Source organism: Euprymna scolopes, chromosome 14 (assembly GCF_053919585.1).
Source record: "Euprymna scolopes isolate OS-2025 chromosome 14, ASM5391958v1, whole genome shotgun sequence".
NCBI lineage: Eukaryota > Metazoa > Mollusca > Cephalopoda > Sepiida > Sepiolidae > Euprymna > Euprymna scolopes.
In genome coordinates this window covers 85,231,916-85,520,273 of record NC_136495.1, presented here as the reverse complement: position 1 = coordinate 85,520,273, position 288,358 = coordinate 85,231,916, and positions in this window count along the sequence as shown.

Sequence of the window (288,358 nt, the reverse complement as noted above, 5' to 3'; positions counted from 1 at the left end):
TTTTTTTATAATTAAAAAACCAAACTTTTTTTTAATAACTAATTTTTTTTAACTCTCCTTATGATTTTATAGCAAAAAATGGTGAATTTATCGATTAAATATATTAGTGAATTCTATGATATACATATTCTTTGAATGAACTCAAATTTTTCGTTATCACATTTGATGAAAAATGTAGTCATTTCATAACAACTACTGTGATTCGAAATTAAACTGAAAATGTTATATGTTACCGTAACGGGTATAGAGCCGGGATTGGTGGAAAGATTTTAGGTTCAATCCCGTGTAATGTTTTTTTTTTTTTTTAAATTAAAAACCAATGAAAATCAAACTATTAATATGCTAATAATTCGCCGGTTCCAAGTTATTATTATAACTACTACTCTTTAAGCTGCTGCTGCTACTGCTGTGAGATCGTGTCTTGTTCATATTATTATCAGCAGCAGTGAACCTGCTTGCCTAGTTTCGGAAGTAAATAAGTCGAATAATACATGTGAACTTAAAAGACTAAAAAGAAAAAAATACTAGTGAGAGTGGCAGAGACAATCAGAAGAAGCCAGAAAAAAAAAATGGATAAAATAAAAGGTTTAGTTTTTATTTTATTTTAGTAGAAGAAATGAAAGAAAAAACAACACAACTTTATTTAAACTGATTGTTTGCTTTGAGCCAATTCAGTGTATCAAACACATTATCCAATTTGACCAATGATTTCCAAATTTTCTTTTGAGCTGTAGGAATTGAATTAATTATAATTTGTAAAGAATTTTCTTCTTTTGATGGTAAAGTGTTCATCACATGGTTGATTGTATTTTCCACATAAATTTCGGGCACGTGGGTAATGATGCCAGATCTATGATTTTCTTGTGTTTCTCGAGATTACAGTGCCCTGTAAGGATCTGATTTACCAGATCTTTTTATTGTCTGGTGAGACTTAGGATACGTTTACATAGTCAGGTAGATACCCAACCAACGTTATCCTTTGTCTTTTTACAGTCTATCCTTTTGTTCCACGCCTCCTTTAGGTGTTTCGTAGACCACTCTCTGATGCTAGAAAGACAGATAGCATACGGGACTTGAGCAAAGGGTTCAGGGCTCTCTATTAGAAGTTCTGATCCCTCTTTTGTCAGTTTATCCACTTCCTCATTGCGGTGTATCCCTTCATGACCGGGGTCCAGGAAATAGATATGCGGTTTTCTTTTCCTAGATGGTTTAGATTTTCAATGCAGCACAGTACGGTTTGGGATATTACCGTACTATTCTCCAATGCTTTAATAGCTGCCTGACTATCTGAAAGGATAGCTATTTCCTGTTGCTGAACCTCTTCCATGATCAGAACCTCAGATTCAAAAGCCTTAAACATGCGCTATCTCTCCTTCTTCTTCGGTTTTTGTCGTGATGTTTACCGAATGTTAGAGCTGACTTGTCAGACTTAGGTCTGAGATCCTGCTCTTCGGTGAAGGCGGGGGTGGTGTTTGGTACCACATCCAATGGTGCCAGCTCATGACTGGTGTTTGGTGTTGTATCCGATGATACCTGTATGGTGAAGACTTCTGCCTGGAAGACCGTCCTCAGTTTACCAAGATAATAAGATTTTTGACAGGTGAGGTGGTTTGAGTATTCTATATAAACACTCGCACCAATCCTATCATTCATTTTAGATCCATCAGTATAGCATTTGATTATGTTGCTTTCCAGCTCTTTTTCGTAATCTCTTGCGCCTGTTCTGTCATAAACCATACATGTGAAATGCTTTTCAAATGATCTGGTTTTAGTCATAAGGTCACCCGGCACATGCAAGAGCGGTAGTTCCTTTCTAGCCTCATTACACAAATCCATGTGACTCTTTGTTTTTCCAGTAGTCCCAACAGATCTTGACCACCACAGACTCATGAGATCTATTCTATAGGATCCCCGTATCGCTTCTGCCTTCAGGAATTATTTAATCGGAGGGATATTCAACAGCATCTCCAATGCTCCAGTAGGTGTGCTCGGATATGCTGAAGAAGTCATTAAACAAGCAAGTCTTTGTACCTTCTGGAGTTTCTTCCTCAAGTACAGTTTCTCTGTCCCGCGGATCCAGGAAACACATGCATACGACAAAATGGGACATACCATAGCAATGTATATCCACCTCATTACATGCGGGTTAACTGCCCAGGTTTTCCCCACAATTTGTTTGCATTGCATAAGGGCTGCAGTCGCCTTGGAGGAAATCTTTTCTATGTGGCTTTTCCTGGTTAGCTTACTGTCCAGGATTACCCCTAACAACCTTGTCTCCTGCGAAAGTTTCAATTTCTGTCCACTCAGAAAAAGGTCACCAAGTTGGCAATTCCTTTTATATGTAAACAAGATCATTTCTGTTTTACGGCTACTGAATTCTAATTCATTTTGATTAGATCATTTATTAGGAATATTTAATGCCATTTTGGCAATGCGTCTGACCAATGATGCTTTTGAACCCGCGACCAGCACTGCGGTGTCATCAGTATCAGCCTGGGCATAAATATTCCTATTTTTAAACTCCTTTAAAAGAGGATTCAGCATACAGTTCCATAGTAAAGGTGATAAAATCCCACTTTGGGGGTTTCATTTAACTACTTCCCTTTTAACAGTTGCCCTCAGTAGTTCTACTTGAACTGTTCTGTGCCTCACCATATACTCAATCCATCGGATGAGTACTGGTGGCACATTGAGTTCTCGTAGTGACTTGAACATACTACTGAAGGGTATGTTGTCAAAAGCTCCAACGATATCTAAAAAGACACCGAGTGCCATCTTCATTTTTGTTAGTTTACGCTCTATACAGATCACAAATTCATGAACCGCAGTCTCGGTAGAGACCCTGGCTCGGAACTACTGTGATTGAATGATAAATATTGCATAAATGTGTGTTTGAGAGCTAATTTTTTTTGACAATCATTAATAAATATTATAAATTTATATATTAATACAATAGCAATGCCTGGAAAAATCATGGATTATATGGAAAAATGCGTGCATGTAAAGTAATATTCTTAAGATTTTATCAAACCTGGAAAAGTAAAGGACAAGAAATTCAACCTGGAAAAGTAAAGAACAAGATATTCTAGTAAAGTAAAAAATAAGAATTTTTTAGACTTAAAATATTGCAGCTAAAAATAAAATTTGAATATTGATAAATATTTTATTTATTATTTGCATATGTTGTTGTTTATTGTTGAATTAGAAAGGGTGTCAGTCACTGGATTGAACTTATTTCCCCCCTATTATTTGCATATATTTATGTAGTGAAAATTGTTTGAATGAAATTAATTCATTAGTTAGTTAGTTTGTTAGTAGATGGAATTAATAATTTTATAATTTACATAAAAATTAATAATTTTATTATACTATAATTAGGATCATTTAATTCATTTTTATTTTTTACTTTACTAGAATATCTTGTTCTTTACTTTTCCAGGTTTAATAAAATCTTAAGAATATTACTTTTCATGCGCGCATTTTTCCATATTATATATATGTACATACATATATATATATACATACATACATATATATATATATATATATATATATACAACATATATATACATATATATACATACATATATATATACACAACATATATATACATATATATATACATACATATATATATGCATACATATATATATACACACAACATATATATACATATATATACATACATATATATATGCATACATATATATATATACACAACATATATATATACATATATATACATACAGATATATATATGCATACATATATATATACACGCATATATATACATAATTATATACACATACATACATATATATATACATACATATATAAAAATATATATAAAATATATATACATGCATAAATACATAGATATATATATATACATATATATATACATATATATACATATATATACACACACACATATATATACATATATATATATATATATATATATACATATATTGTGACGTCAGAGCAAAGCGAACATTCAATCTCTCTACTTACTCTCTATATATATCTCGCTATCTCTCTCTTTTTCTAAGACCTAATCAACCAGATAACCCCCTCTCTCTGTAAATGATGTGGCATGGCAGACACTTGGCTGAGGGAAATGGGGCAGAGGTTAGGTGTGAATATTGCCGTAACGAGCGGAAAATACGTCGTCATGGCAACCAGACAGCGAACATTTGTGGTGGGAAAAAGCGGACCATGAGGGGATTTGAAAATAAGAAATAAACAGTTGGCGAAAAGAAGCGAGACAGCCCGGTGTACAAACATTATCTCCGAGAATCGGACCTCATCGAAGATTGAGATTTGAATCAATTGAATTGCGGATTATTAGTCAAATACAATCGTATTGTCGATTGAACTCAACATTTAATCTGGTTGAGATTTGAATTAATTAAATTGCGGATTATCATTCAAATACAATCGTATTGTCGATTGAACTCATATATTCTTCTTTGGAACTAAGATTCGAGGAAGAGATAGACTTTCGCCATCTCAACTTGTTTCTTGGATATTGTGTTTGCGAACTTATGATCCGTGTTTACCCTAACGGACAAAACAGATAAGTTTGGCCTATCTCATGCCAATATCTTTTCTTATCCACAAACTTTTATACATATTGTACTGTATTTGCATGTCGCATACATCTGGCAAACATCCCCCAAAATACGTCTATCTCACTCATTCTTTTTATCGGAGCTTTTTCTTCTTCTTCTTCTTCTTTTTTGTATATAAAAATCTTCCTTGAATTTTAAACTTTGAGTGTTTGTTTCGTCATTCATTGCTCTGTTGTTCCATTCCCCTTAATGATATGTTTCGCTGGTTAATCCGACATCTGACGATTAACCGAAGATAATTATGAGATATTGGATATAAAATAAAATAAATTTTTGTGTCTCGATCTGATTGCCAATCAATTCGGTCATCCATTAACCGGGTCGTGACAATATATATATATATATATATATATATATATATATATATATATATATATAAACATGTATATATGATGATTGCTGCATCTTTCCAGATAATCGCCGTCACATCTCCTAATCCTGTCGTCCATGCCATCTCAGATGACTCTGCACTCCTGCCGCAGATTTGCACATCTTGAAGCAGATGTGACATACAAATTGAGCAATTTCCATCGAGTTGACTTCCTCTGGAGGTTGAATGGTATTCCTATGAACAATCACATGTCTTCTCAAACCAGCAGTAGACTTGCAAACTTTGCTTCATGTTAAATAGATCATTTGGTTCCGACTAATAGGTGCAAAGTTGACCTGAACAGGAGTTTTGTGCGACTTAAGGTGGTTGACGTAGCCAAGTTTTGACAAAAGCCCTCGTTCACAAGTGTCGCATTTCCAGCTCTGTGTGTCATGGTTAAGACCATCAATTAAACCTTTGTGAAGCTCTCGCTTCAGATTGCTGTGGGCCTGCTTTCCTTTCTCTAGAGCATCACGACTTTCACGTACAAGTTTTTGCCACTTCGGCCTTTGCAGAGTAAGTTTTTCCCATGTGTCGATGTCGATTTGTAAGACTTTCAAATTATTCTTTGTAGAGTCCCTGAACCTCTTCCTAGGCTTGTGTTGAGGGCGCTTGCCATTTTCCAGCTCCCCATAAAAAGTTTGTTTGGCAGCCTACAATCTTTCATTCGAACCAAGTGGCCCATCCAACGCATGTGAGATCTGATTACAAGATTCTCAACACTAGAACAATATGCTCTTACAAGGATTTCAGTATCGGGTACTTGTGCTTGCCACTTGATGTTTAAGATACGTCTCAAACATTTTTTGTGAAATAGTTGAAGACATTTAATGTGCCTTTGATGCAATGTCCATGTCTCCGATGAATACAACAGTGTGGTTAGCACACAGGTTTTGTAAACGTAGATCGTAGTCCTGTCTGTGATGCCACGATCAGACAACACTCTCTTCTTCAACCTTCCAAAAGCTACGGATGCCTTCTGAATTCGCCTGTGGATTTCAGTGTCGAGACAGCTGAAATAAACAAGCATGTGGTTGCAAGAAAAATACAGATAACCGAGTAAGGTTAAATATATATATATTTTATTTCTCACCAAATCAGAGATTTAAGGCATTGTCGTTAGGATGGCTGGCTGGGCGTTGAGATAAACTTGTCAACGATTAAAGTTTCTTTGGGTTTGGTTGGGTGTGGGGTGGTGATGGCAGAAATGTGGCTTAGCGTGTGCAGCGATCCTTGTTAGCTGATGTTGCTTAGCACGGGGTTGGTGAGAGGTGAAGATTTGGTATCAGCCGAAGAAGGAAAAGGGCTTGTATCAGGATCGCAGGTGAGATGGTAGTGGTAGGCGATGCTGGCTGTGTGTAGTAAACTCCACATCTGATGTCATTGGCGAGTGGTTGGATGCTGGTTGAAGACGGAGCGAGTTTACAGTGCGCCATGCTAGGGCCGATCTGGCGGTTGTTGAAAAGGCTGATATTTTTATAGTCATGAAGCGGACGTAGTAAGGAGCAAAGAAAGTTCTTTTTTAATCGCTGGCTTGAGTTTGTTTTTTGATTATGTTTGTTTTTCATGCTATAATGTGCTGTAGTGAACCGTCTGTTTGGTGTATGTATGCATGTGTTATATTGATTTGAAGCTAATAAAATTGTGAATATAATCTAGTTGGTGTTGTGAAGTTGCAATGTTTTGTGAATTATATATGGGTGTTTATATGCTTAGGAGTTGCGTTTTTGTGCTTTGTATTTTGTTTTTTTCTTTTGCTGTGCGGCTTTCTCTGGTGGTTTTCTTTGTTGAAGTAAGGTGCGAGTTATTCTAATGAAGTGTGTATCTAACGAAATGGGATTTGAAGTTGTCATGTGTATTTATTATGCATTGTACCGACGAACAGATTTGTCCTAGCGTCGCCATTAGTGTTGCCATTATTATCACTATCAGTGTTCGTACTGGTTTCTGGTTTATTCATGGAGATATGGAGGGATATGCAATATAACAATGCTCCCCCAGATCTCGATCATATTTACATGATAAAGTCTCTGAAACACGCGGACGGTTGTCCTCTTGTTATTCTTGCTGGGATTTTTTTATAGGAATGTGAAGTAGGCGTAAATCTATATGTCGGATATGGTGTATCTATGTTGTGTTGCCTGTTACTTCATATGTAGCAGTTGCTGTTGCATTGGTAACGGTTGTAACTGCTGCTGTTGTGACTTTGGTTGTATGATGGTGGCTGTGTGCATCGAAACTCCTTGGGCGAGTGTTGGTATCTGCATCTATATTTGAAGCATGGGAGGTTTTTGAGGTATCTCTGGCATACGAAGAAACGTTGTTGCAGTTGACGAGCGTTGTAAATGTGATGACTGTTATTGGGTTGGGTCGGACGAGGCATCACATCTCGACCTGAACGAGGGAAAATCCTGGTTCTCCTCTTCTGGTATGCTGTCGTTTGTTGTTGTGATAAGGGCTTGTGCTTGCATGTGAGCTGGGTGATGATACGGGCAGTTTTCTCCACAGAAGCACGGTTGTCCCCTGAGGTAATTCTTGCACAGTGGAGTACGTGGCGGGTGTTGGCGGTCTTTGATTGTTTGATGATGGCCATGTCTTGGTTGGTTGTTGTGTTGGGGCTTGTTTGGTATTGGTGGGGTCGTCCATTGGATCGGGGTGGTAGGCCCGTCCTGAGTGCACTGTCTCTGTGATGAGACTGCTGTGGTTTTTGCGAGTAGTATGTGGTTTCAAGAGCAGCAGTGACATCAGATTTTATGCCATGATCGAGGTACATTTGGGCTTCGCAGGCTATGCCAGTTGCGCTGTAGTGGTTGTCCATTGTCCTGACGAGGTGAGGGTAAAGGCTTGAGTTCCAGACCTTTACCTTTTCACTCATCAGCATTGCGCCTATGATGGATATAAGCCCATCCACGGTCAATTCCGTGTTTTTGTCCTTTTTGTATTTTGTTTTAATGTGTCATCAGCTGCTTCTCTCAGGGTGTTTTCCAGACGGCTCACGAAGCCGGTCAAATTTTCCCCGTCTTGTCGTTCCAGGTCCCAGGCTCAACTGAGGTGTGGAAAGTTCGTCATCTGGCTGCCATGGGCCGCTTGCAAATATTCTTTCAATGCTTTGAAAGTTGATGAATTTGTTTTTGAATCAATCATCTGCTGAAATATACCCTGTTCGAGTAAATCTTTCACAGACTTGATAAACTCGCCCCCCAGGCTGGGATATCTATCCAGTTCTGGCGTGATGTGGATGGTGTAGGCTTTGTTCAATGCCGTGATGAATTGGTTTACGTTATCCCCTGGGCGGAATAATTTCTGCTGTTTCATGACGTCCCAGATGGCTTGTTGATGGATAACCAGACTGTAGTCGTTTTCTTTCTGATTTGTATGGGTTACTGTTGAAGCGTTAGTTTTAAAGCCACCAACATGTCATCTATATCGGTTTGGACTTCTCAAATCGCACGTTTGAATGGCTGTGCTGCCCCTGTCTTCAGATTGAACAGGAGTGTTTTCTGCTCTCTGATGAGGGTGAAAAGTTTGGTCCATGTAAAGCTTGTATAGTCCTCCATATTTATCTTGCTGTACGCTTCTGACACCACTGAAATAAACAAGCGTGTGGTTGCAAGAAAAATACAGACGACCAAGTAAGGTTAAATATATATATATTTTATTTCTCACCAAATCAGAGATTTAAGGCATCGTCATTAGGATGGTTGGTCGGCGTTGAGATAAACTTGTCAATGATCAAAGTTTCTTTGGGTTTGGTTAGGTGTGGGGTGGTGATGGCAGAAATGTGGCTTAGCGTGTGCAGCGATCCTTGTTAGCTGATGTTGCTTAGCACGGGGTTGGTGAGAGGTGATGATTTGGTATCAGCCGAAGAAGGAAAGGGGCTTGTATCAGGATCGCAGGTGAGATGGTAGCGGTGGGCGATGCTGGCTGTTTGTAGTAAGCTCTGCGTCTCATATTGTTGGCGAGGGGTCGGATGCTGGTTAAAGACGGAGCGAGTTTACAGCGCACCATGCTAGGGCTGATTTGTTGGTTGTCAGAAAGGCTGATATTTTTATAGTCATGAAGCGGACGTAGTAAGGAGCAAAGAAAGTTCTTTTTTAATCGCTGGCTTGAGTTTGCTTTTTGATTATGTTTGTTTTTCGTGCTATAATGTGTTGTAGTGAACCGTCTGTTTGGTGTATGTATGCATGTGTTATATTGATTTGAAGCTAATAAAATTGTGAATATAATCTAGTCGGTGTTGTGAAGTTGCAATGTTTTGTGAATTATATATGGGTGTTTATATGCTTAGGAGTTGCGTTTACTGTGATGTTTGTGTTTTGTATTTTGTTTTTTTCTTTTGCTATGTGGCTTTCTCTGGTGGTTTTCTTTGTTGAAGTAAGGTGCGAGTTATTCTAATGATGTGTGTATCTAAAGAAATGGGATTTGAAGTTTTCATGTGTATTTATTGTGTTCATTTGTGTTGTAACGACGAACAGATTTGTCCTAGCATCGCCATTGCTGGTTTCTGGTTTATTCATGGAAATATGGAGGGATATGCGATATAACACAGCCATCCCTCGACAGAGAATTACCAAGGTACACAAATGAATCAACTACTCCCAGTCTAGCACCACAGACCATGATGTTCGGCTCCACGTATGACTGGCCCGGTGCAGGAGTGAACATCACTTTTGTTTTTGACAGACTGATCCTCAGGCCAAAGGCAGTGCAGGAGTCAGAAAAGTTATCCATTATATGCTGCATATCAGTCTCAGTGTGCGCCAAAAAACAGCATCGTTTGCATACAGTAACATGATGCAGCTTGGTTCTGGCATTAAATCTTCTGAGATTAAAAATGCGACCTGTGGTTTGAAACTTTAACATGACACCCCTATCGCAACCTCGAAACGCATAAGCAAGTAGAGCAGCAAAATATATAGAGAAAAGAGTAGGGGCAGGAATATAACCTTGTTTGACACCATTGTCAACTGGAATTTCATCAGACAATTTTCCGTTAAACGAGACTCGAGCTTCCATGTCTCTGCAGTTCTTTGAATATTTTAACAAAGGTTGGAGGACACCCTACTTTCTCTAAGATTAACCAGAGAGCATCCCTGTTAATGGTGTCAAATGCTTTGGTTAGATCCACAAACGCTTGATACAGTGGTATCTGTTGTTCAATGCATTTCTCCTGGACTTGCCGGGCTGAAAAAATTATATCCATAGTTCCTCTGCCAGACCTAAAGCCACTTTGTGACTCTGGAATAGCATTAGGACAAACATCCTCCAGTAACCTGTTTAATAGAAATCATGCGAAAACTTTCTCAGCAGCTTCCTAAAGCATAATCCCACGGTAGTGGTCACAAACATTTTTTTGTCCCTTTCCTTTAAACAGAGTCACCAAGACACCATCAATCCAATCCTGTGGAACAGGAGCACCTTCCCAGATTTCCTCAACAAAACCAAGGATAGCATTAGCAATATTCACACCTCCAATCCTAAGAAGATCCACCGGAACACCATCCAAACCAGGTGCCTTGCCACTGCTGATTTGTGCAATTGCCAACTGCACCTCAACCAGATTAGGCAAACGATCCATTTTGAATATGATATATTGTGGTAGGCTATCAATTGCATCAGCATCTACTGCTGAGGGATTGTGAAACATCAGTAAAGTGCTCTTGCCATCTTTTCAAGATATTTTCTGGATCCTTAATGACAACAGAACCATCTTTCGACATCAGGGGAGATATTGAAGAGGTAGGAGGACCAAATAATTTGCGCAGGAGTCCATAAAATTCCTTCAAATTTTTTGTGTCAAACGCCTTTTGGATCTGCTCCGTTATATTCATCAACCATTGGTTTTTCATTTTTCTTAGCTCACATTGCAATGTGGCTTTGACCTCTTTGTATTGTTGCAAATTAATTGTATAATCAGAATGATCTTCATGAAGTAAAGATTCATAAATTGTCTGTTTATTCATCAGCAACTGATTAATTTCAAGGTTGTTATCGTCAAACCAGTCCTTGTTCTTATCCCTCTTGAATCCAAGAACTTCAGCACCAGCAGAATAAACCGGAGTCTTAAAATTCACCAATGTACCATCAAATGCAAGATTATCGAGCTTTTCCGCCATACTCTTTTGAACTTCAGGCAACTTTAACTTGGCTACATCAATACGGCTAGGCACCTTAACACCACTATGATGAACTTTCTTACGGATTCGTAAATTAAACTTTCCTCTCACCAACTTGTGATTGGTATCACATTCAGCACTGTGCATGACACCAACAGTATATGCATCTCGAAGGTCGTGTTTTCAAGTTATGAATTTCGAGTTAGTCAATTAGGTGACCATGCTTTGAATGTGGGTGTATCCAAGTAGCTTTGTGCTTTAGTTTATGGTGAAAAAAGTGTTACAGATAGCAAGATTAAATTCTGAACAGAGCTCTAGTAGCTTAAGGCCATTAGCATTCATGGTACCGATACCATAGCGGCCAAGAGGACTCCAGGCCTGAAACAAAAATGTAGTAGGCAAAACAAACCAAAAAAAAAATACAACTAAAAACAGACTGAACAAAAACTTGCTTCTCGCAGACACGTGGGTCATAACAAGCACAATCTACTCCTTTCCAGTGTCCTGCCTTTATAGCGGCCGGGAACGACATATTTGCATAATCGCGGGAGAGCAGACATGATTCAACGATAATTACATTGGGTAAACGCTAATAAAAGGTAAGCTCTCTATTTCTCATTTTGGTTACTGCTAATTCTGCTACACTTCCCCCTGATCTCATGATCACAAACGGGGCATGGGGGCAGTCGTCTTTGTCGGGTACTTCTTCAAAGAACCGGAGGCAGCACTTCCTCCTTGTCATCTTCCTCATTACCACCGTTATTGCTGCCAGCCTGTTCCATAAGCGGTGTTTCACAATCAGGACAGGGGGGCAGTATCCGTCTTTGTCGGGTACTCCTTCGTAAAGGCAAGATGGGTGATCCCTCTTGCGCTTCTTCAGTATGTGCATTATATGGCTATCCATCGTCCTGCATTATACTCTCTGCTCATTCAGAAGACATTGTACTGTCTTCCTCTTCCTCTGATGTAACAACATAATGGTGAGGGCGCAGATCTTTCACGTGGCGAGGCACACCGTCCACCAAAATCGATTGAGGGCTGATTACCTTGGTCACCTCACCCTTGCCGAACCTCGTGGTACATCGATTTTGCGGTCTTTTGACCCACACGCGATCTCCAACCTGGTAAGAGCTGTCCTTGGGATCTGCGGACGCAGTTGCGAGATTGGTCTCCTTTACTCGAACTTTGTATCGATAAATCCTGTTGGCAGGCGCAGTGAAGGGAGATGTGTCGTCTCTTGGTGTGATGTTATACCAGTAGACAGCTTCCTGTATGGGACAGCACATTCTAGCCGCTATTCGTTTCACTGTACGGTGACATCGCTCCGCTATGCCATTCCCGGCTGGAGCATACACACAACGGAATCGCAAGTGAACTCCCCATTTATGTGCAAATGCTTGGAATGCGTTGCTGCAGAAAGACGTGTCATTGTCTAAAAGGATTTTATGGATCATGCTTGCCGAGTCCTGCCTTGCCAATTTCCTCCAAATGGAGAAACGCGATGGACCACAGTCTGTTAAAGTTAAAAAATGGAAGGTGCCATAATGCGTGATATCCATTCCAATTCTCTGCCAATTCTCGTTAACTTCCAGCTTTCCCTTTTCCCACCTGACTGGCGCTGGGTCAATGGACTGACATTCCTCACATTTCCGTATGATCGTTTTAACAGTTGCTTTTGTCATGGTTCGGCAACTTCTCCTGACAAAGTAGGATGCCTCAAACCATATCTGTGGTACTCGTGTCAATCGATCAGCAATGTTTCGTGCTGATGGAACCAGCGTCACGTCCACTGTCAGCCCGTACTCTTTCACGAGCTCCTTTAGAGTGCTTAGTCGCCTCCTAATAAGCATCTCGCTTGCTGCTTTGGTGCGTACTCGCGCCTTTACAGTTAGCGTGTCCGAGACCCAATGGTATACGCAGAAAGAATCCGTCTTTATGTGTAGCACTTTGCTCTGCCACTGTAGAGCCAAATTGATACCTTTCAATACGGCATCCAGCTCAGCTAAGTTGATATGTTGCGAGTCACCTTCAGGTCGCAGCCAACATGCATCCTCCAACACAGTTTCGCGCATCTCCAAGGCTGCACCAATTGCTAGGGAGCTAGCATCGACCCATACATTCAGCTCTTTGCCATCCACAAATCAATTTCCCTAGACCGGATCGTTCTGCTGCACAGATTCCAAGGTTTTGAACATCATACGATGCAGTACGGTGTCCCTTGCTTCATCATCCCAGCCCTTCGTTACCGAACTTACTCTCCTTCTAAGTATTCCACAAGCCACACAAAGCCAACCGCACACCGGAAAGTGCCCGACAAGTCGACCACACAGGAAAAACATTCCCAGCACCCGTGCACCGTCCTTCAACCGCTCCGGGTTCTTGCACTCCAACCCGAACTGCACTAGGTGTTCTCTTACATGGGTCGTGGGCACCATGTCCTCGTTGACAAAAATGTCATCGATGTAAACAGATGCTGTGTGGCTTACAACTTCTTCCTTGAGACAATACTTCGCTGACAATTGCTCTCATGATCAGGGGAGCCACATTCAAACCAAACCCCAGACGGGTCAGGCAATATTTTTTCCCATCGATTTCCACAGTCTGGTATGGCCACAGTGTCTCATGGCCCTGGACTTGTAGGTATGCTCTCCTGAGGTCTAGTAGAGACACGTTAGCATCTTTTTGTCTCCATTCGCGCAGCTTAGCCGCACAAACATCTGTGTTGGCCGTAAATGCGTCTACGTAATGATTTAGCTCCCGATAGTCCATTACCGGGCGCACTTTGGCTTTGTTCTGCTGCATCACAGCCATCAGGGGAATTAGGTCTTTGGGAGGTCCCAATTTATCCTCTGGGTACGGCACGAGCCAACCATTAGCTATCCAGGTGCGGAGCTCCTGCGTGTATTCTTCACGGATTTCTGCCGGCACTGGGTATTCTGACACTCGATTGTGTAGTCTTTTAGGGGGGTAGTTCTCAGACCACTTCCATGATGCAGTCCACGTTCGGTTTTGATGATCAAAGGTGGCGGTGAAATCTGGTTCATTAATAGAAATGGCTGCACATTTAATATTTTTCCTGTCGCCCAGTCGCACTGATCCTGTAGGGTTAACAACGACACCGCCCAGAGCTTTTATGGCGTCAATCCCTAGAAGTAAGTCAAACCCCAGCGGTTTGCCACGCACCACCAACACATCGATTCTGGCAGACACACCTTCGTCAGTGGACACAGAGACCGCTCCAACACCGCAGCACGCATGGGACATTCCACCAATCGTTTTGACATCTACATTCGTTTTTCTCCAAAACCAACACCGGTCTGCATGTAAAATAGTCCTAAAGCATCCTGTATCAATAAGCGCCAAACATTGCGTCCCGTCAACATGGATGCTTATCACCGGGAGCGTCGTGCTCGCATCTTGGTGGGGAAGGAGACTGGTGCTTATGTGTCCTCCCCGTGCTCGTTTCCCGAGCAATTTCGAGCCCAATGTCCACTCTCACCGCAACGGTAACACTGTGTTCCACGTTTTCGGCAATCCTTTGCAAAGTGGCCTTTCGTATTGTACTTGAAACAGGTCACACTAACAGGAATATTCTGGGCCCTGTGGTTGTTGGGTGAGCGTGTGGCTGCAACCACGTCCTGATTGTGTTCCCCAGTCGCCGTCAAAATTCTTGCTCTTGAGATTAGTTCCCCCATGGTCAGGACTTTGATCTTCAGCACCTGTTGAAGAGCAATTGAGATAGCGTCAGGGAATCCAGTGATGAAAGTCAATTTTGTGAGTCTCTCTAAGCCATCTCCTGTAAATCCGGCCAATCCAACCAACTGCCTGATTTTGTTGGCGTAAACATCCACACATTCGCCAGCCCATCTAACCATAGTTATTTTTCTGTATGCTGCAAACGCATCGTCGGTAAATGCCTCCTTTAATCGGGCCTCAATCTGGTCTATTTCTCTTTGATCGTCCTCCTCCATTTTCATGTAGAGGGCCAGTGCATCACCTTCCAGATATAAAGGTAGCAGACTCGCTACATCATCCACCTGCTGAAGTTGTGCGACAAGTCTCACTTTTTTCAGCCACGCTACAACGCCTCCCTCGCCAGAGAATGGCTTGATAGTATCGGTGCTTATCCGCACCTTCGCTATAGTCGGGCCGAAATAGCTTGAAACAAAAATGTAGTAGGCAAAACAAACCAAAAAAAATACAACTAAAAACAGACAGAACAAAAACTTGCTTCTCGCAGACATGTGGGTCGTAACAAGCACAATCTACTCGCCAGAATCACCTACACACAATCTGCAGAACGCTCCCTCTCCTTTCCAGTGTCCTGCCTTTATAGCGGCCGGGAACGACATATTTGCATAATCGCATGAGAGCAGACGTGATTCAACGATAATTACATTGGGTAAACACTAATAAAAGCCCATGGACGCCATCTTGGAACTCTCTCTTTCGCTCAGCCCAAAACAGACGTATCTGAGGTAAGCTCTATTTCTCATTTTGGTTACTGCTAATTCTGCTACATAGTCTTTCCCAACACGGGCATTGAAATCACCAAGAATAACAAGTTTTTCATTAATTGGTGTAGATGCAACAACAGAGTGCAGAGACTCATAGAAACACAACATGTCATCTTCATTCGCTTGAAGTGTTGGTGCATAGACTGAAAGAATAATGATGAATCTGTTATGTGAGAGAGGAATACAAAGTGTTATGATGCGATCACAGATCCTGGAAGGAAATTCCATAGTATCAAACAAGGATGTTTTAATCGCAAAACCGACTGCACAATCCAAAAGAGAGTGTAGCCTGATGATACCTCTGTCATTTGATCTTCTCCTGAGAGACGGGTCTCTGACATAGCAGCATTATCTATATCAAGTCTCCGTAGCTCTGCAGTGAAAAGCGCTGTCCTGTGTCTGGACAGTTGGATGATGCTTTATCATATATTCCAACAGCATAAATTGAATTTTACTCCTTTTTGGAGATACATTTTTGTTTTCTTCCTGCTTACATGAACCACCGTTAGCCGCAGGAAACTAACCAGTGATAGTATGACAGACAATTTTTAGTGCACCTTTTCTAGCACTTTCCCAAGACATTGAGACAGTGCTCTCCCTGAATAGGGCTGCTCAGTCACAGGAAACCCCACCGGAGTTGACCTCTGTCATGTGAAGGCACAACAACGATGTTAAGATAGGGTTCCTGTCGCCTCTATGCAGATTTGTGACTGTGTACCACCAATTGGTCAAGTCTGTACATGTTGCCACTCCTCCATCGCCATAGAAATAAACAACAGATAAAGATAAAATAGAAAAAGATAAGAGATAAAAGATAGATCTCAAGTAACATCTGTACATTGTTGTATTAAAGTGACAAGTGCTTGTACGACACGAGTGCAACTCTTTAAGTCTCAGCAACAATAACCCAGTGATAAGCCATTGCAAAATGACTGGTAATTGCTTTGACCGCAGATTTCTCGTAACAGTTGTCCTCTCCTAGAAGGATTGCCTCCACCACGGCTTAGAGGAGCTCCTTCTAACCCACTAATGTTATTTACCCATGACTGGGACTTAGGTAGCTGGGCACCAGAGCATAGTCCACACGTCGATGGGTCATGAATGCTGCAGTCAACAGGGCTTAAGCTCCTCTGGATGTTTCTGTCAGGGTTACCTTAACCTTAATCTTTGATTCAAAAACCTTATCCCACAAGGCAGTGGGGATTCAGTTTTCTGGCACTGAACACTCGCCATTCACCAGAGTCCCGTTAGCGTGGCAGGACTCACGACGTGCACGTGAGGATGATTAGATTGGAGAAGCTATATATGATGCTAGAGCATTTGTGTGCTTTTAAAACATGCCCACACCAATCCTTGAGCTCCACATACATACATACATACATACATACATATATATATATATATAGATTTAGGGGCATTATGAACACTGCCGGTGTTTTGGTGTTTTTGTACCGTTTTCTCATCACATTTCAATCTGTGGCCGATTTCTCGATTGGATAAACTAGAAAGGTGGAGATTAATGGGCTCCTGACAATCACTAAGAGAAAGTCGTGGCATATGGACTAAATGTTACGTTGTATAACCTGGAACAACAACAATTACGATTAGAGATGCTTTGTTGCCTGTTGGTGGATATTTCAAACTGATTTAGGGGCGATCATTTAAGCTGGTTTTAAGCGAATTTGTTGTTGCGGACGTTCTCTTTGCCTCCTCAATTTGAAGTTATTTTTTTAAATTGATGTGAATGCTAGAATATTTCAATTAAAAATCAAATATGGTAAAATTATGGAAGAATAAAAGGCCAATTAAATGATGTATAGTTTGTTTAAACAGTTACATTAAATTTAGCTTAAATTTGCAGTTTTTGAAAAAATTACAAGTGCGGACTTCCTTTTTGCCGGCACTGTATATATACATATATATATATATATATATATATATATATATATATATATATATACATACATATATATACACACATATACATATATACATACATATATATATACATAGATATATATATACATACATATATATACATATATACATATATGTGTGTGTGTGTGTGTGTGTGTGAAAAAAAAGGGTTCCTTCTGTCAAAGACCGCCGCAGCCCACAAGAGCAAAACCAGCCAACGAACCAGGGCGTGGTCATCCAACCAGCTGACCCCCAAGCCGATGATTCACCAGTACGGATTTTTGAACTCGAAAGGATGATGCCATCCAGCAGAGCTAACCTAACGAGCCATTTTTGTTATAGAATTTTCAGAATGTGAGATTATATATAATTATTTCCACAGCCCAAAGAACGCCACAGCGCACAAGAGCCAAACCAGCCGTCGTTTCGAGTTAAAAAAAAAAAACACCCCTACTTGTGAGTCATCTGCTTGGGGGTCAGCTGGTTGGATGACCACGCCCCTTGTCGAGATGAAGTAGATCTATTCCACAGCTTGATTTCATTGCGGTTTGCTTGATCAGAGTTGGGTAATAGAATTTCTTGTGTGTGGGACATTTGCTCAGTTGATAGAGTGCTTGCCTCGCATGCAGGATGCTTGGGTTTCAAATCCCGGGTGCGGATATGTCTGACTGATGAGCCTAAATGAGGGCGAAACTCTTAGTCTTAGACTTCCGGTTCGTTGGCTGGTTTGTTTCTTGTGGGCTGCGGCATTCTTTGGGCTGTGGAAATAATTATATATAATCTCACATTTTGAAACTTATATATATATATATATACACACACACACAAATATATATACATACATACATATAAATACATACATACACATATATATGTTACATGAGAAGGGCTGTCCCCTTTTTATGTAAGTAAAAAAAATAGGGAATTAGTTAAATATAAATATGAAATAGGATAGTCAAGGATTCAAACTTTCGAAGCTAGATTTGGAATTGAAAATTCTAATCATAAGTTAAAATAAATATAGAATGTTATTGAAATTAAGGAATGTGGAACTGCAATTTACATATCTGTTTATTGTGAAAGGAATGTAATGATGAAATTTGTTCTGTTATAAAAATGGAAATTAAAATAAGGAATTTAATCGTCAATTGAAATTGTAAACATGTTATTTGAAAAATAGGTTACTGAACTCGGGGTCATGTCAAGTTTGGCAACGTGATGCATGTCATCCAACGTGCTTTATGAGCACATGTTTAATCATGCGATGATGTGACAAGTTCTCAATATAGGTAGAGTTTTAGATGCAGTCGGAGAGAAGCAGAGAGGTTCAGACTGATCCTCCGTTAGAATCAAGGCACCCTCTAGAAGTGAGACGGTTTTAGAAATAACCATATAACAACTTTGAATCACTGAGATAAAAATCATCATCTCAAAAATAGGTAAGAAATATATGTATCAATATTTATAGAAACACTCCCGTTCATACAGAACTGTCTCTCACTTTATATATACCTGTTTATGTCTCCAATATGCTATCTCTTACAACATGAACATCTTAAGACATATGAACACTCAACAAATGAACACTCTTAAGACAACCTCTAGATAAACACTAAGACTTTCTAATACTAACATGAACAACAATACAAATATATACTCCATCTTAATAATACCACCAGTATATAACATATGCACATATTTGGAACTTCTAATAATAACACACACCATGTAACATATATGCATACACATCCAACAACCCAGTCCAGGATTTACTACACTTCTACTCGAAGTTAACAAACTTAAATTTTGTAGTGAACTTTTGGCCTTGAAATCTTGTCTGTGTATTTTGCGGTGAAACACTTTCAGCATTCTTACGTTCATACTGCATTGTAAGTTGGACAAATATTCTCCTTGTGAAACTCGCCAATTGGATTCTGTTTCACAAATTTACCAGTGATATCTTACATATCTCAGGTGAACAGAATGCTGCAACAGATGCCTTGTCCTGCCGTCAGCAGATAGCCTTAAATATGGGAATTTGCAACTTTCAAATTCACATACCTGCCTGTGCCCACTTCACACACGCAGATCATCTGTCATACCACAACAAATTCATCTTTTTGTTCCGATAACTCAACGTAAAGCTGTTGACACTCTACAAAACCTGGCAGATCTTGGACTCAAAAGCACAGGGAAGCTGATTACAGCTAGATTTTTCTGGCCAAATATATGGTGTGATATCACTGCCTGGACACATTCTTGTGTATTCTGCCAGAATCAAAAGTCCACAAACATATCCATGCACCCCTTTGAACATTTAGTACCCCAGACACTCGGTTCAGCTATTGCGGACCAGGATATAAATACCCTAACTCGCTACAAAAGAAAATAATGAAACGAATGAAAAGAAGGAAAAAAAACTCAATTGCTGGATAAAATAAACATGTTGTTTATTTTCTGTTGAAAAATGAATGTTTTAGGTGTAACTCGTGTTCATGTCTGTGCGTGGAAAGAGGAGTGAGTAATGTAGTGGAACGAGAAATGGCAGTCCAGCGTGTAGACAAAGAAAAAGATAGAGGGTTGACATCAGTAAAGCTGTGCGCACATGTTGGTACTTGTCCTCGTGGAAATGTCTTCAGGCCACTAGCTGTGGACGTGAACTTGTCTGGTTGATGGACCAAAGCAAAAGGGGAAAAAGAGTGAAAAAGTCAATCCAGTTCATGGGGAGAGAAAATGTATAAAGTGTACGTACTGTTTGTTAGCTCTTGCCCCACACAGTAGCAGGGGATGTGACGTGTGCGGGTGTGCACGCCTCGAAAGAGCACGCGGTTGGTCCATCGACCGTTCAGATCGGAAGCTGGTTCGAAAAGAAAGAAGCAGCTTATTGCTCTTGCTTTTATAGTTGTTTCTGGTGGTCTTTTGCGCATGTGTGGATTTCCTTTGAAGGGGAAGTGATGTTGCGTATATGTGCGTATATGTGTGTGTACGTTAGCGTGTGTGCATATGCACATGAATGTGAGTCTATGTACATGAACATGAATATATGTACGTGTGTGTACGTGTGCACATATGTTTGTGTGTGCGTATGTATATGACAAGAAATATGGCTTGAGATGTGAATGTGTGATTTTGTGTGAGACTAGAAAAGGCTCGCACACCATACATGTTCATATTGATCTGGTTTGTACCATGGTTGGTCAGTCAGGGATTTATTTATCTCCTAACCTGCATAAAATGTTTCACATGGTGGCCTGAAGCCATTTCTCTAAATGACATTTCAGCTAAATCTATGGCGCAAACCCTTATATCAGGCTGGATATCTCATAACGGAGTTTACACAATCATTACCACTGACTGGACGCACGTTTTTCTGAGGAAAAGTCCACTCACTTCACCTTATACTGGTCCTTATCGCGTGCTTTCACAAATGAACAAACTTTCATCATTAACATTAGTGGCAAAAAAGTGACAGTAAATATTGATAGGATAAAAAGAGCTTTTCTTGACACTAAAACACAAGAACCACACACTCCTTCTACCTGCACACAGCATCAACATACTTATGCATTTGAAGTAATTACTCCAAAAGACAATTATGTCACCCCTACATGTAGAGGTCGATGAGTACATTGGCCAAAGAAATTTTATTTTAAAAAAATGTTTTTTTTTATTACATTTTCACCCCAAACAAGGCACATTGCCACTTTGATGTAGGGGGCCACTATCAGGGACATAAGCTACATGGGTACTATGTGGGGAGTTGGGCAGCAAGATGTCGGTTCACATTACACTTGAACTTCTGCATGTCAGTACAGTTGGGGAAGCAAGAACCCGGAAGGGAATTCCAAAGTCTAGCGGTTCTGGGGAAGAAACTACTGGAGTAGTAGGCTCTCTTACATCTAGGGATCTCAACTGTGAAGGGGTGGGATTTAGCTGCTTGTCGGGTTTGTCGGGGTCATTTACGTCAAGGGGATACAAGTGCTTGCAGTTCTTCGGAGCATTCACCGTTAAAATACTTGTAGAACAGGCAGAGGGATGCTACATTTCGTCGATGGGGCAGAGGCTGAAGCTTAGGTGTCAGTTCAGGACCTATCAGATTGGTGACTCTCTTTTGAACCTTGTCTAGGAGTGAGAGACTAGTAGCAGATGCACCAGCCCAAATATAACAACAATACTCCATACATGGGTGAAAAGACTCTCTGTATATGTGGTTTTTTACAATTTCTGCTTGTTTAAAAAAAAAAGAATACTTTTCACGGGAATTATATTCAAACAGAATAATAGCACGTAGCCCCAACTGTAAAACCCAGTTGCGCACGCGCAGCTGTATAAAGATTACCTCAGCTGCGCGCACATCGTCTTTCTACGCCCACTCAGATTCTGTGGGCATATAAACTAAACTTTACCTGTTCACGCGGACGTAGTTCAAAGCATCTTACGTCACACAGATGTTATTCTGTTCATCCAATCGGATTACGAGGAAAACAAATTTAAAAAATGTTTCTTTCTGAAGGTCTCCGTGGAGCTGGTTGAAATATATAAAAAGGGCATTTTTGCATCCAGACGAATCAGTCGACCTCAAGTCAGCATGCTGTAAATAACATCAACGTCGATCTCCGTCCCCGGGACGTTAAACGCGTGCACGCCTGATAATTAATCCTCTATGGTGAGCTACGATGTTCACTCTTTCGCTGCCGGAAATTCAAGTGCCCCGAGACGTTTTCTGCGCAGGCGGCTAGAGGCGCCCTTTTTCTTTTTACTGAATTGCTCTGGAGGTTCAATGTTTTGATTTTTTTGACCAATCAGAGAGTTTTCCGGGCTGTCGGAAATTATGTGTCTGGGAGCCGGTGAAAATCTTTAAAAACCTCTGTATTTTCCAAAAAAAGCGCAGTTAACAAAATTCAGAGATAGTGTTGGAAGATATATATATCACTACTGTCTGCAGCTCAAAACTAACGCGACAACACTGTGAACGTAGCAGGCGAGTCGGCTGATAAAACAATGTGGGCGAACACACAGACACAGTAACTAACTTTTGTATTCCCCCTTCTACTATCGCATGCTCATTTTTAATTAATTTTATGTAAACAATTATTTTAAAACTTCCTTAATCTCAACTAATCCCCCCCTTTTGTTCACTCATAAATGAACTATTATTTTCATTGAAATATTTCCTAAAAAGTAATAAATCTTTTTTTATAAATTGAGAGTTAACTGTATTTATTTTGTTGATATATTTTCTACGAAAGAACATCGTAAATTCGACTCTCTGTATTGCTCTCTTTACTTCTTTTCCCCACAATAATAGTAAAATTAATTAATAAATAATAAACAAATGTAAGAAACATTGGAAAAGGCCAAAACTGGTGACCCCGACGTGATTATTTTGAACACGCAAACATTTCTATAAAAAAAAAAAAAAAGGCTAACTTCTGATGCTTCAAGTAACCAATCTTTTGATGTGAATTTCAATGAAACTAAACAAAATGAAAACCCAAGAAATAATTTCACTAGAAATTCACCATGGACCAACAAACAAACAAAAAAACTGCCTTCTAATACTTCAAATAACCAACTTTTGATGTGAATTTCAACAAAAGTAAATAAAAAACTTAAGAAACAATTTCACCAAGGTCGCGAAAAACTATGGAAATTCAACAAAAATAAAAAAATTTTGTATGAAAACGATAAAACAAATCCTTCTGAATATAAAAATCTACTATTCAAAAAAAAAAAAAAAAAAAAAAAAAAAAAAAAAAAAATTTTAACATAAAAACCTATCTTCATAACAAAATTATAAAAGACAACATACAGCAAAAGTGTGAATAACAAAAGGGAAAACTAAAATGGCAGAAAACGAAGTCGACATGGCAGCAGAACAAGATAAACCAGTGCAGTCAATTGCGATGAAAACTCCGGCATTTATTGATTCAAATGTACTAGCTTGGTTTTCAATAATGGAAGCCCAGTTCAGTATTATGAACATTAAGCAACCAAGACAAAAATTTTATCATATTCTCGCGTCACTACCAACGGATATAGTTGGAAAATTACAAAACAGCATACTGGAATCAAAAGACTTTGATAAGTTAAAAGATGCTGTGATTAATCAGTATGAAAAATCAAAGCCTGAAATGCTGGACAAACTAATGTCATCTTCAATCATGACAGGACGTCCTTCGATTTATTTGAACGAACTCATGTCGTTAGCAGGTAGAATTGGTGTTGGAGAAGACATTGTCCGACATAAGTTCATCCAAGCCCTACCTCATTCGATCAAACCCGTGGTAGCAGCACAAATTGATCTCGATCTGGAAAGACTTGGTAAAATGTCCGATGACCGGCTGTTATATTTTAATAGACAGGAAGCCACGCATATACAACAGATATCATGGAACCAAAACCATCGTAACCAGAGTGATGACGGATCTCAAAGAAAAAGTAATCTGTCACAAAAATCATATAATTGTCCAAATGGAGTTCGTCCTTTTAACAAGGATCAGAGACCCAAAATCTGCCGTTCACATCTATATTTTGCCGAACGTGCAAAATATTGCAAACCATGGTGTAAATGGCCAGACAAACGGAATGTGCAAATGCAACCCAGTTCTCGTCCTGCCTCCCCTGCTTTTAGTAAAACATCGGAAAACTAACCCGGCGAAGCGTGATAGCTTTCACATCTTCGCCGCTTCTTGAAGTAGCCGCACGGTTAGGAGCTATAAAATTGAATTTTGTTGTGGATACGGGAGCTGCAATATCTGTAATCCCAAGAAAATATATAAGCGGTATAGTTATATACCCAACAAACATCTCAATTGTGTCAGCTAACGGTCAGAACATTGAATGTTCCGGTCAAGCAGTATTAAACCTGGCACTTCATAACTTGAGGCGTGATTTCACTTGGACCTTTCTCATTGCAGAAACTACCAGACCTCTCCTAGGTTATGATTTTCTGAATCATTTTGGATTAATAGTTGATTGCACAAATAACAAATTGATTGATCAAACAACCAAAAGATATTCAAACGCACAGCCATCACCAATACTTATGAACATTGCTTTATGCTCGGATAACGTTGCCGACACAACAGTTCACACAATTTCGCAAAAATATCCCAACTTAATTTCTCCACATCGCGATTCCAATGCAACAAAACCTAAAGTGTTTCATAGAATTGAAACTGGCAGTAACCCTCCATCTTTCTCTAAAACGAGGCAGTTATCAGCCCAGAAATACAACATAGCAAAAGAGGAATTCAGGAAACTCCAGAATGCCGGAATTATATCCCCCTCTAAATCAGAGTGGAGTTCGGCCTTGCACATGGTGAATAAATCTGATGGGACTTATAGACCTGTAGGTGACTACAGGTTACTAAACACTATAACAAAACCAGATCGATACCAAGTGCCAAACATAAATTCCTTGTCATCAAAACTGCACGGTAAGAAAGTTTTTTCAAAAATTGATTTATCTTCTGCTTACCACCAAGTACCAGTCCATCCGGATGATGTGTGCAAAACAGCCATCACAACACCCTTCGGTTTATATGAGTACAATTACATGCCTTTCGGTTTGCGGAACGCATCTAGTACTTTCCAAAGGATGATGGACAATATTTTCCGCGACATCGATTGTATTTTTATATACATCGATGATATTCTTATTTTCTCAAATAGTGAAGAAGAGCATTCCAAACACCTCGATACTGTTTTACAGAAACTCAGTGAGTACGACCTTAAAATTTCCCTTTCTAAATGTATTTTCAATGTTTTTCAACTTGAATTTTTGGGATTTCACATATCTGTTGATGGTCTTAAGCCAAGTGACAAGAAAATCCGCGAATTAAATGAATTTCCTCAACCAAACGATTCAAAATCACTGCGTCGATTCCTTGGCATGGCAAATTTTTACAGAAAATTAGTTCCAAATTTCAGTGAAATCAGTTTACCACTCACCGAGTGTATTCGGTTGAATCAAAAATCTAAGAAAATAGATTTTACAAAGGAGGAAGTTGAATCCTTTGAAAGGATAAAAACAAGTTTATCAGGTGTAACCGCTCTACCTTATCCCGATTCAAAAGCTACTAATTATCAGCTTGTTACGGACAGTTCCAGTTACGCTGTTGGAGCAGCACTTCATCAAATGATTGACAATCAACCAATTCCTATTGGATTCTTTTCAAAAAAGTTATCACAAACTCAACAAAAATATTCTACCTTTGACAGAGAATTGCTAGCTGCTTATTTAGCAGTCTTGTATTTTAAACATCAGGTGGAAGGCAGAAACTTGTTGTTATTAACAGATCATAAACCGCTCTGCAGCGCCTTTAAAAGCCAAACACCTTTAAAATCCGATAGACAACAGCGTCACCTTTGTTTCTTGAGTGAATATGTGACTGATATTTCACACATAAAAGGTTCACAGAACATTGTAGCTGATTGCTTATCGCGACCAGCGTATGCAATCACAATTGATATTTGTGACTTACAGGAGATGGCCAATCACCAAACCACTGATGAAGAAACAAAAACTCTATGTGATCAACTGAAGCCGTATCAGATTAATGAACATAATACAATCCTATGTGACGTGTCTTTACCTTTTCCACGACCTTTTGTCACACAAAAGCTCCGGAAATCTGTTTTTGACAGTTTACACAACTTGTCACACCCTGGAATTGCTGCTTCAACTAAAATGATAACTTCCAGATATTTTTGGCCCAAAATGGCCAAGTCAATAAAGGAATGGTGCAAGGAATGTCAGCATTGCCAACAAGCAAAGATAAACAAACACACAAAAAGTGACGTGCATCCATTTGAATTGCCATCCAGCAGATTTCAAACTGTACACATTGACATTGTTGGCCCTCTACCACCAGTCAAGAGCAAAACAGACCCGTATTTCTCTCCCTATCGTTATTTATTAACATGCATCGATAGAAATACGAGATGGGTAGAGGCTTGTCCATTGACCGAAATAACTGCAGCGTCAGTATCAACTGCTTTTGTTGATCTGTGGATATCGCGATTTGGTGTGCCCCTCCATGTCGTTACAGACAGAGGTAGCCAATTCGAGTCTGAGCTGTTCTCAGAACTGTCAAAAATTATAGGGTTTCACAGGCTGAGAACGACTTCGTACCATCCCCAAGCAAACGGAATGATCGAGCGAGCACACAGAACATTAAAGACAGCAATTATTGCCAGAAGAGAATCTTGGTTGTCTGCTCTTCCTATAGTTCTTCTAGGTATCAGGATTACACCCAACGATTCCAATTATTCACCATTTACTGCAGTTACGGGTGCTAATGCACAGATACCTAGATTGTTAATCGATGCGTACGAGGATGCAAACATTGATATAACAGATGCTCACATAAAAGCTCTAGCTGAGGAGATGCGGAAATTTGACACAGACGGATTATCCAGTGGACACCTCCATTCTTTACCTACTGTGTACATTCCTAAGGATCTTCAAATTTGTGACAGCATCTGGTTGAGAACAGACAGGATTCGAAAATCTATGGAAGCTCCATATACAGGTCCATTCCAAGTAGTACATCGTCATGGCAAATATTTTACTATTAAAATGTCTGATGATGTACACAGTAACGTTTCCATAGATAGATTGAAGCCTGCATATTCTTCAACAACGTCAAAAGATTTTGTTCCACCCCTTCCAGTATCTGACACTTTTGTATCTTCCTCTGATACAGAGGTTGAAAAGAAACAAACTAAATCAAAGTCCGGGAGAACCATCAGGTGGAAGAAGGACAACACATATTTTTATTATTAAAAATAAAAATGATGTAAAAATTTTCTAAACAAAAAAAAAAAAAATTTTTTTTTTTCCCAACCTACATTTGCATGTAAATATACTACCAAACTTTCCTTCACAAAAAAAAACAAACCCAAAGCTATTTATCATGAACGATGAACCTTTAAACTCCGTTTACTGGGCGGAAAGTTATATGGTGAGCTACGATGTTCACTCTTTCGCTGCCGGAAATTCAAGTGCCCCGAGACGTTTTTGCGCAGGCGGCTAGAGGCGCCCTTTTTCTTTTTACTGAATTGCTCTGGAGGTTCAATGTTTTGATTTTTTTGACCAATCAGAGAGTTTTCCGGGCTGTCGGAAATTATGTGTCTGGGAGCCGGTGAAAATCTTTAAAAACCTCTGTATTTTCCAAAAAAAGCGCAGTTAACAAAATTCAGAGATAGTGTTGGAAGATATATATATCACTACTGTCTGCAGCTCAAAACTAACGCGACAACACTGTGAACGTAGCAGGCGAGTCGGCTGATAAAACAATGTGGGCGAACACACAGACACAGTAACTAACTTTTGTATTCCCCCTTCTACTATCGCATGCTCATTTTTAATTAATTTTATGTAAACAATTATTTTAAAACTTCCTTAATCTCAACTAATCCCCCCCTTTTGTTCACTCATAAATGAACTATTATTTTCATTGAAATATTTCCTAAAAAGTAATAAATCTTTTTTTATAAATTGAGAGTTAGCTGTATTTATTTTGTTGATATATTTTCTACGAAAGAACATCGTAAATTCGACTCTCTGTATTGCTCTCTTTACTTCTTTTCCCCACAATAATAGTAAAATTAATTAATAAATAATAAACAAATGTAAGAAACATTGGAAAAGGCCAAACCTCCACATGGACTTTTTCCACTAATGGACCTTTACCCTTTTCTATCTTTCCCTAAAGTAAGCGAGGGACTTTTATATCGTTTAATTCTTCCTTAAAAAGAACTGTTTTCTTCATTACATAACAAAAACATTTAATTACCTCAGTCGCAGGAAGAGACATTCAATTTAGAAGAAACTTTCTTATGTTCTCTTTTCATTTATTTACAATTAAAAAAAAATTGTATTTAATTTATCTTCAGCCTCAGCCATATTTGTTCGATTGTTCAACTCCATTTTACACTTTATTTTTATTTTGATTACTTTGAGTTTGTGGGACTAAACATCGACACCCGTTAGTCCCGCAGCAACTGTATGTATAGTCGCTAGGACTTATATATATATATATTTAAAATATTCTGATAAGATTTGAATTAAAATGTGTAATGAAGAGAGAGAGAGAGAGAGAGAGAGAGAGAGAGAGAGAGAGAGAGAGAGAGAGAGAGGCGAGATCTTTCTCTGACTGAGGCAGAATGTCATTTTTGCAAAAGTGTTTCTTTCTTTTGTTTTTACGAAAAAGAAAATAATGTTCATTGTTTTAATCAGTTCCATTAATATATTTGATGCAATACAAAATTATATATTTTTTTCTTTTGGTAATTAATCCAGGGAGATTTATAAGTTTCAGGTGCAAGGCGCACAAAATCATATTAATGGTTTAACGTCACGAGACGGGACGAGCAGTCGTGGTGCTGGTCTGGTCCGCACCGTCTGCACTGCAAGAGAAATCTGACTTGACTGGTTGGGTTTTACGCGCATTGCCTTTTTTATAGGTGACAGACCGGTTCCAGCTAAAGCTGTCAGAAAAATAGTTTTGAAATTTGCTTTCTTTGAATTCTGATTGGATGAAAAGTCAACACACTGTCACGTGGTACTGCTCTGAAATACGTCCACGACAATTACCAAGTTTCAGCTTTTATATCCGCATAATTTGCGTGGGTGTAGATAACAGATGTATGCGCAACTGGAACGCTTCTTGTCCAGCCACTCTAATGTCTGTGGTGAGTCGCTACAAGTGAACAAGCAAGAATACGGGATGAATCGGAAGCTTCTGGGCACATATTTGAGTTTATGTGGAGACAAAAATTCGGAAATGATCCATTTGTCTCCATCATAAATCACATTTCCGAAAGCTACCTGGTTCTTGGGGAGCTTCCTTCCATTTCTTCTACCCCATCAATGGCTGTTCAACAGTCAACCGAAGTAAAAGATTCCTAAGGAAATATTCTCATCTTGAGAAATTTCTTCCGGTGACAATGAACAGCCGTAAAAAAACAAAAACAAAAACAATATCTTAAAAAAAAGCATTTCTTTCTGTACTTTCATCTAACAATTTATGCTTTTCGTAAACATATTTTTACGTATGTCTTTTTTTTTTTTTAAATATATAAAATTTCTGTGGACCCCCTCTCCCCCCCAAAACTTGACTAAACAAAAAGTCTTGAAAAAACAAAAAAAACCAAAAAAAAAAACCAAAAAACTTGTACGAACACCTAACAATGTACGGTTATTATTTTATTTTTAAAACAGTCATCTTTATTTTATTTTTAAAACATTCATCTTTTCTTGAAGAAAAAAAGAAAAAAAATGTTATGATAAATAATTTGCAAAATAAATAAATAAATAAATAAATAAAATAAAAAATAAATAAATAAAACATTTTTTCAGTCCTTTTAAGGTAGGGTTTTGCTATTTTTGATTATTTGTATTTGTATTTTTTTTCGGTTTGTTTGTTTTTTAAATTACTCTGCGTCTGTTACAACGCTAGGTTGACACCAATTATTGTTAGTCTCACCTGATCCATGCTTGACGGGAATTACCAAGAATCCAAGTCAAATTATGCAAGAGTACCCACTTTTATTTAGTAGTTCTATGTTTTTACAACTTACATTTTTCTGTTGGCTTTATGCCTGAGCAGGAGGTTATGTAGTAATCCCTATCCCTATATATATATATATATATATATATATATATATATATATATATATGAAATGAACTAATTTTTCCCCTATGATTTTGACCTTAATAGGATTAAAAATCAAAATATTTCATGCAAATGTGATATGTACAAACTGCCGCACAATATCTGAGGTGTGTTATAGGCATATTACCTCTCCACTTCCTCGATAATCGTAGATTCCTATATTTTTCTGCTGAGAGTCCAATGCCAAAGTCGGTTAAAATCAATGGGAGTAGTACAATCTTTTCTCTCTAAGTAATTCCTCCTTTCCCCGCCACCACTTACACTGTTTCCGGAATCATTCACAAGGGACAGTTACGAAGGAACGCTAGTTTGGGGTTTGCTTAAAAAAACTGGAATTGAATTTTACCGTTCCTTTCTGTTCTATGCTTCATATTGAGTGAAACGCACCATGGAATTATCTGATAGCGGCATTCCCACATTAATTCTTATTCCACACTTACTTTTATGTTGCTTAATTATCATTTTTTTCCCAACAAAAAAAATGATTATTTCCATTTTTTTGTTTTATGAAATAAACACATAAAACATCATTTCTGTTTAATTTCGTTTTGAAGTTGCTTAAAAAAAAACTGGAATAGAATTTTAGCATTTCTATCGTTCTATGCTTTCCACTGGGTGAAACGCACCATGGAATTAACCGAATAGAAGGGTTATTTATGCCATTTGTTTTTTCGCCTTTCCCTGTGTCTTTGTGTTTTTGTTTTTCCGAACAGGTTCATCATTTTTTTTCCTTATTTTTGCTTTTTGTTTTCCCGATTTTTTTTTGTAGAAGTTTTACGTTTGTTCGCTGTTTCTTTTTTGTTTTGGTTTTTCCAATTTTTATAAGAAGTTTAACATCGTTTTTTTTTTTATATTTAAACAGGGTTATTACTTCGCTTATTTTTTACTTTACCCCCCCCCCCCAGTCACAAATAAAATAAAAGATTCATTCTCTCTCACGAAATAATGATTTTGCTACCATCATGTAATTATTTCAAATTCAATATTTCGATTTGGCAGACATACACAAGTGAGGCCCCTCACATTGCAAAATATGCACTGACTACAATGTTGTACGCAGCGCGTTGCAGGGAGCATTCTGTTTTTGTGTGAGATAGTCACTCACCTCAATTTTGCCCTTGGCAGAATGAAAGAAAACAATCAGAAATTACAACAGGCTCACCTTTAAACTTAAATGTAAATTTTATTAAAGTAAAAAGATTCAAATTGCAAAAGATGTGTCATCATAAGCTATCTGCTGGTAACACCTGGAAAGGGTAATAGTTCATAGTTTATCTTCGCGTAATGCTAGATACAATACTCCGCTGTCAAAGAAAAGCTGCAATGAGTTAAGTGATGTCTTCCAAAGATGAATGCTGCTAGTCCGGCAGTCCTTGTGGAGTTCACTGTGCATAACGATCCAAATGACAAACAAAGGTCAGGTCAAAATGTAAACCTTAATTTCATCTCTAAGAGACATTATGAGTAATAATGAAAGTCAAAGTTCACAGAGCACAACAGTGTGCGATGAATTTAATATTTCACCCAACATAAGGGCATTGTTGTTTGCAAATAATAACATTTCACCTCACATTCACATCCCATTATGTGTCTCAATGAGACAAAGAGGTTTCGAGGCTACAAGCCTCGAATGAGTTTTTGTACGTTCATTCCGACCTGTTGTCTCTGGGAAAACTACTGAGCTGAAAAGCTAAATTTAGCACCAAGAATAACCTCAGCAGTTAGTAAGAACAAACAATCTGATAGGTTCAAACAAAATCGTGGTGGACAAACCGACCAATGAGGAGCCTGCTTATTTCTGCAGAGTTTTTTTACATTTGCGCTGATTTGGCACACAGTGCCATTTTTATAGGTGACAATTTTTTTCAGACAGCTTTCATGGAGCCAGTTTGAAATCTAAAGGGCATTTTGTGCTCAATCGAATCAGTCGACCCCAGCCAGCATGCTGTAATCATCAATATCAATTCCGTCCAAAGGAAGTGAAATGCATGCGCACCCGATAATTAATTCTCCACATGGAAATGGACTTTTTACCCTTTGCTTGCTCTTTGCTGAGGTATGCAATGGACTTTTATGTTGTTTAAGTATTTCTGAAAAGGACTGGTTATTTCTAACCGAGAACTTTAACTTTTTAAACTTCATTTTATTTTTTTACCTCAGTTGCAGGAAAAGACTCTCAATTAAGAAGAAAGTTTCTAGTCTTCTCTGTTAACTTATTTACGATTTTGAAAAAATAAATTTTGTATTAAGTTTATTCTCCATCTCAGTCATCTTTGCTTGATTGGTCAACTTGTAGGGGTTCAGAAGTTTAAGTAAAATTAAATTTCCTCGCCCCAAACAAAGTAATAAAAAAAAGGAATGAAACAAAACGGCACCTCCTTCTGATTTAAATGCACTGCATTTATTTTTTAACAAAAACAATCAGGTGATCACAGAAAGGTTCAACTGGTGAAAGTTCTTTCGAAGTCATTATGAATAAAATGTTAGATGAAAGTCCTTCATGGAATTAATGAGTTTAAAGTCCTGTGCATAAGTGATTTTTTAGTGTCTGCGTGGCGTGTGTATGGCGGTGTTGGCAGCGATGATGTTATGAATGCAAGAGGCATGTTCGCATTGTGTCGTCGAAGCGAACTGAAAGGGGAAAAAACTGAAATCTCTCAGTAGACGACTGTTTTATACATTTTGGGCTCCAGAACACAATTGCTACTGCTGATATTTTGGTTTTTGGAAAAGCGTTAAAAAGACGATCTTCTTCATTTTCTCATTGGTTACATGTGTCACGTGATGGTGCTTTCAACTACGTACGCCAAAAATATGTTCATTTTATTTTTGTTGTTTGAGAAAAGTGTGTGGGCATATTTGAAATTATGCCATTGCTGACAAATCATCTTTTTTTGCAAAAATGTGTGGGGAAAATTGAAATGAATAAAGCTTTGTTTATTTGTGCACTAGTGTGTGTGTGTGTGTGTGTGTGTGTGTGTGTGTGTGTGTGTGTGTGTGTGTGTGTGCGCGTGTGTGTGAGTGACTGCACAAATACTCCCCCCAGATTGAAAAAAAAAAATATAAAACTGTTTTTTTTTCAATATGTAATGTATTCCTTAAAACGCTCTGGCCAGTGTACTTTCCTGCCGGTTTTCGTTTTGGTAGTTGCGTCAGCATTCTGTACAACAGTGGGTTCTTTAAGAGGTTGCTTCAGTGGGGAAATGTCTTGAAAATTTTTGTCAATGTATGTCGGTTTAAGTCGGTCCAACGCGATAGTGTCTCTTTTCCGTTTTTTGAAACAGTGAAATATTTAACCTGCCTGTCCAGAACTGCGTATGGACCCGAATAATTTGGACAAAATGGCTTTTTTACCAAATCATTCCTGACAAATAGATGCTTGGTGGTGTGAAGATCTTTTGGGATATAAGATCGTCTGTCTGTCCTCCTAGTGGGTGTGAAATTTAGATGAGATATTTTGTCCTTCAACTCTGTTACGAACATGGTTGTAGGTGAGATCTTCCTGTGGTGATCAAAATATTGACACGGTAGAGTCAAAGTGGAACCAAAAACTACCTCTGCCGCTGTGCTTTATAAGCCTTCTTTTACAGAATTCCGTATCATTAATAGTATCAAAGGTATATTGTCTGGCCAGTCTGTACTGTTCAGACTCATTGCCAGGGAGGTTTTTAACTGCCTGTGAAAGCGTTCAACTAAACCATTCGAGGATGGATGATATGCCATAGTCTTGATGTGGTTCGTTCCCAGTAATTGATTGAATTCTGCAAAGAGTGTCGATTGGAACTGTGAACCTTTGTCTGTCGTGATGACTGTGGGTACTCCAAAAATGGCTATACAGTCCTGAAGTATGGCTCTGGCTATATCTGCTGAATCTGTCGACGATAGTCAGAATGTGGGTGTGTCCCTTGGAAGTGAGTAACGGTCCTACCAAATCGATGTGGATGTTGGTGAATCTAGCATCGAGTGTGCTAAAAGAACCCAGTGGTGATTTTGTGTGTCTGTGAATTTTGTTCTTTTGACAAGGTACGCATGTCTTAGTCCAATTTTGAATATCTGTGTTCTTGTCGTCTGAGGCTAGGTGGTATGTACGGTCGTGGTTGTTTCTTTGCCGTATTGCAATAAACAATTGCTGTAATGAAGAGTACAGACATTTTTTTGAGTTGTAAGGATGTCTTTTCTTGAACATCTTTAAACGTTGCATCTGATTCCTGTTCTCGTGCTATTAATTCCATGCTTAGCGAGCTGGAATTTAGAAAAGTGATCATGGCTCTGGATAAGGTGCCTGCTACAATGTTCTCCTAGCCTTTTACGTATCTTATATCCATGGAGTACTGTGCAATGTAATCGAGATGTCTGATCTCTTATGGGCCATATTTGTCCACATGTGTGTGTAGCACATAAAGTTAACGGTTTGTGATCTGTGTAGATCATGAAATTTCTGCCTTCCAAGATGTGTTTGAAATGTTTAATAGCCAGATAAATTGCCAATAATTCACTTGAAAATGTGCTGTATTTCCTTTGCGTTTTGTTTAGCTTAGCTGAAAAAAATGATATATGGGGTCATCCCATCATCAGTCAACTGGTGTATGACTGCCCCTATGGCTACGTCTGACGCGTCCATTGTAAGAGTGAGTCTGGTATCTTCCATGTCATTTATGTAAGTCAGCTTTGTGAAATTTGCTAGGGCTCTCTTCACTTGAGTAAAAACTGCTAAGGCTGGTCCATCTAATGTTAACCGTTGGTTCTTGGTCTTGTTCTGCAATAATGATGTTAGTGGTGTGAAAATTTCAGAGCAGTTGGGTAAGAATCGCCTGTAGCAGTTGATTATCCCTATAAATTGACGGACTTGTCAAACAAATGTGGGCTGTGGAAAATTAGCGATGGCATTCACTTTTTCGGGTAGTGGTGATATTCTGCCCTTGTTGATCATGTGTCCGAGGAAGTTAACTTTTGATTGGCCGAAGATGCATTTTTCAATGTTTACTTTTAGCCTGTAGTGAGATAATCTCTGGAAAGCTTGATCCAGGTGCTGTCTATGTTCGTCAAGGTTTTTACTAGCAATTAGGATGTCATCCACGTGTGCAAATATGAATGGCAATCCTCTGAAAACCTCGTCTATGAAATGTTGGAAAGTTTGACTAGTGTTTTGAAGTCCGAAGGGCATGCGAGTGCATAAAGTTCAAATGGTGTGGTGAAGGCTGTTTTGTGGATATCCTCCTCTGCTACGGGAACTTGGTAGTATGCCTTCACTAGATCAAATTTTGAAAACGTTGCGTTCTGTAATCCAATTGCAAAATCTTGGATGTGAGGAGTCAGGTATCTGTCCAGTGCAGTTTGTGCATTCAGTCTTCTGAAATCTCTGCAGGATGTACTGCCCGATTTCTGCACCAAATGTAAGAAAGAAGACCATGCGCTTTTTGAGGATCGGATAATTCCCTGTTGTAACATGTGCTGAAATTCTTCCTTCGCTATTCGATACTTATCCGGTTTTAAACGTCTGGGGGTGGTGTGGACTGGATGTTCAGTCGTTTTAATGTAGTGCTTAGCACTACGCTTGACCGTGTCCGTGTCCCTGAATGGCTGAGACAGCTGCGGATATTTTTGGAGTCATCGACGGATAAATAGGTCCTCAGGTAGGGCAGAGCTGATACCTGTTTACTGGTATCGAGTGGAGATTTCTCTGACCACCAATTTCGTTTGGTTGTCTGTTAATGTGTGGTTGGTCATATCCACAGACAAGTTGAATTTCGCCAGGAAGTCCGCTCCTATTATGGGCATCATTATGTCGACTATGGTAAAAATCCACGTGAAAGTTTACCTCAAGCCGATGTTGATGATCAGTGATTTATCCCCGAATGTGGATATCTTGGTACCGTTTGCTGCTTGCAAGTGATACATCTAAGTCATAATCTTGTGACTGGTCAGCAGTGGGATTACGCTTATTTTGGCGCCAGTGTCTATTAGAAAATTATATCCATGGTCGTGTCACAGATATAAAATAGACGACCTTTTACAGAGGGTCTAGCGACAGCCATCATCCTTACTGGCTGGAATCCTCGTTTCCCTGCTTCATTCTGTTACTGAAAGAACAAGGGTGGTACAGCGTCACCCGTTACTGCCAAATTTTCTGTGGTAAAAACAATGTCCAACCGTTCTGTTGCATTCCATGCTCTGACTTTGGCTGACACTCCTTCGTCTATAGGGCGACCTGTTGTGCTGTGAGTGCTGGAGCTTTGCCTTTAGTAAATTTTGTAATTGTTTGGAAAGTTGCTCGATCGTGGATTTTAGCTCCGCTAACTCTTCGTCTGAATGTGACGAATCCATGCTCTCGTTTTGCTTGATTTAGTCCCGAAAATGATTTGGACGCCTTTAAATTGCCAGTTTCTGGTCTTCACGTAAACAAGGGGTTGGTGCAGACGGGCATCTGCGGTCCCGATTTAAATAGGAAAATAGCGTGATGTGGAACTGTGGGTTGTCAAAGGAAGTACGTGTTTCATCTCACGTTCGGGTATAACCAATTTGTAGGATTCAGAAGTTCAAGTAAAATTAAACTTCCTCGCCCCAAACAAAATAATAAAAAAAGGAATGAAACAAAACGTCACCTCCTTCCGATTTAAATGCACTGCATTTACTTTTTTAACAAAAAAAAAAAAAAAAAAAAAAAAAATCAGGTGATCACACAAAGGCTCAATTGGTGAAAGTTCTTTCGAAGTCATTATGATTAAAAGGTTAGATAAAAGTCCTTCATGGAATCAATGAGTTTTGTAGGTTAAAGTTCTGTGTGAAAATAAAAAGATTAATTTAAAGTTTGAGTTTATCTGGCGAAGTTCGCTTTACTTAAAGAGTCCCATGAGGAAAGTAATTCGAGAAGAAAGTGATTTATTGTTATTTATTTACAAGATGTGCGGAATGAATGCGTGTGTGCATAAGTGATTTTTGAGTGTCCGCGTGGCGTGTGTATGGCGGGGTTGGCAGCGATGATGTTATGAACGCGAGAGGCATGTTAAAAAGCGTTAAAAAGACGATCTTCTTAATTTTCTCATTGGTTACGTGTGTCACGTGATGGTGCTTTCAACTACGTACGCCAAAAATGTTATCATTTTACTTTTGTTATTTGAAAAAAGTGAGTGGGCGTATTTGAAATTGTGCCATTGCTGACAAAACATCTTTTTTTTGCAAAAATGCGCGGGGAAAATTGAAATGAATAAAGATTCGTTTATTTGCGCGCAAGTGTGTATGTGTGTGTGTGTGTGTGTGTGTGTGTGTGACTGCACAAACTCCTTTTCACACATTATTTTTATTTTTACCTTTTTTGAGTTTGCGGGACTAACATCTGACCACCAACGGTTTCTCAACACATACATATTAGAGATACTTTAAGTAGATACCCCTCTCCGCTATTAAACACAGTAGATAATACGGATTTCACATGTACATGTGAAATTTCAGAACCAATGAGAATGGTTTGCTGAAATAATAACGTTATTATTTAGAAAGATATTATTAACATGGGGAGGGTGTTGTGTGTGCTCTCTGTTGTGTGCCGATTCTGTACTTTTATCTAATAATTTAATAAAAACAGATATCGTAAAACTTTAATAAAACTTAGAAATACCATTTAAAAAATAGTGCAGGTCAATAAGTGCACTTTCACCAAATAAAATTTCACTGTTTTTCAATATGAGAAAAAAACAGTGACGACATTAAAATGAAAACTCGGTTTGGCAACCATTTTCATTGTGAGAGGTAGGTACATGCTAAAGGTTTTCCTTTATTTTGGTTTTATTTTGGTTTATCGCTACAAGTGTTAATCTGTATTTGCACCAATTTTCCTGTTCATAATTACCTATAATTATAATCTCCGGCCAAAAAAAAAAAAAAAAAAAAAGAAAAAAAAAGAAACATATAATCACAAAATAATTCGAAAAGCGCAAAGCTTCTTCTTTTTTTTTTTTTTTTTAGAGCAAAAACGAAACATTCCCTGCAACGCACTTACAGTGTACGACGACGACATTGTAGTCACTCGTGTACGCCAGCCTTCGATTTTTATTAATAAAAACAGTTTTTAAAGACAATTTGAGAAAATTGAGGTTTTAGTTATCTTCTCTAAATAAAGGTTTTCCTTTATTTTGGTTTATTTTGGTTTGACGCTACAAGTGCTAATCTGGACTCCGGCTCCCAAAACAAAAAAAACATTGAATTTCAAAATGAATCTCTAGATTACATAATTACAAACTAGCACCGTCGTTGTAGTAGTAACAGTAGTTGAAGAGAGAGAGAGAGAGAGAGAGAGAGAGAGAGAGAGAGAGAGAGAGAGAGAGAGAGAGAGATTGCAATTCAAGGGAAATAATATATGCAAAGAATCCTCAAAAGTTATCTCCCTTGTACCTTTTGGAATTTAAAATTTTAATTTTTGTCAAAACTAAAATGATAATAGATTTATTATGCATAAATAGATTATCATTATTCTCTAGATTATTTTATCTTTACAATTTTCCATAAAATTTTTCAGGCTATATTTTTCTGATTAGTGATTTAAAATTTGTTCATTTGTATTTATTGTATTGGCTTTTCTCTCAACATGCGAATATGAAATGAAATTTGCTTTTGAACTTGAGCTTAGGTTAGGGGAGTTTAGTTCACCGCTTTATCGCTTATAATAGGGGTTATGAATATGTGACAAATGTTTTTTGGTGTCTGAAGATTAGCTATTTTTAGAATATTTTAAATGATATTTGTCCAAATGGTTATAAAACAATTATAACACATAAGGAAATACACCAAAATGATGTTATTATTTTATATTTTGGTGTTTTGATTTTTGCAAAAGTATATATATTTCCCTCAAACCTCTGGCCTTGATGGAAGGGAGACTTAAACTTGCTGCTATGGTTTCAAATGATCTGAAATAATAGCAAGGGGAGACTTGATTCCAAATATTTCTCATATGTTATATCCCTCTCTTTTGGAAATAAGGTACGATTATGAATATCTCCAGTGTCAAATAAGCCTTATACGCTGTGAAATTTACTTTATGAATGAAAACCAAAGAGAGGAGATATAACATATGAGAAATATTTGAAATCAAGTCTCTCCTTGCTGTTATTTCAGATCATTTGAAGCCATAGAAGCAAGTTTTAGTCTCCCCTCCATCAAGGCCAGAGTTTTTGCGGAAATATCAGATATTCATATGCAAAACAAAGAAAACAAATGACTATGATTGAAAAATTGGTAAAGGTGCAACATCTTTCCATCCACGAAAAGTCTTTTAAAATTACCACTTGGTTTCTGAGGGGCAGTTTCGTTTAAGAAAAAAAAAAAGGAGCCAACTTCATACTCGGTGCATAATTTTGATTTTTAAAAAATAATAAATGCGGGTTTTATTCTTTAGAAAAATTAATTCAGTGGTATGCCACACAGAGATTTATAAAAAAAGTTAGTTTTGTTTTACAATTGAAAGCATTGACTTCAACTCCGTTGTTGGATTTTATATATAATAAACACGGTTTTAATTTTAATTTTATGTTTATTCGCGAGATAAAAATGTAAAAATAAGTTGGTTTTTTTTCTGTAGAAAGTTGTTTTTATGACGGAATGAAATTTGGTCCGTGGTGTACTTTTTGGCGAGCTGGCTTCCTGGCGTGCCAAAAAAGAATTACCGATTTAAAAGTTTTTTTGACCGAGAAGCGCCATCTGCCGACAGTTCAGTGAAATGCGCCAAGAAAAGGTGACCACGGCACCGTCCTCATACTGCACAAGTGCCTTTTGCTGATTCGTGTACACAAAAAGTGTTAAAAGTTCGGTACTTACTTCATGGGGGACGTGGACCCAGCGTAAACAGTGTTTTTATTCAATGATTGCTCCCTCAAAGCGTTTTCTATGCGTGTATTTATTTTATTTTTTTAAAATTTTTTTCTATGGGTGAATTTGATTCATACTTTTATTTCGTGCTTGTTTTTATTTTATTTTTTTTTTATTATTTTCTCCATCAAATATTATTTTTTTGTTAAATTATTTTTCATACATATTCAAATAATGTTTTTGCCCCTCCCCCTTTTTTTGGCCTGAAATAGTACCTTCTAAAGTTTTTGTGATTAAATAAACCAAAGAAAACCTTTTGCGCATCCGCTTTGAGGGAGCAATCATTAAATAAAAACACCGTTCCCTGTGAAGTACCAAATTTTCTTAATAAAATATTTGTTTGATTATTTGATAATACAAGAAGTGTTTTTTTTTTTTTTTTTTTTTTTGTAATAACACAAGAAATGTTAAAAACTAAAATAATTATTTTTATAAATATATGATTTCGTTTTTTTGTGTCTTCCATTCGGTTTTGTTACATAATCAACTGTATCCACTTGATTTTTTTCCAAGCAGTGATCTTGGACATTACCTAATGTATACAAATTTATTTTCTTTTGGAGAGGGAGGGGCTCGTTTTAAAATTATATCTACCTCAGTATTTTCTTTAATTTTCTATTTTTGAGCGGTTATAGAGACTCTTAAGACGTGATTATCTCACGTTAGACATTTTTTGTTCAAAAGTAACAACGACATTACTTGTTTTTTTGTTGTTTCTTTTTAGTGTCTTCATTTTTAACAAACCTGTAGATTCAACGACAAAATGTCTTCAGAGTTTTAATTTTGGAGAAGTGTTTCTACTTTCCGTCGTAAGATTTAAAACACTCTAGGCAATGGAGCACGTGGTCTTTATAGGGACAGGACAGTAAAAAAGTGGAGTCGACCGAGTAGGATTGAAGCAAGCTCCAGAACGTTTTACCTCGTCAACACTACAAAGAATACTGGCCTCTTCGACAATGTAGAATAGTTTCTCACGCCCCCCCCGCCCCCGCCAAGGAAGAACAGTCTATTTACACCGCTTACGACAGCGGCTATATCACTCTCTCTTAGAGCTATTTAGGTGTACCCAGGCGAAGCACAGCCCCTAATCTTATCAAGCATGGCGGACAGCAAATCCAACCGGTCTTACAAATCCCACCGTTCTAACTTATCCCACAACTCGCGGTCTTCGAGTAGAGCATCTGCTGCTATCTCTGCAGCCGCTGCTGCTGGCCAAGTTAAAGCCGAGGCAGCCAAAACACGACTCCTCTTTGCAGAAAGAGAGTTAAAAATAAAAATGGAATTGGAGAAACTACAGCTTGAAAAGGAGACAGCTGCTGCTGTGGCTGAAGCAGAGGCTCTGAAGGAAGCTGACGATGAGCTAAATGAACGGTCCAGCTCAAGACGACTGTATTCCTGTTGACCCTAACATACGGGTTAGAGAATACCTAGCTGACCAGGCAAATCAACTGAATCCCACCCACCTCTTAATGAAGAAATCGGTCAAATACACCTCGAATGTGGAAACCAACTTCCCCCTCATAGGCCAGAGAGCTCAGACGGATCTCTGCAAACAGCTCCCCTGATTATAAGTTATCACTCACCCACTTCACATCCTGAAGTAAACTACGGTTTAATCGACGCAACGAGAGACGTTTGCCAGCACTCCTCCGACCTAGTGAAGCTTTTCACTCGATGCGAGCTCCTCACTACTGAGTTAATTCAGTATAGCGATAAACCAGAAGACTACCGAGTGTGGAGACAGTCATTCCGGCACATAATAAAGGAACTTGGTCTCACTCCTAACGAAGAGATGGACCTTCTGATAAAGTGGCTGGGTAAGGAATCCAGCAGCTACACTAAGAGAATAAGGGCGGTGCATATAATCAACCCGGCAAAAGGCTTGTCAAGAATATGGGAACGACTTGAGGAGTGTGATGGTGCTCCTGAAATCATTGAGGAGGCACTTCTCGAACGTGTAGAAGACTTTTGCAGGCTGACAAGCCAAGACCTCTCGAAATTAAGAGAGTATGGAGATTTGCTGAAGGAGCTCCAGTCAGCAAGAGAAGATGGGAACCTTTGCGGCCTAGCTGTCCTGGATGCTGCCCGAGGACTCCAATGCTTGGTAGCCAAGCTACCTTCCTCACTACAGGAAAAATGGCTGTCCGTTGGATACAAATATAAAGACCAACACCAGGTTTCCTTCCCTCCCTTTCAAGTTTTTGTGGGGTTCGTCAAGCAGCAGGCTAGAATCAGAAATGACCCCAGTTTCAAGACAGACTCAATAGCAGGCTGACTCCTTATAAACGGAAACAGGACAAGGGCGGTATCCATAAATAGGACCGAGGTCTCCACAACAACATTCGACTACAAACGTCAAAATGACCAAAAGGACTTGGCTTGCTTCTGCTCTCTACACAGAGCTCCCCACTCTCTACTTGAATGCTGTGCCTTTCAGGAGAAGCCTTTAAAGGAGCGAGAAGCTTTTGTCCAAGAGAGAGAAATCTGTTTCAAATGCTGTCTGAGCACAGGACACAAGGCAAGACACTGCAGACATGACGTGGCGTGTACAACAGCCAGGAGCACAACACTGCCCTTCACCCAGAATACAAGAGTCCAATAAGAAGCACAGCAGGGAGAAGAACCCCCCAGCCGCATACCAGGGTGCTATCACAGTGCACTCAGATTTGTGGTGGTGACCTTTCTGGAAGATCATGCTCTAAAATTAGCCTCGTCTATGTTCATCCAACAGGAAGGCCAGACAAGGCAAAAACGATATACGCCATCCTAGATGAACAGAGCAATAGGTCCCTAGTGCGTTCAGACTTTTTGAGACATTTCAAGAGAACAGCCCTAACCTTCCATATTCTTTGAAAATATGTGCTGGAGTAGTGCAAACTACCAGAACGAGGGAAAGCGGGTTCCAAGTGAGATCTGTCAATGGAGAAGTAAGCCTTCCACTCCTCAACCTCATCGAATGTGATGAAATACCAGATGACAGAGCTAACATTCCTACCCCTGAGACAGCCCTTCATCACCCACATCTAAAAGAAATAGCCCATCTCATCCCTTACTTGGAACCAGAGACTCCCATAATGCTCCTGTTAGGGTGTGACATCATAAGGGTACACAAGGTTCATAAGCAAATCAACGGCCCCCACGATGCACCCTATGCACAGAAATTGGACCTTAGTTCAGTTGTAGTGGGTAACATCTGTTTAGGAAGGACTCACAAACCTCCCACAATAAGCACCCTTCACACCTTCATCAGTGGAGAAAGACGACCCACACTTTTCGAGCCCTGTTCAAACACACTTCAAGTTAAGGAAGTCTATAAAGGACACTTGTGTCACAATGTTTCCCAACAGACCAAGGATGATGAAAAGGTAGCCCCTTCCATTGAGAATACTGCCCTTCTCAGCATCATAGAACAGCGAGTCAAGACTCCAAGATGCCAATTTCCACAGAACAAGACACTAGCCGAAAGATGGCCCACTACACTGATCTGCAACCTCAGAAAGGAACCCGATTCAGACACCGAAATTCGGCCACAGATGTTCACGCTTATGACTTTCTCTACAAAAAACCACTCAGATCCTCGAATTTTGAAAGATTCTCTACCTGGTTATCTCTAACTAGATATAGCCAACCTTATCCACATTGTTTATACCTTCCATCGAGCACGAGACACAACAGAAGATAGGTGCACCAAGTGGCACCATTACCAATGAGCATGCACCGTTGAAGAGCTCCTGCAGGCAAAGAACATGGTAATCCGAGCCATCCAGGAGGATGTTTTTACCGAGGATCTAAAACGAATAAGAGACAAGAGAGATCTTTCCAAGGACAGCCCCCTTGAAAGCCTCAGCCCTTCTTGGACGACTGTGACCTTCTGCGAGTTGGAGGATGCTTAACCAGAGCAGAAATCCCTTCAGATGAAAAGCACCTCATCATCATTCCTGAGAAACACCATGTAGGGTTGCTGCTTGTGTGACACTACCATGTACAGATTAAACACCAAGGGCGCCTCTTTACTGAAAACTGCAGGGCACTACCCAAACCCAGAAGATAACTGGCCTTCCTGCTGATCGCCTCCTGATCAACCCACCTTTTACTAGCATCGGCCTAGACGTTTTTGGCCTCTGGACAATTTCTGCACACCGAACAAGGGGTGGCTTTGCCAACAGCAAACGTTGGGCAGTGATATTCATATGCATGGGTTCCAGAGGTATCCACATTGAAGTGATCGAAGTTTTATAAATGCACTCAGGCGTTTTTCTCTATCAGGGGACCAGCTAAGAACATACGCTCTAATCACGGTACCAACTTCATAGGAGCCTGCAGGGAGCTAGATATAGAATCCAGCCTAGAGTTTAACACCATCCAAAGGTTTTTGGAGGAGCAAGGCTGCACCTGGTTGTTCAACCCTCTCCATGCTCCCCACATGAGAGGGGCTTAGGAAAGGATAATCAGTATGATGAAGAATATCTTGGACTCCATGTTGCTGAAACACAAACAGAGGTTGACTCAAGAATTGCTTATTACCTTCTTAGCAGAAGTTACCTCTATCATGAATTCTAGACCTCTCCTAGAGGTATCTACAGATCCAAATGATCCCTGCATACTCACTCCTGCCACCCACCTAACTCAAAAATCAGGAGAACATTTCATCCATGAACTTGAATTTGGGCCAAGAGATATCATAAAAAGCCAGTGGAAATACATCCAACACCTGGCAGAGACATTCTGGGGAAAATGGCGGAAAGCCTACATAGCTTCACTCCAAACACGGACAAAATGGACTTCAAAGGAATGTAATCTCAAGGAAGGGGACATAATGCTGTTGAAAGACAGACAGAAAGAGGTTCATGGCTCTTAGGGCTTGTCACTGGTGTTTCCCTAGTGTAGACGGGCTCATCAGGAAGGTGGAGGTAAAGGTCTCTAGAAAAAATGGCACTAGGAACCCATTACAGAAATTATCCTTCTCATACCCTAACATTGATCACAGTCGGGCCCGTACCATTATGGGTCTTCCTCATCATAGCTTTAGTGACGTGTCGAACGTCAGGCAGAGAGTGTCGTGACTTAGTCTTTCTTTATTGCCCCTCATCTTTCCCTTTCTTTGGAAGGGGCAACTTATGACCCTTTACCGCTAACATCGGGGCTGGCCTTTCTCGCTTTTTCCATGGGTCGACAGCCTCGAGGGTTTAACTGCTATCGCCTCTACCTTTCTCTCCTCGACGTCAGACCTCCACTGTAAGTTTTTTCTTTTATCTCGTTTCTACATTGGGACTTTGATTAATTTCTTACTTTCTATTTCGTTAATATCTTGGACTTATTCAATTTCAACGTATTTTTAAGCATTTTCTGCTTCCCCCTTCCACACTGAACTTCATGCTAATTCTGTTTTATTCTTTCTTTTTGTTTTCAGTTTTTACCTTTTTTAGTACAACCCGTATATTTTTATATTACGTTCAACTTATCGTTCACATTCGACATGTCAACTTTTATAGGTTTTACTTTTTGGGTATCCTGACAAGGTTGGGGGTGTCTATTCTGAAAGCCGTTTTTAAAATGTGGAGACTGGGGTGTGGTGTCGTATTTCTGATATCTTTATTAAATACCAGCGGGGGTACCCGGCGTTGCCCGGTTGTTTGAAGGTGTGTGTAAGGGGGTGGGCAAAGCGAAGAATAAGCGAAGTAATAACCCTGTTTAAATATAAAAAAAAAACGATGTTAAACTTAATTTTTTTTTTTTATTGTTCCTAATATTTATAAATAACCTCCCCGACAAAATTGCCTCTGAGATGGGTATATATGCTGATGACACCACACTCTATAACAGGCACGACAGGAAAACAAATGAACACATATCTAAAGAAATGGTAAAAACACTAGAGGATGACCTCCAATCTGTAGTGGAATGGGAACAAAAATGGATGGTCACATTCAATGTTGCCAAGACTAAACTGGTTTCCTTCAATAATTACAAGAAACCCTCTCTGCCACCAATAGCAATGGCCAGTGACTCTTTATCTGAGTGTACATCTTTCAAACTCCTTGGCCTAACGTTCACAGGAAACGTGAGTTGGAACAATGACATTGAAAGCATTGCCAGGGCCGCTGCGAAGAATGTAGGCTCTTTCTACCGTGCTAGAAAACTACTAACACCCGAAAGTATCCTGTACCTCTATAAGGCCACCATTCGCCCATGTATGGAGTATTGTTGTCACATTTGGGCTGGTGCATCTGCTACTAGTCTCTCGCTCCTAGACAAGGTTCAAATGAGAGTCGCCAATCTGATAGGCCCAGAACTGGCATCTAAGCTTCAGCCTCTGTCTCATCGATGAAATGTTGCATCCCTCTGTCTGTTCTACAAGTATTTTAATGGTGAATGATCTGGCGAACTGCAGACACTTGTGCCCCCACGACGTAGACACCCTCAACAAACCCGACAGGCAGCTAAATCCCACCCCCACACCGTAGAGATCCCTAGATGTAAAATATCTTTTTACTCCAGTAGTTTCTTCCCCAGAACCGCTAGACTCTGGAATTTCATTCCAAGTCCCTGCTTCCCAAACTGTACTAACATGAACCGACATCTTGCTGCTCAAATCCCTACATAGTACCCCAGTAGTTGTTGCTCCTAGTAGTAACCCCCTGCACCAAAGTGGCAATGTGCCTTGTTTGGGGGGGAAAATGTAATAAAAGAAAAAAAAAATGTCTGACATTATATATATACGAGGAAGTGAAAATATTGTTGCTTGTCTCGTGCTGCCAATGCAGTTTCTGTAGACGTCTTTGATCTCCCTGCCTTGGTGGAACAACAAGCAGCTGATGATGAAATTACAGATTATTCTGATAAACTTAAGTCCTACAAATTTTCTCCAGATTCAGAACTCTTATGTGACATTTCAACGCCATACCCTCGTCCTTTCGTACCCAAGTCATCATTTCTAGACCTGTTTCTGACCACAGTACCTGATGACTGTGTAACGAATTCCCACAGCCTTCTTGGGAATGCCGATCATGCAGTGGTAATGGTTGAAATCGCTCTAAACTCTAGAGTCAAAACTGAAGAGCCACTGCTCAAAACAACGAGATATTATAAAAAGGCTGACTGGGAAGCCATCAGGGACGCTCCATGGCAAAATATCTTTTCACTTTCAGCTGAACATTGCGCTTATGAGACCACTGAATGGTTCAAAGTGGCAATTGAAGCACATGTTCCCACACGCAAATTCTATAGCAAACCCCACTCTCCCCAATGGTTTACTTCAACTTGTGCAGCTGCCATAACGCAAAGGCAGCATGCGTACCGCAAATTTAACCAACATAAGTCCAGTTCAAACAGACAGAAGTACATAGAAGCCAGAAATAACTGTAAGAAAGAAATAGCAACAGCTAAGAGGGAATTTACTGAAACCACCCAAAAACGCATCGAAGCACAGAAATTAGGAACCCGAGACTTCTGGAAAATCTATAACAGTGTAGAAAATAATGGACAATCAACAATTCCCCCACTATCCAACAATCATGAGGTTGTTTGCTCAGCAACTGAGAAGGCTAACTTGCTTGCCAGACGGTTTGCCTCCAACTCCACACTGGACTCTGCTAACCACCCCCTCCTTAACTTTCCTTTGCAGACAGACGCCACACTAGATGATCAGAAAATCACCCCTGCTCAGGTGCATGCTATCATAAGAAAGCTTGACATTGCAAAAGCATGTGGACCTCATCCCGGCTGTGCTATTAAAAAAGCACGCCGCCGAAGTAGCTCCAGTTTTCTCCAAACTTTACAACAAATGCCTTAATGAATCTTGCTTTCCTGCCTGCTGGAAAACTGCTTCTGTAGTGCCAGTTTTCAAGAATTCTGGCGAAAGAATTGATCCAGTAAATATCGCCCCATTAGCCTCCTCCCACTTTTCGCCAAAATATTTGAGACCATAATTAACCAAGCTTTAGTCCATCACCTTACAGATGCTAAACTTCTGATTGACCAACAATATGGATTTAGGCAAGCCCATTCCACAGCAGACATCCTCACTGTAATCTCTGAATGTATATACCAGTCACTGGACAAGGCGGAGGAGGGTAGAGCGGTAGCTCTAGATATATCTGAGGCTTTTGACAAGGTATGGCATGAGGGTCTTCTCAAGAAAATCAGATCATACGGCATCACTGGAAGAATACTTGACATAATTAGATCCTTCTTGGATAAGAGAAAAATCCAGGTTGTCCTTGATGGTCGTACATCTAAACAATATGATATAAATGCGGGAGTGCCTCAAGGGTCTATCCTTGGACCTCTGCTATTTTTAATATTCATAAATGACCATCCTGACAAAATTGTCTGTGAGATGGGTATGTATGCTGACGACACCACGCTCTATAACAGACACGACAGGAAAACAAATGAACACATATCTAAAGAAATGGCAGAAACACTAGAGGATGACCTCCGATCTGTATTGGAATGGGGACAAAAATGGATGGTCACCTTCAATGCTGCAAAAACTAAACTTGTTTCCTTCAATAATTACAAGAATCCTTCCCTACTGCCAATAGCAATGGCCAATGACTTTATCTAAAAGTACATCTTTTTACTCCTTGGCCTAACGTTCACAGGAAACATAGGTTGGAACAATTACATTGAGAACATTGCCAGGGCCGCTGCGAAAAAGGGGGGTTCTCTCTACCGTGCTAGAAAGATACTAACGCCCAAAATTATCCTATACCTCTATAAGGTCACGATTCGCCCATGTATGGAGAATTGTTGTCATGTATGGGCTGGTGCATCTGCTACTAGTCTCTCGCTCCTAGACAAGGTTCAAAAGAGAGTCGTCAATCTGATAGGTCCTGAACTGTCAGCTAAACTTCAGCCTCTGTCCCATCGATGAAATGTTGTATCCCTCTGCCTGTTCTACTTTAACGGTGAATGCTCTGACGAACTGCAAGCATTTGTGCCCCCACGACGTAAATACCCCCGACAAACCCGACAATCAGCTAAATCCCACCCCTTCACAGTAGAGATCCGTAGATGTAAGAGAGACTTCTACTCCAGTAGTTTCTTCCCCAGAACAGCTAGACTTTGGAATTCCCTTCCGGGTCCCTGCTTCCCTGACTGCACTGACATGCAGAAGTTCAAGTGCAACGTGAACCGACATCTTGCTGCCCAACTTCCTACAAAGTACCCCTGATGCTTATGTCAACAAAGTGGCAATGTGCCTTGCTTGGGGTGAAAATGTAAAAAAAAAAAAAAAAAAAAAAAAATATACATACAGGGTGACCCATAAAAAACGGGCCCAGCTATAATTTGTCCGAATGAAATGAAATTTTGGTCATAACTAATTTCTTATATTCAAAACATCACATCCAAACACTAGGGTCTTTGCCCGTTTTTTCTTTTTTCTCCGTTCTACAGCATATGTTCTAGATGGCCTCTTGATTTTTTTGGGTCACCCTGTATATATATATATATATATATATATATATATATATATATATATATATCCCTCAAAAACAAAATGATAAACAAAAAAAAAAATGAAATTAAAAAGATTCTTGATAAACGAGAGTAGTTTTCAAGAAGATCAATAAATTTCTTTATTGATTACTTTTTTCTTATTGATTGATTTAATAATTTTTAAGTAAAAATTAACAAAAAAAAAAAAAAAGTTTGTCACGAGAGATTTTTACCCCCCCCCCCATCTTTTTATTTATTAGTTAACTAGCAGGGCTACCCGGCGTTGCTCAGGACCGTATAAACAATAGGCACCTAAAAAATTCGGCGAATTTGCACAGATGGCCAGCCGCCAGCACTACAGGCCGACCCGGTACTTTTAAGAGAGGGGTCCATGCCAAATATCTACACCAGTGAAAACGTGAATTCGATTTTTAAAACGAACAATTACATATATTTAAACCTTTTTATTCATCAGAAACTATACAGAACGAATAATACGAACGAATTATATATATTTGTAAGTATTTATTTAACGAATTATATATATTTATGGTACTTCTACACTTTATTGCCGAAATTGGAGACGCCATTTTATTTCAAGCACCTGCTGTCCAAATCCAGAGGAGAAATCATTATAAACTATGGCCGAAGCATGAAATAAATAACAAAAAAAAAAAAAAAAAAAGAAAAAAAAAATTAAACTGGAGAACGATTGCTTCCGGAAAGGGAAAGAATAAATTTAAAATTAACTGTAGGGAAAATTTTGGTGTGACTGCAGTCATGGAAGCGGGCTGCTAAGGGTGAAATGTGCGAACTCGAAACCCGACCAACGGGACACAGAAAGGCGACAAATCATCAGGTTCGATTGCGTCTTACTTTGCATGAATGAGACAATATAAGGCTGGCAGTGAAGAGGTTGGGATCGAGTGGAGTTGAGTTCTTGAGAACAGGATTGAACGTGTTAGAACGGAGAATGTTGCCAAGAATCCAGTCCAGGTCTTTTTTTCTATTAGATTAGCATTTATTACTTCCAGAAAGAATAAAACAAAAAAAACAAAAAACAAACTATTTTATGAAAATCCAGTGTTGCTTTCATTACAAAATTGTTTTATTAAAATTATATTTTCTTACTCAAACTTTTCAATAAATGTTTTTCCAATTATATTTTGATAAATTTTTATACAATAAATGTTTTGGTTTTGTTTTAGTTTTCAAATGGCGCTCGCCCAGTCTAAACCATTATGAATATGTCATTTATGTTCCATGAAAAATTTTCCGTTCTCATTAATTAAATCGAAACATTCCCAATTAAATAATTATGGATGTTCTCTTTCACTTTTTTTATTTACTTTTTTCATAGTTGTTTTCCAGTAGTTTATTTTTTTTGTTATTTATCTCATGCTTCAGCCACAGTTTAATATAATGATACCGCCCCTAACTTTGGACAGCAGGTGCGTGAAATAAAATGGCGTTTCCAATTTCGGCAATAAAGTGTAGAAACAGCATATTTATAAGTATTTATTTAACGAATTATATATATTTATAACTATTTATTTAACAGGAAAACGAACGAATTGTCCTTTTTCACGCCGTCTCCATAGTTCTTCCATTAGATGCGAATGGATAGGTGTATCATACCCCGACACCGCCGCGTCAAATCTACTCAAAACAAAATAATGGCGCACTGCCTCAACTGTAAAACCCAGTTGCGCGCGTAGATGTATAAGCATCGTTTCAGCTGCGCATACATTTCCCTTTCTCCACCCACACAAATTCGGTGGGCTTAAGCGAAACTTCACCCATTCACGCGGACGTCGTAAGAAGCATCTTACGTCATAAGCATGTTATTCTTTTCATCCAATCGGATTACAAGGAAAACAAATTTTAAAAAACGTTTTTTCTGAAGGCCTCCATGGAGCTGGTCGGAAATGTATAAAAAGGGCATTTTTGCGCCCAAACGAATCAGTCGACCACAAGTCAGCATCCTCCAACCTCATCATCATCATCGACTCCGTCTGCGTGGACGTGAAACACGTGCACGCCCGACAAATAATTCCTCCACGTGGAGATGGACTTGTTATTTTTACCCTTTTCTATCTCTTCGCTAAGTAAGCGATGGACTTTTTATATTGTTTAATTCTTCGTAATAGACCTGGTTATTTCAAACCAATCTACATCTTTTCATTCAATCACCTCAGTCGCAGGAAGAGACTTTCAATTAAGAAGAAATTTTCTTATCTTCTCTTTTCATTCATTTACAATTAAAAAAAAAAATAAATTTTTTTTGTATTTAATTTATCCATTCGTCTGTCATCTTTGCTTGATTGTTTCAACTTCATTTTTACACTTGGTTTTTATCATTCTTATTTTGAATTTGCAGGATTAACATCAACACCTGTTAGTCTCGCAATAGGTATATCAGAAAATTTTACACCCCTAACACAAAACTGCGAATAAAATATAAAAAACTCGTAATTTCTCTTTTTAAAGTGGGTTATTTTCTTTATGGAATATACTTCTAAAATAAACTATTAAAGTTGTTTAAAAAAATAATAGAAATATTATTTTTTATTTTTTAAAAAACAGTGCAGCCATGTTTTTTACGTAACGAAATCAATTGAATTTTAAGAGTTAAATATTTTTCAATTTTTAAACTTCGAAAATCTATCAATATTTTTCTATTGGTTCAATTTTTACGACATTTTCAGGGTCAATGTGAAATTTTATGCTCTTTTCAATAAACCGAATATAATATTTTAGACAAACGATTTTTTTTTCAAATTCAGCCCCCCCATTTTGAAATGTCTATTAAAATTTAAATAATTAATTTATTCACCAAAGTTTTATATATCACAAATTGAAGATAAAAGATCAATAAATAAAATATTCTAATTTAAAACAAAACAAAAGGAGTGTTTTTTGGAAATTTACCTGTAAATTCCAAAGTGTAAAACCTTTTTTTTTTTTTAAACCACGTTGATTTTTTTTTTTAAGTGGAAGCTTATGTTATGCTTAGATTGTCAAATAAATATTGGACGCTGACGACAATTTTTTCTATTTCATTCAATGTTTTCTTTTTTTAGATATTAAAAAAAATCACTCGATAAAGAAGAATTAAAATATATTAAATCAAAAATTCATGTATTTCTTTAAGAGAATTAAAAAAAAAATGGAAATTTGGTAGAACGAATTTTTTGTAATCGGCCAAAATCCATGAATGAAATGTTATTATTTTCCAAATATGGTAGCACATACTGACCACTTTGTAGTTGAAATGAAATATGTCAAAAATACAAAGGGGAGATAAGGCTGCATGGCATAAAGACAAAGGGAAAACAACCGAAAATGATTACCGTTCTGTCACACACAAACGGTCGACGGTCGCAAACGCAGGTAGGCACAAACTTCTGTGTTTTGAATTTCATTCTCTGCTTTTCTTCTTAGAATTATTACAAGTTTTATATCAGCATTTTCATTTCATATATTTTGACTCCTGTCACGACGATGACACAACTGTTTCGTTTTTTTATATTTAATCCTTTGGCTTCTTTTTGGCTTATCAAGATTCCCAACTTGGATCCATCTTTAAAGAATTCTGCTAAAATGGTGAGTTCATTTTCTTTACCACACGTGATTTTTACTTTCATGAGAAAGTTGTAGTTTAATTTTATTTTGATTTTTTAAACTTTATTTTAGTAAAAAAAAACCTATTAATTTTTAAGCTAATTCTACACTTTATTGCTGAAACTGAAATAAAATGGCGTCTCCAGTTTCGGCGATAAAGTGTAGGTACCATTTTTAAATCATGAATTGGAATAATGGTGAAAGTGCACTGAGGGACCATCCAAAGATTTACCCTTAAGAAGTTTTTTTTTTTTTTCGCATACAACTGTTTACAGGTGCATTCGCGTCTGCTGCAAACAAATCTCAACAATGGCGGCCAAACGTCTACGAGTGAATAATGTGTTACTTTTGTAAATAATTCTTGTCAGCAACAAAATAAACTGTGATATATATGTTTGCAGCAGACCCGAATACACCTGTAAACAGTTGAATATTTTAAAATAATCAACTTCTTTGGGTGATTCCCCCAGTGCACTTTCACCCCAATTTTTAACTAGGAAAATGGTCTTCAGTAGAATTAATTAAAATGTAATCATTTTAATAACTATTATCTATTTTTAGCATTTGCCTTTTGGGATTATCGAAATTGTTTCGATTTTCATAAATTTTATTTGATCTGAAAAATTTAAGCTCCAATTTTGAAAATAATTCTTTTTCTATTTTCAGTCTGAACAACCTACACTTTTGGCCTCCATTTTAAAGGATTTTGAAAAAGTTGAAGACAATGAGCCAGTTTTGACTGGTCACATATTTTATATGTGACCAGTCAACATATTTCAATGATGAAGATATCGGAGTGGGCAAGTGGAAAAAATGTAGCAAATGGTTTTCCTGTAGTTCCATTTTCTACTGTCTCCAATGCTTCCAAAAAATTGAAGCACTACAGGAAATATTCCTTCCAGTCAAAGTATGGAGAGTTCATTACTTTATGCAAGAAATCTGTGCATAAACTATGGTTATGCAAAGGACTATGCAAATTACATCAATGACTGCATTAGTAAATTGGCTCAGGTACACTCTAAAATTTTTGAATCGGCAATTAGCATAAAAAAAAATAATTGAAAACAATTGGCTCGTGTTTGACAGACAGAGCGGCTGTCAATCACCGTAGTGTAGAGATATTGGAATTGCAATGGAAAAAGCAATTAATAGAGCTCAATTGCAACATACATCCTTTGGAAGCAATTATGAAGGAGGTATGTCTGCAATTGAAGCATTTTGAGGATGCTAGTGTTAGTGAGTTAGTCCTTAGTGGCAAGGATTGTATAGGGCATCAGATAATTATGAAAATGTCTTCTCTTAGATATAATAATACTTTAGGTATGATTAAAGAGTTTAAGGATTTCTTAGGAAATAAATTTTCAACTAAGGTAGAGATATAGAGGGAATAGAATTTTTTTTATTTAGCTTTGGTTTACTTTTACACATAGAGAACACTTTTTAGCATTTTTAAGGACTTTTAGGAATACTAAATCTTTGTGCAAAGATTTAGAAGCTACCTTTGGGAATGAAGTAGCATCTTTAGGTATTATAGGTAAGCTTCTTTCAGGTCCTTGGATGAAAACTTTTTACACATCCCTGAAAGATCAGCATACAGTCACAGATGGGATCCGGATAGTGCAAGGTTTAGTTGATAAGTTAAAGATTTTAGTTGAAGATCCCATAAAAGTGTTGGAAAGCACTTTTGATTTTTTGGGGAATCCAATTGACTTGGATGAGGACTTAGGTAAATTGATGAGGCGTCCTCCTTCCCAATATTGTGACTTGCTTACATCGATGATGAAAAAGTCTTTAAAAGTTATCATCGGTGTCATCCAAAGGAAGTATACAGTTAGTTTTGCTAGGGTAGATAAATTAAGAACGAATGCTCTGGCCTGAGCTAGGTTGCATACTATGGAAGCAAAAAGTGTCTTTGGTGAATATAGTGGTAGGAAACAGTCCTCATCTACTTTAGATACTTTTACAATAAACAATCTCATCAAAGCAAATAGAAATAAGGTTTTAGATGTCCTCCATGGTGAAAAAATAGATGTAAAATTGCTGGATAAGTTAATAAGTTTAGCAATTAAACAGCACAGAAGACCATAAACTAAATACTCAACATTAAACATTAAATAAAACTGTTAAGAAAAGAATTTCAGATAAACATAGAAAACAATTAGAAGTAGAATTAAAAAACATAGAAAGAAATCATCTATCTCTTCCAAATAACTTATTGATAGAGAAGTTCCCAGATTATGTAGAAATTAAGGATATTTTGTTAGGCAGTATCATAGGTAGGAGTATTTTACACATCTGGGAGGATAATAATGTAGATAAAGAATTCAACGGTCTAGTAATTAGTTTTGAAAATAACAAGTATACTGTAGAATATGATAAGGAAGATGAAATAATGGAAGAGGTGGTATTAACTAAATATGAATCACCAGCAGACCATACAAATAACGAATTAATTTTTATCTAAATTTTTTTTTTACATCCTTGCCATTTCTTTTTTGCATAATTACAAAATAAATTTAGTTTTAGTTATAGTCTTAGTTTTAGTAAAATTTAAAGTAATTGCTTTTTCCATTGTCTAATTCACATATATAACTGTTAATGTTAATTGTACTTATTTTCTTGTTTTAAAATTATTATACTTTCATCCAGAATTTAAAATCAGTACAAGAAAATTTAAATTAATTTCTTGTTAAAAAGAAAATACTGAAAAACTTTTTATCTTGGATTTTAAATCTGTCCAAGAAAATTTAGATTTTCTTATTTTGTTGTTTAACAAAATTTAGTTAAAACCTTTCATTTTATGCTTACCTTCCTTTTATGTTGCAATCCCATAATCCCTTTTTTCACTCCTCGCTTCCTGTCTCAAATTAAACATACTTCTCTGTATACCTGTCACACACGTGTTCGTATCCTCTTGCAAATCTTCGTTCCAGTTATTTTTCTCTTTTCACTGAAATGCAACTCGCAACACAAGACTTATCATGGATATATATTGTTGGTGGAAGGTTATCGTATGCTGCCCATCCATCGCTTACGATCCTGGTCCCTAGTAGAATCCAGGATTTCATAATAGGCAATAACGTTTGCCTACCTCGTTTCTCCACCTCTGTCATGTTGCACTTTCCAAACATTTACGTTTTGTTTGGAAAGTGCAACATGACAGAGGTGGAGAAACGAGATAGGCAAACGCTATTGCCTATTATGAAATCCTGGATTCTACCAAGGACCAGGATCACCGTGCTGGTTAAAGTGCACTAGGGGACCAGACCACCCGAATATTTACCTTTAAGAAGTCGTTGTTTTTTAATATCCAACTGTTTACAGCTCCAGTTGAGTCTGCTGCTTAAAAAAAAAAAAAACATTTAATAGTGTCGCGCCGCGGACTAGAATTATGAGTAAAACTGACACATGCATTAGCCCATGGTTACGAGTATAGTAATGTCTGCCAGCCAGTTTTTTTTTCTTGCTTGTCGTCTGGTGAAGTGGGTGCGCATGCGCAGAAATTGTCAGTGATTGTAGCAGACAATTTCTTTTTCTTCAGTTTCAGCATTTACAGCAAACAAAAAACCACACGAAATTAAATTCTAAAAAAAAAATTTTTTTACTCTTTTCTGTGCAAAAAAAATTTTCTTACTCTTTTCTGTACAAAAAAAATTTTCTTACTCTTTTCTGTGCAAAAAAAAATTTTTTACTCTTTTCTGTGCAAAAAAACTTTTTTACTCATTTCTGTGCAAAAAAATTTTTTTACTCTTTTCTGTGCAAAAAAAATTTTTTTTACTCTTTTCTGTGCAAAAAAAATTTTTTTACTCTTTTCTGTGCAAAAAAAATTTTTTTACTCTTTTCTGTGCAAAAAAAATTTTCTTACTCTTTTCTGTGCAAAAAAATTTTCTTACTCTTTTCTGTGCAAAAAAAATTTTTTTACTCTTTTCTGTGCAAAAAAATTTTTTTACTCTTTTCTGTGCAAAAAAATTTTTTTTACTCTTTTCTGTGTAAAAAAATTTTTTTACTCTTTTCTGTGCAAAAAAATTTTTTACTCTTTTCTGTGCAAAAAAAATTTTTTTACTCTTTTCTGTGCAAAAAATTTTTTTTACTCTTTTCTGTGCAAAAAATTTTTTTTACTCTTTTCTGTGCAAAAAAAATTTTTTTACTCTTTTCTGTGCAAAAAAAATTTTTTTTACTCTTTTCTGTGCAAAAAAATTTTTTTTTACTCTTTTCTGTGCAAAAAAAATTTTTTTACTCTTTTCTGTGCAAAAAAAATTTTTTTACTCTTTTCTGTGCAAAAAAAATTTTTTACTCTTTTCTGTGCAAAAAAATTTTTTTTACTCTTTTCTGTGCAAAAAAAATTTTTTACTCTTTTCTGTGCAAAAAAATTTTTTTACTCTTTTCTGTGCAAAAAAAGTTTTCTTACTCTTTTCTGTGCAAAAAAATTTTTTTACTCTTTTCTGTGCAAAAAAAATTTTACTCTTTTCTGTGCAAAAAAATTTTCTTACTCTTTTCTGTGCAAAAAAAATTTTTTACTCTTTTCTGTGCAAAAAAAATTTTCTTACTCTTTTCTGTGCAAAAAAAGTTTTCTTACTCTTTTCTGTGCAAAAAATTTTCTTACTCTTTTCTGTGCAAAAAAAATTTTCTTACTCTTTTCTGTGCAAAAAAATTTTCTTACTCTTTTCTGTGCAAAAAAATTTTCTTACTCTTTTCTGTGCAAAAAATTTTTTTTTACTCTTTTCTGTGCAAAAAAAATTTTCTTACTCTTTTCTGTACAAAAATTTTTTTTTACTCTTTTCTGTGCAAAAAAATTTTCTTACTCTTTTCTGTGCAAAAAAAATTTTTTTACTCTTTTCTGTGCAAAAAAAATTTTCTTACTCTTTTCTGTGCAAAGAAAATTTTTTTACTCTTTTCTGTGCAAAGAAAATTTTTTTACTCTTTTCTGTGCAAAAAAATTTTTTTACTCTTTTCTGTGCAAAAAAATTTTTTTTACTCTTTTCTGTGCAAAAAACATTTATCTCTTTATACAGTTATTCAAGAGGTAAATAAATCGTCCCTATTATTGTATCTCGTTCGTTTTCGCTACATAACACCGGATCATTTTAATCTCCTCACATGACTATTGACCTTTTATATCAGCTGAACTCGATACAGATGACCAACCAAATCTATTTTTATACAGTTATTTATACATTTCTTTCTTTCCATTATTTTTTTCTATTTCTGTAAAAAGTTATTTTAACATTTTCTTCAAGTGCCAAAAAAAGATGAATACCAACACTGTGGATTTCTGCTACGGTTGTAGCAACAAATATTTCGACACAGTAAAGGCATTTCACAAAGAAGACACAAGCAGGCAATTTTTGCGAAAAGATGGTGTTTTGCCGACAAGCGTTACCTGTCCGCAATGCAAAAATGAGTGTTCGTTTTGAGAAGTAAACGAATCTGGAGGTGCACGCACTACACAAAAGTGGGGAAAAAAAAAAGAAAAATATTGCGGTTTCACTGTCGCCGAAACCACAGGAACATTCATTGCTCGGATGCCAGCGTGGAAAGTAATAATGTTCGTCAATCATTTTTTAAGCACTATGTGGAATCATCGGACAGTACGCGAAAATCTGGACATTTCGCACCACTCCTCAGTTGATTGGCGGTCCTTCTGTTCAGAGATCTGTGAGGACTAGCTTAACAACTAGGAACCTATTGGAGGCGACGGGATAGCTGTTGAAATCGACGAAACCCTTATCGTGCGCTGAAAGTATAATAGAGGAAGGATGGCTAGTTAGATATGGCTTTTCGGTGGAATTGAAAGAATTAAAAAAAAAAAAAGTTTCGTCGTCGCGTTGACTGGCCTAGATGAAAAACGGGATGCCAAAACTCTGATTCCGTTGGTGCACAAGTTTATCCTTCCGGGCTCAATAATTTTCAGTGATTGTTGGAAGGCATATACTAACCTCGACCGGCATTTTCCACACTACACCATAAACTATGCATGCGCCTTGCATGACAAGAAACATGGTGTGTAAAAAAGGATTAATGATTGCTCGAGAAGAGAAGGATTGGCGTGCACTTACCTTGAATACTAACCAAGAAGAATTGTTGTTGTTATTCACCCTTTTAAAGTTTTATTTTGGGCTCCGGATCATGTGATAGTTAATCATCTGATCCTTCCATTATATAAGAGGGGAGATTCCTTTGTCTTGTCTCTCTTTTTTTTCTTCACCACAAATTGATTCAGTTGCCGGCAATTGAAAGTAAATCTTTTCCACTTTCGTCTGGCGAAGATACTACAAGACGGTTACGTCGCGGAAGGGGGCAATTCTTTCGCAATCTAAGGTAAGTGCATTCCCTTCTTGATCTGAGCGGTCATTGATGCTTTGCTGGAAATTATTTTTTTCACATATTTGCGAAAGAACCCCCATACTAACATGGATGTGAGTCAACCAGATTTAAGGAAGAGAATTTCTCTTCTTTGGACTAAAATCCGAACCATTCTGGAGATGGCCAATCTGGAGGATGAACTCTCTGTTAAATCCTTCTCTACACTGCAGAAATCGGTGGAGGAATATTTAACTGAGGTAGATATATGTGTTAGTAAAATCCAACTTCAATCTTCTGAGGAAGAGGACTGGATTCAAATTGAGAGGGAGTCTCTTGCACATACCCTGAGATTCCGAAGAGAATTAGAACATCTTGAGTTAAAGCTCCTCCCAGTGGCCATGGACTCTCTGAGTCTTCCATGTTCCCCAGAAGTTGGAAGAGTTGGGGCCTCATTTACTGTAAAACCACCTCAAATTCAGATCACGGGACCCACCTTCGATGGATTGGACATGTAATCTAACCCTATAAGCTTCAAGGAATTCTTGTCGCGTTTTGAGAATTGTGTAGCTGGCATGGCCAATGATGCCGAAAGACTGAATTTTTTGAAGTGTTCACTGTCTGGCCAACCCCTGTTGTTGATTAATCATCTTTCCATCAACAACAGAAATTATAAGGTGGCTCTTTCAGTCCTGAAGAGCGAGTACTTCGATGAAGATGAAATCATAGATAACATCTTCCAAGACATATTAGATTTTTCCTGTAAACAGGACAGATCCATTACTGCCCTGGCTAACTACATATCCAAAGTAGCCTCCCTATTGGCTGAGTTGGAGGGCTCCTTCGACTGTTCATTTTCAAACGACCTTTCTTCTGGGGCTCGGCTTATGGCCAAGATTCTCTTTGCAAAATTCCCCAAGGAGGTCAAGGGGGAGTTGATATTAATTTCAGGTAGAAGAATCCCCACCTTGTCCTCAATTCTGAGAGATACTAAGGAAGCGGTTAAACGTCTCCTTATTAAGGGGGATAAGATCCCTGGCTCTGCTTGTAACACTATGCGGGGGGCTTTAGGGAATGTACCTTCAGGACCTAGATCCGGTACTTCACGGAGAGATTCCTCTATTCAGTCCAACTCCGCCTATAGCATTCGTGGTGGAAAATTCTCGAGTCTTCCCCCTGTTTTGTGTGTTACCTTTGGTAGGGGTGATAAAAGTGTTTCCGTCAACTGTCTATTGGACACAGGCAGTGGACGGACTTATTTGTCCAGTAAGGTCTTGGACCCCCTCGGTCACTTGGAATCCATTGGACATGATTGTGAAATTAGGTTGACTACCATCCTTGGCGATTGCGACAGGCGTTTTAAAGAGCTAGCATTGGAGGCTAGCATTGGATCCGGTTGTCCATTTTCCCTGACGGTGTTGGTATACAAAAATATTGATATTTCGGTACACATCGAGAATCTGGATTTTATTTTGAATGAATTTGAACGCCTCAAATGTCCCTTAGCCGCCAGATTTGACAGAGGCACAAATTTTATTCCAATTCATGGAATAATTGGGCTGGATGTTATTCAACATTTAGGGAGCCTTCAATTGGTTCCTTGTTTGCTTTGACAGGCCTTTTTGACACCAATAGGACTCGTCCCCTTCGGTGAAGTAAAGCAGTTTTTACATACTGACCATTCTGTGGACAAGAACTCAGAATGCCTTACCTTTGATGCTGTACTTGCATTGACTGCTGAGGTCAACCCATCTCACCTATGTTTTGTGCTGGAGTCACAGGGCACCTATGAAGACCCTCTAAGGGATTTCTTCCCTGAAAGTGATGTACAAAGGGGTTTGGAGAAGATGTTCAGTGTGGAGTCACTGGGTATTGAAGAACAGGAAATGTCTAATTATGATGAACAGAAGATTGCTCTCTTTCGACAGTCTATTTCATTTAAGGATAACAAATATTACGTTCAGTTGCCATGGGAGGACGATAAGATCTCTTGTGTTCCTTCCAACCATGCAGTGGCTCTGCGAATATTGGAACGTGTCGTGCAGAGATTGGAGAAGAGGCAACTTTATCATGAATATTTGAAGGTTTTCCATCAGCAGGAACGGGATGGAATTATAGAGGAGATCTTCGTGCCTCCTCAACAGTTCGGAGAGTTTGTCTGGATTCCGCACAGGCCTGTCCTGAAATCGGACACTACCTCCACCACTAAGATTCGGCCAGTGTTCAACTGCAGCCTCAAAGTTTGTGACTCTCCTTCCCTTAACGAGGCTACCTACCAGGGAATAAATCTTACTAGTGACCTATTAGATTTGTTACTTACCTTTCGTGCTAATAAGCACGTCGTGTTAGCAGATATTAAGAAGGCCTTCTTAATGATCTGTCTGAAGCTTGAATCGGACAGGAATAAGTTCTGTTTTTTCCTAAAAGAAGGAGGTCGCCTACGCTGCTTCAGATACAACACAATTATTTTTGGGTATGCTGCGAGTCCATTTATATTAAATTATGTCCTTAAATACCATGCAGGGCAGTTTCCCATGGATAATTGTAGATCCATGATGGAGAATCGGTTTTACGTGGATAATTTGGTTATGTCGCACGATGATCCCGATGAACTGTGCTGGTTATATACACTCACCCGGGAACGATTGCGTCAGGGAGGATTCGAACTGCAGTCCTGTAATTCTAACCATGTGGCGATTCGAAACAAAATGCAGGAGCATGGTTCCCTGAGTGACCATGGCAACAAATGGGAGAAGGTCCTCGGATATAGATACTGTCCTCTCTCAGACACGTTTTGTTTAGCAGCTGTTAAGTGCGACTCTAGTGCCGTTACAAAGAGACGGATCCTCAGCGAGACAGCTAGAGTCTATGACTTTGTTTTTCCACGCATTTTCTTTTTTTTTTCTTTCTTGTGGATCGTGTGTAAAAAAGGATTAATGATTGCTCGAGAAGAGAAGGATCGGCGTGCACTTACCTTGAATACTAACCAAGAAGAATTGTTGTTGTTATTCACCCTTTTAAAGTTTTATTTTGTGCTCCAGATCACGTGATAGTTAATCATCTGATCCTTCCATTATATAAGAGGGGAGATTCCCTTGTATTGTCTCTCTTTTTTTTCTTCACCACAAATTGATTCAGTTGCCGGCGATTGAAAGTAAATCTTTTCAACTTTCGTCTGGCGAAGATACTACAAGACGGTTACGTCGCGGAAGGGGGCAATTCTTTCGCAATCTAATTCCCTTCTTGATCTGAGCGGTCATTGATTCTTTGCTGGAAATGAATTTTTTCACAATGGTGGCCATTAAACTATTACCCGAAAGCATTGTTTTTTTTTCCGTGCTATTATTGGACATAATTCTAGTCTACGACACTATCAAATTTTTTTTTTTTTTTTTTTTTTTTAAGCAGCAGACCCGACTGGAGCTGTAAACACAGTTGGATATTAAAAAAACGAATTCTTAAAGGTAAATATTCGGGTTGTCCCCCAGTGCACTTTCACCTTAAAATATAAAAAACATTTATTTTTATTTCACGGGTGCCATTATATACATTTTGTGCTTCCATAACTGGGTGGATAGACAGTAACGCCACAACGGAGGAAACGGGCTCTCTCTTTCTTCCAGATTACCATAAAAATTATGTTATACCGAAAGTTTCACGTTCTTGCGAGCAAGGAAATTATTAAAATCTTGCGTATAAAAATTATGGGAAATCTAATTAAAAAAAAAAAAGTAGAAATATTTTTACTATTATAATTTTTGTGTGTGAAAATATTAAATAAACAGTGCGTATTTCAATGGTAATATCGGTAGTTCGAGAAATTAATTTTTCTTCGAGTTATATCGAATTCATTAATATGGATTTAGGGGCTTTTTCGTAATGTCCCTATAAAAATTATTGTATTTTATTTTTATTGTTACAAATTACGATGCCTTATTTATATAAAAAAAGGAAAAATAAATTCTTGCGTTTTTTATTTACTACTGAAAATCATAACTTTAAAGGTGTTTTTTGTTGAAATAAAATACGGTAAATATCCAGATCCGCTACTACAGAACACCGACCACTCTAATTTGTTTTTTTTTTTATTGGTAATTGAGGTCGCTGAAATGATAATTGAGGTCGCTGACAACGATAGCCAAACTTGGGGCAAATTTACCGTTTGCATGGTATTTACCCCTGAACCCACCCTTTTGCAGCTTCCGTTTACGCTACGCGCATGCACGCTGTAGCATAAATGACGGCTTCACCAAACAAATTACGTTGGGGGGAGGGGATTTTTTTTTTTTTTCAGGACATAGAATTTTCAAAAATATATTATAGCACTTTTTGGGTGGAAAATTTAAAATTAGCTGAAAAAGAAATAAAACAAGAAAAGGAAAGCACTCCAAGTTGGAGTAGGGGTGGGTGGGTTAATTTATCTGTTTTTTTTTTAACCTGGAACATAGAATTTTCAAATTTTCAAAAAGTAACGCACCGACATTTACCAAGTACAACACCATTTAACATTTTCCGAAGATTTTACTGTTTACATTGGGGGAGCGAGCGGATGTGATGTTGGGGCGCGCGCGCCCCAACATCACATCCGCTCGCTCCGCGCGCCCCAACATCACATCCGCTCGCTCCCCCAATGTAAACAGTAAAATATTCGGAAAATGTTAAATGGTGTTCTAATTGGTAAATGTCGGTGCGTTACTTACGGAAAAACGTTTAACTTAACTGCAAAAGCACCTATTAAGCCACATAAGTTCTATAATTGAATCCCCCTCCCGCAAAAAAAGAATGATAAACATAAAGATGTTTGGTGCTTATGTTTTTGTAAACCACATTAGAAACTACGTGAGACACACAAAAAAAGTCCCCCAATTTGTTGTACTTTTCTTTAACTGTAAGTCATTAAAAAAATGTCAGTCCATAATTTTTTTATTGGTACGCCATGTGAGAAGCAAGGTGAAGCAAGCCGTCGTTAGTGCAGCGCGTAGCGTAAACGGAAGCTGCAAAATGGTGGAAAGTTATTCGTGGGTTTGGGGGTTAATACCATGCAAACGGTAAATTTGCCCCAAGTTTGACTATCAGATTCGACCTCAATTACCAATAAAAAAAACCCCCAAATTAGAGTGGTCGGTGTTCTGTAGTAGCGGATCTGGATATTTACCTAAAATACATTTCTACTCAGCTTTAAATAAAAATAATTAGTTCATTATATTCGGACATCATTATTTGATATATTTGAAAATTTGGGTTTGTATTACTGTATACAGATTCGAAAAAGTTGTCAAAAAACAAATACATAACAAATAAATGTTATCAAAGGCAAGATAAGTTACTTTTCTACCAAACTGGAAATATTTTCCATGTTTTTATTCAATGTAACATGTTTATTCAGCTCGAAAAAGTGTTTACCGATGTATTGGAAAATTCAAAATGGCGCCTGACTCTCTCTTTAACACGGTAAGTTTGGGAAAAGGTGTTATAAATAAAAAAAACTAGACAAAATACTGTTAGAAACTCGCTCCATATATGTTACCGTGACATAAGTTGACATATATTCGGTGGGTTTTTATATGTATTTTGTCTAGTTTTTTTATTTATATCCGTCGGAATGGTTTGACCTTTTATTCAAGGTCCTAGCACTAGCAGTATCAGAATTTTTGTAGGAATTTTTGACACCCTTAACACGAAACTGCGAATACAATATAAAAATCTCGGAATTTCTCTGTTAAAAGTGGGTTATTTATTTTCTTTATGGATTATACTTCCAAAATAAACTATTAAAGTTGTTTTAAAAGTAATAGAATTTTTTTTTTTTTTTAAACAGTAATGAATTTTCCGAACTCAATATTTTTCAATTTTTAAACTTTAAAAATCTATCAAAATCTTTCTATTGATTCTATTTTTACGATATTTTCAGGGTCAATGTGAAATTTTATGCTCTTTTCAATAAACCGAATATAATATTTTAGACAAACGTTTTTTTTTTAAATTCACGACCCCCCCCCATCCCAATTTTTAAGTGTCTATTAAAAAGTAAATAATTTAGTCACCCGAAAGTAAATAATTAATTTACTCACAAATTGAAGAGAAAAGGTCAATACATAATATATTCAAATTAAAAAAAAAAAAACCTAGTGTTCTTTTAGAATTTTACCTGTAAAGTTTGAAGTTTAAAACCTTTTTTTTAAACCACGTTATTTGTTTTTTCTTTCTTTTTTTTTAATGGAACCTTGGTCCTTGCTCCTTTAATTGAAAAAAAAATTAGGGCTTGAATTACATTTTTCGAGGAGTTATAAGCTTGGAAAGACAGGGGGTCGAATAGGACCTAGCACCACAGCGTTGGCAATGGCTTGTATTAGATACCAGTCCTAAAAATGCTGCAGCTTCCAACTCGTTATTTCCCAAAATTAAAAAAGGTCCATCCATCGCCTCTGCTGCAGTGCTGCATTTCCGTTATACGCGATCGACAATTTCAGTTTTCATGATAAAGCTTTAAAAAATAGTAAAACTTAAAACAAAACCTAAATCCTTAAAAATCAAACGTAACAGAAAACGTAAAACTTTATCGTAAAAAAAAACAAAACATTACAACAAAAACTATGTTGGGCAATGAAAATAACACAAGTTACTAGGAAAGCGTGTAAAAATCGAATTCACGTTTTTTACCGGTGTAGATATTTGGCGTGTCCCTCTCTGTTAAAAGTACCGTATCAGCTGTAGTGCTGGCCATCTGTGCAAATTCGCCCAAAATTCACCACAGAATTAACCCTCCCTATATGTAACACGATGTAACTTTATTATAAACTAGCGGGGGTACCCGGCGTTGCCCGAGTGTTTGTTTCCGGGACGGGGGGGGAGTTTTAAAAAATGTTATGGTAGGTAAGTAGGAAGGATCAAACCCGGAGTCATGAGTAAAAGTAGGAAAATAAAGTGTGAAAAAAAAACAAAAACATCTGCAACGTTAACAGTTCGACCACCAAGAAAAGTCCATTCCAGTTGTTTAGGAAAAAAAAAAAAAAAAATGACTACGGTAGGTCGGCGCGAACGTGAAAATATAATGTGAATTGTCCAGCACGTTAACCACTACGCCACAGAGCACTGCAGCTTAGTTTAGTGATTTAAAATAACTTCACATGAAAGAACTACGAAGCCAAACCGGTGTTCTCTTCTCAACTGTTCCTTGTGAACGATCCCCAAACGGTGTTAAGTGGTGGCAGGGGGAGGAGGAATTTATTAGAGAGAAAATATTTTACCACTTCCATTGATCTTAACCGATTTTGGCCGTGACTTCTCAGCAGAAAAAGTATAGAAATCTAAGATTATCGAGGAATTTGAGAAATAATAAGCCTATAACACACCTCAGATATTGTTCTGCCGTTTGTGCATATTATATTTGCATAAAATATCTAGATTTTTAATCCTATTAATGTCAAAATCAGACGGAAAAAATGAGTTCATTTTATTTATATAGAGAAGATAGATAGACTAGCGGGGGTACCCGGCGTTGCCCGAGTGTTTGTTTCCGGGACGGGGGGGGGGAGTTTTAAAAAATGTTATGGTAGGTAAGTAGGAAGGATCAAACCCGGAGTCATGAGTAAAAGTAGGAAAATAAAGTGTGAAAAAAAAAAACATCTGCAACGTTAACAGTTCGGCCACCAAGAAAAGTCCATTCCAGTTGTTTAGGAAAAAAAAACAAAAACAAAAAAAAAAAAAATGACTACGGTAGGTCGGCGCGAACGTGAAAATATAATGTGAATTGTCCAGCACGTTAACCACTACGCCACAGAGCACTGCAGCTTAGTTTAGTGATTTAAAATAACTTCACATGAAAGAACTACGAAGCCAAACCGGTGTTCTCTTCTCAACTGTTCCTTGTGAACGATCCCCAAACGGTGTTAAGTGGTGGCAGGGGGAGGAGGAATTTATTAGAGAGAAAATATTTTACCACTTCCATTGATCTTAACCGATTTTGGCCGTGACTTCTCAGCAGAAAAAGTATAGAAATCTAAGATTATCGAGGAATTTGAGAAATAATAAGCCTATAACACACCTCAGATATTGTTCTGCCGTTTGTGCATATTATATTTGCATGAAATATCTTGATTTTTAATCCTATTAATGTCAAAATCAGACGAGGGAAAAAATGAGTTCATTTTATTTATATAGAAGATAGATAGATAGAAGATAGATAGAAGAAGATAGAAGAGAAGAGAAGATTAATATTTATTTGAACAAAATATATTTAAATCTATCGACATTTCTATTTATTATGAAACATAAGAGTTCAAATAAGTAAAACATATTCAATTTTTTAAAATGTATATATTGAACAAAAAATTACCTTGAAGTTGTAATTAAAAGAATCATATAAATGTAATATTATCATGTTTTTTTTTTTTTTTTTTTTTTTTTTTTTTTAATAATAGCGTTTTTTTCGGATTAATATATACGATAATCAGTTGAATTGCTAAGAAAAAGAAACTTCATAAAAATTAATTAATTTTTAAAAGATTAAAAAGATTAAAATTCCATTATTTCAAAACATTCCGTCACTTCACAACATAGATTTTTAATTAATTGTTAAAATTTTTTTTTAAATATTAAGTTTTGATATAAACATGACTCTTGTCAACTATTTTATCGCCAGGTTAAAACCAATTTGAAAATATTGCACAAATATTAAACATTTTTAAACATATTTTGTATGTCTCTTTTTACCGAACAAAATATGGAACCCCGTAGATAACCAAATGAACGTTCAGTAAAATTTTTTCGGTAAATATATAGTTTTACACCATAATAACCCCAACCAAAAACAATTGTTTTTTAGGGGGCTTTGGGGTTGTTGACAACGAATCTGATATTCAAACCCGTCACAAATTTACCGTTTGCATGGTATTAACCCCTAAACCATGGGACTACGCGCAAGCGCATAAACGAATTTACATTATGTCAACCTCCAGACTTTTCTTTAAAGTGATGACAAGTATTTTTCCTGATATTAAAGTGTTTATTATCCAGTGTATTGCGTGTTGTTTTCAGTGGTCGCGCGCGGAAACAACACATGGCGACCAGTGAAAACACGCAAATGCACTGAATAATAAACACCTTAAATAAGGAAAAGTACTTGTCGACGACTAACGTAAATTTGTGTATACTACCGCGCACTCGTGCGTAGTCCCATGGTTCAGGGGTTAATACCATGCAAACGGTAAATTTACGAAGGGGTTGAATATCAGACTCGGAGTCTGATATTCAACCCCGTCGTAAATTTGTTTTCGTAGGGGTTTTGTCTGAGACTCGTCAGCGACCCCAAAAACCCCTAAGAAAACAAATTTTATTTACCAAAAAAACAAAACAAAAATAAACACCGGTGTGCTTTTGTTGTTGTTTTTTAACATATTCACAACAAGTATAGATGAGTTAAAAATTAATACACGTTTATTATTATTAGTTCTTTTCGGGGTGGGGCCTAACCGTTACTGAATAAGTTTCAGCAGTCGAGTTTTTTTTTGTTTTTTTTTGCTAGGCTGTAGTCGACGTGATAATCTCGTTTCGCTTAAATGTGCGTTCTGTTCCATTTTTTACATTCGTTCACGTGGACATAAGTCAACCTTGCCAAATATAAATAAATATTTCATAAAGTAATATATTTTTATAAGTATTATAATATAATACTGAAAACGAACACAAAACAGTGAAAAAAAACAAAAACTGAAACAATAGCGTTTTATTTGCTCACACTGAGTAACCTAATCTTCCGTTACGCTTCTTTTTTTTTTAATTTTTTATTTCTATATTTGATAGGTACGGGAAAAATGAATGGCGGATGCTCAAAATATATAAACATTTTGATCCCTCCCTTTATTAAAAATTCACCAAAAATCAGGAAATTAACCAATTTTAATGAAATCTTCAGTATTTATCAAATAATGATCGCGGAATATAATAAACTAATTATTTTTATTTAAATCTGAGTGGAAATGTATTATTTTGGTTAAACAAAAAATACTTTTACTAAAGTTATGGTTTTCAGTAGCAAATAAAAAACGCAAGAATTTATTTGTGCTTTTTTTTTTATATATATAAATAAAGCATTGCAATTTGTAATAATAAAAAGAATAAACTAACTTTTACAGGAACTGACAGAATTTTGGGTTCGTCACCAAAATTCGTTTTCCATGGTAACAAAAATGAAAAGAAAAAGCATTTAAAGCAAATTTCTCGGAAATGGGGAACTAATGGAAATGAGCAAAAGAACGGAATATGTTTAAAATAATCCAACAAAAACAACAACAAAAAATTATCAATTGCCTTTATTTCCCAAGGCTGGGGTTAAAAAAAGACTCTTAAGAAACATTTAAAAATACATAAAAACATAAAAAAAAAGACAATTCTTACTTGTAACATAAAACATATAAAAAAACGGAAAACAGTCCTCATTTTAAATTCGGCCCTTTCACCGAAATGTTCGGTCTTTCTTTTACAAAATGCTTTTTTTTTCACAAACAAAAAGTTTCTTTAACCTAAAATGGGTGAAAGAAGTATTTTCCCTTTGTGAAGGCTCAGGTACCTTTTAATTCAAAGGGGAGAAACAGAAGACCATAAAGCCGCTTTGGTAGGCTTTATGTGTACAAATACGGGGTAAATTCTTGTATTATGGAAGATTTCCTTTCTGAAGGAAACTTCGGTTGAATAATCTTTCCAGTTCCTAGAACAAAGAGAGAATTTTCTTTCTAGGGGCGATATTCTGCTCGTCTCGTCGGCGAAATTAATTTTTGTTCTTTACAGAAAAGAACTCCCCAACACACGGCGGTTTCCTTTGTTAATCCTTTGAGAATAATAATTTACGTGTTGTAAGACTCTTGTTTGTCAGTTATTACTGGTATTAATTTTCCAGCCGCAAGACCTGGTTGTCTTTTAATGACTACGAATAAAATAACGTTAACAGTTTAGTACTTCCTAATGGAGTTCTAAACAAACGTCTTTCTCCAAAGGAGGAGAGAAAAAAACCCGTAAGAATTCAACATCAAAAATCCTTTTTTGACGGAGCCGAATGTAGCGTCCTTCTTCTTGGCCGGCCAGGTTCGAACTGATGAAAACGGGCAAAATCCCTTTCCACCACCTCCTCCCTCTCCAGAGTGTAGAAGTGTAGCTGACTGCTAGAAAGGGAACTATAACGATGATGATGATGATGGAAGTGACCAGCAAAGGCCGGTCAAGGAATGCGTTCCTTTCCCCAAATGCCGAGATGGTGAATGTGTGCAAAAAAAAAAAAAAAAAAAATTATTTCTTTATTAAAAATTTCAACAGAACATTACGAAAAAAGCCCCTAAAGTCCGTATGAATGAATTCGATATAACTCGAAGAAAAATAAATTTCTTGAACTTACTTTAATATTTCACGCAAAAAAAATAAAAAAATAAAAATAATATAATAGCAAAAATATTTCTACTTTTTTTTTTTTTTTTTAAATTACAGATTTCGCATAATTTTTATATGCAAGATTTTAATAATTTCCTTGCTCGCGAGAATGTGAAACTTCCTGTGTAACATAATTTTTATATAATCTCGAACAATAATAAAAAAAAGAATTAATTTAAAAACAAGAACATAAAAAATAATTAAATTAAAAAAATGATAAAAATTGATACAAACGTTCAGAATAGGAATGTATGGATGCACGTCTGAGGAAAAAAAAGACATTTTTTAAAAAATTTCCGTCCATTTTTACAACAACCGTAAAACAGAGCATTCTCCGCAAGTTTTACCCTAAATTGTATTTAAAAAATGTTAAAATTTTTTTCCTATGGAGGGTGGAGGCTCTTTTTAAAACTAAATCTCCTTCAATATTTTCTTTAATTTTCTATTTTTGAGCGATTATCAAGAACTCTAATATGTGATACTCTCATGTCGGACATTATTTCTTGTTCTAACGTAACACGCGACGCTACTTGTTTTATTTTTTCTGAATAAACGCTTTAAAATAAGTTAAAGCACTAACAACTTAGTCAGCTAGATATAAAAATCAATTTTGCCTTTTTAAAAATAACAGTAACTGCGGCCTGTAGTCTCGTTTTTGAACCGAATAAACGCTTTAAAATAAGTTTCACCACTAACAACTTATCCAGCTAGGTAGAAAACGAACACCTAGAAAATCGATTTTATCTTTTGTAAAACAACAGTAAACAACTGAAAATATATAAAAAAAATATTATGGGGTGTGTATATTCTCTTTTAAAAACAGTATCTCCTTCAAGAACGGTCATAAAATGTGTTTTCAATCAATATTTATTCAATAATGAACCAGTTTTCCTACCTAGCAAAAATGGACGAGTTTTCCATGGACAAGTTTTCCGGTCACCGCCAAATTGAATATTGAAATGCTCATATCTTTGGTTCTATGGGCCGAAACTACATGAAAATTTGCAGGCTTTTAGAATATTATAATACTATACTATGGTTAAAATTTTATGACAATTGGTTAAAAGAACCTATATTTTCAAACCAATAAATCAGCATATATATATATGCTAAGACACTATATATATATATATATATATATATATATATATATATATATATATATATATATATATATATATATATATATATATATATACACAGTTGTGCCCGATATTATTCATACCCCCCTTGAAAATTGAGTTTATTAGGTGTAACTTTTGTAAGAATTTATTGTTTACGTCCATATTGATACATATTCTTAATAAACCTCTTCTGATCATTTTCGTCATTTTAAAATCTCGGGATACTTGTAATAAAAGAAATATACAGCTATTTATAAAATCTGCAATGTTCAAAAATAATCATACCCCCTTATTTTTTCAGTATTAATCGAGTTTCTGACTGTTTGTTTTCTGTTTGATTCTTATTTTGAATGCTTTTATACAACCTTTGATTAATTTCATTTCGTTTTTTGCATTTTTCAGAAATTAAAATGATATCAACTGAAAACCAATAAAAGAATAAAAATTATTAGAATGGGGAAGAAAAAAGAGCTTAGTAATGATCTTAGGACTAAAATAAATAGAATTGTGAATTCACATAAGGATGGTTTAGGTTACAAGTCAATTTTCAAGAAATTTGAGGTCCCTACAGCAACAGTACAGAGCATCATCAAAAAATTCCAGAGCCACCACACAACAAACAACTTGATTGGTAGAGGAAGAAAAAGGAAACTGTCTGCTAGAGCCACCAGGAATATTGTAAGAAGTGTTAATGCAAATCCAACCACCACTAATAAGGACATTTTAGAAAATCTGGAGTCTTCTGGCATAAAAATATCAAGGCAAACATTGCAAAGGACTCTGCATGAAAATGGTCTGAAAGGAAGAAGACCAAGAAGGACTCCATTGCACACCGGAAAACACCTTGCAGCACGTCTAAAGTTTGCTAGGACCCATGTGAATTCTCCAGAGTCCGTTTTCTCAAGTATTTTGTGGACTGACGAAACAAAAATTGAATTGTTTGGCCATATGGATGCTTCTTACGTTTGAAGGAAGAAAGGAGAAGCTTACAACCCAAAGAACACCATACCCACGGTGAAACATGGTGGTGGTAGCCTAATGTTTTGGGGCTCCTTTTCGGCTAGTGGTCCAGGTAGTTTGGTCAAGATAGATGGAACCATGAAGAAGGAGCAATATTTGGAGATACTCAAGAAAAACATTAGACAGGATGCGGAGAAGCTCCATTTAGGACCAAACTGGGTCCTTCAATAGGATAATGATCCAAAACATACTGCCAAAATAGTCAAGAAATGGTTTGAGGATAATCAAATTAATGTTTTGAAATGGCCTAGCCAGAGTCCCGACCTGAACCCTATCGAAAACCTCTGGCACATATTGAAAACTGAGGTTAAAAAGCGGAAACCTAGAAATTTGAGGGATTTGGAGAACTACTGCATTGAAGAATGGTCAAAAATCAGTGTTGATGCTTGTAAAAACCTTGTTGATAAATATCCCAAACGGTTACAGGCAGTTATTAAGAATAAAGGGCATGCTATTGACTATTAGTAAGAGAGGTATGAATAATTTTGAACTAGTGCCATTATTGTTTTTCTTTGTATAATGTTTCAAACTTGCATAATTTATTTATTTGTTGAGTTTAAATTAAATGCTTATGCTTGATTTATTGTTTGAAATCCCTTTAATATTGTCTACCTTCTGGTTTGAGCAATATTCTTATAGAAATCTCAAAGATCCGAGGGGTATGAATAATATCGGGCACAAGTGTATATGTGTGTGTGTCTTAGCAAGCCAGCTTTAGTTTTGCTGCTTTGGGATGAATTTTGATTTGGAATCTTTTGCTTGGTTGTCTCTCCCGTGGCCTTCTTTATTTTCCTGTTTTTATCTTTTTTTATTTGTCCATGCTTTCTTTTACGCCTCACCCTTGCTCAATATCCTTACTACACCACCTCTCTACACCAGGGCAACGCCAGTTTTTTATAAAAATAAAACTATTTACGTGATTTTTGGAATATGATATCTTCGTACATATTTTTATTTTTATTTTTATCTTTTAGGTGAATTCTGGACATGAACCGAAAATTCTACTTGATGGCTGATTTAAAGTTTTAAAAACAGAAGTTGACAAGTGCTTATCAGAAAATTATTTCCTATTATATTTTAGGTCGAATGTATTTTGGGAAACAATGTAAATTTGTTTTCACTCTTTTTTAATATCAACACATAGTAAAATTTTTTAATATTAACGCATAGTAAAATCAAACTTTTTTATAATTGGATTTTTTTCCTATAAACAACCAAAACTTGTTTTCATAATTGGAATGTCATAAATAATCAAATAAAACTTAAAAAAAATATTTTTTAAATAGGTTACTTACTATTTTTATAATTGAAATGTTTTCTTTTTATCTACAAATATGTTTAATAGTTTATACTGAAATTATTTTTAAATAGTCTAATAGTTTTTAATAAATAGAAATATAACAGAATTTCAATATCGACCATCATACTACCATACCATAGACGTATTAAGACATAATATTCCTAAAGAAATTGTTTTTTGTTTTTTGCTCTTTTTTTTTGGGGGGGGGGTTATTTTTGCGACCATATGACTTTTTCAATATATTCAGACGTAATCGCCCCAAAAGTAAAACGTCATTGGAAGGTTGGGGGAGGGGAATCCAGCTAAATTTTCTTTTTTATTTGACAAACTTCTCATGTTTTCCCTTATGTAGCCGATATTTCAATAAACCCTTTTTTTCTCGTGCATCCTTTTTAGCGATGCCATAAATAGATGAAGTTGAAGAGTCACCTACGTGCACATGGACGCACGACATCAACCTGAGGAAATGACATGTTTCTGTCAAGAAGTAGCAATCATCATCATTGCTAGATAATCCACCTGGCATTGCCCGGGAATCTTTACATTTTGCTCTCCTTTTCTTTATAAACTGTTTATAAACTGTCATGTGGCGTCATTATATATAACGTCATCGGCTATGACCAATACTCCTCCTAGTATAATAAATACGTATTCATGTTTGTTCACAGTATACGTCATGGATGACGTCATAGCAGGTATATGTCTCCAGTATACGTTATATGACATCATAGTGGATCACATTATATATGGACAGTGTACGTGATGATGTCACATATGACGTCATAGCAAAAAGTTAACAGACTAAGAATGAAAGTATTCCCGGGCAACGTCGATCAGATTTTATATATATATATATATATATATATATATATATATATATATATATATATATATATATATATATATATATCTGTTTTGAAATCATATATAATGTATGTGAACAAACAAATGAACGAATAGACAGGAATACGACTTTATTATATAGATACACTCATGAGCAAAAAAAAAAAAAAAAAAGGAAAAAAATTGGCCAAGAGTGAAAGAAGGAAGAAATCGATTTTTCAATATTTTTCCATGAATTTTTTGTTAATTTTTACTGAAAATTTATATTTTGAAGATCATTATTATTATAATAAGTGGAAAAATTAATCCTAAAAATGGTAAGACCGCGTCTTGGCAAGGATATAAAAAAACGAATTGCAGGATTAAAGCAGTCCAAAACAAGAAGATTTTTGATAATTTAAGAAAAGAAAGTAAAAACACCTCTTTCTGTAGTGAAGCGAATTGGTCAAAGGTTCAAAGTCGAACGCTTGGTAAAAGGATAATCTGGATCTGTTCGCCCTAGGGCATCCACTTTGAAGGACGACCACAGGCTTAACTTAACTATTTTGAAGGACCGAAAGAAAACTTATGTTGACCATAGCAAAGAATTCAAAACAGGTGCTCGAAATTCTCTTTCTAGATATACAATATCTAGACGAATGAAATAAATGTGAATTTCCTCTAAAAGGTGTGCAAAGAAACCATTTTTATCTAAAAAGTACATCAATGATAGTAAGAGATTTTTCTTGTTTTATAGCAAGAAAGATACAGTCTGGTTCAGGAAGGTTTTCTGGTCAGATGAATCAAGATTTTGTCTTGTTAGTGATGCTTCCGATGCTTCCGAACGGTGCAATCGAAGAACTGGAGAAAGATTTTCGTCAACTTGCATAAAAACGACATTTAAACACGGTAATGGAGGGATAATGGTCTGGGGAACTTTTACTGCAGCAGGAGTTGGGGAACTTATTAGAGAAGTCAATCAATGCAAAGGACACATTCGAATATTAGAAACAGGACTGTTGCTAAGTATCCAGAAGCTGGCAATCTCCCAGAACATTATTTTTCAACATGCTAATGCCCCTGCACACAATGGTTTTCTAATAATCTAATTGATGGTATATTTTGGCCAGGTCAAAGCCCCGATTTAAACCCAATTGAAAATATTTGGTCCATAATATCTCGTGCATTGGCCGGAATAACTTTTGAGAACAATGACAAACTGTGGGAAGCTGTGAAAAGCGAATGGAATAGCATCTCCTCTTCACAATGTTCCACGTTGGTTTAAAGAAATCAAAAGGGAATGCGATCCATCCTAAGCATTTATTAAAGTAAATGTCTTGTTCTGTGTTATTAGTCTTGTTTAAGTTTCCTTGTTCAATTGTTTTTTATTCAATATAGTGCAATAAAATATATAAAATTTGTTTGGCCCATTTTTTTTTGCTCACGATATATATACTATCAGTATGACCCGACCTTGGTCGGGGGTTGATTTAATCCCATTTTTATGCTTATTGTCTGTATCTTTGGTAAATTCACTATTTTTTTTGTACTCCTAAAATTATTTTAGTAAATTTTGGTTATATTAACATCTTACTGATCAATGTAGCTTCCACATAGTGAATGCAACGTGCCAACAATAATGTAATTTCTCTGATTTGTCCCCTATTTGATTTGTCAGCTATTCTTCCAGCTACAAACCGTGCCGTCCGAGCTGATTTTTTTTTTTTGGTGGCATTGTTGGGATATTACTTTGTTGGTGTGTGTGGAATCGAAATGGAATGCTCCAACCAAGTGGTCAAAAAGGGTTGCGTTAGATGTTTATTTAGTTTGCTGTAGACTCTACCGTAAGAATGGTTGACCGAGTCAATATTTAGGTAGCGTGTATGCTAAAAAATTTATTAAAAAAAATGTCCGGGAAAAAGGCAATCAATATATGTAAATTCTCCCATACATCACTGAAGAATTATGGAGATTAATAGAAATTGTATAGAAATATACAGTTTTGTAAACTTCTATATATATATAAAACAAAGTAAGATATACAAAAATAAATGTGGTGTAAGATAAAATAAATATGTAAAAATATAAATTTTCAGAAAAACAATCTTAATCGAAATTTATGAGAAGATGAAATGAGAAGAGAGAATTTTAAATAAGTGTTTGTAAATGCATAAGTATTGTATAAGCAATGTGGTTTTATTGTTATGAGGAGTGTTTTATATTGCTTAGTTCGTCAAAGAAAAAAAATCAATATTGGTAAGTTAATGAATTTGTATTTGTATAAATAAATGTTATTTAAAGTTTTAATTAAAGTCCAGTTAATGGAAAAAATGGAAGAAATATTTTAAAATATAGAAAAATGTTAAGTTGTATTTATACTGTAATTGAGGTATTATCGTCTGTGAATTTTTGATTTAAGAAAGTAAATTGCCCAATTGTATTAATAAACGTCTTTCCAATTAACGGAACAACATTAAGAAGTTACGTCGTCAAACAAAACAAAAAATAGAAAGAAAGAGAAAACACGCTCTAATGGTCGTGTGTGAATGTATGCGTGTTTGCGTTTGTGCATGCGCTGTGAAGTGTGAAGTAGTAGTACGAACAATTCATTAAAAGAAATACGGTGCCAGCATTGGTCTGACTCGTTGCTAAGCAACGACCTGGAAAAATGGCTGGTCATTTTCATTTGCATACGTACAATAATACATAGCGATTACTTGTTGAAAACATTTTGATGCAAAACCTAGCTTAAAACACTGCCAGGCACAGCAAGTACCTTTGTGTGAAATTTCATAAAAATCGGTCAAGCCGTTTTTGAGTCTATAACTCTCTCTCTCTCTCACTCACACTCACACTCACACTCACACTCACACACAGTTGCATTTATATAACTGTGTGTATATATATATATATATATATATATATATATATGTGTGTGTGAAGGAGGTTAAAATAACAGTAGGACGTCCGGGTAGAAAGAGGTGTTAAAAAAGCAGTAGTAGCGGAGCGGATGTGGGGGGGGGAGGAATCAAAACAACAGTAGGCAAACCGAGTGTATAGAAGGGTAAAAAACAAAAATGGTTGTAGCGGGAGAGGGATACACGGTGTTGTCCAGTTGTGTGTAGGTGGTGTAATTAGGAACCCCGGGTGAAGAGAGGTGTTAAGAAAATAATGTGGTAATAGCAGGGGGGGGGGAAATCAAAACAACATCAGCAGCGCATCTGGAGAGAGGTGTTGAAAAAAAGTGGTAGTAGGCAGGCAGGCTCGAACATGTGACGCAAAGGCAGAAAAGAAAGTGAAAGAAAATCTGACGTCTTCACTATGCTCCATGACGTGAACGGAAGTAGGAAACGTTCAAATTAAGTGAAGTCAATCTAAACGATACGATGACTTGCAAAAATGGTGACTCAAAAAACCGACCCCTCCTTGTAGAAAACTACTCAGTTTAGAGTGAAGGAATTAATGTTTTGGACCAATTTTTCAATATTTATTGTCCGAGACAGCGTGCTTCAAAATGATACTGATATTGTAAGGAGTCGTTGCCCCTGTCGAAAGTTTTTGCGAGACAAACAAGCACACACATATGTCTATATCTATATATCTATGTCTATATAGACTAGCCTGGGTACCCGGCGTTGCCCGGGTGTTTGGAGGTGTGTGTTGAGCAAAAAAAAAAAAGAAGTGGTAGTAAGCAAGCAGGCTTGAACCTGTACCGCGAAGGAGGAAAAGAGCGTAAAAAAGTGACTTCTTTGCCATTGCCTCCATCGCCAAACCGGATGTGGCGATGGTTTAAATTAAGGCAAGTTAATCGAAAAGAGGATTAATTTCGACAATTCGGCGAAAAAAGCGACCCCTCCTTTTAGAAAAGTCCCAGTTGAGGGTGAAGGAATTAACGTTTTTAGCCAATTTTTTTATATTTGTCGTCCGAAAGGCCGCGCTTCAAAACAGTACCAATCCTGTTAAAATCCGCCACCTCTGTAGAAAGTTGTAGGCATACATACATACATGCATACATTTAAACAGACAAGAGAGTTTTATATAATAGACTAGCCTGTGTTCCCGGCATTGCCCGGATGTTTGGAGGTGTGTTGAAAAAAAAGTGGCAGTAGGCAGGCAGGCTCGAATCCATACCATGAAGGAGGAAAAAACGTGACCCCCCCCAAAAAAACGTGATATCTTTGCTGTTGTGTCCATCGCCAAACCGGAAGTGGCAAAAGTTTAAATTAAGGCTAGTCAATCGAAAAGAGAGGATGACTTTCGAAAATATCGGCGAAAAAAGTACACAGTTGAGAGTGAAGGAATTAATGTTTTTAACCAATATTTGTCGTCCGAAGAGTCATGTTACAAAACGATACAGATCTCGTGAAAATTCGTCGCCTCTGTCGAAAGTTTTAGGCAGACATACATACATACATATGATGGCAGCAACTCGTTCTCGAGTATTGCCATTACTTAATATATTTCTAGCTCAAATGACGCAAACATGAGCGCAACTAGCAGCATGTGCCAGATGGTCACTTCTATGAACTTTCTATAGTCCTGCACATTCACTGATGACCAGGTCCAAGCTGTGATGACCCGAACACCTACCAGGCCAGACCCTAGAAATTTTTAGTTAATAATGAAGACAACGAAAGAAAGTCTCATTTTAACATTTAATAAACAAACTTTATTTGTCAGTTTCGTTAGTAGCTTTATTCGAAGAGAGAAACGTATTAATAAGAGAGTTCAGTGTTCGTACACGCACGTGTTCCCTAGTAGTCGTGAAGAGTTCTTTGAAGATTAGATACCCGACAATTAGATATAGGCTAGGCCTGTTAAAGGAGAAAGAGACATGTGTTCTCGCGTAAAGATAGAATTAATATATTGCCGGCTTGTTGAGGAGAGAATAATTTGGTCCATACGCGTTTATAGCTAGTAGTCGCCGGGACAAAGAAAGCCGATTAGAGAGAAAGAAAAGGCAAAGACTTCAGTGTGTTGACATGTTGTCATGAGTGTGTGTTAGTTGTATCATAGAGGACAGTTCTTTAGCATGACAAAGAATGTTTGCTTGGGCACGTGGAAGCAAGTTGTAGTTTGAGGAGAAGCTTGTTTTGTACTCACGTTAAGCCTGGGAGGCCAAAGTTCCTTGGCGATGTTTGCTATTAGACAGACCAGTGAGAAAGAAAATTAATGGTCTGTGATTTCGCCTTTTATATACTCGCTCACGTGACTGAGAGCTGGCTTGTGATTGGACAAGCCAGGGAGAAATGGATTTCAAATCTGGAAGCTGTGAGAAATAGTCTCTGCCTGTTTGTAGCAGATGCTACAAGTTCCAGAGCCCCCATTACCATTGACGCCCATATTTGCATCAGTCCTCATTGAATGTCCGTTTGCCATTTTAGGCTGAAGCCAACCTTTTTGCTATCGAGATACACACTGATTGCAAAATGTGTATTCCATTGCATATCAATTAATGCCTGTGCTTGAAGCTTTTTATAGTGAGGAAAGACTTTGCACTGAGGGTATTCCACTCTCTAAACAACTGCCACTTTGAACCAAAAAGAACAGCAAGTCAACATCATTGGAAGCAGCAGTTGGCGCAGGTTTTATATCAAGGTTTTCCTTCTCCTAGAGAGGTTGCCTTCACTGCTATTTGATCCAGGACTGGGACTTAGGATGCTGGACACCAGAGCATACTCCACACGCCGGTGGGTCATATATGTTGCAGCTGACAGGGCCTAAGCTCCTCTGGAGGTTTATGTCAGGGTTACCTCACCCTTAGCCTTTGGTTAAAAGAACCTTGGCCCACAAGGCAGTGGAGGTCCAGTTATACAGCGCAGGACACTCACCGTTCATCAGAGCCCCATCTGCATGGCAGTGGTCATGACGTGTACGTGGAGTTGATTTGTCTAGAAGAAGCACAGTATGCCGTTAAGACATCTGTGTGCTTTTAACACACGTCCACACCAGACCTTGACCACTACATGATGATGATTGCAACGTCTTGTCAGACGAGTGCCACTCCCTCATACACTTAAAGTCCATGAGCCCAAAAATGACTTCCAGCAACACTTAAAGTCCATGAGCCCAAAAATGAGATCCAGCAACAAGCAACAGAAAGATAGCCAGCAACAAGTTAAACTGCAGACCAGCTTAATGCGGATACTGGTCTCCCGCTTTATGGTTTTTTAAATCAGAGATTTGCTTCTCCTAGAAAGGTTGCCTTCACCATGGCTTACAGGAGCCCTCTCCACCCCCAACACACGCATACATACACACAAGCACACACGATGCTAGTTGGCCGTTGACCCCGAAAAAGGGTTCATTCGCCCTTTGGAAGGTCTTGTTTTTAATCCTTCAGGGAGACTAGCCACCCTCCTTACCAAACAAATTTGGTGGGGGAACCAGTTTATTCGCCGGTGACCCGACCATGAGGCAGGTAGTACTGGGTTACATGGTACCAGTAGCATATGACATGACCTGACACACAACATACATACATACATACATACATGCATTAAAACAGACAAGTGAGATTTGCATAATAGACTAGCGGGGATACTCGACGTTGCCCGGGCATGGTGAGGTGTGTGTGTGTGTGTGTGTGTGTGTTGGGGTAAATCAAAACAATAATAAAATAAGCGAACGAAAAAAAATGGCATAAATAATCCTGTTTAAAAAATCAGTAAAACAAAACCAAAAACAAAAAACAACAGCGAACGTGATGAAAAAATAAAAAAAAGGAAAACAAAGAATAAACGAACGAAAAAATGGCATTAATAACTCTGTTTAAATATTTAAACTTTAAAAATAATAAAAAAAATATCCGGTATGTCGGCGCGACCATGCAACCTTAAGTTAATGACGCTGCCACTATAACCACTGGTCTACGATCGCATTAGCCACGTACCGTTTTTTTTCTATTTAAACTTATACAACTTTGCGCATTCGGGTTTAACAAAATTGTCATGAATGAACGATTTTTTGCTACCCTTCCTCATTGCGAACATGTATTTCTATAGGAAATAATTGACCGTTTTTTCTAATTTTCACATATTCGACCGAGACATCGCCCTTTCAGACGGTACCGGTTTCGACCCGGTCCGATACCGTTGAGAAAAGTTTTAGACATACATACATACATACATACATACATACATACATACATACATACATTTAAACAGACAGGTGAGATTTATATTGTATGAGCCTTTTTCAAGTCTCACACAAAACACACATTCATATTTCAAGCTATCATATACATACGCGCACACAAACATACGCGCCCACGTCCACACATGTACACATATTCACGTTCGCGTACATACACTCACATTCACGTATATATACACACACGCTTACGTATACACATGTACTCACACACGCGAACACGAACACACACATGGACGACGTCACTTCCGCTTTCTAGGGAAAAACACATGCGCAAAAGACACTCCAGAAGCGAGTATAAAACATGGAGACAAGCTGTTTCTAATCCTCTTTTTAGGACCAACTCTCAACTAGAGAGGTTGGGCGAACAAACCGCCGCCGTTTCGGCGCGCGCGCACGCGCACCTCACGCCCACTTCCTACTATGTATGGGGCACGAGCTAATGACTGTATGTATACATTCTCCCTCTTTCTCTCTCCATCTACTACTGGCCACTAAGAACACCTTCGCGTAGCTGACTACTAACTGATGACAACTCTAATATCCTCTTCCTTGCCTACACGCTGGATTCTCATTTCCACTACAACACTCACTTCAATTCCCACGCGCGAACAAACAATAATGACCCAAACTTGAGATGAAAACACATTTCCTTTTCTTGCTACCACACCAGTCCTGCAACGGACATTGGTTACATACGCGCGGACATGTTATAACTAAAATGTTCATTTCTTTCAACAGCAAATAAACGACGTTTATCTTATCCATTACTTGAGTCTTTGTTTCCTTCAATTCCCATTCATTTCATTATTCTTTTGTAACGGGATTGGGGTATTTATATATCCTAGTCCCCTACAAATTTGGTGACCCCTTTATTTAAATGAAATGGATGAGGTTGAACGAAGCACTCATACACACACAGACTCTTTCTCTACAAAGATAAACTTTCCCTCTTCATCACTTAACGAGAGACGCACGCCAAGGTATAAACTTTCTTTCTCACCAGCTAACAGCGAAAGACGCACGCAAAACTAACCACGTGTGGTACCCTTTTCTTTTACTTGTTTCTTTCACCAAAGAAATTCCTGTTCGTTTAATTCAATTTAACACGTCGTTCGTTTCTTCCTCGAGACAATTCATTTTCCCTCGGAACGCGAGAGGAGCACGCATTTCCTCCTATGCCACAAGTCCACAACAAACTGGCGCCTGACTGACGTGGAACGAGCAGGCATGGCGACCCTACCGTTTTGAGATTAATTGTTTTGAGTGAGACGCGCGTTTTATTTGATAAAGAAAAAAACGAACATCTCAACAAAGAAAACCAAGCGAACCACTACCCACAGGAATAACTACTACCAACTACAATGAGAACCCTCGTCAGACTCAGCAAAAAACGAACACGGAGCTGTCGACTTTCATATCGAATTTAAGAACAAATTCGAGCTCGACAAACATTTTCATGGTTTCCTGACATTACCCTGCAACAAACGCGAGGAGCAAAATCACATAGGCCTATGCAATTCCCTCCCGCACAAGCAGACGCAACAACAAAGAAACAGGACATCCCTATCAACACATAGGAAGAAGTTGAATCAACAATACGAGTTGAGATGCATCACGCACGCTGATAAACTCAAAACTTGGAAGTTTCGTTGACAGTCGGCAACCACGAACGAATACACAACAAACGCCCGTACAGACAATGTACACACACTACCGCAGATGCACTTGCGAAGACAACAGTAACCAGACCCCGTTCAACAAGAACGAACGCGCGACTAGCGCCCGTCCAAACGATGCACACATTACCGCAGAATCACATGCGAAGATACCGTCAACTGGGCACACACACGACACCGTCAACACGAAACAAAAATTTTCCTTCCAAACGGAACAATTCACTTCTCTGTCCAAGCAACGCTTTGCACATGTCAGCACACAACAGAAACCAACCAAACAAATGTCAGCCTAAAAAAAGAGTAAACGCATTTTCCACGCGTAAGTAAATATTTTTTTTTACGAACACACTCCGTTTTTGACATTCCGTTCTTTTTGACGTTGTTTTTCAAACAACCACACCAACAGCAAAAAAAAAAAAAACAGGACAAAAAAATCAACTGCCGAAAACATTACTCACAAAAAAAAAATATATATATATATATAAATATATATATACATTGCATGTATTTTTTTTTCCTAGGAAGGGGAGTATTTGTACGAGCCTTTTTCAAGTCTCACACAAAACACACATTCATATTTCAAGCTGTCATATACATACGCGCACACAAACATACGCGCCCACATCCACACATGTACACATATTCACGTTCGCTTACATACACTCACATTCACGTATATATACACACACGCTTACGTATACACATGTACTCACACACGCGAACACGAACACACACATGGACGACGTCACTTCCGCTTTCTAGGGAAATACACATGCGCAAAAGACACTCTAGAAGCGAGTATAAAACATGGAGACAAGCTGTTTCTAATCCTCTTTTTAGGACCAACTCTCAACTAGAGAGGTTGGGCGAACAAGCCGCCGCCGTTTCGGCGCGCGCGCACGCGCACCTCACGCCCACTTCCTACTATGTATGGGGCACGAGCTAATGACTGTATGTATACATTCTCCCTCTTTCTCTCTCCATCTACTACTGGCCACTAAGAACACCTTCGCGTAGCTGACTACTAACTGATGACAACTCTAATATCCTCTTCCTTGCCTACACGCTGGATTCTCATTTCCACTACAACACTCACTTCAATTCCCACGCGCGAACAAACAATAATGACCCAAACTTGAGATGAAAACACATTTCCTTTTCTTGCTACCACACCAGTCCTGCAACGGACATTGGTTACATACGCGCGGACATGTTATAACTAAAATGTTCATTTCTTTCAACAGCAAATAAACGACGTTTATCTTATCCATTACTTGAGTCTTTGTTTCCTTCAATTCCCATTCGCTTCATTATTCTTTTGTAACGGGATTGGGGTATTTATATATCCTAGTCCCCTACAATATTATAGATGATCTTCCACTTCCTTATTCTGATTTCTTTCTTAAATTTCTCAAATAATAGACTCCTTTAATTGGGGTACCCTTTGCCAGAAAATCTGTCTTCACCACTCCGTTCTACTCCTAAAAGTGTGAGCATGGCCTTACGAATGAAGGGCCGTATCTTTGCCTTTTTTTGGATGTGGTGAGTCTATATGATTCCACTGCATTGACTGGGTTTGGGTCAATAGTAATAGACCATATTTCTTCCTGTGTAATCAGTCTTTTGAAAAACTTTGACTCATTTTCTTGGTACACCCATAAATTTATTCTCGAGCACTCGAGGTGTTATCGCTTTTAGAAACGTGTCAGCAACTTTGGAGTCTATTTGGTAGACACCTTATGCAAACCTTATGCATATGCAAATTGTTATGAATGATAATTTCCACGAATTGTGTCTTAATTTTGACTTCCTTGACCATTTGGCGAATAGTGAAGCGTCGATCTTCCAAAATGTCAGTCTCAACTAGAATGGCAATATTTTGAAATGGGAGAAGGTGACCAAACAATTCTGTGAGCTATTTCCACAGTTTTCCTGACATGTTTGAATTTAGGATGCCAACATTTTACAAGGCTATTATGGGACATAATTTTCATGCATTTCTTTCATTTTATCAAAAATCCTCTGTGGTGTGCGTTCTTTCAAATGCAAAAACAGGATAATTGAGCAACACACAAAAGTTTTCCTTTCACGCCTAACTCAGTTCAAATACCCGTAAATCAGAAATCACAAGTAGTTCAATGCTGTAATCTTCCACATAAACCATAAATCATTACACATGGAAATTTTCAGCTAGATCAACCAATTAAAAGTGGGTCAGGCGTATTACTTATTTAACAGCCTTCGTATTATGCGTGTCCATTCCTATATTGTTGCTTTGTGCCCCAAACGAAAAATCCGCTAATTTTAAATACCGTCTACCCCTCCTATGTAAAATCAAAAACTATATAATTCATTTTTTAAGTATAATATCTTTATTCATTCGTTTACATCAACTAACAATTAAACAACTTTTATACCTTGTTTAAAGAAAGCAAAATGAATCATTGTTCTACAAAAAAGAATGTTAACGTAAAAAAAAAACAATCAAACAATAAAACCAATCTAATTCTGTTGCATAGTACATTAACGGGGACTCATATTGGGGCACATATATAACGATGCACGCATAACGAGGTACATATAATACACGAATAATGATGTTGACGACAATTCTGATGGGAAGACATTTATATATATTACATCATGAAAGCGACTGTGACAATTCTTGGGGACTTCATACTGGGAGATATAATGCAACAGTTCTTAACACAGATCGAGGGGAGGAGATACTTCACTTATGATGGAGGAGGCACATTACTTGTCAGAGGGTTATACAAGAGTTCGTTATAAGAAGATGATAAACACATTTACCTTTTCTGCTGTAAAGAATGACGACACGAGACAAACAGTTACAAACATAGTTGGTTTCTTTATTCTTCAATCGGCCGATCGGTGACGTAAGGAATTCAAACTTTTACTCTTCTACCCTTCGCCTCTAAGGGGCTCCCACTCTCCAGCTAACTCTCTCTCATGAACTTTAGACTCATTAACTTTTGACTGATCAACTGGCTGCTAACTCCGAACTCTCAGATTCCTATATTGAGAAATCTCGTTTGTTCATGACGTCAGAACTGGCATTGTGCATTCATTTAACTGACATATTTAATATCTAGATTTCTAAAAGAATGGACAATCGACTCTTTTTCCGACATAAACAATAGTTAACTATTTCTAATAGAATTAACAATAGTTAACTATTTCTAATAGAATTAACAATAGTTAACTATTTCTAATAGAATTAACAATAGTTAACTATTTCTAATAGAATTAACAATAGTTAACTATTTCTAATAGAATTAACAATAGTTAACTATTTCTAATAGAATTAACAATAGTTAACTATTTCTAATAGAATTAACAATAGTTAACTATTTCTAATAGAATTAACAATAGTTAACTATTTCTAATAGAATTAGCAATAGTTAACTATTTCTAATAGAATTAACAATAGTTAACTATTTCTAATAGAATTAACAATAGTTAACTATTTCTAATAGAATTAACAATAGTTAACTATTTCTAATAGAATTAACAATAGTTAACTATTTCTAATAGAATTAACAATAGTTAACTATTTCTAATAGAATTAGCAATAGTTAACTATTTCTAATAGAATTAACAATAGTTAACTATTTCTAATAGAATTAGCAATAGTTAACTATTTCTAATAGAATTAACAATAGTTAACTATTTCTAATAGAATTAACAATAGTTAACTATTTCTAATAGAATTAACAATAGTTAACTATTTCTAATAGAATTAACAATAGTTAACTATTTCTAATAGAATTAACAATAGTTAACTATTTCTAATAGAATTAACAATAGTTAACTATTTCTAATAGAATTAACAATAGTTAACTATTTCTAATAGAATTAACAATAGTTAACTATTTCTAATAGAATTAACAATAGTTAACTATTTCTAATAGAATTAACAATAGTTAACTATTTCTAATAGAATTAACAATAGTTAACTATTTCTAATAGAATTAACAATAGTTAACTATTTCTAATAGAATTAACAATAGTTAACTATTTCTAATAGAATTAACAATAGTTAACTATTTCTAATAGAATTAACAATAGTTAACTATTTCTAATAGAATTAACAATAGTTAACTATTTCTAATAGAATTAACAATAGTTAACTATTTCTAATAGAATTAACAATAGTTAACTATTTCTAATAGAATTAACAATAGTTAACTATTTCTAATAGAATTAACAATAGTTAACTATTTCTAATAGAATTAACAATAGTTAACTATTTCTAATAGAATTAACAATAGTTAACTATTTCTAATAGAATTAACAATAGTTAACTATTTCTAATAGAATTAACAATAGTTAACTATTTCTAATAGAATTAACAATAGACTTAATTTCTAACATTTCAGTCTCCATTATCTTTAACATTTGCCTACAGGGTTTGATTCTAACTTTATCTTAATATCATTTTCACTTATTTAGTATGTCTTCTTACTCACATGATAAGGGGACAGCCTTTTCATGTAACAATTCTTATGTTAACTATCAATTATAAATTTAATTATAGCAAAATTAAATTCAATTAAACACGATTTGTACTTTTATGGCAATATATCATTTTTTACAGATTATTTATCACACGGTAAACAAAACAGAAACAATCGTTAATTAATCAATGAGATAAATGATACAATACAACGAATTATTAAAAAATACACACAACAAAAAATAAACTTAAATGTTTCTTTTTCAAGGGAGGGGAACCTAAACTGCAATTAAAACTATAGAGAAAGAAATCTAGACTCCCAAAGCTTAGAAAAATCGATCTTATTTGCTTGAAATAAAAATGTAAATGGTAATAGTTAACAATCGAAAAATAGTAAAAAACAACAAAAATCAGAAAAAAAACAAAAAACAAAAAAAACAAATGACTTGTATCGAATTTAGCAGTACTTGATTATTAGGTACAGGCAAAAATGACCAAAGAAAACGAAACTCTATGCTTCTTAAAAGAGGTTTATAATTATCTTTTTTTAGTTTACGTCTAAATTGAGATTGTGTTTGAAAGATAACAAACAAAAATTAATCTCTAAAAGGAAAAAAAAGTATATTTACGTGTTAAAAAATTGCAGTGAAAAATGTTGGAAAAAAAAACAACAAAACAAAACACAAAAAGCAAAAAGCAAAAAACCCAACAACATCTTTTTTGAATTTCAAATCCGAATAAATCAACTTAAAAATCTCCGGAAAAATAATTATCAGTTTTCTCATACTATTTCAACGATAATTAGTAAATTAAACTCATAAGATACCAAATATACAAAGTGTAATACTTTTTATAAGAAATAATAATAATAAATATAATAAATAAATAAATAAATGAAAATAAAAAATGTATAATAAATAACAACAAAAAAAGCGATTTATAAAAAAAACGTATCGCTGAACACAAATAACACTGATTTTCACCAAATTACGGACCACGATAGCGTAACAATTTCGTTGAATTAATTTATTCTTGTTTAAAAAACAAACAGGTAAAGCTTATTTAGTTCAAACTAGCGGGGCTGTATAAACAATGAGAAAATTGAATTTGGTTTTGTAATATATTTGTTATTCTTATGAGAGAGGAATTTTGTATGTTGATGTATCATTTGTTATTTCGAACATAAGAATATTTTACCTACATAAGACGGGTATCACACATATGAAATAATTGTATCTTACCTAGGGTAGGTCATTTATAGCATGTATATGAAAGGACGGGTAATATACAAACCATTTATCTCATCAAATCCCAAGTGATGCCAGGTATTTTACTAATATATATTCTCGCCTATTTCATTCAATCTCGGGCAACACTGGGTGTTGTGGTAGTATATATCTCAATCAATCTCATGAAATCCTGGGCGACGCAAGGTATTCTGTTAGTATATCTTTCAATCAATCTAATTCAACCCAAGGCAACGCCAAGTATTCTGCTAGTATATATTTGCATCTATCTCATTACATCCCAGGCGACCGTATATTCTGCTTGCATACATTTGCATGTATCTCATTGAATCCAGGGTTACTCCGGGTAATCTGTAAGTATATGTGTGGACGTATCTCGTTGAATCCCATAATTCTTGGATTGTTACAAATTTCGACAATTTAATCCACATTATCGCTCACCTGTCTAAAATAATAACTTTGAGACATTGTCTTGGCTGGTTTTCATTACAAACACATCATCCAAATAACTCACATTTCATCATTCTTTATAATTTTTGGATATGTTACTAATTTCAACAACCATGTCACATGATTTAACTTACATTATCGCCTCCACTCTTACTAAAATAAAAACATTGATACATAGGCTATGGTATGTTACTAATTTTTGCTATCATTTTTCATGAGTAAATCCACGTTATCGCCCCCTTCTATCACTAAAATAATAACTTTTAGACATTGTATGGCTGGTTATTTCATTAAAAACCTACCAAAGAAGTAACTCACATTATATCATTTTTCTTAATTCTTGGATATGTTACTAATTTCGACGATTATTTTTAATGAAGTAACGAAAATAATTGCGACCTCTTACTAAAAGAATAACTTCCATACATTGTCTGGTCTGTCTACTTCATTATGAATACACCAATCAAGTAACTCACATTTCATAATTTTTCATAATTTTTGGATATGTTGCTAATTTCAAACGTCATTTTTTCTGAGTTCAATCACTTAATTCCTCTCCTCTTACTAAAATAATACCTTTGAGACATTTCTGGGCTGTTTATTTCATTAGAAAACATCAATAAAATACCTCGCATTTCATCATTTTTTATAATTCTTGGATATGTTATGAATTTCGACAATCAAATTTAATGAGTGCGCACATCTAATCGCCCAATTCTTACTAAAATCATAAATTTGCTACATTAACTGGGCTGTTTATTTCATTATAAACACACCAATCAAATAACTAAAACTTCATTTTTCATAATTCTTGAATATGTTACTAATTTCGACAATAAGTTTTCATGAGTTAATCCACATTATCGCCACCTCCTATCACTAAAATAATAACTTTCAGACATTGTATGGCTGTTTTTTTGATTACAAACACACCTATCAAGTTACTAACATTCGACCATTTTTCATAATTCTTGGATATGTTACTAATTTCGACAATCATTATTTATGATTTAACCCACATAATCGACCCCCTCTTCATAAAATACTCCCTTTGAGACAATATCTGGTCTGTTTATTTCATTATAAACACACCAATCAAATAACTTACATTTAATAATTTTTCATAGTTCTTGGATATGTTACTAATTTCAACAATCGTTTTTCATGATTTAACCCACATAATCTCCTCTCCTCTTGCTAAAATAATAACTTTGAGACATTGTCTCTGGTTATTTCATGATAAACACACCAATCAAATAACTCACATTTTATCATTTTTCATAATTCTTGGATATGTTACTAATTTCGACAATCATTTTCCATGATTTAACACACATAATCGCCCCTCTCCTACTAAAATAACAACCCTGCGACATTGTCTAGGGTGTCTATTCCATTACAAACATACACATCAAATAACTAACATTTCATAATTTTTCATAATTCTTGGATATGTTACTAATTTCGACAATCATGTTTCATGATTTAACCCACATAATCCCCTTCCTCTTACTAAATTAATACATTTGAGACGTTTTCTGTGCTGGTATTACAAGCATTAATTGTATATTAATCTAATGTAATTCGACAATGAAGCTACATCCAAGGGAGGTCACTTGCATGTAATAGCAATGATTGTATATTAATCTAATGGAATTCGACAATGAAGCTACACCCAAGGGAGGTCACTTGCATATTGTACCAATGATTGTATATTAATCTAATGGAATTTGACAATGAAGCTACACTCAAGGGAGGTCACTTGCATATTATAACAACGATTGTATATTAATCTAAATGAATTCGACAATGAAGCTACACAAGGGAGGTCACTTGCATATTATAACAATGATTGTATATTAATCTAATGGAATTCGACAATGAAGCTACACTCAAGGGAGGTCACTTGCATATTGTAAGAATGATTGTATATTAATCTAATGGAATGAAGCTACACCCAAGGGAGGTCACTTGCATATTATAACAATGATTGTATATTAATCTAATGGAATCTGATAATGAATCTACATCCAAGGGAGGTCACTGGCATATTATAACATATATACTGTACAAGCACCTTCTAAATTTTTCAAATTGGACATATACTGTCAAAGCGCCTTAAAAATTTTCAAATGGGACCTATACTGCACAATCACCTTCAAAATGGTCAAATCAGCCTATAATACACAAACACCTTAAAAATTGTCAAATCGGACCTATAATTCACAAGCACCATCAAAATTTTTCAAATCGGACCTATACTGCACAAGCACCTTCAAAGATGTTGAATCGGACCTATACTTCACCTATGTCATACAATCCCAGGCGACGCTTGGTATTCTGCTAGTACACATCCACCTATGTCATACAATCCCGGGCGATGCCGGCTGTTCAGCTAGTGCATATACACCTACTTTATCCAATCCTGGGCTATGCCGGGTATTTTGCTAGTACAGATATCCACCTATGTAATCTATTCCGGGCGACACTGGCCATTTGGCTAGTACATATATCAACCAATTTTTTTCAATCCCAGGCATCGCCGAGTATTCTGCTAGGAAAAATTCCATGAATTTTATCCAATCCCAGGCCATGCTGGGTAATCAGCTAATATATATGTCGTGTTAGTGCTATGTCATACAATTCAGGGCGACGCTGGGTATTTTGCTCGTACATATACAACAATTTTATCCAATACACATGTTTTTCTTTTTACTTGGTCTTTTGGCTAAGATCAAAGTGTAGTATCTGTTCTTAGAAATAAAGCGGTTTCAACTTTCGCCCCCTCTTCCTACTCATATTATGCCTGCCACCTTCCTCCCTCTAAATAGAATTAGTTAATATACGAAAAATATATAACACGCGTCTTTTTTTTACTTAGTCTTTAAATCTCGTTTCCTGTCTAGACATCTCTCTATCTCTCTATCCCCCTTCTCTCTCTTCGTTTTCCTTACTCTAAAGAGTGTTACTAAAAAAGAAAATGGCGTTTGTTTTGTTTTTGTAAAAACATCGATCGTTAATATTTTTTGTAAGCGTTTCTTTTTTTACTTCACAATTTTGGCTTGTTAATTTTCGTTTAACTATTGTATCTAACTATTTTTAAACCTGCTAACAACTTTGGTAACGTTTTCCTAACGTTAAATTTTTTTATTTTGATGTGTATGATAGTCGTCTTTTTTACCGATAACAAACTCTCTCTAATCAATGGTTTCATATCACCATTACAGCTTGCTTACGTCAAGGTCACATGACATGACTCAGTGTTTATTAAATCACATATAAATATCGTTAAAATGTCACTTTTTTTGGGGGCCCCCTTGTAGGGTCAGCTGAGTAACTTAGATTGGACCTTTCGGGCCCAAAATTCGATATTTGTCGTCCGGAGGGTGGGGCTTTCATATGAGACCAAATTTGTGAATTTTTGTTCTGTCTGGCAAAAGTTTTTAGCAGACATCCAAACATACATACATACATACATACATACATACATACATTTTCGATTTTATATATATAGATTAGTGATGGGACAATTCCAGAATTTTTCCGATTCCGATACAATTACCGATTCTGTTCTAAATTCCCGATTCCGATACGAGTATCGATCCCGATTCTTTTAAACTTTCTCAATATTCAATTAGAGATTTATTGCTTGAAGAAAAATATGTTTAATTCAACATTGCAGAGTTTCTTAGGACTCGCAAAGTATTACCAATCTTTTATTGAAGGGATGCATAATTTGCTAGCTCCCTTAAATGAGCTGCTAAAAAAGGACACACCTTGGAACTGGACGCAAAAATGTCAAACCGTTTTTGACAAAATAAAGAGCGCACTAACATCTGAATTATTTCTAACTCATAACACAAAATTAAATATAGTCGTCGCTAGTGACGCTAGTTCCTACGGCATAGGAGCATGCATTCAACATATCATGCCTAATAGATCTAGGAAGCCGATAGCTCATGCTTCGAGAACGCTGCTTCCAGCAGAGAAAGAGTATTCACAGATTGAAAAGAAGCGTTGAGTATAATCTTTGCAGTGACTAAGTTCCACCGATATTTATATGGTAGACATTTTATACTTGAAACCGACCATAAACCAATAGTCACAATCTACGGATCAAAAAAAGGATTGCCTGTATACACAGCAAATAGATTGCTGCGCTGGGGTATGATCCTACTGAATTTCCAGCTACAACATTTAGCATCGAAAAAGATTTGCCATGCGGATGGACTTTCAAGACTGATACCACAGAACATAATTTGGAAGAATCAGTGATTGCAGCAATTCGAACAAATGTCGAAGTGAAAAATATGGTAGCAAACATCATTAAAGAACTACCGGTAACATTGTCGGACATTAAAAGAGAAGCCAATAAAGATGAATACATAAATGACATAAAAGAAAAAATTATAAATGACAAAAAGGTTTAGGAAATTTTTTTCCATATGTAACGATGTGTTATTATATAGCGAGAGAGTAGTAATACCTAAAACGTTGCAGAAGAGGATTTTGAGAGACTTCCACACAGGACATCTGGGGATAAATCGAATGAAGTCTCTAATGAGAAGCTACGTATACTGGCGTAACATGGACATCGACATAGCTACAACAATAAATAGATGCAAAGGATGCCAGTTAGCGGCAAAATCCCCACCTATAGTACACAAACCTTGGCCGAAAACCGACCCATGGTCGAGAATCCACATGGACTTCGCTCGTCCAGTAGGAGAAAATTACTACTTAATTGTAGTAGATAGTTATACAAAATGGCCTGAGGTAATGTGTTGCAGGAATCCAACAACGAACAACTCAATAGGATTCCTACACGAGTTATTTGCACAATTTGGTGTACCAGACACACTGGTCACTGACAATGGAACTCAGTTCACATCCACAGACTTTAAGGAATTTTGTGACACGTTCCAAGTAAAGCATATCACTACTCCTCCGTACCATCCAAGGTCGAACGGCCTCGCGGAGAGGTTTGTGGACACGTTAAAACGAGCATTGAAAAAATCCATTAGGATACCAATGGAAAAAGCTTTGCAACAATTTTTGCAAATATATAGGATAACACTGCACCCTATTACACCATCAAACATATCACCAGCTGATTTAATGTTTGCTAGAAAAGTGAAAGCGGCGTTTGATAAACTATTGCCAAGACAGGCAATTGTCCGAAACATTACACACATGATAAGAAAGAAATATAACTCGAGAGATCGAGTATATTTCAAGTGCTACAGGAATAATACCTCTTACTGGGAATGTGGAGTAGTGGATAAACGCATTGGTGATTGTACATACATGATTAAAGGTCCACAAAATATGCATAAAAGGCACCTGAACCAAATAAAAAACTCCACATACAAGATGGTGATTATAAAACAGCAGTCGAAGAGGAGGAAACCATAGACATCATATACGAATCCTTTAATTTGGAACCGCTTCAATATACACCTGAGCCCCGAAGATCAGGTAGAAAAAGAAAGTTTAATAAACCATTAATGTTAAATCCCAAGAGGAAAAGATATTGAAATCTATGTGACACCCACTCATTTACATATGTGGATTATGTTACACATAAATAGCAAGACTGGGTTAGTCTGAGTGTGTGTTAATCAGAAGCTACCGAAGGCCGAGCCGAGAGCAGATATGTTCTCCAGCCAAGACTCTCTTACCTGACAACCATTATGTAAATATACTGTGAATATACTTTTTCTAATACACTTCTTATTGATCTACTTTTGTTGGTTGAGTCTTCATTTATATTGCCTTATACGTTATTTGGTTCAACCTGCAAACATCACAGGATGAATCAAGCATAACAGTTGGCGACAAAGATGAACATCAACATAACACTTGGATATGTTACTAATTTCGACAATCATTTTTTATCATTTAAACTGACGCCATCACCCCTCCCCCGTACTAAAATAATAACTTTGATATATTGTCTGGTCTGATTATTTCATTGCACACTCATTATTGCATAAAATCACATATTATCATTTTCCATAATTCTTGGAGATGTTACTAATTTCGACAATCATTTTTCATAATTAAAATCATCCTTATCACCCTCTCTTACTAACATAATAACTTTGATATATTGTCTGGGCTAATTATTTTATTATAAACACACCAATCAATCAACTCACTTTTCATAATTTTTCATAATTCTTGGCTATGTTACTATTTTCGACCATAATCTTTTGTAATTAAAACCATCTCTATCGCCCTCTCTTACTAAAATAATAACTTTGATATATTGTCTGGGCTGATTATTTCATTACAAACACACCAATCAATCAACTAACATTTCATAATTTTTCGTAATTCTATGATATGTTACTAATTTTGACAATAATTTTTCATAATTTTAGCCCTCCTTATTTACTTTCCCCTCACTTAAATAATAATATTTATGTATTGTCTGGGCTGATTATTTTATTATAAACACACACATCAATTAACTAACATTTCATCATTTTTCGTTATTTTTGGATATCTTACTAATTTCAACAATATTTTTTATAATGTAAACCATCCTCATCGTCCTCTCTCACTAAAACATAGCTTTGATATATTGTCTGGGCCGATTTTTTCATTTCAAACACACTAATCAATTAACTCACATTTCGTCATTTTTCGTAATTCTTGGATATGTTACTAATTTCAATCATTTTTCATCACTTAAACCCACATCATCGCCCCCTTACTAAAATAATAACTTTGATATATTATCTGGTCTAATTATTTCATTGCAAACACACTAATTCATTAAATCGCATATTATGATTTTTCATAATTTTTGGATATGTTAATAATTTCGACAATAATTTCTCATAAATTTAACACACCTTATAGCGTTTTCCTTACTAAAATAATAACTTTGATATATTTGTTGGGCTGCTTATTTCATTACAAACACATCAATCAATAACTCACATTTCATCATTTTTCATAATTCTTGGATATGTTTCTAATTTCGGCAATCATTTTTTATAATTAAAAACCCACATTATGCCCCCTCCTACTAATATAAGAACTTTAATATATTGCCTGGGCTTATTATTTCATTACAAACACACCAATCAAATAACTCACATTTCATCATTTTTCATAATTCTTGGATATGTTACTAATTTCGACAATAATTTTCATAACTCTGTCGCCCCCCCACTTAAAAAATAACTGTGATATATTGCCGGGATGATTATTTAATTACAAACACATCAATCAATTCCGGGTATTCTCATAGTATATATGTTCTACCTATCTTATCCAATCCCAGGTGACGCCGCATATTCTGCTAGTATATATCTTTCACCTATCTAATTCGATCCTGGGCGACGCTGGATATTCTGCTACTATATGTTTTCCACTTTTCTCATTCAATACTGGAGGACGCTTTTTGTTAGTATATATTTGCACTTATCTCATTCACACCCAGGACTGACTTCATGTCCGCCACCCCACTATTAAAAATATGCATGAAATAATGTTTAAATCGTAAACTGTTTCAGCCATTTCTGGGACTGACCTTATATCCTCACCCCACTGTTAAAAATATACATGAAATAATGTAATGTCTAAATAGTAAACTGTTTCAGACATTTCCAGTGGGGTGAGGAAATAAGGTCAGTCCCAGAAATGGCTGAAACAGTTTACGATTTAAACATTATTTCATATCCTGCACCTCACTGTTAAAAATATACATGAAATAAAACAATGTTTAAATCGTAAACTTTTTCAGCCATTCCCGGAACCAACTTCTTAACTCCCATCCTACTGTTAAAAATATACATTAAATAAAGTAATGTCCAAAACGTAAATGGTTGCAGCCATTTCTGGGACCGACTTCATATTACCCACCTGACTATACATTAAATAAAGTAATGTTTAAATTGTAAACGGTTTAAGTAATTTCTGGGATTGACTTTATATCCTCCACCCCACTGTTTAAAATATACTTGAAATAAAGTAATGCTTAAATCATAAACTGTTTCAGCAGCTTTTCGAAATTAATACATAAAACATTAACACGGGTAGTGATTAGGCAACCATTGCTTCAAAATGAATTTCTGAGTGTAGTATCAGTCTCAGCATTCCAGTGACTTAAATCCCCCCTTCTTTTGGTCTTTGTTAATGGAGGAAAAATCCTTCATTACTGATACAATTTTTATTTTTGTTATTGATCAGAGTACCCCTTTTGGGGAGCTGGTTTCTCCCAAAATTTTTAACCGACTTCATGTTCAACTCCGTCTTTGTGGGGAGGCAAGTAAACAAAAAATAATAATCAGAAGGGACATTTTTCAGGGCATCTTATAATTAATCAGAAGAGACATTTCTAGTGCATTATATAATTAATCAGAAGGGTCATTTCCAGGGCATTTTGTAATTAAACCAGAAATTACTTTTCCCAGTTACTTTTGTAATATTAAAACTTTGCTACATTAAATGTAGCAATGCCTCCCTACGGGACAGATTTAGACACCAGGGTCGTTTTCTAACATGGAGAAAAAATTGTCTTAGTCGTAAAAGATTTCTCCTCCACTAAGAAGAAAGTGAAATGTAGCATCTGAAGAACAGATACGACACTTTGATCTTAGCCAAGAAGCCACGAAAGACAAATCATTTTTATTAGCTTTGCCTCAACAGCGACACCAATTTTTTTTCTTTTTTGTTTTATGGAATGAATATTCCACTTTGCTTTTAAGGGGTAACAAGTTTTATTTGGAATATTCCACTTTCCTTTTTTTAGGGATGCACAGCATGATAACGAACGGAGCGATAAGCGTAGTAGTAGTAGTAGCAATAATAATAATAATAATAATAATAATAATAATAATAATAATAATAATAATAGCAACAGCAGCAGCAATAGCGTCGGAATTTATCTTGCTTCCAGATAAATTTGATGCTAAAGTAACTAAGCTGAAAAAAAAAAACATGAAACAAAAGAGGGGGAGGGGGAAAAGAATAAAATGTCTTGCTTTGAAACGAAGAAATTTTATTTACAATAAGTTGCAAATTTTTCCCTTTGCGGGCATTAAACTTAAACGCCAAGGTAACATATTATGAAAAAAGTAACATGTAATGAAAAAATAACAACACTGCTGGTTCTTATAAAGAAGTTGTGTGTATCCATAAACAAATACAATAATAATGTACAAAATAGTAGTATCTCCTAATCACACTCGCATATGAAATTAATTTTAGGAGCGTACTCACAATTGAAAGCCAGTCAGGCACGTGCCTTTTTCTTTTTTTGTTTAAAGTTCTTTTAGAATTTTCCTTCCGTCCACGTTGCATGCAAACCATAGACACACATGTATTACAGGAGCAAGACCTCGTCGCTTGTCCGGATAGGAATTTCCATAATTCCTTGTCACATAAAAAGGTATTTTCTTTAAATTCCAATCCTTGTAAAATAAATATGCACAAGACCGCAACCATGTAGTTAATTTCCAGAAGTCTGTCTCGTCACAGCCGGGTATTAATTTCTTGTCGGGTTTACTTCTTTGATGGAGGCTCTTCAAAATTCCATTTTCAGTGCCAGGCAATGAACACGTTCACTCTCCACGTCAGCAGAATTTCAAAAGAGGACGAAATACGCGCTGGGCTCGTGACGTCACCACAGAGCTAGCATTTCCCTTTTCTCCAAATTAAAGGGAGTTTCATACAAACCGAAAATATACGAAACTAAAAATCATAATGGATACAAAATACAAAAAATCATATATAAGAACCAGATAAACAATAATAAATGTAAACAAGGGGGATGCACCATTATTGGTACAAAAAAAATTCCAACATTAGCAAATGTGTAGATTACGATCTTTAGTTACCATTATCCCACCCATAAAAATAAAATTCTACTTTTTTAGGCGATTACGGTGAACTTTTTTAGGCGATTACTTTGAAAACTTTGAACAAATTATCGCGATTTGTTTTCTTTTTTCACCAATTCGCAATTATGACATTTTGTTGTGAAAGAAATAAAGTTCTCATTAGAATTCTACAATCTATGCTAATCCACTAGAAAATAAAAATGTGATGCTTTATTTTTCAGGCGATTATGTGTAAACGGCCTGAAAAGAAAAAAAAAAACAAAAACAAAAAATATCGGTTTTGTACATAAAGATAACGGAAAATGATTGTTTTTTCGGACCAGATAATGTTTTAAGGACGTAGTCAATTTTGTTTATTTTAAAATCTTAGTCATGTTTATGTTCCTGATGAAAATTTAGTATAAAATATGTCATTGCGAATAGTCATACAAAACAGGACCTTTTTCGTTGTACTAACAATGCAGTAATGCGAAAAATAAAGCGATTACAAGTGGTTTTATAACATAGTTTGTCAGACTTAAGATTACTGGTTTAAAAATTTGGTAAACTGCCCTACAGGTTGGAATGGCACGAAAAATTTTTTATGCTAAATTTATATGTGCAACTCAACCCACTCGAAATTCTTGTTAGAAATTGGATAATCATGTCTCCTAATGTATTGTTTTGGACTAATCAGATTGGCCGATTTTATTCTCAGCGAAGTGTTGCCGTTGCGCTTTCTTATGCTTTTTGTATTTTGTGTGTTCAGTTTCAGCGAAGGACCCGATCTGGGCGGATAAGCGGAATCTGCTCTAGTTACATCAAGCAGCCGAATCCTAAAAGAAGGACATTTTACCCCCCCCCCTCGCAGGAGACATGGAGCCTCCAACTTTCATCTTACGCGAGCCTTTTCTAATCTCACACAAAAACATGCGTTCACATTTCAAGCTATATTACTTGTCATATACATACGCGCACACAAACATACGCGCCCACATCCACACACATACATATATTCACGTTCGCGTGCATACACTCACATTCACGTGTATATACACACACGCTAACGTACACACATGTACTCACATACGCGCATGCATGGACAACGTCACTTCCCCTTTCAAAGGAAATCCACACATGTGCAAAAGACCAGCGGAAACACCTATAAAAGCAAGAGCAATAAGCAGCCTCCCCCTTTTCAGACCAGCCTCCTAGCTGGATGATCTACGAACCAACAGCGTGCCTTTTCGCCATGTGCGCGCATGCGCGTACCTCACACCACTTGCTACTATGTGGGACAAAAAGCTATCAGACCGTACGTACACTTTATACGCTTTCCCTCTCCATAACCTGGATTGACTTTCTCACTCTATCTCCCCTTTGGCTTTGGTCCATCAAAACAGACATGTACGCGACGCTCTACTGAGCTTAACCCTCTCTTTCTACAGACGGCTTGCCACTTCGCATTTCTCTATTGCATTTCCCTTTCCTTCCACGCGCGTAGTCGTCAATGGCGGAATGAACACGTGTACACCCAAGACTTTATTTTCTCAACAGAAAATAAACGGCATGTTTATTTTATTCCAGCATTTGAGTTCTTTGTTTCCTTCATTCAATTCGTTTCATTATTTTTTTCTTGTAGCGAGTTTAGGGTATTTATATCCTAGTCTTCTACAATCTCTTTGAGACATTTTATCTTATGCTTAAATAATCACCATAATTCCGCTAGAAACTTTGAGACAAATTATTTTATGCCTAAATATAGGCACATCTTCATTAAGTCCGTTAGAGACTTTCATTAGTGTGAATTACCGTACTGACATTTTTATGGACTTCTGTACTATACTATCAGTGCGAATATTGGATCGTTTACATCAGAAGACATCTGATCGACCCAATTCTGCAGCTGCAAACTCATATCCTCAAAGACAGAATGAACCTGCTTCCATTTCCTGTTGAAGGTAAAAAACTATCGCCTTTCGAGGTTGTTAACAGCTCTGTTTACAGAGGCAAAAGATAGGCATTCCTTTTTTGCAACCGAGGACCAATAAAATTTGTATTGGATTTTAAAGGTAGGACTTTGTTGTGATTGTTTTGTTTTACCACTGTTCAAAGAGCAAAAAATGGTGAGAAAGATGTCTTACATTCTACAATAATCATTTGTTTTCTTCTTCAGTTGGTTCACATGATTATAAAAAAGCAGAATCTCATTGATTTAAATGTATATATAATTTCTTTTTTATAATTTGATAAATTTCTAGACTTCGTACTTTTACATATTTTATCCCAAGTTTTGAGACTTTTCTGTGTAATTTTCATTTGTGGCAATAAATAAATAAATGCAATAAAACATAGGATTATTTCAAAGATGACTACTCCAGACAACACGAGACCAGGTCGGTGCCAGAAAAATTAAAAATAAAACTTACCAGGCGAAAGGGTTAATGCGGTATTATGGTAAAAGAGGATGCTAACTAAGAGAACCTTCTAGAGTGACAAAGATGACTAACGACCACCATTTCCCCATTTTTGAGTTGGCCTTGTGCCTACGTTTTTTGTTCATGTTGAATGGTTATTGTATTTTTAACTTGAATGAAAGATTTGATACCTCAAAGTGTAGAATCTGTTCTTACTACATTTTTTCTTTCACGCAAGGCAGTGCCATTCTGGCGACCCATTCTCATGCCTGGAACACATTGATAAGCTCTATTTTCTGTTTCAGGTTAGCGTTCTGTCCGCAACCCCCACTTTATCTATCTTTCTCTGCTCTCCTTCCCGTGAGAGGGGATCTGAGCTGATAATTACGACTTTCCCGCAAGGGAGGGTCGGACACATTCTCTCTTTTCTCTGATTAACTCACCACTCCCTCTCTCAGTTCTCTCCCCCTCTTGCCGCCTTTAGCGCCACCTCTTTTTGGCGCCAAAGTCGGCTCCCCACTTTGGACGCCGTCTCCATGTCGGTCAAAACCATGATATTTGGACTTTACATTACCCTTTGACCGACCATGGAGATTGCGGATACCGGAAAAGAGATACCAGCGGAAACTCCCAGCACAAAAGCCCACACGAGAGAGACGGCTCCCCCAAAAGATGACTCACAAAATGGGAGAGCAACATTAAAAAAGAGAGGGGCGTACCGCCAAGATCAACTTAAGGAAGGGACAGCAGCCCCAGAAGACTTTGCCGGGAGAGACTCCCCACAAGGGCAGATCCCCCAAAGAGAGAGCCAACTCAAAATCTGAGGAGGCCGACTGCACAGGACCTCCAAATCAAAAAGAAACAGCTTCAAAAGACATTTGCCAGGAAGATGCTCCCTATGAGAACGGCTCCCTCCAAAAAGGAGCTAAACAACCAATTAAGGAGGCAAACTGCCCGGAATAACCCGAAAAAGGGCAGCAGTCCTAAAGGGCTATACCAGAGAAAAGCCTCCCCAAGAAAGCAGCTCCCCCAAAGAGGGAGCCACGTCTCAAATTGATGGGTTATACCACCTGGAGTCACAAAATAAGAGGGCAGCAGGCCCAGTATACCAGAAAAAGAGAGAAGCGCCCCAAAAAGGAGGCTCCCCATAAAAGGAAGACAAAACGAGGCCCAACCCCACAAAGAAGACTGCCAACGCACCACCAGCAAAATCAGCATGGGAAAGGACCTCGAACTTGAAACTGACCCTAGAGGATTACAGGACCCTCTACCTGACCAAATACAGGCAGTACATCGAGGGAAATGTGCTCCAGCAAGTACCAGGGTTATGGGAGGCAACTGCAGACAGTGTTCTGTCGTTTGTAACGTCAGACTTCAGCACAAATTGCCTCCTCGGAATCGATAAAGAGATTGTGGAGCTCCTACAGATGCTTAACATCCTGGCAACCTTCTTTTGACAAAGGAGTTTCGCCATGTGAGACGTCCTCCTCCCCAACAAAGAGACGACAGAAGAGCTGGCCTGAAAAGAACTGAAGAGTGACAGGGTGAAGCTGCTCCTCGAGTACCAGGGAAAGTGGAAAATCCGGTTCCTCATTTACAACATGCCCTCCAAATTCTGCACTGAATACTTGGGCGCCTACTTCAGCCAGTTTGGAGAGGTAGAAAGGGTGAATCTGGTGAGGTCCGCAGTAGCATTCACAACTCTGACTATGTGGTAACATTGGAAGCTAAGGTAAGTGTACTTTCTGGTTATTCCAGCGATGCTAGTGCACCATAACTGGAACATGGCAGTGGTTGTGGAGAGCTACCGTCTGTACTGCTCGTTTTGCCAGAAACAGGGGCACCTGGCCAGAAAGTGCCCCAAAAATCTCGCTTCCACCCAGCCAACAGCACAGGCTGCCCCCAAGCCAGCCAAAGAAGCAGCAAAAAAGGCCATGCCAAGGTTAGCTCCACTTCCCGCCTAGAGATTGGTAAAGCCTCTGGAGGGAAACAAAAGAGGATTGGAGCATAGTAGCGGGTCATAGAAGGAAAACCTCAACCACCTCTGCCGCATCCCCAACACGCGCTCCAATGCAGCAACGGCTGAAGCAGCAGCAACAACAACAACAACAACAGCCACTGCTGCAAAAACAAGAAAAGGAACAGAACCAGCCTCAACCGCAGCCACAGCTGCAACAAGAGGTGGCGAAGCAACCACAAAGGCAGCAGAAGCAGCAGCAACAGACGAAGCAGCAGCAGCAGCAATCGAAGCAGATAAAGCAGCAGCAGCAGCAGCCAGAGCAGCAGCAGATTCATCATCAGCAACAACGACAACAACAACAACAGAAGAAGAGCAATCAGGATATAAAAATTCCCACCAAACAGGGGACAAAGAGGAAAACTGAGAGCTGAAGATGAAGAGGAAGCAGGGAGCGAGAGGGAGACTACTACTACATCACCCTTCCCTCGTTCTACAAAAAAAGACAAAAGAAGAGTGAATAATGAGGGCGAAGAAGTGATCATAGCCTCCTGTGAATATACACCTTCCCAAACACTTAATACCAGCACCACACACGCTACCAACGCCCACTCCCAGAACAACGACAAATTCACGCACACTACAAGCTCAGGTCCCACCACCAGCACCGGTAAACAAACACTCCCACACTGTACCTAAATCAGATACCGGCACCGACACACCGATACTTCACTTCGACCGTGAAGAACCAGAAATGAAAAGAAGCCAATTGGCGTCTCCCTCTCGGCTAAAGAAAAAGGATCCCAAAACCTTTAAATCAGGGACGGGCATATATAAGCTCGATCCCCTGTCAGTCGGCACGGACTTTCTACTCTGGCAGAGGAGAAATCTAAAGCCGTTGCTGGACTGCCGACAGATAGGGAGCAAAGACACTGAACCCTCAACAACTTCCCAGATGCCACCCTAGTAACAGCCTTCATAAACTTTCGACCTAATGCAAGGGAAGGGTTCCAATTCTGGTACACACATCACTGTAGCGAGCCTTAAAACTAACCTACCCCCTGGATGTTGGCAGCATTGTGCGATGCGGTCAAATTACCAAAGAACTGATACACGGCCATCGTAATAGATGGCCTATCGGCTGAAAAATGATGTCATCGCCGAGGTCCTAGCAAGCAAGATATGTGGAACACTTAGACTATCGATAATGAGCAGAATTTTTTTCCAGAAAGCGTTAGAAAACTTCAAAATTGGATTAAAAAAGATAAAGAACACGATGATTTGTACTGAAACTCATCCAATATCTATCTATATAAATTCGTATTCCTGTATGCTTGTTTATTTGTTTGTTAACAATTTAATTAATATATACAAAATGTCCATTACTTTAGTAATTGATTCATTCCTATACATAGTATGATTCTTGCAAAATATACGGTTAAGAGGTGACATCGTTTGCATATTACATTAAGGAAAATCGATTTTGGTTTAAGCGTTCTATTTAAGTTTATTATTTAAATTTGATTTATATTGATAACATATTTAATTTAATTTATTTTTACCGATATCCCTATTTTCATAAAACGGGTTGAGTCATTTCCCCTGGTCACCAACTTTGTTCTTTTTGTTTTTGTTTTCTTTTTCGGCGGATATTAAAACTAAAAACTTTCAAGCATTATTTTTGGAATTAGTTTAAATAAAATAATTTCCATGATTTCGCAATTAACGTTGTGGTCCAGTGGATTTTTCCTTTCAAATAAACAAACAATCCAATTCAACTACGATTCTTTATTTAAAACAAAAATAAAAAAAACTTTCATTTACATATTTTACCAGTTTTTTTCTTCATATTTTTTTGACATTGTAGCTGCTAATTTTTTTTTCTTTTTATAACACAATAAATCATAACTCATCATTTTCATAACATAAAAAGGTGTAATTCGATTAACGCAAATTGTACTTTGGTATTTTTGAAACTGAATTATTTACAGTTTGTTTTCGTTGCAACAGAAGTAAAAACAAATCTTTCTAGACTGAGGTAGAATAAAAGAAAATAGCTTAAACTGGAAGATAGTCATAAAAAGTGCTCAGTATCCGGAGAATGGCTTCTCTTCGTATCTCTTCCGCTGAAATATGTAGGGGAAAAGAAACTTAAGAGAAATTAAATTCCTCTGCCCCAAACAAAATAATAATAAAAAAATAAAATACAAGGACACTTCCTTCTCGTTTAAAATGCGCCGCATTTATTTTCCAACAAAATAACAAGATGAACAAGCAAAGTCCGATCGATAAGAGTTCTTAAGGTTAGATATTCAAATTAGGTGAAAATCCTTTGTGGAATTACTGAGATTAAAAGGTTATGTTAGATGAAAGTCCTTCGTTAAAATAATAAGTTTGGAAGGTGAAAGTCTTTTGTCAAAATAATGTCCTTATTTCAAGGTTTTTGTTTTAACTGGCGAAGTTCGCCTTATTCGAAAGTCCCATGAGGAAAGTAATCCGTTGTTAGTAATTCTTATAGAAAATGTGCGGAAATGGGTGCGTGTTTTTTTTTTGTTTTTTTTGGATGCCCGCGTGGAGTGTGTAATTATGATTTCGACAGATTTGAAAACGACGATGAAATGAAAACAAGAGACTGCTGCTGATATTTGGTTCGAGAAAGCGTTAAAAAAACAATCTTCTAAAATTTCTCATTGGTTGATATTGTCACGTGGTATTGTCTTCACCTACGTCCGCCAGAAATATGTCCATTTTGCTTTTGTTGTTGTGAGAAAAGCGCGTGGGCGTATTTGAAATTATGTCGTTGCTAGAAGAACTTATTTTTGTGCAAATGCGCGCGGAAATTAAAATCAATGGACGTTCGTTTATTTGCGCACGAGCGCGCGCGCGTGTGAGTGAGTGACAGCACAAATATATGGTGGAGAGTTTGTCACGTACTTCCTCTTTTTTCGGGTTTTTATTGTTTTTTTTATTTTTGAAGATTTTGTTAGGGTAATATTTTAGCAGTTTTTCATTATTATATGTCAACTGACATATAATAATGAAAAACTGCTAAAATATTCTTAGTATAGCAAGTGTGGCCAAACCAAACATTATGCCGACCCTAGTAACGCTGGGTATCTATGCTAGTTAATAATAAAAAAAGAATTGAAAGGGGAAAAAGTTGTTTTTTATGCGTTAAAAACAATTGAACATTTAATTGTATCATGGCTTTTAAAGATTAGAATGCGTTCTTTATTTACTTATAAATTACATATAAAAAGAAGAAAAGAAAGGAACACAATTTGATTTGTAGTGAAACAGAAGTTTATTGAATATAAATAAATAAAAATTATGCATGTGATATTACGTATGTTTGAAGCAGAAAACAACCAAATGTTGCAAAACAAAATATGAATAAAGACAATAAAAATATTAAACTTTTTTAATTGAAACGAACAACAATATTTTTTTTTACATCAAAGCGAACAACAATATTTAAAAAAAATCCAAACTAAAAAAAAAAAAATTAGTTTAACTGAAAAAAAAAACGATAAGTTAATAAAAATTAAATTCACACGAATAATGTTAGTATAAACAAAATTACTAATGTAGAAATATTTCAACCATTAAATATTAAAACATTACAAAAATCTGTTGTAGAATTTAATTAAAAGTTTGCATTTTTCTTTTTCGAATATTTTTGTTGCTAATATTGTCATTCTCTTTGCGACAAAAATTGTTTATGAGGGAATTCGTTAAACTCTATACAGCATTTTTTCCATTTGCTGAATAGTATGACCCTCATCACAAGAGTCAACATGAAAGAAAAGATTTTGATCAGCCAAAACATTTAAATTTATATACATGGCTAATTTTCTCTGAAGAATCACATTTGGTAAGTTTGTTTATGACTATATAATTATTAGTGATATGATTTGGGTAACCAGAGAACATCTGTTAATACTCTGAAAGTAGCTGTTTAATTCAGCTATTTCTCCAACAGCCTTTCTCCCGGATATAAACATTTTGCTACAATTGCACTTCAGTTTTTTGAAAACTGCATCACAGCAATAACCTGCTAAGTATAATATAACAGGAAGTACTTCTTTGCACTGATTAGCATCATCCTCTGTTACGTCTTTGTAAAATTTATAAACATGTAACTCTTGCTCCCATGTCATTTCGTCACAGTTAGTTTCTTAAAAAATTTTCAATTCAATAGTTCGATTATTAATTGGTAAGCTCAATTTTAAAACTGACAGCATTCTGATTTTTTTTTCACATTCATACACTTGACGTATCAATATATTATACTGATCCCCACTAAGTTGCCGATACTGGCCAAAACTTGGCTCATGTCTGTCTGAAACTGGCCAAACCTTGGCTCATGTCTGTCTGAAACTGGCCAAACCTTGGCTCATGTCTGTCTGAAACTGGCCAAACCTTGGCTCATGTCAGTCTGAAACTGGCCAAACCTTGGCTCATGTCTGTCTGAAACTGGCCAAACTTGCCTCATGTTTGTCTGAAACTGGCCAAACATTGCCTTATATCTATCTAAAAGTTTACTGGTAACATAGACACCATGTTCAGTTCTTTTATGCAATATTTAGTCAATTCTAAAATTGCGTAAAGGGTATGATGCAAAGGGAGAAATCTATAATTATCATCATTTAATGTAAGTTGATTAGCAACAAAACCAACAACATTCATATGGTGTTTTAACATTCAGTGTTGTCCACAGAATCTATCTATCTATCTATCTATCTATCTATCTATCTATCTATCTATCTATCTATCTATAAAAGTGAACGTGTCTGTGTGTCTGTGTACATTTTCCTTCGCAATAACTCTGTTAATTTTAAGTCTACAGACTCGAAATTTGATATACGAGGTAGTGAAATTTGGGAAAATCTATGTGATCAGTTATCGGCCAGAAATTTGGCTGTTAAGAGGTCAAATTTAAAAAAAATTGACCGTTTTTTTTTGCTCAACATACATCTCCAAATACCCGGGCAACACCGGGCACCCATGCTAGTACTCCTATGAATTCATTTTTCTTTTCTGTGTATTGATATTCATATTAAAACCCTCTTTTCTATTTATTTACAAAGAAAATACAAGTTTCTTATATATGGGTTGCGGAATTGCAGTCACTAGCAAAAGATCTAGCTAATTTACATATTCTTTTAAACATTCATTTTAATAAATTCCCTATTAGTTTTTCGGTTTTCTTATGGAATGATCATCTGTAGTTAACTATTACGTGTAATGATATTCATGCAGATATTCTACATGATTTATACTTGCACAATATTTGCATAAAAAGTTTACAGGACACACAATTTTGTTTCCATATATATTTATGTATACGTATATATTTTTGTTTACTGTATCTATTCTATTATATCTATGAAAGTGAACGTGTCTGTATGTCTGTTTGTGTGTCTGTGTGTGTGTACATTTCCCTACGCAATAACTCTCTTAATTTTTAGTCTACAGATTCGAAATTTGATATACAGGGTACTGAGATTTGGGAAAATCGATGTGATCGGTTTTCGGCCAGAAATTTGGCTGTTAAGGGGTCAAAGTTCAGCGATTCGACCTTTGAGAACTCTACCAAACTCCTCCGAGAATTTTGGGTCTAAACACTTTTAATTTTAGATATAGGTTACTTGGACATGGATCTAACTTAATAACTTGATTTGAGCCCCAAACAATAAATTTTAAGGGGTCATAATAAGGTTCAAAATTAAAAAAAAATAACCGTTATTTTTTTTTTTTTTTTTGCTCAGCATACACCTCCAAACACCTGGCTAACGCCGGGCACCCATGCTAGTTTATATATATATATAAAAGTGAACGTGTCTGTGTGTCTGTCTTTCTGTGTGTCGGCGTACATTTCCCTACGCAATAACTCTGTCAATTTTTGTCTACAGACTCGAAATTTGATATACAGGGTACTGAAATTTGGGAAAATCGATGTGATCGGGTTTTGGCCAGAAATTTGGCTATTAAGGGGTCAAAGTTCAACGATTTGACCTTTGAGAACTCTACCAAACTCCTCCGACAATTTTGGGTCTACGCACTTGAAATTTTAGATATAGGTTACTTGGACATGGATTTAGCGTAAAAAATTGATTTGAGCCCAAAACAATAAATTTTAAGGGGTTATAATAGAGGTCAAAGTTTTAAAAAAATTTGAACTCTGCGGTCTCTTCCAAATTACTCAGACAATTTCTTGTCTAAATATTTGAAATTTTACATAAAGGGTATTCAGAGATAGGGAAAGCTTTTTCATCAGTTTGGGTCGAAAATGTTTAGTTACCAATATATAAACATATGCATGTATGTATGTATTTATGTATGTATGTTTGCATGTCAGCTAAAACTTTCGACAGAGGCGACGGATTTTACCAAGATCAGTATCGTTTTTAAGTTCGACCTTTTAGACGACAAATATCGAAAAATTGGCTAAAAACATTAATATCTTCACCTTCAACTGGGAACTTTTCTACAGGGGGGGGGGAGGGTCACTTTTTTCGCCGATATTTTTGAAAGTCATTCCCTCCTTTCGATTGTCTAGCAATTATTTAAACCTGCGTCACTTCCGGTTTGGTGGTGGTCGTAACAGCAAAGACGTCAGGTTTTTTCCAGTTCTTTTCCTACTTCGCGGTACAGGTTCGAGCCTGCCTTCCTACTGCCACTTTTTTTTTTGTTGCTCAACATACACATCCAAACACCCGGGGAATGCCGGTATGAAATGCTAGTATATCTATAAAAGTGAACGTGTCTGTGTGTGTGTCTGTGTCTCTGTATGCCCGTGTACATTTCCCTATGCAGTAACTCTGTCAATTTTCAGTTTACATACTCTAAATTTGATATTTCGGAAAATCGTTGTAATCTGTTTTTGGCCAGAAATTTGACTGTTAAGGGGTCAAAGGTCAACGATTTGACCTTTAACTACTCTACCAAACTCCTCCTACAATTTTGGATCTAAACACTTGATATTTTAGATATAGGTTCCTTGGACATGGATCTAACTTAATAACTTGATTTGAGCCCCAAGCAATAAATTTTAAGGGGTCATAATAGGGGTCAAATTAAAAAAAAATTGACCTCTGCGGTCTCTACCAAATTACTCAGACAATTTCTGGTCTAAACATTTGAAATTTGACATAGATGGTATTCAGAGATAGGGCAAGCTTTTTAATCGGTTTGGGTCGAAAATTTTAGTTACCAATATATAAATGTATGTATGTATGTATGTATGTATGTATTATGTATGTATGTATGTATGTATGTATGCCTAAAACTTTCGACAAAGGCGACGGATGTTACCAAGATCAGTATCGTTTTGAAGTGCGACCTTTCAGACGACAAATATCGAAAAATTGGCCAAAAAAATTAATATCTTCACTTTCAACTGGGCACTTTTCTACACGGGGGGTAGGGGTGGAGGGCGCTTTTTTCGCCGATATTTTTGAAAATCATCCTATCCTTTCGATTGTCTAGCCTTAATTTAAACCTACGTCACTTCCGGGTTGGCAGTGGTCGTTACAGCAAAGACGTCAGGTTTTTTCCCCGTTCTTTTCCTCCTTCGTGGTGCGGATTCGAGCCTGCTTTCCTACTACCACTTTTTCATTTGCTCAATATACACATTAGGCTGAAATGCTAGCATAAAATATTTGTATGTATTCTGCGATTTCTACATAATTGAGAAAGCATTCCTGTTTTCCTAAGTTAGCAATCCTTGAATAGTATATTCGTTGAAAATTTGCATAACGAAATTAACATTTTTGCCTTTTAAAAGTAATGGAAGAAAGGGCTTTTGAAGTCAACTTCAAAAAATTCAAAAAATGATTGAGACTTTAAGGCATAAAGTGTATGTAAGCTACAAAATGGAGCACTTTGGTTTTACTAAATATGTACGATCAAATTATTTCTTATCATTGTACGACTAACTGCTCCTGCTGTTTATCATATAGAAACAACGTGTAAAGTTGCTTGAATCAGCAGCAGCCGAATCGGACAATTTAGTTGTGCCGGATCGTACATAAGGGGGTTTACTAAAATTGTACGACTAATTATGTACTATTATTTGCTCCTGCTGCTGTTTTACTATTAAAGCATACCGGCTTTGTCAGCACAAAATATCGTAAAAATCTGTTGTATAATTAAAATAAACAATAAAATGAATGTACTCACAAATTTCAATCGAGAGATTATTTTTGGCAAATATATTTTTATATTCATATAAAAATTATTCACAATTTTTTAAAATATTATTTTCTTCAATTCTGTGTGCTACTTTTATTCTGCTTTTTTTTGTTAAAAATCTTTGTAAAAAAATAAACAAGTTTATCTTAGATTGGTCGTGCCTGGGTTTTACTAATTATACACAACTTTTATGTACGTCTAATTAAATTGTTCAAACCTGAGACACTTACTTGGCACAATATATTCGAAAATTATCTCAGTTGTTAAGGGTTTAATTAGTCAAAGCAACTTTGACATGGGTGGTAAACTCATTTCGTTAGCGCACACAAAAAAGTCTTGTATGAACAATAAAACTACTTTACTCAAGTTTCAGTAGAGGTTACTTTTGGCAACTATCTTTTTTAGTTTTATACCTTAAGATATTTATAAAAAACAAACTATTTTTTTAATATTCTCTCTTAAGTCATAAAATAAACAAAATAAAAATACAACTATTAGGTTGGTGCAAAAATAGCATCGTTTTTTGATGTTCAACTTTAAGTTAACAAGGACATTATTTTTGCACCGACCTGATATTTATATTGCGAGATATTTCAAATTTTGTTATAAATATTCGTTTTAAAGTTTTAGAATATAGTTTGTGTTAAAAAAAATCAAAGTTAAGGAAAAAAGTCACTTCAGTTTATTTTTTAGTTTGAACCTTTTTACTCCAGTTAAAAAAAGCAAAACTAGCTCTAGTCGATAATATAAATAAAAAAAATGACTTCTTTTGCTTTTTTTTTGGGGGGGGGGGGAGAGGTTCTTAACATGAGGAGGTTGCGGGTAGTAATTCCCAAAGGCATTTTCTTATTTTCAACCTCCCCACTGTCATATTATGAGTTATGTTCCCTTCGGTCAACTCTTTAATATAAAACAATACAAGAGTTGCGTCCCTTGTGGTTAGTAAAAATAAATACATGGCCTTGCTCCATGGCTTATCACGCTTAAATGTATCTTGTCTTCTGGTGTCTTTTTTAATAAGGTTCATCCCGTATCATATAATGAAACAAACATAATCGGACATGGTGGCAGCAACAGGGATTTTCTTAAAAAAAAAGGAAAAAAAGGAAAGAAATCCATCCACAAATAGAACGCAAAAGAAAACATCAGTCTTCGTGTTGCGCGTAAACGCATGTGGTGACGACGACAAGCGCCATCTTAAAAAAAAAAAAAAATCGATGCACAAAGTAAGTTCGCCAATTTCATTCAGTCATGTCATTGTTTTGTTTCTTTGTTTTTTTTTATTTAAAAAAAAGGGGTATTAGTATAATAATAATATAAAAAAAAACAATAATTGAATTAAAGTAAAATGAGTTCTAATGCAAGCGAACCTGTTATGCACTGGGGGGTTTGAGAATCTATTTGAATCGTTCAGATTCTTCAAGCAACGGTGCGCATTATATTTCTCAGTAAAAAACATTCCTGTCGAGAAGCAGGTCGACCACATTCTACTGCTGTCTGGTGAGGAAGGTTTACGGCGATATAACGCCTGGACATTTGATGATGATGCTGACCGGACAAACCCGGAGGCAATTTGGCGTAAATTTGAGGAGCGTCTAGAGCCCCAAACCAATTTTCGTATTGCGCGTTTCTATCTGCGTGAATATAAACAGAAGAATATGGAAAGCATCAACGACTTCATGGCGAGATGTAAACTACAGGCAAAAAAATGCAGGTTTAGGGATAACCAAGAGACTGAAGAACGTCTCATTGAACAAATGATTACCGGCACCAGACACCTGGAGTTACAAAGTCTTCTACTTTCGAAAGGCATAGAGCTTACACTCCAAGAGGCCTTAAATAGTGGTAGAACGCACGAAGCGTCCCTTAACCACATGCGGCAAATAGCTGAAATTCGAGGCGATTGTGAGGAAATTAGTGCAATAAAAACAAGCCAGTGTCGACGTTGTGGAAATAAACATGAAAAAGAAAAATGTCCAGCCTGGGGCACCACATGCTCAGCGTGTGGCAAAAAGAACCACTGGGCGAAAGTCTGCACTAACAAAAAGAAGGGCACAAGAAAATACAGCCAAACAAAAACGACGAACAGCCAAAAGCAGCCGCAAGAAAACAGATACAGAAAGCGGAACAGTAAAATCTGCTCAGTAAAATCTGAGCCCAAGGAGATGTATAGAGAATTTGAGCAGTTAAACTTTAATGCGATTCATCAGCCAAAAGACGAGCGTACTGAAATAATAACGGAACTTAAAATAAAGCTTCCCAATAGACCAGGCACTCATATACTCAAAGCAAAGGTGGACACAGGTGACGAAGGGAATACGCTTCCTCTACGAACTTTTTGAAACATGTTTCCCAACAGAGTTGATAACTTAGGACAACCCATTCCAGGCTCCACAAAGAAAGAGCACACGATTCTGACGGCATACAACGGCTCAAACATAATACAGCTGGGATCGATCTACATACAATGCGGACACAAAGATAAGTGGAAAACTTTAAAATTCTTCGTTGTCACAACAGAAGGGCCTACAATCATAGAATTACCTTCTCTCAGAGACTTGGAGCTGATAAGTCTCCACTGCACCATTCAACAAAAGAAAGATCCGATTAACTCTGTTAGCGAATTAAAAAATGCATATGCAAGTCAGTTCGATCGCAGAGGACATTTTGACTACCACATCGTCCTAAAATCTGATCATCCTCCAGTAATACATGCACCGAGGAAATGCCCTATCCATCTTAGAGAAGAAATAGAAGAGGAGTTGAAATCCATGGAAGCCCAAGGCATCATCAGAAAGAGTCAGCAGCATAGTATATGTTCGAAAGAAGAATGGACAACTTCGCTTATGCCTTGAGCCAAAGGATCTGAACTGGGCAAATATGAGATGTCATGACAAAACTCCCACCATGGAAGAGCTAGCACACAAGCTATCAGGTGCTCAACATTTCTCCAAGCTAGATGCCAAAAACGGATATTGGTCCATACCTCTTGACGTAGAATCCCAATTACTAACGACCTTCAACTCACCGTTTGGGAGATACTGTTTCCAAAGAATGCCCTTTAGTCTGGTAATGTCACAGGATGTATTCATGCAGAGAATGGACATGATACTGGAAAAATGCCCTGGTACAATTGGACTAATAGATGATGTTATCGTCTTCGGAAAGACTAAGGAGGAGCACGACAGCAACCTCCACCGGCTTATGGAAGTAGCACAAACGGAAGCAAATATGTCCCACAGTTGCCTATCATACCCAAACCAATACACCTAGAAAGCCAACACCCTCAAACACAAATAACGCTAACACTGCTTACCACACCACAGTTTTTCTAAACATATTTTCTTTGTATTAGGGAACTCTCTAAAAGTGGTTGATGACGATAAATAGGAGGGACAGTTTGATAGTATTCGAGGAATAGCACCATCCTTAAGATAGGGATTCTTTAATTTAACTGTAATTGTCTTTCCGGTCATATCTCTCGCCGTATGCCGTCAGGTTGAAAAAGAAGTTCACATACCTAAAGAAATAATTTAAAATAAAACCGTACCATATGTTTGACTTAAAAAACTACATGACAAAAAACGATAAGATAGAAAAATAATTATTAATGAACTTTTTTTTTGTTGTCAAAAACGGTCATAACCAATTTTTTTAAAGTTTAACCTATTTCATACTGATATAAAGTAAAAATAATTAAACTAAAAATCATTTTTCTTATTTAGAATTATTTAATCAAAAAATTCAAGTTTTAAGATATCGCTTTTATTAAATTGTTAGGTGAAAGTACAGAATATTTATAACACACTCCCCATATAAAATAATAATTTATTACATCAGTACATAACATAAATAACATTTAAGATCATTTTTTTATGTCCATAGTTTCATTTTTTTTTAAATACGTTCTGAAAAAATGTATTAATAAAAAATAGATAAACATTTGTAATGTGTACACATCCTTTGGTACAATAAACTGTTAATATATATATATATATATATATATATATATATATATATATATATATATACACACACACATATATATATATATATATATATATATATATATATATATATATAGTAAGTTATAAAATATATATGGCGATTAAGCTTCACTGAATATTCCGCGTTTCATCCACTCTAGGACTCTTCAGGCTTATGCGCATAAGCCTGAAGAGTCCTAGAGTGGACGAAACGCGGAATATTCAGTGTAGCTTAATCGCCATATATATTTTATTACTTACTAAATAGCTCTACCTACGTATTGAGCACTTTTGAAGTAAATACTTAAAGTTTATGCATAAATTTATACTTTCGTATATTAATTTTATGTGAGTAAATGAAGTAGTTATATATATATATATATATATATATATATATATATATATATATATATATATATATATATAAAACAAAACAAATAAATTTTATCAAAGGCAAGATAAATTAATCTTCTACCTAGCTAAATAAGCGGTTTTAATATCTTTAAAAGGTTTATTCAGTTAATTATTTAAGCATTATCAAGAAAATATAACGAGCATTTTTTTTTGTGTTTTTTAAAAAATATTTTAGTCTCAAACATTTTACAACTCACTTTGCTGTATCGAGATTGTGTGAAATTTTTTCTTTTTATTGCATTCATCTACATGTAATGTAATGCCTTGTCTTTCGGAAAAGGAAAAACATTTTGTAGTTTCCTTTGCAATTTGGAATGATGCACCGTGTGGGCATGTTGCAAATTTAACCATAAGCCATGGGAGATGTGACCAGATTTCACAGGAATAAGTTTCATGACGTCAGAAGAGATTACATTAGTTAATAGGCCATCTAGCACGATAATCGTGACAGACCATCCTGAGCATGGCGCACTACATTGGTATCCTCTCACCAGAGGACTTTGGAACTGTAGGCGACACTGAATGTCTGAGTAACCAATCATGGCTCAACTTGGCAAGTTTGAATGCGAGGGGCTTGAGATCGAAGCTGTCCCTAGGAGTAGATGTGACTGCGCTACAGGAGACGCACTTCATTTCGTCTGTGGATTCTCAGGTGCTGTTGAGAGATTTCTTTTCAGTGTATGTGAACCCATGGGGGAAAGGTGTCTCCCGACTGGTGAAACGCACCCTGCCCGCAATGGTAAACGTCCATAGGGACGATGTGGGCAGGCTGGTCATGGCTGATATTGCTGTTAAAAAGTGCATATTTCGGGTCGTTGCAGTTCATGCACCTAACACCGCTCCAGAGAGGGAGTTTTAATGGAGGATTGGAACATCAAACTTGACCCCAGTATAGATAAGGTAGGAGGCAAAACTAGAGGATTAGAGAAGTGAAAAACCAGCCTGGCAGATCTAATGCGATCTGGTCGACAGGTTCCGTGTCGAGCACCCTGAGAGTGAGATGTGGATGTGGACCCATAACGTAGACTCCTACCCAAACCTCTATCTTGATCGGATGTTAGTAAAAAGAGATATAGTTATGGCCCATCTGAATTTGGGGAATGGCCTAAACTAGGAGGGAACTGGAAGTTAAATACCTCCCTACTGGAAATACAAGACTTCTGGGTAAAACTAGCTAGGCTCATACAAGAGGCTTTAGTGGGGACAGTTACAGGGAGTAGATGGTGGGTTAGCCTAAAAACTAAGATTAGGAACTTCTCCGTCACAGACTCTCAATGCCTCGCAGCAGATAAGGTCAGAACGAAGAAGCAGCTAGAGGAAAAATTAACTAGGGCCACAGGTTTAAGGGATACTGTAGATCAGGAACTAGCTAGGCAGGACCTTTGACGCGAGGCTACCATGCATTACAAAAGCCAAAAAGTTAGGGCTAGGCTTAGAAAAGTAGCCAATAAAGCTGTGATGCAGACACACATAGGCTGACAAGTATATAGCAAGCGTCAAGCATCTGGATGGATGCAACCTGAGGTTGACTTGGGAGATTTGCAAGGGATTTTGAGAGCATTTCGAAGAGGGTTTCATGCAGCAACCCGATCTCCCTATCCACGAATTTGGCAACTATTTGGCTGACTTTCCCTGCCTCGAGGTGGCTAGAGCAGCTAGTTGCCAGGGCAGGGTAACTGAGCAGGAGGTCATTATTGCGCTGAAGCAGGTTGGCTGCAACAAATCCGGGACTTGACGGTCTGACTTACAAATTGTATTTGAGGCTGTTGCCCATGTTGATACCGATTGTGACGGATGTGTTCAACCACTGGTTTGATGAGGGTTCCATCTGGGTCAAGTCACCAAAGGAGTGATTACCATTGCTGAGGAAAACGGATAGGCATGACAGGGAAGAACTAAAGGATTACAGGCTCATAACTCTGCTAAACACAGAGCTAAAGACTTTGGCCAAAGTCCTAACAAATCGGCTGCAGATCGTTATCAGTGAATTGATCGAACCAGAGCAGAACTATGCAGTGAAAAGGAGATCGATTAAAAACAACTTGTACCCGATCCAGGTAAAGGGAAAGCGTTCAAAATCCTTTGCTATCTCCTGGTCTGTGTATCAAGGCTGCCAACTGTCTCCCCTGCTCCCTTGCGTTGGAGCTGCTACTTCGCTACTTGTGTGGGATTGCTCTACTTGGCAGGTTGAGAGCCAGAGTTTCCGTGTTTGCCGATAATATCATCATCTTTGTGTCAAGCTTCTAAGACCTAAAGGCAGTGACAGAGGCACTCACATGGTACAAAAAGACCACGGGGGCCAAAATCAACACGAGCAAGTCGACCGGTTTGTGGTTGGGAGCCTGCAGGGGTGCAGATTCCCTTCCCGCTCCCTTCAGCTGGACCAATGGCTCGGTTTGGATCCTTGGCATGTGGTTCAGACTGGACTTTCAGCTGAAAAAGAATTGGTCGGAGGTAAAGTCAAAGGTCAAACCCAACAGTCAACTTGAAGAGCAGGGCGGAGGCGTGTGCTACCTATGTCTTCCGCTCATTCTTTACTGACTGGCTGGACTTTCGCTGCCTGAGAACTATCTAAAATCCCTACAGTGCAAGTTGCCCTTGCTTCTTTGGGACAAAGGGAAACATTGGGTTCGCAGACAGGTCTGTGTTCAACGTCTGTGTAAGGAGTTTTGGGAATGCCGGATTTGAGGTGTCACCAAGATGCCAAGAGGTTAGCCTTCCTGAGCCAAACCTTGACAGAAGAGTCGGCATGTCAAGGTCGCTTTTCCTGACCTCATCGTTGACCACAGGGTCGAGGCACATCGAAAACCGTGGAGTGACATGCGATTCTTCAGAGAATGTAGGGCTGTGCTAAGGAACCTCCCAAAGTCCAGCAACCTTTCACGGCTAACTAGAAAGGAACCATATAATGAACTAGTGAGGGGAGGGCCACCGACGACCCGCTCGTCGAGCATCTGGGGTTGTCAAAGGAGGAGATCTGCTCCCGGTGGAGCTGGGTGCCAGGTTCGAGTCATCTCAACAAATCCAAGTTCACCTTGACCTGGCGATTGGCCCGAAACACATTGCCTCTCAACACCATACTGAACAGTGTCGGACTAGTGAGGTCGTCAGGGTGTCCTCATTGCAGGATTTTAGCCGAGGAAACGGCGGAACATGCATTCTTCGATTGCAGCATAGTCAGACGGTACTGGGTGTATGTCAATGAGGTGACGGCTTGCATGGATCCTGAGCAGCCTTGCTCGCTGGATGTGTCCTACATCATCCACAGCGCAGAGCCACTGTGGGATAGGGAGGGACGAATGGTGTTTCTTGTGATCCTTTTTTCAAGCCCCAACTGAAGGATAGGAAAAGATTGTACTCTGAAGCCTTTGACTGAAGATGGTTAAAGAGTGAGTCTGTGTGTGTGTGTAGAGGTGCCAAGTTGAAGTTCGTGTTCTCCACCTAAGCATGGTGTACATGAGTCCAGATCTTGCCAGACTCTAGACCCCTAAAACAAGCATTTAAACTAAGTTCTTAGCGAGCTGAGTGAATGGCCCCTTCCATCCCTGATAGGAAACCTCCAAGATACCCACACCCCGATTCTTTCTTTTTCATCCCCGGTTACCCCAACAAGCAATCTTGGAGAAACTTCACATACCCCTACCTCCACCCCAGTTTTTTTGAGCCTGCCTAGAATTTCAGCCCATATAGAGAGCGACTTGTTTGATGTCTCAGAAGCTTGACACAAAGATGATGATTATCGGTCCCAACCCCTGTGACAGCCCCAGCGCCAGAGTCCAATCAAGCTGCCACCACTCCTACAACCCACTCACCAACCCTAGCGCAGAGGTAATCCAGAACCGTGCAGGAAGCCAAGAGAGACGAATGGAGCATAGTGACAGGCTGGAAATGGAAGTCACAACCCCATCCGCTATCGTCCCACCACCAACCCAATAATCGAGGCAGCAACAACAACAACAACCTCTGCAAAAGCAGCCTCCACAATAACAGCCCCCACAGCAGCAACAGCAGCAACCGAAGCCACCAAGCAGCCACAGCAACTACAACAGCTGCCACAGCTGAAGCCGCAGAAGCAGCTGCAACAACAACAACCGCTTCAGCAGCAAAAACAGCAGCAGTCAAAGCAGCAGCAGTAACAATAGTTGCAGCAGTAGCAGTACCAACAACAGGAACCGCAACTAGAGGAGCCACAATAACCAACGATGCCCACACCAATTGAGACATGGACCAAGCAGAGAAAAGACTGCTCCTCAGAGGATGAATCCGCCATTCAGAGGAAGAGGAACCCAACCTCTCTACTCCTTGGATAATTCGAAAGAAAGAAAAAGAAAAGTAAAAGAATGAAAAGGGCAGAAAAGGTGGCCCACCCCCTGTAAGCATACACCACCCCTAACAATAACACAACCCATGTCCACCCCAACTCCAGACAACATACCAACACCAGACACTGCAACAAGACCAGACACTGCACTAACAACAAACACTACACAAACACCAGACACCTCAAAAACACTTGTCCCTACACCAATGCAAACTGAGCCAGAAAGAAAAGAATGAACTCGGGAGGGAGTGAGACCCTTCAGCTTCTCGTGCTTGTGGACTTACTCCAACAGAAACTAGGAAGGAACTGTGTTTTGTTGATCCCCTGTCTGTGGCAACAGATTTACCACACCGGCAAAGAAAAAATTTAAAACATCTGCTAGATTGCCATCAGATAGGAGGAAAAGACTTTAATGTCCGCTCTAATTTCCCGTCCCGCTTCTAACCACTTTCGTCAGGCTTCCAGAGGCCTGCAAGACCGACTTGTGGACAATTCTGGAGGCCAATGTGAGAGAAGGTCAGGACATGAAAAACCTGAACACCTTGAGCATTGCATACAAAGTTGGCATCCTTTTGCCGGCTGAATTCGGAGCTGAGTGTGACACACCTTAAAGGTAGGTACCATGGCTTTGAATTTAGCTAGTCTGAATGCTAGGGGCTTGAGATTATTGGGCCGGGTGGCTTTTTTTTTTTTTTTTTTTTTTTTTTATTCAATTTTCACCCCAAACAAGGCACAGTGCCACTTTGAAGCAGGGGGCTACTATTAGGGAATTAATTAGCGGGGTCATTATGAAGGGAGAAGAGTAGAAAGATGTTTGTTAACATTACACTTGAACTTCTGCATATCATTGCAGTTGGGAAAGCAGAATCCCGGAAGGGAGTTCCAAAGACCCGCAGTTCTGGGGAAGAAACTATTGGAGTAAAAGGCTTTCTTGCACCTAGGGATCTCCACTGTAAAGGGATGAGACTTAGTAGCTTGTCGGGTTTGTCGGGGGTAGTTACGTCGGGGAGGTACAAGTGTTTGCAGTTCGTCAGAGCATTCACCATTAAAGTATTTGTAGAACAGGCAGAGGGATGCAACATCTCGTCGATGGGACAGAGGTTGAAGCCCAGATGATAGTTCAGGACCTATCAGGTTTGCGACTCTTTTTTGAACCCTGTCCAGGAGCGAGAGACAAGCAGCAGATGCACCAGCCCAGATGTGACAACAGTACTCCATACATGGGCGAATGGTTGCCTTATAGAGGTATAGGATACTGGCAGGCGTAAGTAGTTTTCTAGCACGGTAGAGGGAGCCAACCTTCCTTGCAGCAGCCTTGGCAATGCTCTCAATGTATCTATTCCAGTTCATATTCCCTGTAAACGTTAGGCCGAGGAGTTTAAAAGAAGTACTTTCAGGCAATGTGTTCTTGGCCATTGCTATTGGTGGGAGAGAAGGTTTCTTGTAGTTATTGAAGGAAACAAGCTTAGTCTTAGCAGCATTGAATGAGACCAACCATTTTTGTCCCCATTCCACTACGGATTGGAGGTCATCCTCTAGTGTTTCTGCCATTTTCTTGGATATGTGTTCATTTGTTTTCCCCTCATATCTGTTATAGAGAGTGGTGTCATCGGCAAATATACCCATCTCCGAAACAATATTATCAGGGAGGTCGTTTATGAATATCAGGAACAATAGAGGTCCAAGGATAGACCCCTGAGGCACTCCCGCATTTATGTCATATTGTTTGGATGTACGTCTGTCGAGGACAACTTTGATTTTTCTATTACTTAAGAAGGATTTAATTACGTTATGAATTCTTCCAGTGATTCCATATGATCTAATTTTCCTTAGAAGACCATCGTGCCATACCCTGTCAAAAGCCTTAGATATATCAAGGGCCACCGCTCTACCCTCCCATGTTTTATCCAATGAACGGTGTATACGTTCAGAAACTACAGTTAAGATATCTGCTGTTGAACGGGCTTGCCTGAATCCATATTGTTTGTCAGTCAAGAGTTTAGCAGCTGTTAGGTGCTGGACTAGGGCTTTATTAACTAAGGACTCAAATATTTTGGCGAAAAGCGGGAGGAGGCTAATGGGGCGATAATTTAGTGGGTCAGTTCTTTCACCAGAATTCTTGAAGACTGGTACCACAGAGGCGGTTTTCCAGCAGTCGGGAAAACAAGATTCGTTAAGGCATTTATTGTAAAGTTTGGACAGAACTGGAGCAACCTCGGCAGAGCATTTTTTTAATAGCACAGCCGGGATGAGATCTGGTCCACATGCTTTAGAGGTGTCTAGGTTTTTTATAATAGCATGTACCTGAGAAGGGGTGATTTTCAAGTCGTCAAGTGTGGCGTCTGTTCGCAGAGGAAAATCAGGGAGTGAGTGGTGTACCGAGTTCAGTGTGGAGTTTGAGGCAAACCGACTGGCAAGCAGATTAGCCTTGTCAGTTGCCGTGCAAGCAACCTCATGATTGTTTGTTAGTGGGGGAATAATTGACTGTCCATTATTAACTACGCTGTTGTAGATTTTCCAAAAATCCCGGGTTCCTAATTTCTGTGCTTCGATGCGCTTTCTGGTGGTTTCAGAGTAATCTGACTTAGCTGTGTCTATCACTCTCTTACAATTATTTCTAGCTTCTATAAACTTCTGTTTATTTGAGCTGGACTTATGTCGGTTGAATCTGCGGAACACATGCTGCCTTTGACAAATGGCAGCTGCACAAGCAGAAGTAAACCATTGGGGGGAGTGGGGCTTGCTATAGTATTTCCGTGCGGGAACATGTGCTTCAATAGCAGTTTTGAACCATTCAGTTGTCTCATTTGCACACTGTTCCGCTGGAAGAGTAAAGATATTTTGCCATGGGGCATCTCTGATGAGCTCCCTGATGGCTTCCCAATCAGCCTTTTTGTAATACCTCGTTGTTTTGAGTAGTGGGTCTTCAGTTTTAGGGCGAGAATTTAGGCTGATTTCTACCATTATCACAGCGTGATCAGCATTCCCGAGTGGGCTATGGGCATTTGTTGTACAGTCATTGGGAACTGTTGTCAGAAAGAGATCTAGAAGTGAGGCATGTTGATCGTGCTGGTCTGGGAAACGTGTCGGAAATGTAACCATCTGAGATAGGGAATGAGATATAGAGAAGCTATATGTGGCGCTACCAGCTACGTCTGTGTGATTTGAGAATCCTAGCCAGTTACTGTGGTGGACATTGAAGTCACCAAATACATGTATTTGTGCGCTAGTATCGAGGGAGAGTGCTATATCTATGCTGTCTGAGACTTTGTTTATTAGGGTACAGTCTTGGTTTGAGGGAGAGCGGTAGAGAAAATATAAGTAGCTAATATTGTGTTGCATATTTAGTCTGAAGCACATAAAGGCCTGGCCCTCTGATTCTAGTTTTATTTCTCTAGTTAGGGGGAGGGTGTTTAGAATATAGACTCCAAGTCCATGCATATGTCTGTCCGAGTCCTTACGGTAGAGTGGGAGATAACCAGGCATGTTAAAGTGGTTAGAGGGTATGGAGGAGTGAAGGTTAGTTTCACTTAATGCTAAGATATCCGGGGTGTTTACAAGGAGAAATGACTCAACATCATCTAAGTTAGTTCTTAGCCCGCGGATATTAGTAAATGCAAGCCTCAAGGGAGGAGGCAGGTTGGTTTTCTTTGAGTTTGGTCCTGATTTAAACGTAACTTTTGCTTGAGCTGTCATTTCATTTTATTTTATTTAAAAGTTTCAGTTAGGGTGGATGAGTGAGGGGGTGCTGGACAAGTAGTTGTGCAGAATACCAGACATGCAATACAAGTAGACCATCAGCTGTCCTCACCCACAGGATTGTGGCCTCAGGAAAGCCCACCGGGGATGAGTGCAGGGTCCCTTTCCATGCGCGACATGGCACTACAAACATCCCGATATTTTACAACTGTTGATGGAGCAGCCGCTCTAAGCGCTACCAAAGAGTTAGGGCTCCTGTACTATTAGTCGGAAACAGCAGCCAGGAACTGTCAATCCGGTACCCTCAATCCATTAGGCAAAGCCAGCCCAGTCCAACTGCACTGACATATATGGCACTGAAGCACCCCAATGTGTCCAGTTAAGGGGGATGGGATGTGGCAGGAGTGGGGAAAAGCGGCGTTCATTACCCTAGTCAGGAAACAAGGTCAACCACTGGGTGATTCAAGCGAGTCCCTGTGATAGCACCTCTACGCCTGGCCAATAGGCAAAGAAGGAGTATGAAAGCCGAGTGATAGACAGAGTCTATCTCCTCCTTAAGCAGTTTAGGTTTGCCAACCGGTGATTTGTTTGAGTCACCAGCTCTAGGAAGGTTGTCGTCCAGGACTGAAGAGACCTCCCTCCCCTAGGTTTAGTTTCAGAGTTTTCCTTCTCCTAGACGGATGGCCTGGGAAGACCTACGGGTCCATCAGCTCCGAGGGGGTTCGCCCCGCGCCTGGGTCCTAATCCAGGTATTTCTGCGACCCCGCATGGGTAGTTAATATTTATTGGTTATTTAGGTTAATATCTCCTGGTAAAATCGGGCATTTAGGTTAGCTTCTACAGAAGATTTTCACTCCTCAAGTGTGGTTTAAAAAGGGCATTATTATGCTGTCCATTTTCATTTATACTGAGAGAGGGTATACGTAAAATTCATGCAGTGGAAGCAGTTAAATTTGCTACAGTATTGGATCGAGAGAGTCGAGTTGATGTATGGTTAGATATAGTTTTGTAAGTTTAGCAATGTATGGTTAGATATGGTTTAGTAGGTTTAGGAATGTATGGTTAGATATGGTTTAGTAGGTTTAGGATTAGGATAAAGTGTTAGAGTATGATCTACTTTCTATTAGAAATTCTGATTTGGTGCCCAAACCGGACATTTAGTAAGACTGAAAGATTAGATATGCTCAGTATAGAGACAAGAGAACATTTGATATGGAGTACAGTTATACCTGATAGATATAGGTTATTGCATATTCTGTAAGTATAGTTAAAGTATAGATGGATGGATAAGTAGTATTGTATACGAATGCATGGAATTTTAGACAATTTGAGCAAGTTGCCTTTAGACTACAACTAAGGAGAATGACTTCGCCTTTCTCTTAATATCCGGAAGTTTTTATTTCAATGAGTACCGGTTTAGTTCGTGTAATAATTATTGCAATACTATCTCTTAATAAAGAGATATTAACGGTTACTGTTCATTATAGATTACTTTAAGTCAATGTATTGGACTAAGGCTAGTAAGTATTTACTTAGAAGCTTGGTTATGGGTTGGGAGTTATAATCGGGAGCATGCCTAGGAAATTTTAGGTGTTAATGGGTATCGATTTACGAGTTTGTTAAGGTCAAGGGCGGAGAGCAAGGACCCATCTAAGCTACGTGAGACGGATTTGTTTAGTATCAACTTAGGAAGTAGAGCAGATTTGATTTGTTAGTGATCAGGAGAAAGAGAATTTAAGTAAAAAATAATAAGGTTTGTCATGCAAAACAGACAAGGCAGTCATCTTTGAGGTAAAGTATCTATAGGAGGTACTTGCTTAGTATACAAGCAGCAGTATTTTGTAGTTTGGAGAGGAATTTTAGGTACAATAGTTTCATGACTTATTGCACAAGTCCGTAGTCAAGGTGAGGGACGATGTACTTCTAATATTGAAACTGGGTTTATCTAATTTTAAAAGTAGTTGACTAGAGTGTTATTAGGTGTTCTACTTAGCTTAGGGATAGAATAAAGATTTAAGGTAATATTCAGGGTGATATAAGCAGTTTCATGAGGATTGGATATATGATCACTGGATGTTGAACTGCTCAGACGGATTCTTGTATCAATTAAGAAGGATGTCTTGGTGATATAAGATTTGAGAAATTAAGAGTCTGGGGATACAGAGAGCTTTGAGCCGATGAGGATTCAGTATAGGCGATTGTATATAGGTAACAAAGGTTGTTTAGTTTAGTACGCACGTATTGTACATATTAAGTATACTGCTTCAGTTCAATCCTCTAACGCAAAGGAAAATCCGTTTGCATTCCGGTTTGCAATTTTGTCAAGAGGAGAAATTTAAAAACAGCTTATCTAATTGTTGATGATATCAGTTTATAGACAATAGTACAGACTGATAAATTGTTGTGTAAGGCATAAGAGCCCCTCATCTTCAGATGAGATGATGGATCACGAGCATAAGTTCGGAGCAGGGATCCGGAAAGGAAATGGCAGTGTACAAGCAAGGGGGGGGGGTCACTGATGTTTATTAACTTTTTATTTTTTTTTCTTAAAAAAAAAAAAAAAAAAAAAGATTTTTTTTTTTTTTTTTTTTCGATGGCTGATTATATTAAGTATCGTACTTAAATAAAGTTTTCATGTCCTCTAAATAACTTAGCATAATTTCTTTTTTTACCGAGTTTGTCTTTACTATAGCATTGACTTATTAATTAAGTGACATGGCATTGTAAGCGGCGAAATAGTCTATTTAAGTGAAGAAAAGTTATCGGTTACAATATGCCTGAAAATGGAAAGAATATTAGCTTTAAATTATATGCGAACAGTTAGGAATTTTACTTAGCTTTGGTTTTTTTTCCTTGGATACTCGAGGCTAAAAAGCATGGTGGTCGTTTCACATTGGCCTCATACGGTCAAATGGCACTTGTGGTACCAAGATGCTATCTAATTAGGGAGACGGTGTGGGCTGATTTAGAGGGAGGGGGGGTCACTTAGTGAAAAGTGTTCCATTTGGCGGCGCGACATATTTCTTTACATGTGTATCGTTTTTAGAGGTATTAATGTAAACAATTGAATACGCGTTTCAAACAAATATGATGGAAATAAAATATTAATAGATATAACGTAAAAATAATGGCATACATAACGTACAAGGTGAAAAGCGGAAAAAACTGAAAAGGAAATGTGCAGTTGAAAAGTACAGCTTTAGGAAAGAATTTAAGTAATAAACTTACGGTGCGTAAGGATTCGTTGAAATAAGTTTTAACCGTCATGAAGGAAAACCATCAATAAATTGAGAATCATAGAGTTTTAGGTTTAATTCAATAAATCTAATTATTTAAGGGTTTTTTTTTTAATATATGCAATAATTGAACATGCAATAAGTCTGGATTTATAACACGGTGGAAATGATATTTAAATAAGGTTTTCATGTCCTCTAAATAACTTAGCATAATTTCTTTTTTTACCGAGTTTGTCTTTACTATAGCATTGACTTATTAATTAAGTGACATGGCATTGTAAGCGGCGAAATAGTCTACGACTTCTTGTCTCTTGGAATAGATGTGGCTGCGATTCAGGGGCACATTTTGCTTCTTCTGTGGGCTGTCAGGTGCTGGTCCAAGATTTTGATGTTTTCTCAGCATATGGCAGTCTGCAGGAGAAAGGTGAAACATACCCTACCCGCGATGGTGGAGGTTATTCATAGGGATATGGAGTGCAAGCTGGTTGTTGCCGCTGTCGCCATAAAAGATTCTGTTTTTTGGGTAATCACGATTCATGCGCCCAGTACAGCTCGCAAGAGGGTCTCATACTTTAGTCAGCTTGACGTGTTAATGTCGGAAGTGAGTAGGGCTAATGGGGGATTGGAATGCAATCTTAGAACCCGAGATAGACAAGGTAGGAGGCGAAGCTAATAGGTTGGAGAGGACCTAGTCCAGCCTGGCTGATCTGATGGCTAGATATGGTCTGGTCAACAGGTTTCGGGTTGAGCATCTGGGGTGGGAGATGAGGGCATGGATCAATAGCGTTTCCTCCTATCCAAATACCTATTCATAGGATGTTAGTTAGGTGAGGCGAAGTAGACATCTTGTCCCACGTTCACTTGGCTAGGCAATGCGGAGCATAAACTAGTTATGGCATGGCTGAAGCTAGGAAATAGGCCTAAGTTAGTGAGATACTGGAAGTTAAACACCTTCCTTCTGAAGATAGAAGACTTCTGAGATAAATCATTAGAGTTAATTCAAAAGGCACTAGTAACAGCGGTTATCAGGAGTAAGTGGTTTGTGGGTCTTAAAGCTAAAATTTGAAGATTCTCTGTTAAGTATGCCTAGTGCCTCACACTAGATAAGGCCGAGACGAAGAAGCAGCTAGAGCAGAATCTAGTCTGGAGGAGGGTGATAGGGTTAGTCAGTCTAGCGTTATAATCAAGATTCGGTTCTGGGGTTCAGGAAGGAGTGAGTCACTCTCTCGACAATGGCACGTTTCTGCCCTCTTCTTTTCCAATCGATCACACCTGGCCTCTCGCCACCAATGTCACACCGCACAATCCAAACGTCAGCAATACGAAATTCTTTTCAAGAGAAGATGTTCACGACTCTTTCCTCTCCTCCCCCAGAGAATTTTTCCCTGCTTTTATATCCTCCTATCTAGAAACAAAAGGAAGAGACAGGAAAAAAAATAGCTTCCCCCATCATGCTCTGCCTTCCCAAGATGCCTTTCGCGTATACAAATACGCTGGCCATCCTTTCCTTCTTCTTTCCCAAAGAGCGATGCAGATACGCCCGGTACGTTTCTTTTTTTTTTTTTTTTCTTTTCTAACCATATACCCCACACGCCCCCCCTGATCTTTGAGATCAATAAGACACTTCATAATCCTTCATCAAAGCAGGCCTCCTCCTCTCACGTTGAGGCCTCTGGGGGAGAATTTCTTGGGAATTGGCATTTTCATGTTCACTGCAGACATTCTCGTCCAGTTGTAAAGAACCACAATGTGGGGCTAAGTCGAATTGGGGTGCATCGTTAGCTTCTTGGTGGATATTGACTTCCTCCTCTTCACTGCCATCACTGCGCACTGGCAGGGTTACACGACGCAGGTCTAGGATATGCCGGGGAACGCCATTCACCATTACGTTGTTCTTTGACTGCATTCCTATTACGACCCCCCTCCCCCAGCGAGTGGTACATTTTGCATTGGGGGGGGGGGGGCTTTACCCACACCTCCTCGCCCACTCTAATGGTAGCTTCTTCACCCTCAATTCCTACCGTTTTGTGGCATGGATGCCGCCACTTATATGCAAAGATGGCTCTATGAGGCACAGTTGTCTCATCTTGCCTGGTTTTTGGTGAGATGTATCAAAACACCGCCTCCATGGGTGAAATGTTGCTTTTTTCCGCAGCAGCCTTGATGGTGCAATGATTCCTCTACACTCGGCCGATACGCTGCCCTAAAAAATTGCCTTACTCCCCACCTATCACACACCTCTTTAAAGGCTTCTGATCGGAAAGCGGGGCCATTGTCCATTAACAGTTCCTCAACCGGCCTTCTTTCCAAAAATATTTCTTCAATCGCCCATGCAGCTTCTGCCCTGATCTCTCTCCATATGGCAAACTTCCCCGGTCCACAGTCGACCATCGACAGATACAGCTTATGGCGATAATGGGTCACATCAATGCCCAATCGCTTCCAGTCCTCTGCAATGTGTAACTCTCCTGCTTCATGTCTGGATGGTCCGGGGTCTATCAATTGGCACTCCTAATAGTGGTCCACTACCTCCCTGACCTCGTTCTCGGTGGTTTCCGGATAAACCTCTCTTGCCAGGAATAACATTCGTTCTCGACCAAAGTGGTGCATTTCATGTAACTTTTTAACTTCTTCTCCTGCACAGCATACTGAGGAAACCTCCTTTCTTTCTTGCAGCCAGGCCTTCTTTACCCATGTCATCGAATCCGCCTTGTTCTTTTCTGATGGAATCAGCACTACAGATACCTTCAACTGGAATTCCGCTATCAAATTTGCAAGTGCTCCAAGACTGCGCTTGATCAGCATTTCTGCAGCACCTCTGGTCCTAACTCTCTTATCGCCAGTCACTGCTGACCTGATCCATGAAACTACCGTTGCCGAATCGGATTTGATTTCAATCGTTTTCAATCCCCACTTCAGGGCCAGATTGATTCCTTTCATAGCGGCCTCCAGTTCGGCTACGTTGATATGGGAATAGTCGTTTTTCTTCCTTAGCCACGCCACATCTTCCACAGTTACGCCTCCCATCTCTAATACGACGCCCAATACCAGACTGCTGGCATCACACCAAATCACCCCTCCGCATCTCCGCCGCAGACGTACCATTCCCCCTTTACTGGGTCTTCTTTTGTCACTCTCGCGATGATTTCCTGTAGCATGTTCGTGACCTCCTTCATCACATGGCCCTCCCAGCCATCAGTGCCCGTTTGTCGTTTAACAAAGCTGCACGCTATTCTGAGCCAGCCGGCGATTGGATAGTGTCCCAACAGTCTCCCGCAGACCGAGAAGAGTTCTCGTTTTGTCAGGTCGGTTCCGATTTCGGGTATTGCATTCCCTCGTCTAAAGACAAGGCTTCCTTTGCCATCTCGGCATAGTTTCAACCTCAACGCCGCTCCTCCATCCAGTGACTCCACCGGTTTTGCAGTCAACCCATACCTCGCGACATGGCTTCTCACTTTCTCTGCTGTCACCTCTGCTTCATCCACGAGAATGTCGTCAATGTACGAACTAGTGGCCTTGTCCACTGTACAGTCTTTACTCAGCACCGTCTTCAGCACAGCAGTCATAATTTTTGGGGCTGAGCTCAGCCCAAAGCCTAACCTCGTCAGGCAATACAACTTCCCCTTCTACAGGACCAATTGATGTTTCCAGAGTTTTTCATCTACATGGATCTGGAGATAAGCCGACTTCAGGTCGACAATCTTAGTGGCCTGCTTCATCCTCCTCCATTTCCTCATCACCTCTTCGCATACATCAATCCTCTTTCCAGTGTGGCAGACTATGTATCTGTTTAATTCTCTGAAATCCAGTACCGGTCTAACTTTATTCTTTGTGGGTTGAACAACCGCCAGTAATGGTAGCACTCCTTTTTCTTCCCCTGTCTACCATTTCAGAATTCCCTCCTCTATCCTCATCGCCACTTCTTCCTGGAATCCTTTTCTTATTTCTCCTCGCAGTGTTTTCTTGTAGCAGCTTACTTTGTTTCGTAGTTCCTGAGGCCCGGAGATCCATTTCCATTCCACCGTCCACCTCTCACCATCGAACCGCGCTAGGAAATCCTCATCCTCGAAGCAGCAAGCCTCTGGTTTTTGTGTTCTGATATATCTATCACCTTCCACTCCTGCCATTCCTACTGCGCTGAGGCATCCAAAAGTTACTTGGCCCCCTCGCAATGTAGCGCACCCCAGTTGGTTGATCGCACTTACACCTAAAACCACATCAAAATCACCAACCAGACGATCCTGCCAGTCTTCTGATCTCCACAGGAAATACGTCAACAGACTTGCCTGTCAACCTCAAACTTGCAAGCTTGCAGAGTGCTTCAAATGGACTCTCGGTGAAAGCCAATTTCAGTCTTTGCTCTACTGAGGCAAGGTCTCCCTTATCTTCATCGCGCATCTGCTGGTAAATAGTGAGGGCTTCCCCTCTAAGTAGAGCGGCAGCAGGGTGGCCACGTCTTCGATTTTTTGTAACCTTGTCACCATCTTTAATTTTTCCAGCCATTTAATTAGGTCACCCTCAACAGTGAAGGGTCTCAACATCTGAGCTGAGAGTCTCCAGTCAGCCATGTTAACCTGCTTAACTCGCCGAAATAGCTTCTAGCGTTATAATCAGGATTTGGTTCTGGGGTTCGGAAAGGAGTGAGTCACTCTCTCGACAATGGCACGTTTCTGCCCTCTTCTTTTCCAATCGACCACACCTGGCCTCTCGCCACCAATGTCACACCGCACAATCTGAACGTCAGCAATACAAAATTCTTTTCAAGAGAAGATGTTCACGACTCTTTCCTCTCCTCCCCCAGAGAATTTTTCCCTGCTTTTATATCCTCCTATCTAGAAACAAAAGGAAGAGACAGGAAAAAAAAATAGCTTCCCCCATCATGCTCTGCCTTCCCAAGATGCCTTCGCGTATACAAATACGCTGGCCATCCTTTCCTTCTTCTTTCCCAAAGAGCGGATACGCCCGGTACGTTTCTTTTTTTTTTTTTTATCTTTTCTAACCATATACCCAACAGTCAGGAACTAACTAATACTTTCTATGTGAGACTAGAGAGCATTATGAAGGCCAAGTAGTTAGAGCTAGGCTTAGGAAGATAGACAATGAAGCAGTCAATTCTGACGCAGCCGTGCATCACAAGGTTTCTAGCCGTGGCAAAGTGAAACATCCAAATACACCATGGAATCGACTCGGGAGATCTACGAGGGGTTTCAAGAACATTTTGAGGAACGTTTTACGCAACAGCCCAGTCTTCCGGTCCACAAATTTAGCGACTATTTGGTCAACTCTCCTCACCTCAAGGTGGCTAAAGCGGCTAGTTACAAGGGCCGTGTGAAGGAGAAGGAGGTTTTTACTGCATTGAAGCAGGTAAGCTGCGACAGATAGCCAGTACTTGATGAGCTGCCATACAAATTGTATTTGAGGCTGTTGATAATGTTTTTGCTTCTTTTGACGGATGTGTTCAACCACTGGTTTGCTCAGGTATCTTTCCCGGAGCAAGTAACCAAGGGAGTGATTACATTGCTGAGGAAAGGTGATGAGCATGACGGGGAAGAATTAGATGACTACAAGCCCATAAGTCAGCTAAACACAGAGCTAATGATTTTGGCCAAGGTCCTATCGAATCGGCTGCAGGTTGTTATCAGCAACTTGATCGAAGCAGAGCAGAACTATGCTGTGAAGGCGAGATCGATTCAGAACAACTTGCACTTGATCAACACGATCCTAGAGGGGGAATAGAAGACAACATGGAAGCTGCACTGATCAATTTAGATCAGTCCAAAGCTTTCAATAGGGTCGACCATCGCTTCCTGGCATCTGTTTTAGAGACCGCTGGTTTTAAACTGGACTTCTGCAAATCGATTTCCGTGATGTATCACCAGCCCATGGCTGTTGTACAAGTCAATGGAAAGCACTCGAAACCCTTCGTTATCTCTCTGTTGGTTCATCAGGGTTATCTGCTGTTGCCCCTGCTTTGTGTCCTGGCATTGAAGCTGCTGCTCCTCAAACTGACATGTTGGGTGGCAAATTAGGCCCTGCTCAGAATAGCTCTGCCTGGCAACTTGGCCATCAGAGAATCCGCGTTCGCTGATGACGTCACAGTCTTTGGGTTGAGCTTCCTAGACACCGAGATCATGTCAAAGGTACTCGCTCGGTACAAAATAATCACAGGAGCCAAGATGAACCACAGCAAGTCGGTCAGATTGCAGTTGAGTGCCTGCAGTGGTAATGCAAACCTGGCAAACCTAGCAAACCTGGAGTGGTAATGCCAACCTGGCAAACCTAGCAAACCTGGAGTGGTAATGCAAACCTGGCAAACCTACTAAACCTGGAGTGGTAATGCAAACCTGGCAAACCTAGCAAACCTAGAGTGGTAATGCAAACCTGGCAAACCTAGAAAACCTGGAGTGGTAATGCAAACCTGGCAAACCTAGCAAACCTAGAGTGGTAATGCAAACCTGGCAAACCTAGCAAACCTAGAGTGGTAATGCAAACCTGGCAAACCTAGACAGCCTGGAGTGGTAATGCAAACCTGGCAAATCTAGCAAACCTAGAGTGGTAATGCAAACCTGGCAAACCTAGTAAACTTGGAGTGGTAATGCGAACCTGGCAAACCTAGCAAACCTGGAGTGGTAATGCAAACCTGGAGTGGTAATGCCAACCTGGAAAACCTAGCAAACCTGGAGTGGTAATGCAAACTTAGCAAACCTAGCAAACCTAGAGTGGTAATGCAAACTTGGCAAACCTAGAAAACCTGGAGTGGTAATGCAAACCTGGCAAACCTAGCAAACCTGGAGTGGTAATGCAAACCTGGAATTCCTAGTAAACCTGAAGTGGTAATGCCAACCTGGAAAACCTAGCAAACCTAGAGTGGTAATGCAAACCTGGCAAACCTAGCAAACTTGGAGTGGTAATGCAACCCTGGCAAACCTAGCAAACCTGGAGTGGTAATGCAAACCTGGAGTGGTAATGCAAACCTAGCAAACCTAGCAAACCTGGAGTGGTAATGCAAACCTAGCAAACCTAGAGTTGTAATGCAAACCTGGCTAAGCTAGCAAACCTGGAGTGGTAATGCAAACCTGGCAAACCTAGCAAACCTGGAGTGGTAATGCAAACCTGGAAAACCTAGCAAACCTAGAGTGGTAATGCCAACCTGGAAAACCTAGCACACCTGGAGTGGTAATGCAAACCTGGCAAACCTAGCAAACCTGGAGTGGTAATGCAAACCTGGCAAACCTAGCAAACATGGAGTGGTAATTCAAACCTGGAAAACCTAGCAAACCTGGAAAACCTAGCAAACCTGGAGTGGTAATGCAAACCTGGCAAACCTAGCAAACTTGGAGTGGTAATGCAAACCTGGCAAACCTAGCAAACCTGGAGTGGTAATGCAAACCTGGAGTGGTAATGCCAACCTGGCAAACCTAGCAAACCTGGAGTGGTAATGCAAACCTAGCAAACCTAGAGTGGTAATGCAAACCTGGCAAACCTAGCAACCTAGAGTGGTAATGCAAACCAGACAAACCAAGCAAACCTAGAGTGGTAATGCAAACCTGGCAAACCTAGAAAACCTGGAGTGGTAATGTCAACATGGCAAACCTAGCAAACTTAGAGTGGTAATGCAAACCTGGCAAACCTAGCAAACTTGGAGTGGTAATGCAAACCTGGCAAACCTAGCAAACCTGGAGTGGTAATGCAAACCTGGAGTGGTAATGCAAACCTGGCAAACCTAGCCAACCTGGAGTGGTAATGCAAACCTAGCAAACCTAGAGTGGTAATGCAAACCTGGCAAACCTAGCAAACCTAGAGTGGTAATGCAAACCTGGCAAACCAAGCAAACCTAGAGTGGTAATGCAAACCTGGAAAACCTAGCACACCTGGAGTGGTAATGCAAACCTGGCAAACCTAGCAAACCTGGAGTGGTAACGCCAACCTAACAAACCTAGAGTGGTAATGCAAACCTGGCAAACCTAGCAAACTTGGAGTGGTAATGCAAACCTGGCAAACCTAGCAAACCTGGAGTGGTAATGCAAACCTGGAGTGGTAATGCAAACCTGGCAAACCTAGCAAACCTGGAGTGGTAATGCAAACCTGGCAAACCTAGCAAACCTGGAGTGGTAATGCAAACCTAGAAAACCTAGCAAACCTGGAGTGGTAATGCCAACCTGTAAAACCTAGCAAACCTGGAGTGGTAATGCAAACCTGGCAAACCTAGCAAACCTGGAGTGGTAATGCAAACCTGGCAAACCTAGCAAACCTGGAGTGGTAATTCAAACCTGGAGAAGCTAGCAAACCTGGAGTGGTAATGCAAACTTGGCAAACCTAGCAAACCTGGAGTGTTATGCAAACCTGGCAAACCTAGCAAACCTAGCAAACCTGGAGTGGTAATGCAAACCTGGCAAACCTAGCAAACCTAGCAAACCTGGAGTGGTAATGCAAACCTGGCAAACCCAGCAAACCTAGAGTGGTAATGCAAACCTGGAAAACCTAGCAAACCTAGCAAACCTGGAGTGGTAATGCAAAACTATCAAACCTAGCAAACCTAGCAAACCTAGAGTGGTAATGCAAACCTGGCAAACCTAGATAACCTGAAGTGGTAATGCAAACCTGGAAAACCTAGCAAACCTGGAGTGGTAATGCAAACCTGGCAAACCTAGCAAACCTAGCAAACCTGGAGTGGTAATGCAAACCTGGAGTGGTAATGCCAACTTGGCAAACCTAGCAAACCTGGAGTGGTAATGCAAACCTAGCATACCTAGAGTGGTAATGCAAACCTGGCAAACCTAGCAAACCTGGAGTGGTAACGCCAACCTGGAAAACCTAGCAAACCTGGAGTGGTAATGCAAACCTGGCAAACCTAGCTAACCTGGAGTGGTAATGCAAACCTGGCAAACCTGGCAAACCTAGCAAACCTGGAGTGGTAATGCAAACCTGGCAAACCTAGCAAACCTAGCAAACCTGGAGTGGTAATGCAAACCTGGAGTGGTAATGCCAACTTGGCAAACCTAGCAAACCTGGAGTGGTAATGCAAACCTAGCATACCTAGAGTGGTAATGCAAACCTGGCAAACCTAGCAACCTAGAGTGGTAATGCAAACCTGACAAACCAAGAAAACCTAGAGTGGTAATGCAAACCTGGCAAACCTAGAAAACCTGGAGTGGTAATGTCAACCTGGCAAACCTAGCAAACCTAGAGTGGTAATGCAAACCTGGCAAACCTAGCAAACTTGGAGTAGTAATGCAAACCTGGCAAACCTAGCAAACCTGGAGTGGTAATGCAAACCTGGAGTGGTAATGCAAACCTGGCAAACCTAGCAAACCTGGAGTGGTAATGCAAACCTAGCAAACCTAGAGTGGTAATGCAAACCTGGCAAACCTAGCAAACCTAGAGTGGTAATGCAAACCTGGCAAACCAAGCAAACCTAGAGTGGTAATGCAAACCTGGCAAACCTAGCAAACCTAGAGTGGTAATGCAAACCTGGAAAACCTAGCATACCTGGAGTGGTAATGCAAACCTGGCAAACCTAGCAAACCTGGAGTGGTAACGCCAACCTGGCAAACCTAGAGTGGTAATGCAAACCTGGCAAACCTAGCAAACTTGGAGTGGTAATGCAAACCTGGCAAACCTAGCAAACCTGGAGTGGTAATGCAAACCTGGAGTGGTAATGCAAACCTGGCAAACCTAGCAAACCTGGAGTGGTAATGCAAACCTGGCAAACCTAGCAAACCTGGAGTGGTAATGCAAACCTAGAAAACCTAGCAAACCTGGAGTGGTAATGCCAACCTGTCAAACCTAGAAAACCTGGAGTGGTAATGCAAACCTGGCAAACCTAGCAAACCTGGAGTGGTAATGCAAACCTGGCAAACCTAGCAAACCTGGAGTGGTAATGCAAACCTGGAGAAGCTAGCAAACCTGGAGTGGTAATGCAAACCTTGCAAACCTAGCAAACCTGGAGTGGTATGCAAACCTGGCAAACCTAGCAAACCTGGAGTGGTAATGCAAACCTGGCAAACCTAGCAAACCTAGCAAACCTGGAGTGGTAATGCAAACCTGGAAACCTAGCAAACCTAGCAAACCTGGAGTGGTAATGCAAACCTGGAAAACCTAGCAAACCTAGCAAACCTGGAGTGGTAATGCAAACCTGGCAAACCCAGCAAACCTAGAGTGGTAATGCAAACCTGGAAAACCTAGCAAACCTACCAAACCTGGAGTGGTAATTCAAACCTGGTTAACCTAGCAAACCTAGCAAACCTGGAGTGGTAATGCAAACCTGGCAAACCTAGCAAACCTGGAGTGGTAATGCAAACCTGGAAAACCTAGCAAACCTGGAGTGGTAATGCAAACCTGGAAAAGCTAGCAAACCTGGAGTGGTAATGCAAACCTGGCAAACCTAGCAAACCTGGAGTGGTAACGCCAACCTGGCAAACCTAGCAAACCTGGAGTGGTAATGCAAACCTGGCAAACCTAGCAAACCTAGCAAACCTGGAGTGGTAATGCAAACCTGGCAAACCTAGCAAACCTGGAGTGGTAATGCAAACCTGGAAAACCTAGCAAACCTAGCAAACCTGGAGTGGTAATGCAAACCTGGAAAACCTAGCAAACCTGGAGTGGTAATGCAAACCTGGCAAACCTAGCAAACCGTGAGTGGTAATGCAAACCTGGCAAACCTAGCCAACCTAGCAAACCTGGAGTTGTAATGCAAACCTGGCAAACCTAGCAAACCTGGAGTGGTAATGCCAACCTGGCAAACCTAGCAAACCTAGCAAACCTGGAGTGGTAATGCAAACCTGGAAAACCTAGCAAACCTAGCAAACCTGGAGTGGTAATGCAAACCTGGCAAACCTAGCAAACCTAGCAAACCTGGAGTGGTAATGCAAACCTGGCAAACCTAGCAAACCTGGAGTGGTAATGCAAACCTGGAAAACCTAGCAAACCTGGAGTGGTAATGCAAACCTGGAAAACCTAGCAAACCTGGAGTGGTAATGCAAACCTGGCAAACCTAGCAAACCTGGAGTGGTAATGCCAACCTGGCAAACCTAGCAAACCTGGAGCGGTAATGCCAACCTGGCAAACCTAGCAAACCTGGAGTGGTAATGCAAACCTGGCAAACCTAGCAAACCTGGAGTGGTAATGCAAACCTGGAAAACCTAGCAAACCTTGAGTGGTAATGCAAACCTGGCAAACCTAGCAAACCTGGAGTGGTAATGCAAACCTGGCAAACCTAGCAAACCTGGAGTGGTAATGCAAACCTGGCAAACCTAGCAAACATAGAGTGGTAATACAAACCTGGCAAACCTTGCAAACCTGGAGTGGTAATGCAAACCTGGCAAACCTGGCAAACCTAGCAAACCTGGAGTGGTAACGCCAACCTGGCAAACCTAGCAAACCTGGAGTGGTAATGCAAACCTGGAAAACCTAGCAAACCTGGAGTGGTAATGCCAACCTGGCAAACCTAGCAAACCTAGAGTGGTAATGCAAACCTGGCAAACCTAGCAAACTTGGAGTGGTAATGCAAACCTGGCAAACCTAGAAAACATGGAGTGGTAATGCAAACCTGGAGTGGTAATGCCAACCTGGCAAACCTAGAAAACCTGGAGTGGTAATGCAAACCTAGCAAACCTAGAGTTGTAATGCAAACCTGGAAAACCTAGCATACCTAGAGTGGTAATGCAAACCTGGCAAACCAAGCAAACCTAGAGGTGTAATGCAAACCTGGCAAACCTAGAAAACCTGGAGTGGTAATGCCAACCTGGCAAACCTAGCAAACCTAGAGTGGTAATGCAAACCTGGAAAAGCTAGCAAACCTGGAGTGGTAATGCAAACCTGGCAAACCTAGCAAACCTGGAGTGGTAATGCAAACCTGGCAAACCTGGCAAACCTAGCAAACCTGGAGTGGTAATGCAAACCTGGAAAACCTAGCAAACCTAGCAAACCTGGAGTGGTAATGCAAACCTGGCAAACCAAGCAACCCTGGAGTGGTAATGCAAACCTGGAAAACCTAGCAAACCTAGCAAACCTGGAGTGGTAATGCAAACCTAGCAAACCTAGCAAACCTGGAGTGGTAATGCAAACCTGGCAAACCTAGCAAACCTGGAGTGGTAATGACAACCTGGCAAACCTAGTAAACCTGGAGTGGTAATGCCAACCTGGAGTGGTAATGCCAACCTGGCAAACCTAGCAAACCTGGAGTGGTAATGCAAACCTAGCAAACCTAGAGTGGTAATGCAAACCTGGCAAACCTAGAATACCTAGAGTGGTAATGCAAACCTGGCAAACCAAGCAAACCTAGAGTGGTAATGCAAACCTGGCAAACCTAGAAAACCTGGAGTGGTAATGCCAACCTGGCAAACCTAGCAAACCTAGAGTGGTAATGCAAACCTGGAAAAGCTAGCAAACCTGGAGTGGTAATGCAAACCTGGCAAACCTAGCAAACCTGGAGTGGTAATGCAAACCTGGCAAACCTAGCAACCCTAGCAAACCTGGAGTGGTAATGCAAACCTGGCAAACCTGGCAAACCTAGCAAACCTGGAGTGGTAATTCAAACCTGGAAAACCTAGCAAACCTAGCAAACCTGGAGTGGTAATGCAAACCTGGCAAACCAAGAAAACATGGAGTGGTAATGCAAACCTGGAAAACCTAGCAAAGCTGGAGTGGTAATGCAAACCTAGCAAACCTAGTAAACCTGGAGTGGTAATGCCAACATGGCAAACCTAGCAAACCTGGAATGGTAATGCAAACCTGGCAAACCTAGAAAACCTGGAGTGGTAATGCAAACCTGGCAAACCTAGCAAACCTAGCAAACCTGGAGTGGTAATGCAAACCTGGCAAACCTAGCAAACCTGGAGTGGTAATGCAAACCTGGAAAACCTAGCAAACCCAGCAAACCTGGAGTGGTAATGCAAACCTGGCAAACCTAGAAAACCTAGATAATCTGGCAAACCTAGCAAACCTGGAGTGGTAATGCAAACCTGGAAAACCTAGCAAACCTAGCAAACCTGGAGTGGTAATGCAAACCTGGCAAACCTGGATTGGTAATGCAAACCTGGCAAACCTAGCAAACCTGGAGTGGTAATGCAAACCTGGAAAACCTAGCAAACCTGGAGTGGTAATGCAAACCTGGAAAACCTAGCAAACCTGGAGTGGTAATGCAAACCTGGCAAACCCAGCAAACCTTGAGTGGTAACGCCAACCTGGCAAACCTAGAAAACCTGGAGTGGTAATGCAAACCTGGCAAACCTAGCAAACCTGGAGTGGTAATGCAAACCTGGCAAACCTAGCAATCCTTGAGTGGTAATGCAAACCTGGTAAACCTAGCAAACTTAGCAAACCTGGAGTGGTAATGCCAACCTGGCAAACCTAGCAAACCTGGAGTGGTAATGCAAACCTGGAAAACCTAGCAAACCTTGCAAACCTGGAGTGGTAATGCAAACCTGGAAAACCTAGCCAACCTAGCCAACCTGGAGTGGTAACGCAAACCTCGCAAACCTAGCAAACCTGGAGTGGTAATGCAAACCTGGAAAACCTAGCAAACCTAGCAAACCTGGAGTGGTAATGCAAACCTGGCAAACCTAGCAAACCTGGAGTGGTAATGCAAACCTGGCAAACCTAGCAAACCTAGCAAACCTGGAGTGGTAATGCAACCCTGGCAAACCTAGCACACCTGAGTGGTAATGCAAACCTGGAAAACCTAGCAAACATAGCAAACCTGGAGTGGTAATGCAAACCTGGCAAACCTAGCAAACCTAGCAAACCTGGAGTGGTAATGCAAACCTGGCAAACCTAGCAAACCTGGAGTGGTAATGCAAACCTGGAAAACCTCGCAAACCTTGAGTGGTAATGCAAACCTGGACAACCTTGCTCACCTGGAGTGGTAATGCAAACCTGGCAAACCTATCAAATCTGGAGTGGTAATGCCAACCTGGCAAACCTAGCAAACCTAGAGCGGTAATGCCAACCTGGCAAACCTAGCCAACCTGGAGTGGTAATGCAAACCTGGCAAACCTAGCAAACCTGGAGTGGTAATGCAAACCTGGAAAACTTAGCAAACCTGGAGTGGTAATGCAAACCTGGCAAACCTAGCAAACCTAGCAAACCTGGAGTGGTAATGCAAACCTGGCAAACCTAGCAAACCTGGAGTGGTAATGCAAACCTGGCAAACCTAGCAAACCTAGAGTGGTAAGGCAAACCTTGCAAACCTAGCAAACCTGGAGTGGTAATGCAAACCTGGCAAACCTGGCAAACCTAGCAAACCTGGAGTGGTAATGCCAACCTGGCAAACCTAGCAAACCGGGAGTGGTAATGCAAACCTGGCAAACCTAGCAAACCTGGAATGGTAATGCCAACCTGGCAAACCTAGCAAACCTAGAGTGGTAATGCAAACCTGGAGTGGTAATGCCAACCTGGAAAACCTAGCAAACCTGGAGTGGTAATGCAAACCTAGCAAACCTAGAGTGGTAATGCAAACCTGGCAAACCTAGCAAACCTAGAGTGGTAATGCAAACCTGGCAAACCAAGCTAACCTAGAGTGGTAATGCAAACCTGGAAAACCTAGAAAACCTGGAGTGGTAATGCCAACCTGGCAAACCTAGCAAACCTAGAGTGGTAATGCAAACCTGGCAAACCTAGCAAACTTGGAGTGGTAATGCAAACCTGGCAAACCTTGCAAACCTGGAGTGGTAATGAAAACCTGGAGTGGTAATGCCAACCTGGCAAACCTAGAGTTGTAATGCAAACCTAGCAAACCTAGAGTGGTAATGCAAACCTGGCAAACCTAGCAAACCTAGAGTGGTAATGCAAACCTGGCAAACCAAGCAAACCTAGAGTGGTAATGCAAACCTGGCAAACCTAGAAAACCTGGAGTGGTAATGCCAACCTGGCAAACCTAGCAAACCTAGAGTGGTAAAGCAAACCTGGCAAACCTAGCAAACTTGGAGTGGTAATGCAAACTTGGCAAACATAGCAAACCTGGAGTGGTAATGCAAACCTGGAGTGGTAATGCCAACGTGCAAACCTAGCAAACCTTGAGTGGTAATGCAAACCTAGCAAACCTAGAGTGGTAATGCAAACCTGGCAAACCTAGCAAACCTAGAGTGGTAATGCAAACGTGGCACACCAAGCAAACCTAGAGTGGTAATGCAAACCTGGCAAACATAGAAAACATTGAGTGGTAATGCCAACCTGGCAAACCTAGCAAACCTAGAGTGGTAATGCAAACCTGGCAAACCTAGCAAACTTGGAGTGGTAATGCAAACCTGGCAAACCTAGCAAACCTGGAGTGGTAATGCAACCCTGGAGTGGTAATGCCAACCTGGCCAACCTAGCAAACCTAGAGTGTTTATGCAAACCTAGCAAACCTAGAGTGGTAATGCAAACCTGGCAAACCTAGCAAACCTAGAGTGGTAATGCAAACCTGGCAAACCTGGCAAACCTGGAGTCATAATGAAAACCTGGCAAACCTAGCAAACCTGGAGTGGTAATGCAAACCTGGCAAACCTAGCAAACCTGAAGTGGTAATGCAAACCTGGCAAACCTAGAAAACCTGGAGTGGTAATGCAAACCTGGAGTGGTAATGCCAACCTGGCAAACCTAGAAAACCTAGAGTGGTAATGCAACCTGGCAAACCTAGAAAACCTGGAGTGGTAATGCAAACCTGGAAAACCTAGCAAACCTAGAGTGGTAATGCAAACCTGGCAAACCTAGAAAACCTGGAGTAATAATGCCAACCTGGCAAACCTAGCAAACCTAGAGTGGTAATGCAAACCTGGCAAACCTAGCAAACCTCGAGTGGTAATGCAAACCTGGCAAACCTAGAAAACCTGGAGTGGTAATGCAAACCTGGCAAACCTAGAAAACTTGGAGTGGTAATGCAAACCTGGAAAACCTAGAAAACCTAGAGTGGTAATGAAAACCTAACAAACCTAGCAAACCTAGAGTGGTAATGCAAACCTGGCAAACCTAGAAAACCTGGAGTGGTAATGCAAACCTGGAGTGGTAATGTAAACCTGGAAAACCTAGCAAACCTGGAGTGGTAATCCAAACCTGGAAAACCTAGCAAACCTGGAGTCGTAATGCAAACCTGGCAAACCTAGCAAACCTAGAGTGGTAATGTCAACCTGGCAAACCTAGCAAACCTGGAGCGGTAATGCCAACCTGGCACACCTAGCAAACCTGGAGTGGTAATGCAAACCTGGCAAACCTAGCAAACCTGGAGTGGTAATGCAAACCTGGAAAACTTAGCAAACCTGGAGTGGTAATGCAAACCTGTCAAACCTAACAAACCTAGCAAACCTGGAGTGGTAATGCAAACCTGGCAAACCTAGCAAACCTGGAGTGGTAATTCAAACCTGGCAAACCTAGCAAACCTAGAGTGGTAATGCAAACCTGGCCAACCTAGCAAACCTGGAGTGGTAATGCAAACCGGGCAAACCTGGCAAACCTTGCAAACCTGGAGTGTAAATGCCAACCTGGCAAACCTAGCAAACCTGGAGTGGTAATGCAAACCTGGCCAACCTAGCCAACCTGGAGTGGTAATGCAAACCTGGCAAACCTAGCAAACCTAGAGTGGTAATGCAAACCTGGCAAACCTAGCAAACTTGGAGTGGTAATGCAAACCTGGCAAACCTAGAAAAACTGGAGTGGTAATGAAAACCTGGAGTGGTAATGCCAACCTGGCAAACCTAGCAAACCTTGAGTGGTAATGCAAACCTAGCAAACCTAGAGTTGTAATGCAAACCTGGCAAACCTAGCAAACCTAGAGTGGTAATGCAAACCTGGCAAACCTGGCAAACCTGGAGTGGTAATGCAAACCTAGAAAACCTAGCAAACCTGGAGTGGTAATGCCAACCTGTCAAACCTAGCAAACGTGGAGTGGTAATGCAAACCTGGCAAACCTAGCAAACCTGGAGTGGTAATGCAAACTTGGCAAACCTAGCAAACCTGGAGTGGTAATGCAAACCTGGCAAACCTAGAAAACCTGGAGTGGTAATGCAAACCTGGAGTAGTAATGCCAACCTGGCAAACCTAGCAAACCTAGAGTGGTAAGGCAAACCTGGCAAACCTAGAAAACCTGGAGTGGTAATGCAAACCTGGAAAACCTTGCAAACCTAGAGTGGTAATGCAAACCTGGCAAACCTAGAAAACCTGGAGTGATAATGCAAACCTGGCAAACCTAGCAAACCTGGAGTGGTAATGCAAACCTGGCAAACCTAACAAACCTCGAGTGGTAATGCAAACCTGGCAAACCTAGAAAACCTGCAGTGGTAATGCAAACCTGGCAAACCTAGAAAACCTGGAGTGGTAATGCAAACCTGGAAAACCTAGAAAACCTAGAGTGGTAATGCAAACCTGGAAAACCTAGCAAACCTAGAGTGGTAATGCAAACCTGGCAAACCTAGAAAACCTGGAGTGGAAATGCAAACCTGGAGTGGTAATGTAAACCTGGAAAACCTAGCAAACCTGGAGTGGTAATGCAAACCTGGAAAACCTAGCAAACCTCGAGTGGTAATGCAAACCTGGCAAACCTAGCAAACCTTGAGTGGTAATGTCAACCTTGCAAACCTAGCTAACCTGGAGCGGTAATGCCAACCTGGCACACCTAGCAAACCTGGAGTGGTAATGAAAACCTGGCAAACCTAGAAAACCTGGAGTGGTAATGCAAACCTGGAAAACTTAGCAAACCTGGAGTGGTAATGCAAACCTGGCAAACCTAGCAAACCTAGAAAACCTGGAGTGGTAATGCAAACCTGGCAAACCTAGCAAACCTGGGGTGGTAATGCAAACCTGGCAAACCTAGCAAACCTAGAGTTGTAATGCAAACCTGGCAAACCTAGCAAATCTGGAGTGGTAATGAAAACCTTGCAAACCTGGAGTGGTAATGCCAACCTGGCAAACCTAGCAAACCTGGAGTGGTAATGCAAACCTGGCAAACCTAGCAAACCTAGAGTGGTAATGCAAACCTGGCAAACCTAGCAAACTTGGAGTGGTAATGCAAACCTGGCAAACCTAGAAAAACTGGAGTGGTAATGCAAACCTTGAGTGGTAATGCCAACCTGGCAAACCTAGCAAACCTGGAGTGGTAATGCAAACCTAGCAAACCTAGAGTGGTAATGCAAACCCGGCAAACCTAGCAAACCTAGAGTGGTAATGCAAACCTGGCAAACCAAGCAAACCTAGAGTGGTAATGCAAACCTGGCAAACCTAGAAAACCTGGAGTGGTAATGCGAACCTGGAAAACCTAGCAAACCTAGAGTAGTAATGCAAACCTGGCAAACCTAGCAAACTTGGAGTGGTAATGCAAACCTGGCAAACCTAGCAAACCTAGATAACCTGGAGTGGTAATGCAAACCTAGCAAACCTGGCAAACCTAGCAAACCTGGAGTGGTAATGCAAACCTGGAAAACCTAGCAAACCTAGCAAACCTGGAGTTGTAATGCAAACCTGGCAAACCTAGAAAACCTAGCTAACCTGGAGTGGTAATGCAAACCTGGCAAACCTAGCAAACCTGGAGTGGTAATGCAAACCTGGAAAACCTAGCCAACCTAGCAAACCTGGAGTGGTAATGCAAACCTAGCAAACCTAGCAAACCTAGCAAACCTGGAGTGGTAATGCAAACCTGTCAAACCTAGAAACCTGGAGTGGTAATACAAACCTCGCAAACCTAGCAAACCTGGAGTTGTAATGCAAACCTGGCAAACCTAGCAAACCTAGCAAACCTAGCAAACCAGGAGTAGTAATGCAAACCTGGCAAACCTTGCAAACCTGGAGTGGTAATGCAAACCTGGAAAACCTAGCAAACCTAGCATACCTGGAGTGGTAATGCAAATCTGGCAAACCTAGCAAACCTAGCAAACCTGGAGTGTAATGGAAACCTGGCAAACCTAGCAAACCTGGAGTGGTAATGCAAACCTGGAAAACCTAGCAAACCTAGCAAACCTGGAGTGGTAATGCAAACCTGGCAAACCTAGAAAACCTAGCAAACCTGGAGTGGTAATGCAAACCTGGCAAACCTAGCAAAACTGTAGTGGTAATGTAAACCTGGAAAACCTAGCAAACCTGGAGTGGTAATGCAAACCTGGAAAAGCTAGCAACCTGGAGTGGTAATGCAAACCTGGCAAACCTAGCAAACCTGGAGTGGTAACGCAAACCTGGCAAACCTAGCAAACCTGGAGTGGTAATGCAAACCTGGCAAACCTAGCAAACCTGGAGTGGTAATGCAAACCTGGAAAACCTAGCAAACCTGGCAAACCTAGCAAACCTAGCAAACCTGGAGTGGTAATGCAAACCTGGCAAACCTAGCAAACCTGGAGTGGTAATGCAAACCTGGAAAACATAGCAAACCTAGCAAACCTGGAGTGATAATGCAAACCTGAAAAACCTAGCAAACCTTGCAAACCTGGAGTGGTAATGCAAACCTGGCAAACCTAGCAAACCGTGAGTGGTAATGCAAACCTGGAAAACCTGGCAAACCTAGCAAACCTGGAGTGGTAGTGCAAACCTGGCAAACCTAGCAAACCTGGAGTGGTAATGCAAACCTGGAAAACCTAGCAAACCTAGCAAACCTGGAGTGGTAATGCAAACCTGGCAAACCTAGCAAGCCTAGCAAACCTGGAGTGGTAATGCAAACCTGGAAAACCTAGCAAACCTGGAGTTGTAATGCAAACCTGGCAAACCTAGCAAACCTGGAGTGGTAATGCAAATTTGGCAAACCTAGCAAACCTGGAGTGGTAATGCAAACCTGGCAAACCTAGCAAACCTAGAGTTGTAATGCAAACCTGGCAAACCTAGCAAACCTGGAGTGGTAATGCAAACCTGGCAAACCTGGCAAACCTAGCAAACCTGGAGTGGTAATGCCAACCTCGCAAACCTAGCAAACCTGGAGTGGTAATGCAAACCTGGCAAACCTAGCAAACCTGGAGTGGTAATGCCAACCTGGCAAAACTAGCAAACCTAGAGTGGTAATGCAAACCTGGCAAACCTAGCAAACTTGGAGTGGTAATGCAAACCTGGCAAACCTGGCAAACCTAGCAAACCTGGAGTGGTAATGCAAACCTGGAAAACCTTGCAAACCTAGCAAACCTGGACTGGTAATGCAAACCTGGCAAACCTAGCAAACCTAGCAAAACTCGAGTGGTAATGCAAACCTGGCAAACCTAGCAAACCTTGAGTGGTAATGCAAACCTGGAAAACCTAGCAAACCTCGCAAACCTGGAGTGGTAAAGCAAACCTAGCAAACCTAGAAAACCTGGAGTGGTAATGCAAACCTGGCAAACCTAGCAAACCCGGAGTGGTAATGCAAACCTGGCAAACCTAGCAAACCTGGAGTGGTAATGCACACCTGGCAAACCTAACAAACCTAGCAAACCTGGAGTGGTAATGCAAACCTGGCAAACCTAGTAAACCTGGAGTGGTAATGCAAACCTGGAAAACCTAGCAAACCTAGCAAACCTGGAGTGGTAATGCAAACCTGGCAAACCTAGCAAACCTAGCAAACCTGGAGTGGTAATGCAAACCTGGCAAACCTAGCAAACATGGAGTGGTAATGCAAACCTGGAAAACCTTGCAAACCTAGCAAACCTGGAGTGGTAATGCAAACCTGGCAAACCTAGCAAACATGGAGTGGTAATGCAAACCTGGCAAACCTAGCAAACCTAGCAAGCCTGGAGTGGTAATGCAACCCTGGCAAACCTAGCAAACCTGAGTGGTAATGCAAACCTGGAAAACCTAGCAAACCTAGCAAACCTGGAGTGGTAATGCAAACCTTGCAAACCTAGCAAACCTAGGAAACCTGGAGTGGTAATGCAAACCTGGCAAACCTAGCAAACCTGGAGTGGTAATGCCAACCTGGCAAACCTAGCAAACCTGGAGCGGTAATGCCAACCTGGCAAACCTAGCAAACCTGGAGTGGTAATGCAAACCTGGAAAACTTAGCAAACCTGGAGTGGTAATGCAAACCTGGCAAACCTAGCAAACCTAGCAAACCTTGAGTGGTAATGCAAACCTGGCAAACCTAGCAAACCTGGAGTGGTAATGCAAACCTGGCAAACCTAGCAAACCTAGAGTGGAAATGCAAACCTGGCAAACCTAGCAAACCTGGAGTGGTTATGCAAACTTTGCTAACCTGGCAAACCTAGCAAAGCTGGAGTGGTAATGCCAACCTGGCAAACCTAGCAAACCTGGAGTGGTAATGCAAACCTGGCAAACCTAGCAAACCTGGAGTGGTAATGTCAACCTGGCAAACCTAGCAAACCTAGAGTGGTAATGCAAACCTGGCAAACCTAGCAAACTTGGAGTGGTAATGCAAACCTGGCAAACCTAGCAAACCTGGAGTGGTAATGCAAACCTGGAGTGGTAATGCCAACCTGGCAAACCTAGCAAACCTGGAGTGGTAATGCAAACCTAGCAAACCTAGAGTGGTAATGCAAACCTAGCAAACCTAGCAAACCTAGAGTGGTAATGCAAACCTGGCAAACCAAGCAAACCTAGAGTGGTAATGCAAACCTGGCAAACCTAGCAAACTTGGAGTGGTAATGCAAACCTGGCAAACCTAGCCAACCTGGAGTGGTAATGCAAACCTGGAGTGGTAATGCCAACCTGGCCAACCTAGCAAACCTAGAGTGGTAATGCAAACCTAGCAAACCTAGAGTGGTAATGCAAACCTGGCAAACATAGCAAACCTAGAGTGGTAATGCAAACCTGGCAAACCAAGAAAACCTAGAGTGGTAATGCAAACCTGGCAAACCTAGAAAACCTGGAGTGGTAATGCCAACCTGGCAAACCTAGCAAACCTAAAGTGGTAATGCAAACCTGCAAACCTGGCAAACTTGGAGTGGTAATGCAAACCTGGCAAACATAGCAAACCTGGAGTGGTAATGCAAACCTGGAGTGCTAATGCCAACCTGGCAAACCTAGCAAACCTGGAGTTGTAATGCAAACCTAGCAAACCTAGAATGGTAATGCAAACCTGGCAAACCTAGCAAACCTAGAGTGGTAATGCAAACCTGGCAAACCAAGCCAACCTAGAGTGGTAATGCAAACCTGACAAACCTAGCAAACATGGAGTGATAATGCAAACCTGGAAAACCTAGCAAACCTGGAGTGGTAATGCAAACCTGGCAAACCTAGCAAACCTGGAGTGGTAATGCCAACATGGCAAACCTAGCAAACCTAGAGTGGTAATGCAAACCTGGCAAACCTAGCAAACTTGGAGTGGTAATGCAAACCTGGCAAACCTAGAAAAACTGGAGTGGTAATGAAAACCTGGAGTGGTAATGCCAACCTGGCAAACCTAGCAAACCTTGAGTGGTAATGCAAACCTAGCAAACCTAGAGTTGTAATGCAAACCTGGCAAACCTAGCAAACCTAGAGTGGTAATGCAAACCTGGCAAACCTGGCAAACCTGGAGTGGTAATGCAAACCTAGAAAACCTAGCAAACCTGGAGTGGTAATGCCAACCTGTCAAACCTAGCAAACGTGGAGTGGTAATGCAAACCTGGCAAACCTAGCAAACCTGGAGTGGTAATGCAAACTTGGCAAACCTAGCAAACCTGGAGTGGTAATGCAAACCTGGCAAACCTAGAAAACCTGGAGTGGTAATGCAAACCTGGAGTAGTAATGCCAACCTGGCAAACCTAGCAAACCTAGAGTGGTAAGGCAAACCTGGCAAACCTAGAAAACCTGGAGTGGTAATGCAAACCTGGAAAACCTTGCAAACCTAGAGTGGTAATGCAAACCTGGCAAACCTAGAAAACCTGGAGTGATAATGCAAACCTGGCAAACCTAGCAAACCTGGAGTGGTAATGCAAACCTGGCAAACCTAACAAACCTCGAGTGGTAATGCAAACCTGGCAAACCTAGAAAACCTGCAGTGGTAATGCAAACCTGGCAAACCTAGAAAACCTGGAGTGGTAATGCAAACCTGGAAAACCTAGAAAACCTAGAGTGGTAATGCAAACCTGGAAAACCTAGCAAACCTAGAGTGGTAATGCAAACCTGGCAAACCTAGAAAACCTGGAGTGGAAATGCAAACCTGGAGTGGTAATGTAAACCTGGAAAACCTAGCAAACCTGGAGTGGTAATGCAAACCTGGAAAACCTAGCAAACCTCGAGTGGTAATGCAAACCTGGCAAACCTAGCAAACCTTGAGTGGTAATGTCAACCTTGCAAACCTAGCTAACCTGGAGCGGTAATGCCAACCTGGCACACCTAGCAAACCTGGAGTGGTAATGAAAACCTGGCAAACCTAGAAAACCTGGAGTGGTAATGCAAACCTGGAAAACTTAGCAAACCTGGAGTGGTAATGCAAACCTGGCAAACCTAGCAAACCTAGAAAACCTGGAGTGGTAATGCAAACCTGGCAAACCTAGCAAACCTGGGGTGGTAATGCAAACCTGGCAAACCTAGCAAACCTAGAGTTGTAATGCAAACCTGGCAAACCTAGCAAATCTGGAGTGGTAATGAAAACCTTGCAAACCTGGAGTGGTAATGCCAACCTGGCAAACCTAGCAAACCTGGAGTGGTAATGCAAACCTGGCAAACCTAGCAAACCTAGAGTGGTAATGCAAACCTGGCAAACCTAGCAAACTTGGAGTGGTAATGCAAACCTGGCAAACCTAGAAAAACTGGAGTGGTAATGCAAACCTTGAGTGGTAATGCCAACCTGGCAAACCTAGCAAACCTGGAGTGGTAATGCAAACCTAGCAAACCTAGAGTGGTAATGCAAACCCGGCAAACCTAGCAAACCTAGAGTGGTAATGCAAACCTGGCAAACCAAGCAAACCTAGAGTGGTAATGCAAACCTGGCAAACCTAGAAAACCTGGAGTGGTAATGCGAACCTGGAAAACCTAGCAAACCTAGAGTAGTAATGCAAACCTGGCAAACCTAGCAAACTTGGAGTGGTAATGCAAACCTGGCAAACCTAGCAAACCTAGATAACCTGGAGTGGTAATGCAAACCTAGCAAACCTGGCAAACCTAGCAAACCTGGAGTGGTAATGCAAACCTGGAAAACCTAGCAAACCTAGCAAACCTGGAGTTGTAATGCAAACCTGGCAAACCTAGAAAACCTAGCTAACCTGGAGTGGTAATGCAAACCTGGCAAACCTAGCAAACCTGGAGTGGTAATGCAAACCTGGAAAACCTAGCCAACCTAGCAAACCTGGAGTGGTAATGCAAACCTAGCAAACCTAGCAAACCTAGCAAACCTGGAGTGGTAATGCAAACCTGTCAAACCTAGAAACCTGGAGTGGTAATACAAACCTCGCAAACCTAGCAAACCTGGAGTTGTAATGCAAACCTGGCAAACCTAGCAAACCTAGCAAACCTAGCAAACCAGGAGTAGTAATGCAAACCTGGCAAACCTTGCAAACCTGGAGTGGTAATGCAAACCTGGAAAACCTAGCAAACCTAGCATACCTGGAGTGGTAATGCAAATCTGGCAAACCTAGCAAACCTAGCAAACCTGGAGTGTAATGGAAACCTGGCAAACCTAGCAAACCTGGAGTGGTAATGCAAACCTGGAAAACCTAGCAAACCTAGCAAACCTGGAGTGGTAATGCAAACCTGGCAAACCTAGAAAACCTAGCAAACCTGGAGTGGTAATGCAAACCTGGCAAACCTAGCAAAACTGTAGTGGTAATGTAAACCTGGAAAACCTAGCAAACCTGGAGTGGTAATGCAAACCTGGAAAAGCTAGCAACCTGGAGTGGTAATGCAAACCTGGCAAACCTAGCAAACCTGGAGTGGTAACGCAAACCTGGCAAACCTAGCAAACCTGGAGTGGTAATGCAAACCTGGCAAACCTAGCAAACCTGGAGTGGTAATGCAAACCTGGAAAACCTAGCAAACCTGGCAAACCTAGCAAACCTAGCAAACCTGGAGTGGTAATGCAAACCTGGCAAACCTAGCAAACCTGGAGTGGTAATGCAAACCTGGAAAACATAGCAAACCTAGCAAACCTGGAGTGATAATGCAAACCTGGAAAACCTAGCAAACCTTGCAAACCTGGAGTGGTAATGCAAACCTGGCAAACCTAGCAAACCGTGAGTGGTAATGCAAACCTGGAAAACCTGGCAAACCTAGCAAACCTGGAGTGGTAGTGCAAACCTGGCAAACCTAGCAAACCTGGAGTGGTAATGCAAACCTGGAAAACCTAGCAAACCTAGCAAACCTGGAGTGGTAATGCAAACCTGGCAAACCTAGCAAGCCTAGCAAACCTGGAGTGGTAATGCAAACCTGGAAAACCTAGCAAACCTGGAGTTGTAATGCAAACCTGGCAAACCTAGCAAACCTGGAGTGGTAATGCAAATTTGGCAAACCTAGCAAACCTGGAGTGGTAATGCAAACCTGGCAAACCTAGCAAACCTAGAGTTGTAATGCAAACCTGGCAAACCTAGCAAACCTGGAGTGGTAATGCAAACCTGGCAAACCTGGCAAACCTAGCAAACCTGGAGTGGTAATGCCAACCTCGCAAACCTAGCAAACCTGGAGTGGTAATGCAAACCTGGCAAACCTAGCAAACCTGGAGTGGTAATGCCAACCTGGCAAAACTAGCAAACCTAGAGTGGTAATGCAAACCTGGCAAACCTAGCAAACTTGGAGTGGTAATGCAAACCTGGCAAACCTGGCAAACCTAGCAAACCTGGAGTGGTAATGCAAACCTGGAAAACCTTGCAAACCTAGCAAACCTGGACTGGTAATGCAAACCTGGCAAACCTAGCAAACCTAGCAAAACTCGAGTGGTAATGCAAACCTGGCAAACCTAGCAAACCTTGAGTGGTAATGCAAACCTGGAAAACCTAGCAAACCTCGCAAACCTGGAGTGGTAAAGCAAACCTAGCAAACCTAGAAAACCTGGAGTGGTAATGCAAACCTGGCAAACCTAGCAAACCCGGAGTGGTAATGCAAACCTGGCAAACCTAGCAAACCTGGAGTGGTAATGCACACCTGGCAAACCTAACAAACCTAGCAAACCTGGAGTGGTAATGCAAACCTGGCAAACCTAGTAAACCTGGAGTGGTAATGCAAACCTGGAAAACCTAGCAAACCTAGCAAACCTGGAGTGGTAATGCAAACCTGGCAAACCTAGCAAACCTAGCAAACCTGGAGTGGTAATGCAAACCTGGCAAACCTAGCAAACATGGAGTGGTAATGCAAACCTGGAAAACCTTGCAAACCTAGCAAACCTGGAGTGGTAATGCAAACCTGGCAAACCTAGCAAACATGGAGTGGTAATGCAAACCTGGCAAACCTAGCAAACCTAGCAAGCCTGGAGTGGTAATGCAACCCTGGCAAACCTAGCAAACCTGAGTGGTAATGCAAACCTGGAAAACCTAGCAAACCTAGCAAACCTGGAGTGGTAATGCAAACCTTGCAAACCTAGCAAACCTAGGAAACCTGGAGTGGTAATGCAAACCTGGCAAACCTAGCAAACCTGGAGTGGTAATGCCAACCTGGCAAACCTAGCAAACCTGGAGCGGTAATGCCAACCTGGCAAACCTAGCAAACCTGGAGTGGTAATGCAAACCTGGAAAACTTAGCAAACCTGGAGTGGTAATGCAAACCTGGCAAACCTAGCAAACCTAGCAAACCTTGAGTGGTAATGCAAACCTGGCAAACCTAGCAAACCTGGAGTGGTAATGCAAACCTGGCAAACCTAGCAAACCTAGAGTGGAAATGCAAACCTGGCAAACCTAGCAAACCTGGAGTGGTTATGCAAACTTTGCTAACCTGGCAAACCTAGCAAAGCTGGAGTGGTAATGCCAACCTGGCAAACCTAGCAAACCTGGAGTGGTAATGCAAACCTGGCAAACCTAGCAAACCTGGAGTGGTAATGTCAACCTGGCAAACCTAGCAAACCTAGAGTGGTAATGCAAACCTGGCAAACCTAGCAAACTTGGAGTGGTAATGCAAACCTGGCAAACCTAGCAAACCTGGAGTGGTAATGCAAACCTGGAGTGGTAATGCCAACCTGGCAAACCTAGCAAACCTGGAGTGGTAATGCAAACCTAGCAAACCTAGAGTGGTAATGCAAACCTAGCAAACCTAGCAAACCTAGAGTGGTAATGCAAACCTGGCAAACCAAGCAAACCTAGAGTGGTAATGCAAACCTGGCAAACCTAGCAAACTTGGAGTGGTAATGCAAACCTGGCAAACCTAGCCAACCTGGAGTGGTAATGCAAACCTGGAGTGGTAATGCCAACCTGGCCAACCTAGCAAACCTAGAGTGGTAATGCAAACCTAGCAAACCTAGAGTGGTAATGCAAACCTGGCAAACATAGCAAACCTAGAGTGGTAATGCAAACCTGGCAAACCAAGAAAACCTAGAGTGGTAATGCAAACCTGGCAAACCTAGAAAACCTGGAGTGGTAATGCCAACCTGGCAAACCTAGCAAACCTAAAGTGGTAATGCAAACCTGCAAACCTGGCAAACTTGGAGTGGTAATGCAAACCTGGCAAACATAGCAAACCTGGAGTGGTAATGCAAACCTGGAGTGCTAATGCCAACCTGGCAAACCTAGCAAACCTGGAGTTGTAATGCAAACCTAGCAAACCTAGAATGGTAATGCAAACCTGGCAAACCTAGCAAACCTAGAGTGGTAATGCAAACCTGGCAAACCAAGCCAACCTAGAGTGGTAATGCAAACCTGACAAACCTAGCAAACATGGAGTGATAATGCAAACCTGGAAAACCTAGCAAACCTGGAGTGGTAATGCAAACCTGGCAAACCTAGCAAACCTGGAGTGGTAATGCCAACATGGCAAACCTAGCAAACCTAGAGTTGTAATGCAAACCTGGCAAACCTAGCAAACTTGGAGTGGTAATGCAAACCTGGCAAACCTAGCAAACCTGGAGTGGTAATGCAAACCTGGAGTGGTAATGCAAACTTGGCAAACCTAGCTAACCTGGAGTGGTAATGCGAACCTGGCAAACCTGGCAAACCTGGAGTGGTAATGCAAACCTGGCAAACCTTGAAAACCTGGAGTGGTAATGCCAACCTGTCAAACCTTGCAAACCTGGAGTTGTAATGCAAACCTGGCAAACCTAGCAAACCTAAAGTGGTAATGCAAACCTGGCAAACCTAGATAACGTGGAGTGGTAATGCAAACCTGGAAAACCTAGCAAACCTGGAGTGGTAATGCAAACCTGGAAAACCTTGCAAACCTGGAGTAGTAATGCAAACCTGGAAAACCTAGCAAACCTGGAGTGGTAATGCAAACCTGGCAAACCTAGCAAACCTGGAGTGGTAATGTCAACCTGGCAAACCTAGCAAACCTGTAGCGGTAATGCCAACCTGGCAAACCTAGCTAACCTGGAATGGTAATGCAAACCTTGCAAACCTAGCAAACCTGGAGTGGTAATGCAAACCTGGAAAACTTAGCAAACCTTGAGTGGTAATGCAAACCTGGCAAACCTAGCAAACCTAGCAAACCTGGAGTGGTAATGCAAACCTGGCAAACCTAGCAAACCTGGAGTGGTAATGCAAATCTGGCAAACCTAGCAAACCTAGAGTGGTAATGCAAACCTGGCAAACCTAGCAAACCTGGAGTTGTAATGCAAACCTGGCAAACCTTGCAAACCTAGCAAACCTGGAGTGGTAATGCCAACCTGGCAAACCTAGCAAACCTGGAGTGGTAATGCAAACCTGGCAAACCTAGCAAACCTGGAGTGGTAATGCCAACCTGGCAAACCTAGCAAACCTTGAGTGGTAATGCAAACCTAGCAAACCTAGAAAACCTGGAGTGGAAATGCAAACCTGGAGTGGTAATGCCAACCTGGCAAACCTAGCAAACCTGGAGTGGTAATGCAAACCTAGCAAACCTAGCAAACCTAGAGTGGTAATGCAAACCTGGCAAACCTAGCAAACCTAGAGTGGTAATGCAAACCTAGCAAACCCAGCAAACCTAGAGTAATAATGCAAACCTGGCAAACCTAGAAAACCTTGAGTGGTAATGCCAACCTGGCAAACCTAGCAAACCTGGAGTGGTAATGCAAACCTGGCAAACCTAGCAAACTTGGAGTGGTAATGCAAACCTGGCAAACCTAGCCAACCTGGAGTGGTAATGCAAACCTGGAGTGGTAATGCCAACCTGGCAAACCTAGCAAACCTAGAGGGGTAATGCAAACCTAGCAAACCTAGAGTTGTAATGCAAACCTGGCAAACCTAGCAAACCTAGAGTGGTAATGCAAACCTGGCAAACCAAGCAAACCTAGAGTGGTAATGCAAACCTGGCAAACCTAGAAAACCTGGAGTGGTAATGCCAACCTGGCAAACCTAGCAAACCTAGAGTGGTAATGCAAACCTGGAAAACCTAGCAAACTTGGAGTGGTAATGCAAACCTGGCAAACCTAGCAAACCTGGAGTGGTAATGCAAACCTGGAGTGGTAATGCCAACGTGCAAACCTAGCAAATCTGGAGTGGTAATGCAAACCTAGCAAACCTAGAGTGGTAATGCAAACCTGGCAAACCTAGCAAACCTAGAGTGGTAATGCAAACCTGGCACACCAAGCAAACCTAGAGTGGTAATGCAAACCTGGCAAACCTAGAAAACCTTGAGTTGTAATGCCAACCTGGCAAACCTAGCAAACCTAGAGTTGTAATGCAAACCTGGAAAACCTAGCAAACTTGGAGTGGAAATGCAAACCTGGCAAACTTAGCAAACCTGGAGTGGTAATGCAAACCTGGAGTGGTAATGCCAACCTGGCAAACCTAGCAAACCTAGAGTGGTAATGCAAACCTAGCAAACCTAGAGTTGTAATGCAAACCTGGCAAACCAAGCAAACCTAGAGTGGTAATGCAAACCTGGCAAACCTAGAAAACCTGGAGTGGTAATGCCAACCTGGCATACCTAGCCAACCTAGAGTGGTAATGCAAACCTGGCAAACCTAGCAAACTTGGAGTGGTAATGCAAACCTTGCAAACCTAGCAAACCTGGAGTGGTAATGCAAACCTAGAGTTGTAATGCCAACGTGCAAACCTAGCAAACCTTGAGTGGTAATGCAAACCTAGCAAACCTAGAGTGGTAATGCAAACCTGGCAAACCTAGCAAACCTAGAGTGGTAATGCAAACCTGGCAAACCTAGAAAACCTGGAGTTGTAATGCCAACCTGGCAAAGCTAGCAAACCTAGAGTGGTAATGCAAACCTGGCAAACCTAGCAAACTTTGAGTGGTAATGCAAACCTGGCAAACCTAGCAAACCTGGAGTGGAAATGCAAACCTGGAGTGGTAATGCCAACCTGGCAACCCTAGCAAACCTAGAGTGGTAATGCAAACCTAGCAAACCTAGACTGGTAATGCAAACCTGGCAAACCTAGCAAACCTAGAGTGGTAATGCAAACCTGGCAAACCAAGCAAACCTAGAGTTGTAATGCAAACCTTGCAAACCTAGAAAACCTGGAGTGGTAATGCCAACCTGGCAAACCTAGCAAACCTAGAGTGGTAATGCAAACCTGGCAAACCTAGCAAACTTGGAGTGGTATTGAAAACCTGGCAAACCTTGCAAACCTGGAGTGGTAATGCAAACCTGGAGTGGTAATGCCAACGTGCAAACCTAGCAAACCTAGAGTGGTAATGCAAATCTAGCAAACCTAGAGTGGTAATGCAAACCTGGCAAACATAGTAAACCTAGAGTGTTAATGCAAACCTGGCAAACCAAGAAAACCTAGAGTGGTAATGCAAACCTGGCAAACCTTGAAAACCTGGAGTGGTAATGCCAACCTGGCAAACCTAGCAAACCTAGAGTGGTAATGCAAACCTGGCAAACCTGGCAAACTTGGAGTGGTAATGCAAACCTGGCAAACATAGCAAACCTGGAGTGGTAATGCAAACCTGGAGTGGTAATGCCAACCTAGCAACTCTAGCAAACCTTGAGTTGTAATGCAAACTTGCAAACCTAGAATGGTAATGCAAACCTGGCAAACCTAGCAAACCTAGAGTGGTAATGCAAACCTGGCAAACCTAGCAAACCTAGAGTGGTAATGCAAACCTGACAAACCTAGCAAACCTGGAGTGATAATGCAAACCTGGAAAACCTAGCAAACCTGGAGTGGTAATGCAAACCTGGCAAACCTAGCAAACCTGGAGTGGTAATGCCAACATGGCAAACCTAGCAAACCTAGAGTGGTAATGCAAACCTGGCAAACCTAGCAAACTTGGAGTGGTAATGCAAACCTGGCAAACCTAGCAAACCTGGAGTGGTAATGCAAACCTGGAGTGGTAATGCAAACTTGGCAAACCTTGCTAACCTGGAGTGGTAATGCAAACCTGGAAAACCTGGCAAACCTGGAGTGGTAATGCAAACCTGGCAAACCTAGAAAACCTGGAGTGGTAATGCCAACCTGTCAAACCTAGCAAACCTGGAGTGGTAATGCCAACCTGGCAAACCTAGCAAACCTAGAGTGGTAATGCAAACCTGGCAAACCTAGATAACCTGAAGTGGTAATGTAAACCTGGAAAACCTAGCAAACCTGGAGTGGTAATGCAAACCTGGAAAACCTAGCAAATCTAAAGTAGTAATGCAAACCTGGAAAACCTAGCAAACCTGGAGTGGTAATGCAAACCTGGCAAACCTAGCAAACCTGGAGTGGTAATGCAAACCTGGCAAACCTAGCAAACCTAGAGTGGTAATGCAAACCTGGCAAACCTAGCAAACTTGGAGTGGTAATGCAAACCTGGCAAACCTAGAAAACCTGGAGTGGTAATGCAAACCTGGAGTGGTAATGCCAACCTGGCAAACCTAGCAAACCTGGAGTGGTAATGCAAACCTAGCAAACCTAGAGTGGTAATGCAAACCTGGCAAACCTAGCAAACCTAGAGTGGTAATGCAAACCTGGCAAACCCAGCAAACCTAGAGTGGTAATGCAAACCTGGCAAACCTAGAAAACCTGGAGTGGTAATGCCAACCTGGCAAACCTAGCAAACCTGGAGTGGTAATGCAAACCTGGCAAACCTAGCAAACTTGTAGTGGTAATGCAAACCTGGCAAACCTAGCCAACCTGGAGTGGTAATGCAAACCTGGAGTGGTAATGCCAACCTGGCAAACCTAGCAAACCTAGAGGGGTAATGCAAACCTAGCAAACCTAGAGTGGTAATGCAAACCTGGCAAACCTAGCAAACCTAGAGTGGTAATGCAAACCTGGCAAACCAAGCAAACCTAGAGTGGTAATGCAAACCTGGCAAACCTAGAAAACCTGGAGTGGTAATGCCAACCTGGCAAACCTAGCAAACCTTGAGTGGTAATGCAAACCTGGCAAACCTAGCAAACTTGGAGTGGTAATGCAAACCTGGCAAACCTAGCAAACCTGGAGTGGTAATGCAAACCTTGAGTGGTAATGCCAACGTGCAAACCTAGCAAATCTGGAGTGGTAATGCAAACCTAGCAAACCTAGAGTGGTAATGCAAACCTGGCAAACCTAGAAAACCTAGAGTGGTAATGCAAACCTGGCACACCAAGCAAACCGAGAGTGGTAATGCAAACCTGGCAAACCTAGAAAACCTTGAGTTGTAATGCCAACCTGGCAAACCTGGCAAACCTAGAGTGGTAATGCAAACCTGGCAAACCTAGCAAACTTGGAGTGGTAATGCAAACCTGGCAAACCTAGCAAACCCGGAGTGGTAATGCAAACCTGGAGTGGTAATGCCAACCTGGCAAACCTAGCAAACCTAGAGTGGTAATGCAAACCTAGCAAACCTAGAGTGGTAATGCAAACCTGGCAAACCAAGCAAACCTAGAGTTGTAATGCAAACCTAGAAAACCTGGAGTGGTAATGCCAACCTGGCAAACCTAGCAAACCTAGAGTGGTAATGCAAACCTGGCAAACCTAGAGTGGTAATGCAAACCTGGCAAACCTAGCAAACCTGGAGTGGTAATGCAAACCTGGAGTGGTAATGCCAACCTGGCAAACCTAGCAAACCTGGAGTGGTAATGCAAACCTAGCAAACCTAGAGTGGTAATGCAAACCTGGCAAACCTAGCAAACCTAGAGTGGTAATGCAAACCTGGTAAACCAAGCAAACCTAGTGTGGTAATGCAAACCTGACAAACCTAGCAAACCTAGAGTGGTAATGCAAACCTGGAAAACCTAGCAAACCTGGAGTGGTAATGCAAACCTTGCAAATCTAGCAAACCTGGAGTGGTAATTCCAACATGGCAAACCTAGCAAACCTAGAGTGGTAATGCAAACCTGGCAACCCTAGCAAACTTGAAGTGGTAATGCAAACCTGGCAAACCTAGCAAACCTGGAGTGGTAATGCAAACCTGGAGTGGTAATGCAAACTTTGCAAACCTAGCTAACCTGGAGTGGTAATGCAAACCTGGCAAACCTGGCAAACCTGGAGTTGTAATGCAAACCTAGAAAACCTAGCAAACCTGGAGTGGTAATGCCAACCTGTCAAACCTAGCAAACCTGGAGTGGTAATGCAAACCTGGCATACCTAGCAAACCTGGAGTGGTAATGCAAACCTGGCAAACCTAGCAAAGCTGGAGTGGTTATGCAAACCTGGAAAACCTAGCAAACCTGGAGTGGTAATGCAAACCTGGCAAACCTAGCAAACCTGGAGTGGTAATGCAAACCTGGCAAACCTAGCAAACCTAGAAACCTGGAGTGGTAATGCAAACCTGGCAAACCTAGCAAACCTGGAGTGGTAATGCAAACCTGGAAAACCTAGCAAACCTGGAGTGGTAATGCAAACCTGGCAAACCTAGCAAACCTGGAGTGGTAATGCCAACCTGGCAAACCTAGCAAACCTGGAGTGGTAATGCCAACCTGGCAAACCTAGCAAACCTGGAGTGGTAATGCAAGCCTGGCAAACCTAGCAAACCTGGAGTGGTAATGCAAACCTGGAAAACTTAGCAAACCTGGACTGGTAATGCAAACCTGGCAAACCTAGCAAACCTAGCAAACCTGGAGTGGTAATGCAAACCTGGCAAACCTAGCAAACCTGGAGTTGTAATGCAAACCTGGCAAACCTAGCAAACCTAGATTGGTAATGCAAACCTGGCAAACCTAGCAAACCTGGAGTGGTAATGCAAACCTGGAGTGGTAATGCAAACCTGGCAAACCTTGCAAACCTGGAGGGGTAATGCAAACCTGGCAAACCTAGCAAACCTGGAGTGGTAATGCAAACCTGGCAAACCTAGCAAACCTGGAGTGGTAATGCCAACCTGGCAAACCTAGCAAACCTAGAGTGGTAATGCAAACCTGGCAAACCTAGAAAACCTAGAGTGGTAATGCAAACCTGGCAAACCTAGAAAACCTAGAGTGGTAATGCAAACCTTGCAAACCTAGCAAACCTAGAGTGGTAATGCAAACCTGGCAAACCTAGAAAACCTGGAGTGGTAATGCAAACCTGGAAAACCTAGCAAACCTAGAGTGGTAATGCAAACCTGGCAAACCTAGAAAACCTGGAGTGATAATGCAAACCTGGCAAACCTAGCAAACCTAGAGTGGTAATGCAAACCTGGCAAACCTAGCAAACCTAGAGTGGTAATGCAAACCTGGCAAACCTAGAAAACCTGGTATGGTAATGCAAACCTGGCAAACCTAGAAAACCTCGAGTGGTAATGCAAACCTGGAAAATCTAGAAAACCTAGAGTGGTAATGCAAACCTGGCAAACCTAGCAAACCTAGAGTGGTAATGCAAACCTGGCAAACCTAGAAAACCTGGAGTGGTAATGCAAACCTGGAAAACCTAGCAAACCTGGAGTGGTAATGCAAACCTGGCAAACCTAGCAAACCTAGAGTGGTAATGCAAACCTGGCAAACCTAGCAAACCTAGAGTGGTAATGCAAACCTGGCAAACCTCGAAAACAGGGAGTGGTAATGCAAACCGGGCAAACCTAGCAAACCTAGAGTGGTAAGGCAAACCTGGCAAACCTAGAAAACCTGGAGTGGTAATGCCAACCTGGCAAACCTAGAAAACCTAGAGTGGTAATGCAAACCTGGCAAACCTACCCAACCTAGAGTGGTAATGCAAACCTGGCAAACCTAGAACACCGGGAGTGGTAATGCAAACCTGGCAAACCTAGCAAACCTAGAGTGGTAATGCAAACCTGGCAAACCTAGAAAACCTGGAGTGGTAATGCAAACCTGGAGTGGTAATGCCAACCTTGCAAACCTAGCAAACCTGGAGTTGTAATGCAAACCTGTCAAACCTAGAAAACCCGGAGTGGTAATGCAAACCTTGCAAACCTAGCAAACCTGGAGTGGTAATGCAAACCTGGCAAACGTAGCAAACCTAGAGTGGTAATGCAAACCTGGCAAACCTAGCAAACCTAGAGTGGTAATGCAAACCTGGCAAACCTAGAAAACCTTGAGTGGTAATGCAAACCTGGCAAACCTAGAAAACATTGAGTGGTAATGCGAACCTGGAAAACCTAGAAAACCTAGAATGGTAATGCAAACCTGGACAAACCTAGCAAACCTAGAGTGGTAATGCAAACCTGGCAAACCTAGAAAACCTGGAGTGGTAATGCAAACCTGGAAAACCTAGCAAACCTGGAGTGGTAATGCAAACCTGGCAAACCTAGCAAACCTGGAGTTGTAATGCAAACCTGGCAAACCTAGAAAACCTGGAGTGGTAATGCAAACCTGGAGTGGTAATGCCAACCTGGCAAACCTAGCAAACCTGGAGTGGTAATGCCAACCTGGCAAACCTAGCAAACCTAGAGTGGTAATGCAAACCTGGCAAACCTAGCAAACCTAGAGTGGTAATGCAAACCTGGCAAACCTAGCAAACCTACAGTGGTAAAACAAACCTGGCAAACCTAGAAAACCTGGAGTGGTAATGCAAACCTTGCAAACCTAGCAAACCTGGAGTGGTAATGCCAAGCTGGCAAACCTAGCAAACCTAGAGTGGTAATGCAAACCTGGCAAACCTAGCAAACCTAGCAAACCTGGAGTGGTAATGCAAACCTGGCAAACCTAGCAAACCTGGAGTGGTAATGCAAACCTGGAGTGGTAATGCAAACCTGGCAAACCTAGCAAACCTGGAGTGGTAATGCAAACCTGGCAAACCTAGCAAACCTGAAGTGGTCATGCCAAGCTGGCAAACCTAGCAAACCTAGAGTGGTAATGCAAACCTGGCAAACCTAGCAAACCTGGAGTGGTAATGCAAACCTGGCAAACCTAGCAAACCTGGAGTGTTAATGCAAACCTGGCAAACCTAGCAAAGCTGGAGTGGTAATGCAAACCTGGCAAACCTAGCAAACCTAGAGTGGTAATGCAAACCTGGCAAACCTAGCAAACCTGGAGTGATAATGCAAACCTGGCAAACCTAGCAAACCTGGAGTGGTAATGCAAACCTGGCAAACCTAGCAAACCTAGGGTGGTAATGCAAACCTGGCAAACCTAGCAAACCTGGAGTGGTAATGCCAACCTGACAAACCTAGCAAACCTAGAGTGGTAATGCAAAGCTGGCAAACCTTGCAAACCTGGGGTGGTAATGCAAACCTGGCAAACCTAGCAAACCTGGAGTGGTAATGCAAACCTGGAGTGGTAATGCCAACCTGGCAAACCTAGCAAACCTGGAGTGTTAATGCAAACCTGGCAAACCTAGCAAACCTGGAGTGGTAATGCAAACCTGGAAAACCTAGCAAACCTGGAGTCGTAATGCAAACCTGGCAAACCTAGCAAACCTGGAGTGGTAATGCCAACCTGGCAAACCTAGCAAACCTGGAGTGGTAATGCAAACCTGGCAAACCTAGCAAACCTGGAGTGGTAATGCAAACCTGGAAAACCTAGCAAACCTGGAGTGGTAATGCAAACCTGGCAAACCTAGCAAACCTAGCAAACCTGGAGTGGTAATGCAAACCTGGCAAACCTAGCAAACCTGGAGTGGTAATGCAAACCTGGCAAACCTAGCAAACCTGGAGTGGTAATGCAAACCTGGCAAACCTAGCAAAACTGGAGTGGTAATGCAAACCTGGCAAACCTAGCAAACCTGGAGTGGTAATGCAAACCTGGCAAACTTCAGTGTGATGGATGGCCTTGTCTGGATCTTTGGCGTATGGTTCAGACCAGGTCTCCAGCTAGAAAAGAATTAGTCAGAGGTACAATCAAAGGTGGAGGCTGCCCTCAACTCGTGGCTTCCTAGGAAACTTTCCTTAAAGAGTAGAGCCGAGGCGATCACCACGTACGTTTTCCCTCTCATCCTTTACTGACTGGCCGTACTTTCCTGGCTGTACAACACCTAAAAGCTCTTGTCGAACTCTTGTCCTTGCGATGAGGGAAAACACTAGGTGTGCAGAGAGGTCTGTATTCAATGTCCCTGTTAGGGAGGCTTGGGAATGCCGGCCTTGAAGTGTCATCGAGACGCCCAGAGGCTGGCTTTCCTGAGCTACTACCTTCAAGAAGATCAACAATGGCACTTAATTAACTAACGTTATGAATGTTGTTTTAATTAACTAATGTTATGAATGTTTTTTTAATTAACTAATGTAATAAATGTTTTCTTAATAAACTAATGTAATGAATGTTTTCTGAATTAACTCTAATGTAATGAATGTTTTAATTAGGAAAAAAAATCATTATATTAGTTTATTAAGAGAACATTCATTTCATTAGTTAATTAAGAAAGCATTCATTACATTAGAGTTTATTAAGGAAACATTCATTACATTAGAGTTTATTAAGAAAACATTCATTACATTATTTAATAAGAAAACATTCATTACATTACTTAGTTAATGGATGTTTTTTTAATTAACTAATGTAATGAATGTTTTCTTAATTAACTAATGTAACGAATGTTTTTTAATTAACTAATGTAATTGATTTTTTCTGAGTTAACTCTAATGTAATGAATGTTTTCTTTATTAACTAATGTAATGAATGGTTTCTTAATTAACACTAATGTAATGAATGTGTTCTTAATTAAATAATGTGATGAATGTTTTCTTAATTAACTCTAGTATAATGAATGTTTTCTAATTTACTAATTTAATGAATATTTTCTTATTAACTGTAATGTAATGAATGTTTTCTTTATTAACTAATGCAATGCAATGAATGTTTTCTTAATTAACTCTAATGTAATTAATGTTTTCTTAATTAAATAATGTGATGAATGTTTTCTTAATTAACTAATGTAATAAATGTTTTCTTAATTAACTAATGCAATGAATGTTTTCTTAATTAACTTTAATGTAATTAATGTTTTCTTAATTAAATAATGTAATAAATGTTTTCTAAATTAACTAATGTAATGAATGTTTTCTTAATTAAATAATGTAATGAATGTTTTCTTAATTAACTGTAATGTAATCAATATTTTCTAAATTAACTAATGTAATGAATGGTTTCTTAATTAACTAATGTAATGAATGTTTTCTTAATTAACTGTAATGTAATCAATATTTTCTAAATTAACTAATGTAATGAATGTTTTCTTAATTAAATAATGTAATGAATGTTTTCTTAATTAACTGTAATGTAATCAATATTTTCTAAATTAACTAATGTAATGAATGGTTTCTTAATTAACTAATGTAATGAATGTTTTCTTAATTAACTGTAATGTAATCAATATTTTCTAAATTAACTAATGTAATGAATGTTTTCTTAATTAAATAATGTAATGAATGTTTTCTTAATTAACTGTAATGTAATCAATATTTTCTAAATTAACTAATGTAATGAATGTTTTCTAAATTAACTCTTATGTAATGAATGTTTTCTTAATTATCTCTTATGTAATGAATGTTTTCTGATTAACTAATCTAATGAATGTTTTCTTAATTAACTGTAATGTAATAAATGCTTTCTTAATTAAATAATGCAATGAATGTTTTCTTAATTAACTCTAATGTAATGAATGTTTTCTTAATTACCTCTAATGTAATGAATGTTTTCTTAATTAACTCTAATGTAATGAATGTTTTTTTTTAAGAAATGAAGTAGTTATTTTGGAGAAATAAGTAGAACGTCTACGTTACTTAATAGCCTTTGATAATTATAAATTAAACAATAAATACCTAATTTATTTCAAATAAAATTTATATTGGCATTATTCAACGGTTGACAAAAAGATAAAGCAATTAACACGTAACATGTTTTTTAGTTTTACACACACAGACGCAGAGAGACACGTCTGTTTTTATTTATATGATCAGTCACGAAGAGAGAAAATTACACATAAACAGTGGTGCAACATCACGCAATCGCATATTTTCCTCTAACCTTGTCAACGACTCTCATAAAGTTGAATGTACCCGTGGCGGCCACTAATTGTGAAAACTAATAATCAACTGGTGCCATTGACGTTGAAGTTAAATACTCTGATAACCGATGTTCTAACAAAACGGAATTTGCTGCAGTTTGAAAAATTGGTCTACAAATTATGATCGCATTTGATAGACTGTGCATGCAAACCACCATGACACACTTTCCCTTTCTTAATAATGAAAATCTGAATTAAATTAAGTCTAATACATCCTGATATTTATCTTTTGTATTTATCGCAGAGTTTGAGAAGTTTGAAACGGAATAGTTTTTCAGGCTCAGTGACTTAGCAGAAAAACCAAAATCCTGTTGCTTTTCTGTAGTAAAAAGTTGTGAAAACAGTTTCAAAATGGTTGCAGATCTGAAGGAAAAACAGCTTCTAAGCTTGACACAAAAGAAGTAGTCGCTTTGGGCGCTGTGGCTGTGCAACTGTGCTGTGCACATGTTGAAATTTAAACGTTTTTGTTAAATTTGTAAGTTCATAAAAATGAAGAAAATTTTCCAGGAGTTAGAGAGGTAGACAATACCTGGTAAAAATAAAATAAAAGGGCTTGTGAGCAGACAACTTGTGAAGTTCAAAGAACTGCTGAGTATTGGAAAACTAACTTAAAACTCAATTCACATTGAGGGGCGGTATTGGAAATTTGTTAATGTTACTCGGGTTTTAATACTGAAAATTACAACAGTTATGTCCCTTGAACGATATGTGAAAAGTTGCCTCCTTTGGTTGGTGACATGTCATTTAAGTGTTTTAATAACTCAGTTATCTCCCTTGGATTGTTTATATATAAACAAGTGTTTATTAGGGCAGCTCGATTTTGGAACCCCGGTGAGGCAATGGTGATGATAGTTGGGGTTTGACATAGAAAAGACATACACGAAATATTTTTTTCAAAATCGTTATCTTCGCTTGAGGAAATGACTTTAAAAGTTGAAAAATTGAAGCGATTAAAAGTTTTTCGGTGAATTGTTAAGCACGTACCGTTATCAAAACAATCCGTACTGTTAAGAAAATGGAATCATTATTTAGAAAATGTTTTAAACTACATGTTTAAATAAAATGAGTGAAGATAGTGAATTAATAAAATAGATATTAAATGTAAAGGCAAAATTATGCTTTTTTTAAATGAAATGAAATGAAATAGCGAACTTTGGTCGCTATGACCAAAGTTCGCTTTTTCATTTCAGGAACTTTTTTTTTTTGAGGGGGGGGGGCATTTTAGATTTCACCGTCGCAAAACACGCTCGTTATTGATATTGAAAATTAACGTTTGTTTATTATTTAATTTGAAAACATTACGATTTAGGCTTAATTATTTCGAAAGGAAAAACGAAAAAGACTTGTTTAAAATATATATTATTATATTTCAAGTATCTGCAGTTAATTTAAACATATTTGTTTTATCTTTTTTAATTTGTTTTTCTATTAGGTTGGTGCAAAAATAATGTCATTTTTTTGACGTTCAAATGAACGTCAAAAGCATTATTTTTGCACCAACCTAATATTTCATATCAAATTCTATTTGAAATTTTTATTAAAATATGGTAATACTCCAGTTTTATATTAAAACAACAAAAAAATAGTCCATACAATTTTATTCAACACATTATTTATGAAACATAACCACGTAAATTTTCAAGTTTTCTACTTAATAAAAAATACTTTGCAGAAAATTAGTGTCAAATTTTAATTTCTTTTATTTTTAGAGAGTAATTGTTTTTAAGCCTTGTTTTTCTTCTAAAATTATAGTTTTAAAATCAGATAACCCACAAAGGTTAATATGAGTAAATAAGGAAACTGCTTTAAAGGTTTTTTGGTACTTGTACATCTGTTATTGTGTTAAAATAACTTTATTATTTAGAAAGCTATTCTTAACATGCGGAAGATAGGAGGTTGTGTTGTAACCATTTTGTACTTTCATCTAACAATTTAATAAACAAAAATTTCATAAAAATTAAATTTAACTTGAGCATACTATTAAAAATAGCATGGTAACATAGATGCACAAGCACTGGTTTTTCAAACTCTAAACACTAAACATTCGTTTAAAATGGCACGAATGAATCTCTTTATCGATAAATTCATGTTATCGAAGAAGGAGCTAAAAATGTCTGAACAACTATGCCTCTGATTTGGTTTGGTCCTCTCTCTTCAATACATCTAATTCAACTCTACAAAGTTTTTCATTATTTCTTATAACTACACTTATTTTTTTTACATATGAAACTGGATGATAGCCTAATACAGTTTCCTTCAGTTTCCATTTATTTATTTTTACTTTTCAGATGAGAATGTCAGTAAAAGCACAACGTTCAGTTTTAACAAGTGGTTCACAAAATTTGCTGGTCCACCTTGTCGTTTGGATGAAACAGCATCTCCAACTTCACGATGACAGTTTAGTTATCCCTACTTAAAAAATAGTGAGATTTCTAAGTTAATTGCTAAGGAATTAATTAGTATTTGGCAAGCAGTTAATCCATAATTGCCCTTGTTAAGGTAACATTATATAGGACAGATGGTCAATATATTTTGCTATAAGAGGGCCAAACAGATTGACAGGAAATCTCTTGCAACATCCAAAGTGAAAAAAATGAAGGAACAGCTACACAGATTGTTTGATATATTTTCTTGTAGCTGTAAATTTCCTGTCTTGAGATGTGATGACTTTGCAGTAAAGTGCAAGACAGAAAATTGTCAAAAAGGCATATAGTCTGCACTTGTCCTCCTAACAAGGAAGTAAAATTAATTCTATAGATTCACCTGCAATTATGTTCCTTTTTTGTGGAAAATAAAATAATATATTGGCATTTATTATGTAATCTGGCTCTATTATTAAACATGCAAATTTTGCAATTTTCAGGTTCCACTAGAAGAACTGCAATTTAGAGCAATTTTTAAATTAATTGATGGAACAATAAAAAGCCTAACAACATTTACTGGTTCTTTGGGGAAACTTTGTATTAATAATTATCAAGATTTGCCTCAAATAGAATTCTAATGAATTAGTATCCCCCCCCCCGATCATCATTATCTGACAGCAGAAGAAACAAATAATTTAAGTGTGACGACCAGAGGATATTTTTTGAGTATGCTGTTGGCATTTCTCGAGAAATATACCTAAGATATGCAGCTTAAAAATTGGGCCCTTGAATCAAGCAAGATGGCTAACATAAGCAACAAGGTTAATGTGTTTATGGACCAGAGATGTCCATCCTCAAACACTATGATAAATTAAACATTTTGGTCAAATTTATCATCCAAGTGTATGCAGTCAGTTGGTTTGAGATCAAAACTGACAATAATTTTTTTTAACCAACAACAGTATATTTTAATATGATTCAGAGAACAAAACATTTAAATGAAATCCAAATTACTGTTTTAAACAGTTCAAAATATAGTGCTTTTGCACTACTTCCGGAAAATATCATAATATCCATGATAAACTCAGATGAATTGGATTTGAGAGATGAGGGCATTCAAGCGATTATGTCCATTAGGTAAATAAATATTTATCCATTAAATTTTATTAGTTTTCTCAATTTACCCCCAAAATAGTCAGTTTTATTCATATTACATCACAAAAATATAAAAAATAGGTGTTTTCAAATAATTGTTTTTTTTGTGTTATTTTTTCCAGAAATAGTGAACAACTAAAAAAAAAAATAAATAAAAGACTGAAAAAGATTACTGTCACCAATTTTGCAACCACACACTCGTCAAATTTGATTAATTTCTCTCAAAAGTTGTATATAGGCAGGAAGTAAGACATAGACACATTATTACAAAGTAAAAAATTAAAATACATGGTTCTGTAACTTGCATCAAGTTGTTATATTGTGTAATACATCTCCACATATCTTTTTGAATTGTGAAATTTAAAAAACTTAGTTGCTAATTAGCTTTTTTTACAATTTTTGTATAATTAATGCAGTAAAAGTTGAGATATTTTGCTAGTTGTGATTCATAATTAAAATTATAATTCATGTATATATTTTTCTTTCAAAGTATATCATATAAATATATCAATTTTAATTGGATTTTTTATAAAAAATAGTGAATTTCAAAGTCAGTGTTGTGTAAAATGCTATGAAAATGAACGATTTCTCAGCATTTTTCTATACGATTTTTAAAATTAAATGCTCAATTTTCTGTTCAAGATAGGAATCTAATTTTTGGTATCTGTTCTTATCACATCAAATCCCAACTATCATCACCAGTGCCATGTTGATTTTCTGAAAAAAGTTGCAAATCAACCTGCCCTATTGCACCAATACCACGACACCGGCCTCTACACAACAGTTTGTTGGCTTTCTTTGTCTTTCCTCCAACTTTGGTTCGCTCTAATTCTTCATTCCTTTTGGGTCGGGCGGGGGGGGGGGGGGGAGGCGTCGCCTCTTTGACAGTCATCTCTTTCGCCCCGGCCAAAGCGAACACTGCTAATTCAACCAGCTGGTCGACGATTTAGTTCTTAATGTTTGCCTAAATTCTTGACGTTTGCCTAATTTTGAAATTTCGAAATTTTTTCGCATCCCATTTCCTATTCCATTCGTTTGAGAGAGATTTCTGCCGATCAATTCGTTCTTTCTCTACACGTTCTCTTTCGGCTTTCCTTTCAATATAGTGGCGACGTTTTCGACTAATCATAGATATTGACTTCTCCATTTTAGATTGAGATGATAACTCAATAAAAACTTGCTTTTCCCGTGAAATTTTCAGTTTTGTTTTTACATTCCGAAAATCATTTTCACAAACATCGTTATACACAATTCTGAGACGTTGAATGTTTCGGTTTCAACCAGATTTTAGAAATGATGAACGATGACGTTTTCCATCCAAACATGGTTCAAAAGAGTTGATATCCTTTTTTTGTGTTACTACGTGAGCAAGTAATTGCTGTATGGGCTGCTTCCTTTATTTTATTGCAGTTCAAATAGTACACGTTCCCAACTTCGAACCTGTAGCTACTATTTTCTGTTTGTCCAAAAGTTTACAACCTATCTCAGTAAATATGCAAGTCTTCCCAGACTTAGTAGCACTCAACACACTTAATAAGTTGTAACATAATTTGAGAACGTATCGAGTCTCATACAATTTGAACCTTTGGTATTTTCCTTTTGGTACACTTATATTCAATTCTATTGTTCCTATTCATAATGCTTCAACTGAGAATCCTTCACCAAGGGTTATTTTTTCTGTCACATCCAATTTTCGGGAATTAATAATTTTTTTTCATATCATAACACATGCGATACGTAACACAAGAGTCCACAATCCAGTCTGTAATTTTATTTCTTAGACAACGCGTTATGTGAGTAAAGTGCGTTGAACGTTTGAATTATCCTGCATTTTCTTAGTGAAGTACGCTTTCTTTTTCAGATAATTCGACTTGAAAATTTCCCCAGTATCTTCACCAAGCAGTCGACAATCACGTTTAATATGTCCGGTTTTTCCACAATGATAACACTTAGGTCTCTTTCTGATGACGTGGCGTTTTTGCTGTCATAGCTTTCAATTCTGCATTATTTTCTCCCCTTTCTTTAATTTTGGATTCTTCACATAATAGTCGCTCAGTTACTAAGATTCACTTAGGAACTTAACTTCTTGATTAGCTTCGAGTGTTGTCACCAACATATTGTAGGAATCTGGAACTGTAGCTAGGAGATGCACAACTCTGTCCTCATCGTTTATTAAGTCACCAATGCCAACTCATCAAATATTTCAACCATCGTTTTGATGTGTTCATTAACAAAATAACCCTCTTTTAATTTCAGGGAATATAATTTTCTCCTTAACGTTAATTTTTTAGCCCACATTTTCTTTGGAAATTGATCAGCCAATTTCTTCCAAATGATCGTAGGATCAGTCGGATCCCCAATTAAATATAACAGTGACGTTTTCACTGAGAGAACAACCGTGACTAACGTAGGCCTCTCCTTAGCATATACGTTCTGTGTGCTTGTACATCGAGGCTCTGTTGGGGAGCAAGTTCCGTTCCACCCACAATTCCCCAGACACCATCTTTCATTAAAGCCATCTTACACTGAACTCTCCATGTTGTATAATTCATTCCATCAAGTAGTGACACGAGAACACAAATCTTTGCATCCATAATTAATATTTGTTATAGAAAAAAACTTTTTTCCTTTATCACAACCGAAAATTCTAGATGGCCAAAAACAATGTTCAAACGGGTTTACATTTGTTATTTTCTTCTGTCATTGTATCTACAATGTCGATATGGGCGCATGACCTTTGATAGTTAATAATACCTTATTATTGGAGGTTGACAAAAAGATAAATCAATTAACGCGTAACGTATTTTTTAGTTTTACACACACAGACATGGAGAGAAACACGATCATAATCAGACGCAAAGAGAGAAAATTACATGTAAACACTTGTTTATATATAAACAATCAAAAGGAGTTATTTAAACATTTAAATGACTCGTCACCTCTACCCCCAAAAGGGAGGCAACTCTTCACATATCGTCCAAGGGACAAAATTGTTGTAATCTTCAGTATTAAAACTCGCCTAATATCGACAAATTTCCAATAGGAAGAAGAACGTCTGAAGTAATCTCCACGGTTGTATTTTTTGAGCGGTACAGTAGAGGTTCCATTTTGTGTGGTTTGTCTCGGCAACAGTTTTTCGCATGCTGATCTGATTTTACGGTGTGTTAGAGTTTCCTGTAATCCAATAATCTTGAAGAAACTGACGTAGAAATTTTTCCGTTTTCTATGCCCAATGTGGCGATTACCAAGTCCTTGGGCTCCCGAATTAGAATTAACCTAGACAGCCGCCCACATGCGCATTTTTTTTTTTTTGAAGATAAGAATTCTAATTTGAAGCCGTAGTTCAATAGACTGGGTCTAAATAGTATGTAGCAGTGCAGTAAAAGTAGATAATTCTTTTTTAAACCTAAAAATTGTTAAAAGGTGATTGTGCTTCGGTTAAAGAGTAAAGTGACGTGCAAACAACGGTGAAATTTCAAGAATGTAAAGATAATGTTGAGGTCTGCTTTCTCTATCTGTGAATACTGTTTTTCGGCTGGAGGCTGTGTTATGGACGCATAGGCAATTGATTTTCCGAGCCAGATGGAATCTTATATTGTCACTAAGTTTGTATACTTGGTAGAATACTAAGTATGTCCGGTGCCCTGGATTATGATGCATCGCTATGGATCAGCAGGGCAAGTGATACCTTTAGAAAGTTGTGAGCTGTCATAGGATCTCGCTTTTTTTTTTGAGTGTCTATACATCCACTATGGATGTAACAGAAGATGAAAAGGTTGCTTTCTACCTTGCTTTATGCAGTGTAGTTAGATGCATTCCCTCTGCTGACAAGATCGTCATTATTGGAGATTTTAATGCTAGAATGGGAAGAGGTTTTGAAACCTGGCATGTGCTGGGTAAACACGGAATGGGCAAGTGTAATAGCAATGGTCTGATGTTGTTGCAGTTTTGTTCAGAGATGGGTTTTTAAATCGGTAACACCGTGTTTTAGCAGAAGGACAAATACAAGACGACCTGGATGCATCCTGATTCCAAACAATGACACTTGATAGACTATGTGTTAGTCAGAAAACGTGAGATGAGGGTTATCTGCAGTATTCGTGTCATACGTGGTACAGAGTACTAGACGGACCATCGGTTGGTCTGTGCAGAGGTTAAGTGTGTTGTGAAGCCCAAGATGAGGGGACCTGATGTGGCTATTCCAAAGCGACTTAATTTTGACCGTCTAAGTGACAATATTGTGAGGGAGAAACTAGTTAAGGAGATGGAAGAGATTGGCCTGCGTTTAAGGAGTCTGTCTATGAGGTATGTGAGAGAGTATTAGGTTATTGTGAGCGTAAACATCAGGATTGGTTCAATGAGAATGCTACTGAAATTCAGGTTCTGCTTGATTCAAAGGCCAGGGCATTGCATGCTTATCTCGGGGGTGGTTTGACGGATGGTGAGCAAGATTGATTGAGGAACAATTTTAATGCAATCAAGCATGAGGTGCAGAGGAGGATGAGAAGCATGCAGGATGAATGGTGGAGGCAGAAAGCTGAGGAAATACAGCTTGCCTAGAATTCGAACAACACCAAGGTCTTATACAGCCTACTGCGTGCGGTTTACGGACCATCCAGATCACCTATCACTCCTTTGCGCTCGAGGGATGGTAGTGATCTTCTTCAAGACTCTACCAACATTCTTCATAGATGGAGGGAGCATTTCGATGACTTCCTGAACAGGCCTTCTTATGTTGATCAGGAGTTTGTTAGGTCGATTCCTAGCAATCCGGTCAAGAATATCTTGGCAGAGGTTCCTTCTCTCCAGGAGGTTGAAGCAACATCCATAAGCTGAACAATGGAAAGTCTCCTGACCTGAATCGTTTGCATGCAGAGATCTTTAAATGTTCTGGACCCAAGATGATACAATGCTTAGTGGACTTGTTGCAGACTGCTTGGCGGGATGAGTGTGTTCTGCAGGATTGGTGGGATGCATTGATGGTGGTGCTATACAAGGGGAAGGGTAGCAAAAATTAATGTGGAAACTATCGAGGCATCTCTTTGCTGTCATTAGTCGGTAAGGTGCTCTGTAGGATCATGCTAGACAGAATGCTGGAGCACATTGCTGACGATGCCTGAGTCACAGTGTGGTTTCAGAAGATGTTGAGGGACAGTGGATATGATTTTTACAGCTGGCAACTACAGGAGAAATGTATAGAACAGCAAAAGGGTCTGTATCAGGTATTCATCGATTTAACCAAGGCCTTTGATACAGTCAATAGGGATGCTTTGTGGGATATTCTGAAAAAGCTTCACTGTCCTGAAAAGTTTGTAACCATCTTAAAGCTCTTCCATGATGATATGAAGGCTGTGATCAACGTTGGGGGAAAACTGGCTGATCCTATCTCAGTAGAAAATGGTGTTAAGCATGGAGATATTCCAGCACCCACACTCTTTGCGTTGTATTTCACCATTGTCTTTTGGATGGCATTGGGGGGCGGTGGTGTTGTTCAACATTAGATGCTTCAATGCTAGTACAAAGGTACTCATCAACACGATCTGTAACTTGCTCTATGCGGATGACTGTGATCTCGTGGCTCATACGGTGGCTGATATGCAGCATCTTGTGGACGCCTTTGCGGTTGCCTGCAGCACATTGGGCCTGACTATCAATCTGAAAAAAAACTGTCTTAATGTATCAGCCTGCTCCAAGCGTGCCATACTATGAGCTATCAGTTTATATCTGTGGGTCAAGGATAGCGGTTGTCACTAAGTTTGTATACTTGAGTAGCATACTAAGTATGTCCGGTGCCCTGGATGATGAGGTATCGTTACAGATCAGCAGGGCAAGTGATACCTTTAGACAGTTAGATAGGCGTTTGTGGAGCTGTTATGGGATCTCGCTACAACAAAGATTAAGGTTTATGCTGCATACGTTCTCTCTGCTCTTCTCTATGCCTGTGAAACTTGGACAACATACAGGAAGCATTTGAGATGGCGAATCTTAGGTGTAGGTTGGCAAATGTATGTCAATGATGTGGAGGTTCTCAAACAGACCCAATATCTAAGCATTGAAGCTCACATTATCAAACATAAACTGAGATGGAGTGGAAATGTGGTGAGGATGTTAGACAGTTGACTTCCCAAACAACTCCTTTATGGCACGCTCGCTGAGGGAAGACGTTTGGCTCAGAAGCCTAAAATAAGATTCAAAGATTGTTTGAGGTCCACCTTAAAAAATGTGAGATGGATGAAAGAACCTGGGAGAGTCTTGCTTTGGATCGTGGAGAGTGGAGAAGGACCTTGCGGGGAGGTGTGGGCAAGTTTGAGACAGATCGAACTCAGTATGAGCGGCTGAATATGATATCAGGAAAGGGAGGTTGAAAGGAGAAGTGGATGGGAGGGGGCACCAAATTGGTCTGGAGTGTGAGGTGTGAGTAAGATTATGTCTGAGCAGAGCTGGGCTGATAAGCCACCAGACTACTCATCAGCGCAGTGGGCCACAAGGCAGTCTTGTGTTGCCAGATCTAACCTGTGTCAACTGTGGGCGGACATACAAAACAGCAGGTGGTTTGAAGCGGCATTTGATTATACATAGAAGTGACCATCAAGAACGTGCTGCTAGTGGCGCACATGTTTGCACAATGTGTGCCAAAGAATGCCAGAGTTTCGCAGGGCTTAAAAGCTACCTTAGTGCGGCCCGTCACTGATTTGTTTTCGTGTTTCTGTATATCTTTTTTTTTTGTGCTATATCAAGTAATGGCAATGTTCAAAAACGAATTTGCTGCCATCATATATTCATATGTGTATGTATGCGTAAAAATGCATATATATGTATGCATGTGTATATGTAGTTAAATGTATGTGTATGTATATGTGCATATATATGTACGTATTTGTATGTGTATATGTATGTATATGTGTGTTTGTATTTGTATATGTGTGTGTATATATGTGTATGTATATGTGTATGTATGCATGTGTGTATGTATACATATGTATGTGCATTATGTATTGCGTATGTATGTATATATGTGTGTATGTATGTTTATATGTATGTGTGTGTGTATGTGTATATATGTATGCGTGCGTGTATGTATATATATGTGTATGTATAGCAATGACCGTCTTCAGTGTCATGTCTGCTTGAGCGTGTGTGTGAATTCGGCGGTAGGACTAAGAAAAACAAAAAAAAGAAGTCATTTTCGGGATCATGGACTTTAAGTGTCATCATATATATATATATATATATATATATATATATATATATATATATATATATATATATAAACATCAAGAAGTTTAGTCGGATGTTCTTCTGATAGACCGAAAGCAGGCTTGAAATTTTCTTTCGAATAGTGTAGCGATGGAAAGGTGTTCATAGACCCAACTTAACTCACGGTGGATCTTTATGTATTGTGGTATTAAACACAATAAGTAATCAGTAATAAAAAAACAACAAACAAAAACAACAAAAACAAAACAAACAAACAAAAAAAGCAAAAAAAAAAAAACAAATAAAATAAACAAAAAAAAACAACGTTTATTTTGGTAAGAAAACTCTTGTGCGGTTTGTGAAGTGCTGAAAATAAGTTTTCGTTTTCTTTAAAAATTGTATTTCTATTTTGAATTAATTTCAGTTTGTTTTATTTTTAAGTTTTTTCTCCACTTAAAGGAGACATGAAAAATTCTGAAGTTTACGGATCATGCTGAAATAACCATCCACAAAATAACACGATTGTTGCAACGAACCGTAAAAAGAATTCTTTCTAGACTGAGGCAGCATTTTAGAAAATCACTTTGCGCAGGATAGAACGTTGCATAAACCCTCTATATCGGTTTATTGCAGGCCAATATTTTTTTAATTTTGAAATTGCTATGAAATGCAGAGAAGTGAAATTTGGTATAACACTGGAAGAGCATAACAAGGTGCCTTATTTCCCTGATTTTTGTGGAATTTCAACAAATATTTTGAATGTTATACTAATTTTTCTATTTTCTTTCAATTTTAAGTGTGTATCACTTTATTGCAAGTGTCTAAAAATGTATATTTTCGGTAATAAAACAATATGCTAATTTCATATTTCTATTTACATGAAATAAAGAACATATCCAGTAACAATATTAACGAAAAACAAGAACGAATTTCACATTATTTTGTTTAAGGAAATAATTATCAACATAACTCCCATGCTTCAAAATCACTTTGAATGGCCTCTTGTCAACTGATGATGTCAATTGGTGGATTTGAGATGACGTGATGCTATAGAAAACTTAAAAAATCTTCCTCCAAATTTCATCCTTCGACAAAAATTAAACACCTCATTCATTAACTTTCATCTTTATTATTGACCAGAGCTGCTCAATTGGGGTTATATCTGGAGAACAAGGTGGTCATGTCATCAAATTTTCTCTACTAATGTCTAATGACTTAAGGTAGGATGTCGTAGGCTTGGTTGAGTGGGATGGCGCATTGTCGTGCATAAAAATCAATTTGCAGTGATGCGCCAATGGAAGGTCATCAAGTCATCGTGCCAAATGCTCATTTAAAAAGAAAATATAAGACTGGCTTGTCAGTTTGAAACCTTTTAGCACTTGAAATGGTCCAATTAGTTTTTTTTTTTTTTAAATTTCATTTTCACCGCAAACAAGGCACATTGCCACTTTGATGTAGGGAGCTACTACCAGGGACACAAGCTACAGGGGTACTATGTGGGGAGTTCGGCAGCAAGATGTCGGTTCACGTTACACTTGAATTTCTGCATGTCAGTACAGTTGGAGAAGCAGGAACCTGGAAGGGAATTCCAAAGTCTAGCGGTTCTGGGGAAGAAACTACTGGAGTAGAAGGCTCTCTTACGTCTAGGGATCTCTACTGTGAAGATGTGGGATTTTTGCTGCTTGTTGGGTTTGTCGGGGGCATTTACGTCGAGGGGGTACAAGTGCTTGCAGTTCTTTAGAGCATTTACCGTTAAAGTACTTGTAGAACAGGCAGAGGGATGCTACATTTCGTCGATAGGGCAGAGGCTGAAGCTTAGGTGTCAGTTCAGGACCTATCAGACCGGCGACTCTCTTTTGAACCTTGTCTAGGAGTGAGAGACTAGTAGCAGATGCACCAGCCCAAATATAACAACAATACTCCATACATAGGCGAATGGTGGCCTTATAGAGGTACAGGATACTTTCGGGTGTTAGTAGTTCATCGCAGATTATTCCAGCCTAAAACCTGACACTTTCACCTCCCTGTTGATGACAGAATCGATAAGGGGTAGGAAATCCAAGTGGATTCCAAAATTTGGCCCACCCATCTGGTCCATAAAGGGTTGTTCTGGCCTCATCGGTGAAAATAAAAGCTTTGTCAAATATAGCAGCATTGTTGCTGCCCAGCTGCTTGATAAGTTGATGGCGAATTTTCTGACATCACGTGCAGAAACTGACTTTGTTGCGTCTTTGTCCTTCCTTGGTTTGAGGTTTGGGTTTTCCCACGAATGAAGACAATGATCTTCGATCTCTTCCAAGCTGTTTGGCTAGATCTACGAGAAATAAACCTTCTGCAAGGCCTTCAACAACACGTTCCTTTTTCACCAGCTGTCAATGCATTTTGGGAGCCCTGCAATAAAGTGATACACACTTCAAATTATCAGAAAATAGAAAAATTAGCATAATTTTCAAAATATTTGTTCAAATTCCACAAAAATCCGGGGAATAAAGCACCTTGTTATGTTCTTTAAGTGTACCAAATTTCAGTTCTCCGTGTTCCATAGCAATTTCAAAATCAAAAAAAAAAATAAAGCGTGTTCGAACATGTTTTTTTCCTGACATACACACACCCACATGTACGCACATACGCACACACACGCACGTATATACACATCCACGTACACACACTCATGCGTGCGCAAACATGCACACATTGGTGACGTCACTTCCTTTTAAGTGAAATCCAGACATGCGCAGTCAGAACACTGACCCCGGTATAAAAATCAACAACAACGTTCAACTTCCTCTTTCTTCCCTTTTGCCTTGGTTTGTCAACCAGACAAGTTCGCATCCACAGCTTGTGACCTGAAGACACTTCCACGTGGCCGACTACTACTATGCAAGCGCAGCTTTACTGAGGTCAGCCCTCTCTCTCTTTCTTTTTCAACCTGCTGGCTGCCATATCTCTTTCTCCTACTTTATTCCTCTTTTTCCACGCGCGTAGTTGTATATATATATAAATATGAAGAGGGAGAAATATACGGATATAGAGAGAAGGAAATAAACTGCGCGTAAGGGAAAGAGAAGAAGAACTAAAAAAGAAGGAAGAGAGTGACCATCCGCTGCCTGTCATATGGTTTAATTAGTTTAGAATCTCTGAGAAAGAGAAGGGAAAGAAAATGAAGATTATACGCGCGTCATAGAGTTAATTGAGTCATGGAAAATAAGTCTATTAAAAGATATATAAAAAAGATTATATACAAAGTTTTAAAACTATCTGTATGTTTTCATGTTAAAATTAGTTTGAAATAAATATTATCTTATAATACATTTAAATTTTCTATTTGGTATTTGTAATATATTACTATGAATTCAAAAAATTGAGTCTTATGTAGTTAATATTTTATATATTTTTATGTAATTAATTTTATTGGTGATTATAGCGGTCGTTGTAATTTTGCTCACTAATATTTCACTTCCTAATTGATTAAGATGCAGAAAATTGCATTATTAGTCGCCCCCAATTCCATAGGACGTATTTAGTTTCGGTTAATATATACTTTTATTCATTCCGTACACAAAAGTACTTTCATGCACGCATAAAGAAATAAATAAATAAAATAGTTATTATTTTAAAGTTTTGTGTTAATTTATATTAAATCTAATAATGTCTAGTGGTAGTATTTGATCTTTTTGACTTATATCAGTTTAATAACTAAAGTATTATCTGCAGAGAAAATTTTTTTTCTTAATGCTCTCTTATTTATTTATAAGTAATTTGGATAAACAGGTACTTCGGAATACGTACATCCAACTTAAATTTCGGACAACAAATATCATCAAGTCGTTATTACCGAGTATATACCGGACAGCACTATAATTGCCAGTGGGGTGGGGTGGCAATTATAGTGCTGTCCGGTATATATATATTATTTCCTTCTCTCTATATCCGTATATTTCTCCCTCTTCTTCCTAGGTTAGTAAACGCGTGTCAAGTCATTTACGTGTAAGAACGTGCATATTTAGGGGCGTGTGTGTATGTGTTGTGGTGTGTGTGTGTGTGTGTGTGTGCGTGTCTGTTGTTACGTCGGGCTACCGGACAGGACAGCCGTTTTAGGTGTCATAATGTTCTTGTTGTTGTTTTTTTTTTAAAATCCCTCCCATACTAACTTAATTCCCACCCTCTCTATAAAATGTATTAAGTGGATTGCTACTACCACCCCCTCTGGTTTTTGACGGTCGGGGCCCGATTCTTTTTCTTTCTTTATTTCAGTATCAAAAATGTAATTGTCTAGTTTAGATGCTTGAAAATACCAAATAAATTATTGCATCGACAATTATGTAATTTAAATCATAAACTGTTTCAGCAGCTTTTCGAAATTAATACATATAAACATTAACACGGTTGGAGATTAGGCAATCATTGCTTCAACATGAATTTCTGCATGTTGTATCAGTCTAAGCATTCCAATGACTTAAGTCCCCCCTTTTTTGATCTTGGTTAATGGAGGAGAAATCCTTCATTACTGACACAATTTTAATATTTTTTACTGACCAGAGTGCCCCTTTTGGGGAGCTACTTTTCCCCCCAAAGTTTTAACCGACCCCATGTCCAACTCTGCCCTTGTGGGGAGGCAACTAAACAAAAAAAAAGTAATCAGAAGGGACATTTTTCAGGGCATCTTATAATTAATCAGAAGAGACATTTCCAGGGCATTTTGTAATTAAATCAGAAATTACTTTTCCCAGTTAGATTTGTAATATTAAAACTTTGTTACATAAATATAGTACCTATTTACAATGCTTCCCCACGGGACAAATTTAGACACCAGGGTCGTTTTTTAACGTGGAGAAAAGGAACAAAAATTGTCCTAGTTGTAAAGGATTTCTCCTTCACTAAGAGTGTGACGTAATCCCCCATTGGGGAGCCTTAGAACTACGCTGAAGTAGCTAATCATTCCCGGATGACGCCAGATAACCGTAGGATTTAAAATAGAGAATATATATATATATATATATATATATATATATATATATATATATATATATATATTATTTCATGTCAAAATAGATATTGTTTGAAACCAGAGAAATATGTTTTGCAGTTAAGTTGATGACAGGAAATTCCACGTATAACATTGTATGGCCTTGGTGAACTCAAAGTCGGATATCAGAACTGACATCTGACATCGGCGTCGTGAGAATCAGAATTCAAACCCCAGATTTGAGAATTACACACACAAAAAAACTTAAAGCTTTTCGATTTCGTGGCGAAATCTTATTGGCTGGGGAAAATTCCACCCCATCCACATACCTCACTATATATACGACTGTCGTGCTAAAATTAGGGAGATTGCTTGTTAATTTCGGGGAGGACAGAAGTAGAAGAAGAACAGACCGTATAGAAACGTGACCCCTCTACCTCCTCATCCAACCGTCTGTCGCTGTCTGTGAAGAGATTTGGGACTTTGAAAAAACTTACTAAGAACTGAATGATAATTGTAAAAGCATTTGTACATAAGTTTGTGAAAATTACACTGTAGATTAGTCTACATGAGTCTGTTTTTCTTCCTGCCTGCGGCTTTGATATTCGCTTTCAGCATACCAGATTTTATGTGACAACCTCAGAGTAGACCAGATGACACGAGCCGATAATTCCAGATAAAAAGGGGTTCTAACTACCTTCTTCACAAGGAGGGGTTACAGAGAGAAGAAATTGAAATGTAGCATCTGAAGAACAGATACTACACTTTGATCTTGGCCAATGCCCAAGAAGAACAAATCATTTTTATTAGCTTTGCCTCAACAGCGACACCACTTTTTGTTTTTGTTTTAATGGAATTTCATAACAATTAAACGACCCGGATGTAAGCGTGACACACAAAAGAGCACACACGCTATCGTATTAATAAATAGATAATGAAAAATAATATTATAATATTACATATCATATATTCTAATACATATTATCTGTTGGAAGATGTTTCGTCTAAAAAAAAACAGGAGTAAATTATTCAACAATGAAATGTATCAAGGAATATGCCGGAATGCCGATCAACCGTCGTTGCCAACGAAAAATCTAGGTAAGCAGTCATTACGTTATTGCGAAATAATTTGCAATGGTTATTTAAACAGGTGATGAGTACGTAGCGATACGCCAGAGACATTAAAATAAATAACATTTCGGTTACGCGTACATTTGCCGTATCCACCCACGCAAATTCTGTGGAAATAAAATGTAAAACTTTGTCTTTTCGCGCGGACGTAAGACAACGCATACCACGTGACAGGGTATCCACTTTCCGTCCAATCAACGCTAGAAGAAAAACACATTTCTCAATTTTTTTTTCTGACAGCTTCACCTTAAAACCGTATAAAAACACTGCACGATGATCAACTCCCTCCTTTTTTGGCTTCTTTGACCTCTGTTGCTTCCCTTTACCTTTCTCTGACTCTCTTTCCCTCTTTTTCTCTTTTTCGGCTAGTCTTCATATCGGAACACAAGCGACGCTTCATAGACGACAGAAATGCATTGCTGCTTATATCAACGTTCCAATCTCACTGGATTAATTCCTAAAAAAATAACCCATTGTCATCTCGGGCACATTTATGAATCAAAATTACCACACTACTGGAACTAACCAATTTAACAAATGTTTAATTCTTTTTGTAAAAAAAAAAAAAGAAAAAAAAAAGAAATATTTTTGTTTCTAAAAAAAACACGATTGCCTCAGTCGGAGGAGGTTTTCCATTTTCCTCTTTTAGTACATTTTTTACTCAAGTTCTATCTGACTCTATTTAAGAAATATATAAAAGTCCGCATGACTATATGATTCTAAAAATCTAACACTTATTTCCAAGAACTTATTTCAAAGAACTACGAACATCTCGTAAATTATTTAATGACTTAGTTTTCTCTCGCGTGTCAAAAAAAAAAAAAAAAAAAGATTTATCTTTTTTGTTAAATAAAGCCTTATTATAAACGTTAAATAAATTTATTATAAACGTTAAATAACCTTATTATAAACGTTAAATAAACTTATTATAAACGTTAAATAAACTTATTATAAACGTTAAATAACCTTATTATAAACATTAAATAAACTTATTATAAACGTTAAATGATGATTCTGGCACTTGTATTTTTGTTGTTTATGCCGAGGTGTGAGCGATTTTTATCCGTGTTTACGTCGCTGATGTGGATGCTGGCACTTCAGGCACCGATGAGGATCGGCCATCCTTGTTATCACACTGGCAACACTTATACACACACCCAACCATTGCAAGTACTAGACATATGGGAGATGTGTTTTCACTCAGACTCCATGGAAAACCATCGGTTATGGCCAGTGAACAATCACTGATAATGACTGAGTATCATTCATTCATTTTCATTTGAATGAGATGGTTTTGTTGTTGGCACTCACTTCCTCGATTATTTTCGAGTCAGAATTCTTTCAAGAAAATCATTGGGTACTTACAGAAGGTACCAACTGAAAGTTGGCAACATCCTAAGTGAAAGCGTTTCTGTTGGACGAACTTGATTGAACTTGGCACAGTGCGTGTCGTTAACCACTAATCACCGTCACCTCTCTGTTGTTGATGATGATGTTGATGATGACGACCTCATAGAAATTCTTCAGATAATCAGGCAAAAGTAAAAATAAAACGAAAAAAAGAAAATGAAAAATCTTAAAAAATCCTTCAATTGTAAGCAACCCCAAATGATTTCATATATTCGCTTGCTTTACAATGCTTTCCTTGTTTTGTTTTCCGAATTTATTATTTTGCTCTATCTCATCTGCTTACTTTTAGTTTTGGGTGTTGGTCGATTTTTGCTGGAGAGTCTTCTTTAATAAAACAGCTGGGATGGATACACCTCCCACCCACCCACCCCCAAACTCTTGCCTTTTTTTTTTGCCTTAAAGTCGAGGGTGTGCGGAAAAACCAAAATAACACAGACAATAGACATAAAAACAAAGAACTTGAGATCGAAAGGCATTACCCCTTCCCCTCTTCCATACGCCAAGTGTCCTTTACTCTCCAACCTAGAAACAAAGAGAGGGAGCCATGACATTGTCCGAACTGGATCCGGTGGAGCTGGAGCTGGCCACGCTAGCACGCGCGCGACTGTCTACCCCTAAAACATTGGACAAAATCATTGACGATACGACGGCGGTGGCGTCTAGGTTCACATCTGTGACTGTGAGGTGCGTGACTGAAATGTGCGTCTCCGATTCGTCAGTGTTAACAGATATCAAATATAATAAGCGCTTATTATAGACGAATGTATGTGTATGTGCGCGTGAGAGAGAAGGTGGAGGAGCAGATGACTATGTTCGTTAATGTGTGCGGGTAGCACCTGGTCTGGAGCAAGGTCTCGACCCCCGCCCGCCGATTAACAAAAAAAAAAAAAAAAAGAAAAAGAGTGGGGTGGAGCTGGAAAACTGAAGGGTGAACAGCTTTTTACGGACGTTGATGTTCGGCAGAGGCGAGGTGAACGCACAGCTGAGCCAGACACGCATATTAAAACAAAACATAATGTGTGCATATATAGCATGTGACTAAATAAATATGCGTTGTAATGAGTGTATGTATTGAAAACACACACACGCACTAACACACACACACACACACACACACACACACACACACACACACACACACACACACACACACACACACACAAACGCACGTGCATGCGCGTTGAAACACATTAAACTGATAATGATTCTATTTTTGTGTTCATTTCCTTTCTTTTTTTTATTTCAAAGAGGTAAAAAAGAACTTTGTAGAAAATAAGGCAAAAGAAGTAAAGAGCTATGATAAAACGATGATAAAAAGACAAAATCCAAAAGTAAAAATAATTACGAGAAAAAAATGGAAAAATATTTTGAAGAAAAAAATGAATGTATAGCAGAATGAAAAAAGAAAGGAGAGGAGGAAAAAGAAGAAGAAGAAGAAGAAGAAGAAGAAGAAAGAGTAAGTATTTTGAAGTAAGTGTAGATGAATAACGTAAATATCAACCAGGAATACGTGAAGAGAAAGAAGAAAAATGTGTAAAGAAAAATATGTGAAAATGTAAAAATAAAGAAAGAGCTGTATTTTTATAAAGTGAGGAAAAAGATAAGGAAATAAAGAAAGAAATAAGTGAAAAATGATATATAATCATAATTCAGCATTACTACTACTACTACTACTACTACTACTACTGATGCTGCCGATAAAAATAGTAGTAATAGTAGTAACATGATTAATAACAACACACAAAATAACAATGAAGTTAGAGGGGATTCCCAGCTCGTCCCATCCTCCTCTATCTTTCCCAAACCTTCTCCATATTTACATCTGCGCTTTTGCCGAAGACGCCCGAGTGTACAAAGGAGCAAAGGACGACCCACTGACTTGGTCGAGGTAAGGCTGGAAGCCACCGGCCAGTGCGTCGAGCCGACTTGGGCTAAACGCGACCTCGAACAAGGCCAGGTGGAAGACTGCATGATAGATCAGGCTTAACGACTACATAAAAAATGGCGGGCTGATAGGCAATTTGTTGGCCTCAAACAGTTGACAGTACTGCCACTGATGACAATGATGACGATGATGATGATGATGATGATGATGATGATGATGATGGACAATGCTAATCGGACAAATAGAAACTGCAACAGAAGTGAATAAAAAACATACAATCAAGAAAACTGGAACTGCTAAATTATAAATTGACTAACCCCTCATCTCTTCCAAACAAGAGACAAAAAGACAAAAAACAAAACAACAAAAAAAAAAAAACAAAAACAAAAACACACCAAATAATCGAAGGGTCGAGGAGGATGGAAAGATTGATGAGGGAAAGCAATAAAAGACCTCCACTGGATGGGTGCGAAGAGGATTGGGACCTTGGGGAGGCTTATTGCCATCCAAATTCCAGTGATGACCATGTCATTGCCAGCAAGAAGTTAATAGCAAACTACTGTTGCGATTACGCAAATATATTTGCAAAGAAATAGGTCGAGGGTACCGTAAATCTAGGAAGATTTGTTCCAGGGAACACCACTGGTTGCTGTCAGTGAGCAATGGCAATCGCTGATGATGGCCTGTGTGAGAATTCCTAATGAGTACACATAATAATAATAATAGTAATAATAATAATAATAATAATAATAATAATAATAATAATAATAATAATTTCATTTATCAACCTCTTCCTGAAAAGAGAGGGGATTCATTCTCAGATGACTTTTCTTTAATCCTGTCTCCAAACCAGGAGTTTCAAAGATCAAGGGGTTTCCTAAGGATATTGGTGGTAACTACAATAGTAGAGGTCTGAAAGCCGCCCCAAAAATAAGGGATTCGTAGTTTTTTCAAATGTCCTTCCAGACAACTTGATACTACACTTAGCATATTAACTATGATCGGGATTATTTGTGTTTTAATCCCATGTATACGCTTTATCTCCAAGGCCAACGGAGCATAATTTCTCCACTTATCATTCTCCTTCTCTCTCACATTCCTGTCCCAGGATACTGAAAAGTCTACAATTTGCCACTTTGAGACCTTGTCAATGACGACCAAATCCGAACGATTATGTTTCAATTGCTTAGTCGTCATGACACTTTTGTCCCACCATACCTCTACATTGCCATCCTCACTTGTTCTCGCTTCACCAGGCACCTCCTCAAACCACTTTCCAGCACACTTCACCCCCAACTTCGTACAAATCTCCCAGTATATCTGAAGCCACATGCGATCGTGTCTGAGCCAATCTACTACACCCTGCTGCAAGGGTCGCAATTGACTCTGGAAACTTTCCACAAATCTGGCATTCCGCAGCAACATCCTAGAACCACTTTTTAAAACAGTTGCGTTCCTAATGCCTGCTCTCGTGCTGTCCAAACAAAAGCTTCAGTACTCTTACCCAGATACCCAGCTCATAGCCATTGCCATGATTTTTCATCAGCCACATCTACTACTGTTATATAGCGCCAGGACCCCTAGGTTGGGAACGGTCGTAGTTAGTAAGTTCCCCGCTGTAACAAAACCAAGCAGCCGTCTTTTATTGATCGTCTATTTTGTTTAGTTTTCTGGTTGTTATGGTAAAGGCCAAGACAGCAGAGTTATTTCCCCCTTGACCGTGCATTTTTCTCTCTCGGTTTTCTCCAGCTGTCATTCGCTTGTCATAATAATGTTGCCGGCTGAAAGAGAATTAACATACACACAAAGATCAGACGTAACTCAGCATACCAATCAAGACGTAAGACACGCTGGCTTTTTATATAAAAATGTATTTTGTTTTGAAATTATTTTTCTCGTTGTACATAGAGATTTTTAACAGTTCAAAATTTAACGGTGTGGCTTACTGTTCGTTTCAGTGATGGAGAGGGGGTGAAAACGTTATGCTCTCGACAATGCACGTCTCCTATCGGCGTCTCTCTCTCTCTCTCCTTTTTTTCTTCTTCTCCTCTCCTCTTCTCTACCTCTTCTCCTGTTGGACTCCAAAAATCACCTTTTATATATTAGCATGTGTTTTTTTCTCGGTGATTTTCCACGCCACGCCACCTGTATATCACTCTGCTATCGATAATGGATCACGCATTTCCTGATCACGTTTCTCAGTTACACATGCATTCCTGCATCTGACCCAGAGACATCGTAACCCACTTCTCTTCAGCTGACCGACTATTGACTTTGTTTATACACGTGAGTCCATAATCTCGTGCTCTTCATATGACATTCCATTCTTACAAGGAATGTCCCGTTTCATTCTTTTGTAAACAAAAAAATCGTCGTCCGATTTCTATGTTTACGACGTAATTATTTTTTCGCTTTGACTGGTGGACAATCGATTATTCGATGCCCACCTTTCAAATCTTTTATTTTCTTTTTTTTTTAAAGAAGTTTTTCTTTTCAGTTATGTATCGGATGGTCCCAGCCATCCATTACATAACACCCCTCCATTAACCATTTTTTAAAAAAATCTTCAATCGTCTATCGGTCCATCGATATTTCCAATACAATGTTCTAAATGTCACAATTTTTTTTGATAGATTTCATACGGACACAAAATTTTTTTTTTTTTAATAATAACCAAAAATCATAATAACAAAAAAATAAAAAACAAGAAAGCACAAGGTCTTCCTTCGGTATAATGCATCGTCCGCACTTAACAGCGAAATATACGCTGCAACTTTACTCGTTTTACCGAAGTGGTCGATTTGTCCAATATTTTCCACTACCTCGGCCCTTTAATTAATTGACTAATTAATTAAATGTGAGACTAACATTTCAATTACTTTTTTAAAATGTGGGCAGCATATAGTACAAAATTCCGACCAGAACGCCAGGATCCTAAATGTTGGTGGCAACTTCGAACTCCCATAATAAGGATTTTGCCTAAAATCGACAGAGTAACTTTCTTACCCAGTCCAAACATCCTGTTCCGCGCTCCCGACGCGCAGCTTGATTATAATTTAAGTTCCCAACCCTCGTGCTAGCCCTAGCTACGGTTGGTTGGTCCCTATTATCATAATCAACACTGCACGACCTGGGCACTAAGTTTAATATATCGTCCTCCGATATCTCATTAATTTCCTTAGCCCTTTCAGCCGTCATGCTGCGTGTTATTATTTTCCGTTCCATCAACGGGACCCTGTTTTCCTGACTTGGGGATTTCCGTTGATGGCGATAGCTCTGTTGGGGATAATTTTCTTCTTCCCCACTAGAGGATTCCCTATCGGTACTACTAACCTCTACCGGTGCTGACAGGGTAGTTTTTCTACAGCCCTCTTGCTCGTTGAGGATATCCCATTCCTCCAGTTCTGCTTTTCGAAGGTGTTCCCTGTGGAGAAATGCGTGACTTACCTGGATAGACCACGTGCGGGTCGGTCACCGAAAATAAATAAAAAGAAAGAAAAGAAACGGTCAAGACTCTTATTTATAGAGTAGTGATCACGTGAGTTAGAAGAATATGCAAATAGAGGTGAACGATTTTGCGATATAAAAAGCCTGTGTTGTTAAGAGGAGGAGCAGACTGTTGGCAGAAGTCAGTGCTGTCAGACGTGCTTTAGAGTTTTGTTATTATATGCTGTGTTCGATTGTTGGGAGAGAGAAAAGAGAAGAGGAGGAACCAAGAAGACATTCTGCAGATACTTGACTTTGTGTTGGTTTAAAGCTATCTCGGCGCTTGGTGTGCGGTTACTAACAATGGACAGATTCGACATTCGCTTAATACCCGAGTTCGACGGATCTACCACTGGACCGGCTGTCGTTGAATGGATTGAAAAGGCAGAGAAAATCTGTAAACTGTGCAAAATTAAAGAACCAGCCACAGTTATCCCTTTGAGGCTAACCGGAGGGGCCTATGCAGTCTACCAACAACTCGGGGATGAACCAGACTGGGATGAAATCAAGCAGAGCCTGTATACAGCGTTTGGTACAGATCCATTTGTTGCGTGGCAACAGTTCACGAGCCGGACACTTCAACCCAAGGAAACAGTCGACGTGTACCTAGCCGACCTGCGAAAATTATCTGTACCGTTTGGTGGGGTCAACGATAAAATATTAAGCTGTGCTTTTTTGGTAGGCCTACCCGAGGAGGTCAGTAAACTGTTGCGGGCATCATCAAGAATCGATGAATTGTCAACTGATGAGTTATTGGCCCGAGCTCGAAACATCTGTAAGGAACAGGAACCAATTGCAGCAGCAGCTCGTTTTCGACATGGAGGCAATGTGGACTCTCTTCCAGATAGTAATAAGCATGCCACCCCAGTGTGCTATAAATGTGGGGAGGCCAATCATTTTGCTAAAGAGTGCCGGAGTGATAGGAGAGGTGTATATCCACAATCAAAGAGACCAGTGCAATGCTATCGCTGCAATAAGTTTGGGCACATATCTCGCAACTGTTCGGGAAACGAAGTTGGGGGCAAGGTACTATCGCTACCCTTGCCCCCTGCCAACCAATAAACACAGGATTGCCTGTCATTAGCGTTAAACTTGATGATGTGCAGTGTTCAGCACTTATAGACACGGGGTGTTCCCGGTCTATAGTTAGTGCCCATTGCTGTCCGGTGTGGCGGAGGAACCCAGTTGGCGTTATGACCATTAATGGCTTATCACGGGTATGTTGTGGTGAAGGGACAGTCACAATCTGCACTGAGAAGGGTGACACAGCTAAAGTTGACGTTCTGGTGATGCAGGAGAAACCCCTTGGCTACGACATGTTGCTTGGAATTGATGCAATACAAGCACTAGGAGGCGTTACAATCACAGCAGCTAGAGGTATCAGGCTTGGAGAAGGGAAAGACGTCTGTGCAGCCATGTCGATTGAAGAAAAGGACTTCTGTGCTACATTTGATGACAACGAAAGGGTGTGGACTGCAAAGTGGAAATGGGCCATGGGCCAGGAACCAGATCGGCTGTGCAACACGATTCCAGAGTATGCAGTTTCTACCAAGAATAGGGCCGCATATGAAGAAGAACTTCAGATGTGGATTGACAACGGTTGGTTAATACCATACCCACAGGAACGTCTGGGACCACCCAAGGGATTAATTCTGCTCATGGCTGTTGAACAACCTACCAAAGAAAAAATTCGTCCCGTAATGGATTACCGAGAGTTGAATCGGCATGTTGATGCGTTTACCGGAAACGCAGATGTGTGCGCTGCTAAACTGAGAGAGTGGCGTCAAAAAGGGAGCAATGTAGCACTTCTGGATCTAAAGAGGGCCTACCTGCAGATACGTGTCCATGAGTCATTATGGCCGTTTCAGACAGTACTACTCAAGGGAAAACTATATTGTTTGACACGTTTGGGTTTTGGCCTAAACGTAGCACCCTTGATTATGACAACCATTATTAAAACTGTTTTGATGCAGGATGAGACCACAGCAAAAGCTGCTTCAGCCTACATAGATGACATCTATGTTAATGAGGACATAATGTCTGCGGATGCAGTTCGAATAAAACTGAAAGCGTTTGGGTTAATAAGCAAATACCCTAAGCGCCTAAAAGATGGAGTGCCCGTGCTAGGCCTCGAGGTCTGGGAGGAGGGCAATACGTTGCGATGGAAACGAGGGAGCCCACTTCCAAAGTTACCCAATGTATTAACAAGACGTACTGTGTTTTCTATCTGTGGTAAATTGGTAGGACATCTACCTGTCTGTGGATGGCTCCGATCGGCAACAGGAGTGGTGAAAAGACGAGTGACTACAGTAACAAAAGGATGGGACGATGTTGCGGATGATGATTCTCTCCAACAAATGATGGCTGAAATGTTGTCCAGAGTGCATAGGAATGACCCTGCCCGGGGTGAGTGGCAAGTGTCTGGAAACGAACTAAATGCATGGGTTGACGCAAGTTCGTTGGCTACAGGTGTCGTGTTGGAGCAACTAGGTGTTGTTGTGGAAGATGCATGCTGGCTTCGTCCGAAAAATGATGCCCAACATATAAATTTGGCAGAACTTGATGCCACGTTAAAAGGTCTTAATCTCGCATTGCAATGGCAGACTAATGTTGTGCATCTCCACACTGACTCATTGTGTGTTTACCATTGGTTAACCGACACCTTGACTGGAAAGGCTCGAGTTAAGACTAGAGCTGCAAGTGAAATGCTAGTACGAAGGAGACTAGCAATAATTAAGCGTCTAGTTGACGAATACAGCTTGCAGGTAGACATTACGTTAGTCTCGTCGATGCAGAATTTGGCTGATAGCTTGACTCGAGTACCAAAGAGGTGGATCGATGCAATGAGGCAGGGATCCGATCTTCAACAACAAACATGCGCGACTGTAACGGATCAATTAACACCTGACCAGATCCGTATGATACACCAGCAGATTGGACATCCTGGAATTCAGAGGACTGCATATTTTGTCCGAAGAGTATGCCCTGCAACTACAAAAGCATCAGTGAAAGCAGCCATACGTTCGTGTGAAGAGTGTCAGAGAATTGATCCGGCACCATCCCAATGGCAAAAAGGGAAGCTCGAGGTGGAGGGCAACTGGCAGCGAGTAGGGATGGACATAACACATTATGGGGGCAAACATTTTTTGACCATGACGGATTGTGGCCCGACGCGTTTCACAATATGGCGCCTGTTGACACGACAGGATGCAGCCAGCATTATACAACAGTTGAGAGCCGTCTTTTTTGAACGTGGTGCCCCGATTGAAATTCTGACTGATAATGCCGCCACATTTCGATGTCAAGAATTTCAGAAATTCGTGCACGAATGGGGGATTAAAATGCATTATCGGTGTGCATATTATCCCGAGGGTAATGGTATAGCAGAACGGTGTCACCGCACCATCAAAAGAATTGCAGCCAGGACGCAGTGCTCTATCCCAGAAGCTGTGTACTGGTATAATATAACACCCAAGGACAATGCAACACCAGCAACTGCACCAGCCAATGGGATTTACCAATATGAACAGCGTGTGAAAGGAGTTGATGCCATACCATCAGTGGTGAGTGTTGTCAATACACCATATCAGGTGGGAGACCTTGTTTGGATAAAACCCCCAAATGCTGGGTGCACTACGAAATTTTTCCGGGGAAAAATAGATGAAATCATAAGTCCTCAGACCATGTTGATTGGTGGCATACCACGTCACGTAAAAGATATCCGCCCTTGTTATACCTCTTCTGATTCTGAGGACGATGAGGAGGATCACACACCGTTCAGAGATGATCCTGATCACTTACTGCCCCTTCAGGTGAGCATAGAAACACCACCAACAGAACCAGATGAGGGAATGATGGGACATACTGATGACAATAGTGAGGAGAGCGATGGACACAAGGAAGTAATGCCTCATCGAAATACTCGACAGAGACGAATACTGCCCACCCCCCGTGATTGCGAAACCCAGCGAGAAGGGATGATGGAGCATACCGAGGAGATGACGCCTCCGATTCTTCGGAGAAGTACCCGACAAAGACGGATACTGCCCCCCTGCCCTGATTGTGAGACACCGCCTATGGAACCACGAGACGGGATAATGGAACAGACTGGTAGTAATGATGGTGGTAATGAAGAAAACAGTAATGAGGAAGTGCTTCTTCGAAGGAGTACCCGCCAACGACGATTGCCCGCATGTCCTGTTTGTGATCATGAGATCAGGGGGGAGTGTGGAGAAATGCGTGACTTACCTGGATAGACCACGTGCGGGTCGGTCACCGAAAATAAATAAAAAGAAAGAAAAGAAACGGTCAAGACTCTTATTTATAGAGTAGTGATCACGTGAGTTAGAAGAATATGCAAATAGAGGTGAACGATTTTGCGATATAAAAAGCCTGTGTTGTTAAGAGGAGGAGCAGACTGTTGGCAGAAGTCAGTGCTGTCAGACGTGCTTTAGAGTTTTGTTATTATATGCTGTGTTCGATTGTTGGGAGAGAGAAAAGAGAAGAGGAGGAACCAAGAAGACATTCTGCAGATACTTGACTTTGTGTTGGGCTTTCGTTACTGCCCCTGTCAGTTGACTTCTAATCCTATACGAGACTGGCCCCGTCTTCTCTATGACTACATAATATGGAGACCATCTTACGTCTAGCTTTCCCTTTTTCCTATTATTTTTATAATAAACTAAATCGCCAACTTGAAAATCGACTGCTTTCGTTTTCTCGTTGGCCCTATCTATCATTTTCTTCCTAGCTCTCTTTACATTATTTCTGTAAAGGTCCGATGCATGTCCTGCAGAGCGATCTCATGATCCTCTTCCCCGTAGTAAATTCTACGCGGCCTCAGTATGTTGTCTAACGGCAAGACAATGTCTCTATTATAGAGCAAGTAATAGGGGGAGTACTTCGTTGTTTCGCTGACATTAAACCTTACAGCAGCCAGCATCTGGTTCAAGTACATGTCCCACGAACGGTCATTGTCCCCTATTTTCTTTGCTAGTACGTCATGCATCGTCCTATTGAATCTTTCTATTTTCCCGTTACTTTGTGGGTGGTAAAATGAGGTGGTTACGTGATCAACATTAAGCTCTTCTAAAGCCCTTTTCATGATCCCATTGACGTTCTCCGGTCCGTTATCCGTAAGTTACTGCAATGGTGCACCAAATCTGGGAAATATTTCCTCAATTAAGAGATGCACCACTGTCTCTGCCTTTTTATTAGGCACAGCGAAAGCCTCAGGCCAACCACTATACATGTCGATGAGCGTGACTATGTATTGATTGCCTGACAAAGTCCTCGGATAGGGTCCGGAAATATCCAATGCAATCTTAGCAAAAGGAAAAGAAGGCATGTCGGTCTCCTGCATTTGAGGTTGTTGCTTCCTCAAATTTCTGGTCTGGCATGGGACGCATTTCCCTATGTGTTCGTTCAACTTCTTGAACAAACCAGGCCAGAAATACTTCTGTTTAATGGCGTGGAACGTTTTCCCCACACCCATGTGACCATTCTCATCATGGTATTGATTCAATACCTTCATCCTCAAAAGTGACGGGGTATATAATCTAACTACTGGATCGTCGTCGGGTTGCGATTAATAATATACGATATCGTCCATTATGATGTACTTTTTTTCTTCCATCGTGGACGTTTTACCGCTCGTCATCCGTTTCTTTAATTCGACGATCTGACTATCGGCGTCTTGTTCTTTACACATATCCAAACCTGACGCTCGCTTTCTACTGGTGAGTCTTCGTCATCCTTATGCGATACAAACTCTCTTGGTTCAAAACGATTCGAGTTTATCGCACTCACCGTGTAATTCCTATCGTCTATTTCTACTAGAGGATCGTCTTCATCCCGATTCGCATTTACCGCACGGGATAAGAGATCTGCACAGACGTTATCCTTTCCTTTCAGGTGCTGTATGGTGCAATCATAGCCAGCCATACTCAAAGCCCACGTCTGTATTTTTTTATTCTGTATCGGAGATTTCAGCAAGTACTCTAATGGTCTGTGATCCGTGTAGATGGTGAACGTAGCACTGTGCAAGTAGTGATTCAACTTATTTAAGGCATAGTGAATCGCATATGCTTCCTTCTCTATCGTTGACCATCTAGTCTGGGTATCTGACAACTTATGAGATAGAAAATAAATGGGTTTCTCTATCTCCCGACCCTCCTCTGGGTCGTAGACCATTTGAGACAAGGATGCTCCGATCGCATAATCGGAGGCATCTGTGTATAGTCTGTATCCTTTGCTAGTGTCCGGGTATGCCAGCGTCACCATCTCTGCAAGCTTCGATTTCAATCGATTAAAAGCAGACTGACATGCATCGTCCCAACAGAAACGTGCATGCTTCCTAGTTAACCGAATTAACGGTTCGGCGATTACGGAAAAATCCTTGATAAACCGCCTGTAATAGGATGTCATGCCTATAAAGGATCGAACCTGCTTCACAGTGGTCGAGGTCGAAATTGCTTGAATCGCTTTAACTTTGTCCCCATCCGGCTGGATACCTTTCTCACTCACTCGGAATCCCAGATATTGCACTTCCTTGCCGAAAAACTCACACTTCGCCGCCTTTAACCTTAAGTTATGCTTACGTAAACTACCTAGCACCTTTTCTATATGCCTAACATGTTCCTTCTTTGTTTTGGAGAATATTAAAATATCATCCAAATAAGGCACGGCGAATTCTTCCTGTCCCTGTAATACTACGGACATTAGCTCCTGGAACACTCCTGGAGCGTTAGCAAGTCCGAATGGCATTACATTAAATTGGAACAGTCCTCTATGACAGGTGAACGCGATTTTCTCTTTATCCTTTTCGTTCAACTTTACCTGCCAATACCCTGATTTCAAATCCAACTTTGAGAAGTATTTTGCTGACCTAAGCGAAGCTAGTATATCATCAATTACTAGTAGCGCTCGGGCATACTTCTTTGTTATCTTGTTCAGGGCCCTAAAATCTACACAGAACCTCTTCGTTCCGTCCTTCTTTTTTACTAGTACTATCGGGAAACTCCACGGACTGTTTGACCTCTCTATAACCCCTGCCTGTAGCATTTCCTCCAGTACTATATTAACTTCCTTCCGCTGCTTGAGAGGTGTTCTATAAGGGTTTCTCTTTATGGGATCGTTTTTTCCTGTATCGATCCTCATCTCTACTGTGTCAGTCCGGCCTAAGTATTTATCCTCTGTGACGAATAAATCTGTGTTTCGTCGCAGGACTTTATCTACATCTTTCCTAAATTCCTCTGGCACCTTTATGCCGTCGAGGTTACTCTTGTTTCCCGACTTCTTTTGTTTATCTGGCTTTGATATCGCCATCACTACTTCTGTTCTACTACATGTACCTATCTTGTAACCTTTCCTTAATTTTACTGTCTGATTTGTACTATTCATGATTAGCAAGGGAAAGCTTTTCCTACCTTTTATTGTGACTACTGTGTTCGCTACCGATACACCACTTAAATCACTTAGGAAGCCCGTATCTATCTGTACTACTTCGTAGTCTAAACACTGACCGTTTTTCATTCCGGCACGAGCTGTGCACGCATGTAAATGCTGCGGTTTTAGGGTGACATCGTGTCTTAATCTAACTATCCTAGAAATATGAGCCTCTTCTTGCAGCGCTATGTACTCGTCGCCTAATCGAATTGCTCCTAAATCAAAGTACATTCTAATACCATTTTGCTTGAGCCAGTCTCGGCCCAATATGACGTTCATATTTAGGTTTTCCGTCACTACGAAATCATGTCGAATGTACTGGCTTCCTACTTTAATCTGCAAACGCGCCACTCCTTGCACTAAGAGAGGTGACCCGTTTGCAGTCCTTAAATTAATCTCTATTTTCTTTATCCCAGGCTTCTGTCTGAGCCCTTCTAACACGGTACTTTTTATTACTGAAATTTCTGCGCCAGTATCTACTAATGCTCTAAACTTATTTTTCTCTATTTTAATAGGGATGCAATTAGCGGCGCCCATATGTCCTATTATCTTCGTCTGTTCACCCCCCTTCCTCTCCCTGGGCGTCTTGCGAGTGGGGGTGGCTCGTTTCCCGACTTGGGGAAAGTGCAGTTCCTGGCTATATGGCCTTTTCTGCCGCAATTGAAACACTTAATCCCCGGCCAAGGGCTCTCCGTTTCTCTTGCCTTGAAGCTGGGTCTCCTACTAAATCCCCTATAATTCCCATTCCCCCTATCTTGCTCTGGGAATCTCTTTTTTCCTATCGCTTCTACGTTTCTCTGGCGTCTACTACGTTTCCATAGGTTCTTCTTCTCGGACATTGCCTCTTATACGGGTTTGCCACCGTTCCTTGATTAGGGCCTTTTCATAGGCTACTTTGAGGTCCGATGGTTCCTCCCTCATGACAGCGATTTTGACTTCTCTGTCATATAGCCCCTCGATGAAGAAACCTATCACTTGGCTTTTTACTACTACATTGTTCGTATCTAGGCTACCATACGAACCTTCAGCCAAGCGCACTAACCTCTGCATGTAGTCCTGCCTAACTCTCCTACCCTGTCTAATATTTGCCAACTCCCTCATAAATTTGGTAGGATTTGCCTGGACTCCAAAATAATTATCTAAAGCTTGTTTCAAGTCTACCCATGCCAAACTCGCATTGTTGGTTAGCAGACTTGAAACAAACTGTCCCACTGGGCCAGCCGTAGTTAATAATACTAACTGACATTTCTCTTCCTCCGTTTGTCTAATTATTCTACTATACTTATCTATATCGCTAAACCTACTATATTCGTGCGATTGTCGAGAGCCTAAAGTTTTTATTTTCGCTGAGTTCGAAATGACCTTCCCTACGTTGTGTAGTTCAGCCCCTAGGATCTGCGCGAAATCTGTAAAAATATGCTGTTCCATCTTCAAAAATTATTTACTCGATACCCTAATTATTATGAGAAAGAATTAAAGAAAAACAAAAATTTTTTTTTTCAACACAACTTTTAGAGCCGAGGTTACGAAAAATATTGAAAAAAAATCACTGACCTTGCCTTTTCCTTGCGTGCGTTTTTCTCTTCGTTTTGGTCGGATTAGTCTTTTGTTGTTTGTGTGATAACCGTTGTTTTTGTGTAAGAGTTCTTTCGTGTAATAGTTTTTCGTGTAAGAGTTTTTTCGTGTAAGAGTTTTTTCGTGCGAGAGTTTTCTTTTGTTTTTTTTAAAGGTCTTACTTATCACTCTTGATGAGTGAACCGGTCGTACGGCACCAATTAGTTTTTATTATATATACCCCAGGTTCGGTTTTGCATCGCTGATGCAAACTGGCACGCGGCACCAAATAGGTTTTGTTATATCCCGCCAGGACCCCTAGGTTGGGAACGGTCGTAGTTAGTAAGTTCCCCGCTGTAACAAAACCAAGCAGCCGTCTTTTATTGATCGTCTATTTTGTTTAGTTTTCTGGTTGTTATGGTAAAGGCCAAGACAGCAGAGTTATTTCCCCCTTGACCGTGCATTTTTCTCTCTCGGTTTTCTCCAGCTGTCATTCGCTTGTCATAATAATGTTGCCGGCTGAAAGAGAATTAACATGCACACAAAGATCAGACGTAACTCAGCATACCAATCAAGACGTAAGACACGCTGGCTTTTTATATAAAAATATATTTTGTTTTGAAATTATTTTTCTCGTTGTACATAGAGATTTTTAACAGTTCAAAATTTAACGGTGTGGCTTACTGTTCGTTTCAGTGATGGAGAGGGGGGTGAAAACGTTATGCTCTCGACAACGCACGTCTCTTATCGGCGTCTCTCTCTCTCTCTCCTTTTTTTCTTCTTCTCCTCTCCTCTTCTCTACCTCTTCTCCTGTTGGACTCCAAAAATCACCTTTTATATATTAGCATGTGTTTTTTTCTCGGTGATTTTCCACGCCACGCCACCTGTCGATCACTCTGCTATCGATAATGGATCACGCATTTCCTGATCACGTTTCTCAGTTACACATGCATTCCTGCATCTGACCCAGAGACATCGTAACCCACTTCTCTTCAGCTGACCGACTATTGACTTTGTTTATACACGTGAGTCCATAATCTCGTGCTCTTCATATGACATTCCATTCTTACAAGGAATGTCCCGTTTCATTTTTTTGTAAACAAAAAAATCGTCGTCCGATTTCTCTGTTTACGACGTAATTATTTTTTCGCTTCGACTGGTGGACAATCGATTATTCGATGCCCACCTTTCAAATCTTTTATTATCTTTTTTTTTTAAAGAAGTTTTTCTTTTCAGTTATGTATCGGATGGTCCCAGCCATCCATTACATATCACTACATTCTGGAAGAACTTTCCGTGCATTTTCTTATCAGCCAATTCCTCTGCCCTTTCTCTGTCCATAAGTTTCATATACTCAGCCTTAGTCTCACACTTCCACTTCACTCGCCACTCCTCACTTCTAGCCACATGCTCCTTCAACAACGTCTCCTCAGTTCTAACATAATCTTTCACACTTATCAATCCTCTCCCACAATCTTTCCTCTTCTGATACTGTTACATGATAAAAGGGCCGCCCCTTTTTATGTAAGTAAAAAAAAAGGGAATTAGTTAAATGTAAATATGAAATAGGATAGTCAAGGATTCGAACTTGCGAAGCTCGACTTGGAATTGAAAATTCCAATCATAAGTTAAAATAAATACAGAATGTTATTGAAATAAGGAATTGCAATTGTTTAGCTTACATAACTGTATATGGAAAAGGAATGTAATAAGTAAATTTGTTTCTGTTAAGGAATTTAATCGTCAATTGAAATATTTTGCAAAAATGTTATTTGGAAAATAGGTTACTGAACTCGGGGTCATGTCAAGTTTGGCAACGTGACGCATGTCATCCAATGTGCTTTATGAGCACATGTTTAATCATGCGATGACGTGACGAGTTCTCAATATAGGTAGAGTTTTTAGATGCAGTCAGGGAGTCTGGGAGAAGAGTCAGAGAGAAGCAGAGAGGTTCAGACCGATTCTCCGTTAGAATCAAGACACCCTCTAGAAGTGAGAGAGTTTTAGAAATAACCATGTAAAGAAACTTTGAATTCCTCAAGCAAAATCATGGACCGGTCATGAAATAAAGGACATCATCTTTGTGTATCTGCGTCTTCTGTTCATCATTACAATGAGAAAGGTAACGTGTTTATATTATATGCCCAACTGTCAAAACGTAAATGTCAAACGCACTATCTCTCGGTCTATCTATCAAGATATTCATAAATGTCTTCTCATTGAATTGGTTCTCTTGTAGTAACATGTACCTGTCTATTATATCTATATACACAACTCTCTCTCTTTATATGTACTCTGTCTCTATATCTCACTAAGACTGTCTCCATCTCACAACATTCAACATGATCACTCTAATACTCTCCTAAGACAACAACAACAATACAAGTATCTTAATAATAATACCACCAGGATAAAACATATACACATATTTGGTACTCTTCTAAAAATACAACCGAGTATATAACAATACAACCTAGCTACGTTACTTCTAATGTGGAATATATCAAACATTGCAAAAACTTTTCTTGTTTTGATATCCGTGGGATGCAACTCCTTGAAATTCCCGCACTGTACCTCAAAATACTGACTGCTCATGCATTCACCACTTTTATAAGATTTCCTCCATACAATTTTGACTTCGCAATTAGATACTCCTTCCTGACTTTTTCTTTCATTTCTCTGTTCATGATGCCTACACCCACCAAAACCCCTAAATACTTACACCCTGCTTCTTTTATTTCTTTCATAACTTCTCCATTTGGCAACACTATTATATTCAAATGGACCCTTACTCCCCTTTTTATCGCCAACACCGCACACTTAATAATCCCAAATTCCATCCTGATGTCTTCTGAGTATGTCCCGACGATCTCTACCAGTGTCTCCATTTTCTTCCCATTTCTACAAAATATCTTCAAATCATCCATAAACAGTAGATGGTCGAAGCGTCTGCTACCAGACCCAAAGCTATATGCCGGCTTCTCTCTCTTCAAGAGGATGTTCAGTGGAATAATCACCATTACAAAAAGAAGTGGAGATAAAAAATCTTTGGATATTCCATGTCTAATACCAACCTCCCCAAGCACCTCCCTGTTCGATGTCAGAATCGTTTTCCATTGAGCCACACTTGTCTCCAACAGTCCTATAACATTTCCAGCAACCTTCATCATCTATAGCGTATGCCTTCCTGTAATAGATCCATGCTTCACTCAAATTCATTCTCTTCTTTTCATCCTACATTACTGCCTTATCAATTATTAGTTGATCTTTGGTACCCCTCGAGCCTTTCCGGCACCCTTTCTGTTCATTAGAAAGAACACCATTACTCAAAAGATGTCTATAAACTTTGTCTACGAAGATTCCGGTTAACAGCTTCCACATTAGTGGTAGACATGCAATTGGCCTGTAATTGCTGGTAGCTGTTACTTTTGCAGGTTCCTTCCAAATCAATGTCGTCCTTCCCATAAGTCAATCAGGGCTTCCTCCGGTTCAACGACCAGAAGGTATTGGTGAATAAAGGCATTGGAACTGCTTGAACCAGAAGCCCCTCATTCCATTTGGACCAGGTTCCTTCCAGTTCATCATCCTTCAAATGCCAGTCTTTACATCATCAAGGGTTATCACAACATTCTCCATCTGCTGCATTCCTGAAAATCTTGCTCTGACCTCTCCCAATCAGTTAGCCTTCTCATTGTGTTGACCAAATCCTACTCCAGAACTTCCTAGCATCACCTGCTTTGGAGTACTATTACTTCCCACCTGCTTGCTACCAATTAATCTACTATATAATAAAACGATTGGAGAAATTCCCCATCTGGAATAAATTAGATAGGTTTTCCACATACAATTTTTTTTTATGTCTAAACTATTTTCCACCATCTTATATAACGCCGTTTCATATGCATCTATTTGTCATAATAAAATCTTACATTTCATCCGAGGAAAAACATCATAACGATCGCCAACTTCTTTATAGGAATAGTTCATATTTCCCCTCTAAATAAAAAGTACTCCTGCCGCTCGCACTCAAAACCGGGATTATGCATTATGGACAAATACGGGGTTTCACCCTTATTATCTGTATCACATAGTTATAGACATACCATAACCTTTCCATTTTCCAATCCCCAAAATAATGATTTCCCCCTTCTTATATTTCGCCAAATGTCATTGGTTGAGAACTGACTATTCGTTCATTCCAGAATGTCTATCTTCATGCAGAAAACGAACGCTCAAACCATTATTAAACATGGCTTCACTCTATAAAAGAGGCAGTCGTTTATAATATAATGCCCCAAATACAAACATATTACAGCATCGAAACATTTATACCTTAAATATACCGTCCATGCTACCTTTCCTTATACAGCTACGCCACCATACTTTACAGACACATCGTCACTTGCTGATAACCATTACTTTACTTGGCAAATACGATTGATTAAAATTCTTTCTATATAATCTAAATATATCAATAAATTAACCGTTTACGCGATTACTACAGTCATTACCCGAATTTTGTGAGATTTGGAAGCCTTTGAACGGTCTAAAACGTTTGATTTCTAAAAGTTTTTTTCATACATATTACACGCCTCCCGATACGTACGCTCTCATTATGCACGTTTTATAGGCGTTATTTCGAGGATTCATACCGTCAAGTCAAGTTCGACGTGGAGTAGTCAACTGAAGCATTCCTTTTTTTTCTCACCTCTTTCTCATATTAGCAGTACACGTTCGTGCCGAGCTTCTGCAGCTAACATTTAAAAAAATATTTGGCGCTCGCTTGGGTAACTGCTGCTATTTACATCTTTTAAAGGGTCTTGCTTCATTTATTTGCATGTACATTTATTTTCTTCCCATTTTGTCGGTTGCGTGACACTGCTGTCCGAACTTTCACTTTCTGGTTACCACTTGACGCGTCTTCTCTCCACTCCAAAACGAACTTCTGCAACTTTAGATTTCCTCTCCCCGAATCCGACTTTTCTCTTCTACAAATACAACTTCTCTGCTCGCAATCTAACTTCAGAATACCCTCCTTCCCCAAATCACTCCTCTTTTATCTCCAATCAGGAGCATCTCATTTGCATACCTCGTGGTCACCCTGTAGGCATATAAAGAAACAGGGCAGCCATTTTTGTTTCTTTCTTCTTCATTATGAACACGAGGTAAGCCACACAAAAACGCGGTCGGTCGTTCTTGTTTCTCTTTTTCTTCATTTACACCACACGCCCCCCCTGATCTTCGAGATCAATAGGATACTTCGTAATCCTCCATCCAAGCAGGCCGCCTCCTCTCACGTCGAGGCCTCTGGGGGACAACTTCTCGGGGGTTAACGTTTTCAGGTTCACTACAACGCGGGCCTAAGTCAGGTCGAGCAGCATCATTTGCTTCTCGGTGGCCCTCGATTTCCTCTTCTTCACTGCCCTCACTGCATACCGGCAATGTCACACGACGCAGGTCTAAGATATGCCGGGGAACGCCATTCACCATCACATTGTTCTTCGACTGCAATCCTGTTACGACCCCTCTTTTCCAACGAGTGGTACACTGTGCATTGGGGGGTTTCACCCACACCTCTTCACCTACTTTGATAGTGGCTTCTTCACTCTCAATTCCTACTGTTTTGTTGCACGGATGCCGCCACTTATATGTGAAAACGGCCGTATGAAGCACAGTTGTCTCATCTTGTTTGGTCTTCGGCGAGATGTTATACCAGAACACCGCCTCTATGGGTGATACGTTGCTTTTTTCCGCAGCGGCTTTAATGGTGCGATGATTCCTCTCCACTATTCCGTTGCCACTCGGCCGATACGCTGCCCTAAAAAATTGCCTTACTCCCCACTTATCGCACACCCCTTTAAAGGCTTCTGATCAGAAAGCGGGGCCATTGTCCATTAAGAGTTCCTCAACCGGCCCTCTCTCCAAAAATATCTCCTCGATGACCCCTCCGATCGCCCATGCAGCTTCTGCCCTGATCTCTCTCCAGATGGCAAACCTTCCCGGTCCACAGTCGACCATCGACAGATACAATTTGTGGCGATAGTGTGTCACATCAATGGCCAATCGCTTCCAGTCCTCCGCAACGTTTAGCTCTCCTGCTTCGTGTCTGGACGATCCAGGGTCAACTGATTGGCATTCTTGACAGTTCTCCACCACCTCCCTAACCTCCTCCTCGGTGGTCTCCGGGTAAACCTCTCTGGCTAGGAATAACGTTCGTTCTCGACCAAAGTGGTGCATTTCGTGTGACTCTTTGACTTCTTCCCCTGCACAGCATACCGAGGAGACCTCCTTTCCCTCCTGCAGCCAGGCCTTCTTCACGCGTGTCATCGAATCCGCCTTGTTTTTTTCTGACGGGACCAACACAACAGATACTCTCAACTGGAATTCCGCTATCAGGTCAGTGAGCGCTCCGAGTCTGCGCTTGATCAGCATTTCCGCAGCACCCCTGGTCTTAACTCTCTTATCGCCAGTTACTGCCGACCGAATCCACGACGCTACCGTTGCCGAATCGGTTTTGACTTTAATTATTTTCAATCCCCATTTCAGGGCCAGATTGATTCCTTTTATAGCGGCATCTAGTTCTGCTACGTTGATATGGGAGAAGTCGTTTTTTCTTAGCCACGCCGCATCCTCCACAGTTACGCCTCCTATCTCTAGTACGACGCCCAACGCCAGGTTACTGGCATCGCACCAAACCACACCCGCGTCTTCGCCGCTGACATACCATTTCCCTTTCACTGGGTCCTCATTCCTCACTCTCGCAATGACTTCTTGCAGCATGTTCATGACCTCCTTCGTCACACGGCCCTCCCAGCCATCAGTGCCTGTTTGTTGTTTAATAAAGCTGCATACTATCCTGAGCCAGCCAGCGATAGGATAGTGCCCGACCAGCCTCCCGCAGACTGAGAAGAGTTCTCGCCTCGTCAGCTCAGATCCGACTTCGGGTATTGCATTCCCTCGTTCGAAGACAAGGCTTTCTTTTCCATCTCACCTTAGTTTCAACCCCAGCACCGCTCCTCCATCTAGGGCCTCCGCCGGTTTTGCAGTTAACCCATACTTCTTGACATGGCTTCTTACTTTCTCTGCTGTCACCTCTGCGTCCTCCACCAGGATGTCGTCAATGTATGAACTAGTGGCCTCCTCCACTGTACAGTCTTTGCTCAGCACTGTCTTCAGCACGGCAGTCATAATTTTGGGGGCTGAACTCAGCCCAAAGCCTAACCTCGTCAGACAATACACCTGCCCCTTGTACCGGACCAGTTGGTACTGCCAGAGTTTTTCATCTACATGGATCTGCAGATATGCCGATTTCAGATCGACAATCTTAGTGAGCCCGCCCCATTCTTCTCCATTTCTTCATGACCTCCTCACATACGTCGATCCCCATTCCAGTGTGGCAGGCTACGTGTCTGTTCAATTCCCTAAAATCCAGCACGGGCCTAATCTTGTTTTTGGTAGGCTGAACAACCGCCAGTAGTGGCAACACTCCTTTTTCTTCCCCTGTCCACGGTTTCAGAATTCCTTCTTTTATCCACCTCTCCACTTCTTCCTCGAATCCTTTTCTTATTTCTCCTCGCAGGGTGTTTTTGTAGCAGCCCACCTTATTCTGTAGTTCTGGGGGCCCGGAGATCCATTTCCATTCCACCGTCCACCTCACGCCATCAAACTTCGCCAGGAAATCTTTGTCCTCAATGCAGCAAACCTCCGGTTTTGGGGTTCTGACGGTTCTATCACCTTCCACTCCTGCCATCCCCACTGCGCCGAGACGTCCAAATGTCACTTGGCCCCCTCTTAACGTAGCGCCCCCCAGTCGGTTAATTGCACTCATACCTATAATCACGTCGACACCACCGACCAGATGATTCAACACTAGGGCTTGCAGTCCAATGGGCACCCCTTGCACCATTACTTCCGCTGTCGTCTCTCCTAGGCATTTCACATCCCTGCCATCCACGGTCCTAATAGTCCTGGTTCCGCTCCATGACCTCGCGACATTCCTTGCTAACAACGTTGTAGTGCAGCCTGTGTCGACAAGGGCTATGCCTCTCTTCCCATTGACTACCACCGGTAACCGAGACAATGTTCTATCATGCGCCATTTCCACACAGAAGGGGTAACCACTGGCGCAATAGCTCCCCTTCACTCGTTTCCCTGGTCCCATGCAGCAACACAATAGCAGCTAATATGCCCCACTTGTCCACATCAGTAGCACGTGATCCCCGGCCTCGGCTCTTTGCAGTCCTTGATCAGATGAGGACCCTGGCACCGGAAACACTTGATGGCAGGTCTCCCCTCCTGTCGCCTCGCCGGCTGCCTCTCATTCAAGTGAGGCCTCATGCACATATTTCCACTCACAGCTGCAGCCACGATTGGGCTTTTAACATTTTTCACTAGGACTCTGGCGTGGACCAAGAGATCGTCCACTTCCATAGAATGGATCCCCGTGATTCTCTGCATGTTCGCAGAGATTTCATCTGGAAAGCCGTTCACTAGGTACAGCTTTACCGTCATCTCCAGGCTCCTCCCCACGTAATCAGCCAACCCTGCCAGTCTCCTGATCTCTGCCGCAAAGACGTCAACGGACTCGCCGGTCCACCTCAAACTTGACAGCTTGCCAAGTGCTTCAAATGGGCCCTCAGCGAAGGCCAATTTCAGCCTTTGCTCCACTAAGGCAAGGTCTTCCTTGTCTTCATCTCGCATCTGCTGGTAAATCGTGAGGGCTTCCCCCTCTAAGTATAGCGGCAGCAGGGTGACCACATCTTCTATCTTTTGCAGCTTCGCCACCATTTTTAATTTCTCCAGCCACTTAATCAGGTCACCCTCCCCAGTAAAGGGTCTCAACATCTGAGTGCTCAGTCTCCACTCAGCCATGTTAATTGCTTGATGTGCCGAAATAGCTTGTCGGTTGCGTGACACTGCTGTCCGAACTTTCACTTTCTGGTTACCACTTGACGCGTCTTCTCTCCACTCCAAAATGAACTTCTGCAACTTTAGATTTCCTCTCCCCGAATCCGACTTTTCTCTTCTACAAATACAACTTCTCTGCTCGCAATCTAACTTCAGAATACCCTCCTTCCCCAAATCACTCCTCTTTTATCTCCAATCAGGAGCATCTCATTTGCATACCTCGTGGTCACCCTGTAGGCATATAAAGAAACAGGGCAGCCATTTTTGTTTCTTTCTTCTTCATTATGAACACGAGGTAAGCCACACAAAAACGCTGTCGGTCGTTCTTGTTTCTTTTTTCTTCATTTACACCACACATTTTAACTCCCAAGAGTTTGTTGGTTCGTTGGGTTTCTCTCTATGGTAACGTAAAGACTACATTGTTTATTATTACTGTTATCAATATGGTAACGTAAAGACTACATTGTTTATTATTACTGTTATCAATATGGTAACGTAAAGACTACATTGTTTATTATTACTGTTATCATTATGGTAACGTAAAGACTACATTGTTTATTATTACTGTTATCAATATGGTAACGTAAAGACTACATTGTTTATTATTACTGTTATCAATATGGTAACGTAAAAACTACATTGTTTATTATTACTGTTATCAATATGGTAACGTAAAGACTACATTGTTTATTATTACTGTTATCAATATGGTAACGTAAAGACTACATTGTTTATTATTACTGTTATCAATATGGTAACGTAAAAACTACATTGTTTATTATTACTGTTATCAATATGGTAACATAAAGACTACATTGTTTATTATTACTGTTATCAATATGGTAACGTAAAGACTACATTGTTTATTATTACTGTTATCAATATGGTAACGTAAAGACTACATTGTTTATTATTACTGTTATCAATATGGTAACATAAAGACTACATTGTTTATTATTACTGTTATCAATATGGTAACATAAAGACTACATTGTTTATTATTACTGTTATCAATATGGTAACGTAAAGACTACATTGTTTATTATTACTGTTATCAATATGGTAACGTAAAAACTACATTGTTTATTATTACTGTTATCAATATGGTAACGTAAAAACTACATTGTTTATTATTACTGTTATCAATATGGTAACGTAAAAACTACATTGTTTATTATTACTGTTATCAATATGGTAACGTAAAGACTACATTGTTTATTATTACTGTTATCAATATGGTAACGTAAAAACTACATTGTTTATTATTACTGTTATCAATATGGTAACGTAAAGACTACATTGTTTATTATTACTGTTATCAATATGGTAACGTAAAAACTACATTGTTTATTATTACTGTTATCAATATGGCAACGTAAAGACTACATTGTTTATTATTACTGTTATCAATATGGTAACGTAAAGACTACATTGTTTATTATTACTGTGATCAATATGGTAACGTAAAGACTACATTGTTTATTATTACTGTTATCAATATGGTAACGTAAAAACTACATTGTTTATTATTACTGTTATCAATATGGTAACATAAAGACTACATTGTTTATTATTACTGTTATCAATATGGTAACATAAAGACTACATTGTTTATTATTACTGTTATCAATATGGTAACGTAAAGACTACATTGTTTATTATTACTGTTATCAATATGGTAACGTAAAGACTACATTGTTTATTATTACTGTTATCAATATGGTAACATAAAGACTACATTTTTTATTATTACTGTTATCAATATGGTAACGTAAAGACTACATTGTTTATTATTACTGTTATCAATATGGTAACGTAAAGACTACATTGTTTATTATTACTGTTATCAATATGGTAACGTAAAGACTACATTGTTTATTATTACTGTTATCAATATGGTAACGTAAAGACTACATTGTTTATTATTACTGTTATCAATATGGTAACATAAAGACTACATTGTTTATTATTACTGTTATCAATATGGTAACGTAAAGACTACATTGTTTATTATTACTGTTATCAATATGGTAACATAAAGACTACATTGTTTATTATTACTGTTATCAATATGGCAACGTAAAGACTACATTGTTTATTATTACTGTTATCAATATGGTAACGTAAAGACTACATTGTTTATTATTACTGTTATCAATATGGTAACGTAAAGACTACATTGTTTATTATTACTGTTATCAATATGGTAACATAAAGACTACATTGTTTATTATTACTGTTATCAATATGGCAACGTAAAGACTACATTGTTTATTATTACTGTTATCAACTTTGTTACATTAAAAACATTGCGTTACAGCTTTCTTTTTAAAATGTTTTGATTTAATGAAAAAATATTGTTGAATTAAGCGTCTGAAATTATGATATGAAAAAATAAACGAATATCAAAGAGAGTTATCTCCCTCTGCACAGTGAACTATTGTAAAATAGCGCCATTACATGGACATTGGTGGCTTTACAAACAGGCGCATTACATGTATACATATACTAGCTGGATGCCCAGCGTTGCCCAGACATACAATACACTTAAACATTATTAGAAAAAAGGGTTCTTGGCCTTCAAGACAGGATCAACCTTGACAGAAGAGTTTGCATGGAACCTCACGGTCGATGCCGTTTTTCGCGACCTCATTCTCGACCACAAGATCGAGGTGCATTGAAAACCGTGGAGCAATGCAGTCCTTGAGAGAGTGTATGGCTGTGCTAAGAAATTTACCAAGGTCCAGCGACCTTCCACAGCTAACTAGAAAGGAACTATATAAAGAACTAGTTCTCGTCGAGCGTCTTGAGTTGTCGAAGGAGGAGATCTGTTCCCAATGGTGCTGGGCGCCAAGTCCTTGACCTGGCGATTGACCCAAAACACGTTGCCCTTCAATGCCAAACTGAAAAGTGCCGGACTAGTGAAGTCTTCAGGGTGTATATGTTGCAGAACCCCGGCCAAAGAAATGCCGAAACATGCATGCTTCGATTGCAGCAGACTCAGATGGTACTGGGCGTATGTCACCAAGATGATGGTTCGCATCGATCCTGAGCAGCCTCGCCCACTAAATGTCTCCAACATCATCTACGATACAGAGCTGCCGGGAGAGACAAATGATGTGTCTTGCAATCCCGGCCGTGGCCAGAATGGTGATATGGAGTTCAAGAGTGCAAGGGAAGTGCGGGGTTGAATCTTTTGCTGATCAGGATCTGGTCCCCTTCTTCAAGCACCAACTGAAGATAAAGATCAGATGTGATAGGAAAAGATTGTACTCTGAGCCCTTTAACTGAAGATGGATAAAGAGGTATCAAGTTGAAATTCATTTTCCCTGCTTCACCATGGCGTGCAAGGGTCCAGATCCTGCCGGACCTCAGACCCCTAATACAAGTGTTTAGGTTCTTTGCTAGCTGAGTGAATAGCCCACTCCATCCAAGATACCTACACTCCGATTCTTTCTTTTTCGTCCCTGGCTACCCCAATATGCAATCTTGGAAAATTTCACATACCCCCCCCCCCCACCACTAAGCCCAGTTTCTTTGATCCTACCTAGAATTTCAGCCCCACATTGAGAAGGACTTGCTTTGTTTTCGGCCAACACCAATCCGGAAAACAGAGAGAAGGTTGGGAGGGTTTCACTAACATTTTTCATATTTTTTGGTCTTAAAAAAAACAACACACACACAGACATACATACACACACATTATGATTTGGGAATCTTAAGTAGGACGACCCCCGGTGTGCTTGAGGTATTGTGGTGAATGAAAACTTTAGCTCGGATCAAGCATGGATTAGCAAAGGTACAGACCAGAGACATCCCCACCCTAATTTTTGAGTGGTCTTGTGCCTAATTTTTTGTTTATTACTATTTTATTGTAAACTTTTTCCGAGTAAATAAAAATATATAACTCAAAGTGTTCTTACTACATTATTTCGTTTGTGCAAGGCAGTGCTGTTCTGTCGACACATTCTTGTGCCCAGAACACACTGACAAGCTTTTGTTTCTTTTTTGGGGTAGCGTTCTAGCCCCCCCCCCCCACACTTTGTCTATCTTTCTCTGCTCCCCCCCCCCCCCCCGCAAGGAGGGATCTGAGCTGACAATTATGATCTTACCGCGAGGGAGGGTTAGACACACTTTCTCTCTTTCCTCCGATTAACTCCTAACTCCCTCTTTCAATTCTATCTCCCCCTCTTGTCACCTTTGGCGCCACTTCTTTTTGGCACCCCTACTTTGGACACTGTCTCCACGTCGGTGAAAACCGTGATATTTGGATTTACATTACCCTTTGACCAACCATGAAGACTGCAGACACCGGAAGAGAGATACCAGCAACAACCTTCAGCATAGAAGCCCGCATGAGAGAGACAGCTCCTATAAAGGATGACTCCAAAAATGGAGGAGCAATATTAAAAAAGAGAGGTGCGTACCACCCGGATCAACTTAATGAAGGGACAGCATTCCCAAAAGACTTCACTTGGGGAGAGACTCCTCACGAAGGCAACTCACCTAAAAAGGGAGCCAACTCAAAATCTGAGAAAGCCGATTACATGGGACCTCCAAATCAAAGGGCAGCAGGCCCAATTGACATTTTCCAAGAAGATGTTTCCAACGAGAACGACTCCCCCAAAAAGGGAGCTAAACAATCAATTGAGAGGGCAGACTGCCTGGAATTGCTTGAAAAAAAGGCAGTAGCCCCAAAAGACTTTACCAGGTGAAAGCCTCCCCAGGAGAGTAGCTACCCCAAAGAGGGAGCCAAATCCCAAAAGATGGAGTCACAAAAGAAGAGGGGCGGCAGCCCAAGTAGACCTGACTAAAAGAGAGGTACCCCAAAAAGGAGGATCCCCAAAAAGGGAGACAAACGAGGCCCAACCATACAAAGGACACCGCCAACCCACCACCAGCAAAATCAGCATGAGAAAGGACCTCGAACTCGAAACTGACCCAGTGCATTGAGGGAAATGTATTCCAATGAGTGCTGGAGTCATGAGAGGCAAGTTCTGTCATTTGTAACATCAGACTTCCGAGCAAATTGCCTCCTCGGAATTGATAAAGAAGAGATGGCAGAGCTCCTATAGAAGCTAAACACTCCGGCAACCTTCTTTTGTCAAAGGAGCTTTGCCATGTGGGACGTCCTCCTTCCCAACAAAGAGACAGCAGAGGAGCTGGCCTGGAAGAATGGCAGGGTGAAGCTACTCCCCAAGTACCAAGGGAAGTGAAGGGTTCACATTTACAACACACCCTTCAAATTCTGCACCGAATACTTGAGCGCCTTCTTACGCCTGTGTGGGGAGGTGGAACAAGTGGATCTGGTAAGGTTTCGAAATGGCATCACCAACTCTGACTATGTGGTGTTGTTAAAATTAAGAAAAGAGGACTTTCTGACAATTCCTACGGTGCTAGTGCATCATAACTGGAACATGACGGTGGTAATAGAGAGCCACCGTCCGCACTGCTGGTTTTGCCAGAATCAGGGACATCTGGCCAGAGAGTGCCCCAAGAAACTGCCGCCCAGTCATCAGCCAAGACTGGCCCACCACATGCCCCGATATTGGCTAAATCCCCAGAAGTAATGAAGGAGGGTTGGAGCAAGGTGGTGGGCCGCAGGGGGAAAACTACAGCAACCTCTGTTGCAGCTCCAACACCTGCTCCAAAGCAGAAGCAGCAGTGGCCACAATGATAGCCCTAGCTGCAACAACAAAAAGTGACGAAACAGCCACAAGCGTAGCTACAGCCATAAACGCAGCCGCAGTCACAACAGCAGAAGCAGGTGAAGCAGCAATTATGAAAGGATCGCCCGTTCAGGTCAGCAACTGACCTCTGGTCTTGGTCGAACTGTTGGTTGTGATCGTCTAGTCTGCCGGGAGACCTTCACATGGATTCCTAGTGTCTCAGCTTCATGTTGATTTCTGCTGAAAAGAAAAAATAAAGCTTCGCATTCGCGTTGGAAAAGAAAGAAGACAGAGTCAGGTTTTCTAACTACGAAAAAGTTAATTTCACAAACGTTGCAGGTTTTTACATATGTACAGCGTCAGTCCACCAAAACATCAAAGTTCTCACAAAATCTTATTCTTTTCTCGATGGGGGTCAGGATAGATGGAGGGGGAGGGCTTGGCGCTCTTGAAGCATGTGTTTCTGTTGAGATTTGGCTCCAATCTGTCTATTTCAACCCGGATGGCCGTTCTTATACTAAGGTGACGAGGTGGTTCTGGCGATCTGTTGAACCAACCAGGGCCAGACATGTTTTCTGGAGAAATCCCCAGATCCATTTGCGTGTGTGCACTTCCACAAATCGTCCGCCGTTTTGTAAATCTGAGACCAAGTCTCAACTGTGCGTTCACACGACCTCAAGGGGTCAAATCCTGTCAATTTTCTCTACTCAGAGACCCAGAACGTCTGGGCCGGGTTCTTCAGGCCAACAAGTACATGATCTCGTTTCTACATTATTCTGACATTTCCTGTAATTGTTCTAAACAATAAAAATATCTGTCTATATTTTTATCAAACACAATAACTTGTCCCTTTTTATAGGTCACCTGCCGCTGTCCGGGATTCAATTAATGTTCAACAAACAATCTCAACATATTTACCCAGTCTTACTCAGAGTTTTAGGAGATTTTAACCTCCCCAATGCGGAGCAGTATCACTCCTCAAGATGGTTATGTCATAAACAGCAGCAGCAGGAGAAGCAGCAACAGCAGCAGGTGAAGCCATATCAGCAGGTGAAGCAGCAGCTACAACAGCCGGAGTAGACTCAGCAGCAGCAGAATCAGCAGCCGAACCAGCAACAGCAGCAACAGAAGAAGAGTAATAAGGCCCCTAAAGTCCCCACCAAACAGGGGACAAAGAGGAAAACTGAGAGCTTTTCCGATGAAGAAGAAGCAGAGAACGAGAGGGAGACTACTGCTGCATCACCCCTCCCTGGTCCCACATAAAAGGACAAAAAAGAGTAAAAAACAAGGGCGAAGAAGTAGTCATTGCCCCCTATGAACATACACCTTCCCAAACATTCAATACTGGCAGCACACACATCACTAACGCCCACTCCCAGAACAACGACATATGCAAACACACTACAAGATTTAGTCCCACCACCAGCACTGGTTACCAAACCCACCCATACACTGCACCTAAATTAAACACCAACACCCACACACCGACCACTTCACCCCAACTGCGAAGAACCAGGGAGGAAAAGAAGCCAATTGGCATCTCCCTCTTAGCTAAAGAAAAAAATCCAAAACTCTCCCCTTTAAATCAGGGGAGGACATATGTAAGATCGACCCTCTGTGGGTCGGCATGGACCTTCCGCTTTGGCAGAGGAGAAATCTAAAGCTGTTGCTGGATGTCAGGGTTGTCTACTGTCTCCTCTGCTTTATGTCCTTGCGTTAGAGCCACTACTAAGCAAGCTGAGGCGGGGGAGATGAGTCCGGTCCTGTGCGGGATCTCCTGGTGGATCGAGAGCCAGAGTTTCCGCATTTGCCAATGACATCACTGTCTTTGTGTCGAGCTTCCGAGTAATCGAACCAGTTAAAGAGGTGCTCACACCATACGAAAAGACAACAAGGGCCAAAATCAACCACAGCAAGTCGACCGATCTGTGGTTAGGAGCCTAGAGGGGCGCCGATTCCCTTCCGGCTCCCTTCAACTGCTCAGCTTGGATCCTCGGCGTGTGGTTCAGACTGGACCTCCAGCTGGAAAAGAACTGGTCAGAGGTCAAAGCCTCAGTTGACTCATGGATTCAAAGGAAACTATCCTTGAAAGGCAAGTACGTCCAAGGATGGAATACTGTTGCCATATCTGGGCAGGAGCTGCTAAAAACAGCCTATCCTGCCTTGACAGAGTACAAAATAAACTTTGTGGCTTAGTGGGGGATGCCCTTTTCTCTACCCTGCAACCTCTCTCCCACAGAAGAGACGTTGCGAGCCTATCCTTGTTTTATCGTTATTTCCATGGCAGGTGCTCGTCTGAACTCCAGCTCTGGTTCCCCCCTCGCCAATCTTTCACGAAAAACACCCGTCTAGCTGAATCCACTGTGAAAAATTTCCCCCACTCTATATCTGTGCCTAAATCAAAATGCGGATTCCATGAACAAAGCTTCTTTCTTAGAACTGCACGCCTGTAGAACTCTGTTCCGTCTGCCTGCTTCCCACCGGACTACAACTTGGATGTCTTCAAGTCCAACGTTAACAAATTCCTAATGAACCGCCCTCTTAAGTAAACACTTCATCAAATCTCCACACTAACGTAATGTACTTGCAATAACCTTTATCCCTTAAAATATTTATTTAAATGCTAAAAAGTGTTTATTTAAAGGATTAACATATTTATTAAAATGTTTGAAATATTTGTTTAAATGTTTAAAATATTTTTTTTTAAGATTAAAAACTTTTTATTTAAATGGTTTAAATATTAATTTAAATGCTTAAAATATTATTGAAATATTTAAAAATATTGATTTTAAATGATCAAAATATTAATTTAAATGCTTAAAATATTTATTTTAATGCTTAAAGTATTTATTTAATGTATAAGAGGGTTTAATTAAATGATTAAAATATTTAATAAAATGTTTTAAATATTTATTTAGTGCTTAAATATTTATCTAAATGCTTAATATATTTATTTAAGTATTTATTTAAATGCTTAAAATTGTTTATTTAAATGTTTAAAACTATTTTATCAAATGTTTAGAATATTAACTTAAATGCTTAAAATATTTTTAAATGTTAAAAAGTCGTTATTTGAATGCTTAAAATATTTATTTAAATGCTTAAAATATTTATTCAATTGTTTAAATGTTTATTTAAATATTTGACATATTTATTTAAATGCTTATAATATTTATTTAAATGTTTAAAATGTTTATTTAAATGTTTAAAAATGTTTAATTAAATGTTTATAATATTTATTTGAATGTTTAAAGTGTTTACTTAAATTCTTAAAATCTTCTTCGATGAAGATTTTAAGAATTTAAAAAAGTGTTTATTTAAATGTTTAAAATATTTTTTATTGCTTAAAATATATACTTAAATGTTAAAACGTGCTTATTTAAATGTTTAAAATATTTTTTCAATGCATAGAACATGTATTTAAATGTTTTAAGTGTTTATTAAAACAATATTTATTTGAATGTTTAAAATATTTATTTAAATATTTTAAAGTAGTTATTTAAGTGTTTAAAATATTTACTTAAATTTTTAAAAGGGTTTATGTATATGATTAAAATATTTATTTAAATGTTTAAAAGTGTTTACTTTGGTGTTTCAAATATTTATTTAAATGCTTTTAATATTTATCTAAATGTTTAAAAGTCTTATTTAAATGTTTAAAAACTTTATTTAAATGCTTAAAATATTTTATAAATATCGTAATATATTTATTCATATGTTTAAAATATTTATTTAAATTTTTAAAAATATTTATTCAAATGGTTACAATATTTATTTAAATCCTTAAAATATTTATTTAAATACTTAAAATATTTATTTAAATGCTAAAAATATTTCTTAAAGTTTTAATAGTATTTATTCAAATGCTTAAAATATTTATTGACCTGCTTAAATTATTTTTTGAATGCTTTAAATATTTATAAATGCTTAAACGTGTTTATTTAAATGCTTAAAATAATTATTTTATATTAAAAGTGTTTATTTCAATTCTTAAAATATTTATTTAAAAATTTTAAATATCTATGTTAATATTTATAATACTTATTGAAATGTTTTAATGTTTATTTAAATTCTTAAATATTTATTTAACCGTTTAAAATATTTATTTAAATGCTTAAAATATTTATTTAAATGATTGAAAGTGTTTATTTAAATGTTTAAAATATTTATTTAAACCTTTGAATGTGTTTATTTAAATGCTTAAAACATTTATTTAAATGCTTTAAGCATTTAAATGTTTAAAAGTGTTTATTTAAATGTTTAAAATATTTATTTAAATGCTTAAATATTTATTTTAACGCTTAAAATATTTATTTAAATGTTTGTGAGTGTTTATTTTAACGCTTAAAATATGTATTTAAATGTTTAAAATATTTATTTAAATGTTTAAAATATTTATTTAATACTTAAAATATTCATTTAAAAGCTTAAAATATTTATTTAAATTCTTAAAATCAATATTTTTATTTGAATGCTTAAAATATTTATTTAAATGCTTATAAGTATTATTCCGAAATGCTTATTTTATGCTATAACCGAAAGGACTTTAAAATCCAATTTCTTTTTTAATCACATTCCAACCATAACAACACGTTCAATTGCTTTCAACTGTATCTTAACTGACGAACATTTTCTTTATAGTTTGAAAATAATTAAACTTTATAATTGATGCTTTATTTTTAATTACATTTACTTTAAACTTTTAGATCCCAATAAAATACTTTTTTGTTTTATTGCCCTTTTGTTACGGTCCGGACTTATTAATGTGGTGGTCATTTATTAGATCATTTTTGGATGGCAGTAATTGCTGAGAATGCAGTTAGAAGATTCAGAATTCCTATTCCGTCGCGGTTACCACCTGACGAAGGCGAGAGAAATAGTTGGCCAAAACGTCTTGAAACAACATCTAAGAAAAATGGGGATAATGGTCCGCAATAAAATAAATTAATAAATAATACTCATCTCAATAATGAATTCCAATTAAAATAATATATATATGGTGGTCATTTTTTGGGTTTAGCTGGAAATGTTGATCACAAATGAGTTGAAAAACAGGCAAATAACAGAATGAAAAAAGAGGTTTCGTCTCAAGTTAAAGTGTAGTTGTGTGATTAATATAATGAATACAAAGAATTAAAAAACAAAAACAAAAACTCAACAATTAATATTTAGAAGACGAGGAAGAATTACTTAGTTTAAACGAAGCACGTTTTGTGACACGTTTTTATCTAAAGTGCTTGCTGTCTGCAATAATACCAGGGAGATAATCTTTCTCCAAATCTCTTGGCCAAAAAAGTACTTTAATCTATATCATCTAACATGTAAAGTAGAAACTTACATTCAATTCATCGTATACAATGCACCATTCACAACATGCATTGTGTCCGCTATTAAGTAACCTCAAAATATTAATATGCTGGAAAAGAAAATGAACCCAAATTGAGTGTTGTATAGTTTGACTCATAAACCAACCATCAAACAAATGGATAAGGATAAACACTGCTCTTTTAGAATGAGAACTCTCTGCAAGATTCAGGAATCACTTTTAAATTTTATTACTCAATTTTAATTCTAAAATTTGGGTTTATGAACTTAAAGTGTAGAGCCATTAAATCAAGAAGAATAAAAGGTTATAAAAGAAAGATTCTGTAAATACGCTGACTCTAGGTTTGAGATATGAATTATTTATATACGTGTCTTTTCTTTCTCTTTTTACAAACAAGCGATATGTGTAAATAGATGCTTAAAATAAAATACATTCTTTTACCAACATACAAACACACACACATACTTACAAACACACATATTTTATATATATAGATGCTTAAAATAAAATACATTCTTTTACGGCGATGATTTATATGCTTTTATGTTAGGATACCCAAAGAAGGTTGGAGCTTACATTGGCCGAATCGTTGTGAGAATAACAACGAAGATGAGAACAGTAGTCTGAACACGACCAATAATACATATTTATTGCTTATATCCGTCTAGTATTGTTGAATCGAAAGGAAAGGCGGACACATTAAAATAAAAATCTTCCCAAATTTTTTCTTTTTAATTATTTTTCGTTTTTCTTTCATTCTATACATTTTTACTGTTGGTGTTTTTTGAGCCCTTGCTCTCTTTTGTCACATCTGTCTTTTCTCTCACACATCAACATATACGCATATGTGTAGAAACAAAGACACATCTACAGCCACCTGTGTAAACGAATACATCACCACAAAGACACAATAAGAGACACGCACGCACATTTTTGCTCATATGTTACATCTATTCTTTGTTGATATCTAGGTTCTTTCATAGAACAGAAGATTCTTACATAATTAGTACATATGACTGTGATTTTGATATTTTGCTTCAAGCCAATGATTTCCTATTCAACAGTTCAGATTTTCGAACTATCACGATACTAAACAGAAGACAGCCATTTAAAATTTATTTTTTAATAACAGATAAAAATAATTTTTATGAAGTACCAGCAAATTACAATTTTTGGTTAGATCCTGTTTTGTTGGTGTTGTTGTTTTTTTTTGATAACTCACAAGAGGAACCACGTGGAGCTTCGAAAACCTACCATATAATTAGACCTTTTCAAATGGATTATTTAAAAACAAAATCCATAACCAAGTTAAAAATAGCATTAGTATAGAACATTTGAAAAAATAAGCGACATAAAATCAGAATATTGATTAAATAATGACTTATTAGGAACTAGCAAGACCCGTTAACGGGCGTTGCCCGGTAGTTGCATGCACGCCCCTCCTCTCCACACCGCGTAAAAATTTCAAATACGGCTGTTATTTTTGTTGTTGGCCAAATATTAAATTACTAAGCCCTATACTGCCAATATAGCCTAATCAGTTGTTTTATTTTTTTTAAATAAGTGTAATAATATTATGTACCTCCAACGCTCGCCACAGCTTTATCCCCTCCTGTATTATAACATTATGTAAGCGTAATTTAAGATTATCATCCTAACATTTTACTATTTAAAAGAAGAAACTTTAAATGAACTGCTAATAATTTTTACAATTTTTTTTACAGCATACAAAAATAATGTAAATTCGAGACAAAAATCGTTCCTATGTAATGATGTTTATGAAGCTGTTTTAGAAATCTAGAAAAAATATGCATCCTCTACATTGGTTATGCATTTTTGATACCGCGCTATTTGTAAATAGTGCTTTCAGGTTAAATTCAAGTTTCATGCAACTTTTTAAATACTGACAAAACACCCTCCCCTCCGGAAGGTTAAAATGGCATTGTAAATAAAAACAATATTATTTCAGCACGGTACCAAAAATACATAAGTACCAAAAATACATAAGTACCAAAAATACATAAGTACCAAAAATCATAAGTACCCAAAATTGTACTTTGTATTGTTCAACATTTTTAATGTTAAAAATAAAAGAACATGTAATCATTGTTAAACTTCGATACTTCAGTTTTCAGTCGGGTTTTCCGTGATTCTCGATGGACAACGCCCGGCGAAGGACGGAAACCGCCGGATTATACCGATTGAGCAAAAAGATTTGCGAGTGAACAGACGTTAAAAATAGTTCTTATTAAAAGTAAAGGAATGATTTTAATAGGAAAAATCAAAGAAAGGGCAGAGTATGATTGTGTCATAAACAACCCCAATCTCGCTATGTTAAGAACGGGTTTCGGAATAAACACCCCCAACCTCGGAAACGTTCTTAGCACAGGGAGGTTGGGGTGTTTATTTCGAAAGTCATTCTTAACATGGTGAGTTTGGGTGTGTTTGTGCTACGCTTGGGCAGGTCGTAAAAAAAAATACACAAATAACTTTGCATACACAAACAAAAAGAAATAAATGGAATCAAGTTAATTGTTACAAAAATGTGTCAAAATAGTAAACGTGGTTTTCCTGTATATTTTTTATGTTTAATCGCTCGACAAATGTATAAACATTCTTGTAAAAATAAACTTTTATCAATTTTATTATTTAAGAAAAAAATTCAGCGGTACACTAACCAAACACACACAAATGACAGAATTAGGCGAAACATTGGACCATTTCCTTAAGAGCCTTCGGACACTGGGCAAAGATTGCCACTTTTGCCCAATGACGCCATTAGAAGCCCAAGAGCAACATATTTTGGACGCCTTCATTGATGGCTTACGTAATGCTCAGGTAAGATAACGTCTTCTTCAGAATAAGACCCTTAGACTTAAAACAGCTTACGAGCAAGCCTATACATTCGAATGTGCTATACAGCAGTTTAATTCTTATTTACAGCCAGATACCGCGAGCGCCGCGCTAAACCCACCTGTTCGTATAGCCACCCCCCTCATGACAATAATCCAACGAAGCTTCAAGAACAATCGGTCACTGCTGCTTTAAAAAGGGACACAAGCTATTTTTGTGGCTTATCTAAGCACTTACGAGTTTCATGCCCTGTCAGAGATACTCATTATCATAAATGTGGAAAATTTGGTTATTTTTCAAAGGTATACAAATCTTCTAAAACTATACAAAGCCACTCGTCAAAATACATCTGCAACTTTAGCCGCCTCACCTGATTGCCTTTCAAAAACTATTGTAAAAGTGAAAATTAACGTGTGATCTATGAATGCTTTGCTCGATACCGGCAGCTCAGAAAATTTTATCAAAGAAAGCTTGGTTAAAACCAACAAATTGTATTTTGTCCCCGCTCCCAGCAAAGTAACACTGGCAAAGGTGTCGTTGTCTGCACAAGTAAGTGGTTATTGTTTGGTGGACTTACTATTTAATGACGTCGCCTATAAAACCACTAAATTATCCGGGATTAAGTACATTTGTTGCGAAATAATACTGGGACACAGTTTTTTGCAACAAGACTCACAGATTGAAATTCCGTTTGACATTGAAAATTTGTGGATTGGCGACAGCAAAAATCCAGTACTCGTCACTTTTGGAAAACTTAACTGAAAACTGCAAACTCATAGCAGTGAGAAGCAAACGTTTTTCTTATAATAATAAAAAATTCATTGACTTTGAGATAAAAATGACAACTCGAGGAGGGTATAATTGAGCCTAGTAAATTACCATGGAGGACTCAGGTAGTTATAACCACTTCTAAAAACCATAAAAAGAGAATTGTTATAGATTACTCCCAAACCATAAATAGATTTACTCTTTTGGACGCCTTCCCACTACCCAGGATAGATGAAATGATAGGCGAAATAGCCAAATTTCGTATGCTTAGCACTCTGGACTTGAAAAGCGCTTACCATCAGATTGCCATTACATCTAGAGACAACCTATACACAGTTTTCGAGGCGTACGGTCGACTATATCAATTTCGCAGGATTCCTTTTGGCGTTATGAATAGGGTAGCCAACTTCCAAAGGATAATCGATCAAATCATAACGGATGAGAAACTGGAAGGCACATTTACGTACGTTGACAACGTCACAGTATGTAGCCATAATAGAAAGGAACACGACGAAAATCTTAGACGGTTAATGTTCGCCGTCGACAAATACAACCTTATCCTAAACAACGACAAATGCTCGTTTGGACTGGACAAAATAAACCTACTGGGGTATACCATAAGCAAAGGTTTTATAACAACAGACGCAGATTGATTGAAACCTTTACTTCTGATACATGTTCCTCACAATCGAAAAAATACATCCATTTACACAAGTAGAGACGTTTCCTCTGTCCTTTCAAGCGGTTGACGCATTCGAGGAACTGAAAAAGGATATTGTGAAATCAGCAATTACAAAAATTCACGAAAATATTCCTCTGGTTGTTGAAACGGGTGCGTCAGACTGTGCTATTGCTGCTTCTTTGAGTCAAGCTAATTGTCCTGTAGCCTTTTGTTTTCAAGGACCTTCTCACGGGCTGAACGACGACACCCCACAATTGAAAAGGAAGCCTACGCCATAGTCGAGGCATTAAGAAAATGGCGGTTCTGGATATGACCTAAAACTATATCCGATGGTGAGGCCCCACCTTGCGGGCCTTGGGGAGTGTGAAGCCACCCTTTAATTGCCATTGCTCCCAGGTCCACTCTGACCCGGAGTGGTAGTACCTGTTTGGGTCCCAACTATGGGTTAAATAGAATCTGACGTAAAAAAAATATACTCCATTAAAAATCGTTCCTCAAAATAACTAGATTCGACATTAAATAACCTGAAAAAGGTTGATATGCCGTAAAACAAAAACAACCAATCAACTAAGAAAATGGCAGCACTACCTGATCGGACGCCACTTTAAACTTATTACTGACCAAAAATCAGTTGCTTTTATGTTCAACTATAAGATTACGAGCAAAATAAAGAATTAGAAAACAGCGAGGTGGAGAATTGAATTATCTTGTTTCTTTTTGGACGTCAGCTACTTACCCGGCAGAGAGAACTTAACAGCTAATACAATGTCAAGAGTATGCTGTACGGCATCAAGCGGGGACGAACTCTGAACGCTACATAACAATCTCTGTCACCCGAGCATTACTCGAATGGTTCATGCTATGAGGTGTAGAAACCTGCCCTCTCGATGGAGGAGGTAAAAAGAATTACAAATTCCTGCCGAACGTGTGCTGATATAATGCCTCGGTTTTATAAACCCAGACGGGGTTTTAATAAAAGCAACACAACCGTTCAAAAGACTAAATCTTGATTTTAAATATTCACGGTTTCCGTTTGCCTTCCCTTGTTCAGACATATCGGCTACTGCAATTATACAATGCCTCTATTCATTATTCACTGTCTTTGGAGTTCCTGCCTATATACATTCGGACCGAGGGACTTCTTTTATGTCAGAGCAGCTTCGACAATTACTACAGGAACAAGGAGTAGCTATAAGCCGGAAACTCCCTACAACCCTAAGAGTAACGGCCAATGAAAAAGACATAACGGCATTATTTGGAAGACAGTTCAATTGGCTGCATCAAATAACGGATGTTCGATTGATAATTGGGAAAATCTTCCTTCGCATTATACGCCATGCGATCCTTATTGTGTACCGCCACGAATGCCACACCACACAAAAGTCTTTACCTTTTTCAGCGACGGAGTTCGGCGGGAGTATCGCTTTCATCTTGGTTCTCTTGATCCAGTACTGTGTTTCTGAAACGATATGCACGTTACACCAAGAACGATCCTTTGGTGGACGAAGTAGAACTCATAGAGGTGAACCCCAGTACGCTCTAGTACGGCATGCAGATGGCAGAGAGTCTAATGTGTTTCTCAGAGACTTAGCATCTGCCGGAGGCGTACCAGGACCGCGGACAACTCCCTCCTGACACTGAAGCCTCTCCGCAAGAGCAAAATACTGAAATTCCTCCTGACACGTCGTCAAATGACACTGTCTCCGTTTAGGCTGCGTCAGACACTTTGGATTGGCCAACAACTGAATCCAAGAGAGATGAAGGACTAGCACCGAAAAAACGTGTTCATCCAGAGACTTTGACGCAGAATGGCTTGTTCCTCTGAGAAGGAAACATTTTGGAACTAGGTATTTTAGAGCCCACAGACAGGTTCGCACTGAAGAGCCTTCCTGTTTGAGTACACCGACCCTAAATCATGGACTGCCGAGGCGGCCACTGCAAGCTCGTAGGGAGCCTGAACCTTTAAGGGACTTTCTTCCCTATCAGTGAGAAATTTGGTGGGGGAGAGTGTTGTGAATATGGATTATCTCCTCTTTGATAATCGAAGCTATAAAAGATGTACATTTTCGCTTGTCAAGTAGACGAGTAGTAGAATTCTTAATTTGATTACTAGATGGAATCTCTCGTCCTGTTTTCATTACAGTTATTTCATATTAAATATATGTTGTTTTTTCAGACGCAGGAAACGTTAAATTAGCAACTCTATTTTCTTTAATTGCAGATTTGGCAACTATAGGTTATTTTAAATTTAGCTTGGTTTGGCAATCCATGATGAAAAGACTGATACTCGAGCAACGTTTACAAATTGCAAATGATACGATCAATTTACTGAGAGAAACATTTGATAGACGAATAATTTCACAAAATGGACCTGTCAACTGAACACTTCATTCGTGCGATTTAACTCCATTAGATTATTTTCTTTGTATATATTAAAGTTCTATGTCTACGCTGATAAACCAGACACGAGGGACTGCCCACTTGGAAGACATTTGACGTGTTATTGTCGAAAATTGAACCTCTAGATTACGTCATATATGCCACAGGTCATATGTTCGAAATTGTATTTAAATTATAAATGCCCAAAATTAATCTTTGGAATAAATCACATATTTATATAAAAAAGTATTCCTATGTAATTCATTATTAAGATAGTTTGCTTTTAAGAAACACCCTTTACAAAGAAGATAATGGTATAAACTTAAAGGACCTTCACACAAGTTTATGTATCAATTATTTCACTATGGCTGACCCTCATGCACGCAGCGGATTGCTCCGAGCTTCTTTTATTCGCTTCAATTTATTTTTTTAATGGTACCCAATTATACTACGTCATACTTGTACATATTAATTGTTAACTGTCTCTTTTAGCCAGTGTAAGAGCGAAACTCTATATGAATCTGCTTACCTAGGGAGTTCCGCTTTTTTTGTAGAATGATGGACAAGTCGTAATTATCGTTAATTTGTTAGCAATGTTGGTTGTCCTGGTGTCCAAACACCACTAAGTTTGTGCATGGATGTGATTTTTGTAAATTACATTTGCAGTTGAGTCATCATGTAGCATACATGATGTACAATAATAACATCGCACAATCTGTTGACCGTTCACTGCCAGCATACTATTTATCTCTCACTTCTTGAAGAGTTCCTTCCCATTTTTAATACCATACTTCGGCGGACAATTGGATATATAGTAAATGTTTCGAATTTGTATGAAAACATTTTAAACTAAAAACAATTGTTTCTGTCCATTTCAAATCATAAATTATCTTGATAATATGATTAAAGGTTCTTTCAAAAGGATTCACCAGTAAATATCTTTTATCAGAGGAATGTCATATGAGTCTAACCAGATGAAAATGTAGAATTATGAAAATAAAATCAATAATCAAGTTCCTGCGATAATGAAAGTGGATTCTGGCTTGACATCCGGAAGGATGATAGTAAAAGAATATCTTACGTTTTTCAGATAAAAGAGGAAGGAATGTTGGATAATAGATTTTGGCAGATGTGAATGAGTACGGTCACTGTGACCTTGTGCATGCGTGAAACAATAAAGTTATCGGAGTGTATTCTAAAGCGATTTCACATCAGGATGGAATTTGATGAGATGAGATCAAGAGGGCTGGACAAAAAACGATTAGTGATCTGGTGGATGTGACGTCACGTGACACCAAAACGATGAAGTAAGGTTGTGGGAGCTTGAATCGCACGGTTACTGAAAAACATACCTTAATGATGACAAAATTGTGATAATCACATCCAGCAATCGATACCGATCTGTTTGTCTAGCTATCTATTAATATATACATCTATCTATCTATCTATCTATCTATCTATCTATCTATCTATCTATCTATCACTTAAGAATATAACTGTCTCTCTCCTTATAAATCAATATAAATTGTAGTTGTGATTACTGAATAAAATTATCTCAATAAACCCCCAACTTCCGGAAACTGTGTTATTTTAATTCTTTTTCTATAACAGAAAGGAGAATTTATATACATGGCTACAAACAATGATGGTTCTGGCCATCACTCAGAGGAAGAAATAAACAATGAAAACCAACACGGCGAAGAGGAATAAAGGCTAATGCAACACTACTCCCTTCAAAAAAGGAATTAATCCCTGGGAAATGGTATCATGATCTCAGAACAGAAACTATCGCCCCCCTCCCAAATAGTTGCTAATGCTTGTGAGGAGGATATCATGACGAACTAACATATATTATACTACTCGTCCACAAAATAGGAGGTTATGCATGGGATGATGATCTCATGACAGCAGAACATATACCACATTATTTCCTGAATTGAGAATCGAAGTTGAATCTTAGATGACAGTTCATGACCTGTCAGGTTGGCGACTCTTTTTTGACCCCAGGAGTGAGAGACTAGCAGCAGATGCACCAGCCCAAATGTGGCAACAATACTCCATACATAAGCAAATGGTAGCCTCGTAGAGGTATAGGATACTTTTAGGTATAAGTAACTTTTAGCACGGTAGAGAAAGCCCACATTCTTTGCAGCAGCCTTGGCAATGCTCTCGATATATTAGTTCCAACTCATGTTCTCTGTGAACGTTAAGCCAAGGAATTTGAATGAAGTACTTTCAGGTAATCTTTAGCCATAGCTATTCGTGGTGGAGATGGTTTCTTGTAATTATTAAAGGAAACGAGCTTAGTCTTGAACGTTACCATCCATTTTTGAACCTATTCTGCTACAGACTGAAGGTCTTCCTCTATGGTTTCCGCCATTGCCTTTGATATGTGGTTATTCGTTTTCCCCTCGTGCTTTTTATAGAGCATAGTGTCGTCAGAAAATATACCCATTTCAGTCTATTTCATGAGGGAGGTCATTTATGAATATCCAGAATAATAAAGGTAAAAGAATGGGCCAATGAGGCACACTCGCATTTATATCATATTGTTTAGATGTATGACAATCGAGGATAACCTAGATTCATCTCTTATTTAGGAAGGATTTAATTATGTTTAGAATTCGTCCAGTAATACCATATGATCTGATTTTCCTAAGAAGACCATCGTGCCATACCCTGTCAAAAGCCTTAGATATATCTAGGGCTACTACCCCCTGCTTTATCCAGTGCATGGTAAATACGTTCAGTGATTACAGTTAGGATATCTTCAGTAGAACGGGTTTGCCTAAATCCATATTGAAGTTGGAAAGAAGTTTAGCAGCTGTGAGGTGGTGGACTAGAGCTTGATTAACTATGAACTCAAATATTTTGGCGAAAAGAGGGAAGAGGCTAATGGAGCAATAATTTAATGGGTCAGTTCTTTCGCCAGAATTCTTGTAAACTGGTACCACAGAAGTAGTTTTCCAGCAGTCAGGAAAGCATGATTCGTTAAGACATTTGTTGAAGAGTTTGGAGAGAACTGGAGCAACCTCAGGTATCTAGGTTTTGTTTGAGATCATGTACTTGAGAAGGGGTGATTTTCAGATCATCTAGTGTGGTTTCTGTCTGCAAAGGAAAATCAGGGAGGGAGTGGTTTGCTGGGTCTAAAGTAGAGTTTGAGGAAAACCGACGGGCAGGCATGTTAGCTTTCTCAGTTACTGTGCAAACAACCTCATGCTTGTTGGATAGTGGGGGAATTGTTGATTGCTCATTATTTACTACACTATTATAGATTTTCCAGAAACTATGAGTTCCTAATTTCTGTGCTTCAATGCATTTTCTGGTGGTTTTAGTATATATGGCCTCATGTTTTTATGAAAAGGATTAGGAGTAGGAAAGGATGCAATAGAGGCCACAACCAAGAATACATGAAATGAATAACGTTGGAAGTGTGTAGATTCTGACTCCATATAATTAAAGACAGACGAATATTGAAAGTTGAGAACCGACTTTATTTACTACCAACAATTTGTATTAGGAGAGGCAAAGTGTTCGTAGGATGGAATGTGATTTAACAAAGGAGATGAATGTTCGTAAAATGTTTGTAGGTATGTATGAATTGACAAGGAATGAATGGTCGTAAAATGTTTGTAGGTATGTATGAATTGACAAGGAATGAATGTTCGTAAACTGTTTGTAGGTATGTATGAATTGACAAGGAATGAATGTTCATAAAATGTAACTTATCTTTTGGACGATGGAGAGGGTTAGGGTATGCCGGTCATCCCGCTGTCGGTGATGCATGTCCTGGCCTATAACTGGAAAGCGAGTGACTTCTTTCATCAGCGCTAGCAGCCCGGCGTCTTTGTTTTCTTTCTCCTCCTCTCTTCTTTGGTTTGTGTGAATTAGGCATTGTTTATAATTGAAGGCGTTTGGCCCATAACATGAGAGCGTAGTCGGGTTCAGTTCACTGGTGCCTTATTTCTTTTTCTTCTTCATCTCTTTAGGTCGGGTGGGAGATTCCGTCCGTGCGTTCACTGACGCAACAGGGCGAATCTCCTCTTTCTTCTTTTCGGTCCCCTCATTTTATAGTGGCAAACCGGCTCCCAGCGACTGTGATATTTGAGGTGTTTATTTTAGGCGCGGAGCTCTGCCATTGGTCGATAATTATTTTGTGATTATCTTATTTTTTTTCTTTCCAAGCGGCAGCGGTGCGTGGAACCATGAGCAAAAGACGATTTTTCATTTTGTCTCTCATGGTGGATGCGTTAACATCCGGTTCGCTGCTAATTCTAATCATGTTCCCCACATATATTCTCTCTTAGCTGTTGCTACTTCTTTCTTACAATTACTTTTAGCTTTTATTTCTTCCTTCTTGCTTAGTCCTCAGTCAAACATTTGCATATCTGGTTCACATACCTTTTGTGTGTGAATTTTGGTCCCTGGAGTATATAGATCACATTTCCGAATATTAATTTGAATTAGAAAAAGTCTTTTGAAACTGGTTAAAAGATGAATATAAATGCAATGTTAATACATTATTAAAATACAAAGACAGAAGTTTAAGAAGTTTAAACTAGTTAAGAATAATGCATATTGCAGAGGAAAGGTAGCGTTTTGTGAATTTCCCGTTTTCATGGGTGACGGGTTTTGAATTAAAAATATTCAAGACATCAAGAGAAAAAACAGAGCTGGCTATGTTTTAGAGCACATTTAACAAAGAGAAGATTTAAAAACTACAAAATGAATGCAATTAAAATGTTTGAAATTTAAGATGAAATAAAAATTGCAATGCACAACTGTTTGCAATATTTAACACAAATGGTTTTCAAGAATTAGATGAATAGAAAATGACTTATCTTGCCTCGGAATAAAAAAATTTGGTGCTTCTTCTCTGGTGGTACCACAAAAGAAAGGAAAATCTGACTATATATCTATCTATACATATTACTATATATGAATGAATAAATATGAATATATTAATACACAATGAGCCAACAACAATTTCTATAAGAACTTTTTTGTGAATCACTAGTGATTTACAAGAAATGATATTTAAAGCAACAATGGAAAGAAAGAAAGAAGAATAAAAAGATATTTAAATATTAGAGGAAACTAGAAGAAGGGACACAAACATGTCGCTATTTCTCAGTCTCTTTTTCTTCTTACACACTTACAGATTACACACTTACACATTCATTCACATCAGATTACACACTTACAGATTACACACTTACACATTCATTCACATCAGATTACACACTTACAGATTACACACTTACACATTCATTCACATCAGATTACACACTTACAGATTACACACTTACACATTCATTCACATCGTCACAGGCTGACGTCGATAAACTAGGACAAAAGTTTTAAAATGCTGCACAATTATTATATATTTTCTGTTTCAGAAACAATGCCCAACGGTGTTATAATTAGGCTGTCCACATTTTTTGGTTACAATGGACCACCAACAACTTTTTTTGGTTACAATGGACCACCAACGACATTTTTTGGTTACAATGGACCACCAACGACTTTTTTTGGTTACAATGGACCACTAACGACTTTTTTGGTTACAATGGACCACCAACGACTTTTTTTGGTTACAATGGACCACCAACGACCTTTTTTGGTTGCAATGGACCACCAACGACATTTTTTGGTTACAATGGACCACCAACGACCTTTTTTGGTTACAAGCGACCACCAACGACATTTTTTGGTTACAATGGACCACCAACGACATTTTTTTGGTTGCAATGGACCACCAACGACATGTTTTGGTTACAATGGACCACCAACGACATTTTTTGGTTACAATGGACCACCAACGACATTTTTTGGTTACAATGGACCACCAACGACTGGTAAAGATATTCTCAGATCAGGTCCCGGGAAACATAAAAACCCTCACTTGTTTTCTTTCAAAGAACGGTTGTCAATGTACAGGTTCCGGATTAAGCACATTCCTGGAAAACTTAACACTACACCGAACTGCACCTCTCGATACCTGGCACCATCAGGACATAGCAGATTAAAGACCACCGATACTACTCAGAAAATTGAGGGGGCCATGCAAACACACGTACATCCACGTACGCGCATTATCCCAAATTTCAAGCTATAACCTGGATAGAATCATGGCAGCAGCGGCCACTGACAAGGAATGCTGAATGTTAGCGATATATATATATATATATATATATATATATATATATATATATATATATATATATATATATATATATAAGACAGATTCCTGAAGTCACGACATGCACTACCACTGAAAGTCCGGAAATTCTGACTGATGGCAGACTAACTATATTGTTTGGAAGAGGTACCCATAAAAGGGATAAAATCTGAGACCAAAGCAGCTTAGGGCTGAAGCACTAGAAGCACTGCACTCGGCCGATCAAAAGGTGAATGGGATGTTGGTTAACGCTGGACAATGATTATTCTGGCCAGGTCTAGATGCTAGTATCCAACAAACAATGACACAATGTTGAAAATGAAATTCGATCATCGCATCCCAATTGAGAGAACCACTAATGCCACTCTCAAAACCAGAATTCCCATTCCAAAAGACTGTCACGGACCTATTGTATATGCATGGGAAGAGTTACATATTATATGTGGACCGATACACCAGCTGGATTGAAATTGTCCCACTACCATCAGGCTGCACCAGCATGTGATGCATTGAGGAGTTAGTTGAGGTAGATATAGTACACCGGAGGAGATATCATCCGATGGAGGAACACCATTCGACTCATTGGAATATAAATCGTTCCTGGTAGAAGAGACGTATATCATCCACATATTATTCTCAAAGTAATGGCCATGCTGAACTGGCTGTAAAAACAGCTAAAAGAATACTCATGGACTGCATTAATGGCTGCTGTTACCTATGCCACGATTTCGCAGCACAGGCGATGATGACATCAGGACCTCGGATTAGCACCAGCCGAAATTTTATATGGTCGAACAATGAGGGATCACCTCCTTCTACTTCGCAAAAAGCACCAAATTCACGATCGCTGGAGAGAAACGAAAGAATGGAGAGAAAAGGCATTGACAAAAAGGCATGTGCTAAACAAAGAATAGTACAACATGCACAGCTGTCCACTCCAACAGCTTCAGGTTAGTGAATCTGTTCAGGTGCAGAATCAAGAGGGACCATATCCGTGACAATGGAAAAAATAGGGAGAGTTGTCGAGACCATGGGTAATACTGGATGGAAGTGGTAGGATCACACTATCGTTGTTTCCTCCGGAAGATCCAACCTATCATGGATATGCCAGATTATTTGTCCGTACAACCCTAACCCTAAACCCCCTCCCCAAAGGTCAAGAATGAACAGCGTATTCTTGTGTGACGTACACAAGATAGTGGATGTAGAAAAGATGGATGATGACGTAATGATGGCAGATGACACATCTGACATAGATATGGAGGTAGATAACCAAGAACGGATCAGGCACAAACCAACGAGTTGGATCCCACGATGTAGCATGAGAGTAACACGATCACAAAGACTATTATCGCCACAAATGCGAAGACTAACTGGCAACTACACAGAACTTTCCCAACAAGTTACCACAAAACACCGGTGTTATGGTCATAAGGTGGGGGGCATGTAAAGAATGGGGACGACCGATGAGACGGGTCGGAAAAAAGTAGAATGCTGATCGTCATGTGGTGTTATAAATTCAGCGCTAGCAGTGTCAGAAATTTCGTGAAAATAGTGAATAATTCCACCCCATCTTTCCAAGCTTATAACTCCTCGAAAAATGTAATTCAAGCCCTAATTTTTTTTTTCAATTAAAGGAGTAAGGACCAAGGTTTTATTTAAAAAAAAAAACAAAACAAAACAATGTGTTTTTTTTTTTTTAAAAAGGTTTTAAACTTCGGACTTTACAGGTAAATTTCTAAAAAACTGATTTTTTTTTTTGTTTTAAATTTGAATATATTATTTATTGACCTTTTCTCTTCAATTTGTGATATATAAACCTATTAAACATAAATTAATTATTTACTTTTTAATAGACATTTCAAAATGAGAGGCGTAAATTATTCGACCCCCTATCTTTCTAAGCTTATAACTCCTCGAAAAATGTAATTCAAGCCCTAATTTTTTTTTCAATTAAAGGAGCAAGGACCAAGGTTTCATTAAAAAAAAAAAAAAAAAGACAAAAAGAAAAAATGTGTTCTTATAAAATAAGGTTTTAAACTTCGGACTTTACAGGTAAATTTCTAAAAAACTGATTTTTTTTTTTTGTTTTAAATTTGAATATATTATTTATTGACCTTTTCTCTTCAATTTGTGATATATAAACCTATTAAACATAAATTAATTATTTACTTTTTAATAGACATTTCAAAATGGGGGGGCGTGAAAATGGGGGGGCGTGAAAATGGGGGGGGGGCGTGAATTTAAAAAAAACGTTTGTCTAAAATATTATATTCGGTTTATTGGAAAGAACATAAAATTTCACATTGACCCTGAAAATATCGTAAAAATAGAATCAATAGAAAAATTTTGATAGATTTTTAAAATTTAAAAATTTAAAAATATTGAGTTTAAAAATTGAAAAATATTGAGTTCGGAAAATTCATTACTGTTTTAAAAAAAAAAAAAAATATTTTTATTACTTTTAAAACAACTGTAATAGTTTATTTTGGAAGTATAATCCATAAAGAAAATAAATAACCCACTTTTAACAGAGAAATTACGAGATTTTTATATTGTATTCGCAGTTTCGTGTTAGGGGTGTCAAAAATTCCTACAAAAATTCTGATACTGCTAATTCAGCGCTAGTCTTGGATTCTGGAGACATTTTAAGTCCACTTTACGTATAGCAGAATATATATAATTGTTGTGGAGACGCCCACTAATTAGCATACGTGGGTGAACAAGATATAGATAAAGGTATCAAGTCAGCAAGACCGGAGAGCTGTGTTCGAACGCCGGATAGGCAAGACGCACGTGCCGGTTGCTCCATGAAAGACTTTAACACACCCTCTGCCCGACAATCTTCCAACTGCAGTGCAACTTTACTTCTGTGTTCGTGTTGTTATTGATACAGACACAACAGTGGCGACGGGATTTCGAAAAAAGATTTACACGTGAGAAAATACACTATCAAACTCAACAGTGGTATTCGGGAAATACTTACTCGTCAAAGATTGAAAAAAAAAATTCACTCGGGAATTCAATGTTTAAAACGCAGCAACTACGAAATTGTCGAACGCGATATTCAAGTGCTGGATACTTGCAAAACACCAAGATTTTTTTTGTGACTACTTGAAAACGAAATTCAAAACCCGGGACACTTGAAAAAAAAAAATAAAAAAATAAAAACATCAAGCACTTTATTTCAAAGTGCCTCCGAAAAAAAAAAACAAACTTTAAAGTTACAGTAACCCTTTAGGCAAAGTGCACACAAAAAAAGTGTTTCGCTAGGATACCGTGAACTTATTAGGTAGACTGTTTTGAAAGAAAAAGTAATTTTTTTCTCAGTGTACTAAGAAGGGATTTTTTTTCTTTCTTGTACGTAATTAATAACGTAACAAAAGGAATCGGTTGTTCGTAGTTATTAAAGAAAGGAAATTGTAAAAGTGACTGATTTACTAATTTGGAAAACAAAATGGAGGATCTTATCAAGTTATTCGCGGAAATGCAAATGCGTCAACAAGAAAGAGACAAAGTACAGAGAAGGCGTCTACAAGAAAGATGAATTACACAAAAAAGAACAACAAGAAAGAGACGAAAGACAGAATGAACGGCTTCTTAAATGTATAGAGCAAATACAACTTGGTCAAAAAGATTTGTTGGAAAGATTAACGACTAATTCTGCACAGGAAAGCAATACGACTTTTTCCAACGCAACAATTGTGAATAGCATAGATGTGTTCACGTACCTACCGGAAGATATTTTCGAAACAGATTGCGAAAGCTGGTCAAACGCAAAGAAAGTAAGTTTATTACTTCGAAAGCTTGGTACCAGTGAACATTGCAAATTTGTTGATTTGATAGTGCCAAGGAGAACGAATCAGTTAGACTTCGCCGAGACCGTAAAACTTCTTAAGGAGTTATTGGGACCGAACATGTCTTTTTTTCACAAGAGATGGTCGTGTATGAACCTTAAGAAAACGGAGGAGCAGGACTACCTGACATATGCATCAGTAGTGAATAAACACTGCGACAATTTTAAATTATCGGAACTTAGGGTGGACAACTTCAAATGTTTAATTTTTGCACAGGGGCTAGTTTCTACAGAAAATTCAGAGGTCCGAAGACGCGTTCTCTCAAAATTAGAGACAGAACAAGGTCTGACACTGCAAAAGTTAGCAGAAGATTGTCAAAGGGCAGTATCACTAAAAAAAAGACTCCAGAGATATAGAAGAAGCAGGAGTGTCGTACATAAGGAAGATTAAAAAATCTGGCAGAAACGCAGGGCAAAGAAAGTGTGAGACTCGTCAAAATCCAACAGATTACGCGAGTTATAAATACTCAAACTCTTATTACAGAAAACGAAATTACGATTCACGTCAAAGGAAAATCGGGACCAAGTAATAATTGCGGAAGATGTGATGAAAAACATTGTGGAAAGGATTGTCCTTACAAAAATATCAGATGCTTCAATTGCGACATAGTCGGACATAAGAGTATTTGTTGCAGAACAAAGTATAGAGTACACCAAATGAGAACAAACGACAAAGAGAAAGACAATTTACGAAAATATGTGTTGGTTAATATTTTCGGCAAACAAATAAAATTTCAACTTGATTCTGGAGCAGATTTGTCGGTAATAAACGTTAGCACTTGGAAAAAACTGGATAAACCGACTCTGAAAAAGTCAAGTAAGGATGCAAGAACGGTGACAGGAGACGAAATCAAATTCGAAGGAGGAGTCGTCCTGCCCATTAATTTAAATGGCACGACGAAGAAATTGAAAATCTTCGTAATTAAAGAAAGCGAGAATTTATTGGGAACAGATTTTATTGAAAAAATCAACCTTTGGAATAAACCGATGAACGCTTTTTGTAAAAAAATAACCAGCTGCACCACAACGTCAGAAAATATTAAAAATGAACTAAAGAACGAATTTCCAGAAATATTTACTACGGGACTGGGAAGATGTAATAAATTTAAAGCTTCGTTCGACCTAAAAAAGGATGCAACACCAGTATTTAAGAAGAAACGGAACGTGCCGTTCGCCGGATTAGACAAAATAGATAGCGAATTAGACAGACTTGAAAGAAGGGGCATTTTATCGAAAATCGAAACTAGCGTTTGGGCAGCGCCTACGGTGTACGTAAAGAAGAAATCGGAACAAATTCGGGTTAAATAATATGCTACAAGACCACCATTACCCTTTACCAAAGGATTATTCAAGTATAACCGATTACCGTTCGGGATAAAAGTCGCGCCGGCGATATTCCAGCAAGCAATGGACACAATGTTGAACGGTTTAGATTGTGCTTGTGCATACCTGGATGACATAATCATAAGGAGCGCGTTCATAAGTGAACATATAGAGCATTTGAAACAAGTGTTCACAAGAATAAACGAGTACGGATTCAAGGTGAAAGAAAACAAATGTGAGTTTTGTCTAGACGAAATCAGGTATTTAGGACAAATAATAAGTAAAGATGGTCGACGCCCTGATTCAGAAAGAAGGATAGCAATTAGGAATATGCCAGCACCACATAACGTGACGACTTTACAGAGCTTCTTAGGCCTCGCGAACTACTACCAAGTATTTATCAAAGGCATGCACGACCTAAGAGCTCCGCTGAACGAATTATTAAAGAAAGAAACACCATGGATATGGACAAAAGAATGTCAAGACTTTGACGTCAGATTTATCCTTAACTTATTACGACCCAAAATTACAAATAATTGTTGCGAGTGACGTGAGTTCGTATGGTATAGGAGCATGTATACAGCATATCATGCCAGATGGAACGAAGAAACCTATAGCGCACGCTTCAAGGACCATAATTCCGTCAGAGAAGGCTTACTCCCAAATAGGACAGGAAGCATTAAGCATTATTTTCGCGGTGACGAAATTCCACCGTTATCTGTACGGGAGACATTTTATACTGGAAACAGACCATAAGCCCCTAGTGACTATTTTCGGCTCCAAAAAGGGCTTACCAGTATATACGGCAAATCGGTTACTCCGTTGGGGTACGATCTTGCTAAATTATGATTTTCAAATAAAATATCTACGTTCGGGAAAAATAGGACATGCGGATGGATTGTCAAGGCTTGTACCGAAAAGGGATGAAAACCTTGAAGAGTCAGTAATTGCAGCTACACGTTCCAATTATGAGGAAAAAAAACATGGTGGCGAATATAATAAGAGAGTTACCAGTCATGCTTTCCGATATAAAAAGGGAGGCTGAAAATGACGACGTCATCAAAGACATAAAGAAAAAATTAAGGGAAAATGACGGAAAAACGCAAAGTATATTTTCCTTATGCAATGAGGTATTATTATATAGTGAAAGAGTGGTTGTACCGAAAACCTTGCAGAAAAAAATCTTACGTGATTTTCATACAGGACACCCGGGTATAAACAGGATGAAGACACTTATGAGAAGTTATGTTTACTGGCGTAATATGGATGTGGATATTGCATTAACAGTAAACAAATGTAAAGGTTGTGCGTTAGCCGCTAAGGCACCACCGATAGTTCATAAACCTTGGAAAAAAACTGACTATCCATGGTCACGCATTCATCAAGACTTTGCTGGACCGATCGAGGGATAATACTACCTAATCCTAGTGGATAGTTTTTCAAGATGGCCAGAAGTAAAGCGGGTAAAAACCCAACGACAGATAACACAATAAGTTTTCTGCATCAAATATTTGCACGTTTTGGGTTACCAGACATTGTAGTCACAGATAACGGAACACAATTTACTTCAAGTGTTTTCAAGGATTTTTATGAATCGTTTCAGGTAAACCATATAACTACACCACCGTTCCATGCTAGATCAAATGGATTAGCAGAAAGGTTCGTAGATACGATAAAGCGTGCCCTTAGAAAATCGATAGGGACACCGACGCATAAAGCATTACAACAGTTCCTGCAAATATACAGGATAACTGAGAACCCAAATACACCGGCGAAATTATCGCCAGCAGAATGAATGTAAAATCACCATTTGATAAATTAATACCAAAGCAAGCAGTCATATATAAAACGACACACACATCACGTAAAAGGTTTAAACCTGTGATCAGGTATATTTTAAATGTTTTAAAAATAATATGTCATATTGGGAGTCGGGTACGGTAGATAAACGTATCGGCGACTTGGTCTACATGATAAAAGTCCAAAAGGGGTACACAAAAGACACCAAAATCAATTGAGAAAACGTCATAGGAAGGACAAGGAATATGACAAACCTGAGAAACAGGAAGATCCAATTGATATAGTTTACGAAACGTTTAATATTGAACCACCACAGACCATGCCCGAACCGAGGAGATCGGGAAGGAAAAGAAAGGCTATAGACCCAATGATAATGAACCCCAAAAGGAAAAGATATTGAAATCTACACGACTTCAAATCTTGGGAGAGGGGTGTTGTGGAAACGCCCACTAATTAGCATACGTAGGTGAACAAGATATAGATAAAGGTATCAAGTCAGCAAGACCGGAGAGCTGTGTTCGAACGCCGGATAGGCAAGACGCATGTGCCGGTTGCTCTATGAAAGACTTTAACACGCCCTCTGCCGGACAATCTTCTAACTGCAGTACAACTGCACCTTTGTAAATATGTATTTTATTTTCGTCTTTATATATTTGTTTTACCTTTACTTTCTGCGTTCGTGTTGTTATTGATACACACACATTGTTATTGATACACACACAACAATAATGAAAAGTAAATATAAGTGCATATATATAACCGACATATATGTCAGTTATATATATGATGTGTGGACTTGCCAAAAATCATGTCATTTTCAAAATTATAAATGCAGCAAGGTCTTGGGCGATGCCAGGAACCTTGCTCAGATAGATGAGGATGAAAGAGGATGAGATATGGTTTAATGGGGTTATGCTGACACTTGGTCAAGAAAAACAGATGTCCATAAAATTCTGTCCATCATGGAATTTCTTTAGAACAAGGGAATTAGGGAAGAAAATTGTTTTTATAGTTGGGTTTGATAAGAAGTGATTTTAAATAACTAATGAAATCAAACAGTTACAAGGAACTTAGATTCAAAAACCAGAATTTTGTCGTCAAATGTATAAATCTAGGGAGGATTATCTATTTAAGATGTTATATATTCAAATGCCGGATCACCCGGCAAGTGACTGATAAGCCAGTTTCTTTGGAAAATGAGTTAGAAATTGATAAAAAGGGAAAAGAGAATTGAAGAGAGATATGATTAAGATACAGAAGAAAAACAAGATTCAGTGGAAAAGAGAAAGGGTAATCTTCAAGTAAAAGAGAGGAAAACAGAATGATCTCAAAGAGTTGGATGGTTAGAATTGTGTTTTTAGAAATAGAAGACTTTGCTTGCTGGCTCCAAGGAGGGCACATCAGCTTTTGGGCTGGCAACTCAAAAGGCCGGCGACTCAAAAGGCTGGCAACTCAAAAGGCTGGCGACTCAAAAGGCTGGCAACTCAAAAGGCTGGCGACTCAAAAGGCTGGCGACTCAAAAGGCTGGCAACTCAAAAGGCTGGCAAGTAAAAAGGCTGGCAACTCAAAAGGCTGGCGACCCTTGAAAGCGTAAAGTGAAAAGAGCTTTCCTCCTTTGACCAAGAAAATTAATTGAAGAGTTTGATATCAGTTGAAGGATTCTTCATCCAGAAACATTTTGTTTTTCTTAAATCCGAGAGAAGCCCCGAATTTAACTAATACTGTTTTGTGTGTGTACCAACTGTATCCAAAATGATTTAAAGCAATAATTATTTTAGTTCATAAGAAATGAAGCAATAATTATTTTTGTTCATGAGAAATAAAGCAATACTTATTTTTGTTCATAAGAAATGAAGCAATACTTATTTTTGTTCATAAGAAAAGCAATAATTATTTTTGTTCATAAGAAATAAAGCAATACTTATTTTTGTTCATAAGAAATGAAGCAATAATTATTTTTGTTCATCAGAAATGAAGCAATAATTATTTTTGTTCATAAGAAATGAAGCAATAATTATTTTTGTTCATAAGAAATAAAGCAATAATTATTTTTGTTCATAAGAAATAAAGCAATACTTATTTTTGTTCATCAGAAATGAAGCAATAATTATTTTTGTTCATAAGAAATAAAGCAATAATTATTTTTGTTCATAAGAAATAAAGCAATACTTATTTTTGTTCATCAGAAATGAAGCAATAATTATTTTTGTTCATAAGAAATAAAGCAATAATTATTTTTGTTCATAAGAAATAAAGCAATACTTATTTTTGTTCATAAGAAATAAAGCAATAATTATTTTTGTTCATAAGAAATAAAGCAATAATTATTTTTGTTCATAAGAAATGAAGCAATAATTATTTTTGTTCATCAGAAATAAAGCAATAATTATTTTTGTTCATAAGAAATAAAGCAATAATTATTTTTGTTCATCAGAAATGAAGCAATAATTATTTTTGTTCATAAGAAATAAAGCAATACTTATTTTTGTTCATAAGAAATAAAGCAATACTTATTTTTGTTCATAAGAAATAAAGCAATACTTATTTTTGTTCATAAGAAATAAAGCAATACTTATTTTTGTTCATAAGAAATAAAGCAATACTTATTTTTGTTCATAAGAAATAAAGCAATACTTATTTTTGTTCATAAGAAATAAAGCAATAATTATTTTTGTTCATAAGAAATAAAGCAATAATTATTTTTGTTCATAAGAAATAAAGCAATACTTATTTTTGTTCATAAGAAATAAAGCAATAATTATTTTTGTTCATAAGAAATAAAGCAATAATTATTTTTGTTCATCAGAAATGAAGCAATAATTATTTTTGTTCATAAGAAATAAAGCAATAATTATTTTTGTTCATAAGAAATGAAGCAATACTTATTTTTGTTCATAAGAAATAAAGCAATAATTATTTTTGTTCATAAGAAATAAAGCAATACTTATTTTTGTTCATAAGAAATAAAGCAATAATTATTTTTGTTCATAAGAAATAAAGCAATAATTATTTTTGTTCATAAGAAATAAAGCAATAATTATTTTTGTTCATAAGAAATAAAGCAATACTTATTTTTGTTCATAAGAAATAAAGCAATACTTATTTTTGTTCATAAGAAATAAAGCAATAATTATTTTTGTTCATAAGAAATAAAGCAATACTTATTTTTGTTCATAAGAAATAAAGCAATACTTATTTTTGTTCATAAGAAATAAAGCAATACTTATTTTTGTTCATAAGAAATAAAGCAATACTTATTTTTGTTCATAAGAAATAAAGCAATACTTATTTTTGTTCATAAGAAATAAAGCAATACTTATTTTTGTTCATAAGAAATAAAGCAATAATTATTTTTGTTCATAAGAAATAAAGCAATAATTATTTTTGTTCATAAGAAATAAAGCAATACTTATTTTTGTTCATAAGAAATAAAGCAATACTTATTTTTGTTCATAAGAAATAAAGCAATACTTATTTTTGTTCATAAGAAATAAAGCAATAATTATTTTTGTTCATAAGAAATAAAGCAATAATTATTTTTGTTCATAAGAAATAAAGCAATACTTATTTTTGTTCATAAGAAATAAAGCAATACTTATTTTTGTTCATAAGAAATGAAGCAATAATTATTTTTGTTCATAAGAAATAAAGCAATAATTATTTTTGTTCATAAGAAATAAAGCAATACTTATTTTTGTTCATCAGAAATAAAGCAATAATTATTTTTGTTCATAAGAAATGAAGCAATAATTATTTTTGTTCATAAGAAATAAAGCAATAATTATTTTTGTTCATAAGAAATAAAGCAATACTTATTTTTGTTCATAAGAAATGAAGCAATAATTATTTTTGTTCATAAGAAATAAAGCAATAATTATTTTTGTTCATAAGAAATGAAGCAATAATTATTTTTGTTCATAAGAAATAAAGCAATAATTATTTTTGTTCATAAGAAATGAAGCAATAATTATTTTTGTTCATAAGAAATGAAGCAATAATTATTTTTGTTCATAAGAAATGAAGCAATAATTATTTTTGTTCATAAGAAATAAAGCAATAATTATTTTTGTTCATAAGAAATGAAGCAATAATTATTTTTGTTCATAAGAAATAAAGCAATAATTATTTTTGTTCATAAGAAATAAAGCAATACTTATTTTTGTTCATAAGAAATAAAGCAATACTTATTTTTGTTCATAAGAAATGAAGCAATAATTATTTTTGTTCATAAGAAATAAAGCAATAATTATTTTTGTTCATAAGAAATAAAGCAATACTTATTTTTGTTCATAAGAAATGAAGCAATAATTATTTTTATTCATAAGAAATAAAGCAATAATTATTTTTGTTCATAAGAAATAAAGCAATAATTATTTTTGTTCATAAGAAATAAAGCAATACTTATTTTTGTTCATCAGAAATGAAGCAATAATTATTTTTGTTCATAAGAAATAAAGCAATAATTATTTTTGTTCATAAGAAATAAAGCAATACTTATTTTTGTTCATCAGAAATGAAGCAATAATTATTTTTGTTCATAAGAAATAAAGCAATACTTATTTTTGTTCATAAGAAATAAAGCAATAATTATGTTTGTTCATAAGAAATAAAGCAATACTTATTTTTTTTCATAAGAAATAAAGCAATAATTATTTTTGTTCATAAGAAATAAAGCAATAATTATTTTTGTTCATAAGAAATGAAGCAATACTTATTTTTGTTCATAAGAAATAAAGCAATAATTATTTTTGTTTATAAGAAATGAAGCAATAATTATTTTTGTTCATCAGAAATAAAGCAATAATTATTTTTGTTCATAAGAAATAAAGCAATAATTATTTTTGTTCATAAGAAATGAAGCAATAATTATTTTTGTTCATAAGAAATGAAGCAATAATTATTTTTGTTCATAAGAAATAAAGCAATACTTATTTTTGTTCATAAGAAATAAAGCAATAATTATTTTTGTTCATAAGAAATAAAGCAATAATTATTTTTGTTCATAAGAAATGAAGCAATAATTATTTTTGTTCATCAGAAATAAAGCAATAATTATTTTTGTTCATAAGAAATGAAGCAATAATTATTTTTGTTCATCAGAAATGAAGCAATAATTATTTTTGTTCATAAGAAATGAAGCAATAATTATTTTTGTTCATAAGAAATAAAGCAATAATTATTTTTGTTCATAAGAAATGAAGCAATAATTAGTTTTGTTCATAAGAAATAAAGCAATAATTATTTTTGTTCATAAGAAATGAAGCAATAATTATTTTTGTTCATAAGAAATAAAGCAATAATTATTTTTGTTCATAAGAAATAAAGCAATAATTATTTTTGTTCATAAGAAATGAAGCAATAATTATTTTTGTTCATAAGAAATAAAGCAATAATTATTTTTGTTCATAAGAAATAAAGCAATAATTATTTTAGTTCATAAGAAATGAAGCAATAATTATTTTTGTTCATAAGAAATAAAGCAATAATTATTTTTGTTCATAAGAAATAAAGCAATAATTATTTTTGTTCATAAGAAATGAAGCAATAATTATTTTTGTTCATAAGAAATAAAGCAATAATTATTTTTGTTCATAAGAAATGAAGCAATAATTAGTTTTGTTCATAAGAAATAAAGCAATAATTATTTTTGTTCATAAGAAATGAAGCAATAATTATTTTTGTTCATAAGAAATAAAGCAATAATTATTTTTGTTCATAAGAAATGAAGCAATAATTATTTTTGTTCATAAGAAATAAAGCAATAATTATTTTTGTTCATAAGAAATGAAGCAATAATTATTTTTGTTCATAAGAAATAAAGCAATAATTATTTTTGTTCATAAGAAATGAAGCAATAATTATTTTTGTTCATAAGAAATAAAGCAATAATTATTTTTGTTCATAAGAAATAAAGCAATAATTATTTTTGTTCATAAGAAATAAAGCAATAATTATTTTTGTTCATAAGAAATAAAGCAATAAATATTTTTGTTCATAAGAAATGAAGCAATAATTATTTTTTTTCATAAGAAATAAAGCAATAATTATTTTTGTTCATAAGAAATGAAGCAATAATTATTTTTGTTCATAAGAAATAAAGCAATAATTATTTTTGTTCATAAGAAATGAAGCAATAATTATTTTTGTTCATAAGAAATAAAGCAATAATTATTTTTGTTCATAAGAAATAAAGCAATAATTATTTTTGTTCATAAGAAATGAAGCAATAATTATTTTTGTTCATAAGAAATGAAGCAATAATTATTTTTGTTCATAAGAAATGAAGCAATAATTATTTTTGTTCATAAGAAATAAAGCAATAATTATTTTTGTTCATAAGAAATGAAGCAATAATTATTTTTGTTCATAAGAAATAAAGCAATAATTATTTTTGTTCATAAGAAATAAAGCAATAATTATTTTTGTTCATAAGAAATAAAGCAATAATTATTTTTGTTCATAAGAAATGAAGCAATAATTATTTTTGTTCATAAGAAATAAAGCAATAATTATTTTTGTTCATAAGAAATAAAGCAATAATTATTTTTGTTCATAAGAAATAAAGCAATAATTATTTTTGTTCATAAGAAATAAAGCAATAATTATTTTTGTTCATAAGAAATAAAGCAATAATTATTTTTGTTCATAAGAAATAAAGCAATACTTATTTTTGTTCATCAGAAATAAAGCAATAATTATTTTTGTTCATAAGAAATAAAGCAATAATTATTTTTGTTCATAAGAAATAAAGCAATAATTATTTTTGTTCATAAGAAATAAAGCAATAATTATTTTTGTTCATAAGAAATGAAGCAATAATTATTTTTGTTCATAAGAAATAAAGCAATAATTATTTTTGTTCATAAGAAATGAAGCAATAATTATTTTTGTTCATATGAAATGAAGCAATAATTATTTTTGTTCATAAGAAATGAAGCAATAATTATTTTTGTTCATAAGAAATGAAGCAATAATTATTTTTGTTCATAAGAAATGATCTCCAGAGTTATACTGCATATTAGTTTGAGAGTAACCCAGTTGATTTCAGATCTACCCTGAACCTGACACCAAGTTGCAGCTAAGGAAAGCAGCATGCCAGCCATTCACCAGAGATTCTAGAAAGGAAGACCTCAACTGCAGCATCTGACAATGAACGGCCAGCTGAAGATAAAGGTACTGCCACACAGACTTGGGGTCGTTCACGTTTTACATGCCCAGACTATCAGAGCGGTAGTTTCCAATAATTAGTAAGCGCTTGGTTACATTTTGAGAGGTCCACTACTAGATAGTTAAGAGTGTAGCCACTGGGACTTAGGGTTAGTACACATTTTCTTGCCTGTGTATACACCCTAGCCTTGCTGGGTTTCATTTATGGTCCCGTGAGCTCGAGATTGACGAACATGCTCAGAGGTTATATCACATAAACAATAAAATATCTTTTTTACTTGGCTAACATTTCGGGTCATCGTAACCTGGAATTGAGTACAAGTTTGGCACAAGGCCTTGACGGCTATCAATCATTGGTCAACCAATCACAGGACTGCTCCTTGTCGCCCATGTTGATGACTGTGAGTGATTGGCTGATTATCTAAACCAATCAAAGACAAATCAGGATGATTGCTACGACGATAACCATTGGTCAGCAATTCCCATTAGTTGACCAATCAGGAGCTGATTATTTGGGATTCGGGCCCATAAATAGAGGGAATGCAAAGCGAAAAATTGAGTTGGCTCGCTTTTTTTGCTGCTTAAAAAAACTAAGTCTGTTGCCACTGCATTCTCCATCATTTACGCTGCCTAATTGCAATTAAGATTACTTAAGACACTTTGTTCTACCAGTCAACCACATTCACCCCCGCCTCTGTGGTGTTTGTTGAAAAATATTGATGAAAATTGTATAAATAAACGTTTGTTACTGTTTATAACAAGAGCTTTTCATCGTATTTTTATTGATTGGCAACTTTTCTTCTTTCCAACACCAAATACAACCTTTATCGACTGGACCACACCCATCTCTTCTTTCCATGTGGCCATGGAAGGAAACAGAGAATAAGCAATCGAAACATGTTGTAAAAACAGAAACCATCGGCCAACTTGGTGTCGTGAAGTTATAGTACCACATTTGGTGCCTTAAGACACGGGATTAACCCTGTTTAATTACCACGGTGGATCTCATCACATCTGTGCCTCAGAATCCAGTATCGACCCTAAATGCATTTTGATGCTTCAAAACACAAGATTGACACTTGACTAATTACCTGGTGCAACGACACTTCACCCAAGAACCAGTCAAGGAAGCAATCAGCTCAACTTACACAGCCACTCAAGGAAAAGTATCACCAGAAAAATCCTCAGAGTCGGGGTAAGTATTTTCCTTTGTTTCTCTATATTCATTGTACAGATTTGGTTCACTTCTAAATAGCTTCTAAGTGTGTTTTTTTTAATACAATAGGTACTTCCCGTTCAAACATTTCACTTATGTTGGTAACAGTTTTTACTGAAAGTCCAACAGATTTGAAACCATGGCTAATGGCATTAAAAAAAAACAAAGTGCCCATGATTTAACGGACCCTAAATTAATTAACTTAGCCTATGACTATTCAGATGAAGCCGTATCCGAATGGATTGGAAGTTATCGTGACGACCATCCAGACACTTCAATAAAAGTGAGATCATGGCACAGTATGGAGAGTTTGTCAACCCTGCTGATGCTGCTCGAGCATTGATTAAGGTGATGCAAGGAAGAAATGAATCATTTGTAGAATTAGTAGAATGTAAAGTCTTGTGACTCAGAGTGATTGTGCTGAACAGGCTTATTGCGGATATTGATGTGGTACTGGGTCTAGATGTGATAGACCAACTGAGAGGAGTTACAATAACTAAAGGTCAGGTGACATTTGGCAAATAGTTGTGTACTGAGAATGTGAAGAAGTTCAACCAATAAAAACCCAGCCCATGTCAGATTAAGGATGAAGATTTTCGAGCCCATTTCGATGGCAACAAATGGATTGTAGAGTGGCAATGATCCACATACCCACCTGTGTTAACAAACTGGATTAACTGCTACAAAAGCATACTGAAATGAGAGATAGAATCGCAGTTTGAAAAGGAAGTGGAGAGGTGGATCAACAAGAAAATTCTGATAGAATGGCCGGGGAAGGTTGAAGGAATTCTGCTACCCATGGCTGTGGTTCACCTTACCAAGAAAAAAGTCAGGCCAATGTTGGATTTCCAAGAATTAAACAAATATGTGGCTAGTCACACAAAAGATGGAATTGAAATGTGTGAAGAAGTTATGAGAGAGTGGCGGAGGTTGGGAGAATCAACTAAAATCGTGGACCTAAAGTCCGTCAACCTAGAAATCCATGTGGACGAAAAACTATGGCTGTATCAATTGGTCAAGTATAAAAGTCGAATTTATTGTTTGACTTGAATTTTGCATCAAAGATCATGATGGCAATTCTTACTACTGTGCTGGCCAAAGATGATGCTGTTAAGATGATGCTGTTAAGATGACGTGCTGGTAGATGAGACCGTGGTGTCTGTGAAAAGCATGAGGAATCATGTAAAAACGTATGGACTGACAGCTAAACCATCCGAATCATTGGAAAACGGAACGACTTTGGGATTAAGATTATAGCAGAATAAGGCAGGAAACTCGATGAAATAAGATCCGTGAAGTTAGGGTTAAGGTTAACCAAGAGAGAGCTTTTCTCAAGATGTGGAAAGTTGGTTGGTCATTACCCCACAGCTGGATGGTTGTGAACAGCATGCAGTTTTATTAAGAGGCAGACGGGTATGGACCAATGGGAGGATGCGATTGACCGAGGAGTGCTACTCATGATACAAGAAGTCATTGCAGAAGGGAAAATCGTGGACCCGATTAAGGGAGAATGGCATGTAAACAGAAGCCATGAAGGGGTGATATGGAGTGACACTAGCACCTGGCATTAGGGGTATTATTAGAAATAGAAGGTGCAGCTGCTGAAGACGCTGCTTGGTTATGCAAAAAAGACAATAGTGCCCATATCAATGTTACAGAGCTCGATGCTATGATGAAAGGCATCAATCTGGCTTTAAAATGGGGGTTACAGGTGGTGGATGTTAGAACAGACTCGGCAACAGTAGCATCATGGATTAGATTGGAGGTGTCTGGGGATAAGTGGATCAAAACAAAACAGATGCTTATAAAGCGTTGGAGCACTTGGAAACTAAATCCGAGAATTTGGACTCAAAATAACTGTTACCTTGGTTCCGACACAGAAGAATAAAGCAGATGAATTAACCAGAGTGAAGAAGCCTTGGCTAAGAGAAAAGGAGGCCGTGGCTCCAGTGTGCTGTAGGGCAGAACAGCTAAATGACCTGCATAAGATGCATTACTTCGGAAAAGAACAAACTTTGTACTTAGCGAGAAAAAAATGAATCCGCACATCACAATGGAAGATGTCCAGGAGGTGGTGGAATAATGTCAATCCATTAATCCTGCTCCGGCTGAACACGAAAAATGGAGGATTACATTTGGCAGAAAATTGGAGGTGACTGGCAATTGACTCATTATCAATATAAACCATATCTGACTATGATTGACTTTGGGCAAAGAATGAGCAGTCAGCAATATGGCAAAGAATGAGCAGTCAGCAATATGGCAAAGAATGAGTGCAACATCGATTTTTATGTATGAATGGAGACATTCATGAGCTGTAACAGAAAAAATGAAACAGGCAAAAGCAGAAATCATAGTTCGGACATGATGTGTAGGGTAGATATCATGGGCAACACATTGTACAACACGATAGGGAAGAGGTACCATAACTGAGGTACTCTCCAAGAACTCTATGGCAGTAGCTAGAATGCCACATTACATCTTAGACGTACGAGGACATTGAAGAAGTCCTGCAAAAGAAGAACCGATGCGACGGTTGCATCACAAACAAAGACATCCGGCATGGGTGGTGGACTATGAGATTAGTGATCTTAAAGATCAAAAGGGCGTGTAATTTGAAGACATTAAAGAGAAGCGAAAGTACAATCCCAACGAGCATAGAAGATAGAGTATTTAATTCAGGAAAATATAGATGTTGTCCCTAAGATAAGGAATTGGAATGAAAGTGGGTTCAAATGAAAATAGATACTGGGAATAACCCACCCATAAAAATAAAACCGTACAGAACTCTGATACGTAAAGGAAAGTTAATGGAGGAGGCTGTCAAAGAAATGCTCGAACCAAAAGTGATTGAACGCTCACGATCTCCTTGGAGCTTCCCTAGTGACTGACAAAAAGGGGACACCGCATTTGTGTAGATTTTAGAGCCGTCAACATAATTAAGCCTCTTTCTTTACCCACTACCATTAATAGACGACATATTGGCCCTTTTAGGCAAAGCAAATTGTTTTTCCACCTTTGATTTGAGATCAGGATATTGGTAGGTAGCTCTTGATCAAGATGATCAAGAAAAGGCTGCATTTGTGGCTTTTCCAATTCCGAGTTATGTCCTTTGGATTGGCTAATGCTCCACGTGGAGGCTTTTCTATGACATATCTCGATGACATACTAGTTTTCTCAAGCGGCATAAATGAACATTTCTTACACTTTCAAGCTGTATGAAACATGAGTTTAAAATAAAATTGGCAAAGTGCAAGTTCATGATGACAGAAACCAAATATGTATGATTTGTCATAAATATTTATGATTTGTCATAAATATTTATGATTTGTCATAAATAAACAAGGAATCAAGCCAGATGTTGATGAAATCAAAGTAATTCACTCGATGCCAGGAGCTAAAACTGTTAGACAGGTCAGGGGTTTTATAGGCGCCATTGGATATTACCGGAGATTTATACCTGCATTTTCAAGAATAGCTATCTCTCTTATAGCTCTCACCAAAAAGACAAAAAAAATGCCAGTTTTAAATGGACAAATGATTGTCAGCGATCATTTGATATGCTAAAAGATCAACTGTCAACGATTCCACTATTGGCCTACTCGGAAATGAATAAACCAATGGCATCGTCTACAGATACAAGCGAACTGCGTATTGGAGCATGTCCTGAGAAGGACGGCCCTGTCTCAGCATACTAAAAGAAGTACCTATCTACTTTCTTTCTCACAAGTGAACATCAACTCAACAGAAGTAGGCTGTCATAGAAAAGGAAGCATTTTCGTATATGCTTGTGCCAGTTGACACGGTTAAGATTCGGATTACAAATTGTTATCTATGTATTAATACGCTTGTAACTATCTATCTATCTATCTATGTGTGTCACACTTTCCGGCAAATTTGATTGGTTGAGAAGATTTTATTCTGGAATAGCGGATTACACATTAAACGAACGCTCAAGGCAGAGATCAAATATTAAAAAAAATAAAATATTTTAAAATCTGTTTTTTCTCTCTCTGCCTTGAGGGTTCCATGTTAGTTCAACATCCCCTTCATGTCCAGGATGATCTCCAACTGGTTCAGGCAGACCAAACATGTTGCAATTCATGCCATTTTCCATGAATAAGGTATTCAGAAAGTGGAGAGCAACATTTTCAGCAGTTATGTTATCATATCTAAGCAGCAGATCTTCGATCATAAAATGCTTATTCTCATTCCATAAATGCAGAGCATTCACGGGCTGGTTGAAGACGTACATCATTTTTAATTTTTAATTAACGGAAACTGCGTTTCCCTCTCTCTCTGTCTATCTCTCTCTCTCTCACACTCTGTGTGTCTATCTATCTATCTATCTATCTATCTATCTATCTATCTATGTATGTATGTATCTATCTATCTATCTATCTATCTATCTATCTATCTATCTATCTATCGCTCCCTCTCTCTCTCTCTCTCTCTCTCTCTCAAACAAATGTAAAGAAAAATAAATAAGCTAAATGTAAAGAAAAATAAATAAGCTAAAAATTAAATAAAACTTTTGAAAATATTTTTAAATAAACATATTTATAAAACATAAATGAAGATGTATTTATTGAGAATATTTGGAGCACAAATATCGTGATTTTGGTATATACATATTTACATAAATTTTACCTACCGTACTCTTCATTTACTATTTAAAAAAAAATAGTACACAGGGTGAATTCGTCGGCCAGGGCAGTAAAGGGTTAATGTAAATGTTTCAAGGTACGGATATGTGATGGGATAATGTGTATGTGAAAAAAAAAGAAAGAAAAGAAAACGTGAAATTTTTCTCTCTCTCCCTTGAGCGTTCTCTTTTTTCTCTCTCTGCCTGGGTTGGCAGACGATAATAATTATTTAAAGCCAAAATTTTCAGAAAAAAAAAGCCAAAAAGGCAAAATCCAAAAGCGCAGGCACATTTTTTAAGTAAAAAAGGCCAACACAAAGCCAAATTGAAAATTAAAGAAAAATTGACTATATTGAAGTTGTTGACTTTCAAAGATAAACATTTAGTAAGTAACTGTAAACAGATTTTAAAATATTTTTAATTAACGAAGACTGCGTTTCTATCTATCTATCTATCTATCTATCTATCTATCTATCTATCTATCTATCTATCTCTCTCTGCCTTGAGCGTGCGTACAGAAAAGGGCCGAACTTGAAAAAAAAAGATTTTAAAATATTTTTTAAAATATTTTTATTTGTTTATATCTAACAGCAATCAGTCGTAGTTGCGAGAATATTTTTAATTAACGAAAACTGCGTTTCTCTCTCTCTTTCCCCCCCTCTCTCTCTCTCTCTATCTCTCTCACACTCTATCTATCTATCTATCTATCTATCTATCTATCTATCTATCTATCTATCTATCTATCTATCTATCTATCTATCGCTCCCTCTCTCTCTCTCTCTCTCTCTCTCAAACAAATGTAAAGAAAAATAAACAATGAAAAAAAAAACAAATAAATGTTCAATTTTTGTCCCCGCCCTGTGGAAATTCACCCTGTGTACTATTTTTTTTTAAATAGTAAATTTTCAGCAGTTATGTTATCATATCTAAGCAGCAGATCTTCGATCATAAAATGCTTATTCTCATTCCATAAATGCAGAGCATTCACGGGCTGGTTGAAGACGCACATCATTTTTAATTTTTAATTAACGAAAACTGCGTTTCCCCCTCTCTCTCTCTCTCTCTCTCTCTCTCTCACACACTCTGTGTGTCTATCTATCTATCTATCTATCTATCTATCTATCTATCTATCTATCTCCCCCTCTCTCTCTCTCTCTCTCAAACAAATGTAAAGAAAAATAAATAAGCTAAATGTAAAGAAAAATAAATAAGCTAAAAATTAAATACAACTTTTGAAAATATTTTTAAGTAAACATATTTATAAAACATAAATGAAGATGTATTTATTGAGAATATTTGGAGCACTAATATCGTGATTTTGGTATATACATATTTACATACATTTTACCTACCGTACTCTTCATTTACTATTAAAAAAAAATAGTACACAGGATGAATTCGTCGGCCAGGGCAGTAAAGGGTTAATGTAAATGTTTCAAGGTACGGAATTGTGATGGGATAATGTGTATGTGAAAAAAAAAAAAGAAAAGAAAACGTGAAATTTTCACGGGTCCAGCTAGTAAAAATAAATACAATTTAGGCGCGCAGTTTGATTATGATTATGTTGGCGCGTGAAAAATAAAAAATAACTCCCACGCAAATTCCGTCGTGGCGTTATATATTAAATCGACTCAAAACGAGCGGACATAATACAGAGCACCCCACGTGATGTTTCCGTCCAATGGGATTTCTCCAAGGACATTTTTCTAAACTTTTCCTTTTAAGCTCGCTGGGAGCCGGTCCAAATAGTATTTAAGCACACACAAACATCAAATCACTCTCACAACTGAATTTTCATTCGGATGTTCCACGCGTGTTACTATCACTCTTCCATTTTCACCGCTCCGCGCGCTTCATACAATTTCACAGGCGAACATTACCTATCGCCTCTCTTAACATGTTTTAACATATGAACAGTTCAACAAAAAAAGACATTCTCCTTTTTTCATACGAACACTTAAAAAGGACTTCTGAACTCATTATAAAGAGAATTATATTTTATTTGTTAATGGTTGGTTTCTGTGAATAAACCTCAGTTTGTTTTGCATGTAAGTCTTCTTCTTTTTATTTTTATTTATTTGTGGAGGAAGTTAGTTCCTAAAAAGGCCTGACGACCCCCACATTCTCTCCAAAAAACTAAATGGTGCACAGTTTACAATAAAAACAGATCATAAGCCTTTGAAATAGCTAAAGCAGATTGGACAAACAAAAAGATACAACAGTGGGCTTTAAAAATAAGTGAGTAGAACTGTACCATATAATATCTATCGGGCAGGGAAAGCACTTGTGCTGATTTATTGTCACGTATCCCTAATCAGCTAGAACAAGAATCGATGCCTCAAGAACTTGAAAAAAAAAAAAACGTGCCCAGAAGAAACGAAATGAAACGCCAAACCTGGGGAGAAAAAAGGTAACCCTCCAAATAGCATCTACGACAAGGAAAGCTTGATGAAAAATTGTTTCCTTATTCTCCTGTCAGAGTTACGAAAAATATATTAAGAAAAAGAAGATACACCTTTAAAATGCAGATTAAGAAGTGATCAAAATAAAATCCCATATTAGACTGATGACCAGTTTGCACCAAGTTGTGACCAGGGAATTAATCATGGGTGCTGGATAAAAACTAAGAGAGTCATTATAGGACATAAATATGCATATTTAAATATACATGGAAGCACGTGAAAAATAAAAATAGAATAAAACAATTATTCAGGGATAATAGAAAGAGGATGAGATGGAATTGTCAAATAGAAATGTAATACTAAATGTAATACTAAACGTAATACTAAATGTAATATTAAATGTAATACTAAACGTTATACTAAATGTAATACTAAACGTAATACTAAATGTAATACTAAACGTAATACTAAATGTAATACTAAACGTAATACTAAATGTAATACTAAATGTTATACTAAATGTAATACTAAACGTAATACTAAATGTAATACTAAATGTGATACTAAACGTAATACTAAATGTAATACTAAATGTAGTACTAAATGTTATACTAAATGTAATACTAAATGTAATACTAAATGTGATACTAAACGTAATACTAAATGTAATACTAAATGTGATACTAAACGTAATACTAAATGTAATACTAAATGTAATACTAAATGTGATACTAAATGTAATACTAAATGTAATACTAAATGTAATACTAAATGTGATACTAAATGCAATACTAAATGTAATACTAAATGTAATACTAAATATGATACTAAATGCAATACTAAATGTAATACTAAATGTAATACTAAATGTGATACTAAATGTAATACTAAATGTAATACTAAATGTAATACTAAATGTAATACTAAATGTAATACTAAATGTGATACTAAATGTAATACTAAATGTAATACTAAATGTAATACTAAATGCAATACTAAATGTAATACTAAATGTAATACTAAATATGATACTAAATGCAATACTAAATGTAATACTAAATGTGATACTAAATGTAATACTAAATGTAATACTAAATGTAATACTAAATGTAATACTAAATGTAATACTAAACGTAATACTAAATGTAATACTAAATGTGATACTAAATGTAATACTAAATGTAATACTAAATGTAGTACTAAATGTTATACTAAATGTAATACTAAATGTAATACTAAATGTTATACTAAACGTAATACTAAATGTAATACTAAATGTGATACTAAACGTAATACTAAATGTAATACTAAATGTAATACTAAATGTGATACTAAATGTAATACTAAATGTAATACTAAATGTAATACTAAATGTAATACTAAATGTGATACTAAATGCAATACTAAATGTAATACTAAATGTAATACTAAATATGATACTAAATGCAATACTAAATGTAATACTAAATGTAATACTAAATGTGATACTAAATGTAATACTAAATGTAATACTAAATGTAATACTAAATGTAATACTAAATGTAATACTAAATGCAATACTAAATGTAATACTAAATGTAATACTAAATATGATACTAAATGCAATACTAAATGTAATACTAAATGTAATACTAAATGTGATACTAAATGCAATACTAAATGTAATACTAAATGTAATACTAAATGTAATACTAAATGTAATACTAAATATGATACTAAATGCAATACTAAATGTAATACTAAACGTAATACTAAATGTGATACTAAACGTAATACTAAACGTAATACTAAATGTAATACTAAATGTAATACTAAATGTAATACTAAATATGATACTAAATGCAATACTAAATGTAATACTAAACGTAATACTAAATGTGATACTAAACGTAATACTAAACGTAATACTAAATGTAATACTAGCAAAAGCTATTGGGATAACAGATAGGGTATGGGTGATAGCCGTGAGAGATGAGTCGGAATTATCTCAGATATTACTGGAAAACCTCCAAAAACAATCAAAATATCTCCTCCGTTGACCACTCGGCAAGGCCCTTTCACAAAGCTGAGGAGAAATTTAAGACCAGCGACTCCTTTTAATCATTGATTAATACTTACCAGTAGATTGAACCTATGGGAATCTCTGATAAAAAAATTCCAAATATAAACCCGCAAGCAATCCTGAATGTATTAAGTCCGCAAAAGAAAATACATTTAAGGGAATTAATGCACAAACTCGATGTACTTCGAGAGGAAAATTCCCCAACAGATAGTAAACAGGTGAGTATATGACTGCCTGGTTAATTTTGATAAAAGCCATCAGCCTAATAATTGTATCAGTTTTGTTAACATTAATCCTGATAATATACCATTGTTCGGGTAAGCTTAAGAAAAATAAACCAACAAAACTGCATAAGAATGCTGGCTGCTCGAGAATGGTTGTCACTTATCAATAGGAAATACCAGAACAACAAATCAAACTTAAACCAATTGGCACTAAATGGGGGAGGGAGGTTTTCTCAGTCCTGGTCGACAAACTCCCTAAAGCTGATGACTCGATCATCAGCTTTTTGCAAACTTACTTAAGAACTAGGCAGGCAAACTTGCTTAAGGAGTAGGTAGGCTCAGTACTTGGCCTTGTTTCCTGACTAGGGCAATGAATTCTGTCTCCCACACCTGCTCCATTCCCTCTCCCTAAAACTGAGTATCTTGGAAGTGCATATTAACATGATTCAACTTGGCCACTCTTGTCTGACAGGTTTGAGGGTACTGGTTTGACAGTTGTCTGGCTGCTGTATTCCGACTGATAGTACAGAAGCCCTAACTTTTTGATAGTGCTTAGAGCGGCTGCTCTATCATCAATTGTATAATATCGAGATGGTTGTGGTGCCATGTTGCACATGGAAAGGGACCCTGCACACCTCCAGTGGCCATTTCCTGTGGACGAGGAGTCAGCTCTGATAGTCTACTTGTGTTGTATGATGGTGGCACCCACTTTGTCTAGCATCCCTCACCCTAAACTTTAACTCTAAAAATGACAGATCAATCCAAAATGACGATCAAACCAGTCACACACTTGAACAATGCTTTTCTTCCTCTTTTGAAGCTCGCATTTACGAATGTCTGTGAACTTTCTCCTAGCAAACTTGCCGGATACTAACTTGCACTCCTCCATACCTTCTTATCACTTTAACATATCTGGTTATCTTCCACATTGTCGTAAGGATTCTGACAGACACATGCACAGACTTGGATTCTATATTCGTAACACCCTCTCCATGACTAGGGAATCTAAAATAGCATCAGACAACCAGGCCTTTATGTATTTTAATATAGTTTTACAACATAGCATTAGCTACTTATATTTTCTATATCGCTTTCCCTCGACCCAAAACTGTACCTTAATCAATCACGTCTCTGATAATATAGATGTAGCACTCTTAACACTAGCACCCAAATACATGTATTTGGTGACTTTAATGTCAACCACAGTAGTTGACTTTGTTTCTCTAACTACACTGACACAGCTGGTAGCATCACACATAACTTTTCTTGACATCAGAACCAGCAAGCCCCACTTCTGAACCTATTTCTGTCTACAGTTCCTGGGGATTGCATAACAAATACACATTACCCTCTCAGGAATGCTTGGATAATGATAGATATCACCTTAAACTCTCGATCCCAAGTTGAAGAGCCACTGCTCAAAACTACAAGGTACCACAATAAGGCTGACTAGGAGGTCATCCGGAATCACATCAGAGATGCTCCATGGGGAAATATCTTTTTCTCTATGCTGAACAGTGCGCAAATGAGACCACTGAATGGTTTAAAGTGGCAATTGAAGCACATGTTCGGACACATAAGTTCTATAGCAAACCCCACTCTCACCAATGGATTACTTCTACTTGCGCAGCTGCCATTGCTCAAAGACAGCATGCATACCACAGATTAAACCGACATAAATCCAGTACAAATAGACAAAGGTATATACAAGCTAGAAGTAATTGTATGAAAGAAATAGCCACAGCCAAGAGAGAATATGCTGAAATCCCCAGAAAATGCATTGAAGCACAGAAATTAGGAACTCATGACTTCTGAAAAATCTATAACAGTGTAGTAAATAATGGGCAATCAACAATTCCCACATTATCAAACAATCTTGAGGTTGTTTTCATGGCAACCGAGAAGGCTAATCTGCTTGTCCGTCGATTTGCTTGCAACTTTACTTTGGACCCACCAAACCACTCTCTCCCAGATTTTCCTCTGCGGACAGAAACCACACTAGATGATCTGAAAATCACCCCTTCTCAAGTACATGATATCATACAAAACCTAGATACCTCAAAAGCATGTGGACATGATTTCATCCCGGCTGTTCTATTAAAAATATGCTTCACTGAAGTTGCTCCAGGTCTCTACAAACTCTTCAACAAATGCCTTTATGAATCTTTCACTCCTAACTGATGGAAAATGTCTCTTGTGGAACCAGTTTACAAAAATTCTGGTGAGAGGACTGACCCTTTAAATTATCGCCCCATTAGCCTCCTCCTCCCTCTTTTTGACAAAATATTTGAGTACATAATTTTAAGCTCTAGTCCACCACCTCACAGCTGCTAAACTTCTGTCCGAGCAACAGCATGGGTTTAGGCAAGCCCGTTCTACTGCAGATATTCTAACTGTAATCTCCGAACATATATACAATGCATTAGATAAAGCAGGGGAGGCTAGGGCAGTAGCACTAGATATATCTAAGGCCTTTGACGATGGTCTTCTCATGAAAATCAGATCCTATGGTATTGCTGGACGAATACTTAACATAATTAAATCCTTCTTAAGTAAGAGAAGAATCCAAGTTGTCTTCGATGGTCGTATGTCAAAAAATATGATAAATATGTGGTTGTACCTCAGAGGTCAATCATTGGACCTTTATTATTCCTGATATTCATAAATTACCTCCCTGATAAAATTGTCTCTGAGATGGGTATATTTGCTGACTACACCACGCTATATAACAGACACAAAGGGAAAACAAATGAACACATATATAAGGCAATGGCAGAATCCTTAGAGGAAGACCTCCGGTCTGTGGTGAAATGAGGTAAAAAATGGATGGTCACATTCACTGCTGCCAAGACTAAGATCCAATGATACATTTCCAAAAGGAGTTCAAACTCCCTGGCTTAACGTTCACAGGGAATATGAGTTGGAACAGATATATTGAGGGTATTGCCAAGGCTGCTGCAAAGAAGGTGGGCTCTATCTACTGTGCTAGAAAGTTACCTACGTATCCTTACCTCTACAAGGCCACCCATGTATGGAGTATTGTTGCCACATTTCGGCTGACTCTTACACAAGGTTCATACGAGATTCGCCAACCTAATAGGTCCTGGACTATCAACTAGGCTTCGACCGCGGTCCCATCGATGAAATGTTGCATCCCTCTGCCTGTTTTACAAGTACTTTAATTGTAGATGCTCCGACGAACTAAAAGCTCTTGCACCCCTTCAATGTAAATACCCCCGATAAACCCAACAAACAGCAAAATCCCACCCCTACACAGTAGACATCCCTAGATGTAAAAAAGCCTTCTACTGTAATATTTTCTTCCCCAGAACTGCTAGACTTTGGAATTCCCTTTCGGTTTCATGTTTCACTGTTTCTACTGGCATGCAGAAGTTCACATGTAATGTAAATAGACATCTTGCTGCTCAGTTTCAAACATAGTACCCCTACAAATTATGTCCCAGATAGTAGCCCTCTACATCAAAGTGGCACTGTATGTTCTTTGGGGTAAAAATGCAATATATATATATATATATATATATATATATATATATATATATATATATATATATATATATATATATATATATATATATCATGAACAGAACAGAAATACCACGAAGGAACCATAGCAATTGTCATTGGTGGAAATATTTTCAGTATAATAATCTGAATTACTTGGAACAATTGTTTATAAAATTATGTAAAATTTATGTAAAAAAAGAAGGATTCTGCAACAAACATTATTATTATTATTATTATTATTATTATTATTGTTGTTGTTGTTGTTGTTGTTGTTGTTGTTAGTATTATTATTATTAAAAAAATGAAAACATTATTATATTACTTTCTCTATAACAATTGTTTGAAAAGAAAAGAAAACAAATGAATGCTTTTTTTCTTCAGGGTGGACATTTAGTTTTTTATGGACATATAAAAACTGAACTATATTATTGTTGTAGTGGAACTAACCTATGTTACCTACTAATAGACTATTCCAGTCTCAATAAATACCGGAAGACTAAGCCGTAAGATGTCAGCCGATATCCGTTGGACCAACCTAAGTCGTTCGTCGACTATGACGAACAACTCACGTAATCGTATGCTTTGCAATACATGCTGCTTCTTTGTAACCCTTTAACAGAGTTATGACTATAATCAATCCTTGCAAATATATGTTTGTGTATGTTACCGTTAAAATGTTTTACCAACATTTAACCAAAGGCTAAATGTCTGGTAAGTGGGGGAGGAGTATGACACTTTCATTTAAGTATCAAAAAGTTGACTGGCGAAGTTAATAAAATGATAATTAATTAAATTATGATAACAATTATTTTATTAAACATTATAAAAATAAGTTCGTTTTGGGCATTCATTTTAAGAATCGGGCATCCATTAGGCATCCTTTTTAAGAGCCGAGTGTAATAAACATAGTCATTAAGTACAAAGAGATTGTGAGCCGAGCAGAACAAAATTGACCTACAAAACTGTAACTAAAACAAACAATCTGCAAGTGTGTGAACCTGCCAAAAAAAAATCATGTCATTTTCAAAATTATAAACAATAAAAAAAATGTAAATATAATATATTTACACATTTGAACGTAACGACTTTTATTCTTTAAATAGAAGGCACGCGTGCACAAGTTATCTTGAAATAGTAATCTTCTTCCGCTCTAGAAAGACACGGCAATATGCCAGTTGGCAATAAACGGACGCCGAACCATTATGTTAAACAGACGTTAAGTATTTTAAAATTCATCCTAACAAATATATTTCATGTTACCTTGTTTAAACTTGTTTTTTTTCTTGTTTTATTTATGCATATGTATTTGTCTCTACTTTTCATGTCTTGACAAACTTTTAAGATGAGATTCGTCCCCCCCCCCCCTTCGCGACTACTATTGAAACAGGCAAAACACTGCTCACCCATGCTACATTGAAGTAAACTAGCGATAAAAAAAACAAAAAACAAATGCCGGAAATTATTTTCTCTATTACAGTAGATTAAAGTTAGGACTTTATTTAAGTAATATACTTAATATATACTATTACTATAAGCTTGCTTATATTGAAAATGCTTGCTTCCTGGCTAGCCAATCAAACCATCTAATATATTTAGTCTTATTTTCAATTATATTCGAAATATAATACACAGTGACATTAGCAAAGAAAAAGTCACCTATGAAAACGAACCTCCCAAATTAAAACCTTAAATAATTATCTAAACTTAAATGTAAATTAATATTAAGCCGACTTCACAAATTGATAAAAGTTCATTATTGGATTGTAATTATTAGGTGAAGCTCGAATGATCCAAACTCGAGATAGATAACGCCAAAAACATCCACCCATTAATATGGGAGGGGAGATTATCATCAAAAGTATCCTGAATTGATAATTTAGCACCGGACTCTACTACTTAGATATTACTACTTGTACCCATTCCCCTCCTCCCCGTTTTTTTTTATGGAGAGTAGATAATACAGTGGATGTGTTATCGGCAGCTCCAGTAACTCTCGCTTCTCCTTTTTTGTCCCTCAGTCCTCATTCAAATGAGTGATTTTTCTGACAAAGGGTGAAGAAAAAGCTGCTTTAAAGGTCTGTAGTATTTGGTGAACAGTAGTCTGAGATGTCGGAAATTTTTGTGTCTCTATGTCTATCCTTGTGGCCATGTCACTAGTAAGGGTGCTGGAGGTAAACGTTTTGTCTGGGCTGACGTTATCCGCCTGATAGTCAGGGACCCGAACCTTGGATTAACCACTAAGGAGGCTGTCCTATCAGCAGGCGCAAAGTACTGGGACTGCTGTATTGCCATTTGGTGAATGGATTCTGGACCATGCAGTAGTCTCTGGTGGGGGCCTCTCGATGCCATACTGGTGGGTAATTGTTACGGCTTTAAAATTTCATGTGCTCTCTTACTTTCCCTCTCTATCCCGCTCTAACCAAGTATGCCGACCTGTTCAACAAATCTCAAAACCTCAACATTAAATATCTCCAGAAAAAAAAACTCGAATAAACCTAGTACCCCATCTTCCAACGTAGACCCCTACTACCAGGTCTCCTTCTCCAACATCAGGGGTCTACGTTCCAACCTTCCAGAGGTTGAAACACAATTACAAGAGATGAAACCAGACATATTCTTTCGAAGCGAAACTGGAATAGGGCCGACCACTTCCCTAGATGAGTTCATAATTAACGGATACTCTAATTTAACAGCTAAATTTGACCTCCAAGATCGCCATGAGCATGGAATATGTGCCTACATTAAAGATGGCTTCCCGTGTGGCAGGGATATCTCTAGAGAAGATCCTAATTTACCCTATATGCGTTGCACTTGCTTACGCCACTGCATTCATATTTGCTCTCTATCGGCCTCATAACAGCGGAGTTACTATCTTTAAGAGTATATCTGAGAAAATAGACCACATCATGTCTGCACATCCCTCGGCTAACATCTACATCTGTGGTGACTTCAACGTCCATAATGTGGAATGACTGACCCATTCAAATAAGACAGATGAGGGGAGGTTTTGTCATGATTTTGCCATTGCTTATGACCTCACTCAGATTGTTTGCGAACCCACCCATGTGCCCGATACTACTGGTCAATATGAAAGCCTTCTAGACCTTTTTCTCTTAACTTCCCCTGAGCTATGTTCATGTTCCGTTCATTCTCCTCTAGGATCCTCCGACCACTCCGTTGTATCAGTTAAGATAAAAATGAAATGTAATAAGTCCCCAGACGTATCCCTCCACCGTACTGTATACCGATACTCTATGGCTGACTGGGATAGCTTCTGTACATTCATATCTGATTTACCTCTGTATTCCATGTTTAAAAAGGAGGTGTCCTCTATAGTATCAGATCTGACCGAATGGTTAATTGTAGGCATAGACCGATTCATACATATAAAAAATTCCAGCAAAAACCTAACAGCCAGCCATGGTTCTCCCCAGAATGTGCGGCTGCTATCGCGCACAGGAATCACTTTTTCCATAACTACATACGTAATAGATGCACTGAGACTAAAGCTGCTTTCAGGAACGCCAGCAACCACTGTAAAAGAGTAATAGAAAATGCAAGAGCTATATGCCCAGTCTGTTAAATCCAAAGTAGCTGATCAGCGGCTTGGTTCCCACCAGTTTTGGCAAATAATAAATAGGATCCTGAACAGAAGTGTGCGTTCTATCCCAACCATTATCAATGGACCAGAGGTCATCTCGTCAGCATCAGACCAAGCCAAACTATTTGCAAGGAACTTTGCAGCTAATTCTACCCTATGCGACGAAGGCCATCAACTCCCCATATTTTCTCCTATAACACAAAACACACAAAGTAACATACAAATATCTGTGCATGAGGTCGCCAAGCTAATCAAGAACCTTGATTCCAGTAAAGCAACTGGCCCTGACGGCATCCCAATTATAGTGTTAAAAAAGCTTCAACCAGAACTTGCTCCCATACTTACGAAACTGTTTAAGCGTTGCCTTAAGGAGAAGTGCTTTCTGACTCCCTGGAAAACCTCATCAGTATGCCCTGTACTTAAGAATTCAGGTGATAAGTCATCTCCCTCTCAGTACAGACCAATAAGTCTCCTGTGTGTTATGAGTAAGTTGCTGGAATCCATAGTAAATAGAGAAATAGTCAACCACCTCAGCAGAAATAACCTTCTTAGTGACGCACAATATGGTTTCCGCTCTGCAAGATCTACTGCAGATGTGCTAACGGTTATATCTCACAGGATTAGTGAATCTCTTGACAAAGGCTTCCTTTCCAGGGCAATTGCTCTTGACATATCAAAGGCCTTTGACAAGGTATGGCATAAGGGCCTGCTTCACAAGATTTCCAGCTACGGTATAACTGGAAATGTTTTCTCAATCATTGAATCATTTCTCTCCGATAGGCTCATAAGAGTAGTGGTCGATGGACAAAAATCAGAGGCCTGCAGTATTAATGCTGGAGTCCCTCAAGGGTCAATCCTGGGCCCAACTCTCTTCCTGATCTACATCAATGATCTCCCTAAACACATACTTAAATCATTCGTTGACATCTATGCTGATGACACGACCATCTACGGCAATACATCAAACGCTGTAAATGACAATCTCTGATCTCAAGCGCGTGGTTCAGTGGGGGAAGACGTAGCTGGTAACCTTTAATGCATCTAAAACCAAACTCCTGTCTTTACATAATCAACGCTCTGGTCCCCATCTGGCATCAATTGAAATGGATGGCTCTAGTCTAGGAGAAGCCCCATGTTTTGATAAGCTTCTGGGTTTGTCCTTTACTCCTGATCTGAAATGGAACACGTACATCAAGTCTGTTGCCAACGTCGCTAGAAAGATGGTGGGATCCTTCTTCCGCTCCAGAAGATATCTCACTACTGATGCAATTCTCTATCTATATAAAAGCCAAGTTCGTCCAAGGATGGAATATTGCTGCCATATCTGGGCAGGAGCTGCTAAAACAGCCTATCCTGCCTTGACAGAGTACAAAATAGACTTCATGGCTTAGTGGGGGATGCCCTTTTCTGTATCCTGCAACCTCTCTCCCACAGAAGAGACGTTGCGAGCCTATCCTTGTTTTATCGTTATTTCCATGGCATGTGCTCGTCTGAACTCCAATCTCTGGTCCCCCTCGCCAATCTTTCACGAAAAACACCCGTCTAGCTGAATCCACTGTGAAAAATTTTCTCTACTCTTTATCTGTGCCTAAATCAAAACGTAGATTCCATGAACAAAGCTTCTTTCTTAGAACTGCACGCCTGTGGAACTCTGTTCCGTCTGCCCGCTTCCCACCTTACTACAACCTGGATGTCTTCAAGTCCAATGTAAACAAATTCCTGATGAACCGCCCCCTTAAGTAAATACTTCATCAAATCTCCACACTAACGTACTGTACTTGCAATAACTCTTATCCCTGAGTGGCTTACGGGCCTTGATAAGTGGTGACCACCGTGTAAAAAAAAAAAATTTTTAAGTTGGCAAACATTTCGGGTCGGCGTAACTTGGAATTGAGTACAAGTTTGGCAGAAAGCCTTGACGGCTATAAATTATTGGTCACACAGGACTGCTCCTTATGGCCCATCTCGATGACTGCGACTGATTGGCCAATTATCTAAACCAACCAGAGCAAACCAGGGTGATTGTTACGACGATAGCCATTGGTCGTCAATCCTCATTTACTGACCAATCAGGAGCTGATTATTTAGAATTCGGGCCCACAAATATAGGATTACCAAAGCGAAAAATTGAGTTGGTTCGTTTTTCTCGCTGCTTAAAGAACCAAATCCGTTGCCACTGCATTCTCCATCATTGACGCTGCATTCTCCATCATTGACGCTGCCCAATTGCAGTTAAGATTTCTTAAGAACACTTTGTTCCGCCAGTCAACCACATTTACTTCCAATGTTCGGTGTTTGTTGAAAAATATTGATGAAAATTGTATAAATAAACGTTTGTTACTGTTTATAATACGCCTCATCATTTTATTGATTGCTTGGTAGGCGATTATCAGGCATTCGGGCAAGGTGTCCAGCCCAGCGTAGTTATATCAATAATGATATAAATAGTCATATGAATGGTCATATAGTCATATAAACAGTTATATGAATAGTCATAAAAATAGTCATATAAAGTCATATGAATAGTCATAAAAATAATGATATAAATAGTCATATGAATGGTCATATAAATAGTCATATGAATATTCATAAAAACTAGCTGGACCCGTGAAAATTTCACGTTTTCTTTTCTTTTTTTTTCACATACACATTATCCCATCACAATTCCGTACCTTGAAACATTTACATTAACCCTTTACTGTCCTGGCCGACGAATTCACCCTGTGTACTATTTTTTTAATAGTAAATGAAGAGTACGGTAGGTAAAATGTATGTAAATATGTATATACCAAAATCACGATATTAGTGCTCCAAATATTCTCAATAAATACATCTTCATTTATGTTTTATAAATATGTTTATTTAAAAATATTTTCAAAAGTTTTATTTAATTTTTAGCTTATTTATTTTTCTTTACATTTAGCTTATTTATTTTTCTTTACATTTGTTTGAGAGAGAGAGACAGAGAGAGAGAGAGAGAGAGAGAGAGAGCGATAGATTGATAGATAGATAGACACACAGAGTGTGAGAGAGAGATAGAGAGAGAGAGAGAGGGGGGAAACGCAGTTTTCGTTAATTAAAAATTAAAAATGATGTGCGTCTTCAACCAGCCCGTGAATGCTCTGCATTTATGGAATGAGAATAAGCATTTTATGATCGAAGATCTGCTGCTTAGATATGATAACATAACTGCTGAAAATTTACTATTTAAAAAAAAATAGTACACAGGGTGAATTTCCACGAGGCGGGGACAAAAATTGAGCATTTATTTGTTTTTTTTCATTGTTTATTTTTCTTTACATTTGTTTGAGAGAGAGAGAGAGAGAGAGAGAGAGAGAGAGAGAGAGAGAGAGAGAGAGAGAGCGATAGATAGATAGATAGACACACAGAGTGTGAGAGAGATATATATAGAGAGAGAGATAGGGAGAGAGAGAGAAACGCAGTTTTCGTTAATTGAAAATATTCTCGCAACTACGACTGATTGCTGTTAGATATAAACAAATAAAAATATTAAAAAAAAATATTTTAAAATCTTTTTTTTTCAAGTTCGGCCCTTTTCTGTACGCACGCTCAAGGCAGAGAGATAGATAGATAGATAGATAGATAGATAGAGAGAGAGAAACGCAGTCTTCGTTTTATAAATATGTTTATTTAAAAATATTTTCAAAAGTTTTATTTAATTTTTAGCTTATTTATTTTTCTTTACATTTAGCTTATTTATTTTTCTTTACATTTGTTTGAGAGAGAGAGAGAGAGAGAGAGAGAGAGAGAGAGAGAGAGAGAGAGAGAGAGAGAGAGAGAGAGGGAGCGATAGATAGATAGATACATAGATAGATAGATAGGTAGACACACAGAGTGAGAGAGAGAGAGAGAGAGAGAGAGAGAGAGCGAGAGGGAAACGCAGTTTTCGTTAATTAAAAATTAAAAATGATGTGCGTCTTCAACCAGCCCGTGAATGCTCTGCATTTATGGAATGAGAATAAGCATTTTATGATCGAAGATCTGCTGCTTAGATATGATAACATAACTGCTGAAAATGTTGCTCTCCACTTTATGAATACCTTATTCATGGAAAATGGCATGAATTGCAACATGTTTGGTCTGCCTGAACCAGTTGGAGATCATCCTGGACATGAAGGGGATGTTGAACTAACATGGAACCCTCAAGGCAGAGAGAGAAAAAACAGATTTTAAAATATTTTATTTTTTTTAATATTTGATCTCTGCCTTGAGCGTTCGTTTAATGTGTAATCTGCTATTCCAAAATAAAATCTTCTCAACCAATCAAATTTGCCGGAAAGTGTGACACACATAGATAGATAGATAGTTACAAGCGTATTAATATATAGATAGTCATACAAACAGTCATATGAATGGTCATATAAATAGTCATATAAATATAGGAACGAGTGTAATTTTGAAAAACGTTCACCTGACATAGACTGGTACTTCTGCTAGTTTTACTATATTTTGACAGAGTGGAAATGAAGGGATGAAGAAGAGGAATCCAAAACATTCTATTATCGTTTTTTTACATTCTCGGTTTGCAGAATGTTTGCCAGATGTATTTATAACAAACTACGATAACATTGATTCGAACGCAAGATTTTCTGGCAACCATCATTTTTTTATGTTGGCTTTCAAACATTCGGCAGAATGCCCGGCTTTCTCCTGGATAAGGAGAAAAAATACACTGTTGTTTTCGTTTTCCATAATGAAGTCCATTAGAAACTTAAAATTGATTGCTGCAATTTTAAGTTTCTAACAGGCTTCAAATTTATCAATCGATTTCGCGATTGCTCCATTGACTGACGTTATGCAGACTTGCTGCAAAAATAGCACCATTCGGATTTGTACAGATACTGGTAACATTGTAACAATCAAACTCAGGAATTATTTTTAAATCGAAATAGCTGTCGATTTGGGGCCAAAACAACTTGTAATCTAACTGTAAAAAAAAAGGTTACAAAAGCAACCCAACTTTCAAACAATGAGCATAATCTTATCTCTGCTCCACATTCTCTGATTTTCATTCCTCTTTTCATTTGAGTTGACGCAAATTAGTTATTCGCATGTGCAGATCAGTCTCAGGTATAAAATTTGTAAAACCTTTTTTACTCTGGGAGATGAACCTGCACAACATGTAAAACATTTTGTTTTTAGATGGTAAGTGCCCAACTTAATTATCACATGGTCAAGCAAAAGCTATGGCTGATGATCGTTATTCAAACTGTTTTATCGCAAAGGTTAAGAAGTGGTACTCTGATTTAACGTGGTCGTACAGACAGAAATGGTGTTGAACGCTCAAGTCGCACAGATTCAGAAAGTATCTCAGAAAATAAAAAACAACAAACAAAAATATATTTTTTTTGCATTAACATTTCACAATGGATTGACCATCACTCCTGAATGCAATCGGCAGCTGAGCAGACAGCAACAGGTGAATGCCACGACGTAAACATCAATTTTCAAATTCCTGATTCGTAAACTGAATTCTATTGTCCGGCACTAGGAATACAAAAGTGTGCGAAGATTTTGTACCAAAAGTAGGACGGCTCCTTTAATTTGACAGCTTCTCTTCACTTCGTCAAGCTAACTGCTACAATAAGGTAATTGTTATGGTAACTCCACTGCATTACTACCTGCACTCTTCTCAACGCTATGCATAGTTATAATTGTGCTAATAGAGAAAGTCGCTTCACTCAATCCAAAAACAATCTCTCGTAATCCATTACTTCTATACTTTTTGTAAATACAAACCCATGTTATTGTCTTTTCGTTTTTAAAGAACCAAATAGTTACAAACCCTATTTATTTGTCCTGCAAAATCATTAGCTTTGATTATAATCTCTCCGCTTTTGGCCACAAGCTATTTTTTGCTGATGCTTGTGTCATAGATGAAATTTCACGAAATTTTCGATTTCTTTATCCATATCTAACCAATACTCATTAGTTGATTCCATTATGTTCCGTATTAACAATTGTTAATACCTTTTTCTGTAGTGATTCCACAAGAACAAAGATGTTTTATTGATTGTTCACTTAGTTTGGGAATAAGACAACATGCCTGCATGTGCTAGTTTCTTTCTACTACTACTACTACTACTACTACTACTACTAATAATAATAATAATAATAATAATAATACTAATACTACTACTACTACTACTAATAATAAGGTACGACCCCAAGCAATTACAGACCGATAACCTTCTTACCACCCATGTGAAAAATTTTAGCTGCACAACTGAGTGAACAGATCTTAACGCTTGCCAGAGGAATAAAATGAATGTCAGAAAGGAAAAAGAGGGGCATATGACTTATTATACATAGATAAAAAATATTGAGAGAGGTAAAAAAAAAAACAGACATAGCTATGGCATGGATTGATTACAAAGATGACAGAATACCACAAGCATAGATAATTGAATTCCTAATAATGTACATAATATCTGACAAGATTATTAATATTATTAAGAGAGCAATGAAAGCATGAAGATTTGGACTGACAGCTGGATGACAGCACCTGACTGAGATAAGAATACAGAGAGGCATCTTCTAAGGGGACTCACCAACACCATTACTGTTTATCATAGCCATGATGTCACTAAACTACATACTGAGGAAATGTAATGCTAGATACAAATTTACAGACACAGAAAAAATAATAAACCACCTCATGTATATGGATGACCTAGAACTATTTGCTAAAAGCAAAAAGAAACTGGAGAAGCTGATAAACAGAACCAGAATATTCATTCAGAACCTCAGAATGGAATTTGGAATGGAAAAATGTGCTTTAAGTGAGATAAAGAAGAGAAAAACACAGACATCAAAATGTATGCAACTGGCTAACACAGAGAAGATGAGAATGCTCGGTGGAAATAACACTAGAGGTGCTGGAAGCAGATACCATTAAATCTGCAGAAATGAAAGCGAAAATTGAGAAAGACTACCCTAAAAAAACTGGAAGCAGCACAACTGACACAGCACCAAATAGGGGCAAGGAGAATGGAAAGACCAAGAAGGAAAAGCACTCACTAGACATCTCTTGGATAAGTGCGAAAAAGACTACAACCTTTTGGAGGCTTATTGCCACCAAAATTCCAGTGAAAAAAAAAAAACAATGGTCGCTGCCAAAAAGAAATCAATGATAAGCAGCTATTGCGATAGCACAAATTCATTTGCACAGTTTATTGAAAGAGGTGGAGAATACTGGAAGTCTGTGTAAATGTGTTGCCACTAAGACTCCAGAAAACAACACAGGTTGTTCTCACAGAGAAATGTTCAGTGGACTGTGTAAGAACTAGTGAGCAATAATAATAATGATAATAATAATAATCATAAGATTAATAATAATAATAATAATAATAATAATAATGATAATGATAATAATAATAATGATAATAATAATGATAATAATGATAATAATAATAACGATAATAATGATAATAAAAATAATAATAATAATAATGATAAAAATAATCATAAGATTAATAATAATAATAATAATATCGATAATATTGATAATAATAAAAATAGTGATAATGATAATAATGATAATAATAATGATAAGAATGATAATAATGATAATAATAATAATAAAAATAATGGTAATGGTAATAATAATGGTAATAATAATGATGATAATAATAATAATAATAATAATAATAATAATAATAAAAATGATAATTTTAATACTACTTATAATGGTAATAATGATAATAAAATAATAATAATAATACTGATAATAAAAGTAATAACAATAATGATAATAATGATGATGTTGTTAATAATAATAATAATAATAATAATAATAATAATAATAACAGCAAATGCAAACTCTGTGGCCAAAGAGACGAAACGGCAAATCATATAGTAATTGGATGTAGCAAACTAGCCCAAAAGGAATACAAGAACAAGCACGACCAAGTGTGAAGGGCAGCACACTGGAGATTGTGCAAACAACTGCATCTCGAACGCACAGACAAGTGGTACAAGCATAAGCCAGCAACAGTACTTGAAAATGAGAATCACAAAATTCTATGGAACATAGACATACAAACAGATAAACCCATCCGAGCAAGTGGTAGACTTTGCTGTCTCAGCTAACCACAAGATAAATATCAAAGAAAACGAGAAACGGAGCAAATACACAGAGCTAGCTGGAGAGCTAAAAGGGATATGGATGATGAAAAAAAATCAAGATAATATCTATAATAGTAGGAGCACTAGGGACAATTCAAAAAAACTTTGAGAAGAGTACGGGAGAAATTAGCATCAGAGGAATGGCTGGAAAGATACAACGAATAACAATAATGAAAACATCTGAAATATTAAGGAAAGTCCTGGAATGTAGAGTCTAATACATGAGCCACATGCGCGGGCCAGACGAGCTACTGCAAAGACAAAACACGAAACGTTACATGGAACCAAGAACATTGAAACTGCATATCTATAAGTCCTTGATCCCCATTTCTATTATCCCCCCCAAAGAATGATGCTAAATAGTAGAGAAGGTTCAAGGAGGATGGAAAGACTGAGGAGAGAGAGGCTGACCAGACCTCCGCTGGACACATGCCAGGAGAACTGGTACCTTGGGGTGGCTGATTGCCACTCAAACTCTAGTGGAGACCAATGGCCACTGCTACCGAGAAATCAATGGTAAGCGGCTGTTGCGACAATGCAAATTCATTTGCAAATGTTATCGAAAGAGGTGGAGAGTACTGGAAATCTGGGGAGACTTGTTGTCACTCAGCTTCCAGGGAATACCAAAGGTTGTTCTCCCAAGGAAAAATCCTTTATGACCTGTGTGAAAGCTCTTGCGAGCCAATAATAATAATAATAATAATAATAATAATAATAATAATAATAATAATAATAATAATAAACACTTTTGAGTTATAAGGTATGTTTAGTTTCAGAAGAGTTTCATATACAAAACCTTGAGATGACGAATTCTCAATGGGCAGCTGTTCTGTACAGGTTCTGGACAGTTTATAATTTTGTGGGTAAAGAGCAAAAGATCCTTCTTGTGTTGACACGAAAAAATTATGTGTTGGCATGTTAAAAGATTGAACTTTTTATGAACAATTCTGGTTTCTGATTGGTTGATAGCAGAACATGAATTAATTTGATTCGTCAGTTTCTTGCAGCAGTGTTTATAAAGAGAATCTCCCAACTCTAAGGGAGCATACCTCCATTATGAATTAAAAAACATTGCAGCCCTCCCTATTTTTTATATAATGGAGAAGTCCATTTGGTTAATTTTGAATTATCTTCAAAAATAAATATTTTTATATTCAATTATATAAAATGAAAACAATATGTGTGTAAAAAATAAAAATAAAAGAAATTTATTTTTATTTTTCCCTGAAAAAGGTGAGCATGTGAAAAAGAAAGTCATGTCAAATTATTAACGAAATAACATTTTATTACGAGTTTCAGAAACTTACCGGTAATTTCATATCAAAAGCTTCGGAAACGTTGGCAATGCTGAGCTGCGCATACTGTGGAACCTTCGTACTGTTCCGCGCAATGTAATCAACTTGCCATCGTAATTGCTGAATCCACGGTATTTGAGGTGTGCCACATTATTAACAAGGCAGTTTGTTTCGTCAATAAAATGAGTCGTAAAGGTGGATTAAGTAGTTGTAAAAAGAGTCCTATTACAGAATAGCTTGCAAAAGTTAAAACTACCCTCGAAATATCGAAAATGATAGGAGGTACCATCAAACTGTGAAGAACTTTGTCAAGGACCTTACAAAGGTACGTAAGAGAGCTGATAAAGGTAAATCTAGAGTTGTTTTACGCCGTTCTCTACTCCAAATCAAACGTGAAGTTGTTAAGAATCCTAGGCAGACATGTCGAAAAGTCTTTTACCAAGACGGATTAAAGAATGTCTCAAAAAGTATTCGATGTCGCCTTCTGAAAGAAGTAGCAAAGTCTGTTAAGCCTTGACAAAGCCTCCATTAAAGCAACATTGCATACAAAACCGATTGAAATGGGCAGAGGACAACATGAAAACGGATTTTTCCAAAGTTTTGTTCACGGATCAAGTGCGTATCACTCTTGATGGCCCAGGTAGCTGGATCAAGGGATGGGTCCTAGATGACCGACATCGTCACCAGCGTTTAAGGCGCCAACAAGTTGGTGGTGAGATAATGATTTGGCTGGGATTATCGGAGATACTTTAGTTGGCCCATGGAGGCGTAAAAATGACGTCAAACTCTTACATAGCTTTTCTGAAGGATCACTTTGAATCATGGCTGAAGAAGCAAAGGTTAACGTTCAGAAGAACCATTATTTTTATGCAGGATAATGCTCCCTCGCATGCAGCAAACTAAAGCAAAGAGTATTTGCAACAACTGGGGTTCTCTGAGCGACGGAAGATGGAGTAGCCTGCAAATTCACCAGATTTGAACCCAATTGAAAAACTTTGGAGTATCATGAAGCGACACCTCTATGCAAATAAATAGACGTCAATTTAAGAGCAAAGAGGTATCGCGAGGAATAACTGTTGACGAAATCACAAATTTTACTAATTCTGTGGACCAACGTTTTTTACAAGTCATTCATAAAAAAGGATCGCATATGCCCCACTAATTATGTCAACGTAGAAATTGCTATATAGTTATTGTGTTCTAAGGATTTTTCCTAGTTTATTTAATGTTTGAATATTATTTCAATAAAAAAATTATGGGTATATTGTGTTATTTTTTTCTCAACCTCGTTAATAACTTGATACACTGAAATCAACAGATCTACCATATGCTCGCTAATATTGCTTTAAATACGTTTATATTCGGACTGGAGTAGCTGAATAGTATCATAAGCACTTTCTCAAAGTTTCATAGATTTTTATTCACTCGTTCCTTGAATATTAAAAAAAATGTAAACTCGTTAATAATTTGATACGCAGTGTATATATATATATATATATATATATATATATATATATATATATATATATATATATATATATATATATATACACATGTAATAGGTATCCGTAAAAAAAGATAATTCATTTTTTTGTTAATTAAAACAAAGCAAAAAAAAAAAAAAAGGAATTTTCGGTAAATTAGAAAGAAACTGTTGTGCATAATATAAAAGTAAAAAAAGGAAAATCAATTGTAACTTATGCTTATCGCCTTAAAATAAGCGAAAAGTATTTGTAAAAAATACACAAAGAAAAATGTTTTAAAAAGTGATTCTTTTTTTGATTTTAAAAAATTTCAGTAAAAATATTAGTTACGCATTAGAATGTTAAAGTGTTTATACAAGCAAAATCGATGCAGTTTAACGTCTTGCCCTGGGCAAGACGTTAAACTGCATCGATTTTCAATATATATATATATATTTTCAATATATATATATATATATATATATATATATATATATATATATATATATATATATATATATATATATATCGGACAGTCCGTCGATTTCGACGATGATGCAGAGGGCAGAGGTCGGTTAGTGTCCGTGTCAAAGGTGCGATGTGAGTCTGATCGGAACTCTGAAACCCCGGCCGCAGATGTGACACCTGATGGCAGGAAATCCGGGTAGTGGCGCTCGTAGTCGCGCTCTTTTGCTCCCCAAGCAGCAATGCTTTGATCTCTAATGGCATCGGCTGCGCCTAGTACCACACTTCTCCAAACTATCCGATCTTCAGCTTTTCTTCTCCAGTCGTTGAGTTGGTTTGTGTTTTTCATGTCTCTTGAATACGTCTTTATAGCGCAGTTTCGATGCGCCTAGGGGTTGTGTACCTTCTTTGAGCTCACCAAAGAAAACTTCTTTTGGTAGTCTGTTGTCTGACATGCACGTGACATGTCCTGTTCATCTCATTTGATGACGGAGGTACCTTTGTTGTATCAGGTTTAATCTCTTGAAGTGGCGTCTGTAGAGAGTCCAGGTTTCTGAACTACACAGGAGTGATGAAACCTGGGGACACACACACACACACACACACACACACACACACACACACACACACACACACACACACACACACACACACACACACAAGGTTTGGCCGTGGAAGTAATTATATATTCTCTCACACTTTCTGAACATTATATATATATATATATATATATATATATATATATATATATATATATATATATATATATATTAGCAAAAGTACCCATCGTTGACTGGGTTCAAAAACAGTCTACAGAAAATGGACTCTGATTTATTAAAGTATGATAGGTTATGAAAAGGAAGGGTTGTAAATTTGGGTTGAATTTGGGGGTATCAAAACCAAAGCAAAATATGATGAAAGTAAAAATAAAATAGTTATAATTTATTATACCATACCTGTTCACACTGAAACACTTATCACAATATTCTGTGGATCTATATTAAAAAACCTTGTTAAACTTTGTGACATATTTCCATTCTATGGAGGTCAGGTGCGAACGAACACCCCATCATTTTATTATACCATATTTCTTCAAACTGAAACATAATTATCAAAGTATACTTACGCAGATAGATATGAAAAGTCTTTATTAAAGTTTGTGCCTATTTCCATTCTATGGAGGCCAGGCGCGAACGCAGACCCCACAATTTTATTATACCATCCCTATTTAAGTTAAAACATACTTATCAAAGTATTATTATGTACATCTATATCAGAAACACTTGTAAACTTTTTTTTTTAATTTTTAAATTTTTATTTCCATACTTTGTGGACCAGGCGCGAACGCAGACCCCACAATTTTAATGAGCCACCGTTCTGCCAGATCAAACATACCCATTCCTGTGTCTCGATACATCTTCTATCATTATATGTAATCAGTTTTCTATAATAGTCAACCATATAGGAACCTATTCGTGACCACACACACACACACACACACACACACACACACACACACACACACACACACACACACACAGCTTTATATTATATATATGTATATATATATATATATTTTATAACTATATAAAAACCTTATTAATTTTATAATTTTTATCATTCGTTACAGTCAGTAAGTTATTTAATCACCTGCAATCACTGCATCAACTTGCTCTCTCGAATTCACTATAGTCCTAATGTTAATTTAAGGGATCATCAATTGTTTACCATGAAATACTGTTTCGGGGATTTAAAAACAAACCAGTTTATTAAATCATGGCTCCTCAGTAGTGTTGATCAAACACCACCTCCCTTAATCACAAAAACAAAAAAAATATTACAGATATTAGATCTACTTTCCTACTCTTGATTTATTCGGCTAGCCTATTCATATTATAAAAAAGGTCTTCCTTACCTTTGAGATTCGTCTGTTTTCAAAGTCAAAATGGATATATATTAAGATATATCATCCCTAGTCTTTTTTGTAAAGATCCATCTAGAAGAAATGACATGTTTATTCTTTGGGAGAGGTACTAACGAATATGTATTATTTTCTGTTAAAGCATCTATTTCGTTTTTCATTGCTATTTTCCATTGATCACAATGTTCTGAATTAATTGCTTTGTAAAATCTTTTTGGCATATTATCCATGGAATAGCAATAGTCGATTTAACGATCTTTTAAATTGTCGGCCACAAAACATCTGGTCGTTTTCTACTTCTTTTGGGGTAACGTTCGACTTTAACATCAGCATCATCGCAGTCATCATCGTTAATACTCTTGTCCTCGTCAACGGCGGTCGTGTATGTATGCAACAGCCATAAGTGCGTACGTCCAAAGATTTTTGGAGAGTTTTGATTCAATGAGTAGACATCTTGCCATTTCAAAAAGTGTCCACCATAATCTTTCCACAGTTCCGTTTTGGTGTGGTGAATTAGGGGTCGATTTTTCATGTTTGATACGATGATTAATTTATAAAAATTTAAAATCTTTATTAGTGAATTCTGTACCATTGCCAGAGCGAATACACTCTACTTCACCACATAGGACCATGTCAGTTAAATATTTTTTAGTTGCTAGCATTTGTTCTGTAAGAAATAGAGTATTACGAGGAGCGTGCAATAAGTAATGCTCCTGATCTACTTCCCATAGTAGTAGAGCAACGAAACTTGGCACAGTTATTAGACTTTCTCTACATAGGAACCACCCAGAGTTATGCATTTCTCCCATCGTTTGATGCAGCTCTGGAGATCGTTTTTGTAGAACATCCCAGGTTGGTCCTCCAACCACGACGTGACCTTAGAAATCAAGGCTGCATCATCTGGGAAACGCTTTCCTTTCAAAAACAACTTCATGGCTGGGAAGAGGTGAAAGTCAGCGGGTGCAAGGTCAGGAGAGTAGGGAGGATGGGGAAGAATTTCATAGCCACACGTCTGTGCTTCTGATCTAGCGACATGCGAGTTGTGGACCGGAACGTTGTCCTGCAGGAGGAGGGTACCTTTGCTGATCTTGCCCCGCCTTTTGATTTTGATAGCTTCCCTTAATTTCCTCCAAAGTGAAGCATAATAGGCTCCTGTAATTGTGGTACCCTTTGCCAGGAAATCTGTCATCACTACTCCGTTCTGGTCCCAGAAGACTGTGAGCATAACCTTGCCAGCGGAGGGCTGCACCCTTGCCTTCTTTGGAGGTGGTGAGTCCAAGTGTTTCCACTGCATTGACTGGGCTTTGGTCTCTGGATCATAGTGATGGACCCAGGTTTCATCCTGTGTAATCAGTCTTTTAAAAAAATTTGACTCATCTTCTTGGCACATCTCCAAATTCATCCTCGAGCACTCGGCGCGTTCTTGCTTCTGGAATGGTGTGAACAACCTGGGAATCCATCTGGCAGACACCTTATGCATATGCAAATGGTCATGAATGATAGTTTCTACAGACCCTGTACTAATCTTGACATCTTGGACTATTTGGCGAATAGTAATGCGCTGATCTTCCAAAACGGCAGACTCAACTTGACGGACAGATGCCTCATCAATGGCAGAAGGGGGGGGGCGACCAGATCTGGGAGCTGTTTCCACAGACTTCCGGCCATATTTGAATTCACGATGCCAGTGTTTTACAAGGTCAGATGATTGATGGGGCATTATCACCATAATTTTCTTTCATTTCATCAAAAATCCCCTGTGGTGTGCGTCCTTTCAAATACAAAAACCGGATCACTGTTCGACATTCAACAGGCTCCATTTCATACCTGACTCAGTTCAAACACCTGTAAAACAGAAACCACAATTAGTTCAGAGCTGTAATTTGCCACACAACCCGTAGAGATATAAATCATTGCACATACAAAATTTCAGCTAGATCAAACAACTGAAAGTGGGCCAGGGGCATTACTTATTGCACGCCCCTCGTATTAAACTGGAATAATCGTCTACAAAATTTAATGAATACCCGTTTTCTCTGCCCATCGCTTCCACGAGACCTTCAAGTCACAGTGTATCAGTGATAGGATGCTCGTGGCCTTCTTGTCTGGTATCTTGTTTTGATACGTTGTTATTTTTACTTGCGTACAATATTACATACTTGGCCTGGGTTTAAATGCACAGTGGTAACTTCAACTCCACGGACATAGGGTTAATGCGTCCACCCGGCTTAAAGAAGGGTAAGGGACGTTACCACCGAGGATGGCTACTCGGCTGGTTCCCAATCGGATTGGTCGCCTGAATCCAGTCGAGTGTAAGCAAATTTAATTATCCAACGAATTATTCCGAGTCTCTAATCAAAACAGTGAGAAGCGAAGCATACAAAGAGGAGGCAAAACAAAATTCAATATGAAATAATGAGGAGGTTGGAGGCAGAAATATAGTTCATGTATTCTTTTTTATATGGGTTATATTTATCGTTTTTATGTATAAAAAAGAACAAAGAAACAAACAACTCAGAATTAAAAGTGGCAGAGAAAAAAAGAGTTCATTGATGACGGAGGAGAAAGGACGGTCGCCATTAATTCAGGAGGAAAAGGGGGGATCGAGTACTGCCGAATTGCAAATAGCACAAAACTCTTTTAGGTGGGGTAAAGATGAGAAATTCACAAACCTCTTTCTCATATGAGTCCAAATCGAGGATCCTTATTTCTATTTCGGAGTAATATGTTACCGTATATAACATGTCTCTTTTGTTCTTTTTTAAAATTTCATTGTCCTTTCCGTTCTTTTTCTTTTCGGAGCCCCACCCCCCAAAAAGGAGAAACATCTGTCGCTCTTCATGACTGACTCAGATTCAATCTTTTTTCTTTTTAAGGTATCATTCGCTTCATCGCCTCTAATTCTATGACAAAAAAAACAAACCCAAAATATATTGCAGAAACGCGAACCAAGACTACGCCGCCATCTTTGTTCAACACAATATCTCAGAACTTAAGAGGTTAACTACGCCACGGACCGCATTTGATTCTCGGTCGCCATCTTGATCTGAACTAGGCTGCCATCTTTGTTCAACACAATATCTCAAAACTTAACAGTTACTGTAGACAATTAAATATTCTATAAAATAGTTAATCTATACAAATAGTTATTTTATAAAAAGTTATTCTATACAAACAATTATTCCATACAAGTAGTTATTCTATAAAAGTAGTTATTCCATACAAGTAGTTATTCTATAATAGCAGTTACTCTACACAAATATTTATTCTATACAAGTATTTATTCCATACAAGTACATATTCTATACAAATAGTTATTTTATATAAATAGATATTCTATACAAGTAGTTATTGTATACAAGTATTTATTATACAGAGGTAGTTATTATATACAAGTAGTTATTCTATACAAGTAGTTATCTATGAAATAATTATTCCATACAAGTTATTTTATACAAATAGTTAGTCTATACAAGAAGTTATTCTATAAAAGTAGTTGTTCTATACAAGTATTTATTCTATACAAGAAGTTATTTTATACAAATAGTTATTCTAAAAATATTTATTTTATAGAAATTGTTATTGTTTACAAGTAGTTATTCTATACAAGTAGTTATTTTAAACAAGTAGTTATTCTATACAAATAAGTATTCTATACAAAGAGTTATTCTATACAAGAAGATATTCTATACAAATAGTTATTCTATACAAACAGTTATTTTATACAAGTAGTTATTTTATCCAAGTAGTTATTCTATAGAAATTGTTATTCCATACAAATAGCAATTCTATACAAGTAGTTATTCTATATGAGTAGTTATTCTATACTAGTAATTACTCTATACAATTAGTTATTCTTTACAAATTGTTATTCTACACAAGTAGTTTTTCTATAAAACCGTTGTTTATACAAAGGGTTACTCCATACAAATAAGTATTCATATACAAGTAGTTAATCATTACAAGTAGTTATCCTATACAAATAGTTATTCTATACAAGTAGTTATTCTATACAAATAATTAATCTATAGAAATAGCTATTCTACACAAACAGTTAATCTATACAAGTTGTTCTTCTATATAAATAGTTATTCTATAAAAAAGTTATTCTATACACATAGTTTTTTTTACAAGTAGTTACTGTACACAATTAAATATTCTATGAAATAGTTATTCTATACAAATAATTATTCTATACAAAAAGTTATTCTATACAAACAGTTATTCTATACAAACAGTCATTCTATAATGTAGTTATTCTATACAACCAGTTATTCTTAACAAGTAGTTATTCTATACTAGCAGTTACTTTACACAAATAGTTATTCTATACAAGTATTTATTCTATACAAGCATTTATTCCATACAAGTTCATATTCTTTACAAATAGTTATTCATAAAAAAGTTATTCATAAAAAAGTTATTGTATACAAGTATTTATTCTATAGAAATAGTTATTATATAAAAGTAGTGATTCAATACACGCAGTCTTTCTTTAAAAAAATTATTCTATACAAGTAGTTATTCTATAAATATAGTTATTCTATACAAGTAGTTATTCTATAAAAGTAGTGGTTCTATACAAGTAGTTTTTCTATACAAATAATTTTCCTATACAAGTAGTTATTCCATACAATTAGTTATTCTATACAAGTAGTTATTCATTACAAGTAGTTATTCTATATAATTAGTTATTCACTACAAGTAGCTATTCTAAAAAATAGTTAACCATACAAGTAATTAATATACAAGTGGTTATTCATGCAAGCAGTTATTCTATGAAGTAATTATTAAATAAAAGTAGCTTTTCTATACAAGTTATTATTCTTTACAAGTGGTTACTCTATACATGTAGTTATTCTATAAAAGTAGTTATTTTATACAAATACTTATTCTATACAAGTAATTTTTTTACGAGCAGTTATTCTAAGTTATTATTTTATACGAGTAGATATTTATACAAATAGCTTTTCTAAAAATATTTATTCTATAACAATAGTTATTCTATAACAATAGTTATTCTATACAAATAGTTATTCTATACAAGTAGTTTTTCTATACAAATAGTTTTTCTATACAAATAGTTTTTCAATACAAGTAGTTATTCTATATAAGTTATTATTGTGTTCAAATAGTTATACTATACAAGTAATCATTCTATGCAAATAGTTATTCTCTAAATGTAGTTACGCGATACGTTGTTATTCTATACAAATAGTTATTCTATACAAGTAGTTATGATGTACACGTAGTTATTCTTTACAAGTGGTTATCCTATACAAATAATTATTCTATACAAGTTATTATTCTATACAAGTAATTATTCTATACAAGAAGTTATACTATAAAGTAGTTATACTTTGAAGTAGTTATTCTATACATGTAGTTATTCTATATAAGAAGTTATTCTATACAAGAAGTTATTCTATACAAGTAGCTATTCTACACACATAGTTAAACTATACAAGTAATTACTTTATACAAGTAGTTATTCTATACACATATTTATTCTATACAAAATTATACCATACAAATAGTTCTACTATACATATAGTTATTCTATACAAATAGTTATTCAATACAAGTAGGTATTAAATATTCTATATTCTATACAAGTAGTTGGTCGATACAAGTAACTATTCTATACAAGCAATTATTCCATAGAAATTGTTATTCTATACAAATAGGTCTTCTATAAAAGTAGTTATTCTATACAAGTAGTTATTCTATACAAGTAATTATTCTGTACACGGAGTTTTTCTATATAAGTAGTTATTCTATATAAGTAGTTATTCTATACGAGTAGTATTTTATGAAAAGAAGTATATCCATACAAATAGTTATTCTATGCAAGTAGTTTTTCTATACAATAGTGAGTCTACAAATGTAGTTACTCTATACAAATTGTTATTCTATACAAGTAGTTTTTCTATACAAATAGGTATTCGATACACAGAGTTCTTCTATACAAATTGTTATTCATATAAAAGTAGTTATTAAATACAAGTATTTCTTCTATACAAGTAGTTATACTATACAAACAGTTATTCTATACAAAGAATTTTTCCATACAAATAGTTATTAATATAAAAGTTGTTATTCAATACAAGTAGTTCTTCTATACAATTAGTTTATCTATACAAATAGTTATTCCATACAAATAGCTATTCCATACAAAAAGTTTTTCGATAGACGTAGTTATTCTATACAAACAGTATTCTATACAAGTATTTATTTTATACAAGTAGTTATAAAATACAGGTTGTTATTCCATACAAATATTTATTCTATACAACTAGTTATTCTATGCAAGTCCTTATTCTATAAAAGTAGTTATTCTTTACAATAGTTTTCTATCATAGTTATTGTATACAAGTAATTTTTCTATACGAATAGTAATTTTATACAAGTAGTGATTCAATACAATAGTTATTCTATACAAGATAGCATTCTATACAAATAGGGATTCTATACGAGTAGTTATTCTGTACAAGTATTCTTCTATACAAGTATTTATTCTATACAAATAGTTATTCCATACAAATAGTTATTCCATAAAAATAGTTATTCAATACAAATGGTTTTTCTATAGTAGTGGTTATTCTATACAAATAGTACTCTATACAAGTAATTATTCTATTCGAGTAGTTATTCAATACGAGTTGTTATTCAATAGAAGTTGTTATTCTATACAAGTTGTTAATCTATAGAAGTAGTTATTCTATACAAGTAGCTTTTCTATACAAATAGTTATTCTATGCAAGTAGTTTTTCTATACGAATAGTTATTCTATAAAACTAGTTATTATATACATGTAGTTATTCTATACAAATAGTGATTCTATGCAAGTAGTTATTCGATACAAGTAGTTATTCTATACACATCGTTATTCTATACAGGTAGTTATTCTATACAAGTAGTTATCGTATAGAAGTAGTTATTCGATACAAATAGTTATTCTATACAAGATATAATTCTATACAAATAGGTATTTTATACAAGTTGTTTTTCTATATAAGCAGTTTTTCTATACAAGTAGTTATGGTATACAAGTAGTTATTCTATGCAAATAGGGTTTTATACAAGTAGTTATTTTTACAAGCAGTTATTCTATACAAATAGTTATTCTATATAAGTAGCTATTGGATACGAATACATATTCTATACAAGTAGTTTTTGTATACAGATAGTTATTTTACACAAGTAGTTATTCTATACAAATAGTTATTCTATACAAGCAGTTATTATATACAAATAATTTTTCTATACAAGTAGTTATTCCATACAAAACGTATTCTATACAAGTAGTTACTCCATACAAACCTTATTCTATACATAGAAGTTATTCTAAAGAAGTAGTTACTATACAAGTAGTTAATCAATACAAGTAGTTATTCTTTACAATAATTATTGAATAAAAGTTGATTCTCTATGCATGGCATTAGTCTATACAAGTAGTTATTCTATACATGTATTTAGTCTATACAATAGTTCGTCTATGCAATTAATTATTCTGTACAAGTAGTAATTTATACAAATAGTTATTCTATACAAATATTTATTCAATACAAATAGTTATTCTATAAAAATAGTTATTCTATATAATAAATTTTCTATAGAAATAGTAGATATTCTATACAAGTAGTAATTATATAGAAGTAGTTATTCTATATAAGTAGATATTTTATGCAATTAGTTATTCTATAAAACAGTTATTCTATAAAATAGTTAATCTTTACGAGTAATCCTTCTATAAAATAGTTATTCCATAAAAGTAGTTATTCTGCAAGTAGTTTTTCTATACAAATACTTATTCTATACAAGTAGCTATTCTATACACGTAGTTATTCTTTACAAATAGTTATTCTATACAAGTATTTTTTCTATACAAGAAGTTATTCTATACATGTAGTTATTCTATACAAGTAACTATTCTATGAAGTAGTTATTTTATACAAATAGTTATTCATTACAAGTAGATATTCTATACTAGTAATTACTCTATACACGTAGTTATTCGATACAAGTAGTTACTTTGGACCAAGTAAAGAATAGATGTCCTGTAGCAGACGACACCGCCTGGCGGTGACAAGTGCACATTTCAACCAACTAATGAAAATGAAATAGCATAGACGAAATTCGAAACTTAGGTTTAGAAATAGATTACGAGAGAGAATTAGAAAATTGAATGTAAAACAAACGATTGTTTAGCTTAGAGATAAAATAGTTTAAAGAAAAGAATGTGCACTGTCAATTTTTTTATGAAAATTCAATTGAAAGAATGCAGCTACAAGATAATTTAATAAACATGTTTTTAACATATTGGAAATATAGGTTACTGAGTATAGGTTAAATTCCTTTTGTAAAAAAAGGAAAAGTTTTGGACACGTATGTCCAGAACACGTGAAAGAAGACACATGTTTTAACATGTGTATGACATCATGGAAAATGGGAAGTTCTAGATATAGTTAGAAAACTTTAGAGTTAAGCAAGGAGAACTGGGGGAGAGTCAGAGAGAGTCTGAGGTCGACAGACGACAGTCCAGTTTGGGATTCGAACGTCTAGAAGCGAGACGGTCACTTTTGATACTTAGAATGTGAAGCTTTGAATCATTGATGATGAAAACCACGGCCGGTCGTGAGAAGAAATAAACCCATCATGTGTTTTTATAAACGTCGTCTTTGTGTTGTGATTCTACCAAAAGGTAAAGTGAAAATTGTTATTATATGTCTTGTATATATCTGTGTTATAAAATGTCTTGACATACATGCCTCGACATCTCATATCTACACTAAGACTGTCTGAACACTATCTCCTCACTCTAAGAGCTTTCTTCTATCAACACCTCTAAGTACGAACATTTTTAATATAAATATGAATCGCTTCATAAAATGAACAATCTCTCGCTTACAACATCTCTCTCTATAAGACTCTCTCTTAATAAAACTCACTTTTAACAAAGAATAATAACAAACAACAATAATAATAATGATATATGTAACAGTAACTAAACGATTATCCGTCACATTATTTATTTATTTTGAAAAAAAGTTTTAACCTTTATGAATATTAAAAGAAAAATTATTAAACATTTATTAATAATGTCTCACTTTTACAGACATTTGTTTTTAAACAGATTTGATGTACGTATTCCATTTCAGATCAGGAGTAAAGGTCAAGCCCAGAAGCCTGTCAAAACTTGAGGCCTTCCCAAGACGAGAGCCATTCATTTTAATTGATGCCAGATGGGGATCAGAACGTTGATGATGTAAAGATAGAAGCTTGGTTTTAGATGCATTAAAAGTAACTAGCTACTCCTTTCCCCATTGTACAACGTGATCAAGATCAGAGGAGAGAGAATTGGAGAGAACTTGGTCGTTTACTGTCTTAGATGTGCTACCATAGATGGTAGTGTCGTCAGCAAAAATGTCTACGAATGATGTAAGGATGTGATTTGGAAGATCATTAATGTAGATCAGGAAAAGAGTTGGACCCAGGATGGACCCCTGAGGGACTCCAGCATTTATACTGTGAGCTTCTGATTTTTGCCCATCAACTGCTACTCTTATGAACCTATCAGAGAGAAATGATTTAATAATTGAGAAGACATTTCCAGCTATACCATAGCTGGAGATCTTGTGAATTAGTTATTCTAAGCTAATAGTTTTTTTTATACAAGTAGTTATTCTATACGAGTAATTATTCTATAGAAGTAGTTATTTTATACAAGTAGTTATTCTATACAAGTAGTTGTTCTATATAAGTAGTTATACTATACAAATAGTTTTTCTATACTAGTAGTTACTCTATGCAAATAGTTGTTCTATACAAGTTGTTTTTCCATAGAAGGAGCTATTCTATGCAATAGTTATTCTATACAAATAGTAATTCTATACAAGTAGTTATTGCATACAAGTAGTTATTCTATACAAATAGTTATTCTATACAAGTAGTTATTCTATACAAGTAGTTATTCCATACAATTAGTTTTACTATACAAGTTGTTATTCTATATAGTTTGTTATTCTATACACATAGTTATTCTATACAAATTTTTATTATATACATGTAGCTATTCTATACAAGTAATTATTCTATACAAGTATGTATTCTATAAAATAGTTATTCTATACAAATAGTTATTCTATACAAGTAGTTTTTCTATACAAATCCTGGAGGTGAGACGGAAAAATACGTGCAAGGTTTAATTTTTATGAGACAATCTTGGTTGATCGCAGAACATGAATTAATTTGATTCGTCAGTTCCTAGCAGCATCGTTTTTAAATAGAATCTCCAAACTCTAAGGGAACATATCTTCTTTATGAATCTAATATATTGCAACCAATAATAACAATTATAATGATGGTAGTAATAATAATAATAACAACAGTAATATTAATAATAATACTGTTAATAATAATAATTATTATAATGATAATAAAATAAGATTAATAATAATGATA